At 38.4% G+C, this 226,785-nt stretch overlaps 1 protein-coding gene across 1 annotated transcript; it reads right to left on the reverse strand.

Moving 5' to 3' along the window:
* Positions 1-33,681: 33,681 nt before the first annotated feature.
* On the reverse strand, positions 33,682-217,133 carry LOC118831416 (ATP-binding cassette sub-family A member 3-like). Its single transcript, XM_036738755.1, has 32 exons — positions 217,017-217,133; positions 214,643-214,723; positions 206,942-207,203; positions 200,343-200,470; positions 199,385-199,544; positions 194,720-194,979; positions 185,177-185,293; positions 184,711-184,831; positions 156,266-156,439; positions 137,376-137,557; positions 135,939-136,079; positions 117,359-117,488; positions 104,662-104,816; positions 104,274-104,429; positions 103,639-103,849; positions 102,823-102,973; positions 96,055-96,153; positions 91,089-91,260; positions 87,204-87,507; positions 71,954-72,224; positions 71,564-71,768; positions 71,009-71,228; positions 69,966-70,124; positions 68,701-68,873; positions 58,149-58,277; positions 56,267-56,461; positions 53,751-53,938; positions 41,744-41,914; positions 41,121-41,311; positions 38,870-38,943; positions 38,201-38,322; positions 33,682-33,880 (listed from the first exon to the last, which is right to left on the reverse strand). The coding sequence occupies exons 2-32, from the start codon at positions 214,694-214,696 to the stop codon at positions 33,874-33,876; spliced, it is 5,082 nt and encodes a 1,693-aa protein (XP_036594650.1). The 5' UTR covers positions 214,697-214,723; positions 217,017-217,133; the 3' UTR covers positions 33,682-33,873.
* Positions 217,134-226,785: the final 9,652 nt, after the last annotated feature.

The following is a 226,785-nucleotide window of genomic DNA, read 5'->3' on the forward strand; positions in this document are numbered from 1 at the left end:
AGCTTTTTTAAGATGTTTTCCATAACAGTGTTTTGTCATTGTACAGATTGTACTTCAGGTTTCTCTCCATCCATTAACATTTCTTAATGGCAGGATCATATTCCACTATATTCATATGCTATAATTTGTTTAGCCATTCCCCAATTTATTGGCACTGCCTTTGTTTACCATTCTTTGATACAACAAAAAGTTCTGCTGTAAGTACTTTTGTATGCATCTGCCCATTTACTCTTTCTTTTATCTATTTGGGGGTATATGCCCAATAGTGATATGACAAGGTCAAAGGATTGTATGATTTAGTGACTTTTTGTTTGTAGTACCAAATTGCTTTTCATAATGGTGGGATCAGATCATAACTTCACCAATAGTACATTAGTGTGCCTATCTTCCCACCCCTCTCCACTTGTCACTTTCCATTTTTGTCATTTGTTCTAATTTTAATTTCTATTACTGTTAGTTGTTTGGAGTATTTTTTTCATATGGTTATTGTTAGTTTGCCTTTTATCTTTGGAATGGCCTGTTTATACCCTCTGGCCACTTATCTATTTGTATCAATTACCCATGTCACTGAGCTTTATGCCTGTAGCATTAGGGACCTATTTGCTTTTTCTGTGGAAATCTTTTCAGTCCACCGAAAGAAACCACAATGGATTGGAGTAGCTTCATTTTACTAGATGGGGAACCTGGAGCACATGGAGAGGAAATACTGAGCTCAAAGTCATTCAGGTAATAATCTCAGCTAGGATTTGAATCTGAGGCTACATTTACCAGTGCCCTTTCCATCATACCCTGTGTCTGTGCCCTCGAAAACATTTGTTTCCCTCTTGCCCATCTGCTTGGATTTGCAGAACATCCCCCACGTCTACCAGTCACAAAGCCCTTTATTCACAACTGTCTGGGAACTCATTTGGCAGACGATAGGCTTTTGACTTGGTTTTCTTTCTACATGAAAAGGGAGCTGGGTACACAAAGGATCATTATAGATCCCTGTGTTCAAGGAATGAGATTCACCCCTGAAGGGAGAGAGAAAATTGGAGAAACAGACCCACCCTTACTGTTGGAAAGGATTGTATGTTGGTGTACTATAACCGTATTTGTCATGTACTGTCAGAGGGAATCGTACATTGTCAGTATAATTGTATGTGTTAATATATTGTTGGAGGGAATTGCATAGGTATAACTATAATATACTCTTGGAAGGAATTGTATGTCAGTATAACTGTGTGTAATGTACTATTGGAGGGAATTTATATCAGTATAGCTATATGTAATTTATTGTTGGAAGGAATTGTATGTCAATATAGCTGCATATGTAATATATTTATATTTTAATCGAATGGATGAAATGTATTTTCAACCTGTGAGGGGCTCCAGTGAATAGTAGCCTTGTTGGGGAGTGTATGAACCATGAGGCATCTTAGTAGGTGGAACCTTGCCAAAATGGGGGATGTATGGTGAGGTGGACCCTGGAAGTTCATGGGAGGGGCCTGAATGGGGACCCTCTTTGAAGCAGAAAGAAAGCTAAATTTGTCCCAGAAGAGGATGGGGGAAAGTTCTCTTCTAAGGCAGCATAGTGGGTGGCCCTCAGGGCAGAGATAGGCCGAGAGACTATCAGATAGGAGCTCAGCTAGCCCAGGAAGCTGTGCTGGCCAGTTTGACCAGATTTTGGGATAAAATTATCCAGCAGGGAAGTGATAGCATAGACCTGTGTAGCGATTTCATTGGGGTATACACTTGGAATTTTATGTATTTTTTAGGATGAAGATTAAATAATCATCACGGACATTTTTATTTATAAAACTAAGGAAATTAAAACTTAATGAAAGTTTTGAAATTTTATAGCAATAGTTTAAAAATGCAAACCAGAATGAGGCAAAAATGATAGGTTTTAGTTATAGAATTAACCAGATATATGTAAAAATAGTCAATTTTCATAATCTTTATCTTTTACCTGATAATAAGCTAACCTAAGCTGACTTAAATAGATTAAGGTTTTTTTTCTTTTCCTTCACCAGAGAATTAAACAATAGGGATTCAAATTCCCCAATCACATCATTTTCACCTTTGCAATTAACGGAGGAAGCCAATTATTATTCAGTGTACAAAATCACCAGTGAGTTGAGGTATTGGTGGGACATTACACTTTTTTGATTTTTGCGTGTGTTAGCTTCCAAAAACCTCTTTAACATGAGGTAGTAATAAGTAAGGCTGCAAAGCACTAGATAGGTTTGTAAAAGGCCTAGAAAGTTGAAAAAGATCAATCTGATTCCTTTGCCAATCAAACCAACATCAATTAGCATTCATAGCACTAACTTTAGGAATGGATACATCATAACCAAAGCAACCTCACTTTAAGTTCCCAGTGAATATGGGGACACTTTAAATTAGTTGGCAATGATTTTCATATCCCTGCCAATGTGTAATGTCTCAGCAGTTTTTCATTGTAGTTACAATTTTACAAATCTCCTGCTCTAATCAGTCAATGCCAGTAATCACAGAGTCCAGGAGTGAGTAAAATGAAGTTACTCTCTCCTCTTTTATATTAAAGTCATGTTTTGTCTCAAAAGCATCATTAATACCAGTGGGTGTTTTTCTCTTAGCTGGGGAAATTGGTCTGTTACTTCCTACACACATTTTCAAATCATAACTGAAAAGAGATTGAACAATATCCAGGGCTACTTCTCATCACAGTCAAATGACAGAATTCTACCTCCTGTCATTACAGTAAATTACAGTATGGAATTCAAAGAGCCTTACTTGTAGCACCACCTAGAGAAAATAACACCATTTAAAATGTAAAGATGAATTTAGTTCATGGATAAGGCTTCTAGCTTTGATTTTTGTATCATCAAGGAGAGTTACCTTGAGAAGCTTATAAGATGATGGAGTGGTTGCTTTTTTTTTTTTTTAATGGCAGCCAATGTGGATCTGCATACTCCATCTTGTATTTAAATATAAAGTACCCTGGCTTTTAAAGTTCTTAACCTGACATCTTCCTACCTTTCCAATCTTCTTATACTTGACTCCCACCAACTCTACAATCCAGCTACAGGGGGGCTATTTGCTGCTTCTCACAAATGACACTCCATCTCCTAACTGCCTTTCACTGGTTGTCCCCAATGTCTAGAATGTGCACCTTCCTCACAATTGCCTCTCCCTTTCTTTGTCTTCCATCAAGACTCAATTCAAATCTCAGTCTGCAGGAGGCATTTCTTGGTTCACCCTTGCTTCCAGTCCCTTTTCTGAGGTAACTTTCCATCTGTTTTTTATATATCTTGTCTGTACACAGTTGTTTGCATGTTGTTTTCCCCACTGGATTGTGAGCTCCTTGAAGGCAGTGACTGTTTTTGGCCTTTTTTTTGTATCCCCAGACTGACAATGAATTCAATCTTCAAGTGGAAAACTACTTTGGTGAAATTTTCTCCATTACTGCATGTCCCTCCATGAGGTCTGAATAACACCCCCAAAGTCAAACTGTTCTATTCTATTTATTTGAAGTGCATGCATCTACTAGGGAGGTTGAAGCAATGGATATAGCAGTGTACCTAAAGTATTTCATTACTTCTTTATGTTTCATTGGCAATCTCACAGTAATCCGTTTGTAGCACTTAACAGATGGTATTCAGATAGTGCATTAAGGCTTGCGGAGCACTTCACAAACATTTTCTTGTTTTATCCTCACAACAAAGCTGGGGGAGGGGTAGGTGTGATTGTCCCCATTTTATAGATAAGGAAATTGAGGCAGACAAGCAACTTGCCTGAGTCACAGAGCTGGTAACTGCCTAAGGCTGAATTTTAGCTCAGATCCCCCTGACTTACAGGTCCAACACTCTGTCTGCTGTGCCACCAAGCTGCCTCCAAAACAGACATCACAAATGACCAGACCATTTTAAGACTGCCAAGGACATCATTTAACTGGTCAAAAACAGACAGCGTCAATTAATAATCTCTAAACAGATACAAACTGTTTAACGGGACTTTTTATTGTCCAAATACTGTACCACAATGGACATCTGTTCATGGTGTCTCCTGTCAGTAGTAGTATTGGCAGTTATTGAGATGATTGTTTTATTTGACAAAGAACCAATCTTTTGTAGAATGATGTTTTGCAAGGCCACAATTAAATCATTTTGGATGCAATTACAGCTTTGAAGAAAGTGTTTCACATGATTCGCCATTGATAGATTACATTTTTGGAGCATATTAACAAGATTTAGAAATAGGCTTTTCTCAAAATTGGCAACTTTTTCATTGAGACCCCTGAATAGTCCCTCCTACTTTTTGCCAAACATAGCATGTCAATGTATTACCTTTCTGCTTAATATTGCTCCCACTAAATTCAAATCCAAATGCAGCATTACTGCTTGCCATATGGGTCCTTCATTCAGCTACTGCCAGAACGGGTCTTAAAAGTCACTAGAGGCCTAAGACCTCTCTCCTTGTAGCATTGTCACCCACTGGACATGAAGGATTCAAACTAAGAGTAAAACTCCACCAAGAGAGAAATCTGGGTGGAAATTGATTAATGCCTTTTTTAATGCCTCTGTAGCCAACCAAAGAGCCTCCTAGTCCTCACTGAGGTGAACAGGAACAAGTTCAGCTAACTTGAACCAGTTGCAGAATATCTCTCTATGCTCCCAAGGCTTTCTCCAAGTCACTTGCATTGCATGTCATCAGAAGTCTCCTAGAAACAGTCTTTCTAGACTCCAGAATATGAGGAGCATTCTGCCCATAAGCCAGTCCCCATCACAAGTGACCCAGCAGGCTTCTATGTCCAAACAAGAAGAGAAAAGAGAAACTCTGCTAAGCCCAAGCCCTCTCTTTCCAGAAGACCAAGGTGGTATAGGGGAAAATGTGTACCTGAAGTGCTGAATGGAAATTTTCACGTTTTTGATCTTGTTATATCTCTAAAGTGTATCCCCAATACACACTAGGAAATGATTATAGTAACTTTGTGTTTGACAAATGTAAAGATTTAAGCTTTTGAGATAAAAATACACTATTTGGTAAAAATTACTGGGAAAACTAGAAAGCAGTCTGGCAGAAACTGAATATAGATCAGTATCTAACACCACTTACCACGAGAAGGTCAAAATGGATACATGACCTAGATATAATGGGAAGTATCATAAGAAAACAAGAACATGGTTCTCACTTTACTGCACAGATTGGTACTTGGTGATAACAATTGTCTTCATTTAAGTTCTTAAGAGAGGAACCCAAATATTTGTATCAAGTGTTCTTTTTTATTCTGTTTGCCCCTTTGAAAAATCTTGATGAACTGACCCATATATTTAAAATTAAAAGACAACAAACAATTCAATTAAAATGTAGTTCCACAGGCTTGTTATATTAGTCCAGCACAGGCATTAAAGATTTGAAATACTGTAGATAATGTGCCAGGCACTCCTGATGCACTTCTTCTAGAATCCTAATGACAGAGGAAGAGGAAAACCAAAGGACTTCATTAGGAAGTGGTGGTGACATATTCGTACAACATCTATACTATATTAACAATTTGGTACTTAGTGCACCATACAGCAGCCCACACTTTAAAAGTGAAAGTGTATCGCAATTAAAATGAAGAGCCACTTGGTTTTTGGAGGGGGGAAGTGACATTAAGGCAAGTTTGAGCACACCCACACACTCTGTATGCCTTCGGGTGACAGGCTGTAGGAGGACAACCTAGATTCATGACTAGGTTATTAGTATTCAATCTGGAGGTGAGTGGGGAGTGTCTTTGATGAATTTTCCAATCACAGCAACTTATCCACTTACCTAGATATACAGGAGTTGCCGCTTATGGCATTGATGTGAGGATCTACACCATAAAATCAAAGGACATTGAAAAATTATTCTTTTTCAAACGTCTGACGCTCTGTTCTATTCTAAGATTCCTTCCGAGTGAGATGTTCTGTGTCCTAAGGACCCTTTCAGCCCCGATGCTCTACGTTCTAAGGGCTTTTTCATCTTTGCTATGGAACATTTCTGTAGGCTTCTTCTGCCTTGGCCTTTGTTGGAGGGATCCCCAAAGGGTTAACAGCCCCAGTGTCCCCCAGTGACATCACGGTTCCTTCTTCCAATCCGCGTTTGGGTTCCCAGAAAAAAAACCAAAACAAAACCCAGCTGAGGGGTTGGGGGCAGTCAGTACCCAGAGCCAGAGGGAGCCAAAGCCAGAGAGCTTGCCAGCTCAGCATCCTCCTACCAGGCTCTCCCCGGGCTTTCGGCGTCTGGAGCCATGAGCACCCCGACGTGCGCGCTGGCCTCCGAGGCAGGGTTGCCCCCGGCCCCAGCCCCGGCGGCCCCGGCCCCTGCTCTGGGCCCCTCAGGACCCCTGCACACCCTGGCACTGGCCACTGGAGGAGCTGGCAGCTCCTGGCACCGCTGCATCTTCCCCTTCGGCGCCGTGTCCACGCTAGTCGGCGCGGCAGCCACCGGCATCACCTTCTCGCTGAGGGGACCCCGCCTGGACCTGGCCCAGGGGGTGTCGGTGGCCGCGCTTGGCTCAGGCCTTGGCCTCCTGACCGCCGCCTTCCTCTGCTGGCGGGCCCGCCGGGGGAAACGGAGGCAGCGGGAGCCGGACGATGAGCCCCGGACGCCTTGAGGCTGCTCGGGCTGGAGGTTGGCTGGTCCACAGGGCTCCAGCTCCGGGGAGGCACCGGCGCAGGCGCTGGGTTCTTTCTGCGCCTCCCGTTTCCCCAACCCAACCCGCCCGCTCTCCAGTCTTGGGCGCTCGAATTGTTGAGGGAAGCGCCGCGACTTTGCTGGCTAGGGGGTGGACTATGGTGGAGTGCAGGGAGACAGGAGATCCAAAGTGTTCTGCCTAGGACGGGGGGCCCAGCAGGATCCCACCCAAGTGCTGGGTCTTGGAATGGAAGGAGGTAGCCGTCCATGTTAGGGGTTGACGGCTTCTCTAAATCCCTCCCGCCGCAGCTTGGCTTCGCCCTCCTGTCCGGAGGAGGCAGGGATGGGGAGAGGATGGAGCTTGGCCGCCCTAAGGGACCAGTGCGCTCTCCTTTCATTCGTCTATCGACCCAGGGGAAGGGGTAACAAAAACCAAACTCCAGGAGATCACTGACTGGGGCCACATCCCCTAGGCCTCCTTACCCCATATTTTCTGTGGTTTATTGTTTGGCTCTGGCCTATGACTCATTAAAAGAGTTTGTCCTTCAGTCTGTGCGGATGGAGGAGGATGGGGGTGGGGGAAGAGAGGGTAACTGACGTGTCCATGTTTTTGGCTCAGGGAATGGGGTCTTCAGAGCCCAGGCCCAGAATGGCAGTCTCAGTCCAACTGGGGCTATGGAGGGGAGAGAACCTGGCATGTTATTAGTGGAAAGAGTCTTGGACCCAGGAGTCAAGAGATGGATTCTAATTTCTGCCCTGCTTTGTGTGACCTTGGACAAGTCACTTCTCTCTGGACCTCAGTTTCTACATCTGTAAGATGTGGGAATCTGTAGTTCTTCAAGGTTTGCAAAGTGCTTTTCTCCACAATAACCTTGTGAGGCAGGTAGTCTAGCTGTAAAATTTCTATTTTAGATTATTTCTAAGTTTCTATATATACGGCTCTAAAAATTCCATGATTCCTCCCCCTCTCCTCTGTCATCCCCAAGTGTTTGCAACATTTAGAAAGGGATCATGTGTGCCACCTTCAGTTAAGAACCCTCACCCCCGACATTTAGAGGGGGAATGGTCACAGGTGTGGCTTCATGAAGGTGAGAGCCTTCACAGATACATGTTTGTTGGGGGAGTATATTCCAGATGGGGGAAGAAGTTAGCCAAGGTTCTGAGTCAGGAATAAGCCTGGTGCAATCATGTTAGTCATCTCTGTTATCTAGCCTGCAACACCCCCCCACCCCAAGCAGTTGCTATGGAAGATCTTACCCTTCTTCAGCCTTGCCCCCCTGCCCTTCACTCACTGCTGAAGACCTTAGCCCAGTGGTGGTACGGAAGGAGCCATGGTTTTAGAATTAGACCTGGGATTGAATTCTGGCTCTGCTCCATTACTCCAGTGTGACCTTGACCAAATCACTTCCCTCTCTGGCCCTTGGTTTCTTCATCAGTAAAATGAGGGGGTTGGACTAGATGGCCGCTGAGGTCCCTTCCTGCTGTTGATATATGATGCTATGATTTCCAAAGTCCTTCTGCTTCAAGATCTATTCTACTGATTCAGTGGAGGCTGTCCAAACTCCCTCAACTCCCCTGCCCCCATAACAATCCAGTCAGTTGTCAAGTCCTGCCAGTTATGTCCGAAATATCTCATTCCAATTCCCTTCTTCCCCATTCCCACTACCACAAAACCTTCCTTACCTTTTCACCCAGGCTTTCTGCCTCCAGTTTCCCAAAGTATTTAACCAATTAATTTCCCAAAGAAACTTCCCTTTCCCCCTCACCCCACCCCCAAACCCAACAATACTCAAGCTTTCATGACTGTGTTATCCGTGAAAAGGCAAACCTCCTTCACCTGGTGCTTAAGGCTTGCTCTGATCTGATACTAACCTTTCTTTCCATCCCAATCTATGCTTCAGTCCAACTCAACTATTCACCTTCCTCTGAGTGTATCCCGTGCTTTCTCATTCCTGGGCCTCTGTTCATGTTGTTCCCTCTGCCTATCTTCCCTCTTTCTCCTTTTGATGTTCTTTCGTTCATGCTTAAAAACCCAGTTCAAATGCCGTCCCAAGGAAGCCTGCCTGGGTCCCCAAAGTTGGAAGTGATTTTTCCCTTTTCTTAACCTTCCTACGAAGCATTTTGTTAGTCTGTTGTGGCACTTATCACACTCTTGCCTTATATTGGAGTTAATCTATGTATATGTCCTCTCCCCTTGTAGACTGTGAGTCCCTTGAGGATAGCACCTATATCTTTTTCATCTTTGTACTCCTCCAAAGCAACCAGCCCAGTGTCTTGCAACACAGTAGGCTTTCAATAAATATTTGTTGAATGAAGATTGGCCTAGCTAAAATGAAGATCTCATGGAAGGGAGGTGGTCAGAAACCTGGTTGGGACGTGAGGTGTTACATCACTTTAAGGAGCAAAACCTTCATTCTGTAGGCAGTGAGGAAGGGCTCATTGAAGGACTTCGAGCGGGGGAGTGATAATTTCAAGGCTGTTTGCTAAATCTGGCAGCATGTGTAGAAGGAGGGAGAGTCTGAGGCAAAAAGGTCAGTTAGGAGGCTAGTGTGATAATAGTCCAGAAGAAGGCTTGAGGACCTGAGTTGGGGGTTGGATTTGGTATGCCACTATAAGGCCTTACATTGAATGGGTAGAATTTAGAAACTGGAGCAGTAGATAGAATCTGTGATCTCACCACAATGATTTATACATAGTTGGTGACTGATAAATCTTTACTAAATGAATTTAAAGGAAGATTAGACAAGTCTCTGGATCTGAGTTTGGGAGATGAAGTAGAGGGAAGAATTTGATGTCTGAGGTTTTGGGGCTAGGAAACAGGTGTAAGTATAGGCTCACAAGCCAGAAATTTCAATTGCCGTGGGTCAGCAGTTAGGGGGACGATTAGGATGACAGGGAGGAAAATCCAAATAGTGGCAAGGTGCTTGCCCCACCCCCATTCTACCTTGCTTGTGCCGGCCTGTGCTGAGTCTTAACTAAACTCATGTGACCCAAGCTAAGAATTCGGACTCAGCTTTTCAGCTCTGTACCATCTGGAAGCTAGCAAATGCCAGGAATTTTGGTAGCTAGGGCTGTGAAGCCTGGCTGCTTCAGGATTCCTGTGAACCAGACACAGTGAGAAAACATCACTTGCTTAAATTAGAGTTTGGTCTTGTGATCTCCCTGGGCAGGCCAGGCCTAGAATCAGGAAGAGTTATTTTCCTGAATTCAAATAGGGCCTCAGATATTTACTAGCTGTGTGACCCTGGGCAAGTCACTTAACCCTGTTTGCCTCAGTTTCCTCATCTGTAAAATGAGCTGCAGAAGGAAATGGCAAACCTCTCCAGTATCTTTGCCAAGAAAACCCCAACTGAGGTCACAAAGAGTTGGACACAACTGAAATGACCAAACGACAAATGTGATATCTCTGGCACATTCCCCCCTGCCCTCCCCTCCCAAAATCAGGAGCAATCTCAGATACTTTTGGTGCCCATTTTTTAAATAAAAAAAAATACTGTTGCCTTCAACAGACACTTCCCATCCAAGGGTTGGGAGATGAGAATTATTATGTGTGTTCTGGACCCCAAATCCCAAGAAGCTCCTGGATCCACTGGTGAAGTGAATGGCCTTGGCACCCCTGTCTCAGGGTCTTGCTGTTCCCACATGTGGGTCTACTTTATCTCTACAAGTCCCTGGGACTAGTTCGGCCCTAGGTAGGGGAACTAGAACCTTGGCAGCCCTCAATCCATAACTTGGCCATCCCAGTACTGGGTCCCCTTAGTGCTGTTCCCTTTTGGCCTCCTATTCTAGTAGGAACTAGAGTAGGCCTGGGCTTCCACTCTATCCATTGTGACCTAGCCTCTGATTCATGCCCCAACCCTAGGGCCAGAGTACATTCCTGCTCCTTGTGTCTTAAGTCCTCTGGTAACTTTAGTACTGAGGTCCCTCTTGCCCTTGCAGTCTTCCTAGGGCCTAGAGTCCTGTGCCCAAACCAAACATAACCCCTGTGTCTTTGTCCTGCTACTCATTGCTAGATATCACTGACAATGTCTATGAACCCTACTTTATGCTAAACTCCTTATACTCCACTGGGCCTCCCTGACACTAGCTGCTTGCTTATTGTCTGCCCTAAGATTCCCCTTACATTCCTGCCCATTCTTCTAGACTTCCTCCCCCTGCCAGGCTCTGGGACTTCACCCAATGGTCTGCCTAGACCCTCCAGGACTAACTTTTCTATGCATCCTGACGTCTGGCCTGGCCCATCCAATGGTACTCAAACTCTAATATTGATCAAATGTTAAGGCCCAAAATATCTCAAGTCCCAACCAAAGGACTCACTCTGATGTAAGAACCATTAGAGAGGCCAGGGAGGGAGGACGACCACAATGGCCAGAGGGAAGGAGACATATAATGGGTGCTGTCTTTCTCCCTGACCCAGGACCTAAATCCTACATTTAGGTCTAGGGGCCAAGTTCATGTCCAACACAGTCTCTTCCCTAAAAGCCAAGCTCAGGCATACTGCCTTCCCTGTCTCTTACCCCAACCCGCACCGTGGACCCCATCCCCACTACACATTCCTTTTCATGAAACAGCCTGCAAGCTTGGTGCTCTGCATATACTTGGCCCTTTAGAGACCGTTTGATTATACATGTGCCATCCAAACGGCATAGCCCTCATTGCCCATTGGGCATCTCTGGGCCTCAGTTCTGTTTCCTCTCCATGGAAAAACTACTTGGATAACTTACCAAGAATTCTGCAGGAATCTACAGTTGCTCTCCAAGTTCTTCACCTAGACCTGGGTGGGTGCGAGATCAAGGCTGGTGTCTTTTCTCCATGACTGGGTAAGTGTTATAATTCTATGACTGAGTATCCCCTTCACTAGGTCATTCCCAAGCTGTTTGGCCAGCCCTTCTGTTAGGCTACCATGGTTAGGTATTATAGTGGAAAGAACTCTGGATCTGTAACTAAGGACTTTTGTTTGTAGTTTCTTCTGTAAAATGAGAGATTTGGCTTAGATCAAGGGGTCTTTACCACTTTTTTTTGTGTGTGCCAGACATCTTTGGCAGTCTAGTGAAGTCTGTGGACCTGTTGTCAGAATAATGTTTTTTAAATGGATAAAGTAAAATACATAGTATTACATAGGAAACCAATTATATTGAAATAGTTATCAAAATATAAAAACAAATTTACGGACCCTAGATTAATAACCCATGGACTAGGTCAGAGGTATCAAACTCCTGAAAGTGGACAAAGATTATGTTAATTTGTGTTTTTTTTAAGTCACTTTCCGCTGGTAGGGATCCCTTTCTATCTGACACCACTAGACTAGATGACCTCTAAGGCCTCTTCTAGCACTAGGATCTGAGCCTTCCAGGATCTTCCTCTGCATTAGGCCACTGGTATAGGATATTTGAACCCAGTCCAGCACTTCTTGGTGCCACCCTCCCCCAATTTATCCAAATCGCTTCTGTCTCTTCTGAGCACCTGAAACCTTCTATCCCTGATAGCTCCCTAGCCTCCTCCCAAGTCCCAGAACCCTCTTCTCTTATCAATACCTTTGTATACAGCCCCAGTCAGTTTCCTTGAATTCAGGGGAGCTTGTTCCTGTTGAGCCAAGAAGATCAGATGTTCACTCTAGGCTGTTGCTCTTTTGAAAGCTGAATTTAGGGTAGGAGGGGACGACTTCCAAGGCTGATAGCTGACTCTAATGGCCCTGCAGGGGTAATGAATCTGGCCACTGTGTCTTTGCCTCAAGAATAGAAACCTGAGGACATGACTGGAAGAGGACTTATGTCCCAACTTCAAGATCCACAAAGGACACCCACAAAGTGACTGATCAATTTAAATATTTTTACCCTGACCCTACGGGTATGGAGTAGTCCATATACCCTTATTATGGTCCATGGACACTTGGAGTATACAGAGTTATTTTAAGAAGTTCATGAATCATTAAGTGCATCAAACATCATTATTTTGTCAATCGGAGGGTACTAAAAATACAACTACTAGTATATGATAGAAGGTAAAGCCCATGAAATTTTTTTTATGTCAAAACCTTTTTTTCAAGAAATCTCCTTCTCTGAAAAGGTTGGAACCACTCATCTAGTCTGGACCCCTCATTTTACATGTGAGGAAGCAGACCCAGAGAGGGTAAGTTACTTCTCCGTGGTCACAGAGGTAGGAAGTAGAACAGGTGGATTTGGAACCCAGGTTCTATCTGCAAGTCAAGTTTCTTCTACTAATTATGTCATGCACATATTTCAGCCTCCTCATTTTATAGGTGAGGACGGTGAAGCCAGGAGAGAGTGACTAGTCAGTGTTGCATAGGTAGTAAGTGGCAGGACCACAATTCAAATCCACTTCTTTCAATTCCATTCAGCTCTTTCCACTTAACCAATGATTTTCAAACATTTTGACCTCAGGACTCCTTTACGCTTAAAAATTATTACCCTAAAGAGCTTTTGTTTATGTGGGTTATATTTATGTTGACCAAATTAGAACTTAACAATTATCATTTTATGAAAATGGATTATGAAAATAATTTTGACTTCAAGGACCACATAAGAGGGTCTTGGGGACCCCTGTGACTCCCCAGACCATATTTGGAGAACCACTGCACTAGCACCTTATAATTTTCCTACCTGACATTAGGTCAGTGTGTGTATGTATACCACCTTGGGGAGTCCACTGGGTGAGTTGGGCTGCTGGCCCAGTCCCCTGCCCAGTCTCTAGTCAGCATGTTGGCCTCCAAGCAGACATTGAAAAAAACGTCCTATATGCTTTTCTCTTTGCAGCAATCCAATATACCCTAGGGCTTAAACAACCTTCTTTGAAAAGCCTCCCCGACTTCTGCTTAGACCCCCACAACTCTATTATGTCCAAACTGTTGTGGTTGCCCTTCCCATCCCTTTAACTACTCTCCGCCCTCCTAAAAAAGGGAAAATTCTAGGATGAAGACCACCTCTATTCCCTCCCCTTGTGTCAGAGACTTTCATGCCCTGAAGGAAGGACCTGGGTAAGATCACAAGACCTTAGAAATCATCAGGTTCAAATCTCTTGGGAGATTTCTCTGTTTCCCTCAGCTCCCAGACCCTACCCAGGAATCACCAGAAACTATTTACCCTGTGGAGACTGATTCCCTACTCGTAAGGACTTCTTAGGTAGCAGCTCTGTAGAGGAAAGTTTTGTTGATGGGAAGCAGCAGTGTTGTATGGTGGAAGGAATATTGAAGCAGAATCCTGGAGAGATCTAGGCGTGTTGTCTGGCTCTGACACTCACTATCTGTGAGACCTCTGACAAGTCAATTCCCTTTGAACCTCAATTTCCCTATCTATAAAGTAGGAGCCCACAGAACATTGTGTTGTTAATATAATTAATACTATATTAGAATATATAATATAATAATATAATTTTTATATTAACCTTAAAGCATCACATAAATGTGAGCTTTTATTATTGGCTGGTCCCAGAGATGAAGATAAATCACCAGAATTACTAATCATAATCTCAGTAGGATGCTTCTTTGCTTGAGAACCCTACACATCTGTTCTTTCCCATGCTTTTACAATGTTTTTTGCTTGTTACTTAGGTTGTGAGGATGATTGTGAAATAGCAAAGTAAAAAACAAACAAGCAAATAATTTTAAAGAGAATCCCAGAGGCACCAGAGTTATTGAGTCAAAGACCCCAAGGTTCTTATGACATTCTCTTAAAGCTGGCCACAAATGATCAAAGCTATCTTAGTGATTTGGAGGAAAGTATCCCAAGTTCTGATCTCCCCATTCCTTTTTCTTTCCCTAGGTGCCCTGGAAGTCTGATGGTGCCTGGTTTCCTGGCCTGATTGACATTCTAGTGTCCACTCAAGGGCTACTTCATCTCCACCTGCCACTAAGCCTCCTTCTTCACCTCCCCAGGCCTTAGGACTAGTCTAGTCTTTGCCAGAAGATTTAGCACCTTAGGTACCTTGGATCCACAGCTTGGGCGGCTCAGCTTCAAATCTCCTTGGGGCTTCCATTCCTCCCCTTCCCCACCCCCCATTCCCTGTTTCTCATTGTAGGGTCTCTTGCTTTGTCCATTGTAATCAACTACCTGCCTCACATACCAGGGCTAGTATTGGGGAGCAGTCTTGGTCCCTATGTCCTAGTTGGTTTAGCCTTGGGGCTCTACCCCCAAACCATAGCTCCAGAATAATCTGTTTTGAAGCATCCTAGATGCTGCCTTTTTGGACGTGCTCTACTCACTCTTCTTCTAGCAGCCAGAGAAAGGGGAAGACCTGACAGAACCCTGTTTAGATGGGAGAAGCCCTATCATCCCTATACCTTTGGTCCCTGCTGGTGTTGGGCCTTAGTGTCCAAGGGACTTGCTGCCCAAGCACCTGTAGATTGTCCTTCCTGAGTCTGTTATGGAGATAGGACCAGAGATAGGCCCCCAAGAGGCCTTCTTTCCTCAGGGCAGACGATAAGGACAGAGAGCTGGGAACAGAATGGAGGAAATTCTGTGGAGTCCACCAGGTCTGGTAGGGCTGCTAGCTCAGTCCCCTGTCGCTTTGGCTTTGTGAACTGCTTTTTCATCCCCTCCAAATCTTTACTGAGATGCCAGACCTGGAGCTTACTGTGGCTCAGATATGAGATTTTTATTGCAAAATTCAGACTTAAATTGAAGAAAGCAGGGAAAACCATCAGTTCATATATATATGACCTAAATAACACCCCTTATGAATATGAAGTGGAAGTGATGAGTAGATTTAAGGGATCAGATCTGGCAGACAGAGTGCCTGAAGAATGATGAACAAAGGTTTGCAATATTGTACAGGAGGCAGCAACAAAAAACATCCCAAAGAAAAATAAGAGCAAGAAAGCAAAATGGCTATCTGTTTAGAGTTTGCAATAGCTCAGGAAAGAAGGAAAGTGAAAGGGAAAGGAGAAAGGGAAGATCTACCCAACCAACTGCAAGACTTGCAAGGAGAGATAAGAAACTTTTATTAAATGATCGATGCAAAGAAAAAGAAGAAAACAATATAATGGTAAAGACAAGACATCTCTTCAAGAAAATTAGGGATATCAAGGGAAAGTTTTATGCAAAAATGGGCCTGATAAAAGACAGAAATGGCAGGGATTTAACACAAGCAGAAAAGATTAAGAAGAGGTGGAACAATTAAATCAAAAGAACTGTACAAGAAAGATCTTAAGATCATTGATAACCATGATGGTGTGGTTATTGATCTAGAGGCAGACATCCTGGAGAATGAAGTCAAGTGGGCCTTAGGAAGCTTTGCTAACAACAATAAGGCTGGTGGAGGTGACAGAATTCCAGCTTAGCTAATCAAAACTTTAAAAGATGATGCTGTTAAAGCGCTGACTCAGTATGCCAGCAAATTTGGAAAACACAACAGTGGCCACTGGATTTGAAAAGATCGGTTGTCCCAATCCTAAAGAAGGGCAATGCCAAGGAATGTTCAAATTACCAAACAATTGCCCTCATTTCACATGCCAACAAGGTTATGCTTAAGATTCTGCAAGCTAGGCTTCAGCAACATGTGAACTGAGAATTACCAGAAGAGCAGGCTGGTTTTCAAAGAGGCAGAGGAACTAGAGATCAAATTGGCATCATTTGATGGATTATGGAGAAAGCAAGGGAGTTTCAGAAAAACACCTCTACTTAGACTTCATTGACCACACTAAAGCCTTTGACTGTGGATCACAACAAAAAGCTGCAAGTCCTCCGGGAAGGGAGTACCAGATCATCTTACTTGTCTCCAGAGGAACCTGAATGCTGGCCAAGAAGCAACAGTTAGGACCAAACATGGAACAACTGATTGGTTTAACAATAGAAAAAGAGTACGACAAGGCTGTATATTTTTACCTTATTTAATTTACATGCAGAGTACATCATGTGAAATGCCAGGCTGGATGACTCAAAAGCTGGAATTAAGGTTGTCGGGAAAAATATTAACAATCTCTAATATGCAGATGATAGCACTCTGATGGCAGAAAGTGAAGAGGAATGAAGAAGCTTCTTGATGAGGGTGAAAAAAGAGACTGCAAAACTATCTTGAAGCTTAACATAAAAACAAACAAAGAAACAAAAAAAAACCCCACTAAGATCTTGGCAACTGATCTCATCACTTTCTGGTGAACAGAGGGAGAAGAAATGGAAGCAATGTCATATTTTATATTCCTGGGCTCAAAGAACACTGCAAATGACTCTAGTCATGAGATTAAAAGATGTTGCTCCTTGGGAGGAAAGCTATGGCAAATCTGGACAGCATATGAATAAGCAGAGACGTCACCTTGCTGACAAAGGTCCATATGGTTAAAGCTATGTTTTTTCCAGTAGCAATCTATGCTATGAGAGGTGGAATATAAGGAAAGCTGAGAGCTACAGAATCAATGCTTTCAAGTTGTAGTGCTGGAGAAGACTTAATTAATTAATTAATTAATTAATTTAAAGAATTTCTTCTAGTGTCCTTAGCATTTATTCAGTTTCTCCCCCCACTTACCCTGTTTTAAAACTTTTTTTATTCATTTTTTTAAACTTAAATACAAAATGAGAAAAGGAAAAAAAAATTTCCACGTATATAGCAGACGAAAGAGAGGATTCAATATAAAACAAATTTCCATTTCATGAAAACCTAGGTAATAAATCCCACATATTATTTTCCTTTTTTAATTGTAGGGTTTTTCTTTTCTTTTAAACATATTTCTACTTTAGTTGTGTTGTGAAGGAGAATTAGAACCAAAGGGGAAAACCATGAGAAAGAAGAAACAAAATAAACAAAAAAAAATAGTATCCTTCGATCTGCATTTAGACTCCATAGTTCTTCCTCTGGAAGTGGATAGCATTTTCCATCATGAGTCTTGGAATTCCTATACATTATTTTCAAAGCAATCCAGATTTTCTTGCTTCCTTCAAGGTTATCTTTTGTTCTCTGCTGTGCATTTTTAATTTTATTTTATTTTTCTCCTTCCCTCCACCCCCTCCCCAAGAAGGCTACAATTAAATGTGAATATATATATATACATATACATACATATACACACATACATATATGCATATTTCTATTTGTAACTTCTTTCTCTGGAGGTGGATAGCCTCTTCCTTCATAGGTCCAATTCTTTCCATATTTTTCTAAATCAACCAGCTCAGCATTTCTTATATCACAGCAGTAATCCATCACAATCATATCCTGAGACATTGTCTATGAAAGTTTTCCCCCCCAGTTTTTTGCTTTCTTTCTAATCTTGGCTATATTGGTTTTATTTATACAAGAAAATTTTAATATAAAATAATCAAAATTATCCATTTTACATTTCAACAATGCTCTAGCCTTATAATATAGTTTAAGATGTGATACTGTTGGATCTCCTTCCTTTACATTTTCCACCTTAGTTTCTTTGAAACTCTTGATCTTTTGTTCTTCCAAATTAATTTTATTATTTTTTTCTAGCTCAATAATTTTTTAGTAATCGGGATGGCATTGAATAAATAGATTAGATAAAATTGTCATTTTTTGTGGTTATTTTGGCTTTACCTACTCGTGAACAATGAATATTTCTCCAATTATTTAAATTTGATTTTGTTTATACAAAGCATATTTTATGTTTTTGTAGTTCCTGTGTCTGTTTTAGCAGGTATACTCTCAAGTATATCTATCTAGTTATTTTAAGTGGTCTAAAACAATATTGAATAATATTTATGACACAGTGTATTTTCCCTATTTTTCTCTTTTAATTAAATCTATTTTAGGTTTGTCTTTGTCTGAGATCATGATTACTACCCCTGTCTTTTTTTAACATAAAAATTCTGATATAGTTCTTTATTTTATCTCTGTGTATATCTCTCATTTTTATTGTGTTTCCTGGAAGTGCCATATTGTTGAATTCATATTTTTAATCCATTCTGTTTTCTGTTTCCATTTTATGGGTAAATTCATCTCATTCACATCCTAAGTTATAATTACTTGTGTATTTCCCTCCATCCTGGTTTTCTCATTATCCTCACCCTATTTACCCTTTCCCTCCTCACTCATCTAAGTTAGTTCTACCCATTACTTTGCTCTCCTATTCCTTATTTTACCCACCCCTCTAAAAATCCCTCCTTTATCCTTTCCCCTGGCCCTGCACTTTAATATACCTATCTTTTTTTTTTTTTGGCAGGGCAATTGGGGTTAAGTGACTTGCCCAAGGTCACACAGGTAGTACACGTATCAAGTATCAGGTCCTCCTGACTCCAGGGTTGGTGTTCTACTCACTGTGCCACCTAGTTGCCCCAATATACCTATCTTTCTAAGAGTTTCTCCCTTATCTCATTCCCCTCCTAATTCTTATTCTACATATCTTTCTAAAAGTCCCTCCCTTATTCTATCACCTCATCCTCTTATTTCTTTCTAAATTTAGAAGACTTTTATACTCTTCTAGATGTATATGTTATTTCCTCTTTAACTCATTTCTGATGACAGTAAGGTTCCAGCACTACCAGGCCCTCCCCCATTGCTTCTTTTGTATCAATTCTTCCTTTCATGCCTCGTTTGTATGAGATAATTACTCTTTTTACCTCTCCTTATGCAGTTTTATTTTTTAGAGTCACCCCATTATACATAGCTGAGCCCAACCCTTTCTTTCAAACTCCCCAAATAATGACAGTCATAAGAGTACTGATAACATTTTCACATATAGGAAATAAACAGTTTGACCTTATCAAGTCCTTTCTAAATGGTCTTTAATGTTTACCTTATATTTCTCCTGGATCCTATATGTCAGATTTTCCATTAAGTTCTGTTCTTTTTGTCACAAATACCTGAAAGTCTTTCAATTCATTAAATGTCAATTTTTTCCCATTCAGGATTATCCTTAACTTTGCTGGATAAGATACCCATGGTTGTAACAATGAACATGAACTTGGACAGACTTCAAGAGAAGGTGAATGATGAAGGGGCCTGGCATGCTATGGTCCATGGGGTCATAAAGAGTTGGACAGGACTGAACAACAAAAAAGTCAAGTGTAAAGTAAGTGATTAGTTATTAGCCAAACCTTAAAGAATAACCATGCCAATTCAATTTACATATACATTATAACCTTGAGGTCCTTAAAGATTTTGGATTTACACAAATTAGGTTTGATAACTAAGGTCAATTTCTTTTTTTCTGGCTTGTTGTACCCACCTGGAATTTTTTCAGGAAAATCTTATATACTGTGTATAGGTTTCTACAAATGTGGAGGGTGGAGCCCATGAGAAAGGGGCTTAGTTGGGTATATGTACATATTGAGGACCTCTGGGTCCTCAATGCCAAGTAAACCTAGCAGCAGATAAATCAGCCTTAGTTACTTGAAGACCAAGGTGCCCCCAGGCAAATACTGCTGGCATGCATGAACCTCCTACTCCATGTACGAGCTGTCAGGCTCATTTCCTTGGAAGTCTTTCTGCCTGTCCAGTTCAAAAGGAAAAGATCTAGGATGTGATCTGAATATATATGCATTCTTGAAAACAATCAAGAATAACACATGCTTTATCTCTCATGAGCTCCATCCCAACCCAGCTTGCACTGGGACAAAGAAAAATCCCTCCCCATCGAATTGGGCTTCCCCTTTTTTAAGTCTCATTCCACCTAATCACAGTGGGATACACTCATGTTAAATGGTCATCTAGGTTTCTAATGACAGTTTCAATATCATAGACATGAGAGTAAACAAAGGAATAAAGCTTTGGCAAGCTTAGAGATGACAAATGGCTTTTTCTTTCTGATACTCCCTGTCCCACTTGGCCAGTAGGGAAGTGGGAAGTGAGTAGTGTTCAAATAAAGGGAAAGTAGATTAGAGAGGGAAGAAAGATGTTTTGGAAAGGGTTTGTGTGTCTTATAGACCTCACAATTCACTCTCATTTCCTTAATTCTGTTCATGCCTTGGCCACACCTAGACACTTCCTTTGCTCTGGTCCCTGTCTCCACTGTCCTCCTGTGATGGCAAGCAGGGTAGGACTTTCTGCCATTGTTTGAATCGGGCAGGTAAAGTGGGACCTTTTTTTGTCTTTTGTTTTGGAGTGCTTCTCAGCACTGAGGGAATCAAGTACCTTTGAGTCTTGCCTTTCAAATGCAATAGCAAGCAAAGTGGGACTTTTTGCTGGTTTTTGTTTGAGTGCTTCTCAGCACTGAGGTAATCAAGTACCTTTGAGTCTTGCCTGTTTCAGTTGGGAGTCTTTGATTGAATCAAGAGTCTTTGATGACCTGCTTAAGAAGCAAGAAAGCCCCAGGCCCCAGGCCCCACACCCTTTTGCTAAGTAGGTACTCAGCCCAGGGCCCTGAGAAAGGTATATATCATCTGGGGTTGGGGCTCTTACTCATGTGAAGAGTGTCACATGATTTGACCTGATGAGACTCTGGGTAGCTGTTGTTAAGGAGCACCCCCCTTTGAAAAACCCAGATGTTGCTTCTCTCTGTGGTAACTATGTATGCTACAGTCAGACAGAAACCTGTCTGTTGATCTGTTTATATTGTTTCTGTAATTTCTGTTTGTATTTGCTCTGAAGTTCGGGGTGCTGACTTTTTCCCCTGAACTAAGTGAATGATATATGTATGTTTAATTAAAGTAAGATTGTTAACCCTTTAAAGTTGCTGTCCTTAGAAAAGTAGATCAAAGAATCTGTGCCAGAAGTCCTCCTTTGTGTTCTTGTTGTTAGTCTTTCACCTCCACAGCAGCTGCTAGCAACATTGTTGTTATACTTCCATTTACATTTACCAGATTAGCAATGGTTACTAGGCATTGCTCAGTTCTACTCTGGGACAGTCCAGAATAGAGTCCAGAAGGTGATTCATCTTAACCCTCCATTAGCTGTGGATGAAACCTTGGCATCTCTACTCCTCTTCTTGGTGCATTGCCAGCTCTTCTCTGTATAAGAGTTCAAGGTCAAAAGCCATAGAAACTTGGGGAACTCTGGGTAATACCTGACCCCTCTGACCAGATATTTCTAGCTCATTAAGTCAACAGAGGGGAGGGGTGATTAGTACCAAGACAAAGGCTACATGAGTCAAAGCCCTCAATTTTGATTCATATGGGAGCAACTGGAGGTTTTAGTTCTAGTAGCATTCAAGGTATAATATGAGGTATATCATATGTAGTATGGCATTTACTTTACCCACAGAAAATGTAAAAGTCAAAAAAGATCCAAAGAAGACTAAGAGCAGACACAGAGATCTAAATTCATCAGCTTTCCACCAGAAGGTAAATGAACTTGGAGCTGCTATTGGGGCAATGCCTTGAAATTCTGGTAAAATCCCTTTTTGCCACAGGGTCATACATAGTTACTTTCAGACTCAAGAGTGACACCCTGTGGTTTATGCTCCCTCAGAAGATAAACATATTTTAGGGGCTGTTGAATAAGCAATATCCTATACTGTCCACATAACTCTCTGGCTTTGTCCTCTAAATAGGGTGCTGTTTGGGAACTCTTCTTTGTCCAAGGAGCACACTGCATCAAGAAATCCTTTCCTATAAGATCTGGTGCTTGAATTCAAACTCAAGCACCTTGAAACTTGGGTTTCTCTTGAGTCCTGGAGGAAGTTCCAAAGCTGGGACTGTCCTCTTTTTAGCAAGTGGGGCATATAAACACTTGCTTCTTTAGGAAACTTTTCAGTAGTCTGGTTGCTACCATTTGTTCAGTGAGAAAAAGCCTACTCTGTCCACCTCTCATGTCTACTACTGCCATGTGCTTCTGTTTCAAGTTTCTTTCCTACCATGTATTCCAGAAGATGGAACGGGGGGAAAAGTGAAGAGGAAGTCCTGAAGAGAGAGAGATGGACCAGATCACTTTTTATAGATCACATGGAGTGGTTGATGCTCAATCAGCCAGTCTTCAGCAGCCAGCCCCAATCTCTGAAACTCAATAATTATGGCATTAGTAGGTATGCTTAAATTCTTGTCAAGTTAGCTGGATCAAATGGATCAGGGACTCCTTCACCCAACTATTTAAATTTAAGTATCCTTCAAGACAGAGATATTCATCACAACTTCTCATCCACTTCCTCCTCCAGTCTCCTTTTCCATTCACTCTCAAGTTTGTGAATATATTTCAATTAAGCCCCTATTCTGTGTGAGATACTGTGCTAAGTACAAGGGATATGAAGACGAGAGCAATCATTGTTCTGCCCTTTTAAAAAAACCTGTTTGTTTTGATTAAGATAATACCATATTTTTGAGCAAGTAGTTCATTTTTTTTCTCTTCTGGATAATGTTCTTAGCCCACCTTATCGCAATTAGCATTACTGGCTCAAAGGGTACAATTTATAAAATTTAATGAGGGGTTTTATAATACATTTGACTGCCAGATTGGTCTCCCCAAAAATTCTACTAGTGATGTATAAGTGTACCTGTTTCTTTAGAATGTGGACAAAAATAAATTGTTATTTTTCTTGTTGGGTATGTTGGGTATGACACTTCATTCATTCCTCTCCCAGCTGTGCTTCTCATTCTCAGGACTTTGCTATTGGGTCTTAGTTACCTTCTCACACTGAAACTTTCCTCAGTGCTTGGGGCCTTCTGATCCTGGAACATCTCCTGGCCATGCCAGACCCCCTCTCCCACTCCTGAGCTCCTTTGGGGAACTTCATTTAGGGGACAGTTGTAGGCCAGATACACTTTATTCTCCTCTTGGTTGTGTTTCTGATTTTCTGGGCTTCACTGTTATGCCTCCCTGTGTGAGTACCTTTTCTCTCCCCACCTCCAGCTTGTATGTGTATCCCCAGCACTTAGCAGAGTGCCTGGTACATAGAGCTTAATAAATGCTTGTTGCTTGCCTGCCCTCTCCTGTGAAGAGGACCATAGGTATAGAATATGCTATCAAATTTAGCAAGGGTGATTTTCAGACAGAAGACACACAAAAATTACAAGGTCCGTATTCAAAGTCTTTCCAGCTTGGTAGGCCCTTCCAGAGCTTGTGTTCCATTGCTATGGTCTTCAATAAATCACACCTGTGGCTTCAGAGGAAGACTTTAGTGGAGTTCCCTTCATAGTTGATATAACCATCCCCATTCCCTACTCTGTGGGTATCCTGAACAATGCCCCAGGATCGAGGCAGATTATGTGTATGGTCAGCATTCACTCAATTTTTAGCTCAGAAGCTCCCATCAGTGTGTTTCTTTTACCAGCCAACTAGAGGACACAGTTGGAAACAAAAGATATCCAGTTAAATAGCATAGCAAGATAAATGCCAAGACAGAACTCCACTATACACATAGGGGTTCATTTTCCCTCAGGTTACCACGTCACTAGTAGGGGAAAGGAACACCTTTAGGGAACAGCCAACATGATGGCAGCACACTTAGTATGCACATAGAGAAAAGGCATGGAAGAGTGCATGCCAAAAGAGCATAATTGAAGGGGCACGCACATAGGGAACACATGGATCAACTCATACTTTTGCTATTGCAAAGAGTCGATATACTTTGGTAATGTGATCAGATTAGCTGCTTCCTCTATCAAGGTGGAATAATCTGCATTTCTTTTCTCTCCATTGTACTGTCCTTTACTAGGTGTTTCTGCTGTCTACTGGCTAGTTTTTCCTGGGTGACTATGTTGCTCTTGGAGACCTCTCTTGGCGCAGTTGCATGGGTCTCTGTTGCCATCTGCTGGTCTTTGATGAGATATGGAATCTTAGATGAATCCTACCTACTAGGTTCTCCGAAAAGACTCTACCCCTGGTTTACGCTCTTTGAGGCGGATTTAAACTCTAGTTAGCTACGCTTAGCTAGCGTAGGAAAACTTGGGCAATGGTTGCACTGCTTTTTGCACTAGCACCTGTGTTGCCCTTTCTATCCTCTTGTCAGCCGCTTCTTTACATGTCCTCAGAACGCGTGTGTATGCACGCACACAGATTTAAATTTCCCTCTAACTTCGTAACTAATTAAAAAAAACCTATCTTTTTTGTTTATGGCATATAGTATAAGGTAAAGATCTAAACTTATCTTGTGCCATATTGTTATCTAGTTTTTCCCAACAATCTTTATTAGTATATAAAGAGGGTAGATTAGGGGAATTTGCTCATCAAATTGAAGAGTTTTCCTAAACAATGTGATAACAATGTGCAGAAGTTTCTTACACAACTCGATAACACTGAAGAATGTGGGCCATTGTTTGTTGCTGATCAAACCTCAATTGACCTGATGGGAACATGGATTAAGGCAACTGATGGGGTACGAGAAACTTTTAATGATTGTCCAAGAGGATGAGCAATGTTCCTTGGAGCCTAGGTGAAAAGTAAGTTTGCTTTACTCTGAGACAGTCAGGAAGGTGGTCAACTCTTAAGACTAGTTTCTTGAGGACACTCTGAGCTCTTGATGATTTACTTACTCTTCTTGGAGAAACCATCAAGAGCTCTCTACTCTCCCCTCCCCTGGCAATGGTGTTCTGTGGAAGAGAGCAAGTCCAATAAACCCATCAGAGAAAGATGCCTCGTCAAGATATCTTGCCCACTGAGGAGGATCACAGGGATATCATAAGAAATCATCAAGGATTCAGCAGTGCTCTAGGTGTAAGTTGTCCATCCATAGGTGTTTTCTATATGCATATGTGCACCTCTCCTGCTCAATCTCTGTGCTTGTTTACTGCCCCCATTGATGGTGTTTATGTTTTGGGGAAAGTGTCCCCTAAGTTTATAGAGGGAATGTTCTGTTGTCAATCTTACTATTGTCATGATCAAAACTAAGATAAACTGAGGTACAAAGTTCTGAGTACATTCGACTTATTGGTAAGGCTAGTAATTACCAATATAAGGGATCTTTAGCTTCTCAGCAAACAGAAAGACCTTGAATGAGGGTAGACAGATTATTTTTACAGACAGAAGGAGGAGCATCCAAAAGCTAACAGGGAGCCTCACAGATGGGAAAACAATAGAATTGGCTGCGTTTGGAATGCAGGGCTAGCAACAACACCTCCTTGCATCTTGTCAATATGGAAAGCTCATTAGTGGTGTCCACCTGCGTGGCTAGTTAATGTCACAGTGATAACAGACCAGACTTTATCTAAAAGGACAGCTAGTGTTGCAGAGATGACAGATCAAACTCTCTGGCATCCCCCTGCATTCATCAAGGACAGCAGATTTCCTTAATACAAGGATTGAATAGTGCAGGAAAACTAAACTTCTAAACTTATTTAACTCAGAGAGGATAGCGAACTCTTGAACTTAACTTAGAGACAAAGAAATGTAACTTAGGCAATATATAAAATATTGGTGGTCATACAGAATAGAATCAAAATGGAGACAATATCAAATTTATTTTCTCACTATGCTATTCCAATATATGTTTCTGCTTTGAGCTAATTTTGTCCTCTGGCTCATTAATGAAAGGTCAACATATGGGTGCGTAGTTTAGGAGGGTAGACTCCCACTTTAAACCTGAGGTTGTTGTTTGTCCTTCATTTTTGAAGAGGACCAATGACATCATGGGGTGATGTCTTGACTTGGGTGTGAATTGGATTTAAGTGAGGCAGAGCTGCACAAAGTCATAAGCCTCACTCTTTCTTCCAGAGTCTTTGAAGTCCAGTGGCAAGATATAAGTCAGGATGACTGGCAATGGCCTGGGATGTCTTCAATGTCTGACCAAGCTCTAAGCACTTGCCTAACTCACCAATGGGTTTGAGGCCTGTTAATTACCCTCAACCTGACTTAGCCTGTCTATGAAGACAGTTTACTGGAGTGTGGCTACTATGCATGCTACAGCTTCTTGGTGCCTTAGGTGAGAGTTGACACCAGGTAAATACGAAAGGTGAATGAGCAGCCCTGAAAAAGACTCAGTAAGCCCTCTCACCCCAGAGACGCTAGTTCTCCTTAAACATCCCATCCACCCCCAAACCTGGGATAGCCATTCTCTGGAGAACCTACGCTGATAGTTGCACGGCAGGTATAGCCAAAGGGGTGTTTCATTAAATAATGTATCCTTTCTCCAGATTTATCAAACCAATCTTTTGTGCACATTTTTTCATTTCCATTATCTCTAGAGCTGGTCCATTGGTCTCTTTTTGTCCTCAACATTCTCTCCTAATCTAATGACTCAATGTGTTTGCTCAAATATGTTTACCAGAACTGAATACCATTTTCCAGATGTGGTTTGATCAGGGCAGAGGACAGCAGGACTATCATCTCCCTAGTCTAGGACATTATGCTTCTTATAATGAAGCCTAAGATTATATCAGCTTTCTTGACTGCCACATCAAGTACTCAGAGTTTTAAGTTTCTTTTTCAGGTGAATTTCTGTCTAGCTTCGCCTCTTCTGCTTTGTATTTGTGAACTTGATTTTGTAAATCCAAATGTAAGGTTATATTTATCCCTATTCAATTTTATCTCATTCATTTTAGCCTCCTGTTTTGGATTTTCAAGAGATTCTTAGATTCTGACTATCATCCACTGTGTTAGCTATCCATCCTTCCCAGCTTCATGTCATTTTTGAGTTTGATAAGCATGCCATGACTTCTGATCCCTTTACCCCTCAGTTCCTTCCTAGGCCATGACCCCTGCATTGGATATATTCTCTTTCCTTTTTTCCTTTTCTCTCCTCCCAAGTGACCCATGATAGGTGCCTTTACTTCCTCTTCTCTTGCTTTCTTAACTCTCACAGTCTGACTTCTTATCTCATCATTCAACTGAAACTACCCTTTCCAAAATTATCAGTGATCTCTTATTACCAAATCTAATGGCTTTTCTCACTTCTCATCCTTCTTGGCCTCCTGGCAGCTTTTGACACTGTTCATTACTACTTTCTCCTGGCTACTCCTCCCTAGGTTTTCATGACACTGTTCTTTTTTCTTCTCTCTTTTTGAATGCTTCCTATCAGTCTCTTTACTCAATCTGTATCCAGGTTTCCCCAAATAACAATGGCTATCCCTCAAGTTTCTGTCAAGGGGCCTTTTCTCTTCTCCACTTATATTATCTTGCTTAATGAGCTCATTAATGAACTCCCGTGGGCTCAATGCACATCTCTGTGCAGGTGATTCTCAGATTTATCTAGCTTTAGTTTTTCTCTTGAGTTTTAATCCCATAAGTCCCATAAACTTCCCTTCATCTTAAATCTTTTCCTCTTCCACGCCTGCCAGTTGTCTTGACTTTTGTCTTGCCACTGGGCTCTGATGACTGGAAGACAGAGTAAGGCTGATGACTTCATGCAACTCTGCCTCACTTAAATTCAAGTTATGTTCAAGTCAAAGGGCATCATTTTGCTATTTTATTATTTTACTATTCAATAATTTTACCATTTTACCATTTTAATATTTTACCATGTTAACATTTTATTATTTATTATTTTACTATCTTATTATTTTACCTACCTCAAGGTCGTGTTATGATGTACTAGTGACAAAGCAGCAGAGGTGGTGCTGTAGTTATAATCCTGCACATTGGCAGCCCCCTGGGTGTCTGAGCAGCCTTCCTAAGGACCATACTGCTCACCTCCTGGCATGAGGAAGGGGCTAGAAAAGGCACCCTAAAATCTTCCTGCTTCATCTAACCCTAACCTGCTTGCCATGGCAGATGGGGATCCCACCCTGCAGTAGAAACACAAAAACATGTACACAAATTTTTGCAAAGATGATTCCACTCATCGTTGTGGAATGTGCACATGCTTATGGACAACAAGGAATCCAGTATACCCAAAAGACAAATAACTCTTGTGAGAGAACTCAGCAGGTATTGCATCCAAATAGCAGCCCTGAGTGAAACAAGGCTTGCAAATGAAGGCCATCTAACTGAAGTCGGAGCTGGATACACATTTCTCTGGAGTAGCTGCAGTGATGGGGAGTGCCATGAACCCGGCAAAGGTTTTACAATCAAACCTAATCTACTCAACAAGTTTGTATGCCTCCCCAAAGGACTGAATGACAATGCCACTTGCAGAAAAGAACCATGCCACCATCATCAGTGCATATGCTCCCACCATGATGAACCCTGAGGAGGTCAAAGAAAAATTTTATAAAGATCTAGAGATCCTCATTATTAATGTGCCAAAAGAAATCAAGCTTGTAATTCTGGGTGACTTTAATGCCAGAGTAGGCACAGATCATCAGACGTGGCAGGGAGTCCTTGGAAGAATGGAATCAGAAACAGCAACGGCAGTAGTTACTATTGAAGACTTGTGTGTCTTATGACATTCTCATTACCTACACTGTCTTCCATTTACCTAAATGCAACAAAACTTCATGGATGCACCCTTGCAGCAAACATTGGCATTTAATAGACTATGTCATTGTAAGGAGAAGAGACAGACAGGATGTGAGAGTAATGGAGGCTGTGCGGCACAGAGTGCTGGACTGATCACAGACTTATCTGTTCCAAGTTAAACATTTGCATTTTACAAAAGCAGTTGCCCCAAGGCATGACAACTATGAGAGGGAAAGCTGAGTGAATACGTTGGTAACATGCAGCAGATAAGGAGTAGGCATCTTTCAGAGATTTGGTGTACAGCACTGCATTTATTTGTCTTGGCCAGAACACTTGCAAACATCAGGATTGGTTTGATGAAAATGATGGGGAAATGAAAAAAAAATGAAAAAAAGAGAACTCTGTACTGTCAACCAGCAGGATAGTTTGCTTGTCTCTAAAAAGGCAGAAAGTAAAGTGCAAGCAAAGCTTAGAGAGATGCAAGATTCTTGGCTCAGTGAGAAGGCTTGTGAAATTCAGTTTTACACTGATAGTAACAACCTAAAGCTCTAGAGGCTATTTATGGGTCAAAGACCTTTGGTACTTCTCAACTATTCAGTACTATGAAGCCACACTGATCAGTGAGGAGGAAATGAACCTGAAGAGATGGGCTGAAGTCACTGACTGCATACCACAGGTTGAAGTCAATCTCTCTCCAGCCAAAGAAGAGGTTTTGAATGCTTAGGCTTCTCTCATGTGGCAAAGCAGCTGGTACTCCTTCTATTCCAGCAGAGATTTACAAGGCAGGGGGTCCATTGCTCATATAAAAGTTGACTGAAATCTTTTAGGTGATATGGCAAGAAGAGGTTCCTCTCCCAGGAGTTCATCAATGTCTCCACTGTCCATCTCCACAAAGGAGAAGAAGATAGGCTGTCTTGTGACCATCACAGGGGTGTCTCTCTCTCAGTCATTGTGGGCAAGACTCTTGCCAGAGACCTCGTTAGTCAGCTAATCTTTCACCTGGAAGATGGTCATCTACAGGAGAGCCAATGTGGCTTCAGAAAGGGCCAAGGAATGGTCGACGTGGTGACAAATCCAGGAGAAATGCTGGGAGCAGGGCAGAGGTCTGTATGCAACACATGTCAATTTAACCTGCCTTTGATACTGTCGGTTATGAGAACTTGTGGAAGATCATGGCAAAATTCAGTTGCCCCGATAAATTAGCCAGTATCATATGCCAGTTTTATGATGTCACGCCCACCCGTGTTTTGAAAAATAGATGATGCTCTCATACTTTCCCAGTCATCAGTGAAGTGAAGCAGGGCTCTGTGCTTGTTCCCCTGCTTTTTAGCATGATGTTTTCAGTCATGTTTTCAAATGCTTTCAATGAGGATGAACATGGCATCAAAGTCAATTACCACAATAAAGGTAAATTATTTAACTTGAAAAGGCTACAAGACAAGATTAAAGTGGAAGGAGAGTTGGTGTGTGACTTTTTGTTTTCAGATGGTTGTGCACTCAAAGGCAGCCTCTGAGGCTAAGATGCAACAGAGTGTAGATCAGTTCTCTGCGACTTGTGCTAGTTTTGGCCTGGCAATCAACACCAAGAAAACAGAGGTTCCCCACCAGTCAGCACCACATCATCCACGTGTGGAACCATCAGTTACAGCAAATGGAGAAATTCTGAATGCTCTCGATAAGTTCACTTACCTTTGGCAGTATAATTCCCAGGGATGATCACATAGATGATGAGGTTGACACATGCATTGCCAGAGATAGTCCATTATTTGGGAGGCTCCAAAAGAATGTGTGGGAGAGAAGAGATAGTAGGCTGTCTACCAAGCTGAAGGTTTACAGAGCTGCTGTATTGACCTCATTGTTGTATGCCTGTGAAAACTGGACCGTCTACCTGCACCATGTCAGAAAATTGAACTGCTTCCATTTGAATCATCTTAGGAAGATTCTGAAGATCACTTGGCAAAATAAAGTACCAGATGTTGAGCTGAACTGCCAAGCATTCAAACTTTACTGCAGAGAATGCAACTCTAATGGGCTGGCCACATTGTTCAAATACCAAACACACGTTTGCCTAAAAGACTGTTTTATGGAGATCTCACACAAGGCAGGTGCTCACATGGTGGTCAGAACAAGTGATACAAGGACACTCTCAAGGTCTCTTTGAAGAGTTTTGGTATCGATTATGAGAAATGGGAGACAGTGCACAGGATCATCCAGCATGGTGTGTCCGCATCAAAGAAAGCACTGTGTTCTATGAGTAAAGCAGAATGGTGGTAGCTCAAAAGAAAGAGAAAAATGTGAAAATTTAGAGACATCTCCCTCCCAAATGGTGATATGGACTATTTGTGTCTGACCTGTGGCAGAGCCTTCTGAGCTTGTATTATTAATATGATCGGCCACAGCTGGATACACTGGACATTGATCTTGGCATAATGATGTCATTTTGGTCCTTTCTGAGCCCAAAGGACTCAAAACAACAACACGACTGAAATCTGGCTTCTCCTTGATGGCACAGCCTCTCTGGCCACCCTTTCTAGTATTGGCTGAACTTCATTCATTCTTCCCAGCTCACTGGTTGAGGCAGAGGAGTTGGGAGACTCCTTGCTTCCCATTGCTACTTCCAGGTTTCCCCCCTTCCTTCAATTCTTAATAATCTCTCTTCCTCTGAAGTTCATGCTAGTCATAGCTACCACCCAATCTAAATCCTAGTAGCTGTCACCCTCCTTCCTTCCTCAATGAGTTTGATACCTGGCTTATAATTTTTCTCTCCTTCCTAACTCCTACCCTCATACTAAGGGACTTCAGTGTTGATACTGCTCCTCCTTCAAGCACCCTAACCACTCACTCCCTCACCCTACTAATTTGCCATGAGCTACTTCTCCACCCTACTTTATTCATAGACAAAGATAGATATACCCTTGATCCTGCCATCATTCACAAATGAACCACCTCCATGTTCAAGAATTCTGAAATCTCATTTTCTGACCACAATCTATTGGCTTTTCACTCTCCACTGCTTTCCCTTACATAATTCTACTCTTCATCTGCATCATGACCTCCAATCCCTTGACCCTTCAGTTCTTTCCAAGGCCATCTCTCCTACATTGGCCACTCTCTCCTCTTTTCCATATTTTGACCCCGGTGAACCAATTCATCTCTACACTGTCTTCTTTTCTTGAATCTATAACCCTTTTATCATATTGCCAATTACTCCCAACCAAGCCTCAGCCTTGGATCACTCCTACCATTCATCACCTTAGCTCCTACACACATGCTGCTGAATGAAGATGGAGGAAATCATACAACCATTCTTACTGGGTCCACTACAAATTTATGTTATACAGCCTTACATGGGCCCTCATTGCTACTAGGCAATCCTATTATATCTCCCTTAACAATTCACTATCCCACTCTTCACAGGGACTCTTCTAAACCTTTTCATCCCTCTTTAAACCTTCCATGGCTCCCCTTCCCTCTACTTTCAGTTGAGAACCTTGCCTCATATTTCATGTAAAAAAGTGAGGTCATTTGCCATGAGCTCCCTCTTCCTCTTCTATCACTCAGGTGCCTTTCACCACTATCTCCTCATTTACCTGATATCTCACACGATGAAGTGCCCTTTCTCCTTAACAAGGCCAACCCCTTTACTTGTTCAAGTGATCTCATTCTGTCCCATCTCCTCCAAGAGATCACCTTCCCCCTCTTTCACTTATTTTCAATCTCTCCCTGGATTGGGAGAAGGAAAGCCTTTTTTTTAAAATAAGAGTTATCTGAAATTGGGATAGGCCCATTTTGGAGGAGTGTATTACCCTTATTGGAAGCTTTTTAACAAAGGCCTGAAGATGAGTATTTATTGAGTATGTTGTAAAGAAGATTCTTTCCATGTGCAGGTTAGAATATATGGCCTCTAAGATCCACTCTAACTCTTAAGATTCTCAGAGAATGAGGGAGTAAGACTAGCTAGGAGGCTATTACAATAGCAATATTATATATTAAAATATCCCGTGATGGTTGATAAGAGCCTGGAGTTGGGTTGGGTCAGCAGTATTAAACAGAAGGAAAGAGACAAATATGAGAGATGTGGAGGTAAAATGGACACAACTTGGCAGGTGGTCAGATGTTCAGGGTGAGGGTGAGGAAAAAGCCAAAGATGACTCCCAGGATTTAAGCCTGGATGACTGGAGAGAACAACGGTGGTGGGAAGAGGGACAGGGTTTTTTGGATGCAGGGGAAGATTCAGTTTTAGACACATCGAGTTTGAGGTGCTATTGGGTTGAAGAGCAAGCAAATGGGAGAGATGTATTTTTGGATTTAGGAGTCATCTGTGTGGAGATGAAAATTGAATTTGTGGGAGCAGATAAGATCACCAGAGGAGAATATAGAAAGAAAAGGGTCTAGGACAGAGCCTTGAGGGATGCCCAGATTTATGAAGAGGTAGGATGACACAATGAAAAGAACCAGAGTGATCAGACAAATGGAAAGAGGACCAGGAGAGAAGTGGTATGGAAGCCAAGGGAGAAGAGAGTATCTAGGGGAGGGAGTAGAATCTGAGTTGAAATTTTCTCATCTATAAAATGAGGGTAATAATACTTGCACTATTTGCTTTACAAGACTTATGAAGAAAAATGGTTTGCAAACCTTGGGTAAGTAGCATGGTATATGGGGAAAGAGTACTGGCTGTGGTTTCAGAGACTGAACTCAAATTTTGCCTTTGCCACTTCCTGCCCATATGCCCTTGGACAAGCCACTTAACTTCCTAGGCCTCAGTTTTCTTCTTTATAAAATAGTAATGTTGGACTAGATAGCCCCTGTGGTCCCTTCCACTTCTAAATTTATGATCCTATGTTATACAGTGTTATTTATTATTTTTGCTTCCTGCCCATAACCCTTGCAGCAATCTATTAGCTTTGCAAAAGAAAAAAAGTAATAACTTACAAACACGTGCGTGAGGATTTCGCTCTCATAACAATAAGATTTTATTCGATACTTTTATACACAATTTAATCTGAGGGTACTTGTTCACCAATTCAGGCACTCTTGTGCCTGCATCTTCCAGATGGCACCTTCCATTCTTCATCGTAGATACATTTGCCTTCATTTGGTGGAAAGTCTCATCAATTCTCAGTATACAACTGAGTTCTATTTCCTGTAATTGGAAAAGTATGCATTTTAACTTGGTATCTAAATAATTCCTGATTTGAAAAGACTATTTAAAAATCTAAAAGGCTCAAAAATGAAAAATGAAATCAAAGTAATTATTAAGAGTTATTTTACCCAATTATATTCCAATAAATTTAACAATGTAAGTGAAATGGAAGAATACTTACAAAAATATAAACTGCCTAGATTAAGAGAAGAGGAAATATCTAAATAAATTTGTTTTAGAAAAAGAAATTGAACAGGCCTCAAAAAAAGAAATTGAATGAACTTCCTAAGGAAAAAGCATCAGGACCAGATGGCTTTATAAGTGAGTTCTACCAAACATTTAAAATCACCTCATTCCAATGTTAAATAAATTATTTGGAATAATAGGCAAAGAAGGAGTCCTACCAATTCCTTTTATGAAACAAATATGGTAATGATACCTTAAACCAGGAAGAGCAAAATTGTACATTTTGACCAAGTGAGATTTATACGAGGAATGCGGAGATAGTTTAATATAAGGAAAATTATTAACATAATTGATTATGTCAATAACAAAAGTAACAAAAATCATGTAATTATATCAATAGATGCAGAAAAAGCTTTTGACAAAATGCAACACATTCCTATTAAAAACACTTGAAAGCATAGGCATAAATTGATTTTTCCTTAAAATGCTAAGAACATCTACCTAAAACCATCAGGAAGCATTATTTGTAATGGGGATAAGCTAGACACCTTTTCAATAAGATCAGAAGTGAAACAAGGATGCCCATTACTATTAATATTATTGGATATTGTATTAGAAATGCTATTAATAGCAATAAGAGAAGAAAAAGAAAGTGAAGAAATCAGAATGGGCAATGAGGTAAATAAAACTCTTTCTTTGCAGATGAAATGATAATATACTTGGAAAATCCTAGTGATTGAACTAAAAAACTAGGTGAAACAATGATTTTTTAGTAAAACAGCAGGATATAAAATAAAAACATATAAATCATTAGAATTTCTATATATTGCCAACAAAAACCTGCAAGGAGAGCTAATAAGAGATACCACATTTAAAATAAATGTAGACAGCATAAAATACTTGGGAGTATATCTGCGAAGACAAACCCAGGAACTAACTACATGAATACAAGTATAAAATACTTATACAAATAAAGTCAGATTTAAATTAGAGAAATATTAATTGTTCATGGGTGGGCACAGCCAATATGATAAAAATGACAATTATACCTAATTTATCTATTCAATTCCATCCCAATCAAATTACCAAAAAGTTATTTCATCGAGCTAGAAAAAAAAATAACAAAATTCATTTGGAAGAACAAGAGGTCAAGAATATTAAAGGAATCAAATTTTTAAAAAGTAAGGAAAGGAGGTCTAGCAGAACCATATCTTAAACTGGTAAGGTGGAAATTATCAAAACTATCTGGTACTGGCTAAGAAATAGAAAAGTGATCAGTAGAATAGAGTAGACATACTATATACACAGCAGCAAATGATTATAGTAATATTGTGTTTGACAATGTAAAGATTTAAGCTTTTGGGATAAAAAGTCACTATTTGGTAAAAAAAAAAAACTGTTGGGAAACTTGGTAAGCAGTCTAGCAGAAACTAGATATAGACCAATATCTTACACAATTTACCAAGATAAGGGCAAAATGGTTACATGATCTAGACATAAAGGGAGATATCATAAGTAAATTAGCAGAACATGGAACATATTACCTATCAGACTTATGGATAGGATAAGAATTTATGAACAAACTAGAGATAGGGAACATGGTGAGATGTAAAATGGATAATTTTGATTACATTAAATTAAAAAGTTTTTATACAAATAAAACTAATTTAGCCTAGAAGGAAAGCAGAAATTTTGGGGAAAAATTTATAGATAGTTTCTTGGATAAAGGTCTCATATCTCAAATATATATGGAAAGCTTTTTCAAATTTATAAGAATAGGATTCATTCCCCAATTGATAAATGGTCAAGGATATGAACAGGTAGTTTTTGGATGAAGAAATCAAAACTATATATACTCATATAAAATGCTCTAAATTATTATTGATTAGAGAAATGCAAATTAAAACAACTTTGAGATATCATCTCATACCTATTAGATTGGCTAAAATGATAGAAGGGGAAAATGATAAATGTTGGAGGGGTTGTGAAAAAATTGGGACACTAATACACTGTTGGTGGAACTGTGAACTGATCCAGCCATTTTGCAGAGCAATCTAGAATTATGCCAAAAGAGTAATTAAACTGACTATATCCTTTGACCTAGCAATACCACTATTACACCTGTTTTCCAAGGTGATCAAGGAAAAAGGAAAAGAACCTATATGTCCTAAAATATTTATAGGAGCCCTCTTTGTGGTGGCAAAGAACTGGAAATTGAGGGGATGCCCATCAATTGGGGAATGACTAAACAAGTTGTGGTATATGATTGTGATGGCATATTACTGCACTGTAAGAAATGATGAGCAGGTTGATTCCATGAAAAACATGGAAAGACTTGCATGAAATAATGATGAGTGAAATGAGCAGAACCAAGAGAATGTTCTAACAGCAATAGTGTTCAAAGAATAACTGTGAATGACTAAACAATTCTGAGTATTATAAATATTCAAATCAGCTACAAAGAGCCTGAAGATGCTATCTACCTCCAGAGAAAGAACTGATAAATAAAAGTATGCATGGTATGGTTTCACACACACACACACACACACCCCAAAAACCCTGATATATTTTAAATATATATTTACATACACACGCATACACATACAAATATATGTATTAGTATAACTATGTATATATCTGTGTCAAATGGCGGTCTTCTCTAGTGTGGGGTGGCAAGGGAGGAAGTGAAGGATGGAGACAGCTTGGAATTTAACATATAACAAAAAATAGAGCTGTGAAGTTATATACAGTAAATGAGTTTTCTTCCCTTACGGTCTTCCCTGCCAGGTTCCTATAAATGTGTGCCCATCCTTCACCGTAGATATTAAATACACAGGTAGGAGAGTATTATCTAGGTTTAATATGAGTATTGTGATGTATTTATCATTTATGCCTTTCCTTTAACATATTAGTAGCTATAGTATTATTTATTTTGTCTTATTCTTAAATAAATGGTTATGTTTAAGAAAAAATGTAAAAGGTTATCTTATATACTAGGATATGTATTTATACATACATACATATATGTATATATACATATATAACAAATACATGCCTACATATTATACAAAAATTAGGTAGTTTTTGACCAATGACAACAAAAATATAGTCACCTGTAAAGCTTCTAGTCCTGACTGTGCTGCTCCACACCTTCCTCTGTGCCTTAACAGAGTATTCTTCTCTGAATATGTCCCTTAGTATCAACCCTTTATTAGCTCTAAGAAAGTGCATTTGGGGGGTATCAGTAAAAAATACCTTAGAGTTCTTGAAAACAGGCACAGAGGTGAAATGCAAAGACCATTAAACCTAGACTCACCTTCAGTACACCTGCCGCCTGGGTCACTTTGGGCTAGCTACCCCCTCTTCTATTTTTGTGGCTTTATCAATGAGATTATACTTAGTCCTTTTCTCCCTGGGGATTTTGTGAAGACCAAGGCTGTACATTTTAAGGCATTGTCATGCTTCCACCTCCTCTGTGATGGAAATGGCCCCAGGCCCTGATTAGTTCCTGAATAATAGCATCACAAGCAGTTAATGAACACTTTGCTCTGGAGCTCACAGATTGGACAACAGGTCCCTGCCTTCCTAGCATAGAGCAAATGTAAATACCAAATTGTAACTGTTTCTTTTTTGCCCTGCAACCCTAAGGGTCTTCCCCTCCCAGTTTTTTTTTTTCTGACTTTTGATTAAAGGCCATCCCTTGATTAACTTCTTAAAGAGGCCTATTCACTGAATGGGCGTTACCTCACTCAAAGTGAGAACCTGAAAAGACCTAGCCGGAAGGGCCAGGGTCTCCCAATGCATCCTGGGCCATCTCCAGTTGTCCTGGTGAATATCAGGCCACTGGACCCAGATGGCTCTGGAGGAGAAAGTGAGGCTGGTGACCTTGCAACAGCTCTCCCTCACTCAAATCAAAGTCAACTGCAAGTAATGTCATCATTTCCCTGATGTCTTTGTCCTCTTCGAGAATGAAGGACAAACACAACTACAACAACCCGTTTTGACCCGGCTTTACCAAAGCAGACCTTTCCAGGGCTAATCGGGTACTATACCGGAAGCAGAGGAGTAAGAAGCATTCCCCCATCCCCTCTTAGAACGAGGTAGCATATACAGAGTAGATGCCTATTTCTGTACCTATTTTCAATAAACTCCTGTGAACGGGCAAAATTCATGAAGACTTGCTCCAGGGAGATCTGACTGACGGAGTAGTCTTCCAGTTCATATTGCTCTTTGTTTTTCTCCAAGATACCAAACACCTATGGGGCAACAAACAGTAACTGTTAATAAAGCTTTCTGCGAGTTTTGAGGTTTCTGAGTTTTTGGTTCCTAAGTATTTCAGGCAACAAAAGTTAAGGCACTGGAAAGGAAGGGGTCTTAGAAAGAAAAAGGGCTTTTTGCATCTTTGCTGAATAAAAAGTATGAAAATACTAGCCCCAGAACCCTTAAATGTGGAAGGAAGCAGAGATGAAAAGTCTCCCAGAGGTTCTGGACCTTGGCCTGCTGTAACCTCCAGGCTTGTAAAGTCCTTCATGTCATATATCTTGAGAGAATTAGGGCCCTTATTGCTACAGTGAGTGTTGGAGAAGTGCAGAGAAAAGTAATGTATAAGAGGATAACAGGTGGAAGTATTTTCACCCAAGAAGGGTCAAGGGTTCCCTGTAGAGCAGGCTGTCATGTTTCCAGATATCCAGTTCAAACACTAGATCACGTGTTCTCCGTGAGGGTGGAACCTTTCTTCTTGTCCCCTTCCTTAGAGGCAGAGTTAGGATGTTGGCCCCTGTGAGGTCTGCTCTCCTTACTTACCTTTGCCCAGCTGAAGTCCTTGCTAGGCAGGTGGTAGTGAACCATTCTTTGGTGCTCATCCTCTAGGACACTGCCTGACAAAGAGGAAGAGATGTTGCCAGTGAGGGATGGGGTGTGGAGAAGGCCATTTCTTGGCAGATTTATTTATCAATCTAGTTTAATAGGTAAAACCAATTCAATTATTCATGACGCTTGAGGGAAGCATAGGTGTGGATAATACAAAACAGCAGATATTTTTAAATAAGAACAGTAATAGCTTATTTATCCAGTAATGTTGAAGGTGAATTTTCCAGTTGTTGAAGTTTAACTTTTTAAAAGATAAAACTTAGAACATTTAAACATTTATTGATTAAATTTTTTTCTAAAGCACACTATACCTTTCTCTATCTTATTAAATGGACTATACTCAACATAATTAATATCCTTGATTATTCAGGGTCAATCTGGACATCAGTTACTGTGACACATTAAAGATGTAGCCGTAGCTAAAGATGGAGAGGGTGCTAGAGATAAGGATGCATGGGTACCCATCCCAGCAGCAGCCTTAGAACTTGCTTTCTTGAAGAAGTCTCTATTATTTTTGTTTATTTTTTGCTCATTTGCCACCTCTTCTCACAAAAGGTGGTGTGAAGCATACACAGCTGTATCATCTCCTGGCCTTCTCTTTCTGCAAAATTAATTAGTGACTCAAGGCTCAGCATTCTCTCTTCTCAAGTGGTTTTTCTTATTCTCTAGAAAGAAAATCATCTTTGCTGTGAATTGTACTTTGATTTGCTAGCAAGTACCTTTTTAACCATGAGCTATCCTTTCTGCATCAGTAACACAGTGAACTTTATACTCACTCTTATATCATTTAGACTTTTGATGGTGTGTGAAGCAAGGTATACTTCATTTTGAGAATTCATGACAGACTATCTTAAATGGGGCTTACTCCAAACCCTATATATTCTCCATTCTGAGAGAAAAAGATGATACTTTCACAGACAAGATATAGGTTGCAATTTTCTCTAAGTTCCCCTTGAAGTCCAAGTTTGAACAGAATTCTAGGCACAAGGAACACTAAAAAAATGTCTTTAATTGTTGTAAAACAATTGAAAGTCCTATATAGGAGACCTGGTTATTATGGCTAAATTTGATGTGAAATCTATTCTGTAGCATATTCTGAACATCCGGAACCATAGGTAAATCAGCAAAATAGTACAGGAGGCAGGAAGATGACAAAAGATATTTCCAGAAACTAAAGCTGCTTCCTCAGGATGTACTCTATGACTGTATAGGAATAAAAGAGCTTTTCAATTTGGTTAAATTAAACTCAATCCAATCCATTCTAATCAATCCAATAAACCACATAAGGCTATTTGCTCAAACAGTGCAGAGTTGTTCTAGTTATCTGTCTGTGGCTGACTCTTTTTCCAATTAAACTTCTCATAGTTCTCAGGAGTGTATTCACTCTCTCTCCTGTCTTCTTCCTTTTTTCCTACTAATTTCTCTTGATTCCTTGTCCTGCTGCTTTTCCTCCTTTTCAGCTTTTGTGCCAGATGGCATGTCTTTCATCACCTGTACCAACCAATAAAGATTTTCTTCCTTCTGGTTAGCAAACTGACCAACCATATTGGATGTTCATTTCTTCTCAGCTATTTTTAACTTACTCATTGCTCAGGAGCTGGCCCACTGCTAACTAAGATGCTTTAAAAAGTAACAGCTCTACTAGCATCCCTTTGTCTGGTTAGCAGTCCCAGATGGGTGTAGAAATCAAAGAGCAGGTTAGGTTTAAATTTATAGTTTCCCATGATTGAGATCACCAGAAGGCTAACCTCAAGAGAAATGAGGAATCACAATATGTCTTTTTGCTTTGGAAGAGTTGGTTGTTTTTCTGGGAAAAGATTTATGTTCCCAATGATGCTTGGCTTCTGCTTGTTGTGTTCCTTGATAGCATGCTGGTCAGCCAGAAAATGCAGAAAGGGTGTGTTTGGTGGCAGATGAAAGTCAACCTGGGATTTAAAACTAACCAAAGCTAAACAGCACTTGGATGAGTAAGAAATAATTAAGGATATGAAAATATCAAAATAATTAAGAGACTCTAGTTATATTCATAAGAATGTGAAAATGCTCAAAGGGAACAGCTGCTGAAGGGGGTCCAGTTAGAGCCTCCTACACCATTCTTCTTTTTCAGGAGCATCCCAGGTCAAAATGGCCAGTTAGGGGGTTACATAGGGAAGATTTTTGCCTCTTGGGGACCAATCTAGTTTACCTGGGAATGTCTCTTTGATGAACAGCTTGAATTCCTCCATGTTGTCCTTTTGGATGTCACTTTTGACCTTGGCCAGCAGAGTATATCCACTCCCAAACTTGCTTTTGAGGTGCTGTGGGCTGCCTATGCATTTGAACTGCCCATTCACCATGATAGACAGCCTGGTGCATAAAGCCTCACACTCTTCCATGCTGGAGAGACAAGAGACCAGGAGGAAGAAGCACTGAGACACCCCTTGCAAAACAAGGTAGTCCTGGCACTTGGCCGGGATTGGTAAATGGTGACACTGGAAGAGTCAAAAGCACTTGACGAAAAAGGAACAAATACATAAATATGAGGTGTTTCTTCTCTGTTCTCTCTCCCTCTCTAGCACCACCTCCCCCCACCTCCCATGCCATTCCAGAGCACATAATTTCATAGAAAAGGTATGCTCAATATTAGAAGAGCCTGAGATTTTTCCCCTCCAACCCAAAAGTTTCCTTGTCTAACAGCTCAGCTTCCCTCCCTACAATTCAAAGGTCTCAGAAATACAAATAAAGACAATAATCCATGTTTGCAGCCCTTATTTCTCATGACAGTTTTTGCCCTGCCCTCCAAAGAACTGAATAAAACATGGGCCCTACCTATGAGAGGTGATGACAATGGCTTTTCCAGATTCACGACTCCGTGTCACTGTATCCCAGAGGAGGCGTCGGGCTACGGGGTCCATGCCTGTGGATGGTTCATCCAGAAAGACGACTGAGGGCTCTCCAAGCAGGGCAATACCAGTGCTCAGTTTACGCTTGTTGCCACCACTATGTGGAAAGGAAGACAAAGGAAGAAGGAGATAGCCATTATCTATCTAGGAGAATCAATTTCTTGCTTCTATGATAGAACAAAGGAGAGACATATAAGGCAAATCCTTAAGGATCACATTAGGAACCCTGAAAATGGTGAATCATGAATTTATAGCTCCCTACAGAGTAAGCCTATATTAATTACAATAAAATCAAAGGTCATTGAACATTGAAAAGTCAAAGCAAGTATAACCTAATGGAGATGAATTAGGGAACGGGACTGAGAGAGTAACACAATAGATACAATGCTTGACATGGAAGTCAAGAGATCTGATTTTGAATCCTGCCTCAGACATTTACTAGCTACTCAGACTGTGACTATAGGCAAGTCGTTAACCTCTTTTAATCTCAGTTTCCTCATCTGAAAAATTAAGGAGTTGTACTCAATGGCCTTTAAGGTCACCATCAGCTTTAAATATATGATCCTATGGTCAGTTAAAATTGTTGGAGAATAATAAATATGACTATAAATAAAGGACAATCAAAAGATATAATGCATTTAGACCTTCAGAAAGCCCCTGACAATGCTCTACGTCAAAGATTTTTTAAAAATACAGCAATTACAAAATCAAAAAGACTATTTTGTGATGACTGGGAAATAGGTTATCAATGATAGGGATAAATGGGCAAATGTCTTAATGGAGTGGTATAGACAGGGGGATTCCTTAAAGATTGCTGCTGGAATTTGTCTTACATTTTAATAAATAATTTGTAAAACAAGTCATATGGTCTAATGTTTAAATTTGTAGATGATTCTGTTTCTGTGGAGTAAACAAAAGTTTACAGAAAAGTGACAACTACTCTGAGATTGTGAGACAATAACAGGGAGCTTATCAGATACCTCAGAATGTTTTGTTTTTGTTTTTAGGCAATTGGGGTTGACTTGCCCAGGGTCACACAGCTAGTAAGTGTCTGAGACCAGATTTGAACTCAGGTCCTCTTGACTTCAGGAGTATCTTTTGATGTTGGAGGTATGCATTATGGGTCATCATCTCTGTTGGTCAAACTTGAAAGTTCCAAGCTGTTATTCTTCTTTGGCCATAATCATAAAGATTACTGGAGGAAAAAGAGAGAACTCTATGCTATCCTTTTTTAAGGATAGGGGAGACATGGATTTGTTTGTATGAAGCACAAAAGAAGCCAGTATGTAGGGAGAGACTGAAGATTAGCAAGAAAGTGGAGATGATAACAGGAGGTAATCTGCTGGAGAAGATGACAGGGGATGAGACAACTGAAGAAGGCAAGAAGGATCACCTATTCATCAGAGAGAAGATTGGAGGAAGAGATAGTGGGGGATGGTACAGGAGAGATATGAGATGGGGGAAAGAGGGAGCTCTTGGCAAATGGTTTCAATTATTCCTATAAAGTACGAAGCAAGGTCCTCAGCTGAGAGAGTGAAAGGAGGGGTGATGTGGGATAGAAAATTGATTAGGGAGAAGTAAGATTGCCTTGCTACAAGTGAGGGTCTAGTTGAGGTTAGATAACATGATATTTTGGTGGGACCCAGTCATCAGTTCTTTCAGCTACATTGAGTAGCAGCTAGGGAGGATCAAAGCAAGTAGGGAGTAGGAGTAATCCAGGGATGGGGTTTTGTGAGATATGATCATCAATAGGACAAGGGAATAAAGGATTCAAGAATAGAGGATAGCATAGAGTTGATTTGGTTCACCAGGTGGTTGATATTGGGGCTAGGGAAAAGGCAATGGCCTCAGAAAGTACTGATGGAGCAAGGAATAGTTTACTTGTCAGATTTATGGAGAACAGAAGAATTCATGACCAAACAAGAGATAAAGAACATTATGAAATGCAAAATGGATAATTCTGATTACATTAATTGAAAAGTTTTTACACAAACAAAGCCAATGCAACCAAGATTAGAAAGGAAGCAGAAAACTGGGAAACAATTTTTACAATCAGTGTCTCTGATAAAGGCTTCATTTCTCAAACATATAGAGAACTAATTCGAATTTATAAGAATACAAGTCATTCTCCAATTGATAAATGGTCAGAAGATATGAACAGATAGTTTTCAGAGGAAGAAATTAAAGCTATCTATAGTCATATGAAAAAATACTCTAAATCACTATTGATTAGAGAAATGCAAATCAAAACAACTCTGAGGTACCACATCACACCAATCAGATTGTCTAATGTGACAAAACAGGAAAATGATAAATGTCGGAGAAGATGTGGGAAGATTGGAACACTAATGCATTGTTGGTGGAGTTGTAAACGGATCCAACTATTCAGGAGAGCAATCTGGAACTATGCCCAAAGGCATAGTGCATACCCTTTGACCCAGCAATGCCACTTCTAGGTCTGCATCCCAAAGAGATGCTAAAAATGGGAAAAGGACCCACATGTACAAAAATATTTTGTAGCAGCTCTTTTTTGTGGTGGCCACAGATTGGAAGTTGAGGGGATGCCCATCAACTGGGGAATGGCTGAACAAGTTGTGGTATATGAATGTGATGGAATACTATTTTTCCATATGAAATGACGAGCAGGTAGACTTCAGAAAAACCTGGAGACTTACGGGGAACTGATGCTGAGTGAAGTGAGCAGAACCAGGAGACCATTGTAAATAGTAACAGCTACATTGTGTGATGACCAACTTTGATAAACTCAGCAATGCAAGGATCTAAGATAACTCCAAAAAACTCATGTTGGAAAATGCTATCCACATCCAGAAAAAGAACTATGGAGTCTGAATGCAGAACAAAGCATACTATTTTGTCTCTCTTTTTTGTTGTTGTTTCTTCTTTCTTGTAGTTTCTCCCATTGGTTCTAATTCTTCTTTACAACATGACTAATGGAAAAATATGTTTACTATGAATGTATATGTATAGCCTATATCAGATTGCATGCTGTCTTGAGGAGGTGAAAGGGGAGGGAGGGAGAGGAAATGTGGAACTCAAAATCTTATGGAAGTGAATGTTGAAAACCAAAAATAAATTAAAAAAGAGTTGAAAGAAAAAGAAATAGGACAATAGGATGTACAAAAATATTTCTAACAGTTTTTTTTGTGGTGGTAAAGAATTGGAAATTGAGGGGATGTTAATCAATTGGAAAATGACTGAACAAATTATGGTATGTGATCATGATGGAATATCCTTGTGTTAGAAGAAAGGAGCATTGTTGTTTCAGAAAACCTGGGAAGGTCTATATGAATTGAGGCAACATGAAGCAAGCAGAATCAGGAGGTCATTGTTCACAATGTGTATAGCATTGTACATGTTGTACAGCAATATTGTAACAATGATCAGCTCTGATCCAATACAATAATTCAAAACAATTCCAGAGGACCCATGATGAAAAACCTATCCACCTCTAGAGAAAGAACTGATGAAGCCTGAATGTAAATTGAAGCATTTTTTTTCCTTTTATTTTTCTTGCTTTTTTTGTTTTGTTTTTACATGGCGTATATGGAAATGTGTTTTGCATGACTTCACATGTATAATCTATATCATATTTCTTGCCTTCTTATTGGGTGGGGGAAGGGCTGAAGAGAGGGAGAGAATTTGAAACTCAAAATTTTAAAAAATGTTAAAAATAAATAAATGATAATTTAAAAAGCACTGAGGGTAGAAAGATTGGAGGTTATGGTGAGGATGAAGAATAGGGTTGGAGTAACAAGGCAGAGTAAAAGATGGAATGATAAAAGAGAGAAAAGGCCTTTGATTTTGTGTTTAGGCTAAGGAAGCGGCTTCAAAGAGAGATGATCAAAAGTGTAGGGCCTATGGATAGGACTGATAATACAAGATTGACCGAAATAATTTAGAAATTAGGCACATGACCTAAAGCTATGATTGGGCCTGTTGAAATATGAGTAGCAAGAAAAATCCCCCAGTTACTTAGAGTTGATGCAGTTGTCTAAAATGTTGGACAAAGAGGTTAGTTGGAGGCAACAAAGGTTTGCCCCAAGTGGCTCTAAGACATCTCAAATATGGGCCATGGAGATCAAAGGAGAGGTCAATCCAGATCAACTAGAACTCATTATAGAAGCTTGGACCAAGGCTAATGGAAGATGGACCAGTGTGCAGAGTTACTCCTACTGGAGGGACAAAAGGGAAATGTTTGAGATCTGAGGTTGAAGTGGCTCTTGTCAGGAACAGTATTAAGAATGCAGCCAAAGTGGATGACCTATGATTTATTACAACTCTGGACAAGATAGGCACATGCATGCTGGTATTCTTGAGAGAATATAGTCCTGCTTTTTCCAGAAGCTTAAGTATACAAGAATGACATCTGGAAGTTGAAATGAGGGCTATGTCAGGCTGCTTAAAAACTTAAACTGTGCACAACCAGGCTTCCTGGATCCTTTCTACCTTAAGCTCATAGGACTTAGGTACAACAAAATCAATTTCATAAGTATAAAATGAGGGCAGGAGGTGCCCAGACAGCCGTTGTTTTAGAAAAGATACAGAGGTTTTAGTGGCCTGCAAGCTCAACATGAGTCTGTAGTGTTGTATGGCAGCCATAAAAACCTTATGTAATCTTGGGTTGCATTAAGAGGGTTAGAATATTCTTTTGGAAACCTCCTTACAAAATGACATGGAACCATTCATGGCTATTCCTTGAGTCTGGCCATTTAGCTAATTCTAAATCCATCTAGCTATATCTAGTTTATGTTTCTCTGTTTTCTCCACAAGAATGGTATAAAAAGTATTTTATTAAATGCTTTGCTGAAAGCTGGGTAAATGACATCTAAAGTATTTTTATCTACCAGTTTAGTCATAATGTTGAAAAAGGAAATGAGACTAGTCTGGCATGACCTGCTCTTGGTGAAGCTATGCAGCTCTTTGTAACCCTTATTCCTTTTCTAGATGTTCACCATTCATCCCTTTAATGATCTGATTTATAATTTTCCAGGAATTAAAGTCATGTTGGTCTAAAGTTTGCAGATTTTTCTCTTCCTTTTTTAATTAATTATTTTTTTAAAAAAGAAAGTTGGTCCCTATGTCCTCCAGTCCCTGTGGGAGAACTCTTTTGCTTTCCCAAAGCAAATCTCTTCTATATATTTCATATATCACAAATATATTTTAACTATGAACTTCTATTATGGTTTATTTTTTTTTGAAGTATACACAATATCTCAAAAGATCATAACAACATTGCCTTTCTGAACTTGTTTTGTTTCTTCTATGTATTTTAAAAAATGTTTTGCTGATGCTTTTTTGTATCTATTATCACTAGAAGTCCTCTCTTGAAACAAATATCGTCAAGCAGAACAAATCCACACCTTGCCAGGTCTGAAAATGAGCATTTTGAACAACTAGTTCCATTACCTTTCTGCCAAAAAGGTGTGAGTGTGTGTGTGCGCACTAGTCTTATTGCTAGTCTTCTTAAGTCATGATTGGTCACTGCATTTATCAATAAAACAATAAACCATTTGTAACATTTGCCGATTTCTGAGGTATAAGTGCTCACATTGTAAATTTAATAATTAGCCCTCATTAGCCAGTTCAAATTGGCTCCAGCACACCCCTGGCTCCTTGCCGTCAAGGAGCTTACATTCTAACAGGGGAAGGCAACAAATAAAAACAAAATCAAAAAGGTGAGGAAAAGAAGGTGCCAATTTGGAGTGGAGAAAGATGTCTAGAAAGTCAGAAAGGTGTCTAGAGTGTAGAGAGAACAGAAGAGGGATGAAGGAAAGAACATAGCCAGTTTGAGCATTTTCCTTAAAATGGAGGTTCTAGGAGGAAGTGACCAATTAGAGGAAGAGACCATAGTGGTAGAGTAATTTTCCAGGGTAAGAAGGCCACAGGGGAAGAGTGAAGTTCCAGGATGAAAAAGATGTTTCTAGTAAGTACTTGGGATATGGAAATTTTCTCCTAAGGATTGCTTTATTATAATTTTTATTGAGCTGTGGTTAGTAAAGGATGTGTTTAATGTTGATCTTGCCATCACCCATAGACATAGCAACTCTATGTTCGAGAATTCTGAAATCTCCTTCTCTGACCATAATCTATCAGCTTTTCCTTCCCTCTCTTCCTTCCCTTACATAATTCTACTCTTCATCTGCGTTATGACCTGCATTATGATCTGTTGACCTCTCAGTTTTCTCACAGGCCATCTGCCCATGTACTAGCTACTTTCTCCTGTTCTCTCTGCCATGACCTCTTGATGAAACAGTTCAACTCTATACTGTCTTCCTCTCTTGAATCCCTAGTCCCCTTTTCATACTGCTGAATATGTCCAGCCAAGCCTCAGTCTTGAATCACTATTTATTACCTTTGCTCCTACATACATGCTGCTGAACAAAAGTGGAGAAGACCACGCAACTGCTCTGAATGGGCCCACTACAAATTTATGTTACATAACCTCAACTGGGCTCTCTCACTGCTACTAGGCAATCCTATTATACCTCCCTTATCAACTTACTTTTCCACTCTCTACAACAGCTCTTCTAAACCTTTTCATCCCTCCTTAAACTTCCGATGGCTCCTCGAGCTGAGAACCATGCCACATATTTTATGGAAAAAAGTGAGGTCATTTGCCACGAGCTCCCTCTTCTTCTTCTATTACTCAAGTGTCTTCTTCTACTTTCTCCTTCACCCATCTCACATAATGAATTAGCCTTTCTCTTTACTAATGTGAACTCCTCTATTTGTTCAAATGATTCCATTCTATCCTGTCTTCTCTAATAGACTGACTCCTCTGTCATCCCCATTCTTTTACTTATTTCTAATCTCTCCCTCTCTACTGACTCATTTTCTACTATCTATAAACATGCCCATGTCTCCCCTACTCTGAAAAAAACCCTCACTTAACCTTTCCATCTCCACTGACTATTGGCCTATATCTCTTTTGCCCTTTGTGGCCAAACTCCTCAAAAAGGCCATGTACAAAAGATGCCTCCACTTTCCCTCCTCTCGCTCTCTTCTTAACTCCTTATAATCCAGCTTCTGACCTTATCATTGTGATGGAATCCTAATAAAGCTGCCCCCAGCCCTAATATTATAACTTCCTTATAGGCCCCACTGAACAGCAGACCCTCTTCATCGACCAAGCCACTTACCCCCCCCCCCCCCCACTCAATAGCCTAACATCTTTGTATATGCCTCACTGCTCACTAGAACAACAGGTTTGTCCATGAACTTGTAGTTCTCACAGAAACAGCAGGCATGTCCAAGTGATGGGTTCTAGCTAGGCACTGCCCCCAGACCCATTCTTCATATTTCCCACAGAAATAGCAGGTGTGTCCATGCACTCAACCACAACCACATCCATCTAGCCTTAGACAGGACCACAATACTCAGCCAATCAGAAAGCAGCACCACCAGGATGCCCAAGAAGGATGTGGACCCCAAAACAATAGAAGGAACTTTCCCTAAGTAGGCACCTGTGCAGTAATAGTAAAGAACTGACCTAGAGTGAACTTGTGCTGTAGATAGGCTTATTATAATATGATTATCATGCATATGTACAGCCCCAAATGGGTTTTTCTGTATGCATTGTGGGTAATTGCATGAGCAGTTCCACTGTGGCTGGGACCCCTCCTCCATTACCTAATCCCTTAACAAACTCCTCCTGCCCTTTTAATATTAATCATGTTCCTATATTCTATGTAAATTTTGATTATGTAATCAGCATCTTTACCCTATAAAAATCCATCTTGCTTTCTCTGAAGTTGCTGGTTCCTCTTGGAACTTAGCCTGTTTCATGAGAAGCATCAATCTCAATAAATGCCTCTACTTGGATCAGAGGTGGTCTGAATCTGAATTCTTTGAGATGGTGCCCACCACATCATAAAACCCCAACAGTTTTTGGCACGCACAGAGAGTAAGCTGTAACAATTCCACAGAAACTGATCTCTTCAAAACTACTAACGATAACTTAGTTGCCAAATCCAATGGCTTTTTCTCAGTCTTCATTCTCCTTGACCCCTCTGTAGCTTTGACACTGTTGATCACTCTCTCCTACTTGATACTTTCTTCTGTCTAGGTTTTTGAGACACTCCTTTCTCCTGCCTTTCTTCTTACTTAATCTGACTGCTCCTTCTCTCCTGCTAGAGCCTCCACCAAATCATGTCCTCTAACCACAGGGGTCCCTCAGGGTTCTGTCCTGGAACCTCTTTATTCTCCCCCTATACCAGTTCACCTGGTGATCTCCTAGGCTCCCATGGATTTAATTAGCCTCTATGTCGATGATTCTCAAATCTATCTTTTCTCCCCAATCTCTCTACTGACCTCCATTTTCCAATCTCCAGTTGCCTTTCAGGCATCTCAAAATAGATGTCCAAAAGACATTTTAAACTCAGTATGTCCAAAACAGAACTCATTCTCTTTTCCCCTAACAACCCTGTCTCTCTTCACCTTCCTTGTAAAGGGCAATACCATACTCCTAGTACCTCATGCTTACAACCTAGGAGTCATCTTGGATTCCTCACTGTCTGTCACCACCCTTATCCAAGCTGTTGCCAAGGCCAGTTGATTTTAGCTTTGCGACATCTTGATATCCTCTTCTCTCCTCTGACACTGCCATCATTCTATTGTAGGCCCATATCCTCATGCCTGAATTACTGCAATAGCTTGCTGATGGGTCTGCCTGACGTAAGTCTTTCCCCATTCCAATCTATCCTCTATTCATCCACTAAAGTGATTTTCCTAAAACACAGGTCACCCCCTATTCAATAAACTCCAGTGGCTTCCTATTGTTTCCAGGAGCAAATAAAAAATGTTTTGTTTGGCATTCAAAGCCTTTCATAACCTAGCCCCATTGTATCTTTTCAGTCTTCTTATACCTCGTGCTTTTTTTTTAGTTTTTTTTTGGGGGCAGGGCAATTGGGGTTAAGTGACTTGCCCAAGGTCACACAGCTAGTAAATGTGTCAAGTGTCTGAGGTGGCATTTGAACTCAGGTCCTCCTGACTCCAAGGCCGGTGCTCTACTCTCTGTGCCACCTAGCTGCCCTTATACCTTACTCCCGACATGTACTCTTCCATCCAGTGACACTGGCCTGCTGGGTGTTGCCAAACAAGACACTCCATCTCTCAGCATTCTCTCTATCCCCCAGGCCTGGAATGTTCTCCCTCCTGACCTCTATTGACTTCACTGGCTTTAAGTCTCAACTAAAAAACACCTTCAATGAGAAGTCTTTTCCAGCCCTCAGTTAATTATCTCATATTTACCCTGTGTATAGTATGCTTTGTATGTATTTGTTTGTATGTTGTCTCCCCAATGAGACTGTAAATTCCCTGAAGGTAGGGACTACATTGCCTTTTTGTATCCCCAGCACTTAGCACAGAACCTGGCAAACAGTAGGTACTTAATAAATGTTTATTGATTGATTGTCCTGGGATAGTGACCTGGGTCATATATGTTTCCATGCTAATGACATCAGGGCAGCTAAGCTGTGGGAATAGAAAGCAGAAAGTATGGGCAAAAGTCCTAAGATTTCTACTGGCCTCTATTTCACCCTGGGGCTACCTAAAGCAAGCAGATAAAAGCAGGAGAAGCAAAGTTTCTAGGTTAGTGAACGTAAGGTTGGTTCATTCTATAGCTGTTGCAGAACTGATTCTCCTAGAAAGCATAGTACCTGTTGCACAGGAGAAGGGAAAGAGAAAGGAATAAGAATCTATATAGTGCTTACTATATACCAGAACTGTGCTAAGTGCTTCTAACATATTATTTCATTTGATCCTCACAACCCTGGGAAGTAGGTGCTGCTAAGATCCCCATTTTACAGTTGAGAAAACTGAGGCTGAGGTTAAGTGACTTGTCCAGGGTCACATAACCAGTAAGTGCCTGAGGCTGAATTTGTCAGGTCTTCCTGACTCCACACACTGTGCCACTTAGCTGCCTGCTTTCAATAAATAAATGTTTGTTGACTGACTGACCAGTTAGAAGAGCCAGTGAGCCAGTGAGGCCTCTTTTTAGTGAAGCAATGTAACTCCAAATACTTGTTTCCTGAGTGCCTGTTATGTGTAAAGAAGTATGCTAGGCCATGCAGAACTTCTTGGTTTAGACCTGTAATTTCACCTGTGCAGACCACTCCCAGCGCAGAACTCCACTAATGAACACCGGCAACTTAGCTGTAACTTAAGAGTTGAACAGACTCGAAAAGTGACTGCCTGTGGTCTCAGAGCTAGGAGGTGCCTGAGGAAGGCCTTGGGCCTGTATCTTTCTTATCTTATGGCTGGCCCTCTATCCACTATGCCTAGCTTCCTCTGGCTGAACAACGGAAATATTGTGTCAAAAATGAAGCAGTTCCTGTCCTCAAGAAACTTACATTCTACTGTGTTAATACCACATGTAAACAGATAATGAAATTTGTGGAAGAAGAAAGCACTTAACAACTGGAGAGAACAATAAAGGCTTTATGTAGGTGGCACCATTTGAGATGAGCTCTGAGAGAAGCTTGAGATTCTGAGAGGTAGAGTTGAAAAGAGTGTATTTGAAGCATGGCGCTTCAGGACTGCAAGGATATGGGAGTAGAATGGAATGTTGATTTGAGGTAACAACTAATAGGCCACCTTGACTGGGATATAGAGTGTGTGGAGAGGCATAGTACTGGAAAGGTATCTGGGAACCAGATTGTGGAGAGCTTTAAATTCGAGGCATTTTATCCTAGAGATAATAGAAAGCCACTGGAAGTTTCTGGATGGGGTAATGACATGGCTTTATCAACCTGCATCTTACGAATATTATAATGGCATCTATGGGGGAAATGAACTGGAGAAGCAAGAGACTGGAAGCTTCAAGGACAGCATTTAAGAGGCTCCTGAAGTAGTCCTGGTGAAAGATGGTGGAGATTTAGAGATAAAAGAGATACTGTGAAGACTGAACAAACTTGACTTGGTAATTAATTGACAAAAGACTAAAATAAAGAGTCGAAGATGATACTGAAGATGGGAATCTGAATGAGAGCAGGATCAGAGAAGCTAAGGGAGAGATGAATATCCATTTGAAGAGGGTGGCTGACAGTTTCAAAAGCTGCAGAGAGATCAAGTAGACCTGAGAAAAAAAGCCATTTGATTTATTAGTTAAGAGATCATTGATAACATCAGTTGAGTGGTAAGTTTGGAAGCTAGATTCTAAGGGTTGAGAAGTGAGCAGAAGGTGAGGAAATATAGGCAATTAATTTAGACAGCTTTTTTTGGATTTGTCCATGAAAGTGAGAAGAGCTACAGCATGATAGCTGGAGGGGCTGGCAGGGTCAAGTAAACGGTTTTTTTTTTTTTAAGGATGGTAGAGACCTGGAAATATTTGCTAGCAGCAACAAAGGTAGTAGATAAGGAGATAGTGAAGATGAGAGAGAGTGAAGCAATGCTTTAAGGGATAAGTTTATGGACGTGGAAGGAGGAGATAGAATCAAGGGAACAAATAGAGGTGCTGGTCTAGGCAGAGAAGGATCATCTCTCTTCCTCATACGTTGGAACAAAGAGAAAATGAAGTATGATGTAGAGAGGCTTTGAGAAATGGAACAGGAGAGAGGCAAATTATAGAAAAAAGGCTTCTGTTTTCCTTGTGGCTCTGTGTTCCATTGTGAAGGGTACCTCATAGGACAAATCTTTTTGTGTAGCTCTGTAGCCTAGTTAGAGACTGAGTTCAGATAAGATCAAAGGGACTGGAAGGATGAAGCTGTGTCATAAGAGCAGGAATAATATAATCTTGATAAGACTTTGTGAGTCATTTGCTCAAGAGAGCATTTGCTAGATGCCATGGATTCCTGACAATACTTCAATACCTGAGGTGACTCACTTACTCCTTAATCCCTAATCCTGAAAATAAGATGCTTGCTTGTTAAAAGAAAAGGGCATAGAAGAGGGGATGGGAAAGTACAGTGTTGCACCTGTAGGTTTTGATGAGTTTGTCTGAGTGGGGCTCTAGAAGCAACTCCTGCAGCACATCCTTTACAAGGCTATTAATGTAGCGCTCAGGGATGCCACGGAGCCGGGCATACATGACCAAAGTCTCTCGTCCTGTCATGTGGTCCAGTAACGCATCAAACTGAGGGCAGTAACCAATGCGCTGTCGTACCTGAAATGACAGCAGAGACTCAGGCAACGGATACAGATTTAATGGTGGCCCCGAATAAGAAAGTCTTAACCTATTGTAAAGGGGTGGGTCCAGGAAAGGCATTCCAAAAAGTGTGCAGGGGATGTAATTCCCAAAAGTTAAACACGGTGTCTGTTTCCTGGGTCTGTTCCCTTACATTGTTGTCTAAAATTCTGAACTTGAGGAGACAAAAGACAAAAGACCTGGTGTCCTTTTTTGTCTATGCCCCTGCCCAGAAAAAGTTTGTTCCCTATAGGGCCTGTAAATGCTTTCTACTGCTAGGAGGGCTTTGGAATATCTGAAACTGGACCTTGTTGGAATGAATTAGGACCTCTCAATGTCTTTTGTCAGAATTCTCTCTAGGATTACTTTGAAACACAACCTGAGGGTCCCTTCAGGTGACCAACAGATCACAACTAACCTGTTTCTCTGCCAGCTCTTTCTGGGAAGGTTTGTCTCATGTAGAACATGAAGACAAAGTTATACTTGGGAAATGACGTAAAAAGATTCTGAACAGCTCAGTAATATTACCAACTTCATTATACTTTCATAGTGGCTAGTCATGCATCATCATGAAGTTTCATAATCACAGATGAGAAAAGTAAAGAAAATATTGCCCTGAGTCATAAGGAAACTTGAGCCTGGGGACAGAGTTGGTATACAGAAGCAGAGAAGTTTGTCCAGGAGCACAGAAGAGTGATATTGGTAATGAATATTTCAAAACCAATCAATAGCATTAATAAGATCTGGATTTTTTTTGGAGAGGATAGACTCATCTTTGCCTTTTTTTTCTTTCAAAAACACTTTTAACAGAGATTCTGGGACCTGGACAGACCTCATTTAACTATATCAGGACTACAAGACTTACAGCTAGAAAAGATCTTAAAAGTCATCAAGTATAACTTAAAAAAATAATAAACAGATGAGCAAAACTGGGCTGGAGAGGCGAAATAACAATATGGCAAAGTGGAAATAATGCTGGATTTTCAGACAGAGTCCCTTTGGACTTCAGTTCTCTCCTATATAAAATGACAGATTGGATTACATAACCTCCAAGTTTGCTTCCCACTCTTGATTTTTGATTCTATGATTTACCCAAGGTCTCAAAGATAAGTAACAGAGCTACAATTTGAACTCAAGTCTTCATCTCCCAAATCCAATGCTAAATTGACATCCATATGTGTATAGGCCACATTGATTTAATTATGTAATTGACCACATTTGGCTTCAATTAAAATGATTACTTCATCCAAATATATTGCTAGTATGTCACTTGGCAACAGTCAGTTACAGGGCTCTTATAGTCTAGGAATTCAAGTGTACTAGCTAATTTAGGTATTATTATTATGGATAAAAGCTCAAGTAGGTATCGCCTTGGAGTAAGAAAGGCTGTATTTGACCCAACATAGACTTCATGTTTCACATCCAGGGACTAGCTTCTGTGGCAAATTATAGAATCACAGACTGTTGGACCTTGAAGAGATTTCAGAAATCAGGTGCTATATAGATCAGGACCTGAGGTCCAGAGAGGTGAACTGATTTTCCCCAAGGTGGCACCTATGGTGCAATCAGGTCCAGAATTTGGGTCTTTTGCCCTTCCAGGACAGTATACCACCTGTTCTGGCATACACCACTTTTCCTCTGATATAATAAAAACATTATATTTCCTCATGGGTCCATACGGCCCTAAGAAAGGCAACATTTCAGGGTAATCCAGAGACAGACAACAGAACCAAGAAGACCTGGGGTAAGACTTGTGATACTTTTGGACAGGAGAAGCAGTATTTTGGACTTTGAGTGCTCACCTGGTATAAACAAAACAAAACAAAAATACTGATCTATTCATTTATTTAGCAGTTAATAGAGGCAATTAGGACTGCCTGGGTGCCAAATAACCTGACCAAGAGGTTGGAAAGCTAATGAGGCTGGGTATAGACTAGTGAGTCTGTAGTCCTGGAGAGACCTGAGGGAGTCCTCTTTGCCATTCCAAGGGAATGAAGAATATATCCGTTTCTCCACTTGTACTGCAGTTAGGGGCCTAGGTTGGGCTTCTCTATTATTTTACTCTAATATTCTAGGAGGTTACTTAAAACATCCCCAACTTGAACTTTTAAAGTACTTATACTTCATCACCTTTCCCTAAACCTATACCACAAGTTTAGTACTTGCCCTAATATATGTTGTCTAAGGGACAGTCATTTTCCCTCAGAATGATCTCATTGCATCTAGTACCTTCCTTTCATTACTCCTTTTTATACAAATACTACATCTCAAGGTAGCAGACCCCCATGGTTCCAGCCATCATCCTACCTTTTTAATGTGGGTATTGATGTTGTAGCCATCAATAAAGGCTTTCCCAGAAGTGATAGCTTCATCCCCAGTCAGCATTTTGAAGGTAGTAGTTTTCCCTGCTCCATTGAAGCCAAGCAATCCAAAGCACTCCCCTTTCTGGACAGTTAGGGAGATCCTGTTTACAGCCAGGAAGGGCACTCTAATGCCATATACCTGAGATTTATCCAAAAGAAAACACACACACTTGACAAAAATACTGCTAATGAACTTGTAAAATCAAAGCTATAGACCCTCAAGTAATAACTATTCCCATCTCCCGCAGCAGCTTAGTAATTATTGTGTTTTTCTAGCTCAGTTAATACTTAGGGCTTCCTGTTGGCCCACAGACACTTATCAGTCTCGAGTCAGGACTTATATACAATATATAATTTATATCAAGGGTTTATAGTCTGGGGTCTGAGAACCCGTTTTTAAAAATGTTGTGACATGTTATTTCAATGTAATTGGTTTCCTTTTTAATCCTACACATATTTTATGAATTTCAAAAAACATTATTCTGAGAAAGAGTCCATAGGCTTCACTAGACTCCCAAAGGGATCACCGACACAAAAAATGTCAAGAACCCCTGCCTAAATGCAGGCCCCTTTTAAACTGGCAGAAATGACATCTAGAATGAATGATGGCCACACGTAAGTGGATAGCCATCCACTCCCTGACTCAAAAGGAATTCTACCAACCCTCTGTGTTTAGCTTCATACCACACACACACACACACACACACACACACACACACACACACACAAACACACACACGACTAGTATACTTGTAAGAGGCTCCAATACTTTCTGTCTAATTCAGCATGGAACTGCAGTGCCTCTAGGTTTGTGGGCTGGCTAGCTATCTGGGCTGGCTATATATCTGGATAGCCTAACTTAAGAGGTTAGTTTTCTATGCACGTGGAATCCTATTTCTTTAGGCCAAACAAAAATGGGGACCTAGCTGTGGATAGTCAAGTAGATGTGTCTATCTTCTTGTGCCCTTCTTCAATGACTATATTCATGTGTTTTGTATATTACTCAATAAAACCTTATAGCTATATCAACTTACTGTGAGGCTTTGCTGTTGTTTTTTGAAATACAAAACCTGATTAATGCAACCCTTTCTTTTCTTCCATGGGCCCCAGGAATTGGCCCATATGCTTCAGTCCAGATGTTATCTCTTATTGCTTCTGACTGGACTGTTTCTCCTCCCTAGTTCCCCCATGGAAAAGAACATTGTCTCCTAGTTTCTCTTTCCCTCCTGTCCCTGATAGTAGACATGTTGCCCTATGAGGGCTCTAGGAGTTTTTATTATTTGTAACTACAGGGGTAGAAACATAAAATGTCTTAAATACTTCCTGGTATTTGCCAGGAGCAAAAAGAGTTTAATCTAATATCTTTTAGATCCCATCTTGGCTCTCTTAACAATTAATCTTTCTGTTTTTGTCTTGAAAGCCTGAAATCTTCTATTCATTTTTTATTCCTTGGAGTGGTAACATCAATTTCCACTTTCACCTTCCCTTCAAAAAGGAATACCCCATCCTAGGCTCCTCCACTTTCTCTCTTGCACATAGATGCTATGGGAGATAAAAAGGCTTACAAAAGAACTGGTGGAAGGACTGTTAGTTCCCAAAGAACTCAAATAACATTCATCTACAACTAAGAAGAAACTCCTGGCTTTTTTTTCCATAGCATCTTCCTATTCAAAAAAAGAAATTTATCTTAGATCACTGCCTCACACTCCAACAACTAAGGGAGAATACACATAGATCCCAGAGATCAAGCAATGCATTAATTATATCAGTACATATATTTGATAGTTCTCTGTTGAGGAAGGAAACTGGCTTTTATCTGACTTTACCTTTGTGAGTTGCTTAACAACCAGTGGGGTACTCAGCAAAAGCTCTGGAAGGGATTCCTCAATTTTCTTACTTTCATTTTCCACATCTTCATCCCTGGGAAGGTCTGATTCTTTGCTATGCACTTGTGCCTATGTGCCAGAGATAAGGAATCCTACTTGAGTTGGAGGAGATGATTTTGAAATTTGGAAAAGCAAGGACTTAAGGGGCAACAGAAATGAATTGGATCCTCAGAGATACTAAATAAGCAGGCACTGGAAAGGATCTTTGTAAGACGCCCTACTCTGAACTACTGCTCTCACATGCATCTTTGTCTTCCCCTGGCCTAGGACACAGACAAATGGGGTTCACACAACCAGGATCAGGAAATCTCAGAAACAAACTTCATGTGGAATCCTATGCACAGTGAGAACCTTTTAGAAAAGCAACAGAGTTGTCTATTTCCAAGACAGAATACACCAGACCGAAACTTCCAAGTAGTCTTAACTACTTCCTTGAACATACAGAGAAAGGTCTTCTCTCCTGTTTGGCCATAGCTGATAGTGGCAAACAGAGTTCTCTATTCAGCTGACTTGATTTTTATAAAAACAATGGCTATATTGTGACTAGTTAACAGACACTAATTTATGAATGGAATATGGGGAGCTTGCTGATCACAGGGGCTTCTGGGTCAATAATTCTGTGATTCCCTCTTTTTATCATTGAAGTCACAGAGTCTTAGAGGTGGAAAGAACTTTAAAGGTCATTTAATTCAATTTGCTATCCCATGATGCTTGTTCTATTTTTGGATAGCTGATTGTTGGAAAATTGTTCCTGACTTGTAGTAGCAATATAGCTTGCTGTGAATCTCATCTAGTCAGGAAGACATCTTCCTGAGTTCAAATCTGGCCTCAGACACTTACTAGCTGTGTGAGCCTTGAGAAGTCACTTAACTCTGTTTGCCTCAGTTTTCTCACCCATAAAATGAGCTGGAGAAGGAAATGACAAATCACTCTAGTATCTTTACCAAGAAAAACCCAAAAGGGGTCATGAAGAATCAGAGATGACCAAAAATAACTCAACAACAACAAGGAGCTCTGGAACAAAGGGTTTGAATAATTTAGTGATTTTTCTCATATAATTCAAACTGTTTTCCAGAAAAGTTGGGCCAATTCACAGCTCAAACAGTGTATTATTAGCTACAATTTGCTAAGATGTTATATACATGGCCATTTAAAGTCTAGACAGCATAGTATTTGGAGCTGGGAGAAACCTTAGAGATCATTTAGTTTTTACCCATTTTAAAATGTTTTTAAGCAATAAGATTTGATATCTTTTGTTTTATGTCAGATTCATTTCTGACTATGTTTTCCCTTATAATGAAGAAAAATAGGACACAGTAACCTCATCTGACAAAATATATGCCATTTGGCACTCACAGCTTCCCATCTCTACCGAAAACAGAGAAGTGCTTCCTCATCAAGAAAGATCATCATAATTATTTAGCATTCGGCTTCATTTTGGGGGTCCTTTTGTTTACATTATTGTAGTGAATATATAGTGTTTTTCTGATTCTGATTACTTTGGTAGATTCCCCATGTTTTTTTAAAAAACATTTTACAAGCATTTACTATCTGTCCCTTTCACTGCACAATAATTTTTCTTTTTTTTTTTAAAGAATGCCCTCATATTAAATATGTATAGTGTAGCAAAACAAAATTCTGCATTGGCCATGCCCAGAATGTATATATCACTCTGCATTATTTTGAGCCCATCACCTTTTTGGCTGTATATGAATAGTGAATTGCATCTTCAGTCTTCTGAACTGCAAGTGATCAGAGTTCTAAAATCTTTCAAAGTCTTTTTTTCTCAATCATGTTGTTGTCACTGAAAACATTGTTCTCCCAATTCTGCTCACTTGCTCTGCATTTAGTTCATATAGGACTTCAAAGTTTCTTTTGAGACTGTTCATTTCATTATTTCTTAGGGCACAATAACATTCTGTTACATTCACATAGAGGTAGGTCACAATTAATGTGAATTTGAATACTGTGAAATCTGATTTAGTGTCAGTTATAAAATGATATCAAATTGTATTTAATGTGAGCATTAATGAGACACAGGCTAGGGGTTTGAACACACTGCTATGTTGTCTGTCTATGGTTGTTTATCATTGCCTCAAATGTGATAGATATACTGTCATATATCATATTACCAATGGTTGTGTTTTTTATTTTGAAAACAGCCCTTACCAAAATAGACAAAAGGAAGAATACTTCAGATGGAAACACCTCCAGTATAAAAAAGAAGAGGCTTCTTATTACATTAGGACAAAAATTTAATGTAATTGAATAGCATGAAGCTGATCAAAGTAACTCTAAAATAGGACAAGATGTTGGAATGCCCTAATCTATGGTATGTAATATTATAAAGCTTGTAGGTGAAATAAAAGAAAAAGTCAAAGCTACAGCATCTTTTTGTGCCTTGCAAACAATTGCAAGGAACAGAAATATCATAGTGATAGAAATGAAGTATCTTTTAGCTGCATGGGTTAATGATTGCAATCAAAAAACATTTCTCTTTACTAGAACAGCCATTCAGACAAAAGTTCCAAGTTTATTTAAGGCAGTGAAAGAAAATGGAAATGAAATGGATAGTAAATAAACTTTTACTGCAAGTGTTGATTGGTTCAATTGCTCAAAAAGTAACTTGTAAGTCTTTCCTGATCCCCCTAAGTGCCAGTGCCTTCCCTGTTGATCATCTCTAATTTGCCCTGTATAGATCTTGTTTGTACAGAGTCATTTTAATGTTATCTCCTTCAATTAGACTATGAGTTCCTTAATAATAATAGCTAACATTTAAATAATACCTGGTGTCTGGAACTTACCAAGCTTAGACTCGAGGCGCAGTGGCAGTTGCGGGGCAAGGGTAGGGACAGGAGGCAGTGATTAGACTTCCCCTAGATCAGACTGCTTTGTGAGACCTGAAAGTTTGCTACTCTCCAAACTGAGTCTTGAGATTATGGAATAACACAAAACTCAACACCCTAAGAAAGCAGCAACAGGATCTGAGATGGCACAAGGTCAGACCAGATATTTCCTTCTTAAATGTGTAGATCCTAGCAATAACATTAAGTTTGAAGTCAGCAAGTAGACTCAAAAAAATGAAAAAAATCCCTCTATAAAAAGTGATTATGGTGATAGGGACACTTAAGACATAAATTTAGAAGAGAATGACTCCAAAAATATCTACAAGCAAAGCCTCAACAAAAAACAGACTTTGGGCACAAGTTTAAGTAGAAGTCATAGAAGTCATAAAGCAGGTATTAAAATTAAAAAAAATTTTTTTATAAATTAAATGCTAGAGGAAAGAATGGAAAAGAAATGAGAGCTATAGAATAAAGATTTGGAAAGGGAATGGACAATTTGGTAAAAGATATACAAACTTTTGCCCAAGCAACAAAATCTCTAAAAATTATGATGGACCAAATAGAAGCTAATGACTCTATGAAACAACAAGAAATTTTAAAACAAAGTCAAAAGACTGAAAAAAATAGAAGAAAATGTAAGATATGTTACAGCAAAAATAACTGACCTGGAAAACAGATTAAGAAGAAAAAATTCAAGAATCACTGAACTACTTGAAAGCCGTGACTAAAAAAAGAATTAGAAGCAATGTTTCAAGAAACCACAAACGAAAACTGTTCAGATCTCTTGGGACCAGAAGGCAAAATGGAAATAGAAATAATTCACTGGTCACCTCTTGAAATAAACCCCCAAATGAAAACCCCCGGGATCATTAAAATCAAAATCCACAGCTTCCAGGTCAAAAGTAAGTAGTGCTAACAGCAAGCTAGCAAGTAGGAATCCGTGTACCAAGAAGCCATAGTGTAACGGCGGGCAAAGGGGGATTTTTGTTGTCTTTCGTTTTGGAGCACTTCTCAGCACTAAGGCAATCAACTACCTTTGAATCTTACCTTTGTTTCAATCAAGAGTCTTTGATTGAATCGCGAGTCTTTGATGACCGGCTTAAGTCACGGGAAGGCCTAGGTCACATGGGTTTGAGTCTCGTGGTTGTGATGCCCTCTGACTCTGAAGAAGTGTATATATGCTCTGAGGTTAGCATTTTGCTTGGGGCTCACTCACTGGAAGAATGTCATGTGATTTGACCAGACAAGACTCTGGGTAGCCATTGGAGCCCCCCGGCTTTGAAAAATCCAGATGTTGGTACTTCTCTCTCTGGTAGCTATGTATGTAATGTCTTAGACAGACGGCTAGAAGCCTGTCTGCTGATTTGTGTTATTCTGCTCTGTTTATGTAATTTCTGTTTGTGTTTTCTCTGAAGTTCAGCATGCTGACTTTTTCCCCAGAACTAAGTGAATGATATATATATATATATATATACACATATATATATACAAATATGCATATATATATGTATGTATGTTTAATTAAAGTGAGATTATAAACCCCTTAAAGTTGCTTTCCTTAGAAAAGCAGATCAAAGAACCTGTGTTAGCAGCCCTCCTGTGTGCTGGTGTTACTGGCCTTACACAGCCACAGTAGCAGCAAGAAGCATTGTTGTTACACATAGCTAACATCACAGAACACGTAGTAGTCACTACTATATAGGACTGGAGAGTTTAGAATATGGTATTCCAGAAGGCAAAGAATGGCTTACAATCAAGAATGCATTTCCCAGCAAAATGAGTATAACCCTACATGGGGGAAAATGGATCATAAATGAAATAGAGGACTTCCAGGTATTCCTGATGGAAAAACCAGAATTATGTAGAAACTTTGAAGTTTAAACACAGGAGTTAAAAGAAACATAAAAGGTAAACATGAATGAACAATAATAAAAGGATAAACTGCTTAATTCATATATGGGAAGATGATATATGTGTTCACTCAGAACCCTATCATCATCAGAAGTTACAGAGGGATGTTTTGATGATCTTAAAAGAAAAACAGAAAAGAAACAGGAATACATTGAGGGCAGAGGGAGGGAGAAGGATGGAGAATTATCTCACATAATTGGGCTGCCAAGCAGAAGTTCTTACAAACAAAGAGGAAATAGATAAGTAGGTGACATAGCCTCCCTTTCATCTGAACTAGTCAAAGGGAAGAAAATACATACACTCATAGATTGTTACAGAAATACTTTTTACTCATCTGTGCAATGGGAGAAAAGGGGGAAGAAAAGGGTGGGGACAAAGAGGGAAGGTAAAAGAAGGCAGATATTAATCCTAAGCAAAACAAACTCTAATTAAAGATGTACAAAACTTTTTCAGTGGCAAGGAATTGGAAACTGAGGTGATACTCATCAATTAAGGAATGACTGAACAAGTTATGGTATATGAATGTCATAGAATGCTATGTGGTATTGTGATTTGTCCTTCATTCAAAGTCACCAGCCTCACTTTCTCCTCTACAGCCATCTGGGTCCAGTGGCCAGATATTGATCAGGACAACTGGAGATGGCTTCCAAATAGGCGTTGCCTCAGTCAGAGTGAGAACCTGAAAAGACCTAGCTTAAAAGGGCCAAGGTCTCTCATTGCATCCTATTGTGCTATAAAAATGATGAAAGGGATGGTTTAAGAAAAACCTGAGAAGATTTATATGAACTGATGCAGAGTGAAGCAAGCAGAAGCAAGAGAACAATTTATACAGTAACAACAATATTATAAAGACAAAACTTTGAAAGACTTAGGAACTCTGATCAACATAATGACCAACCATGATTCCCGAGGACTAGTGATGAAACATACTATCTATCTCTTGATAGAGAGGAGATAGACTCAGAGAGGATTGAGACATATTTTCTTTGGACATAGCCAGTGTAGAGAATTTATTTTGTTTGACTTTACATGTTTGTAACAAGGGTTTTGTTTTTCTTTTTTTTTTCAATGAAAGGTGGGGAGGTGGGAGGAAGAGAAGGTAGATTTCTGAAAAAAAAATTAGTTAAAAAACCAGAAAGGTTAATCAGTGAAACAGATTAGGCACACACCATCCAAAAGCAAACAAACATGTAGTATATAATGTATGGTAAACCCTAAAACCTCAGCTAGTAAGAGACAGGCTCATTACTTGACAAAATCTGTTGGGAAAACTGGAAAGCAGTTTGGTAGAAATGGGGTGTTGGCCACTCACACTGTATAACAAGCCAAACTCCAAATAGATATATGACTTAGACATAAAAATGACCTCACAAGCAAATTAATAATAATAGCTAACATCTATACAGAACAGTGCCAGGCACTGTGCTAAACATTTTACAATTATCATCTCATTTGATCCTCAGAACAATCCAGGGAGATAAGTGCCATTATTATGCCCACTTTGCAGATGAGGAAACTGAGGCAAACAGGTTAAGTGACTTGCCCAGGGTCACACAGACAGTAAGTGTCTGAGGCTGCATTTGAATTCAGGTCTTTCTTACTCCAGGTCTAGCACTTTATCCACTGAGCAACCTGGAACAGCAAAGAAGAAATTACCTTTCAGATATATAGAAAGAAGAAGACTTCATAACTAAAGTGACAGCGATCACAGAAAAAATGGAGAATTCTGATTACATAAAAGTGGAAAAGTATTTCAGAAATAAATCTAGTGTAGTTAAAATTAGAAGTAAAACAGGTAACTGGGAAAGCATCTTTGCATAAATTTCTCTGATAAGGGTCTCATTTCCAGGATAAATTAAAAATTGTTTTAAATTCATAAGACCAAGAGTCATTTTCTGATGGATATATGGTCAAAGGATACGAACAGGCAATTTTCAAAGGATGAAATTCGTACTACCCTACGGGCCATGTCCAAAAATGTGTGTTTCATTCTGCATCTTGAGTCCATCGCTTCTTTCAGGAAATGGGTAGCATTCTTCATCTCTAGTCCTCAGGAATTATGGTAGATCAATGTGTGATCAGAGTTTTTAAGTTTTTCAAAAACTTCATTTTTACAGTGTTGTTATTATAGTACAAATTGTTTTCCTTGTTCTGCTCACTTCACTTTGTATTCATATAAAATTTCACAGGTTTCTTTGAAACTATCCTCTCAATTATCTTAAACTCATATATTTCCAAACATGTAAATGTGGTTGTAAAGATATTGTCTACAATCTGTCATTTATGAACATCACTTTTGAAAGCCTTTCAGTTCTCATTTAATATCCTCATCAAGGATGCCCTTGATTTATGTGCAGATTATTATGGAATTTTCTGCATTATACTATTTAGTTTACAAATTTTTTATTCTGAACTTAACAAACACAAAAGAAAATGGACATGTTCAAGATAGAACAGAAAAAGAGATTTGTATGTGAAACTGTGGGTCTCTATTATATACAGACTGCTGTTTTTAAAAAGTATCTTTTTATAAAAAGCATTTTTAAAAGTTCAGCTTGTCCTACATGTCTGTGCTTCTTTCTGGCCTTACTTCTATTCTCTTCTTTGCATTAAAAAAAAGATGTCTAAAAATCTCCTTTTTTCTTTTGGCTACCTTATCTCTATTCTCCCTTTCCCTGCTACCTATCCCAATCTTCCAACTTGGAGGAGGGGCAGAGAAATAAAGTTTTTTTAAAAAAATTAATTTATTTTTAGTTTTCAACATTCACTTCCACAAGATTTTGAATTCCAAATTTTCTCCCCATCTCTCCCCTCCCCCACCCCAAGACAGCATGAATTCTGATTACCCCTTCCTTCAACCTGCCCTCCCTTTTATCACCCACTCCCCCTTTTCTTATCCCTTTCCCTTCTATTTTCCTGTAGGACAAGATAGATTTCTATACCCTATTCCCTGTATATCTTATTTCCCAGTTGCATGTAAAAACAATTTTTAACATTCATTTTTAAAACTTTGAGTTCCACATTCTCTCCCTTCCTCCCTCCCTACCCACTCTCATTGAGAAGGCAAGCAATTCAACATAGGTTATACATGTGCAGTCATGCAAAACACTTCCATAACAGTCATGTTGTGAAAAACAAAGTTTTTTAAAACAAATATACATGACCCCACAAAATAACACATTGGCTATGGAACTCTTATTCTGCATCTTGAGATCCTTTACCTCTGGCTCACATCTCTTAATTGGCAGATTTAAGAGTCTTTTCTCTATCTTCATCTCTTTTGACCTCTCCGTAGCATTTGATACTGTGGATCTCCTTCTGAACACTCTCCTTTAGGTTTTTGTGACACTCCTTTTACGTGTCAGACTGCTCCTTCTCAGAGGCTCTTTCTGTTGATTAGTCATCTATGTAATTACCACTAACAAGGAATGTTGCTTATGGCTCTTTCTTGAGCCCTCTTCTTTTTCCCCCTCTATACTCTTTTGGTTGGTGATCTCATTACTTCCTTTGGATTCAGTTGTAATCTCTATACAAATAATTCTCAGATCTGTATAGCCAAGTCCAGGCTCTCTCCTGAACTCCAGTCTCATAACACTTACTAACTTTTGAAATTCTTGAACTACATGTCTCCAAGGCACCCCAAGTTCAGTGTGTCTAAAACAGAACTTGTTATGTTTGCTCCCGAAACCTTCTCTCTTCCTAATGTTCCTACCACTGTCTGGGGGCACTACCATTCTCCAAGACACCAAGGCTCAAGGACACGAGGGTGATATTTGACTCCTCACTCTTTTTCACCCCACATTACCAATTTGTTGCCAAATTGTGTCATTTCTATCTTTACAACTTCTTTCATCTACATTCCATTCTTTCCACTTATACAGACACCACCCTAGTTTAAAACCTCCATTACCTCTTGCCTTTACTAATGCAACAGTCTTTTGGTTGGTCTTTCTACATCAAGTCTCTACCCATTCCAATCTATCCTTCACTCAGTTGTCAAAGTGGTTTTTCCTAAAGTATAGGCTGGACCATGTCACTCTTACTCAATAAACTCCAGTTGCTCACTATTGCCTCCGGGATCAAATAGAAAGTCCTGTGTTTGGTATTTAAAACTCTTCATAATTGGGCTGGAATTGGTGAGCCAATCAATTACCCTGCTCTACTTAGAGTGACATTATGCTCTGATAAATGTCAGGTGAGAGCAATGAATAAATCAATGAGAGATGTAAATGTGGCCTAAGAATCTCTACTGAATCAATTACCATTTCTATGCTTTATACTAAGTGGGGAAAATCCTTGATCAATTTAGAAATCCTTGAAAGCCACTGGATGAAAGGGAGTAATGTTGCACAGGAGCTGCTGTGATATTGGCTGAAGAAACCTGGTCACTCTCCGGGCCTTTTCTAAAAAAGCAGTTTTGTGCCTGAGAACCTAGAGAGTCATTCTAGTCAGTTCCTGTGAGGAACACAAGGAGGAGAGAAGAGGAAAGAGAGGAAGAGGGAGATGTAGACATTGTAGAAGGGAAGGATTAAGGACCTGGAGAGCTGGGGCAGAGAAGGGGGAGAAACTGGAGGGAGGAGGACCACTAGCCCCAGAGGAACCTAGGTGCAGAAGACTCCCAATGAGGCCATTTGACATACCATCTCCTCAAAGACTTAGGGAAGTTCAAAGAAAAGGTCAGGTCTTTCTCCATTTTTCCTTCCTGATGTGTGACGGTTATTAGATACTAACTTTTTTTGCTAACTTCTTTACCTAAACATTTCTGGTAATTTGTATTTTGTCTCAGCCACAGAGGTTGGCTAGAGATAAATAAATACAAGGTGTCCAGAACGTCTTAGTGTGATTTTAAGCTTTAATAGTAATTGTTTTAACTCCTTAAATTAAGGCAGAGAATAGAATTTCTGTTGAAATGGGTGCTTTAAGTGACTGTGATGGTACTCATGTTTTGATTAATATAAACTCCCTAAAGCAGCAGAGTAAGAAGCTAAGGGGACTTGAGGCCTGCACCTGCCTTCACTGCTGCTAAACAACCTTTCTAGTTTCCATACAGTTTACTCCCTTCCAAGTCCTCTCTACACTGGTCTGCTTCCTGTTCCTTGTACATGATGCTCCATCCCCCATCTCGGTGATGAGGCACTGTTACCCATACCTAGAATGCTTTCTCTCCTTATCTCTACCTCTTAGTTTTTCTGGTTTCCTTCAAGACAGCTCAAATTCCATCTTCTACAAGAGGCCTCTTTCAGTTCCCCCAACTACTAGTACTTTCCCCTCTGAGGTTACATTCCATCTACTCTGTATAAATGTTGTATGTGTTGAGTTATTTACCTGTTGTATCCCTGATGGAATGTGAGTTCCTTGAGGGCAGGGATATTTTTGCCTTTCTTTCTATCCTCAGTGCTTACAGCACACAGTGCCTGGCATAGAACAAGACTTAATATATAATTTTTGACTGACCGACTGATGTAGCTTAGCTTCTAATGAGGACAGTCATAGAAAATGAAATTGGAGATCATATCTACGATCAAGTGTCATTTTCATGTTCTTATAATTTTGCAGTTTAATCTATGAAAAGGAGTTTAACTCAAATAGTTCCCAACTATAATACAGTGAGCAAAAGAGAGTTTCCTCCCCTTCAGGAAAAGGAGAGTGTGGAAGTAGCTTCTTTATCTGGCCTAAAGTTGAATGGGAAAGAAACCTTATTAGGTCATCTCTAAATTTCATATTTAGTTACTCACCCAATTCCGAGTCCTAAAGAGGTGACTTATAAGTAATTTCAGTTTCCAGAGAAAGTTGGTCTCAATGGATAAAAGCAGCATGAGGAAAACAAAGCCAGAGACAATCAGTGAGGTCATAAACCTTCCAATTCCTGGACTTTCCCATGCATAGAAATCATCTTCATACTTTATATCTGGGGATATTGAAAGGAATTATATTTATTTTAAAACCTTGAGATTCTTTCACAATGTTTAGTTACTGTAGTTAAGAAAGGTTCCCATGTCATTTCCCAAAGAGGGACCTAAATGACTTTGAGAGAGCAAGGCAAATCATTCACTGCAACGACATTAATTCACCTCTATCCCATCCTCATTCTCCCTCATCTGTATGGAACATTCAATATGGTGATGCTGGGCTGGGTCCATGGAAGAAGTAAATGTTTTGAGAAGGGTTTTAGACTATGTACAAAAAAGTCAATATTAGGTTTCTGAAAGGGAAAGATACCTAAACTTCCTTCATCTCTTTTCTACCATTGCAATACCAGTTTTGTTCGTAGCAAGGTTCTTTGCATTCTACTCTTTCATGGTGTTCTAAAACTAAAAATATGAACTGAAGACTCCCCAAGGTTAATATTAGAGCTTAATAGTACTATCATTAACAATATTTCCAAGCTACCACCATAATAGTAAATAAAGCGGGATCTTAGAGTGCTTATGAGTGGGAATGCAGACGTGGTAACTTGTAATGCCCAACTACCACTCCTAGGAATCTTCAACAGCAAAAATGCATTAACATTCTTATTATTTTCCCTTCTGCCTAGTTTGCAGGATGTTAAGAGAAAAATCTGCCTCTGGTTAAGTCTTTTGGATAACAAGGACACTAGCAAGTTTGTCATTGTTCTAAAATGCTCAGCCTTGACCTAGAGGCCTGAAAGGGTTAACATGCTTTGGTTTTTAGAAAACCTTCTTCTCAATATCCAGGAGGGCATATTGTCTTAAGCAAAGCTGTTTAATAAATGCTGAATTCAGTTGCTCTGTGAGCCTTGGACCACTATGAATTTACCTCGTGTCTCTCATGGGGCCCAATGTGTTTCATAAAAATTTCCCCCCATTGTAAAAGTTACTTCTAAACTGACAGTAGTCCCTGATGACTCTGCTCCCTTAGAAGAGAGAGAAACAAGCTTTACCTGTACCTTCAAACTCCTCCTAAATAAGCAGTAAACAGAAGGGATTGCTTCCATTGGCTATGGTCAGAGTGGGGATGGGTGGGCTGGATGGATACTCACCTTCCATTTCACAATGAAGGGCTGCAATATTAGAGGAGGTGCAGTATTTCCTGGTCTCAAAGTTGCTGTAGAAACTGCTGAGGCACATTCCTAAGCTGTGGTTAGGTAGTATGAGGAATAATCTATCCAGAAGTTCAGAGAGTTTTTCCAATTTTAATACTATGAAGGAAAATAGTATAGATTAAATCATTTTGTTGTTGTTGATTCTTTGTGTAAATTGTGACTATTGACTACTTTCTTCTTGAAACTCCTTCCTACTGTGACATGACTTTAACTGGATCTCCTCCTATCTCCCTGTTCCTTCACTGGTTCCTTTCTCCTCCCATCCCCTAAGTCACCTTCTTTATACTTTGAAATATTATTTACTTCCATGGCTTCCACTACTACTTCCATGTAGATGACTTTAAAATTTGTATCTCCAGTCCTGACCTGCCTCAAACCTTGGACCTGTTGGATGTCTCTTTTCTGATATTCTGCTGGAATCTCAAATCCAACATGTAAAAAAAAGATGAAATCATCATTTCTCCCTCAAAACCTGTTTTTACTTCTGACTTCCTTGCGTCTATCACTGTTAATATTATCCTCTCAGTCTCAAATCTTGAAATTTCACTGTTCTCTCTAATCTTGGCCTTAAAACCAGGAACTATTTCCAGCCCTTGTACTATATTGGGTATACTCCTGGTTTTTCTTGGTTTCCTCATCACATCTGCATAATAAAATTCTAAGGGAGAACTGCCAACACAATCTCCAAACACTGACCTCAAAATGTTTTCTATAGGTGATGCGCCTGGCTTATGTGATTTCAGTATGAAGGGGTTGCTGCATACATCACAATGACCTACATTCCTAAACCAACGTTAGCAGGTCTGCTTTAGTCCTATGGTCTAACTTTTGTGAAGCATAGACTTTATTTGACGTTAAGGGACTGGTTTGCTCAGTGATTTTCCCTTACCGAGCTGATTATTCTTTACTTGCTCATTATTAACCCTGAGAAATGACTTGGTATGTGTTTGTAGGGAGGAAGTAAAGGCTGATCCCCTTACCATGGATGCTTGTGACATAGAGGATGATTAAGGTGATAATTCCCGAGAAAAAGTTGAACATGATGAGTCTTATGAAGGCAGTGGCACCTGCCATGAAGAGGAAGCTCATTAGGTACATAAGTGGAATGATGGACCAGCCGTACAACATTAACATCAGCAATATATCAGCAGGGTGGTTGTCCTCAGTGAAAGCTTTTACATCAAAGATTTTGAACACCCCCTGGAGCACAGAGACACAGTTTTTAGAGAAGTGGTGATCAAAGAAAAAAAGAAATTAACCCAGAATAGCAAAATGAGATATCGATTCCCTAGAGGTTGGGGCAGCAAGGGGGAAAATATATGGGGATCTAGTCCTAGATAAGACCACTTCTGTTTCTGTGAACTCCAAGGAAGTGAACTTCCTATTACTGAGCAAAGGCAAAAAAGAGCACCTACACTGTATTTATTAGCTTCAGAAACAGAGACTGCTGAATCAGTTTCTAGATATTATTGGCCGAAGGGAAAACTAGTGATATGTAGGAGAATCCACCCCCACACATAATACTCATTACTCACCAGCAGCAGCAAACAGGGAATGAAGAAGACAATGAGATCCCACAACAGAGAAGACAGCCAGAAATGAACAACATAGACTCCACTGACAAACTGGATGTGCTTTGCCTTTATGACTCTTTCACTAACTGCCATGATAGAAAATGTACTGGCCAATGAGCCCATGCCATAGAGCATGTTGACAGCAATGTCAAATCCATTATAGCCCCTGCAAGAGACAGAATAGATAGAAGAGAGATACCATAGCCTTGGTTAGTAGGGAAAAAAAAGAATTTCTATTAGTAGCCATGTTCTAGGACATAACATGTAAACAGAATTTTAAAAAATAGCTGCATATGGTAAAGTACTGAGGTTTGAAAAACTCAACCCCCGGAAAAGGGAAGCTACACACACCCAAAATACTGCTCCTTTGCAGCTTGGACGGAACTTCGAGGCTGAGGATGATTGAAGACAGTAATGGAAGCTTGTGGGCCAGAAAGAGACTTGAATAGAATATTGTCTACCACTGTCACTGCCGTGGCAGGAGTATGGTATGCCTGATTGTTGAAGAAAATGGTGGTTAATGTGTGATTTCCATGTTGTTTGAAGGAAATTGCTACAAGGCAGTGCTCATTAAAGCCTTGCCCCTCGCTTGCCTTAGAAAGCAGTTGATCTTCCATGTTTTCTAGAAAAAGAAAGCAAAATCATTCATTTAGACAATGCATATTTACCCTACTGGAACTGGAAACAAAGGAGTCCACCAATTGAGCAATAGTAAAACATTATGTTTGAGGCTGTTGGTTAGGTGGCCCTCCAACACTGGCTTCTCATGGCCCTTGACAACTCCAGCTTCAATGTTAGGCACAGGTCTCACCTCCTAAGAGGATAACTGGTAAGAGAGAAGGGAGAGCTGCTTCATATTCATTTTGTCTTTTCTATCAATAAAAATGGTTCTTGAATTAGAAATGGGGAAAAAATGGCCAATATGGAATTTATACCCAAGATGAGTAAGGGGCCAATAAGAGCAATTAGCTGTTCCTTAAAATCATCTGGTCTAGATCAACTACATCATAAAACATTAAAAGAGTTGGTGGGTGTGGGGTGGAACCTGAGTTGTTTTAATTGGCATTTCTCTTGTTTTTACTGATTTGCAGCATTTTTTCTCATATTTGTTGGCAATTTGCTTTTTTTTTGAGAACTGCCTATTTATATTGCTTTTGTTCTAATATATTTGAATCCATTCTCTATATATCTTAGATATTAGACTTAACAGAGAAACTTGCTTCCAAGATTTTTTCCTCAGTTTCCTTTTAAATTATAACTGCTTTTTGTTTGTGCAGAAGCTTTTTGCTTTTTTGTGTAATAAAAATTGTGTTTTCTTTTTCTTCTGCAATCCCCTCAATTTTATGTTTTGTCAAGAACTCCCTATATATCAATTCAAAAGCTAATGCCTTCCCTGTATCCTTAATTTGTTTATGCTGTGATGTTTTATAGAAAGTCATGTATCTATTCAGAGCTTAATGTGGTATACATTGTTCAATAGATGGTCTAAACCTAATTTCTGCAAGACTGCTTTCCAATTTTTCCAGCGATTTTTGTCAAGTAGTGAGTTACCTGAGGAATTGGGGTCTTTGAGTTTATCAAATATTCTGTTGTTGTGTTCATTTGCTTCACAAATTTGTGTACTTAACCTATTCTACAGCTCACTTTTTTATTTCCTAAACAGTACCAAATAGTTTTGATGATTATTTCTTTATAAAATAGTTTGAGATCTGGTAATGGTATGGCCCTTCCTCCCCAATTCTTATTTGGGGGGGATTATTTTTCTGAAGATGCTTGATCATTTATTACCCCAAATTAAATGTTATTATTTGTTCTAGTACATAAAATAATAATTTGGTAGTTTGATTGGTATGGCATTGAACATTATCATTTTTATTATGTTGGTACTGTTCAACCCTAAGCAATTCATATTTCTCTAAATATTAAATGTAGTAGAATTCATATAATTTTGTGTGTGTCTTTAAATTTAATTCTTAAATATTTTATACATTCTGTAGTTGCTTTGAATGGAATTTTCTCTTTCCAGCTCTTCCTGTTGGGCTTTGTTGGTAATATATAGAAACCCAATGATATATGTTGGTTTATTTTACAACCTGCCACTTTCCTGAATTTATTGTGAAATTAATTTCATTCAATCTCTCAGGCTTTCTACAACTTCCTATCATCTGCAAACAACAAAAATTTTGCATCTTATTTTCCTATGTTTATTCCCTCAGTTTCTTTTTCTTGTCTTACTGCAATAGTGGGCATTTGTAGAACTATGTCAAATAATAATGTCAATAATGAACCTCCTTTCTTTACCCTGATATTAATGGAAATGCTTCTACTATTTCTCCTTTACAAATAAAGCTGGTTTTTGGTTTTAAATAGATGCTATTTGCCATATTAAATACATATATATATATACAATAGACAAAATATATAATATTATATGTATATGTATAATATATAAAATGGTTTTAGATGATGTCAAAAGCCTTTTCTATATCTATTGATAAAATCAATGTGATTCCTATTCATTTTAAGTTAATATCTTCAATTATCTATATTTTTCTTATTTTCAAACCAACCCTACATTTTTTATATAAATTCAACATGGTCAAAGTGTATAATCTTTTAAATGTGTTGCTATATCTTCTGTCCTAACATTTTATTCAAGATTTCTGTATAATTATCCAATAGAGATCCAGTTCTAGTTTTTTCCCCCTCTTTACTTCCTTCACCCTGGTTTTGCTATTCTTTTCTGCATCACTGAAGAAAATGGATAGGAGCCTAATTTTCCTAGTTTTTCCTAACTGTTTATGTAATATTAGAATTCATTGTCTTTTGATAGAATTGATAGGATTCACTTATAAATTAATGTGGTGCTTTTTTCCCTTTTTTTTTTTGCTTTGGAATCCTATTTATGGCTTGTTGAATTTCTTTTTTTTTGAGATCTGATTATTTACATCCTCTCTTTCTTTCAGTCTTAATACTTTTGTAATTATTCATTCATTTCAATTGTCAGTTGTCAATTTTGTTGGTATATAATTGAGAAACTATTTCTAGTAATTTCTTTTTTCAATTTTAATATTGACAATTTGTTTTTCATTTTAAAAATTCAGATTAGCACACACTTTATTAGTTTTTTAAAAATACTGATTTATTTGTCAACTCTTTTTTATTATTTAAAATTTTATTAATCTCTTATTTGACTTTTAGAATTCCTATTTTTGTCTTTAGTTGAGGTTTTTTGATTTATTGCTTTTCTAGTTTTTTAGGTGCATGGATCCATTCTTTCTCTTTTGTGTTTGGAAGTGTTTATAGATATAAATTTCTTCCTAAGGACTACTTTGGAAGCATCTCTAAAGTTTGGTGTTTTGTCTCACTGCTGATTTTTTCTTTGATGAAATTATCTATTATTTTTAGAAAGATTAAAAAGTATCTAGATAAACCCTTATCAAGTATACTGTGTCAGACATCGTGCTAACTTCTGGAATACAAATAAAAAGCAAGGAAGATAGTCCCTGTCTTAAAGGAGCTTATATTCCAATGGGACAAGAAAACAAATAAAGGGGAGCTAGAAGACAAGGTGGGGAATATGCATATGGTGGCATGATATGGAGATGTCTGGGTAGTGGCATGGAGGCTTATCCTGGGCAAAATAAGGAAATGGCTCACCTATTAGAGGCCATGGGCCCTGGGGCAGAGTACAATATTCCAGTTGGGGAAAGATGGTCCAAGTGTGGGTACTTTGGTGTGAAGATTATTTGTTCTTTGATCATTCATTTTTTTAGGATTAAATTATTTAGTCCAGACTTAAGTTTGAATGTTTTTTATATGACCATTTATTTTGAAGTTTATTTCGTTATGCTAAATAAAGGCTGTATTTAGTATCTCTTTTTTTTTTTGAGATGGGAAGGCAAGGCAATTGAGGTTAAGTGACTTGCCCAATGTCACACAGTTAGTAAGTGTGTCAAGTGTCTGAGGCCAAATTGGAACTCAGGTCCTCCTGACTCCAGGGCTGGTACTCTACTCACTAGTATTTCTGCTTCTATGCAGTTGTTTATGAGGTTTTTATGACTAATATATTGTCATTTCTTGTAAAGGTGTCACAGACATTTGAGTTTTATGTATGTTCCGTTTATTCCCATTCAGTAATTTTCAGAGATCAAGAGTATCTAACCTGTATAAAATTCTACTTAGGTCTTTCATTTCTATCTTGCTTATCTTTCTGTAAGACTTATCTAGGTTTAAGAGAGGTATGTTGGAAATCCTCAACCAAATAGTCTTGCTATCTATTTCTATAATTTGATTATTCTCTTTTAATTACACAGAAATTAAGCCATTCAATGCATATGCATTAAATATTGATATTATTTGTCTGTGGTGCCTTTAAGCATAATGTGGTTTTTTTTGTTGATCTCTTTTAACTATGCTTATTTTTAATATTGCTTTGTAGAGACATTTCTTACCCCTGCTTTTTTGTGTTTCCTTAGAGCACATTAAATTCTACTCTAAAGTGAAGGGAAGCTTCATTATATATCTGTGAATCTTCATGTTTCAACTGTTTCTTGTATAGCACATACTCTGGGGCTACTCTCCCAACATCCATTTGCACTAGTAAGTTAAGTCCCCATAGGGCAGCTACTTGCTCTCTGAGAATTCTAGGGATGGACTTGGTTTTCTAATGCTACATTTTACAAAGCCCTACAGATATGCTTCTCTCAATGATTATTATCTGGACTTAATTAGCTTTTAGAAAGGGGTATTTATTAACATTTGGATACTATAGTAAGAAAAATTGGCACAAAATATCCCCTACAAAATCTATGACATTCACCCATCAGTATACACAAAGTTCAGGGCAAAGAGGACTAAAGCTAAGAGAACATGGAGCAAAAGTGTAACTTATAGCTCCTGGAAATCTCTTTTCCCTTTTGTGGTGTACTCATAAAGTTCCCCTTGTGTGATACATAGCTTTTCTGAGGGGTTCCTTGTAGAAAATTTACTTTTTCTCATTTCATTCATTCTGTCCTCAACTCTTGATCAAGATACTACATTAGATGTTGGGGTGACACAACTAGGATGCCAATGGAAAGTTCAAAATCCTTTGTATACTTAAAAAACTCAAAAACATCTCCCTTTGGCTAGGGTTGGAGAGCAGAGAGGAAAATAAGACTGAAAGTGAGGCTAAAGTAGCGGCTCTTCATTTTCCTCCCAAAGCATTTTTTTTCTTAAATATTGGGTTGGAAGGTTTCTACCCTAAGCTACCAGATACTCAAATCCCTGAGTTCTAGACTGGTCTATTTTATGCAAAATCTATAGAGAACGAGTGAATATCTCCAGCCAATACTGACACACTTCTGTATGGTATCATTTCATTTTATACAATGGTTTTAAGGACTTCTAAATTAAGCAAGGACTTTTGATATCTATTATAAAACCTATATTGATTTAATAGATAATAATAATAATAATCTTTTTCATGCCTACTTAATATCTCTGATTGATTCAATCAAGAAGTTCAGGTCTATAATTAGTGATAGGGGTATTGGGAGCAGGGGCAAGAATAAGTATTTCCATGGGGCCTATCACATGCTTGAGTCACCTATTTGCTTTGCTTTCTAATCTATTCAGTTATTCTCTTCCACTTCATGGGTGCATTCATCAATTTCACATACACAAATATGATTGGTAACTGTGTTTTTCCCCCCATTATATCTGCATACTCTCCTCCCCACCCTTTTGCCCCTTACATTCCTCCTTTAGAGGCATATGAGGTGTTCAGGGAGGACAAGCACATGTGGTCTGAGGGGCTTGCTAAGCCCTTTTCAAGGCTTCTCATTTACTTTTGGTAAATGAGCCTTTCCCTTTCCCTTTCCCTCTACCTTTCCCTTTCCCTTTCATTCAACTCTCACCTGTGGGTCCAAGAAACTGCAGTATGCTCAGCAGCCACACCCTGGTAAAACTATCTTAGCAGACAGGCTAAACCAGGTTGAGGGTAACTGACAGGCCTCAAACTGGTCGGTGACTTAGAGGGATGTCTATCCCAAACATGTGAAGACTTCCCCTGGGGGAATGGGCAGATGAGAGCAATTTGTTCTAATCCCGTGAAGGTGGTAGAAACAGGAGCTGTGGAACACTTAGAGCTTGGTCAGATACTGAAGATACCAAGGCCATCCATTGCACCCCAGGCCATTGCTAGTCATCTTGACTTTTGTCTTGCCATTGGACTTCAGTGACTCAGAAAGAGAGAGTGAGGCTGAGGATTTTGTGCAACTCTGCCTCACTTGGATACATGTCCAAGAAGATTACTTCTATTATCGCATAATTTTCACCTGAGGGCCCATCAATAGTCTTTAAAACAAAACAAAACAAAAAGGTGCTTCCTCCAGAGATGGTTCAGCTTCCCTTGCTATAAGAAATGCTTTACTGTTTATAACTAGTCCCTATTTTCATTCCTTTTAGGAAAAATTTCCTCTTCTCCACCTCTTAACATAAGGGATAATACCTGTTCCCTTCCTTACATTTTTTCCCTCTTTGAAAGATAGTTTGAACAGACAAGAAATATTTTTTACATCCAATCTAATTATGAAGAATTTTTAAAATGTCTACTATGTGCAAAGCATTGTAGTAAGTTATGGGGATACAAATACAAAAACAAAGCAGTCTCATTTTCAAAGAGCTTGCATTCTACTGGGAAGAGAATGCACATATAAATATAAAATTAGTATAAAATCAATGTAAAGTATTAAGGGAGATAGGGTAAGAAGAATCAAAGAAACCCTACGTGGGACATGAGAAATGAGGAGACTTGAAGGGATCTAAAGATTCTAAGACGTGGAGATGAAGAGGGAAACTGCAAGTAGGTCAATTTGGCAGGAATGTAGACTATATCAAGGGGAATGAGGAACAATAAGTTTAGAAAGGTAGATGGAAACTAAATTGTGAAGGGATTTAAATGCCAGAGAGGATGCAAGAGGGCGTCGCTGGAGCTTCTTGAGCATGGGGGTAACATGAATATCTAGTTAAGAGATCACTGGTAATATTTCAGTTGAGCGTTAAGTTTGGAAATTAGATTATAAAAGGTTGAGAAGTGAAAGAGGAATGAGGAATAGAGGAAACAAGTATAGATGACTTTTTCTAATTTGGCTGTGAAATGGAAGAAGAATATAGTTGATAGCTTTAGGGGATATCAGACTCAAGTAAATCGTTTTTCTTTTAAGGAAAGAGAATATCTGGGCATATTCTTAAGAAGCATGGAAGGATCCAAAGAACAGATAGATAGAAGGATGAGAAGAGGGGAGAAAGGCAAATAGAAAGATGGAAAGGGAGATGGGAATGGGGAGGGAGGGATGATTGACAATGTAAGATCCTGGAGGTGGGATGAAGTTCACAAGTAGAGAGGCTGACCTTGGTAGGGAGAAAGGATACTTCTTCAGAGTGAAGGAAAAGAGAACTATAGATGATGTTGAAGGAATTTGAGGTGTAGAACTGTAGAGAAGAGGGAATTCTCAGTTACAATTTTCTCAGAAAAGTATGAGGCAAGATGCTCAATGAAAGGGACACTTGCACTAGGTACACTCTCTTTCCTTCCCCATCTTGAACCCTTGATATAATCAGTTTCCTTTTCTTATCAAAGCTCTTGTCTTGCCAACCTCAGCCTTGAATCACTCCCATCATCTGCCTTTGCTTCTATTCACATCATGCTGCTTTCAGAAGCTAGAAAAACTCATGAAACTGGACTAGCTGGATTTACTACAAATTTGTTACCTAATCTTAATTGGATCCTCAATACAGCAAAGCAAGCCTTTTATTCCTCCCTAATTGATTCACTACCCTACTCACCACGGCGGTTTTTACAAACTGTTTCATCCTACCACAAACCTCTTATGGGTCCTCTTGTCCCTGCTCTCTGAGCTCAGAAACTCTTGGCTCCTTCCCTACTGCCTACAGATATGCCCATGTCTTAAACTCTCCCTTGAACTAACTATCTTTACTAGCTATTGTCCCATATTTCTCCTTCATTCTGTGGCTAAACTCTTTGAGAAGGCTGTCTACAATCAATGCCTCTACTTTCTGTCCTCTAATTTTCTCCTTAACTCTCTGCATTCTAGCTTCCAATCTCATCATTCAGCTAAAATAACTATCTTCAAAGTTACCAACGATCCTTTAATTACCAAACTAATGGTATTTTCCTCAATCTATCCTTCTTGTTCTGTTGGTAGCCTTTGACACTGATAATCACCCTCTTTTCCTTGATACTCTCTTCTCTAGGTTTTTATGACACTACTCTCTTCTGGTTTTCTTTTTACCTGACTGCTTCTTCTCAGTTTTGTTTGTTGGATCTTCATCCAGGTCACACTCATTAGAAATGGGTGTCCCTCCTGGGCTGGTAAATATTTTGGAGTATATGGGGTCTTTCTTATTGATGCTTTCCTTGGGGTATAAATTCAGTATGGCATCTCTGATTTCAAGGATCATTTTTAGTCACTTTATTTGCATAATTCCAAATTGCATTCCAAAATAGTTGTACAATTTCACAGCTGTACTAATAACATATTAGTGTGCTTATCCTTTTACAACCCCTCCAACACTGATTGCTGCCAACTTTTTGTAATTTTTCCCAATTAGTAGGATGTGAGGTGAAATCTCAGGGTTGTTTTGATTTGCATTTTTCCTATTTTTAATGATGTGAAGCATTTGTTCATGTGATTGTGAATATTTTGCCATTCTTTTGAGAACTGTTTGTTTATATCCTTTGGCCACTTTTCTGTTGGGGAATGGCTATTAGTCTTAAATACATTTGTATATTTATTTACTAATTGTTTACATATCTTGGATACCAAATTCTTATCAGAGATTTTTCCCCCACCTGACCACTTAGCTTTTTATCCTAGATGCATTAATATTGTCCATGCAGAAGCTTTTTAGTTTCAAGTAATCAAAATTATCTATTTTATCTTTCATAATTAGTTCTATCTTTTGTTTGGTTGAGAATATCTCTTCTTCCCATAGTCGTAAGATGCATATGGCCTGTTTTTCTTCTAAATTTTTAATCATATGATCTTTAATATTAACATTGCTTATCCATTTAGAATATGTTATGGAACATGCCATAGTGTTGATCTAAGTTTAATTTCTGCCACAGTAGTATCTTATTTTTCCAGCAGTTATTATCAAATAAGGAGTTCCCCCCCCACCCCAGTAATTCATGTTTCCCACTTTATCAAACACTAGTCTATTGAATTTTATTGTTTCTAAATCTCCCTTGTCTAGTCTATTCCACTGATCTATTCTTCAACCAATACCAGATGGTTTTCTAGATCTGGAGGCCATATTTCACCCATTGTTACTGTTTTTCCTATTGATTTATTTAATACAAGCTCTTTGAGTTTTCTTCTTACTGTGATCTTTGGTAATGTCAGTCTTTCCCTCCTTTATTTTCCCTATCACTCACTTTCTGATTTCCTCCCCTCGGACAGTGGTTTCCCTGGGGTCTGGATTTCAAAGTGTTTCAGTCTCCTCCTATGCTGAGCAATTCATGGTTCACCAGCCTAGGTCTCTGCCCCAAGTGACTTCTGGTTGGCAGAACTGGCCCCAGCTAGATATTGTGCTCTTTCCCTCAGGCTTAGTGAAGTGCTGCAAACGCTTTTATCTTCCCCCTACCCAAACCCTGCACACACAGCATCTGTCCCGCTCCTGTGATTCTTATTTGCTTTGCTGATGTTAGTATTATTCACCCTGACACTGGCTCTGCTGGTATAATGGGGTTGTTGATCCAACCCTGTTAGTGCTACTGAGTTGTCCGCCCTGGCATTGTGAATTCAGAGCTTTGTAGCACTGGTACTAGAACGTTTTGGCCTCTGGCACGCTTTTTTCATGAAGGGTTGTTGCTGCCTGGCTGTTTGTTGCCACCAAGGCAAATTTCCGCAGCTTGTAGCTGAAATCTCAACAGCACTGGAAATTAGAGTGCTTAGGGAAATTATTAGGGAGATTACAATGTGAAATATAAGTTTTGTTGAAAGCCTGTAGTGGGTCCTTGTGTCTACTAGTGCCAGCTTGATGCTGTTAGGGGAGGGTTGCTGAGTGAGCTCTGGGTCAGTAAACATCAATTCTTTTTTTAAAAAAAATTCCTTTGGATTCTAGGTATTCTAGACCATGTAGACAAGCTGAAGTTGCTTTATCTTTAGCACATAATTTTTGTTTTGGAAAGATTAAGAGGTTGTAGGGATTAGAGAAAATGTCTAGTCCTCTATCTTGTTGCTCATGTGACCCAGAAGACCTGTTAATTGTTTATATAACTTGAATACTAAACCCTTACCAGAGATTTGATACTAAAGTTTTCCCTCCACTTAGCTGCTTTGCTCTTGGTTTAATTCCTTCATTAATAGCATTTGGTAGAACACAGTGATGTAAGGAGAGAAGTCTTTGTTCCTCTCCACTGATGCTGACATGTGGCTCTGTGAAGTGGGCCTTGGTCATTGGCCTCTGCATTTGTTCTTTTGAATTATAGGTTAAGGGATTGGAGACTATAATCTTGAAAGTTTTGAAAGGTCAGGGGAGTGAGTGTTTAGGTTTCCAGGCATCTACACCTTCCAGAACATCAGCATCCAGGACCTGTAGAAACCTAAGCATCAGTGCCCCAAAGGGCAAGGAGTTGTCATTGGTAGTGACCTTTGGTACCCAGCCTAGTGGCAGCTGAGATGAAGACTCATCCATTAGCAATGGATGCTGCATATGGAAGAAAACTTGGTGGGCCCAGTGCTACATAAAAACTGTCCTAATAGTGAATTCACTTTCCCCAGAGACTGATTTGGGGATTGGAGAGATTATGCCTCCTAGGTATTAGGGGAAAACGTTTGTACTTTTGTTCTTGTGATATCTTCAATGTAAATATTCTTTTGTAAAACCTAACTAATGTCAAATTCTTAAATGGAACTGAGGTGTTAGTTATTGGCACTAAACATTGGAAAGAAACAATCAATGTATGCTAAAACTGATTGCAATAGAAAAAAGACAAACATAAACCCTTCAGTATACTCCAAGAATCCTCAGGGATGATACAGATTACTTGGCTCTGGTAGAGTGAGCCAGAGCATACCGGTTACAAAGATAAAAATAAATATAAATAGAAGTTCTAATATTTTCTCCCCATACTCCTATGGAGCATCTTTTCTATACAACTTTGGAGATCACTGTCATAAAGGACTATATTGAAAGAATTATAGAATTTCAAAGCTAAAAGGGATCATAGAAATTGCATAATATAGTCCCCTCATTTTATAGATAAAGAAACTAGTTTTTACATCTTTAATATGGCCCAAGTGATTTGACCAAAGTCACATATTGAATTAGTAGCGGAATTGTCACTAGAACCCAAGTCTCCTGACTCTTGGTCCAGCATTCTCATCTCCTATATTTCTTTTACATGTAAAAACACAGAACGGCTTATTATGTATAAGAAAAATTTTAACAAGTTACAATGTAGCTAACAAAATGACAAGGACCATATTGGAATAATCCAGTTTACAGAGCTCAAGGTGGAGAGTACTTATGCTTGGGAAAAAATACAACAAAGTCACAAAATGTCATAGGTAGTGAGTAAAGAAGAAAAGGAAGAAGATGCAGAGAGATATATTCAGCAGGTGAAGAGGTTATCCATCCTCAGAGAAACAGAAGACAAATAAATAAAATATGGTCTTACCTAGATGTATGTGAAGGTATATGTCTATGTATGAGTATGATTATAGATATAGTATATGTATGCGTAAGTTTATGTAGGTAAGGTTGTATGTATGTATATATGTTTTTGTATGTATATGTCTATATAGGTATGTATATACACATATACATACCTACACACACACACACACACACACACACACACACACACACACACATATACACCCATGCTTAATTGTAGCCTTCTGGGGGTGAGGAGGAAGAGGGAAAAAGCACAAAGTAAAAAATGCATAGCAGAGAACAAAAGAAAACTTACAAGAAAGCAAAGAAAGAGTGGATAGCTCTCAATACAATGCATAGTACTTATTATACAGGCTTTCTTGAAATGAAAATTTATTGCTGTATATTCTGAATCTTCTTTTATGTTCTGCTGTGCACATGGCAATGCTTTTTTTCCTTTCCTTATTTTGTAGTTGTTTCAATATTTTAGTTTCTTTTTCTTTTCTTATTGGGTATTTAAGTTTTAGTATTTAAGTCTAAAACGAAAAAAAAGAGGTGATGGAAAGAAAAATAGCTATCATTTTATTAAAATGTGGCTTTTGATTGGAGAATGCTCAGCGTATGCTATAATTTCAAAGTGGAAGTATCTTTTGAGCCTTGAATTATTAAACTGACATATATTTACTGGAGAAAGCCAATACCTTGTCATACCTAAATAGACTATGAGAATGCAAATTGTGGTTTGCTTTATCTAATACTGGCTGAAAAGACATAGTAAGCTGACTTCTAGTTGCCTAAATGGTTGACTAGCCAGCTGCTGTAGTTTCCATCACAATTTGACCACCTCGACCGAAGTACTGCTTTAGTGAATAGTCTACCACTGAACAATGCTTACTTGATTAATGTTTTAGTTCCTCTAAAATTCTGTTCTGAACATGGAACTTTTTGACTTAAAGATGAATTAGACTTATATTTATGTCTGGAGTCGGAAAAATGATGATTCATAGCAATGTCCTAAATGTCCATTAGATGAGAGAATTTAGAATTTACTCATGAGAACAGATATCCAGGGTTACAGTCCCACTATCCAAAGAAGCAAGGTATTTTTAAAAAACCATCATAATTTCCTCCCTTCTTCCTTTCCAGAGAGCCATCCTATACTAGTAATATTTTTTTTAAGAGAAGAAAACAAAAAGATGAAAAAAACTAACATAATTGAACCATTGTTCAATGGTCTGAAAATATCAAAAGTCTGAAAATATGTGCATTGTATTACACTTGTGAACTTCCCACTTCTGCAAAGGGGTATGGTAGGGGTATCTTTTTATATCTTATCTTTTGGGCCATGTTTATTTTGGGTTTTTTTGGTAACACTTCTGATTTTTTTGTGGTTTCTTTTCCATTAAATGTTGTTTTAGTCATTGTTAATGTTATTTTCTTGACTTTCCTTACTTCACCCTGTATCAGTTCATGTAGATCTCTTCATGTTTCTCCATATTCATCACATTTGTCATTTCAAACACCAGAGTAATATTCCATGACATTCACATACCATAATTTGTTTAGCCATTCCCTGATCAACTGGATTTGTTACCAATTCTTTGCTATCACAAAAAGAACTTCTATATAAAATATTTTGAAGTACTATATGGGGCCTTTTATCTTATCAAAGACCTCTTTAGGTTTTAACCTAGTGATGCTTTAAAGTATATGAACATTTTAGTCACTTTGTGTAATTCTATACTGTTTTACAAAATAGTTTCCAAAACTGTGCTTTCACAGTTCCATCAATAATGCACTAGGGTGCCTATCTTCCTACAAAGTCTCCAACATTATCATTTTACCAATTTTCAGAGTGTGAATTAAACTCTCAGAATTCTTGCAATTTCCATTAAAGAATGCTTCTTTCATATAGTTAATAGCTTACAATTCTTCTTATGAGAATTGTTTGTTCATGTCTTTTGATGACTTATCTACTGAGGAATGGCTTTTAGTCTTAAATATCTCTGTAAAATTTTAAAATAACTGGTGTCGAACCCTTACCAGAAAAATGTGATGGATTTTTTCTCCCTATTTGACTACTTCCCTTCCTATCCTAAATGCATACATTTTATTTGTGCAGAAGCTTTTCAGTAATAGAAAAGTATTTTAAAAATGATTACTGAAATTGGAGAAGATTCTATAATTCTCTATGCCTGCATCCTCAAGGTAGGAATTAAGTTAAATTAACGTTTATTTATTTTTAGCTAAAGGTTGTGCTGTCCCCGCAAAGAGGCCCCTATCAAGTCTTACCTGGATTATTCCAAAAACCTCCTAGTTAGTCTCCCTGTTTCCAAATTTTTCTTTCCTCTAACCCAGAGGTGTTAAACTCTTAGCCTCAGGGCCTGTAAAACTCCTGAATATGACCCAAACCAGATTAAAGTGTAATTGGGAAAAGAGGAACAAAATAAATAAAAATACAGTATAAGATAATGTTAATTTGTGGATTTCTAAGTCAATATGTGACCAGCAGGGATCCAGTTCAAATCTATCTATATCTGTCAAGATTATCTTCCTAAGGAACAGATAAAATTGTTTAGTGAGTCCTGGTTGCCTCAAGGACAATTTACAAGCCCCTCGTCCTGGAATTTAGAATTTTCTATGATCTGGCTTCAACCTACCTGTCCAATCTTATTTTACATCATACCTCTTCACATACTCAAAGTTCCAACCAAATTAAATTATGGTCCCTTATACTGATATTTCATTCAAAGGTAAAAAGTAGAAGAGAAGGGGAAGATTTCTTTTGGCTTGCTGAAATTTGAATTTATATTGTCTGTCAGTTTGAAGAATCCTGTTAATTAAAAAAACATTTTTGAGTGGTTATGATGTGTTGAGCACTATATTGGATGCTGAGATGTGTAAGATTTGCCAGACATTGATCCCTGCCCTTCATGGACACACAGTTTACATTCTAGTAGTGCATATATAAGACATATACTCAGATGATATGACAAAATCAAGTGTAACTGCATTAGAGGATTGAAAAATTATACTATGTTGGTTAAGAGGACAGAGAGATCACTTCTAAATACAAAGGAAAGCTTCATGGAATTTCAGCAGGGGCTATAAGAATAGGTAGCCTTTCAAGAGTGGATGGCGCATGATATTTCAGGATAAAGGCCCAGAGGTGAAGATGTGTATGGTATGTTTGAGAAACCATGATTAGTCCTGTTTGGTGACAGTATAAAGTACTCTAAGCTAAGATGCTTGTACAGAACCTTCTCCTCTAAGGAGCTCTGCATGTATAGTGTCCAGAATTCCTGAAGTCTTCAAGAATATACAAGGGGAAAGAAGGTGAGTTAAAGTTGGAAAGAAAGGTGAGCCACTTTATAAAAATATGGTTGTAAATATGTTAGTTGCTCACTGAATCTTACTAAATGATCGATTAGAACATGAAAAAGCTGCAGGTCTGCAAGTGCGGAGATTATCCATTAAGATGAACGATGAATAACGGGAAGACCAAACACTTTCCAGGACATCATTTCTTGAGAGTGAAGACACAGGGAAACTCAGAATTAAGCTCTCAAAAAAGAGCTTAGTTAGCTTTTTTGTGGGACTGATTTCTTATCAGTAGCTACTACTCTTAAACAACCAAATCATCTCATGCTAGTTTATCCTCTTCCCATCCATAGGCTAGTGGACCTTTCTCTCCTCAAAGGGTCTCTCCCTCTGATTTCTTTAGACTATATGGACAAGACAGGTATCCATTGTACCAGTGATCCAGAGGAAGATAGACAAATGTACACATAGTGTAATATAATAATGTAAGGTAGGTTATTCCATGTAATTTTGTTAGGATAAGATACAAACATACAGAGATGATCTATTTCCTTGTAAAAAACCTATTGACAAGGCTTCATTATCCAACAATACATTTCTATATGATTCTTACCTGGCACTGGCATGGTTATATGTCCATCACTACTCAACATTTGAACTAAGATTTTTTCAAGGTTTGGATCCAGAGCAGAAGTTCCAGAGAAATTATAAGGCACAATTGTCTCATGGTATGCATTTAAGGACAAATCTAGAGCAGGTGGATCTTTAATCTTAGAAGAGTAGTTGATGGCCGAAAGAGCTATAGATGTACAAATCAGAGGCACCAGAATCTGTGCTGTTATCATTTTCCACTCACGCCAACTGTACATAACCTTCTTCATCAACATGGCAAAGAACTGCTGGCAGTGAAGAAAAAGCTATAATAAAAATAGGAAAGACATAGTATAACAATGTTCCCAGATTTAAACATACAAATCCAGCTGAAACTCTTTAAAGCATATGATCTGAACGTAATTTGGTAGAAGAAAGAGAACACATGAAGTACACATGTCTCTGAACAGATGCCTTCAGATTAAATACATATGCAAATTCATTTTGTTTCTGTTTTTATAAAATAATAATTTTATAATATAAATATACTATATATGGCATGTCATGTATATTATACTTACGATAATCATTTAATAATTTATATTGAACTACCACCATATACAAAATACTGAACCTCACCAGAACTCTAGTCCTAAAGAGACAACTGCCCAAAGAACATGTATGTTTCACCAGTATCTCAAACCTGACATGTCCAAAATGGAAGACATTATCTTCCTGCTAAATGTATTCCTCCTTCAAACTTTTCTGTAGAGGGCACCAGGGTCCCTCTATTCACCCAAGTTCCTGACCTCCAAGTCATTCTGGATTATTTCTCTCCTCTACTTCCTCTCTCCTATACAATGAGTTCCCAGATCCTGTTGATTCTACCTCCATAATATCTCTTGCTTCTAGCTCCTCCTTTCCTCTCTCACGGTTATCACTCCAACTGACTTCCTGTCCAGACTACTGTAATAGTCTCCTACTGAGTCTCCCTGCTTCCAGCAGATACTCTCTCTAGTCTGTCTGCCACACATACCCCAAACTTTTTCAGTGAATCTAGCCAGATCAATATTCCTCTCAGAAACTTTCAAATGATTTCCTATTTCATCTAGGACAAAATACAGTACTCTTAAGCCTGGCTTTTCGGGTCTTTTACAATCTGGCTCTCTTCTACTTCTTCAACCCTATTTCATCTATTTCTCTTCACAGACTTTGCACTCCATACAATCTGGATTACTAGCTGCTCCGTGCAGTTACGCAAATTATTCCTCATACCTAGAATGCATTGCCTCCTCTACTTGGGTTCTCAGAATCTTTTGTCTTCCTTTAAGGTTGAGTTCAGGTAGTACCTGAACTCAAAGGAGGTAGCTGTCAGCACAGTAGCAAGCATGCTGGGCCTGGAGACAGGAACGCCTGAGTTCAAATCTGACCTCAGATACTCACAAGCTGTGTGACCCTACGCACCTCAGTTTCCTCAACTGTAAAATGGGGATAATAAAGTCCACCTTCACAGGGTTATTGTGAGTTTCGAATGAGGTGATATTTGTAAATGCTTATTTCTTCCCTCTTCCCTTCCCTTCCCCCTACCTCTTTGATGAACCTTTGACTAATCCATCCCATTGCCAGTCATCTCCTCAAAAGATCTTATATTTTATTACTTTCACATACATAGGCACATATATATACATACACACACACTCTCTGTAAGTCGGTAAACTGTAAACTCGTCAAGGCTGGAACTTTTACTTTGGTCTTTGTAGCCTTGAGTTTAGCACAAAGTTTTGCAAAGATCAGGTGCTTAACAAATGATACTTGTGTACACTTTGTATCTTTTCAGTAGAAGGCAAGATCCTCCAGGGCAGGGGCTCTTTCTTTTCTCTTTATGCTTCTATGTGCTTAGTATAGGGCCATGAACATGATAAATATTTATGCAAATGTTAAATTGAATCTAACCTCTTACTTGTGTTTGAATCCTGGTTTTAATACTTATTTTTTGAATGACCATGAGCAAGTCATTGAACCTGTTTCTTCCTATGTAAAATGGGGATTCATAACACTTACATTACTTCATAAGGTGGTCTTTTTGAGGAAAGTGCCTTAGAAAACTAGTTAAATGTGAGTTGTTGTTATGCTGGGGAGAGAGAAGAGTGCCTGCCTTCAGGGAGCTTACAATCTATCTGGGAAGACTAGACTGATCCTTATGAAAAATAAACAACAATATGAATTAAACATTACTATGATACAATAATAAGACAACAATACAAAAGATGGTCTTTCAGTAGAGATCTTCAATGAAGGCTAGATGACCATTGGTTAGAGATTTTAAGTAAGTTACTCATTGGACTACACTGCCTCTGAGGTCCCTTCTAATTCTGAGAATCTGTGATTTTAGATTATAATGCAATATATAATAAAATATCAAATAATTGGCATTTTTTGTGCTCTGAATTCAGAGGAAACATCTGTTATGGGTTGAAATGGTCAGGAGAGGTTTCATGGAAAAGATAGGGTTTGAAAAATGAGTAAAACTTGGTTAGTGAGAAAGGAGGGGAAATCATTTCAGATGGGAAATGCTGTTGACCGAGGTGAGGTTGTGTTTAGGAAACAGTGAAGACACCATTTTGATTAAAATGCACAGTACCACAATAAAGAATATTGAGAGGTAGGGGCTAGAATGTTGAGGTTCAATGACAAAGGCATTTGGACGTTAATGAGTAGAAAATAAGCAGGTTCCCCACCTCCCCTGGCAGAGATCACTAGTTAGGCTATTTTGACTAAATTTTAAAAACCCCAAAATTTTTAAAAAAGATCACTTCTCTGATTAACCTAGAATAGATTTCTTAAGTACTTCAATTTCTACTACCTAAAAAGTCAAACCAATCTGATCCAATTGTCTAAAACAGGGCTGTCCAACCTCAGGTTTTTAATGAAACAATAGACAACATATTTTGATTTGCCATTTTAGTGAGAGCTCTGCTGTAGCTCGGCTTATGTCAATTTCTATGCCTGCAGGCGGGCCGCATAAATCACACTGTGAGGCTGAGGTGGCATGCAGCCTGCAGGCCACATTTTGGACAGCCCTGGTCTAAAACAACAACAACAGAACACTATAATGTCCCATAAATTTGTGAAAGTCAGTGTTTATTTTCAAATTGAATAGCATCTTATTTAATGCACAAGGAAACATTATGGCTGCACTCTCCCAGTATTTTCTGGGTCATTAATTCTTCTGTGATCTGCCATGGCCTGGAATCTTTCCTCATCTACAATTTCTGTTGTACAAAATACCCCAGATGTCTAAACTTAAGATTCCAGGGCCCTGTGTCTGAATCCTGCATCCAACACTTCTCAGCTGTGGGTCTTGGGCAGGACACATAATCCTTTTGTACCTCAATTTCTTTATCTGTTACATGGAGATAAGTGATACTTGCCCTACCTCCCTCACAAGATTGTTGTGGGAAATGTGTTTTGTAAACCTTAAATTCCACATAAATGTTGTTATTAAGTCATTTAGTTGTGTCCGACTCTTTGTGACTCCATTTCTGGCTTTTTTCTTGGCAAGATACTGGAGTGGTTTACCATTTCTTTCTCTAGGATCCCCATTTTACAGTTAAAGAAACTGAAGTAAACAGAGGTTAAATGACTTGCCCAGAGTCACAAAGCTAGTAAGTGTCTGAGGATGGATTTGAATTCAGGTCCTCCTGACTCCAGGCCCAGCACTCTATTCACTTAACCAATCAGCTGCCACCTACATAAATGGGAGTTATTATTATTAGCAACCCAGTCCTAGATAGAGCTTCCATAGCTGATATCTCAAATCTTTGGGTCTAAATAATTAAACCAAAATATTCCTCTTGTATTTTAACTGTACCTTGTCAGGTTAATAGTACCAAACAAAGCTACTCACCCCAGTATTTAATTCCATGTGAGATTTCTTTTTAGATATAGGCTTCAGATCTAATTCATTTAAGTCACTAAGATTTTCACTATCATCTTCATCTTCTGTATTTTTCTTGTATTTCACAGAGGGGAGCTGGATTGCTTGAAGATCCATGCTAGAATCCACCAATTTACCAACCCTAAATAAAAGAAGTATAAGGCATGTCATTTGCTTGCAGGTAAAATAATATAAATTCAGAAAATAAGAGTCACTGAAATGTGAAAATTGTAAAAAGATAGGGATTTACAGCACTCTCATAGAGGAAGGGTAATATGTAGAAGGAAGACTGGTTTCCAAAATCATTAAGACAGTAAAACTTTCTCATCACCTTTCTTCTTGCCCTAATGAAAATATAAGAGGAGTGGGCAATAAAGGGAAATGAATTGGCTTGGCATAATGGGTCAGTGTCTTGACTATTGTTATACATATTTGAAGTCAGTGAAGCTCACAGCATAATTTAATAGTGCTAGGAGTTGAAGCCCGGGGAATGCTATGCAGAATGAAGCTGCCATTTCAGGGATAGTGGTTGGATTGAAAGGCTGGATCTTATTCCCACCTGATCCTGTGTATATGTCTCTCTTGTGTAGACATTTTCCATATCTTGTTATTTGAACCTAAACATTGCTCAAAAAGTTGGTCAAGCTAATGCACTCTTTGAATGGGACCCTTTTCCACCAATCACACTTTTGTTTGCACATTTAATTTCTCTTTTTACATGTCTTTACATGTCCCCATTCACCTATAATAGGTCACATTTATATGGTGATTTTAAACTTTACTATGTACTTTAAGGGAGCATCTTCCCTTGGAAAAGAGGACAGTAATGACTACATGACTTGATCAAGGAAGCAGTTTTCTACTGTGAACAGCAAAACTGATGTGTCTTTGAAAGGGGTAGCATTGCCAATCACTTTCCAATTTGGCACAGGCTTGAAATTCAGAAGGTACAGTTTTGTCTCTCATTCTCAGAGGATGCACAGAAACAGGTTTTAAAATTCTAATACAAGGGAAGGTGTGTGACTTGACTAGACTAGAATTAAAGGTAGAAATGTCAGAACACCTTTTCAGGAGGTCACTTCTTTTTTGGTTGAGTGGTGGCAAGCTATAGGTCTTGGCTTCTTCTCTTAGGAACCAAATCAGACACTATTATCTCTCTGACTCTTTTCCAGAGGCTCCAATTACCCCTGTTCTGGTGCTTTCCTTTCGTATCTTATGAGAGATATGGAACAATAGGTAGCAGTGATAGGGTTATGTATCACAAAGATTTTAAAAACCAGGTGACAGGGAGGGTGACAATACTGTTATCTGAATAAAGAAGTAAGGAGGAAGAACTGGTTTTTTGATGAGTAAAAGGGTATTCAGATACTGATCTTCCTGTTTTCTATTTCTTTTGTTGATTTGAGTCTGGCAGTCCATATTTCATGCCAACTAAGTTAGCCCAACAAGACTTTCTCAGAAGTAAAGAATTATAATCCAATTCCATTCCTTGTACATAAATACTTGTATATATCTTTTTTTTGGAGGGGGGGAAAGCAGGGCAGTTGGGGTTAAGTGACTTGCCCAAGGTCACACAGCTAGTGTGTCAAGTGTCTATAAAAGAAATTTAGATTTGAAGATCTTTCCCACACATTAATAGGCCATGTGACCTGCTTACATCACAGGAAGCCTAAGTCACATGTGGTAGGAGGAACTTGCTGAGGTGAAAAGGAAGTTGTGTCACAGGAAATGCTGTTATGGCTGTTTATGGCTGTAGTGATAGTTAGAAAGTTGCCTATGATAGTTGAGCAGCCTGTGATAGCTGTATTGTAAGTTTGTTTTTGGGAAGACCCCAGTAGGGGGTCAGAGAGGTTTTGGGATGGCGAGGCTCCATGTTGTGATATTGTGTTTTAAGTTCCTTGCTGTTATGATAAAGTGGACTAACTGGTTGTGGGAGTTGGACATTTGGTTATAGGATATGGCTATCTGGTGTCTGAATAAATGTTTTATTTCTTTTACCTCCTATATGGAGAGTCTCTCATACTTTGCAATACAGAACTACATAGGCATATTCATGATTATCATTGATGTTGTGTTTATTGCCTTACTGATACAGTGTCTAAGGCCACATTTGAACTCAGGTCCTCCTGACTCCAGGGTGGGTGCTCTACTCACTGTGCCACCTCCTCTCTTTTGGGTCCTTAAAAGTCCTTGAAAAAGTTCTCTACTAACAGTGCCTCCATTTCCTCTCCTTTCACTCAATTCTAAAACTTTTGCAATTTGGCTTCTAATCTCATCATCCAACTGAAACTGCTCTCTCCAACGTCATCAACGATCTCTTAACTGCCTTTTCTCAAACGGACTTTTCTCAACTCCCATCCTTCTTGCTCTTCTTGACCTTGATTTGAAACCTTGACATTATAAATCACCCTTTTCTCCTAGATATTCATTCCTCTCTAGGTTTTGTGGCATGGCTCTCTCCTAGTTCTATCTTAATCCTGTGACCATATCTTCCCAGTCTTTCTTGGATCTCCGTCCAGATCATACTTGGGTATACCACAAGACTCTATCCTGGCCTCTCTTCCTTCCTTTCATATTTTCTCACTTGGTGATCTCATCAAGTCTCATGAGTTCAATTATATATTGAATCAATTGAAACTACCTGGTTTAATTATCATCTCAATGCAGATAAATTCCCAGATATCTATATCCAGCCCTAACTTCTCTTTATTGCCATTTAGATATCTTGAACTAGATGTCATATAGGTACCTTAAAACTCAACATATCTGAAATAGTACTTATTATCCTTCCCCCTCAAATACTCCTCTCTTCCAAACCTCTTACTGATGAAGGTACCACCATTCTTTCAGGCACCCAGACTCACGACCTTGGTGTTATCTTCAACTCCTCTCTTGTATTCACTCCATATATTCAATCTGTTGCCAAGTCCTGTCACCTCAACCTCCACAACTACTCTGGTAGATTTCTTTTTCTTCTTTAACCTTGCCACAATCCAAGTGCTCTCATCATCTCATACCTATACTGTATATTACAACAGCCTTTTGTTGGTTTCCTTACCTCAAATTTCTCCCAACTCCAATCTATCCTGCTGCCAAAAGTGATTTTTCCAAAGTGAAGGTATGACCATGTTGAGTCCTCCCTGCTCCTTTATATTTGGGAACAGTTATTCCTTATTGCCTCCAAGTTCAAATATAAAGACCATCTGCTTAGCTTTTAAAGCCTTTCATAAGCTGTCCCTTTCCTACCTTTCCAATGTTCCTACACTTTACTGTTTTCCCTGTATGTTGTGATCCAGCAACAACTGCCTTTCTGCCTGTCCTCATGCTGACACCTCCTCTCCTGAAACTGCATTTTCGCTAGCTGTCCTCTGTGTCTGGAATGTTTTCCCTTCTTACCTCAGGCTATAACCTACCTTCTGCAGGAGTCCCCTCCTGGCTCTCTACATGGCTACTGGCTTTCCCCTTAAATTATGTCCCATCTATTATGTATATAACTTAGATGTACATAGCTGTTTGCAAATTATCTTCTCCATTAAAATGTGAGCTCCTTGTAGGCAGAGACTGTGGTTTTTTTGTTTTATTTTGTTTTGTTTTTTGTTTTTGCTGTCCTTTGTGTTCTCAGTATTTAGCACAGCGTCTGGCTGATATTAAGGGCTTCGTAAATACTTGTTGATTTCTGAATTACCCTATACATGCAATCAACTACAAAGTGTTCAATTCTATCTCCATAGTTTCTTTCATGGCTGCATCTCTTCCTCTTTTCTCCTACTATCATCACCCTATTATTACAGGCTCTCATTATCTCTTGCCTGGTTTATTTTAATAGTCATTTAAATGATCACACTAATTTCTCTCTTCCCCTTTCAATCTACACAAAACTCCACAGATTAATTTTCCCAAAGAACAATTTAGTCATTTTCCTGACTTAAAAAGTTTAAGTAACTTCCCACTGTCTACTAAATAAAGTCCAAATTCTTTAATCTGGTATTCAAGGCCATCTACAATCTGGCCTCAACCTACCCATATAGGCTTATTTCATACTATTTCCCTTCGTATCTTGCAAGACTCAACCAGTCTTGGTACTGATATCTCATCAACCCTTTGCTCTGGAGTGGAGACACAAACTCTGAAACTTCCTTTTAAGAAAGGGGCTCAGCATAGACATATCCTCTTTCCTAAAAGTTTGAACTACTTTGGAACTTCTTTGATTTCTCCAATAGCCCTGCATCCCATCTAGAGAGTTTTCTTCCTTCCTCTGAATCCCAACATCATTTTGCTTATGTATCTCTTACATACTTATCACATTCTATTTTGTTTAGGGATTTCTATTTCTAATATTATAAGGGGCATACAATATATTGTAATTTATATTTTATCTCCCCTTGGGGGCAAAGTAGTACACATTGTTTTATTTTTTGATGTACAACATAGATAGAAGGTGCTTAACAAATGTTTGCTGAATTGAATATCTTATTTATCTTGGCAAATCAGAAGCAGCCAGATCTAATGGATAGAGAACTGGTTTTGAAGTCAGGAAGACCTGAGTTCAAGTTTTGCCTCTGATAAAATGGCTATGTGACAACTCACTTAATCTCTTAGTGCTCCAGGCAGCTCTCTAAAACTGTAGTTCAGATAAGGCACCAATCTGCATTGGAAGACAGGTAACTCACCGGGAAGTTCTTTTTACCAATAAAATTGCAGGTCCAGATCTCCTTCCTATTTCTCTTTCCATCCTTTACATAGTATATGTTCATTAAATATGTCTAATTAAATTGAATTCTTCTTGTTCATTACCTTTGCACAATGAAAAGTTCATCCTCTAGAAGAATGATTCCGCTGTGAATCCACTTGTGAATTTGCACACTAGTCCCTCTTTACCCCTAATATCATACTTGTTAAAAAAAAGTCCAGAGTTTTGTTACTCATCTTTACTCACCTAAGGAAGACTTCTTCCATAGTAGTGACTGAGGCACCATAGCTGTCAATGCCCAGCTCTGTCTGTTTCTCTTCCAATTCAGTAAATAGAGTTTCAAATCTGGAAAGATAAGAGAGGGAAAAAAGAGTGAAAAGGATCCCCCTTTTAAAAGACTTTTCGGTGTTTTCTTTTTTAGAATTAAAGGTGTCTTATTTATTTTTTGCTTCTTCAATGGCCATAGAGCTATTATTATACTGACATCCTACTCATGCTCTGATAAAATGAGGTATAATACTTCACAGTTTGGCATAGAGAAAGCCTGAGAACTTAAGACAACTACTATCTGAAACCATTTCTACAATCCTAAACTTTGATGGTACCACAATCTATATTTACTCAGAAAATAATGCTGAGTGCTATGAGCCAATCCTGTTACTTTTAAAGAGAAGATGAAGCATGAATGGTAATGTCTTAACATGGTAGCATCTCTGAAGAACCAAGAACGTTAGGTAAGCGCACTCTGTTCTCACAAAGGAAACATTCATCACTCCTCTCTGCTGTTCTCTACTTCTACTGCCCATCTTAATCCACTTCTTCATCACCTTACACTTAGATTGCTGATAAAAGTCTTTTCACTGGATTCCCTCTATTGATTTTTTGAGGGTTTATTTTATAACCTGCAACTCTGCTGAAGTCATTAATTGTCTCAATTAGTAATTCTAGAAATTCTATAGGATTTTCTAGGTATACCATCAGCAAGTAAGGATAATTTTGTTTCCTCCATATATATCTTTATGTCTTTAATTTCTTTCTCTTTTCTTATGGCTATTTCCAGCATTTCTAGAACTATATAAAATAATAGTGGGGGGGAGAGGATATCCATGCACTTCTCTCATATTTACTAGAAAAGGCAAAAAGGTCCTAGTGTATCCTCATCATATAGGATACTTTCAAAATATTTTATTTTTCCAAATACATGTTCAAACAATTTTTAACATTCATTCTTTAGGATTAGATTACTTAGTGTTCAATTAATTTTTAGTCTATCTGTAGCCCCTTATTGAATGTAATTTTTATTGCATTATGATTTGAAAAGGATGTATTTAACATTTCTGTCTTTCTGCATTTGCTTGTGAGGGCTTGATGCCCTAATACATGATAAATTTTTGTGTAGGTACCATGTATTACCAAGAAAAAGATATTTTCCTTTCACTTCCCATTCAATTTTCTCCAGAGGTCTATCATATTTAATGTTTCTAAAAGATTTTTTAATAACATTTTCTAAACTTCTATAATTTTCTAAAATTCTATTCACCTCATTAATTTCTTTCATATTTATTTTTTAGTTAGATTTATCTAGTTCTGAGAGGAGAAAGTTGAGGTTACCTATGAGTATAATTTTACTATTTTCTCTTGTAACTAATTTAACTTTTTTAAAAATTTGGATGTTACAACATTTGGTGCATATGTTTAGTATTGATATTACTTGATTATCTGTGGCATTTTTTTTTTTAGCAAGATGTAGTTTCCTTGCTTATCTCTTTTAATTGGACCTATTTTTACTTTTGCTTTGGCTGAGATCATGATTGCTACCCCTGGTTTTTTTGTTCTGTTTTTTATTTAGCTGAAGCATAATAGATTCTGCTCCAGCCTCTCACTTTTAGTCTGTGTGTGTCTCTCTGCTTTGTGTGTGTTTCTTGTAAACAACATATTGTAAGATTCTGTTTTTTAATCCACTATGCCATCTGCTTCCATTTTGGGGTGATTTCATCCCATTCACAGTTACTATTACTGTATATTTCCCTTTATCCCATTTTCCTCTCTCTCTCTCTCTCTCTCTCTCTCTTTCTCTCTCTCTCTCTCTCTCTCCCCTCCCTTCTATTAGCACCCCCCCCTTTTCCTGTTCCTTCCCCTACTTCCCTGTAGGGTAAGATAGATTTCTATACCCAACTAAGTGTGTATATGATTCCTTGTTTCATCCAATTCTGATGACAGTAAGGCTCACGAATTGCCTAACATCCTCTCCCATCTCCCCCTCCACTCCAAAAGTACTTTCACATTCTACCTCTCCCTTTCCCCTTCTCTCAGTGCATCTCTCTCACCCCTTAATGTTGTTGTTGTTGTTGGTTTTTTTGGATATCATCCCATCAAAATCCACTCAGACCCATGGCCTCTGTATTATGTATACTCCTTCTTGTTCTTTTAATTAATTAAATTTTAGTTTTCAACATTCACTTCCATATGATTTTGAGTTTTAAAATTTCTCCCCCTCCCTTTCCTTTCCCTTTCCCAAGACAGCATGCAATCTGATATTTTCACAATAGTCAAGTTGTAAAGAAGAACTATAACCAATGGAACGAACCATGAGAAAGATGAAACAAAACAAAACAACAAAAGAAAAGAAGAGCAAATGGTATGCTTCCATCTGCATTCAAACTCCAAAGTTCTTTCTCTAGATGTGGATAGCATTTTCCATCACGAGTCTTTTTGAGTTGTCTTAGTTCCTTGCATTGCTGAGAAGAGCTAAGTCTATCAAAGTCAGTCATTGCACAATGTGGCTGTTACTACGTACAATGTTCTCCTGGTTCTGCTCATTTCACTCAGCATCAGTTCATATAAGTCTTTCCTGGTTTTTCTGAAGTCTGCCTGCTCATCATTTCTTTGTTTTTTAAAATTTATTTTTAGTTTACAGCACTCAGTCTACAAGTTTTTGAGTAACAAGTTTTCTCTCCCTTCCTCTCTCCCCACCCAAGACGGCATGTAATCCAATATAGGCTCTACATATACCTTTACATTAAATTTATTTACACAATAGTCAAGATGACAAGAAAGAAAAATAACAATTACTGGAAGGCTGTGGGATGACAGTGACACCAATAACCTTTGATGGAGCTTTGAAATGGTCCAACCATTCAACTGGGTCCAAACAATTTGGATTCAACTATACTCCAAAAAGTTAATAAACTGTGTACAACTTTTTACCTCATACTACTAAGCAAAAAGAGATCAAAGAAAGATTTGATACAATTTGTTTTGTAGTGCAAGATTTTTTTTTTGTAGTAGCCCGTTTAATTATGGCAAAGAATTGGAAACCAAGTGTTTGTATGTAAATTAGGGACTGCTTGAAAAAATATGATGTAAGAATGTAATAAAATTATTGTGCTATTTTTTTATTTTTTATTTTTAATTTTTTTTAAATTTTTTATTTAGTTTTCAGCATTGATTTTCACAAGAGTTTGAATTACAAATTTTCTCCCCATTTCTACCCTCCCCCCCACTCCAAGATGGCATATATTCTGGTTGCCCTGTTCCCCAGTCAGCCCTCCCTTCTGTCACCCCACTCCCCTCCCATCCCCTTTTCCCTTCCTTTCTTGTAGGACAAGATAAATTTCTACATTCCATTGCCTGTGTATCTTATTTTCTAGTTGCAAGCAAAAAACTTTTTTTTTTTTTGGTTTTTGAACATCTGTTTTTAAAACTTTGAGTTCCAAATTCTCTCCCCTCTTCCCTTCCCACCCACCCTCCCTAAGAAGTCAAGCAATTCAACATAGGCCACATGCGTATCATTATGTATAACCCTTCCACAATACTCATGTTGTGAAAGACTAACTATATTTTGCTCCTTCCTAACCTATCCCCCTTTATTAAATTTTCTCCCTTGACCCTGTCCCCTTTCGAAAGCGTTTGTTTTTGATTACCTCCACCCCCATCTGCCCTCCCTTCTATCATCCCCCCCCTTTTTTTTATCTTCTTCCTCCTTTTTTCCTGTGGGGTAAGATACCCAAATGCGTATGTATGGTATTCCCTCTTCAGGTCAAATCTGATGAGAGCAAGATTCACTCATTCTCCCTCACCTGCCTTCTCTTCTCTTCCCACAGAACTGCTTTTTCTTGCCATTTTTATGCGAGATAATTTACCCCATTCTCTCTCTCCCTATCTCCCTCTCTCAATATATTCCTCTGTCATCCCTTAATTTGATTTTATTTCTTTTAGATATCTTCCCTTCATCTTCAACTCACCCTGTGCCCTCTCTCTCTCTCTCTCTCTCTCTCTCTCTCTATATATATATATATATATATATATATGTATATATACACACACATACATATATATATACATACACACTCACATATACATATATATAAATATATATATACATATATATATATATATATATATATATATATATATATATATGCATATTCCCTTCAGCTGCCCTAATACTGAGGTCTCATGAATCATACACATCATCTTTCCACGTAGGAATGTAAACAAAACAGTTCAACTTTAGTAAGTCCCTTGCAATTTCTTTTTCTTGTTCTTTTTCTTGATTACCTTTTCATGCTTCTCTTGATTCTTGGGTTTGAAAGTCAAATTTTCTATTCAGCTCTGGTCTTTTCACTGAGAAAGCTTGAAAGTCCTCTATTTTAATAAAAGTCCATATTTTGCCTTTCAGCATGATACTCAGTTTTGCTGGGTAGGTGATTCTTGGTTTTAATCCTAGCTCCATTGACCTCCGGAATATCGTATTCCAAGCCCTTCGATCTCTTAATGTAGAAGCTGCTAGATCTTGTGTTATCCTGATTGTATTTCCACAATACTCAGATCATTTCTTTCTGGCTGCTTGCAGTATTTTCTCCTTGATCTGGGAGCTCTGGAATTTGGCAACAATATTCCCAGGAGACTTCTTTTTGGGATCTATTTGAGGAGGCGATTCGTGGATTCTTTCAATTTCTATTTTGCCCTGTGGCTCTAGAATATCAGGGCAGTTCTCCTTGATAATTTCTTAAAAGATGATATCTAGGCTCTTTTTTTTGATCATGGCTTTCAGGTAGTTCAATAATTGTTAAATGATCTCTCCTGGATCTATTTTCCAGGTCAGTGGTTTTTTCAATGAGATATTTCACATTGTCTTCCATTTTTTCATTCCTTTGGTTCTGTTTTATAATATCTTGATTTCTCATCAAGTCACTAGCTTCCACTTGCTCCAGTCTAATTTTTAAGGTAGTATTTTCTTCAGTGGTCTCTTGGACCTCCTTTTCCATTTGGCTAATTCTGCCTTTCAAGGCATTCTTCTCCTCGTTGGCTTTTTGGAGCTCTTTTGCCATATGAGTGGGTCTATTTTTTAAGGTGTTGTTTTCTTCAGTATATTTTTCAGTATTTTTTGGGTCTCCTTTAGCAAGTCATTGACTTGTTTTTCATGGTTTTCTCGCATCCTTCTCATTTCTCTTCCCAATTTTTCCTCTACTTCTCTAACTTGCTTTTCCAAATCCTTTTGAGCTCTTCCATGGCCTGAGACCAGTTCATGTTTTTCTTGGAGGCTTTTGTTGTAGGCTCTTTGACTTTGTTGACTTCTTCTGGCGGTATGTTTTGGTCTTCTTTGTCACCAAAGAAAGATTACAGAGTCTGAGACTGAATCTGGGTGCATTTTCACTGCCTGGCCATATTCCCAGCCAACTAACTTGACCCTTGAGTTTTTCAGCGGGGTACGACTGCTTGTAGAGTTAAGAGAACTATGTTCCAAGCCTGGGGGGATGGCCAGCTCTGCCACACCAGCACTCCTCCTTTCCCAAGAACCCCCAACCCGGACTGGACTTCGATCTTCAGCAGGCTTTTCACTCCTGCTCTGATCCGCCACTTAATTCCTCCCACCAGGTGGGCCTGGGGCCAGAAGCAACTGCAGCTGTAGCTGTAGTTCTGTAGCTGCCCCACCTCCTCTGTCCCCAGGGCGGTGGCCGAATAGGGAACTCCTTTATAACTCGGTCCCCAGCAGCTTTTCCCACTAACCTTTTCTGCTGTCTTTGGTGTTTGTGGGTTGAGAAGTCTGGTAACTGCTGCAGCTCACTGATTCAGGGCGCTAGGGCCCGCTCCGCCTGGCTCCTGGTCTGGTTGGTCTGCGCCGCCCATGCTAGGCTCTGCTCCGCTCTGCTCCGCTCCCAGCTCACCCAGAGACAATCCAGGCTGTCCTGGGCTGGAGCCCTGTTTCCCTCTGCTATTTTCTGGGTTCTGCAGTTCTAGAATTGGTTCAGAGCCATTTTTTATAGGTTTTTGGAGGGATTCGGCAGTGAGCTCACGCTAGTCCCTGCTTTCCAGCCACCATCTTGGCTCCACCCCCTCTTATTGTGCTATTAATAAGAAATGTAGGGGACAGATTCAGAGAAACTGAGGAGCTGAATTAACTGATGCTGAGTGAAGTGAGCAAAAGCAGAACAATTTATACAACATTATAAATTTAAAACATCTTTGAAGGACTTAAGAACACAACCAATGTACTGATTAGGCATAATTGTAGAAGACTGATAATGAAACAAGCTTCCTATCTCTTGGCAGAGAGGTAATAAGCTATGAATGAATAATGAGACAAACATTTTCAAACACTGTCAATGTGTGTATGTATTTTGCTTGACTGAACTTTTTTGTTACAAGGGTGGCCTTTGGTGGGAGATGGGAGATGAAAGTCAGGGGAGGGAGATCAGGAAGCAATAGTGATAAAGAAAAGAGAAGCAAACAGGAAAAAAAAACATCGATGAAACACTAAAAATACACAGAAGAGATCATAAGAAATTTTAGAAGTAGATAAAGAAAAGCAAGGAAATGGTGATACTACTGGGTTAAATTTAATATATATTATTACATTATTAAAGAAAGCTGTCTGTAATAGAGATACATGATTTTACATGCAATCACATTTTTCTTTGTATATAGAAATGGTCATAGGTGTCAAGTTAATAATAAATAAAATTAAAAAAAGAAAAAACCTCATAAGCCCAATTCCCTCTGAGGCCTTACTTGTCTGAGCTCTCTTTGGGCAAGATAAATGATAATTCAGCCCCAACATTACTTTCCACTGTGGCAGTCGGTACATGATGAAAAATCAGACGAGAAATTTCCTCAGTGTTACATGTAGGTCCCTTCACTATGACCATGTGGTATCCTGCACCTGAAAGAAAACATATAAAACAGTATTGTTTTTTACATTTCCCTTTCTAGGTCCCATTGACTTTCTGTCCCTTCAACTGGACCACTTTTATAAGAATGAGGAGACAGAAGGTCAAATGTAAGGAGGTAAACAGGGAACAACCTCAACACTGCTTCAGAGAGTCTCTGTCTGCTAGGGAATAGTGAAAATGAGGAATAGAATAAAAATTTATTTTCTCAGGGCACTTTTGCTTAGAAAATCTTTTCAGTTGATACTGACAATAAACATCAGATTAGACAGGGATTTCTTATTTGTGAAAATTAGCATAATGAAAAAGTCCCACAAAAGGGAGAAGATTCTCACAAGTATTCAACTTGACTAAGGAAATATCACTAACCTGGAAAAGTATGTCATACTATATAATAAAGACTGGGAGGGAAAATAGTGAAACACTATCATCTTATATATTCTCTCTAGTATTTGTGTAAATAATTTTCATGTGTCCTATCTAGATGCAGGGATCTAACTCCAGAGCAAGTAGAGGTACTAAATTTAATGGAGGGATGCTTAAGATATGGTATGAAAGGAAACTGCAAAGAATTTCCCTCACCACCAACAGGGTTTGAGTGAAGCCAGTGGGGGGTAAAAAATAAAATTGCCCAGTTTTTTTCCCTTTTCTCCCTTACCATATTTGTGTTTGAGGAAAAGTGAAGAGCCACAGCACTGCAATTCGCCTTTGGCCAGGATGGCAATGCGGTCCCCCAATAGGTCAGCCTCGTCCATAAAGTGAGTGGTCAGCATGATTGTTCGTTTGTTCTTTTGCTGCTGAAGGAGATCCCAGGTAGCCCGTCGCGAGACTGGATCCATGCCAGATGTTGGCTCATCCAACATCACTACCTACAGACCCAAAGGAATAGTCCCATAATTAGTAAAATAATAGTTCAATGGTATTTCATTACTTGAGCAAGGGGGGAGCCCTGCTTCCTCCTCATCACACAAGTACTACCATGTTGGTCCAGGGGAGTATGATGAGTTCACTGGGGAGCACTGAGTTTCACTCAGACACAAGAGGAGTTCTACCACATTGTGCCTGCTTAACATTTACTTTTCTAGGTGAGCTGAAAGCCCAGGATAGAGTTAAGCTAGAGAGTCCTTTGATCTCCATAAACTCATGGGGACCCTATACCAATCAGAGTACTGACATATCTGCCCACTGAGCATCGTGTGGGAGGTCCCTTTTAGAGAATTAAATCAATATGACCTAATTTGATTTTTCTACTCAGACAGTAGCAAGGAGCTTGACCTTGCCTTTTTACTATACCTTGGAACCTGCTATGAGTGCGATACCAATGGAAACCTTGCGTTTCATTCCCCCACTCAATGCCCTTGAAAGAGTATGGCGTTTCTGTTCCATATCAAGAATGCCCAAGATATGATTGACTTCCTCTGGGCAATTTTCCTTGGATAATCCTTTTAGCTAAGAAACCAAAAAGATGGAGACTGGTTAGAAAGAGGCTTCCTAATAAGTAAAATACTTGAAATTTTTTTGCCTGGAAAAACATGAATCTAGAAACAGATTAGAGTAAGAAGAAGCTGGGATTCCTTCCTGCCTCCTCTTACCCACCTCCCAATTCTCAAAAAAGTGTTCTGAGGATAGGATATCAAGTATTTGAACAGAAATATAAAAAAAATGGTTCTCTTCAGCTTACCTGAGCATAAAAAAAAAGGTGCTCAGCAACTGTCATTTCATCAAATAAGACATCGTGCTGGGGGCATAAACCCAGACTCTTCCTAATATGAACCATATTCTGTGAAATGTCGTACCCACTGATGTATGCATGTCCACTTGTAGGAGGAAAGAGACCTGGAAGAAGATATACAGAAGCTTAACTTCATTAACAGGAACATCAATTCGTTCTCCATTGGCATCTAGTTTAGAGGCCCTGTTCTGGTTAATTCGCAGATTAACTTCATCCCACTACCAGAAGAAAGATTCTGTACAAAACACTGAAGTAGGACTTCCAATAAAAAGGGGAGACAAATTCCTTTCTTAAGCAGTTAGTCAGTCACAAACATTTATTAAGCACTATATGCCTATGTGCTAAGTACTGAGGATATAAAGAAATGCAAAAGCAAAATGAAGCAAAACAAACCAGTCTCTGGCCTAAAGGAGCTCACATTCTAATGGAAGAGATATCATGCAAACAACAATATGCAAACAAGATGTATACAGGCTAAACTGGAGGCAATTTCAGAAAGAAAAGACAACATTAAAGGGGAGAGAGAAAGGCTTCTTAAAGGAGGGATTTTTAGCTATAATTTAAAGGAAGCTAGGGAAGCCAAGAGGCATAGATGAGGAGGCAGAGAAATCCAAGTGTGGGGGACACTCAGAAAAGAGGCACCAAGTCAGGAGATGAAGTATCTCATGCAAAACAACAGCCAGGAGGCCAGTGTCACTGTATCATAGGACAAAGGGAAAGAGAGTAAAATGTAAGACTAAAAAGGTAGGAATGGATCTGGTTATGGTGGACTTTAAAAGCTAGAGGATTTTATATTTATCATGGGAATAATAGGAAACTAAGTTAATTGGTCAGGGAAGTAGAGGAGGTGACATGATTAGATTTGTGCTTTAAGAAAATCAATTTGATAGTTGAGTGGAGGATGGACTAGAATGAGAGAGACTTGATGTAAGACTAAACAGTAGGTTACTGCAACAGTCCAGGTGTGAGGTAATGAGAGTCTATACCAGAGTAGGGGCAGTGTCAAAGAAGAGAAGGGAAAGTATATGAGAGATGTTGTAGTTAGAATTGACAAGACCTGGCAACTGATTGGATAGCAGAGATGAGAAGGATAACTGACTGGGAGAATGGTACCCTCAACACTAATAAAAAAGGGGAACGGTTAGGGAGAAAGAAAATGAAATGAGCTTTGGACATACTAAGTTGAAATCATTTGAGACATTAAGTTCAAAGTATCAAATACGCAGCTGGAAATGCAAGTCTGGAGGTCAGAAGAGTTGGATGAACAGACATGAGAATTACGAAAATAGAAATGACTGTTAAAAACATGGGAGTTGTCGGGATCACCAAGTAACTTAGTATTGTGAAGAAGAGAAGAGGTGCCCAGGACAAAGCCCCTGGGGATACACCCATGCATTGTGGGTATGTCCTGTAGGAGAATCCAGAAAAGGAAACTGAGAAGGGATAGTCAAACAAGGAGGAGCAAAACCTTCTTGGAAGACAGAGAACAGGGTTACAAAAAACCTAGAATAAGAGGAAAGGAAGTAAAGACACCAGTTGCAGATGGAGTTGGCAAGGATTGTGACCATGAAGGGGAAGAGAGATATAAGACAATAACTAACAATTTAAAAAGCAAGTTTTTTTCTTATAATTTCCCTTCTTACATTGGGTGCATTAATTTTGTCTGTGCAACTTTTCAGTTTCAAGTAATTAAAATTATCTATTTTAACTTGGGTAATTGCCTTTATATCTTGGTTGGTTAAGAATACATTCCCTACCTATGGCTGTGAGACCCATATATGATGTTTTTCTTCTAATTTTTTCTTAATATTGTGCTCTTTAATATTAAGGTTCCATACCCATTTAGAATGTATTGTAGGATATGGTGTAAAGTTTTAGTCTAAGCCTGATTTCTGCCAGACTGCTTTGTAGTATTGCCAGGTTTTTTTTTAATCAAATAAGGCATTTTTCCTTAGGTAGTTTATGTTTTCTACTTTGTTAAATACTGGATTGAGTTCTCTTGTTTTCAGATCTCCCTTAGCTAGTCTTTTCCATTGATCTCTCTCTCTCTCTCTCTCTCTTTCTCTCATTCTCTCTCTCTATCTGTCTCCCTCCCTCCCTCCTTTAACCAATACCAGATGGTTTCAATGACTTCTGCTTGATAAGAGAGTTTAAAGTCTGGAAGTGCTATTCCCTCTATATCCTTACTTCCTTTCATCATTCCCATTGATAGTCTAGATCTTCTGTTTTTCCAAATGAACTTTTTTACATTTTCTGAAGTTCTGTAAATTATCCCTTTAGTAATTTGATCAGGATAGCATTAAAAATCCAAATTAATTTTGGTAGTATTGTGATTTTTGCTATATGGGATGGTATAGCCATGAGTACTGAAAATTGCTCTAGCTATTTAAGTTATTCTTTATTTTTTATTTATTTTTTTTGCAGGGGGGAAAGGCAGGGTGATTGGGGTTAAGTGACTTGCCCAAGGTCACACAGCTAGTAAGTGTATCAAGTGTCTGAGGCCAGATTTGAACTCAGGTCCTCCTGACTCCAGGGCTGGTGCTCTACTCACTGTGCCACCTAGCTGCCCCATCTTATTTTTTTAAGTAGCACTTTGTAATTGACTCTATATATGGATTTTGTAAGTTTATTCCTAGATTATCCAGTTTGAATTTGGAATGGGATTTCCCTGTTTTTACACTTTGTGTTTTGATATTATTATATAAAATGCTGTTGATTTTTGAGGATTTATTTTGCAGCATGCAACTTTGCTGAAGTTTTAATGAGCATCTTTGCTGATTCCCTAGGATTTTCCAAATAAACCTTCATATAATCAGCAAACAGGGATAATTTTATCCCCTGGTCTATCTTTATTCTTTAATTTCCTTTTTCTTGTTGTTGTTGTTGCTAGCATTTCTAGAACTATATCAAATAACAGTGAAGAGAGTGGGAATCTTTGCATCCTTGCTTCATATGTATTTACTGGAAAATGTTTTTGTCTATTCTCATTGCAGGGAATGCTTGCTTTTGGTTTTAGATAAGGTACTTTTTATGATATTTGAAAAAAAAAAGGCCTCTCTATGCCCATATTTTGTAGGGTTTTTAGCATTAATACTTTGTCACAGGTTTTTTTTGCATCTATTGAGAGATGATCGTGTGGTTTTGAATGCTTTGGTTTTTAATATGATTAATTATGTTGATTGTTTTCCTAATGTTAAACCATTCTTGCATCCCTGGTATAAATCCCACTTGGTCATAAGGAATGATTTCTTAGCTAAATTGTTGCAGTCAAATCGATGAGATTTGTTTTAATTTTCTTTTGCATCAATATTCACTAATGATATTGGCCTATGGTTTTCCTTCTGTGTTTTATCTTTCCCTGGTTTAGGTATTAAGACTCTATTTATCTCCTAAAAGGATTCTGGTAGAGTGCTTTCTTTCTCAATTTTTGAAGTATGGGCACTAACTGTTCTTTAAAAGTTTGATAGAACTCTCCCATGAATCCATCGGGACTAGGGGTATCTTTTTCCTTTCAAAGATCCTTTACAGCTAGATCTATCTCTTTTTGAAACTGAATTATTTAACCCTTTTGTGTGGTGGTCTGATATTTTGTGTATTTGATATCTTTGAAGGTATATATCTTTCGTTTCCTATTTTTTAAAGCTTATAGCTGTGCATGATAGGTTCTAATTATTCTTATTATTTCTTATGGTTTTAGTATGATTTCACCTTGCTCACTTGCTATTTTATTGATTTGATTTTCTGTTCTCTTCTTTTAATCAGATTATCTAAAGGTTTATCAACTTGTTAGTCTTTTCAAAGAGACAACTTTTAGTTTTATCATTTCTATAGGAGTTTTTTGGTTTTCAATACTTTTATTTCCCCTCTAATTTTTAATCTCTCTATTCCTAAGCCAGTACCAGATAGTTTGGATGATTATCCCTTTGTAATAAAGTTTGAAATTTGGTACTATTGGGATACATTCCTTCACTTAGCAGTGATTTCCTTTATACTTTTAACCTTTTGTTCTTCCAGATGAACTTTGTTATGATTTTTTTCTAGTTCTATAAAATAGTTCTTTAATAGTGTTGATTGGGATAGCACTAAATAAGTAAATTAAGTAACTTGTCATTTTGATTATATTGGATCTCCTTTGACTTTCAGGATTTCTATTTTGGTGGTTAATTGAGGATTTTAAATTAGTTCTTTTTCTAGTTTTTTTTAGTTGTATGCCCAATTCATTGATCTGCTTCTTTCTCTTTTTTATTGATTTAAAAGATTTGAGGCATACATTTTCCTCTAAGTACTACTTTGACTGCATTCCAGAAACTGTCATATGTAGTCTCATCGTTGTGATTATCTTTAATAAAATTGTTGATTATTTCTATGATTTGTTCTCTGACCCACTTCATTCTTTAGAATTAGATTAATCAGTTTCAATTATTTATTAATCTATACTTCCAAGGCCATTTATTAAATGTATTTTTATTGCATTATGGTGCATTTACTATTTCCGCTTTTCTGCATTTGTTTGTGAGGTTTTTATGCTCTAATAAATGTCTGTTTTTTTGTGAAGGTTCCAGGTACCACTGAGAAAATGTATACTCCTTTCTATTCCCATTCAATTTCTCCAGAGATCTATCATATCTAACTTTCCTAAAGCTCTATTCATGGTCTGATAGTATGTATATTTGATATCTTTGAAGGTACATATCTTTCTTTTGTTTCCTATTTTAAAAATAGTGAGTTCTGGCCCCCAAAGTTTGGATCTTTGGCTTTATCAAACATTAGATTATTATGGATGTTTACTACTGCATATTGTGTACCTAAATGTATTTACCACTATATATTTTGTACCTACTGTATATTGTGTATCTAAATGTATTCCACTGAGTGGAATGCTGGGAGAATTTGGCTAAAATGCTCCCTCTCCTCTCCTCTGCCACCTTGGTTCTACCTCCTATCATTTTAAGAATAATTTTTGAAATATGGGTACTGTTCTTTAAAAGTTTGATAGAATTCTCTTGTGAAACCATCAGGAGCAGGAATTTGTTTCTTTGGTAGTTCCTTTACACCTAGATCTATTTATTTTTCTGAGCCTGAGCTATTTAAGATCTCTATCTGGTCTTCTGATAGTTTAGATATTTTATATTTCTGAAGGCATTTCTCCATTTCTTTTCTGTTCTCAATTTTATGAGCATATAACTCTACAGAATGTGATCTAATATTCTTTTTATTTCTTCTGGATTTATTGTGATTTCCCCTTGTGCATTTGCTACTTTATTGATTCATTTTTCTGCCCTCTTCTATTTAATCAGATTAGCTAAGGGTTTATCAATTTTATTAGTCTTTTCCAAGAACCAGCTTTTAGTTTTATCATTTCTATGGGACTTTTTTTTTGTTTCTAATTTATCTATTTCCCCTCTGATTTATATCTCTTTTGTACTTCTTAAAAATTTATTTGTAGCCTAGTCATACCAGATCTTAAACTGTATTATAAAGCAGCAGTCATTAAAACTACTTGGTACTGGCTAAGAAACAGAGTGGTGGATCAGTGGAATAGGTTAGGTACCCAAGACACAGTAGTCAACGACTATAGCAATCTACTGTTTGATAAACCCAAAGACTCCAGCTTCTGGGGTAAAAACTCACTATTTGACAAAAACTGATGGGAAAACTGGAAAACAGTATGGCAGAAACTAGGCACAGACCAATATCTCACACCATATACCAAAATAAAGTCAAAATGGGTTCACGATTTAGATATAAACACTGATACTATAAGCAACCTGGGAGAGCAAGGAATAGTTTACCTGTCAGACTTATGGAGGAAGGAAGAATTTATGACCAAACAAGAGATAGCATTATGAAATGCAAAATGCATAATTTTCATTACATTAAATTGAAAAGTTTTTGTACAAACAAAGCCAATGCAACCAAGATTAGGAGGGAAGCAGAAAATTGGGAAAGAAATTTTACAACTAGTTTCTCTAATAAAGGCTTCATTTCTAAAATATACAGAGAACTCAGTCAAATTTATAAGAATACAAGTCATTCCCCAATTGAGAAATGGTCAAAGGATATGAACAGGCTGTTTTCAGAGGAAGAAATTAAAGAAATCTATAGTTATATGAAAAAATGCTCTCAATCACTACTGATTGGAGAAATGCAAATCAAAACAACTCTTAGGTACCACATCTCTCCTGTCAGATTGTCTAACATGACAAAACAGGAAAATGATAAATGCTGGAGATGTAGGAAAACTGGAACACTAACACATTGTTAGTGTAGTTGTGAACTGATCCAACCTTTCTGGAGAGCAATTCGGAACCTCGCCCAAAGGGCTATAAAAATGTGCATACCCTTTGACCTAGCAGTAACACTTCTAGGGCTGTGTCCCAAAGAAATCATACAAGTCGGAAAAAGACCTGTATGTTCAAAAATATTCATAGCAGCTCTTTTTGTGGTGGCATAGAATTGGAATTCAAGGGGATGCCCATCAATTGGGGAATGGCTAAACAAGTTGTGGTATATGAATGAAATGGAATACTATTATGCTATAAGAAATGAGGAGCAGATAGACATCATAATAACCTGGAAAGACTTATATGGTCTGATGCTGAGTGAGGGGAGCAGAACTAGGAGAACATTATACACGATTACAGACATACAGTATCTCTGATGACTAAATTTGATAGACTTGGCTCTTCTCTGCAATGCAAGGTTCTAGGACAATTCATGACCTAGAGAAAGAATTATAGAGTCTGAATGCAGATTGAAGCATATTATTTGCTCTTTTTTTGTTTTTGTTTCTGTTTTGTTTCTTCTTTCTTGTGGTTCATTCCATTGGTTATAGTTCTTCTTTATAGCTTGACTATTGTGAAAATTTGTTTGGTGTGAACGTATATGTGAAACCTATATTGAATTGCATGCCATCTTGGATGGAGAGGGGAGAGGAGAGGAAGGGGGAGGAAATTCGAAACTCAAAAACTTGAGGAACTGAATGTTCTAAACTAAAACTAAATTAATTAATTAATAAAAATTAAAAAGTCCAAAAGTAATTTGTTAGGTTTCTAGTTTTTTAAGTGGATATCCAATTCAGTTAACTAATTCTCTCTTTTACTATTTCATTAATATATGTTTGTAAGGATATGATTTTCTCCTTTAAGGACTGCTTTAGCTTCATCCCAGAAATTTTAGTACATTGTTTCATCATTATCATATTCTTTTACATACTTATTGTTTCTATGATTTGTTCTTTAACCCACTCATTATTAAGAAGTTCACTGTTAAGTCTCCATTTGGGTCTGTATCTTTTATTTATGATCCCTGAACCAATGACTTTTTATTGCATTATGGTCTACAAAGGATGTATTTAAATACTTCTGCCTTTTTAGGTTTGTTTGCAATACCTCTGTGCCCTAGTACATGGTCAATTCTTGTAAAAATTACATGTAGTGCTGTGAAATATGTATATTCTTTTGATGTCCCATTTAGAAGATGTCTTTTAACTTTAGTTTCTCCAGAAATGTGTTCATTTCCATACTTTCCCTTTTGTTTTTATGTCAGTTATCTAAAAATAAAAGAGGGATATTAAAGTCTCCTGTCACTACTGCTATTGTCTTATCTTCTTGTAGCTCAGATATGCTTCACTTATGAAGTTGTATACTAAGGCACTTGGAGCATATAAATTTATTGATTTATTACCTATGGTTAGTTTTGGCATAATATAGTTTACTTGTTTAACTCTTATTTTTGAATATTTATTTTTGCTTTATCAAAAATGGCATGATAGCAACTTTTTTGGATTCACCTGATGCATGGTAAAAAAAATTTTCCCATCCTCTCACTCTTTGTCTTTTAAAGTTTTTCTTGTTATTCTTTTTCATTTTAATGAACTCTTTAATCCATTCACATTTGAAGTTATGAGAGTAAGGTTCATAGATTCCTCCAGCTGTCTGTAATATTGTTTTTTTCACATTATAGTTTTCCCCCTGTTCTGATGTTCCTTCACTTGCTTTATATTAATCTTTTTTTAAAAAAAATTATCATTTTAATTTAATATTTTAGTTTTCAACACTGATTTCCACAAGATTTTGAGTTACACATTTTCTTCCCATTTCTACCCTCTCCCCCATTCCAAGATGGCCTATATTCTGATTGCCTCATTCCCCAGTCAGCCCTCCCTTCTTATCCCCTTCCCTTTACTTTCGTGTGGAGTAAGATACCCAACTGAGTATGTATGTTATTCCCTCCTTAAGTCAAATCTGACGAGAGCGAGATTCACTCATTCCCCCTCACCTGCCCCCTTTTTCCTTCCAACAGAACTGCTTTTTCCTGCCACTTTTATGTGAGATAATTTACCCCATTCTATCTCTCCCTTTCTCCCTCTCTCAATATAGTCCTCTCACCCCTTAATTTTATTTTCTAGATATCATCCCTTCATACTCAACTCATCCTGTGCCCTCTGTCTATACATATATATATATATATATATATATATATATATATATATATATATATATATATATATATATATATATTCAACTACCCTAATACTGAGAAAGGTCTCATGAATTACACACATCATCTTTCCATGTTGGAATGTAAACAAAACAGTTCAACTTTAGCAAGTCCCTTATGAATTCTCATTCTTGTTTACCTTTTCATGCTTCTCTTGATTCTTCTATTTGAAAGTCAAATTTTCTATTCAGCTCTGGTGTTTTCACTGAGAAAGCCTGAAAGTCTTTTATTTTATTGAAAATCCATATTTTGCCTTGGAGCATGATACTCACTTTTGCTGGGTAGGTGATTCTTGGTTTTAATCCTAGCTCCATTGACCTCCAGAATATCATATTCCAAGCCCTTCAATCCCTTAATGTAGAAGCTGCTAGATCTTGTGTTATCCTGATTGTGTTTCCACAATACTCAAGTCGTTTCTTTCTGGCTGCTTGCAGTATTTTCTCCTTGACCTGGAAACTCTGGAATTTGGCTACAATATTCCCAGGAGTTTTCTTTTTGGGATCTTTTTTGAGAGGCAATTGGTGGATTCTTTCAATTTCTATTTTGCCCTGTGGCTCTAGACTATCAGGGCAGTTCTCCTTGATAATTTCTTGAGAGATGATGTCTAGGCTCTTTTTTTGATCATGGCTTTCAGGTAGTCCAATAATTTTTAAATGATCTCTCCTGGATCTAGTCTCCAGGTCAGTGGTTTTTCCAATTAGATATTTCACATTGTCTTCTATTTTTTCATTCTTTTGGTTCTGTTTTATAATTTCTTGATTTCTCATAAAATCCTAACTTCCATTTTCTCCATTCTAATTTTTAAGGTAGTATTTTCTTCAGTGGTCTTTTGGACCTCCTTTTCCATTTGGGTAATTCTGCCTTTTAAGTCATTCTTCTCCTCATTGGCTTTTTGGGGCTCTTTTCCTATTTGGGTTAGCCTATTCTTTAAGGTATTATTTTCTTCAGTATTGTTTTTCATGATTTTCTTGCATCACTCTCATTTCTCTTCCCAATTTTTCCTCTACTTCTCTTACTTGCTTTTCCTAATCCTTTTTGAGGTCTTCCATGGCTGGAGACCAATTCATACTTTTCTTGGAGGCTTTTGGTGTGGGCTCTTCAACTGCGCTGACTTCTTCTGGCTGTATTTTTTGAGCTTGACACCAAAAAAAGATTCTATAGTCTGAGTCCTTTTCCTCTGCTTGTTCATGTTCACAGCCAACTGCTTGACCCTTGAGCTTTTTGTCAGTGTACGACTGCCTTCAGAGTGGTACGTGCTTTGTCCCAAGCTTCAGGGGTCTTGCACTGCTGTTTTCAGAGCTACTTCTACAGAGCAAGCTCTGCCACACCAGCATTCCTCCTCCCCCAAGAACCACCAACCAGGACTGTGACCCAGGGCAAAGCAAGAGAACCCTGCCTCTGTGCCAGCAAAGCATTCCCTGCACTCCTGCTCTGATCTGCAGCTTGATTCCTCCCACTGAGTGGGCCTGGGGCCAGAAGCAGCTGCAGCTGGAGCCCGGGAAGCAGCCACCAGAGCTTCCTGCTGCTGCTACCACACCACCTCCACCAACCCAAGGCTGGGGACGGACCGCGCACTTCTCTCACCCAGATCCAGCAGTTTTCTCACTGACCTGCTAAGTTGTCTTTGGCATTTGTGGGTTGAGAAGTCTGGTAAATGCTACAGCTCAATGATTCATGGCCCTAAGGCCTGTTCCACCCAATCCATTCCCAGCCTTGTTGTTACTGGTGCGGTCCATGCAGGGCTGAGCTCCACTCCCTGTATGGTGCCATAGACCCTTCCCCGCAACCATCTAGGCAGTCCTGGGCTGGTGACCTGCTTCCCTCTGTTATTTCGTGGGTTCTATAGCTCTAGAATTTGTCCAGAGCCATTTTTACAGGTGTTTGGAGGGATTTGGGGGAGAGCTTAAGCGAGTGTCTGTTTTCCAGCCGCCATCTTGGCTCTGCCTCCTGTGTCCTTTTCTCTCACTCTTCATTGTCTACTCTCTCTGTCTACTCTAGGTCATCATTCTCTGATTCATAACATCTGTAATTATCTGGTATCTATCATTGCTCTGTATTCCTCATGTAATCAAACTTAAAAAGTATCCATTCCAGGGTCTCTCCCCTAGACAGCTTCTGCCACTGCCTTGTAGAGTTTGCCCCTAGATTCCCCTTTTCCACTGTGCCTCACTCCTACAACAATGACAATTATTGCTGGTGTCAGAGAGGACAATGCTTCCCCCATAATGTTCCTGGTTATGCAGCCCACCACTGATCTATACCATCCCCTGGATACCTTTCTTTCCTTATAGTATCAAAATTTCCTCCCTGGGTCTCATATTATCTCAAGTGCCAGTTGCCCACAGGGGTTCCAAATCCTTATTTCCTTCCTATAGTAGACATTTCAAGCATCAAATCACCTAGACCATATACAATGTAAAGTCTCCATGTCCTTTCACAGACCATCTCTCTTCACTCATCATAGCATTCATCAGTAGAACTCCCTCCCATCAACAAAGTAAGACCTTCTTCTTTCCTCCCCCTTTTCAATCTCTTTTTCCCATCCTCATTCAATCTCTTGTAAGCTCTTCTATTTCTGAGACCACAGGGGTCATATTCCCCTCACTGCTAGAACTTGATTTGACCTTGGCCCATTACACAGTCTTCTCTCTCCTCTTGCTCTTCTTCCCCCTTTTCATGTATCCTCCCATGTTGTAACATAGTCCCACACTGATTTACCTATAGGCAGAGTGTCATTAATTTCTGTTCATAATGCCCCATCTGCTTCTTCAATGTAACGTCTACTAGATTTGTGCTTCTACCCTTATCGCCTCGTGTAAATTTAGAAAGACATCTTTTACTGATTTCTCTGCTGTCACAGTTGCTGTTCTTGCTCCTTAACCAATCATCCCTACCAACTGCCACACATAGGGAAGGCAAGCCAGCCCAGCTTAAACAGCAAGGCACCCTGAAGGAAAGAGAGGAGGCAGAATATGCTAGGCAAGGTGAGTCAAACTACTACTACCATCATGATAACCATCTTCTCTCAGACACTAAGAGACAGACAACCAAAGACCGTGAACTAAGAGCCTTGGACATAGTATTCTTTCTAGCCCAGGTCCTCAGCCATCATAAGGGAAACAACACCTATGGAGAGGTAGATTGACAACTTCTCCTGTAGGTGAAGACCTGGAAAAGACAAAAAAGTGGTAGGGGAAAGATTCAAGATGGAGCAAACAGCTTAGCTACAAATAACTGGCAGGCCATTTAAGGAGGATACCTGTCTGAATTTGTCTGGATGATGTTGTTGCCGTTGTTGTGTTTGTCCTTTGTTTTCAAAGAGGACCATGGCATCAGGGAAATGATGACATGACTTTGATTTGAGTGAGGGAGGGCTGTGCAAGGTCACCAGCCTCACTTTCTCCTCCAGAGCCATCTGGATCCAGTGACCAGATATTCATCAGGATGACTGGAGATGACCCAGGATGCAATGGGAGACCCCGGCCCTTTTAGGCTTAGGTCTTTTCATGTACTCACTTAAGAGTGAGGTAACACCCATTCAGTGAATAGGCCTCTTTAAGAAATGAGTCGAGAAATGGCTCCTTTAATTAGAAAAAAAGAAAAAAATCACGTTGGGAGGAGAAGACCCTCAGGATTGCTGTTCTAAAGAGAAACAATTACCATTGACCTTCAGTCTAAGCCAGGAGGGCCAAAATACAGCCATTAAGTGGAACTTGGGCAGGGATCTATTGTGGTTCAATCTACGAGCTTCAGATGATAATGTCTGTGGGGAAGTCTCATTAACATATACCATGCCTAAGCATTATATGGGAGATCAAAATTTAAAATTCGGTCAAAATTCAATATAATGAATTTCTATTAAGAACCCACAGATAATCAATTTTTTCCCCAAGCTAGAAGGAAGATTAAATGACTTGTCCAAGGTCACACCACAGAAAATGCAAAATCAGATTTGAATTCATGTCATCTGATTCTATAGTCAATATTCTTTCTACATTTTATAAATGCTGAAATGGAACCCAATTGGGAGAAGGAAGAAGGTATGATCATGTGGTGCTTAGGTACAATTTCCTTAGATCCTAAAAACATGAATTCTTGTCCAAAGTTATCCATCTTCTCAACTGTGCTGTTTTTGAATGCATACCTGTGAGTATGGATAGGGTAGTAGTCTTCCCTGCTCCATTGTGTCCTAGAAGAACAGTGATTTGCCCTTCATACAAGTTCAGACTCAGTTTTTTAATGGCTTCTTTTCTCCTTTTCCCCATCATAAAAGTCTGTGGAAAAAGCAAGCAGAGTGACTACATGCAATTCTGATATTTCTAAAGAATTTTACAACAGAGCAAGCACCCAACAGCAACTAGCCTTCCTTAAAAGATCATATTACATCATCAAACTTAGAAGGAAAAATATAGATTTAACAAACACTTTTACTTAGGAGTAAAGAATGGGGTAAAACTGAATAGAAAACCAATTTCAAAGTTTTTTGAAATGATGTTAAAACTAGTTGGTAGAATATACCGTACTTTCATTATCATCATAATTTCAGGATGGGATATTCAATGGAGAAGGGATAAACAATAGCAAATATTTGTGTATTTACTTGTGCTATTACTGTGTATATGTTTAAAGCACTGGGGATATAAAGACACATCTATTTATCTATATCTATATATATAAAGACATATAAAAATAGGTACAATACAGTGTCCCCAAAGTCTTAGTGCAGTTTTGAGCTATGAAAATTTTCATTAAGCTTTCATAGTTCAAAACCACACTACAACTTTGAGGATACCCTATATTAGACCCTTTTGCAATCTAATGCGGGGGGAGGGCAAAGATGAGGGCACAGATAAATATGACACAAAGACAAATGTTAAAAGTGCAAGAGAGAGGTCCAAGAAAATATTATAAGAAAATTGAGGAAGAAATCACTTTCAGCTCAGTAGGAGGGAAGGAAATCTTAAGGGCAGCTTCATGGGAGGAAAGAAGGAAGGTAGGGAGGGAGAGAGGAAGGAAGAGAGGGAAGGAAGGAAAGAACAGAGGAAGTGAAAAAAGTGAAGTGACTTGCCCAGAGTCACAGAGCTTGTGAGAGTCCACATTTGATTCACATTATACAATGAGCACGTTTTTGTTGCTGGCTTTGCGGAGAACCTCTAGATGTCAGCCGTGACACAAGCTACAATTAAAATGTGACTGGGGCTAAAGAGTGAAGGATTTTAATAAGACTGAGTATGAAAACAGGGAGCCTAGCTTCCTCTTATTAGAAACTAGGTTCCCTAGGACTTAATCGAATCCAAACTGCATGACTTTGGTATAGAGCAGTGAGTGAAAGTAGTACCTCTAGTCCATGTAGGTAAAGTTCCTCAAGGTTATATTAGGAAAACAGGGAAAACATGTTAAATTGGGAAAACATTTTAAATAGAGGAAGGACCTAATCAGAGGGATATATTAGAAAAAAATTTCAGACAACGATAAAAAGGATAGATTGAGAATGATTTATAATGGAGGAAAGAAGAACAATTAGGAGACTACTACAACAGTATAAATGAAAAGAATGAAGGTCTGAATTAGTGTAGCATAAAAATGGACAGTGAGTGACTGATTGAAGATACATGGTAGAAGTAGAATTTTTAGGACTTGGAAACTGAATAAATATATGGAGGAAAAAAGAGGGAAAAGTAAAAAAAAAAATGACTGAAGTTACAAGCCTGGGTAATTGGGAAAACAGTAGTAATATCAACAGAAGTTGAGAATTTCTGGAAGGGGACAAGATTTTTTAAGGGGAAAAGATGAGTTTATTTTTGGGTACTGAGTTTGAATTCCTGGCTAGAATAACAGACTAAGTGGATAAAAATGAGAGTATTTGGAGAGTTAATAAAAAGTAGAAATTAATCCCAAAAGCTAGAAATTAATATAAAAATATGATTGTATAGAGTCAAGATTAAAAAGGTTCTTAACTCTTAGTTGGAAAGGAAATGAAATTAACAAGGGACATAAAAGAGAACAATGCTTTCTCTTGAAGTAAATCCAGGCAAAAAGAACCACACCACTTAGCATATAATTTATACATTGTCTTTAATAAACTAATCAATTAATAAACCAATCAATCAAGGCTAACAATTTGCCAAGCATAGTTCATGGTGCTGTAGGGCAGAGGTGTCAAACATGCAACACTTTCAAATGAAGGGGGAACCAGATTAAAATGTAACTGAGAAACATTACAAAAATAAATAAAAATACAACAGTATACAGATAATGTTAATGTGTGATTTTCTGACTAAATATGGGGCTACAAGTTTACAGTTTACAGCAAGTTTACAGCTTCCCCTTTCTATCTGAGTTTGACACTACTATTGTAGGGTACACAAAAGAAATATAATGCATGGTCATTTTGCTCAAGAAACTTAAGAGAATCTAGTTGGGGACCCCAGGCATACATTCATAGAATATTTGGGGGACCATACTTCAAGGACCTCTGATTTTGTTGCTGTGGGTTCATCCCATACCATTTTACATCACAACCTTTCCAAAACTTAATAGATTTTCTTAAAGAGTTGCTGAGATCAAAAAGAGATATTACCCTATAGTTAAATGGGTGATAAGCCTCTCTGAAATTAGGTAGGCTTGTTCTTGAACCCAGAAAACTAGCTTGGTAGAAGTTATAAGAGGCTGTGCTCCACCAGTATAGATTTCAATAACATAAGTTATTTCTACACCACAATTAGCAAACCACAAAAGGCAGATTTTAAATGAATATACCAAGAATGAGAGAAATCAACAAAGGTAAGAGAAATACAATAACACTTTCTCAAAGACATGGATGAGAGAGAGAGAGAGAGAGAGAGAAAATAAAGATGGAGTAGCATTCTAGGAAAATAACATAAGCAAGGGTGTGTTAGGGAAGCATGGAATGTTAGGGAAGAAAGGACTGACTGTAATTTATGACCAATATATTCAGGTGCATTAAGGAAAATGGGACTATGATATGGAAGACCTTTCAAAACTAGGTGGAGAATGACAGGGGAAATGGTGTAATAGAGTAAACAGAGAACCAAAAGTTCTTTTCGAAGACCCCTCAACAAAAGTCACAGAAATGCTTAAATATCAAAGTGGGCATTTTCCAGGCTGTTTTTCTTGCCTGGAATGCTCTCCTTCCTCATCCCCATCCTGACTTTGGCTTCCCTTCAAGTCCCACCAAAATCTCATGTCTTTTCAGTCTTATATGACTTTCCCCAATTTATCCTGTATATATCTTCTTGGTACATAGTTGTTTGTATGTTGTTGACCCCATTAGAATTTGAACTTCTTGAGAGCAGGGACTGTATTTTGTTTTTGTTTTTTGACCTTTGTATCCCCAATGCTTACCATATAACATGTTGGGTACATAAGTCTGCATTTAATAAATGCTAGTTGATGTGGAGATGAGTCTGTCTTGCAAGAAGAAGGGCTACCTCAATGTGAAATAAAAGAAAAGGAGGAGATAGTGGAGGAAGACTTCTGAGTAATAAGGAAAACGGAGAAGAGAGAGCTCTTGGTGGATTACCTGATTTTTTTTTCAGTGAAATGAGGTGAGGTCCGTGGCTGAGAGGGTGAGGGTGGGGGTGGAGGGCTATTGCTATTCAGGCTTGCTATTTGGAATAACTGCTGTGGTGAGTAGGAGTGCAAATCAGTGGGGGAAGGGAATAAAAGGATTGCAATGCTGCAGTATGGGTCCAGTTAGATTATGTAGCATGAATTATAGTGCACCCAATCAGCACAATTCCTAAGCACTTAAAGAAAAAGCTGACAAAACGAGAGAAAGCACTAGAGTGTAAAACAATAATCACTGGGGATTTCAACAAGTACTTTTTAGACTTAAACAAAACTAATGGAAACAAGCTATTGATCCAAACAGAATATTAGAAAAAAATAGTTATGAGAGAATGTTAGTGAAAAAATAATGGCAATCCTAAGGAGTATACGTATCTTCCAGCTTTGCATGGCATTTTTGCAAAACCCAACCATGTGTTAGGGCATAAAGAACTCAAACAAATGCCAAAAGGCAGAAATATCAAAAGCATTTATAGACAATCATAACATAATAAAATCTGTAATTAAAAAAGAAAAAACTAAAGTAAGTATTCCTATTAAATGAAGACTAATTAATATAATCCCAAGGAAACGATAAATAGTTGTATCAAAGAAAATTATAACAATGAAATAACATATCACAACTGAGGGATACAGCCAAAGTAGCCCTTAGTAGAAATGTACATCTCTAAATACCAGTCATCTCCTGAAACACCAAAAGAAAGAAATAAGAGGTCAATGAACTGATCATGCAACTAAAAGAAACCCAGAAAAACAACAAACAGCTCTCAAATAAACACAAAATTGAAATTCTGAAAATCAAATAAGTGATAATTTTTTAAATGTTAGAACTAGTTTTTGAAAAGATAAAATATGCAAGTCATTAACCAATCTGATTTTAAAAAGAAAAAGGAAAATCAAAGCATCAAAATAAAAACGAAAAAAGTATATACACAACAAACGAAGAGGAAACAAAATTTTCAAAAAATACGACATACCCTATATATGTAACTATGTATACTATATGCCAACATAACTGGAAACTTAAAACGAAATATATGCATATTTTTCAATTGATTTTTATGTTTTCCAATTAGCAAAAAACCTGCCCTCTCTCCTTTCTATTCAATCCCTTAATTGAAAAAGGAAGAAAAAAATAACCCCAGTTACAAACATGCAGAGTCAAGTAACACCAATTTCCAGTTGGTCATGGCTAAAAAAGTATGTCTCAACTCTGCACTCTTAAGTCTTTCACCTCTCTCTCAAGAGTTGGGTAGCGTGTTTCATTATTAATCCACTGGAATCACAGTTGGTTACTTCACTGATCAGAGTTCCTAAGTCTTTCAAAGCTGTCTTTACAATTATTGCTGTCATTGTTTAAATTGTTCTCCTGGTTCAGTTCCTTGCAACATCAATTAGTTCATATAAGTCTTCCTAGATTTATCAAAAGCTATTACTTTCATTATTTCTTACAGCACAATAATATTCCATCACATTTATAAACTGATGATTACCTTCTTACTTTCCAATTCTTTGCCACTTAAAAGAGCTACGAATGTTTTTATATATCCTTAATCAAGCATTTGCTTTGTTTAGGACCAATCTCTTCTTTAATATTACTTCCTTCTAATTTCCCCTTCTCCATTTTCCTTATCTCCCTTTTGAAATATATTTCTGTAACCAACTCTATACGTGCGTTTCTGTGTGTGCATACACTCTTCCCTCCTTTGAACAGTTCAAATGAGAGTAAGATTCAAGTATTCCCTCTTTCCTCCTTGTTTGTATAAACTCCTGTGCCCCAGTTAATCTTCATCACCCCTGACCCCAGTGTATTCCTCTTCCCCTCCTTTTCCTCTGATTATATAAATTTGTAAGAAGGATATATTTTCTTTCATTTTCAATTGGGGGTGGTGGAGATTAGAGGTAGAGAAGGCAGATTTTTGTTGAAAAAAATAAAATTTAAAAAACAAGTGTGGTCAAAATATATAAAGAAAGCATTTATGAAGTATTTATTATGCTCCATGTATTGTACTAAACTCTAGGGATACAAGTACAAGCTAGGAAGATAATCTTTGCTCTCAAGGAACTTATATTCTAATAAGACAAAAACATATAATGGGGAGCTGGGTAAGGGTGATGTGGAGATGGCTGGGAATGGTGTGGAGGCATCCATCAGAGCCAACTACCCAGGGTCCAAGGTTTCAATAGTACGAAAAATGATGTTGTGAAGAGTGCAAGTGCCTGACTGATGGTTGGGAAATGGCATGGAGACCCAGTCTGGGACAAGATGAAGTCAGTATCATTCCTTGTAAAATTATTTGGTGCTGACCATGTCCAGGGCCTACCAATTTTTTAAAAGAATAATAGCAATAAGCATTTACATAGTGCTATAAGGTTTGCAAAGTGCTTTACAAGTAATATCCCATTTACTCTTCACAGCAACCCAGGGAGCTAAGTGCTAATATTATCCCTATTACATATCAGGAAACTGAGGCAGACAGAGATTAAGTGACTTGCCCAAGATCACATAGCTAGTAATTGTCTGAGGCCAGATTGGAACTTAGGTTTTCCTGAATCCAGATCCAGTGCTCTTTCCAATGTGCCAACCTAGCTGCCTATAACTGTTTATAAATGAAGTGTTCATGATATAGAGGTATGAGTCTTCTGTATAATCTACAAGTTTTGGCCTCTCTCATTTTTTTCCTAAATCATACTTTCCCATATATTTTTCCCCATCACAGTTTTTCCTACATTTATAATGAAGTCACTAACTTTGTTGATTTGATTTAGATGACCTTATCAAGAAGAATTTGATAGAATTCATAGAATTTCTCTACTAATTAATCCTCCACAACTAACATTAGTACGTTGTTACAATTATTTTCATAGTGATCTCTAAAAATATTATCACTAGTATTGCAATAAGTGATTGACCAAATGTTTGATAAAATGTTTCTTTTAACTTTTAAGCATATGACAAAACCCACTACCTCATCTCTTTTCTTTTTCCCCTTTTACTAATAGCCTTTTATTTTTTCTAATTACATATAAAGACAATTTTCAATATGCATTTTAAAAAAAGATTTTGAGTTCCAAATTTTTCTCCCTCTCCCTTTCTTCCCCCTGCTTCAAGACGGTAAGCAATCTGATATAGGTTATACATGTGCAATCATGTAAAACATATTTCCACGTCAGTCACGTTGTGAAAAAAGAAACAGAACAAAAAGAAAATAACCCCATAAAAACCCTCAAAAGTGACAATACTATGCTTTGATCTGCATTTAGACTCCATCAGTTCTTTCTCCGGATGTGGATAGCATTTTCCATGAGTCTTTTGGAATTGTTTTGCATCAGTGTATTGCTGAGAAGAGCTATGTGAGTCATAGTTGATCTTCATACAATGTTACTCTTACTGTGTACAGTGTTCTCCTGGTTCTCCTCACTTCACTCAGCATCAGTTCATCTAATTCTTTCCTGGGTTTTCTGAAATCTGCCTGTTTATCATTTCTTATAGCACAATAGTATTTCATTACATTCATATAACACAACTTGTTTAGCCATTCCCAACTGAGGGGCATCCCTTCAACTTCCAATTCTTTGTCACCACAAAAAGAGCTGCTATAAATATTTTTGTACATGTAGGTCCTTTCCTTTTATTTATGATCTCTTTGGGATATAGACCTAGTAGTGGTATTGCTGGATTAAAGGGCATGGACAATTTGATTGCCCTTTGGGCATAGTTCCATAATATTCTCTAGAATGGTTGAAACAGTTGCCAACTCCACCGACAATGCATTATGTCCCACTTTTCCCACATATTCTCCAACATTTATCATCTTCCTTTTCTGTCATATTAGCCAATCTGATAGGTGTGAGGTGGTACCTCAGAGTTGTTTTAATCTGCATTTCTCTAATCAATAGTGATTCAGAGCATTTTTTCACATGACTATAAATAACTTTAGTTTCTTCCTCTGAAAACTGCCTGTTCCTATCCTTTGACCATTTATCAATAGGGGAATAACTTGTATTCTTATATATTTGACTCAGTTCTTCACATATTTGAGAAATGAGGCCTTTATCAGAGACACTGGTTGTAAAAATTGTTTCCCAGCTTTCTGTTTCCCTCCTAATATTGGTTGCATTGGCTTTGTTTGTGCAAAAACTTTTCAACTTAATGTAATCAAAATCATTCATTTTGCATTTAAAAATGTTCTCTATCTCTGGTTTGGTCATAAATTCTTCCATTCTCCATAAATCTAAGAGGTAAACTATTCCTTGCTCTCCTAGTTTGCTTATAGTTATCAGCCTTTACATCTAAATCTTGTACTCATTTTGACTTTATCTTGGTATACAGTGTCTATGCCTAGTTTCTGTTTTCCAGTTTTCCCAGCAGTTTTTGTTAAATAGTGAGTTCTTATCCCAGAAGCTGGAGTCGTTGGGTTCATCAAACAGTAGATTACTGTAGTCATTGTCTACAATGTCTTGTGTACCTAACCACTGATCCACCACTCTATTTCTTAGCCAGTATCAAGTAGTTTTGATGATTGGAAAGCTCTATTTTATTCTTATGTTCTCTAGTGTTTTTAATAGGAATTGGTGCTGTATTATCAAAAGCTTTTTCTACATATATTGTGATAATCACATGATTTCTGTTGGTTTTGTTACTAACATGGTCAATTACGCCGATAATTTTCCTAATACTGAACCAGCCCTGCATTGCTGGTATAATTCACATCTGGTCATAGTTTATTATCCTGGTGATAAATTAATCTCCTTGCTGATACTTTATTTAAAGTTGCTGCATCAATATTCATTACGGAAATTTGGCCTCTTTCTTTCTCTGTTTTGGCTCTTCCTGATTTAGGTATCAGCACCATATCTGTGTCATAAAAGGTATTTTGTAGAACTCCTTCTTCACCTATTTTCCCAAATGGTTTGTATAGTATTAGAATTAATTTCTCTTTAAATATTTGGTAGAGTTCACTTGTAAATACATCTGACTCTGGGGATTTTTTTTCTTAGGGACTTTAATGACAGCTTGTTCAATTTCTTGTTCTAAAATTGTATTTCATTTCCTCTTCTGTTAATCTGGGCAATTTACATTTTTGTAAATATTCATCTATTTCACTTAGATTGTCACATTTATTGGCATATAACTGGGCAGAATAGCTCCCAATTATTGCTTTAATTTCCTATTCGTTAGTGGTGAATTTACCCTTTTCACTTTTGATACTGGTGATTTAGTTTTCTTCTTTTTTTAAATCCAATTAACCAAACATTTATATATTTTATTGGTTTTTTCCACATAAAACCAGCTTTTAGTTTTATTTATTAGTTCAATAGTTTTCTTACTTTCAATTGTATTACTCTCTCCTTTGATTTTCAGGATTTCTAATTTGGTATTTAATTAGGGATTTTTAACTTGTTCTTTTTCTAGCTTTTTAAGTTGCATGCCCAATTCATTGATCTATTCTTTCTCTATTTTATTAATGTAAGCATTTAGATATAAAAGTTTCTCCCAGGTACTGCGTTGGCTACACCCCATACATTTTGGTATGTTGTCTCATTATTGTTGTCTTCATGGAAATTATTGTTTCTATGATCTTTTGTTTGACTCACTCATTCTTTAGGATTAGATGATTTAGTTTCCAATCAATTTTTAATCTATCTTTTCATGGACTTTTATTAAATGTAATTTTATTGCAGCATGATTCAGAAAGGATGCAATTGATATTTCTACCTTTCTGCATTTGATTGTGAGGTTTTTATGCCTGAATACATGGTCATTTTTGTGTAAGTTCCACATAACACTAAGAAAAAGGTATATTCCTTTCTATCCCCATCAATTTTCTCCAGATGTCTATCACATCTAACTTTTCTAAAATTCTGTTCATCTCTTTAACTTTTTTCTTGTTTATTTTGTGGTAAGATTTATCTAGTTCTGAGAGGGGAAGGTTGAGGTCCCCCACTAATATAGTTTTACTGTCTATTTTCTATGGTAATTCATTTAACTTCACCTTTAGAAATCTGGATGCTATATACCATTTGGTGCATATATGTTTTAGTATTTATATTATTTCTTTGTCTATGATACATTTTAGTAAGATGTAGGTTCTTTCCTCATCTCTTTTAATTAGTTCTATTTTTGCTTTTCCTTTTTCTGAGATCATGATTACTACCTCTGTTTTTTTTTAACTTCAGCTGAAGCATAATGTACTCTGCTCCCGCCTTTTACCTTTACTCTGTGTGTGTCTCTCTGCTTTCAAATGTGTTTCTTGTAAACAACATATTGCAGGATTCTGGTTTTTAATCCACTCTGCTATCGGCTTCTCTTTTATTGCAGGATTCTGGTTTTTAATCCACTCTGCTATCTGCTTCTCTTTCATCCCATTCAGATTCACAGTTATGATTATTGTGTATTTCCCTCCATTCTATTTTTCCCATTTATACTTTTTTCTCTCTCTCCTTTTACCCTGTCTCTCCTTACCAATATTTTGCTTCTGACCACTGCCTTCCTCAGTCTGCCCTCCTAACAGTACCCCCTCTTTTCTTTTCCCCTTCCCCTCCTAATTCCCTATTGGGTAAGGTAGACATCTATATCCAACTGAGAGTATGTTATTCCCTCTTTGAGTCAAATACAATGACAGAAAGGTTCAAAGAATGCTCACCCCTCCTCCCTTCTTCCCCTCTACTGTAATAGGTCTTTCATGCCTCTTCATGTGATATAATATAGCTCATTCTGCCTCACCCTTCCATCTTCTCCCAGTTTAATCCTTTTTTCACCCATTAATTTTTTATTTCATCACATCAAAATCAACTTATGCTCACATACTCTCCAAAATGGCAGGATCTGTTCACAACTCCACCAACAATGTAATAATGTTCCAATTTTCCCACATCCTCTCCAGCATTTATCATTTTCCTGTTTTGTCATGTTAGCTAATCTGACAGGAGAGATGTGGTACCTAAGAGTTGTTTGGATTTGCATTTCTCTAATCAATAGTGATTTGGAGCATTTTTTCATATGCCTATAGATATCTTTAATTTCTTCCTCTGAAAACTGCCTGTTCATATCCTTTGACCATTTCTCAACTGGGGAATGGCTTTTATTCCTATAAATTTGGCTCAGTTCCCTGTGTAAAAACAATTTTTAACATTTGTTTTTAAAACTTTGTGTTCTAAATTCTCTCCCCTCCTGCCATCATCCCCCCCCCAATTGAGAAGGCAAGCAATTCAATATAGGCTATAAATGTGCAGTCATGCAATATACATCCATAACAGTCATGTTGTAAAAGAAAACATGAACAAAAAAGACCTCAAGAAAAATGGATAACCACTCTCTCTTCTTTGATACTCTATTCTGTCTAGGTTTTTGGGATACTACTCCTTCCTGATTTTCTTCCTACCTATCTTGATCACTTCTTCTCTCCTGCTGGATCCTCCTCCAGATCAATCTCTAAGCTTAGGTGTCCCTCAAGATTCTGTCTTGGACCCTTCTTTTCTCCCTCCATACTATTTCACTTGGTGATCTCATCAACTACCATGGATTTAATTACCATCTCAATGCTGATGGTTCTCAAATCTACCTATCCTGCTCCAAACTTTCTGCTGACCTCCAACGTCACATCCCCAACTGCCTTTCAGACATCTTGAACTGGATGTCCAGTGGACATCTTAAACTCAATAAACCTAAAATGGATTATGTTTTCCTCTAAATCCTTCTCCTCTACCTTGTCTATTACTGTAGAGGTCACACCATCCTCTCAGTCCCTCAGGCTTGCAACCTAGGAGTTATCCTAGGGTTTTTTTTTTTTGCCCTTCCATGTTCAAGCTGTTGCCAAGGCCTGTTGATTTCACCTTTTCAACATCTCTTAAATCCACCCCCTTCTCTCCTCTGACACTTCCAGCACTCTACTGCAGGCCCTCATCACTTTACACCTGGATTATTGCAATAGCCTGCTAGTGAGTCTGCCTGCCTCAAGTCTTTCCCTACTCCAAAACATCCTCCATTTGGCCACTAAAGTGATTTTCGTAAAGTTCAGTTCCAGTCATGTCACCCTTCTACTCAATAAATTCGGTGGCTCCCTACTGTCCCCAGGAACAAATATAAAATGCTCTGTTTGGCATTTAAAGCCCTTCGTAGTTTAGCCCCTCCTACCTTTCCAATATACTATACCTTACTCCCTGACATGAACTCTTCAATCCAGTGGCACTGGCCTCTTGGCTGTTGCTTGAACAAGACACTCCATCTCTCAGCTCTGGGCATTTTCTCTGGCTGTCCCCATGCTCTTCCTCCTCCACTCCAACAAGACAATTGATTTCCTTGGCTTCCTTTAAGGCCCTACTAAACTCTCACTTACAGGAAGCCTTCCCCAACCCCTCTTAAACCCCAAATTTCCTCTGTTATTTCTTATTTATCCTGTATATAGCTTGCTTTGTATATATTTGTTTGTATGTTGTATCCTCAAAGAGACTGTAAGCTTCTTAAGAGCAGGGACTGTCTTTTGCCTTTTTGTCTCCTTAGCGCTTATCATAGTGCCTGGCACCTGGTAGGTGCTTAATAATTATGTAGTGAATGAATCAATGACAAATTGTTCTTTTTTATGTGTGTAATAGAGGTCTGCATATGCAGATAACATTAGTTTTGCTAGGTGTTATCCATATGGAAGATGCTAAAGACTTGTTTCCAGAAGAACTCAATGAGGACTGACAAATACATGGACAATACATTTTGGCTTACTGTATGGAAAAGAATAGCCATTTTCTATTAGCTATGTAGCCAGAATTGTGTCTTTAAAATGGCCTAACTCATTACTGACTGTGGCTTTTTGTTTCATTCATATCTGAGGGTGAAGATAAATTCTTCAACATATACCATGGGATAAGGGGTGTGGGGGGAAAGCCCTAGCACCTCCTTCCTCATATGAGGAGTACAACATCTCCATGTACTAAGAGTAACAATAAATAACAGGAACGTAAAAATACTAAAGGATAGATAGGTGGCGCAGTGGATTGAGTGCCAGGCCCGAAGTCAAGAAGACTCATCTTCCTGAGTTCAAATCAGGACTCAGACACTTCCTAGCTGTGTGATCCCTAGCAAGTCACTTAACCCCATTTGCCTCAGTTTTTTCATCTGTAAAATGAGCTAGAGGAGGAAATGACAAACTACTTCAGTATCTTTGCCAAGAAGACCCCAAATGAGATCACAAAGACCTGGATACGACTGAGAAATGACTGAATAACAACAGAAATACTAAATTCATATGTACCAAATAAATAAACACAGCACTTCATTAAAGAAATGCTTATAACGGTATAATAAATAATTAAAAATCAAATAATAATGGATCTCAAAATACCAGTAAGTCAAGCAAAAAATAAATAATAAAAAAATCAGAGACTTGAATTGTGTAATGAACAATGAATCAATATCTGGAAACCAATGGAACTCATTAACTTCCTCCCAAAATTCATCCCTCTTTCTAATTTCCCTAGTTCTCTTGAGAGTATCACTACTTTTCAAGTCTAGGCATTGGAGTCATTCTCAGTTCTTCATTATCCCTCACATCTCAAGTCCCAAGTTTGCTCAATTTTACCTTTACCATATCTCTCATTTCTTTCCCTTTCTCCCCACTCACATGTCCCCCAGCCTAGTTATGACCTTCATCATCCCTCACATGGACTGTTACAATAGCCTTCTAATTTGGTTCCCTGCTTCTAAACCTCTTCTGGATCCAATCCATACTCCACACAGATGCCAGGTTGACATTCTTAAACCATGTCATGGCTCAAGAAGCTCCAATGGCTTCATACTTTTTTGAAAACAAAATATGAGCTTGTCAGTTAAAGTCCTTCACAATCTGAGTCCAGCTTGCCTTTCCAGACTTAAAATTACTTTAGTCTTTCTCATGCACTTTATGTTCCAGCCAAACCAACTTACTTGGTTTTCCTCATCCACAATATTCCCTTTTCTATCTCCATGTCTTTGCTCAGGTTATTCTCATGCCTAGAATGTGCTCCCTCCCCAAATCTGCCTAAGAATCCCTAGCTTCCTTCAAAGCACAGTTCAAGTGACACCTTTGGAAGCCATGAACTCATCTCCTACCTTGCTAGTGCTTTCCAAGCCTCCACATTACATATATTTATTTTGCGTATATTTTGTATTTACTTATATTCGCACATTTTCTTTCCTTGAATAGAGTTAAACTCCTTCAGGGAAGGGACTCCCTGATTTTTGTCTTTGTATCTTCAGGATCTAGAACAGCTCCTGACATACTCAGGTGCTTAATAAAGTGTTTGCTGCCTTGATTGGTTGAGGAAAAAAATGCATATTTTTCCCAAGCATATAAATGGAACTCTTACAAAAGCAAACCAGGTAATCAGAGAAAAATAAGCTGATGTTAAAATTTTAAAGGCACAAATTCAATATATCATATTCTCCGATCACAATGTAGAGATCAGAAAAAGAATGATTAAAATATAAGCATATACATGAACCACATGGGTCAAAGGAGTCATAAGAAAAGCAAAAGCATCATGTTTAAAACAGCATAAATAAAAATCCACAGGCTGCAGAAAAGTAGTTTTCCAAGCCAAATTTGTAGTGCTGAATGATTAATACTGAGAGAAAGAGTAGCTATATAAATTTAAACCTGCAAATAAAAACAGTAAAAAAAAAAAGTAATGAACCAAAGGTAACATGGACAGAACTGTCAAAGAACTGCCCCAGACTAGATAGACACATAGGTGAATTTTTCCAAACATTTAAAGAATTAGTAAAGTATACCCCTTGCAGAATTTCTAAAATTAGAGAACAATGATGCTCTATTCAATTCTATAAAATCAAGGTCACATTGATTCTGAAACTTAATAAAAAGCAACACCATAAAGAAAAAATTATAAGATCTCACTAATAAATGTTAGATATAACGTTTAAAAATATGAAATAGAATAATAGTACTAAGAATTACATAGAACTTTAAGGTTTATGAAGCATTTACCCCATGACAGTGAATACTTGTTGACTGCGCAAACCTGTGAATACACAGCACAAAGTTCAGGCACGCTTACATGTCTCAAAAAACTGCTCTTTGGTATTTCATTTTAAAAGCTAATACTGTGTTTGGAACTCAAAATCTTATAAAAGTGAATGTTGAAAACTTTGTTTTATATGGAATTGGAAAAAAAATAAGGCACTCCTTTTTAAAAAGTTAATGCTTGTAAAGTTTAGTTAATTTTTTTAAAAATAAAGTTTTAGCTTCTTTAGTTTGATGAATAAAAATGTCCCTTATGACTGAATATTAAAAAATATTCGCCTTAAAACAATAAGGGTATACACTGTAACAAAATGTACTGTTTATGACTATGGCTGTGAATTAATTAGTGGAAGTATCTCAATTTTATATATAAAGTAATTGAGAATCTGACTGACTTGCCATGATACACAGATGTTAAGTGTCTGAGGTAGGATTTGAATATGGTCTCTTTATTCACTTTTTCCATTACAGTAATTCAGCATGTATCAAATACAGCAATCTATTTTTCTCAAGTACTCTACATGGACTTCTAGTTAAATGACTGCTTGAATGCAGGCAGGCAGCCTATCTTCCATATACCTTAAAAATAGTGTCACACCAAATGATGATCAAGAAATCCAATGAGCGACTAAATGACTTTTTCCACCAGTCCTGCACAATAAGTCACTAAAAACCCACAGGCAGTAGGAAAGGGGGCCTGCCAGAAGAGCCAACGAGCAAAATAGAAGCCAGGCAAGGGACTCCAGTAGCCAACAAGACTCTGTATCTGGTAGCAACAAAAGTGAAAAGCTCCAAGAGAAAACCCCAGGATGGGTAGAAACCATTGCACAGGAACTTGAAAACAAACAGGAGCTACAGCAACAAGCTGGGGTATGGAAGCAATCACAAGGGAACTCCTCTGGCTCATGGGCCCTAAGATCCCTAGCAATCTGCCCAAATTTAAAGACCCAAGCAGTCTTCAAGTAGACATACTCTGGGAGGTGGGAATATGGCTCATGAGCCCTCTCTCACTGGCATGCTCCCCCCATTGAGTATCAGTAGATTATTAGTTAGTAATCCAGACTTAATTAGATCTTAGAAAGGAATATTTACTAAGGTAGTGTAATTACAACAATTGGCCCAAAGTCTGTGACATATTCTCCCACCAGGACACACACAGTACAGGGGAAAGTGGGCTCAAGTTTAGAGAGCATATGTAACAAGGGTAATTCACAGGTCCTGGTTGCTTAAAGTTCTTTTCTTCACTATATGGGGCAACCATGAAGTCCTCCCTAAGTACAGTACCGTTTTCCTGCTGTACTTTTCATGGAGTCGTGAAGCTACATTTCTTTATTGATTCCCATTTGTCCTTGGCTCCTGATTTGTCATTCACTGCTGTCCTGGGGACACTGCAATGATACTCATAAATCCAAATTCTCCAACCATCCATGGTTCACAAAGCTCTCCTCTGGTTAAGGGGGAGAAGGAGACCAAGATGAGGCTGGCACCAGGGTCAACCAGTCAACAAAAACTACTTCCTGTGCAAAATTATTCCATTTCATCTAAAAGACTTTTTATATCTAGTCTAAAGTCATTGATTGATTTATTGATGACAATTAATTGACTGCGGTGCCTAGGTCTTATTTGCACTTCATTCACAATTTTGATTGTTTGCATGAATCAGTGGAGGCATTCTCACCTGCCAAAGGAATCAGTGCCTAGCATTTGGCCTGTTACTTTAAGTGGGAACTTGGCTGTTTCAAAGTCAAAGATCTTGAATAATATATTTTAATAATAAGAAATGAGTTTCATTTTAAAGAAGGAAGAATTTTGGTTGGATATAAGAATACTTCTTTATCAGGTGTGAAACACTGAAATAGATAAAGCTCTTTGCTCCAGGAAGAGTCATTAGAAAAGAATAATTTCACAAAAGATTGACATACATGATGAATCAATAAAAAAAATTTTAGTAAATGCTTACCCCATGTCAGGCACTGTTAGATGCTAGAGATACAAAGGCAAAACCAAAATAGTATCTACCCTTTAAGAGCTTGCACTCTATTGGGGGAAACAACCCAAATACAAATAAAGCAAACACAAAATTGATAACAAAATAATAACAAGTTAATTTAAGGGGGAAGGGAGGTACAAGTATCTGGGAGGATCAGGAAAGACCTCATATAAGAAGTGGCACTTGAGCTCAGCTTTGAAGGAAGCCTGGGATTCTAAGAGGTACAGGTCAAAAGAGACTGCATTCCAGGCATGATTGATTTAGTGAAAGCCATGAAGGCAGGAGATGACATGTCATGAATAAAGAACAGCAAGTAGGCCAGTTTGGCTAGATCCAAGAGTTCATAAAGGGGAGTATTACGAAAGCCTAGAAATATAGATTGCAATCAGGTTGTAAAAGGTTTTAAATACTCCCAAAACAGAAATGTACAATTGAATCTAGAGTCAATAGGGAGCAACTGGATATTTAGGAGCTGAAGAGTGATATGGTTAATCCTGTACTTTAGCAATATCATTTTGGGTAGCTGTGAGATAGACTGAAAAGGAAAGGAACTAGAGGTAGGGAAACCAATTAGGAGGTCAGAGCATCAGTCTAGGGTAAAGGTGAGGACTTGAAAAAAATTAGTATCCATGTGAATGGAGAGAAGGGTAACAATGTGAGAGATGCCATGGAAGTGGAATCAAGACTTCGTGAATGATTAGACATGGGAATGAGAAAGGAAAAAGTCAATGATGACTCTGAGACCATGAACCTGTGTGATCAGAAGTATGGTGGTACCTTCAATAGGAATAAGGAAGATAAGAATAAGAAGATGGCGGGTTAGTAGGAGGGAAAATGATGAGTTCTGCTTTAGACACATTAAATTCTTAGAAACCTAAGGGATATCTAGTTGGAGATGTCCAGTAGGTAGCTGGGGGACTAACTTAAAAGAGAGACTATGGCTAGATGCATAGGGCTTGGAGTCATCCAAATTGAGATGACATTTGGAAGCTGATGAGATCACTAAAAGAGAAGGTATAGAAAGATCGGGGAAAAGGGCCCAGGACAGAGCCTTGGGAATATATCCATATTTTGTGAGTTGGGATGCTGAGAAAAATCCAGCAAAGGAGACTGAAGAGGGATCAGACAAGTAAGAAGAGAACAAAGACAGGGCAGTACCAATAGAGTCAGCATTGCAGAGGTGTCAAGGAGGATGACCACTGAGTAAAACTCAATGGATCTAGCAATCAATAGTTTATTCATAACTTTGGAGAGAGCAGTTTTAATAGAGTGATGATACTGGAATCTGGAATGCAAGGGATTAAAAATTAAGAGAAGAGAAAGTAGAGATAATGAGTGTAGGAATCTGACTAAATGTGAGGATATATACAGGATAATAGCTTTAAGGGATGGTGTGATCAAGTGAAGGTTTTTTTTTTTAAGCATGTATTTAAAGAACAGGAAAAGAACCGGTAGACAGCAACTAAATTTATTTGTCTAAAGGCAAGATCTTGGAGCAAGTAATGATTTAAGCTCTACCTCTGCCACATTATTTCATTATTTTGCAAACAACTTCATGGTTTGGGTGGGAGGAAACTCTCATGCTGCCTCTCTGAAGTACCATATCCAAAACTCTGTACACCTCTGACTCAGGTCAAATAAGATATCCTCCAAAGCCTATTATTGTCATATGTTTGCCACCAAAATATCACAGTTTGGCAGCAAAAAGCACAATCTTCCCCTCTTTTCTATTCTCTACTTCCAAGCCCTCACATCAGAAGGAACAAATTAAAGAAGGATGCAAAAAGTATTGAGAAAGGAAGAAATCACTTCTGTATACACTCTAAATGTCACAGAAGCAGCTTTTTAAGCTAGACATAACTCCTTAGAGTAAAAGTATACATGTATGGCATCTTAATAATCCAAAGAAAATTTGCTCCTTTCCTGGATAAAAGAGTTAAGAAATATAGGGATGAATTAAGAGTAGAAGTTTTAAAAAACTCTTTGTACACAAGCTGAATGGGACATGTTATTAAGAAGTGATATTTAATTCTTTACCAGAGGCAAGTCCCTTAAAATTAAAAGGAAAAAATATAAAACTCTAAACAAAATCTTAGTCCTAACCAGAAAGGAGACCAATGTGCCAATACCTTGGAGAGATTTTTTATCTTTATTCCTGCTAGCAGGCCTACGGGTTCAGACTCAAAGAATTCATGCTGTAGAGATTTCTCAAGGTCTTCCTCCTCCTTTTCTTCTAAATTCCCTCTTGGTTTCCCAAACCAGTAGGAAGGCTATGGTATAAATCAAAACTCAATTACCAAGATGGGTACTAAGTGACAATGCCATAGTACTTTTGAGAGTACCATAGTTCTGCACACTTTTTTGCTATTTAGGATTAATGAAGTTGTATTAAACTGAGATACTAAAATTCGGCAGCCAAATGGCCTAAAGACTTCAATCTCTGAGACATTTAACAAACATTCTATTATCCAAGAAGCCATGATCAAAATGAACTCCAGAATAAAGTCCAAAATGAAACAGAAGAGGGGAAATCTTTATCCTTCTACAAGCTGGATTAAATTTCTTTTCTTGAAGAAAACAACCTTGTGAGTTACATAGTTAGAATTTTTTTTGAGGCAATTGGGGTTAAATAACTTGCTCAGGGTCACATAGCTATTAAGTATCTGAGGCCAAATTTGAACTCAGGTCCTTCTGACTACAGGGCTGGTTTCTCTATCCACCAAACCACTTGGCTGCCCCTAGTCTAATTCTTTATCCCCATTTTAACAAGAAAAAGCTTGAGGCTTAGAAAGCTTAAGTGGTTTGCCTGGGGTTACTAAACATTGGAGCCAGTCAAATGGGAATTAGGTGGCTGGCTCTTTTCCTATGTCACAATGATTTGTGGCCTAAAAAGGCTTGAGGACTTTGGAGCTGATTGCAATCTAGCAGAGCTGGGAATGGAAGGGAGCAAAAGGGGGAAAGGGCTTTGCTGTTAATGACCCAGGCAAGTGGTAGGATAGGAACAGCATGGAGGTCACCTTGGCTCCTGTTATGATAATCTCTCTGAGTTGTAAAGAAGGTCAAAGGTCCCAAAAATATATTTTTCCACCTTAATAATATCATCAATGCTTATGTCCATAATTATTTACTTCTGTTTTTAAGAGGAGTCAGTTTCTATGTCTATAAGTTCCTGAACATGCAATATCCTTCATCAAGAAGTCAATAAAAATCTGTATCCCCAGTCCTCTTTACTCATAATTTCTCAGACAGGGGAAAATGATAGGAAGAGGGAGTTTATTTACAATTGGTGAGATGTGGGCCTACAGTTTCACCACTTACAGATTCAGGCTAAGTGTTTTGTTTACATTTGACCAGCATGGTGCCTTCTTGATTGACTCAAACTAAGGAAAAACTAAAACTGAGGTAATCATAGATTAACATGGTAAAGAGACAATCTGTAATCCTGCAGTTGCCTCTCAAGGCTTTGGTATAAGGATACCATGGGAAGACAGGAATCTTGAAGTTCCTTCTTCCATAAAATAGCAACAACTGTGGTCAATCTGAAGAAAAACAGCATCAGAACTCACCAGCAAGAAGAAATACCAAGGCTGGGGAATACCATATTGCCCAGGAAATACAGCTTCCACATACCAGGTCACCAAACCATAGAAAACAGAGTCATATAGTAGCATTATCACCACATGTCCTAAGGTAAGGGTATCATCTATGTTAATAGGTGACACGAAGTCTATCCATTGCATGCCTGTCCCTGAAATACACAAAAAGACAAGGTTATTTTGTATACCAGACTAAAGCAAGACCTATATAGTCTTTGAACTTTTTCTGTCCACAGAACACTACAACAGGGAAAAGGATATAACTAGCAACTGATTCTATAAGGCCTTCAGAAAAGTTATCCCTGGTCAAGTACTCTGTGGGTTTGCTTCCATTCAAAATCATAGTTTGAAAGTCCCAAATAATGTGTTTACTTTTAACAGTCAGTTCAAAGCAAAGGTGTTTAATGAAATAGCAGTAGTGTAAATAAACTATCTTTTACTATAAAGCATAAAACATAAAAACCATCAGTGGGAAAAGTGGACATGAAAAAGAGTCTCCAATATTTGGAACATATGTGATAAAGGCTCACATGTAAGGAGCATATATGGCCAACACATATTAGTGGAGGGGCCACACCCCTGTAAAATTACACTACTATGATTTGTAAGGAATACACATAATTGAGGCACAAGAATAAAGGGAAGATACACTTCTGATACCATAGGGACATTACTGTCTTCTGATAATGTTATTGTATTGCTTTCTCTGGGCCTGCTACCTGTTGCATGCTGCTCTCTACTGAGAGGACATTTACAAGACCACAACATATAAATTGTTTAGAAGAGGGATCTCAAAGTTGATTTTTTAGTTTTAATTCTATGTGGAACACAAACAGATTAAGTAAAGCATAAATATGTAAAGGATCATGAATCAAAGAATAAAAGTTTAGATCAGATAGGAAGGAAAGAGGATGAATGAAGAGAGAAAGGTAAAGAAATTCTTTTATAGAAAAAGGGTGAAAAATATGAAAAACAAACAAATAAAAGATGTGAGAGGGGAAGAGAAGAGGGGGGAGGGAATTTTGAATTAAGGATTTAACTGAGAGATTGTAAATTCCTTGAGGGAAGGGATTGTCTTTTTCCTCTTTTTGTATCCCCAGTACTTAGCACAGTGCCTGGCACATAGTAGGCACTTAATGTTTACTGATTGATTGAGAAATAGGAAGGGGAAAAAGGGGAGAAAGATTTAAATAATTAAATAATAAGAAGAAATAAAAAATAAATCAGTAAGTTAAGTAAGGGAAAAGTTTGACAAATAGGAAGGGAGTTAAGGAGAAAAGAACCCATGGAAATAGGGTTACCTTAAAGTAGATTAAACAAAAATAACTATAGGTACAAAACACTATCTTAAAAGAAGGGGAATTTAAAAAAAATTAAAAAAAACATGACACTAAATAAAACAAATAAAATTGGAGTTTACTAAATAGAAGAGTGATATGGCTAGCACTGCACTTTACGAAGATCTGACAGCTGAGTAAAGGATGGATGGGAGTGGGGAGAGACTTGGGGCAGGGAGAACAACCAGCAGCTATTGCGACAATCAAGGTAAGGGCTTGCATTAGGGTAGTGGCAGTTTCAGAAGAGAAAAAGGGGTATATACAAGAGTTGTTACAAAGGAGGAGATGATAGAACTTGGTAACAGATTGGATATGGGGGAATGAAAGAGTGCTGAAGGACACCTAGGTTGTGAGCACAGGTGATTGGGACAATGGTGGTACCCTCAACAGTAATAGGTAAGTTAGGAAGAGGGAGGACTTTTGAAGAAAGATAACGAATTCATTTTAGTATGTGCTGAGTTTAAGACGTCTACAGGACATCCAATTCAAGATATCTAAAAGACAGAGATGTGAGTGGAGTTGGTTAAAGGTGGTCAAATAGATCTTCTAGACATCCACACACAAACGATAATTGACACCATGGAAGCTAGGAAGATCATCAAATGAAATAGTATACATGGAGAAGAGAAGAGCATCCAGGACAAGGATTTTGGAGAACCCCCAGAGTTAGTGAGTGTGATCTGAATGTAGATCCAATAAAAGAAACTAAAAAGGGGTGGTCAGAGGGGAACCAGGAGAAATAAATGTCATTAAAATCTAGAAAGAAGAGAGTATCAAGAAGATTACAATGGACAGTGTCAAGGTTGCAAGGATAGGAGAAGACATTTCTCCCCATTCCTTTAAAAAGGTGGGATTAGGGGTTCTACAGGTATGGAACACTGGGTATACTGTATGATTTTTTTCTTGTTTCTTTTCTTTATTGATTGCTAATTTTTTTCTCTATTTCCTCTTTTATTTTATTTTTAAAAATTCTTTGATGTATGAGATGGAAAAGGGAGGAATACAGAGAGAAATTCAGCTGTTATCAAAACAAGAAAGATTAATTTTTAAAGCTATATGGAAGGACTTATGATAAAGATGAAATATGAAAGGTTTCAGCTAAGCTTATCTCTCCTAAGAAACATTCTGCCAAAGATTTAAAAGGGTGCCAGAATGTACAAAAAGATGGCCAGAAATCTGCAAATACTCTGTTAGGGATGTACCACAGGGCCCTGAAGCCAATGGAATAGTTGATAAATGGGGCCTGAAGCTAAGCTACCAGGAACTCATCATTACCCTCTGGTTCTAGTATATCAAGGTAGTTTTCCTTGATAATCTCTTGAAAGATGATATCTAGGCTCTTTTTCTGATCATGGCTTTCAGGTAGTCCAATAATTTTAAAATTATCTCTCCTGGATCTATTCTCCAGGTCAGTGGTTTTTCTAATGAGATATTTCACATTGTCTTCCATTTTTTCATTCCTTTGGTTCTATTTTATAATATCTTGATTTCTCATAAAGTCACTAGCTTCTACTTGCTCCAATCTAATTTTTAAGGTGATATTTTCTGCAGTGGTCTTTTGGACCTCCTTTTCCATTTGGTTAATTCTGCCTTTCAAGGCATTCTTCTCCTCATTGGCTTTTTAGAGCTCTTTTGCCATTTGTCTTAGTCTATTCTTTAAGGTGTTATTTTCTTCAGTATTTTTTTGGGTCTCCTTTAAGCAAACTGTTGACTTGTTTTTCATGGTTTTCTTGCATCACTCTCATTTTCCATTCCAATTTTTCCTCTACTTCTCTTACTTGATTTTCCAAATCCTTTTGGAGATCTTTCATGGTCTGAGACCAAGTCATATTTTTCTTGGAGGCTTTTGATGTAGGCTCTTTGACTTTGTTGACTTCTTCTGGCTGTATGTTTTAATCTTCTTTGTCATCAAAAAAAAATTCTACAGTCTTGAGTCTGAGTTCTTTCTCGCGGCCTGGTCATGTTCCTAGCCAACTACTTGACTCTTGAGCTTTTTGTCAAGGTATGACTGCTTGTAGAGTCCTTTATCCCAAGCTTTAAGGGTTGCACTGCTGTTTTCAGAGCTACTTCTACTCCATACTCACCACAAGCTCTGCCACACCAGTGCTCCTCCTTCCCCAAGAACTGCCAACCAGGACTGTGACCCAGATCCAAGCAGGGCAAAGCAAGAGAACCCTGCCTCTGCACCAGCAGAGCACGCCCTGCCCTCCTGCTCTGATCTGCCACTTGACTCCTCTCATCATGTGAGCCTGGGGCTGGAAGCAGCTGATGCTGGAGCTCTAGAAGCAGCCACAGGGGCTTCCACCTCCACCACCCCCAGGGCTAAGGCCTCACCACGCACTTCTCTCCCCTAGATCCAGAAGTTTTCCAACTAACCTGCTCCATTGTCTTTGGCATTTGTTGGTTGAGATGTCTGGTAACTGCTACAGCTCAGTGATTCATGGCCCTAAGGCCTGCTCTGCCCAGCTCCCAGTCTGGGCCCGGTCTGTCCTAGCTCAGCCTATACTGGGCTGCGCTCTGCTCCCAGCATAGTGTGATATACCCCTCCCAGCAACCATCCAGGCCTTCTTGGGCTGGAGACTTGTTTCTCTCTGTTATTTCATGGGTTCTATAGCTCCAGAATTTGCCCTGAGCCATTTTTTACAGATGGTTGGAGGGATTTGGGGGAGAGCTTAAGTGAGTCCCTGTTTTCCAGCTGCCATCTTGGCTCTGCCCCCAGACATCTTCATTCTAAATGTTCATGTTGACTATTTGTGCCTGACCTGTGGTAGAGCCTTCTAAGTTTATATTGGTCTGAACAACCAGTTGGACACACTGTACTTGACTCCAATATAATGGTGACATTTTGTCTTCTCTGAGAACAAAGGACAATAACCAACCATTATAAATACAAACTTAGCCATACCAGATCTCAAATTAAATTATAAAGTAGTAATTATTAAAACAATCTGATACAGCAAAGCCAGACAAGACCCCAACAGACTGAATTACTGGCAGCACTGGTGATTCCCAGACCTTTCAGCTCAGGAGGGGGGTCTGTCAGAACTGGGTGAGAGAGAAGCTCAGTCCAGTGCAGGGCCTGTAGCAGAGGCAGCAGCTACTCCTGGGGCTATCAGCCCACAGACTGAATGTTTGAAAGTCACCTATTTAAACTTCCAGGAGCCAAGATAGTGGAGTAAGCAGTAAGTCGCTCTCACCCTTCCTTGTTGACCTTGAAAAACTCAGATAATATTGCCACAGGAAAAATCCTGGAGTAGTAGACCCAGCAGAAAGATGGGTATGGCAGTCTTTTAGCTCAGGAAGCTAGGAGGATTAATGGGAAAGGTCCCTCTTGCTGTGGCTGAAGAGGATGAGTACAGAATAGGGTGGCACCCTGGCAAGCCAGCAACAAACCTCACCTCAGCAGACCAGTAGGAGATTCTGAGCCCCAGGGTGGAGGAGCAGGCAAGTGCCAACACCAGGCACACACTACCTCCAGCTCAGCACCAGGTACACTATTAGACCACTACAACATCTAACTGCCAACACCTGAGGCCCCAGCACAGAAAAGCAGTAACTAGGCCCCTAGTCCCAGCACCAGAAATCTGAGACAGTGCTCCCTGGGCCCCAGAAGCAGAGATCAAATTTAAAAGCCAGAAAAAAAGACAAACAACATGAGTAAGAAGAATAAAAAAAATCAATGACCATAGAGAAATATTTTGGTGACAGGGAAGATCAAAACACAAATTCAGGAGAGGACAACATGGTCAATATACCCATATCTGAAACCTCAAACAGAAATATAAACTGGTCTCCAGCCCAAAAAGCCTTCTTGGAAGAGGTCAAGAAGGATTTTAAAAATCAAATAAGAGAAGTAGAAGGAAAATTTTAAAATACAATTGACGAAATGGAAAAAAAAGTGCACTGAAGAAAACAACTCCCTAAAAAGTAGAATTGGCCAAATGGAAAAGGAGGTACAAAAGCCAACTAAAGAAATCAATTTGTTAAAAATTAGAATGGGCAAGTGGAAGCTAATGGCTCTATGAGACATCTAGAATCAGTCAAACAAAATTGAAAGAATGAAAAAATAGAAGAAAACATAAAATACCTCATTGAAAAAACAACTGATGTGGAAAACAGATTCAGCGGAGATAATTTAAGAATTATTGGTCTTACCCCCACACTCCCAAAAAAGAATTATTGGTCTACCTGAGAACCATGATGAAAAAAAGAGCCTGGACAACATCTTTCAAGAAATCATCAAGCAAAACTGTCCTGAGGTCCTAGAACCAGAGGGTAAAATAAGTCATCAAAAGAATACACTGATCCCCTCCTGAAAGAGATTCCAAATTGAAAACACCAAGGAATATTGTAGCCAAATTCCACAATTATCACATCAAGGAGAAAATACTGCAAGTGGCCAGAAAGTAACAACTCAAATATTGTGGAATCACAGTCAGGATTACACAAGACCTTGCAGCTTCTATATTAAAAGATCAGAGGGCTTTGAATGTGATATTCCATAAGGCAAAGGAGCTTGGATCACAACCAAGGATCAATTTCCCAGTGAACCTCAGCATAATCTTTCAGGGGAGGAGATGGACATTCAATGAAATAGGAGACTTCCGGACTTTCCTGATTAAAAGGTCAGAACTCAATGGAAAGTTTGATCTTCAAATACAGGAGTCAAGAGAGGCATAAAAAGGTAAACAGGAAAGTGGAAAAAGCATCTTATTCAATAAGGACAAACTGTTTACATCCCTACCTGAGAAGATGATACCTACAACTCTTGAGAATTGTAACTTTATTACATCACTTAGAAAGGAAATACATAGACAGAGGGGGCAGGTTTAAGTTGATTTTGATATGATGATGAAAAACCTAATTAAGTGTTGAAAAATGATTGTAATGGGAGAAGAGAAAAGGAGGAGGCAGAAAAGGTTAAATTACATCACATGAAGAGGCACAAAGACATATTGCAGTAGAGGGAAAGAAGGGAGAGAGATGAGCATTGTTTAAACTTTACTCTCATTGGATACGGCTCAGGGAGGGAGTTAGGTATTGAAATATATCTATAGGTATAGGCACAGAAATCTAACTTGCCCTATAGGCATTTGGAGGGGAAAGGGGGAAGAAAGGGGAGGGGTGGATAGAAGGGAGGGCAGATTGAGGGAGGTGGCAGTTAAAAGCAAAACTCTAGTGAAGAGGGAAGGAGAGAAAGGAAAGAAAGGCATAAATGGGTGGGGGGAAAGGATGGAAAGACACAAATAGCAATCATAATTGTGAATGTAAATGAGATGAACTCTCTCATGAAATGGAAGGGGATAGCAGAATGGATTAAAAATCATAATCGTACAATATGTTGTTTACAAGAAACACATTTGAAACACAGGGATACACACAGGTAAAAGGCTGGAGTAGAATATATTATGCTTCAGCTGAAGTAAAAAAAAGCAGGGATAGCAATCCTGATCTCAGATAAAGCAAAAGCAAAACTAGATCTAATTAAAAGAGATAAAGAAACTATATCCTGCTAAAAGGCACCATAGACAATGAAGTAATATAATTACTTAACATATATGCACCTAGTGGTATAGTATGGATTCTTAGAGAAGAAGTTAAGGGTGTTGTTACCAGAATGAAATTGACAGCAAAAATATACTAGTGGGGGACCTCAACCTCCCCTTCTCTGAACTAGATAAATCTAACCACTAAATAAACAAGAAAGTAGTTAAGGAGGTGAATAGCATTTTAGAAAAGTTAGATATGGTAGACATTTGGGGAAAACTGAATGGGGATAGAAAGGAATATACCTTTTTCTCAGTGGTACATGGCACGTACACAAAAACTGACCATGTACTAGGGCATAAAACCTCACAATTCAATGTAGAAAGGCAGAAATATTAAATGCATCCTTTTCAGATCATGATACATGAAGATAATAATAAAGGGCCATGGAAAGAGAGACTAAAAATCAATTGGAAACTAAATAATCTAATCCTAAAGAATGAGTGAGTCGGGGCAGCTAGGTGGTGCAGTGAGCAGAGCACTGGCCCTGAAGTCAGGAGGACCTGAGTTCAAATCCAGCCTCAGACACTTGACACATTCACTAGCTGTGTGACCTTGGGCAAGTCACTTAACCCCAATTTCCCTGCATTCCCCCTGCCAAAAAAAAAAAAAAGAACGAGTAAGTCAAAGAACAAATTATAGAAACAATCAATAACTTTATCCAAGAGAATGACAATAATGACACAACATTTTAATGGGATGCAGCAAAAGCATTGCATAGGGGAAGTTTTATATCTCTGAATACTTACATGAATAAAATAGAGAAAAAGGAGAATAATGAATTGGGCATACAACTAAAAAAGCTTGAAAAAACAATTAAAAATCCACAATTAAATATGAAATTGGAAATACTGAAAACCAAAAGAGAGATTAATAAAATTGACATTAAGAAACTTATTAAACTAATAAAACTAAGAGCTGGTTTTATGAAAAAACCAATGAAACAGATAGACCTTTGGTTAATCTGATTTAAAAAAAAAAGAAAGCCAATTTACCAATATCAAAAATGGAAAAGGTGAATTCACCAACAATGAAGAGGAAATTAAAACAATAATTAGAAACTATTTTGTCCAATTGTATACCCATAAATTTGACAATCTTAGTGAAATGGATGAATATTTACAAAAATATAAATTGCCCAGATTAACAGAAGAGGAAGTAAAATACTTAAATAACCCCATCTCAGAAAAAGAAATTGAACAAGCCATCAATGAACTCCCTAGGAAAAAATTTCCAGGGCCAGATGGATTTATATGTGAATTCTATCAAACATACAAAGAACAATTAATTCCAACACTATATAGACTATTTGGGAAAATAGGTGAACAAGAAGTCCTACCTGATTCTTTTTATGACACAAATATGGTACTTATTTCTAAACTAGGAAGAGTCAAAACAGAGGAAGAAAATTATAAACCAATTTCTGTAACAAATACAGATGCAAAAAAATTTAAATAAAATCTTAGCAAAAAGATTACAGCAACTTATCACAAGAATGATACACTATGACCAGATAGGATTTCATTCCCGGGATGCAGGGCTGGTTCAATATTAAGAAAACTATCATCATAATTGACCACATCAACAACAAAACTAACAGAAACCATATGATTATATCTCAATAGATGCAGAAAAGCTTTTGACAAAATACAACACCCATTCCTATTAAAAACACTAGAAAGCATAGGAATAAAGAGAGTCTTCCTTAAAATCATAAGTAGCATCTACCTAAAACCATCAGCAACTAGTATATATAATGAGGATAAGCTAAGAGCATTTCCAATAAGATCAGGGGTGAAACAAGGATGTCCATTATTACCACTGTTATTCAATATGGCACTAGAAACAGCTTTAGCAATAAGAGAAGAAAAGTGAAGGTATTAGAATAGGCAAAGAAGAAACAAAGCTCTTTGCAGATGATATGATGATATACTTAGAGAAACCTAAAGAATCAAGTAAAAAACTACTTGAAATAATAAACAACTTTAGACAAGTTGCAGGATATAAAATAAACCCACAAAATCCTCAGCATTCCTATATATTACTAACAAAGCCCAACAGCAAGAAATAGAAAGAGAAATCCCATTTAAAGTTACTGTAGACATTATAAAATATTTGGGAGTCCACCTGCCAAAACAAACCCAAGGACTATATGAACACAATTACAAAACACTTTTCACACAAATAAAGTCAGATCTAAATAAATGGAAGATCAGTTGCTCGGGGGTGGGCCAAGCTAATATAATAAAAATTATAATTCTACGTAAATTATTTTACTTATTTAGTACTATATCGAACAAACTACTAAAAAATTCTTTTATAGAGCTAGAAAAAATAATAACAAAATTCATCTGGAAAAACAAATATCAAGGGAATTAATAAAAAGAAATGCTATGGAAGGTGTCCTTGCCATACCAAATATTAAATTGTATTATAAAGCAAAAATCATCAAAACTACTTGGTACTGGCTAAGAAACAGAGTGGTGGATCAGTGGAATAGGTTAGATACACAAGACATAGTAGTCAATGGCTATAGTAATGTACCGTCTGATAAACCCAAAGACTCCAGCTCTGACATAAGAACTCACTATTCAACAAAAACAGCTGGGAAAACTAGAAAATCATATGGCAGGGCAGAAACTGGGCATAGACCAATATCTTACACTGTATACCAAAATAAAGTCCAAATAGGTAAATGATTTTTTTTCTTTTTCTTTCATTTATTTTTAGTTTTTAACATTCACTTTTTAATTTAATTTATTTAATATATTTAGTTTTCAGCATTGATTATCACAAGAGTTCGAATTACAAATTTTCGCTCCATTTCTACCCTCCCGCCCACTCCAAGATGGCATATATTCTGGTTGCCCCGTTCCCCAGTCAGCCCTCCCTTCTGTCACAACCACTCCCCTCCCATCGCCTTTTCCCTTCCTTTCTTGTAGGCCAAGAGAAATTTCTACACCCCATTGCCTGTGTATCTTGTTTCCTAGTTGCATGCAAAAACTTTTTTTTTTTTGGTTTTGAACATCTGTTTTTAAAACTTTGAGTTCCAAATTCTCTCCCCTCTTCCCTCCCCACCCACCCTCCCTAAGAAGGCAAGCAATTCAACATAGGCCACACGTGTATCATTATTTAAAATCGTTCCACAATACTCATGTTGTGAAAGATTAACTATGTTTTGTTCCTTCCTAACCTATCCCCTTTATTCAGTTTTCTCCCTTGACCCTGTCCCTTTTCGAAAGGGCTTGTTTTTGATTACCTCCTCCCCCTGTCTGCCCTCTCTTCTATCATCCCCCCTTTCTATCTTCTTCCTCCTTCTTTCCTGTGGGGTAAGATACCCAATTGAGTGTATATGGCATTCCCTCCTCAGGTCAAATCTGATGAGAGCAAGATTTACTCATTCCCCCTCACCTGCCCCCTCTTCCCTTCCTACAGAATTGCTTTTTCTTGCCACTTTTATGAGAGATAATTTATCCCATTCTATCTCTCCCTTTCTCCCTCTCTCAATATATTCCTCTCTCATCCCTTAATTTGATTTTATTTTTTTAGATGTCATCCCTTCATATTTAACTCACCCTGTGCCCTCTGTCTACATATATATGTATTTATATGCATATGTATGTACATGTATATATATGTATATGTACATATATACGTATATGTACATATATATATGTATAGGTATATTACCTTCAGCTACCCTAATACTGAGGTCTCATGAATCATACACATCATCTTTCCATGTAGGAATGTAAACAAAACAGTTCAATTTTAGTAATTCCCTTGTGATTTCTCTTTCTTGTTTACCTTCTCATGCTTCCCTTGATTCTTGTGTTTGAAAGTCAAATTTTCTATTCAGCTCTGGTGTTTTCATTGAGAAAGCTTGAAAATCCTCTATTTTTTTGAAAGACCATATTTTGCCTTGGAGCATGATACTCAGTTTTGCTGGGTAGGTGATTCTTTGTTTTAATCCTAGCTCCATTGACCTCCAGAATATCATATTCCAAGCCCTTTGATCCCTTAATGTAGAAGCCGCTAGATATTGTGTTATTCTGATTGTGTTTCCGCAATACTCAAATTGTTTCTTTCTGGCTGCTTGCAGTATTGTCTCCTTGATCTGGGAGCTCTGGAATTTGGCGACAATATTCCTAGGAGTTTTCTTTTGGGGATCTTTGTCAGGAGACAATCGGTAGATTATTTCAATTTCTATTTTACCCTCTGGCTCTAGACTATCAGGGCAGTTCTCCTTGATAATTTCTTAAAAGATGATATCTAGGCTCTTTTTCTGATCATGGCTTTCAGGTAGTCCAATAATTTTTAAATTATGTCTCCTGGATCTATTTTCCAGGTCAGTGGCTTTTCCAATGAAATATTTCACATTGTCTTCCATTTTTTCATTCCTTTGGTTCTGTTTTGTAATATCTTTATTTCTCATAAAGTCACTAGCTTCCACTTGCTCCAATCTAATTTTTAAGGTAGTATTTTCTTCAGTGGTCTTTTGGACTTCCTTTTCCATTTGGGTAATTCTGCCTTTCAAGGCATTCTTCTCCTCATTGGCTTTTTGGAGCTCTTTTGCCATTTGAGTTGGTCTATTTTTAAGGTGTTGTTTTCTTCAGTATTATTTTAGGTCTCTTTTAGCAAGTCATTGACTTGTTTTTCATGGTTTTCTCGCATCCTTCTCATTTCTCTTCCCAATTTTTCCTCTACTTCTCTAACTTGCTTTTCCAAATCCTTTTTGAGGTCTTCCATGGCCTGAGACCAGTTCATGTTTTTCTTGGAGGCTTTTGATGTAGGCTCTTTGACTTTGTTGACTTCTTCTGGCTGTATATTTTGGTCTTCTTTGTCCCCAAAGAAAGATTCCAAAGTCTGACACTGAATCTGAGTCTGTTTTGGCTGCCTGGCCATGTCCCCAGCCAACTTACTTGACCCTTGAGTTTTTCGTCAGGGTATGACTGCTTGAAGAGTAAAGAGTACTTTGTTCCAAGCTTGAGGGGATGCACTGTTGTTTTCAGAGCTATTTCTATACAGCAAGCTCTGCCACACCAGCACTCCTCCTCCCCCAAGAACCACCAACCTGGACCTGAGTCAGATCTTAAGCAGGCTCTGCACTCCTGCTCTGATCTGCCACTTAATTCCTCCTACCAGGTGGACCTGGGGCTGGAAGCAACTGTTGTTCTGTAGCTGCACCACCCCCCCGTTTCCTCCCGGGGTGGTGGCCGAACTGTGAACTTCTTTCATTTTGTCCCCTGCAGCTTTTCCCACTAACCTTCTCTGTTGTTTTGGGTGTTTGTGTGTTGAGAAGTCTGGTAACTGCCACAGCTCACTGATTCAGGGCGTTAGGGCCTGTCCCACCCGGCTCCTGGTCTAGTTTGTCCTGCCACCACCCATGCTGGGCTCTGCTCCACTCCACTCCCAACTCCATGTGCGATAGACCTCACCTGGCGACCATCCAGGCTGTCCTGGGCTGGAGCCTTGCTTCCCTCTGCTATTTTGTGAGTTCTGCAGTTCTAGAATTTGTTCAGAGCCATTTTTTATAGGTTTTTAGAGGCACCTGGCAAGGAGCTCACACAAGTCCCTGCTTTGCCATCTTCGGTACATGATTTAGATATTAAGGCTGAGAGTATAAGCAATTTGGGAGAGTAAGGAATAGTTTACCTGTCAGATTTATGGAGAACAAAAGAATGTATGACCAAGCAAGAGATAGAGAACATTATGAAATGCAAAATTGATAATTTGATTACATTAAATTGAAAAGTTTTTGTACAAACAAGCCAATGCAACCAAGATTAGGAGTGAAGCAGAAAACTGGGAAAGAATTTTTACCAACAGTGTCGCTGATAAAGGCCTCATTACTAAAATATATAGAGAACTGAGTCAAATTTATAAGAATACAAGTCTTTCCCCAATTGATAAGTGGTCAAAGGACACGAACAGGCAGTTTTCAGAGGAAGAAATTAAAGATACCTATAGTCATATGAAAAAATGCTCTAAATCACTATTGATTACAGAAATTCCAATCAAAACAACTCTTAGGTACCACACCACACCTGTCAGATTTGCTAACCTGACAAATCAGAAAAATTGTAAATTCTAGAAAAGATGTGGGAAAATTGGAACACTAATGCATTGTTGGTGGAGTTATGAACTGATCCAACCATTTTGGAGAGCAATTTGGAACTATGCCCAAAGGGCTATAAAAATGTGCATACCCTTTGACCCTGCAATACCACATCTAAGGCTGTATCCCAAAGCGATAATACAAATTGCGAAAAGAACCTACATGTACAAAAATATTTATAGCAGCTCTTTTTGTGGTGGCAAAGAACTGGAAATTGAAGGGATGCCCATCAATTGGGGAATGGCTGAACAAGTTGTGGTATGTGAATGTAATGGAATACTACTGTGCTATAAAGAAATGATAAGCAGGTAGACTTTAGAAAAACCTAGAAAGACTTATATGAACTGATGCTGAGTGAGGGGAGCAGTACCAGGAGAACATTGTACACAATTACAGCCACACTGTACAATGACTAACTTTGATAGATTTGGTTCTTCTCAACAATGCAAGGTTCTAAGACAACTCTGAAAGACTCATAATAGAAAATGCTATCCACATCTAGAGAAAGAATTATGGAGTCTGAATTCAGATCGAAGCATACTATTTGTTCTCTCTCTCTTTTGTTTTGTTTTGTTTCTTCTTTCTCGTGGTTCATTCCATTGGTTATGATTCTTCTTTGCAACATGACTAATGTGAAAATATGTTTAATGTGAATATATACGTAGGGCCTATATCAGATTGCATGCTGTCTTATGGAGCAGGGAGGAAAGGGAAGGGGAGAAAATTTGGAACTCAAAAGCTTATGGAACTGAATGTTATAAAATAAAAATAAATAGATAAATATTTTTAAAAAACAATCTGGTACTGGCTTAGAAATAGAGTAGTGGATCAATGGAACAGAATAAGTACATATTACATTATATTAAACGATCATAGTAATCTAAAACATGTAAGACCAAAGACCCCAGATTTTGGAATAAAAACTCATTATTTAACAAAAACTGCCAGTAAAACTAGAAAACAATATGACAGAAACTAGGTATGGACCAACATCTCACATACACCAAAATAAGGTTAAAATGGGTACATGATTTATATATAAAGAGTGATACCATAAGCAAATTTAGAGAGCAAGGAATAGTTTACCTGTCTGACCTATGGAGAAGGCAGGAATTTAGGACCAAAGAAAATAGAGAGCATTATAAAATATAAAATAGATAATTTTGATTATATAAATTAAAAAATTTTTGCAAAAACAAAATAAATGCAGCCAAAATTATAAGGAAAGAAAACTGGGGAAAAACTTTTTGCAACAAGTATCTCTGATAAAGGCCTGATTTTTCAAAACTGATACAAATTCATAAGGACACAAGTCATCCCCAAATGAGGTCAAACGATATGAACATGCAGTTTTCAGACAAAAAAAAATCAATGTTATCTATAGTCATATGAAAAAATGCTCTAAATCACTCTTGATTAGACAAATGCAAATTAAAACAACTCTGAGGTACCACCTCACACTTATCAGATTGGCTAATATGACAAAAAAAGAAAATGATAAATGTTGGAAAGAATGTGGGAAAACTGGGAAACTAATGCATTGTTGGTGGCATTGTGAACTCATCCAACCATTCTGGAGAGCAATTTGGAACTACACCCAAAGGGCTACCAAATTTTGATCCAACAATATGAATGCTAGGTCTATATCTCAAAAGACATTTAAAAAAAGGGAGAAAGACCTATTTGTACAAAAATATTTACAGTAGCTCTTTTCTGTGGTGGCTAAGAACTGGAAATCAAAGGGATGCCCATCATGTTGGAAATGGCGAAACAAGCTGTGGCATATGATTGTGATGGAATATTACTGTGCAATAAGAAATGGCATACAAGATGATTTCAGAAAAACCTGGAAAGACCTACGTGAACTGATGCAAAGTGAAGCAAGCAGAACCAGAAGAACATTGTATACAGTAACAGCAATATTGTATGATGAACTGTGAATGATTTAGCTATTCTCAGCAATACAATGATCCAAGACAATCTCAAAGGACTAATGATGAAGCAAACTATCTTCCTCCAGAGAAAGAATTGATATTGTTTGAGTATATGCTGAAGTATGTTATTTTCCACTTTCATTCTTCTTCTTTTGAGTCTTCTTGTAGAAAATGACTAATATGGAAATGTTTTACATGATCACTTGTGAATAACTTTGTATCTGATTGTTTATCATCTTGGTGGGAGTGGGGCGGTATGGGGACACAGAATTTAGAACTCAAAACTTTTTTAAAAATGTTAAAAATTGTTTTCCATGTAATTGGGGGAAAATATAATACATATTTTAAAAAAGAAATTGTTAATAATAAAGATGTAAAAATAATAATATAAACATAACAAAATTCACTCTAAAAACAAAATCCTCCATCTTATATTGTAAATTCCATTTAATTTTAAAACTCAACTGCTGCTTTCAGAAAGGTAAGTCCAAGAGCCCCAGAAATAGCAGCAACCTTCCCCCTCCCCCCACCACCCAGATCATCAGCCTGGCTTCCAGCCCAGCCTGGTCCCTGGTGGAGACACAACCTGGCAACTGTTATTGCCTATACTATAGCCCCTTTCCACCCATCCTCTGTCCAGCAGAACAGCTACTGAGGACCAAGAAAACTGAATTCTCATCACCAAAGTCCTTGGAAATTTTAAATGGTTCAGTATAAGAAACAGATACAGTTTTATCAATGGAAATGACATTAAAGTCTATTACCACCTCCTTGCTACTGAAATCTAAGGACCCCTGGGCCTTTCCATATGCTCTGCAATTGAAACTATGGTTGTTTCCTCCTCCATTGCAACAGAAGCTTCTTGAAAGCTGGGGTTGGATTGTTTTTATATTTGTACAACAAGCATTTAGCACCATGCTTTTTGTATAGTAAGCTCTAGGGCAAATGTTTTTTATTTGTAATGAGAGTAGACTGGCCAATGAAGGCCAGTTCTTTGAGCACGTGTAGATATTCTACTTGGTTTCAGTCTAATTGTCCATGTGGAAATTATGTGGATTCAGTTTCTGACTATAATTGACTCAGGGGCTGGTATTATATTAAGATAATGGTTCTTTTAACTGGTTGCAGAGCTGGAAATGCTGTGCTGTATCTGAGTATTCAGTCTCCTTCCTTTGCAGCTACAAGGAGATAAGACTGCTTTGAGCTGGTCTTGAGAGTCAAATAGAGGAGAGACATCAACTAGAACATGGCTACTTTTGTCTCTTTGTGTTTATTTCTTTCTAACATTAGGTGATTAAGTACTCCAAGACTCCATGTCTAGGAAATGACCTTGTAAGTTTTAGAGATACAGAGCTCTCGAGAGAGAGGACCTACTGGTGACCAGAGATGATAGCAGAGTCCACTGGAGACTGCAGAAAGATCCACAGGAGTTGAGAGATGATGATACATGTCCTTAAAATACCCAGACAACCACTTTGTGAGCACTGCAAGGTCTGGAAAGATTTCAGCCTGACAGTTAAGTGGCTTAACCTAGCAGAGGCTAAACTTGGTGATAAACCAGCACAGCAGCTGAGCAGCATCCTTCCCCAGCTCAATAGCACATTGACCTGAATGGCTGAGACATTATATTCTAAAAGGAACAAGCTCAGTTGAGACATCTATTCAATACAGACATCATACCCTATAAGGAACCAGCTGAGATGAACAGCAGAGTGACTAATCCACTACTAATGCGATGTCCAGAGGACCCTAAAAGCTTTATAAAGGGAGAAAAGGATTTCAGGGGTAAGAGTTGGAAGGCATCTGTGATGCGTTCTTTACATGTATTCACGTGTGCCTCACTATGTTCATATTTTAAGTGTGAGTCTGTTCTTCCCAGTACGTGGTATGTGTAAGGGGAAAGAATGTGAGGCAAGGAATATTTTTTACCAACTGCTCTTACTGCAACTTGTCAATTAATCCTTTTTCTAAAAGTTAATTGATGCATACTGGGTAATTGTTAATGAGGAACACACTTGATGCAGGCTAGAAAGCAAAAGTACTAGAATCCTCAGACTCTGAGGGTTACCCCTAGGACACCCAAAATAGTAATAGTATTCAACTACCCTTGGTGGCCTAATGGTCAATGGGTATACGCACTGGGGATGTAGCCAGAATGAGGGGTGTGGGGTTTACACATTCACTCATTCATTCACTCACTCTTCATGTTTATTATGGCTGTTTTGAGTAACTAATTATGTGATTTACAGGCTAAGTCCCTATCTACTACATTATATAGAGTGAAAGAAATATAGAAAATATAAACTACAAGGAATCAAGCAGTTAGAATCATTTTCTGCTTCATACACAACTGAGGATAATTACCTACATCTCCCCAGGACATGACAGGAACCTCTGGGGAAAACAGGAAAGTGGGGACACTGTCCTTTGTGTACCTGTATATTGTCACAGCCTCATCTCACCTTCTGGAGCTGCTAAAAACTGCCTCATTGAAGCAAGGGCAGAAATATACTGCAGTTGTATGTGCTCTTAATCATGTGGCCTGTGAGGTGGTCGTAAGAGGCTACTGTAGAGTCTTTCAAACAGACTGCTGCAGAAAAGAAGACTTTAGTATTCCCATGGAATGCCAAGAGTTCCTAATATTCATTCTCCAAGAAGCATGTCAAGAGCTCTTGAATGAAAGACTAAGTATGTGATTCCACAGATGGATTAATAATAAAAAAAACTAAACCACAGCTACGCAGAGGACACAATCCAGACAAGACCTAGACCATACTGCTACTACCATAACTGATTAGGATGTTGCAGATTTAGACAGCAAAAGGTTTATCTTTTTATCAACTCCATTTTGTTTTCCTTCTAAGCAGTCCAAATCCTTTGGAGAGTACTAAAATGCTAAAGCTCAGTATACTTACTCAACAAACATTTGTTAAGTGCTTACTACAAGGATGGGGAACTCGCAGCCTTGAGGCCACATGTAGCCTTTTAGGTCCTTAGGTGCGACTTTTTGACTGAAATCCAAGTTTTAGAGAATAAATCCTTTTATTAATGGGATTTGTTCTGTAAAGCTTAGATTCAGTCAAAGGGTTGCACTTGAGACCCTAGAGAGCCACATGTGGCCTCAAGGCTGCAGGTTCCCCACCCCTGGCTTACTATGTGCTAGGTACTATGCCAAGTGCGAGTGATAGAAAGAAAGGCAAAAATATTGTCCTTTCTCACAACGAACTCACACTCTAATGGAGGAGATGACAAATACAGAATTAAGTACTTATGAGATATCTACATGGGAGGCCACCTCAAAGGGAAAGCACTACAAGTCATATTTTCAGAACTGATGAACTATGATTGTCCTAACAAGTGAGTGCTACTGCCATTCTGTCTTTGCTAGACTAACTAAAAATGACTCTTTTTCTCAAAGTGCTTACTGAATTACAACCATTTCAACTCTTCACCTAACACTCTTACCCTTGTACAAATTAATCAAAGTGCTAATCATTTTGTCCAAAAACAATATTTTCCCAATTCTCAGAGGAGTAATTACTCCCAAAGAGTATTTCATTTACCCTAGATCACCATATAATCAAGTTCTCTGTACATTATCAAATGCTAAAATTTTAATTGTACTATTGCCTATCACCCATGAAACCTAGAGAACCTCAGCTCTGTGTCAGGTTCTCTTTGATAATGATGTATACGAATCCTAATTTAATTATCACCAATCTCCCACTTTTACACCAATTAACAAGTTGCCCAAAGTGATTTTCAAAATTAATTAGAAATACTGAAGGATCTCCTTTGAAATACAGCAATGCCAAGGCAATTAAGGGATTTAACCAAACTGCAGGCTGGCATAGTCCAACATTCTCTAGCAGTGGCTAGGTGTCATGTCAGCAAAGATATAAATTTGTGTAGATCAGTGCTTACCTTTCCCTTCAAACTTGACTATGAGCAGAATTCCCAATGCCATTGCAACATTTGAGAAGAGACAAGATGATAACTTCTGGCTATGAGAAAGCTGGTTGTATCGAGGTTCAATAAAGAAGTATGGGACGTAGGTAAGAAAGTAGAGGAAACCTCCTGTGGCAGCTGCTAAATTGGCTACAGATTCAGAAGAAGAAAAAATAAATAATGTATGTAACATGAAATGAATAGAAAAAAACCTCCTTTGGTGTGCATAATTTTAAAATTAAGACTATGGGGCAAGTGAAAAAATGTTATTAAATAAAAGAGGATCCTGTTGTTTCTGTTTTAGTAAGTTTACAAAATTTCTTTTTAGGGCATCAGTGCATCAATGATATATAAATGATGGAACCTGAAAAATGCTTAACCTATTTAAGAAACTATTATTCCCTTTACAATATAAGATTATTCATTCGCTTAGATGATCTTCCTTACTGATAGTGTAAAAAGACCCTGCTCTATTTGTCATTCCCTCAGTCTCATCTTTAATCCCCCTACCTCTATGTATATCTTCCCCCCTACTAATAAACTTGCTCAGGTCTCCTCTTCTAAAAAAAATCCTTTCACTATGCCTCCTATTTCCGCTCAAGCAATCACTCCAAATCTTCTCCCCCTTAACTTATTGCCCATTTTTAGTCTATACTGCATGCCAACACTTGCTCACTACCATTCCACCACTGGATGCAATATGGCCTCTATCTCTACCACCCTACTGGACTCTTCCAAAGTCACCAATGACCTTCCCCACAACCCTCCATTTGTATGGTGTTTAATAGTTTATGAAGCCATTTACATTCATTATCTCCTGTGAGCCTTAGAAAGGCCTTGTCAGGTAAAGAGAACAAGTACTATTATTCCTATTTTACAGAGGATAAAACAGTCAGAGTTTTGGCCCATGGTCACATAACTCATTTTGGCAGCCAGGAATCAAACCCAGGTAGACTGACTCTTAATCCAACTGCCATTAAAATTATTATAAACTTAATAATGAACATCATTACAACCAATCAAACTTGCTTCCCAACCATTTACATTTAAATGAATTCAAAATGTTGTAACTTTTCACTGATTCCAAAAAACTACCAGGTTTCTTTGTCTAGTATCATTTACTTTTAAAAAAATTTGTTCATAGTTACTATGTACTCTGTTCTGGCTCTGATTTTTCCACTTTGTATTATTTAATAACATTTCTTCGACATTTCTCATACTTATGAGTCTTAATTACATCACAGTGCAGTGTCCATTACATTAAAATAGCCCAATACATCTAACCATTTCTTTACTCTTGGACTACCAGTGGCTTCTTAATTACCAAATTTAATAGCTTTTATAAAAGGTTTTTATTGATATTTTCTATTTTTACATCATAATAGTTATACCAAGTATCCTCTTCCTTCCCCTCTGGGAGAGCCATCCCACATAACAAATAATATTTTTAGAGAGGAAAAAAAACCAGCACAATTGATCCAGACACTGAAAAAGTTTGAAAACATGCAATGTGTAACATTTGTGGATCTTCTACCTCCAAAATGGGTGATTGGGGATGCCCTCTCATATTTCTTCATTCAAGTTCTGCTTAATCTTTATTATTTTGTCATATTTACTTTTGATTTTTTTGGCATGTAGTTGCTTGTCACATTTACATTGTTGTTTTCTGGCTCTGATTACTTCACTCTGTATTAGTTCATGCAGATCTTTCCATGCTTCTCTATGTTCATAATAGATATCATTTCTTAAAATACAGTAATATTCCATTACATTCATGTACCACAATTTGTTTAGCCATTCCCCAATTAATGGGCGTCGACTTTATTTCCAATTTTTAGCTATCACAAAAGGTGCTACTATATATATTTTGGGGTCTTTACTGATGGCTTTCTTGAAGTATAAGACTAGTAATGGAGTCTCTGGTTCAAAGGGTATAGATTTTTTGGTTTCTTTATTCACATAATTCCAAACTGCTTTTCAAAATGGCAGCAACATTTCACAGCTCCACCAACAATATATTAGTGTGTCTATTATTCCACAACTCTAAAAACCTCAGGATTGTTTTGATCAGCATTCTCTTATTATTAGTGACATGGAACACTCTTTTATGTGGTTGTGAATACTTTGCTATTCTTCTTTTCAGAACTATCCGTTCATATCCTTTGACCACTTATCAATCCAATGGCTTTTTATAAGTCATAATCTCCTTGACCTTTCTGCAGCATTTGACACTGTTAACCAACTCTTCTTTCTTGGTACTCTCTTCTCTTTTGGTTCTTGTGAAACTACACTCTCCTGGTCCTATTTGTTATGGTTTCTTCTTAGTTGTCTTTATTGATTTAGTTTCATTCTCCTGCATTTTAAGTGTATCATAGGATCACAGATTTAGACTGGAAGGTACTTTAAAAGCCATATAGTAAAGCTCCCTCATTTTGTAGATGAGGAAGTAAGACAGCTTACACAGGGTCACACAGCTAGTAAGCATCAAGTCTTGAATGTAAATCTTGCTGATTCCAAGTTGTGATGAGGACATGACCAGCCTGTAACATGAATTCATTCAATATGTCGGGTCCCAGGAGAACTAGGACTATTTGACCAATGATCAAACTAACTTAAAATGTTACAAGGAAAATAGAAAAAAATGGTTGCACATGTAGTGAGACAATATTTATCCATCTAATGCATGCTCTGCATGTAATGCATATATTCATCAATACACATGTTAAATGCTACATTATTTTGGGTATGCTTCTGTTTTATTACTTTCTTGTTCATGCTTATTTGCCTATGTGCTAGTCTTGTGTATAGTCTACTTTAATCCATTAATTGTGCATAATTTCATTGCTTGTTCATGCACAAATTACTGTTCTAGATATTTTATTATTCTGGACATTATTATTGTTTTACAGTTAGGTATATTTGCTTGTCTTCTTTGGTAGTACATATACCATTGTGATATATGCATATATGTCCTGATGTAACTTAGACTTAAAGTCACTCTAGTGGTCTATCAAGTGATACTTTACACTGAAGTAGAGCTATCACAAGTATTGCTGATGTATCTTTGTTGTAGAATGGCTCCCTGAGTTGATTTCCAGGGTTACTGGGTTAATCATCTTTGGACTATTAAATGCTGATTTTATTTTGATGATGTGATGTATGATTGCAGATGTGAAGTGTACTACAACTAATTTTGAAGGGATGCAAAATTCCTGACCATGGAGTAAAATGTAGCTCCTATCCAAATAGCTCTTAAGAAAGGGAATACAGCTAGGATGGAAGCCTGTAGGACAGGATAAAAATCATCACTGTATTCTCATGCAAGGGACACAGCAGGTTGTGACTATCCTGGGAAAAGACAGTTACCCCTACTCTCATTCTGAAGGAGGAGGGAGGCAAAATCTAATTAGAGTCAATCGGTGAACAGTTTACTCACAGGGACAGGGGCAATGGTGTGCAAGTGGAGAGAGAAAGGGAAGAGAGTCATTTGCTTTATAGAAAAATATCCATGGAACCGCTGGAGAGAGAATAGTAAGACCAAGAAGCTATAGGTGGGAACTGGTCCCTATCTACCATGAATCAGAAAAGAAACTCTGACTCCCATTTCTCACTGGCTTTCTCATTGAACTTAATTCCTATTTGTTTCTTTTAAATAGGCAGCTTGTTTTCAATATTGGCTAATTGTTCTCAAAAAGAAATTGGTTTCTCTCAAACAAAGAATGTGTCTTTGGGACAACTTAGAGGAGGCAAAAGAGAATTCTCTCTAAATTGCTGGAGTAGTTCTCTGTCTGGGGAGGATATATTACTGATAAGTAGTGTTGCAACTCTCCAAAATGCAACTGAGTTGAACAAAGGTTGTACAGGAAGAGAGACTTGGTAAATAAGGAGCAGGAGTCACTTCCCTTGGAGGTAATTGTATATAACATCCTTTTGTTCTTCCCCCACAAGTTAAAAAGTCTCTTATCCTTCTCTCATCATTCCCTCTCTCTATTCAGTAGAAGTCAATCATGGGAAAAATTATGCCCCCAGAGATGACCAAATGAAGGAATTTTTGTTGGATCCCACCCTTGTGAGGGGGCCAGAAAGAGAGAAGATACATCTTTTCAGCCAAACATATTCAAACCCTAGCCACCGTCAGATAAATAACTCAAAGTATCTATGCAGAAGTCAACATTTATATTTTATTGTTGTTGTTCGGTCAGTTCAGTGGTGTCTGTCCATTTATGACCCCATTTGGGATTTTCTTGACAAAGATATTAGAATGGTTTGCCATTTCCTTCTCCAGCTCATTTTACAGATGAGGAAACTGAGGCAAACTGGATTAAGAAACTTGCCCAGGGTCACACAACTAGGAAATTTCTGAGACCAGATATGAACTCAGGAAGATGAGTCTTTTCAGGCCCAGCACACTGTCCACTGCACCAGTTAGCTGTACAACATTTGTGTTATCCATGAAGAAAACAGTCAAATGCATTGTACAAGAATGTGAAGGGAATATTTACCTATTTGAGATAATAGAATTTCTCAAACTGTGTTCCATGGAAACCTGGAATTCCATGAAGAGGTTCTGCCAATGATAGTGGCAGACAAGTCCATCCACCATGCTGCGTCAAGTTATGTAAATGTTAAATGTACGTGCCAAACAGTAAGAAATTGGTCAAAATTGCTCATAAGACTAAAAAGTTGTATCTTAAGAGTCTAGAATTAATGAATATGTCCAATAACATATAGTCAGTTGGTTATCAATTTGTCTCAGGAGAATGTGTACAAAATAATTGTTCATTTATATTTAAAGCTTTTATCTTATAGTTGTTTTAACCACACATACACATACACTTTCTGTATAAATCTTTATTTCAGATAATTGAATAAAATCAAAAAGTTTCAAGAGACATGAATACAAAAGTGTTTACTACTAAATACAGAATGAAGATGAAACAGAAACTCAATCATCTAATTTGAGTTCTAAATCTCAAACACAGAAAAAATATAAACATATAACTATCCCCTTTGCTGGTTTATTTTTATTAAATTTGATACATGTATTATGTTGATCATTTTTAGTGCTGCAGCCCCAGAAAAATTATATAGACATTTACAAACAGAAAAGAAATTAAAATCTTAAATTTTTATACCAAAAATGTGAAGTAAAATAATCCCACAAAATACTGAATTTTATAAGTTAAACGGAAAATCAAAACTGTTGTGAACCATTTTATAAAGTCAGTTATTGCATCTAATATCATTTCCAATTATAAAATTGAGGGGTAACAAATAAGTGAAATTGCCTCATTATGCTGATTTCACATTTGAAATAATAGGCAAAATAAGGATTTTATATAAATTCAGCTTTATCTTATTTCATGCCATCAGGAACAGGTATTTAAAACAAATTTACTGAAATTTTGTTTAAAGTCAATGAAAAGTTCCACTTCAGTGGTATGAGAATCACTGCTACTGACTAAGGAACACAAACAAAACATTTGCATGTTGTGTTTTACCTCAAGAGAATCAAATCAATGAATGTTCCTAATTCATCTCTCCTTCCAGTCTTGTACCTTGAATAGTACTGTCCAATTTGGGACATTTCTGACTGACACTACTTCATGCAATATGCCGGCATGGGGCTTTAGAACAATAATAGATTTTTTTGAAGTGCTGCTTACTAAGCCTACCTACACCAAGTAGCCTGGATTTACATATTTTTTGCAGCCAAAAATCATGAATTTAGATGAAGTAATGTATTGAATGTTATTCCCAGTAAATGTCATAGGAGGAGTTGCTTTTTCTCACTACAAAATACTGCTTTATAAACAATATAAATTAACTGGAAGAGCTCCCTAAAAGCTGTTCCTCTTTTAGATTTGCATGGAGTTCTTCTTAGGCTTACCAAGAATAGAGGAAGATGTATGGGACAGGTCTTGATGGACAGGAAATGTCCTAGGTCTGGATATGTCTAGTCTATAAGGTTTTTTAATTTTGCTAAAAACAAGAATATTTAAAGTACAACTTTCCAGGGGGAAAAAAAAGAACTTTGTGATCTTTTCCTATAGAACAATAGAGATTTCATGATTATTTTAGTTTATATTCACCAATGGAGAACAAGAATTGGAAGGATTCAAGGGTTATCTAATACAATCCATATTTGAAATGTACTCCCCTTGCAAAAGTACAGAAAATAATAAATTACTTGTACGGATAATGAGTTTTATGAACATTCAGGAAGAGATCACTAGAGAAACATTATGATGGTACAGAAAGATCATTGGATTCAAAATTAAGAGACCTGAATTCAAATACCAGTTGTCTGACACTTAACAGCTGTGATTATGGAGAAGTTACTGAAACTCTTTGAGTCTCAGTTTCCTGATCTATAACATTATTAATATTACTCTACCTACTTCACTAGGCTTTTCTTTGGAAGGGGTTGTGTAAACCTTAAAGTACTATCTATATAAATGTGAATTATTAACATTTCTATCTGGAGTAGATTTAGAAAATTCTGCTGAAATCACTGCCTTACTACCTTCCACATACTTCTCAACCCAGTGACAATGGCCTCTTTGCTTTCCTTCACACAAGACACTCCACCTCCAAATTCCAGCCATTTTCACTGGCTATCTCCCATGTCAGAAATGCTCTTTCCTCATCTGCCTCCGGGCTTCTTTGGCTTTCTTCAAGTCCTAGCTAAAATCCTACCTTCTACAAGAAGTCTTTCCCAATACCATTTCATACTAATGGCTTCCTTCTATAATTATCTCCAACTCATCTTGTATAAATCTGGTTTACACATAGTTGTTTGCCTGTTGTCTTCCTCATTAGACTGTGAGCTCTTTGAGAGCAGGGATTGGATTTGGGGGGGATTTCTTTTGGAGGGGGAGTTGCCTTTCCTTGTGTCCCTAGTACAATTCTTAGCACACAACGGCACTTCATCACTTAACTTGACACCGTACGGAAGTAACAACTATTTTATTGTTAGCAAACTGCACTTCATATTATGTTTCTTCCATGTCCTATACTCAAAAAAACCTGGCTCCCAGAACATAACTGTATCCATGGTCACCTTCTCAAGTACTGGATGCACCTTTCCTCATGCCCCCTTCCCCCCACTATCATACTAAATCAGGAGCAAAAAAACCATATTTTTTTTGCCCCTTACTGCTACTTCTGGACCCTTTCCCTGCAACCATCACTCAGTAGTCTCTCTTCCTTCAAAGTTCACTCCATCTGAATAGCTCATCCTATTGATATTCTGGTTGCAGTTGTATCCCAGCTCCCAGGTCATTCTCCCTTTCTCAAGATGTTTGGTCTCTGGCTCATAGTTTTCTCTACCCCAACATCTGCCTTGCAAGATTTTAACTTTTTCCTAATAATACACATACACACATGTTTATATGCCCTAAAATCTTGCTTTCTAGTTTACCAACCTATTAAACTCCCCTGATGTACATCTTCATTCCAGCACAGCTATAGACAGGCATGGTCATACACATCCTTTATCTTATCATCTTCCACAAGTGTTCCATATTCCATAATTCTGAAATTTTGTATTTGACCACAATCTCCTACCTTTATGTCTCTTACTGTGCTTCAGCCCTCCTTAACCTAGTCTGTAACTTAACCCACACTACCTCTCACTAATTCAGGCTTTAATCCTTGCTCTGGGCTCACTTTTCTCCCTTTGAAATCTTGACCCTATAGTTATTCAGCTAAACTTTATATGATCCACTAACACAGAAACCCAAACTTTCTCTTCTCTCCTCCACCATCTCATAAACCTCCCTGTTATTTCCCCTTCTCAGTGGAGGTTCTTGCCTGTTACTTTACTTAGAAAATTGAGAACAATCAACATAGATTCCCTCTTCTCTTTATCTCAAAACCCGTGACATCATTTTCCACCCTTTTTTCTGATAATGAGGTGATACCACCCCTCCTGTCTTTTTCAGCAGATTACTACCTTAATTATCTCCCCTTTCTTTAATGTCCATTCTCTCCCTATCTACAAGTTCTTACCTTCAAACATGCTCATCTCTTGCATCCTTAAAAAACCTTCACCAGATAGACTCAACCAGCCCATCGAGTTATTGCCCTGTATCTCTCCTCCCTTTCTCAGTTGAACCCATTAAAAAGCTATCTATTCTCACTATTGAGGTGTAAGGTGTGTTCAAGAAAGACTAGTACCTCTGGTGTCAGGGCTGCCAAACCCTTTTGAGGGCTGCTTTCCACCTCTGGCGTCCACCTGATTCATCTCTCACCTGTGGCTCCAAAAATCTGTAACATGCACAGCAGCCACACCCTGGTAAACTGTTTTGTCAGATGGGCTAAAGTAGGTTGAGGATAACCAAGGCATCTCAAACCTATCAGTGAGTTAGAGGGGTGTCTACCCCAAGCATGTGAAGACTTCCACTGGTGGAATAGACAGATAAGAACAATTTGCTCCAATAGCCATGAAGGCAGTTGAAGTAGGCACTGTGGAGCACTCTTAGAGCTTAGTCAGACATCAAAGACATGAAGGTCATTCACTGCATCTCAAGCCATCACCAGTCATCTTGACTTGGTCCTGCCACTGGACTGTAATGACTGTTGAGGAGAGAGTGAGGCCAACAACTTCATGCAACTCTGCCTCACTGAAATCCAATTTATGCAGAAATCAAAAGACATCACCCATACCATTTTACCTATCTCAAAGTCCTGTGACAACACGCAGGTGATGAAGCAGCAGGTCCAGATACACTGGAGCTGTAGTCACAATGCTGCTCAGGTGGCCCAGGTCATAGGGTCATCTTCTCACTGGAAGCAGCAATGGGAATCGGCAGCCTCCGTGTGTATGAACAGCCTTTTAAGGATCGCACTGCTCACCTCCTGGTGTGATGAAGGGGCTGGAAAAGGTGCCCTAAAAACTGTCAGCTTACCCACCCTGGCCTGTTTACCATGGTGGGTGGGAATCCTACTCTGCAGTCAAAATACAAAAACTTCTGCAAAGATGATTCCACTTGGCAGAGCCAAGATGGCAGAGTGAAAGCAGGGGCATGCCTGACCTCTCTCACAAATTCTTTCAGATACCTCTTGAGAAGTGAATCTGAACAGATTTGAGAGAGGCAGAATCCACTAGGAGACAGAGTGTAGCAGATTTCCAAGCCAGGAGAGTCCAGAAAGAGAACAATCTGTTTCAGTTGGCCAGGAGAGCACACGGAACCACCCCCAACCATACTGGAACACCATACCAGAACAGGAGTAGGCCCAGCCTGCTGGCTACAGTGGCAATCCCCAGGCTTCTTGGCACAGGATGGGAGTCTGTTGGAGATAGGTGAGACAGAAGCACAGAGCCTGTGGCAGCAGCAGCAGCTACTCCTGAAGCTATCAGCCCACAGTCTAAAGGTTTGAAACTCACCTTCCTGAACTTCCAGGAGCCATGACGACTCAGTTAACTCTAAGAGCACTCATTCCTCTCTTGAATAACCCAGAGAATACTACCCTAGAAGAAACCCTAGAAGAGAGGAGCCAGAAGTGGGGCTTCAGTAGTCTGGCTCGGGAAGCTAAGGAGATCCTCTCTTGTGGTGACTGAAGGAGACCAGTGCAGGAAGGGAGGCATCCCAGCAAGCCCCATTTTAACAGATCAGTGAGAGTTCCTGAGCTCCAGGGAGGTGGAGCCGACAAACCCCAACACCAGGACTCCAGGCATAACTTTGTACAGCCAGGGAAATTGGCAGATGTCAGCACAGGGCTATGGTTAAGACCACCCAGGCTATATAGCACAGCCCTAGGGGAAGAGGAGACTCCCAGCAGCCAGACCACCCCTCCCCCACAACTCATGCTATGACCCTGGGGAAACTCAAAAAGACTTCACTGGGCTTTGATCCTTGGCACACACGAGCCAGCTCCAGCTCAGCACCTGGTGAGCAGCAGCAGTATATAGCTTCTAGCTGACAAAACCAGAGGCCATAGCACACGAAGCCAGTAACCATCTCTAAGAAGGCAGCATTTGGATGAAGTGTGGAAGGAGCACTGGGCACGCACAACTGCACCAGACCACAACAGAACGGAAGCAGCAGTGAAACCCAGCCAGAGAACCAGGCTAGGACAGTGCTGGGTCCACAAAACTAAAACATACCTGAGTGGGAGCAGGAGCAGCTCCAAGGCTGAGGTGCTGGCTACAGCAGCAATCCCTGGGCCCATCAGCCCAGGACAGGAGCCTGCTGGAGCTACAGGGAGGAATGGAGTTGGAAACAGCAACAGCAATGGTCACTTACTACCAAAGACTTGTGTATCTCATGACCTTCTCACCACTACCACTTTCTTCTGTTTACCTAAACATGATAAAACTTCTTGGATGCACCCTCACAGTAAACACTGGTGTTTAACAGAGTATGTGATTGTAAGGAGAAGAAACAAACAGGATGTGAGAGTAACAAAGGCAATGTGCAGTGCAGCAATGGACTGATCCGGGGGTGGGGAACCTGTAGCCTTGACGCTACATGTCAACTTCTAGGTCCTTGGTTGAGGCCTTTAGACTGTGTCCAAGTTTTACAGAACAAATCCTTTCATTAAGGGGAGTGGTTCTGTGAATTTTGGATTCAGTCAAAGGACTTCACCTGAGGACCTAGGAGGCCACAGGTTCCCCACCCCTTTATAGACTTGTCCTCTCTAAACTAAATATTCTGATTCAACAAAAGCAATAGCCTCAAGGCAAAATGACTGCCTGAAGAATTAATGTCAACAGATTAGAATGCTTCTCTGAGTAGGAACAGTTTGTTGCTAATTTGGAAGGAAAACTGAACCTACACAGAGTTGGCAACAGCAGAAGAGAAAAGGAGTGAGCAGCTTTCAGAGGTTTGTTGTACAACACTGTATTTGCTCATCTGGGTCAGAATACTAGCAAACTTTAAGATTGGTTTGATGAAAGTGATGGGGAAATTAAGAAGTTGCTGAATGAAAAACAAGAACTCCACAGGGTTTACCAGCAGGATAGTTTATCCATCTCTAAGAAGGCAGCATTTGGATGAAGTATGGAAGGAGCACCTGGCATGCACAACTGCACCAGACCACAACAGAATGGAAGCAGCAGTGAAACCCAGCCAGAGAACCAGGCTAGGAGAGTGCTGGGTCCACAAAAACAAAACATACCTGAGTGAGAGCAGGAGCAGCTCCAGGGCTGAGGTGCTGGCTACAGCAGCAATCCTCAGGCCCCTCAGCTCAGGACAGGGGCCTCTTGGAGCTACAGGAGACACAAGTTCAGAGCATCCTGAAGCGTCCATCCCACAGTCTAAAGGTTTGAAACTCACCTTCTTGAACTTCCAGGAGCCACAATGACCAGGTAAAATGGCTCTCATCCCTCCCTTCCTCACCCAGATAATACTCCCCTGAGAGAAACCCAGGAATAGAGGAGCCAGAAATGGGGCTTCAGTAGCCGTTTAGCTAGGGACACTGGGGAGAGGGCCCTTCTTGTGGTGGCGGAAGGAGACTAGTACAGAAAGAGAGGTATCTCACCAGGAGTTCCAGAGCCCTAGGGGGGTGGAGCCAGCAAGGGTCTAGACCAGGACCCCAGAGGAGCCTTCACACAGCCAGGGGAAGTGGCAGCCGCCAGCACAGACAACTGCTGAGACCACCCATGCTGTACAGCAGTCCCAGGGAAGAGGAGATGTCTAGCAGCCAGACCACCCCTTCCCCACACCTCACAAAACCAGAGACCACAGCACACAAAGCCAGTGACCAGGCCTACAGTTCCCAGCACAAGAATCTTGAGACACAGCCCCCCTGAGCCCCAGAAGCAGAGATCCACTTTAAAAGACAACCATCATTAAGAAACAATCAAGAAAACAAAGGACTATTGATTCTTTTTTATGGAGACAGGAAAGACCAAAATACCAGTTCAGAAGAGGACAGCATTGACACTACACCCACATCTGAAACCTCAAAAGGGGATGTGAATTGGTCTCAAGCCCAAAAAGCATTCCTGGAAGAGCTCAAGGAGGATTTAAAAAACCAAATTAGAAAGGTAAAAGAAAAAATAGAAAAAAAAATTCACTGATGAGTACCAACTTTTAAAAAGTAAAATTGGAGAAATGGTTAAGGAGGTTCAGAATCTAACTGAAGAGAATGACTCCTTGAAAAGTAAAATTAACCAAATGGGAAAAAGAAGTTCAGAAGCTAAATGAAGAAAACAATTTGTTAAAAATTAGAATTGGGCAAGTAGAAGCTAATGACTCTATGAGGCATCAAGAATCAAACAAAATCTAAAGAATGAAAAAATAGTAGAAAACATGAAATATCTGATTGGAAAAACAACTGACCTGGAAAACAGATCCAGGATAGAGATTCTAAGAATTACTAGTCTTCTGGAAAGCCATGATGAAAAAAAGGGACTGGACAGTATCTTCCAAGAAATCATCAAGGATAACTTCCCTGAGTTCCTAGAATCAGAGGTAAAATAGTCTTCGAAAGAATCCACTGATCACCCCCTGAAAGAGATCCCAAAATGAAAACTCCAAGGAATATAGTAGCCAAATTCCAGAATTATCAGGTCAAGGAGAAAATACTGCAAACAGCCAGAAAGAAACAACTCTGGAGCTAGTCAGGATCACAAAAGACCTTGCAGCTTCTACATTAAAAGATCAGAGTGTGGAATATGATCTACCGAGAGGCAAAGGAGCTTGAACGACAACCAAATATCAACTACCCAGCAAAACTGAGCATAATTTTTCAGGCAAGGAGATGGACATTCAATGAAATAAGGGAATTCCAGACCTTGCTGATGAAAAGGCCAGAGTTCAATGGAAAATTTGATCTTCAAATACAAAACCCAAGAGAGACATAAAAAGGTAAAAAGTGGGAAAAACAACTTGTTATTCAACAAGGGCAAATTGTTTGCATCTTTATATAGGATCATATTGTTTATATATATATATATATATATACATATATACACATATATATACACACACACACACACACACATATATATGTAAATGCTGAAAATGGTACAATTATTACAAAAATTAAAAGGGATATACATAGACTGAGGGTGTCAGTATAAAGTAACTGATATGATGATAAAAAATAACTAAGGTGGGTAAAAGGATTGTTCTGGGACAAGAGGTAAAGAGGAGGTAGAATTACATCACATGAAGACGCACAAAAACATATTGTAGTAGAGGGAAAGAAGGGAGGGAGAAGAGCAGTGTTTGGGCTTTACTCTCATCGGATTTAGTTTAAGGTGGGAATAGCAAACTCTGAAAAATATAGAAATCAAACCTGTCCTATAGGCAGTAGGAGGGGAAAGGGGCACGAAAAGGGGGGGGGGGTTGAAGGTAGGGGAGAAGTAGCAAGGGGAAAAGGGTAAGATAAAGGAGGGGAGTGAATAGGGAGGGAGAACTGAGGAAGGCAGTCGTCAAAAGCAAAACTCTTTTGAGCAGGGGAAGGGAGAAGAGAGAAATAAAAGCACAAATGTGGAGGAAAAAACATGGAGAAAAAGACAGAGATAGTAATCATAACTGTAATGTGAATGGGATGAACTCTCTCATAAAATGAAGGCAGATAGCAGAATGGATTAAAAACCACAATCCCATAATAAGTTGTTTTTTTTTTCTTTTTTCTAAAATTTAATATATTTAGTTTTCAGCATTGATTTTCACAAGAGTTTGAATTATAAATTCTCCCCATTTCTACCCTCCCCCCCACTCCAAGATGGCATATATTCTGGTTGCCCCATTCCCCAGTCAGCCCTCCCTTCTGTCATCCCACTCCCCTAAAATCCCCTTTTCCCTTCCTTTCTTATAGGGCAAGATAAATTTCTACACCCCATTGCCTGTGTATCTTATTTCCTAGTTGCATGCAAAAACTTTTTTTGTTTGTTTTTGAACATCTGTTTTCAAAACTTTTGAGTTCATGATTCTCTCCCTTCTTCCCTCCCCACCCACCCTCCCTAAGAAGGCAAGCAATTCAGCAGAGGCCACATGTGTACTATTATGTAAAACCCTTCCGCAATACTCATGTTGTGAAAGACTAACTATATTTTGCTCCTTCCTAACCTATCCCCCTTTATTCAATTTTCTCCCTTGACCCTCTCCCTTTTCTAAAGTGTTTGTTTTTGATTACCTCCTCCCCCTATCCGCCCTCCCTTTTATCATCCCCCCTTTTTTATCTTCTTCCTCCTTCTTTCCTGTGGGGTAAGATACCCAATTGAGTGTGTATGGTATTCCCTCCTCAAGTCAAATCCTATGAGAGCAAGACTCACTCATTCCCCCTCACCTGCCCCCTCTTCCCTTCCTACAGAACTGCTTTTTCCTGCCAGTTTTATGAAATAATTTACCCCATTCTATCTCTCCCTTTCTCCCTCTCTCAGTATATTCCTCTCATCCCTTAATTTGATTTTATTGTCTTAGATATCATCCCTTCATATTCAACTCACCCTGTGCCCTCTGTCTATATATATATATATGTATATATATATATACACATACATATATACACATACATGTAATACACACACATATACATACATACACATACACATAATACACATACATATATACATGAAAACACACACATATATATACATACACACCCATATATGTACACACACATATACGTATGTACATATGCATATTCCCTTCAGCTACCCTAATACTGAGGTCTCATGAATCATACACATCATCTTTCCATGTAGGAATGTAACAAAACAGTTCAATTTCAGTAATTCCCTTGTGATTTCTCTTTCTTGTTTACCTTTTCATGCTTCTCTTGATTCTTGTGTTTGAAAGTCAAATTTTCTGTTTAGCTCTGGTCTTTTCACTGAGAAAGCTTGAAAGTCCTCTATTTTATTGAAAATCCATATTTTTCCTTGGAGCATGATACTCAGCTTTGCTGGGTAGGTGATTCTTGGTTTTAATCCTAGCTCCATTGACCTCCAGAATATCATATTCCAAGCCCTTCGATCCCTTAAGGTAGAAGCTGCTAGATCCTGTGTTATTCTGATTATGTTTCCACAATACTCAAATTGTTTCTTTCTGGCTGCTTGCAGTATTTTCTCCTCTGATCAGAGCTCTGGCATTTGGCAACAATATTCCTAGGAGTTTTCTTTTGGGGATCTTTGTCAGGAGTCAATCAGTGGATTCTTTCAATTTCTATTTTACCCTCTGGCTCTAGAATATCAGGGCAGTTCTCCTTGATAATTTCTTGAAAGATGATATCTAGGCTCTTTTTTTGATCATGGCTTTCAGGTGGTCCAATAATTTTTAAATGATCTCTCCTGGATCTATTTTCCAGGTCAGTGGTTTTTCCAATGAGATATTTCACATTGTCTTCCATTTTTTCATTCCTTTGGTTCTGTTTTATAATATCTTGATTTCTCATAAAGTCACTAGCTTCCACTTGCTCCAGTCTAATTTTTAAGGTAGTATTTTCTTCAGTGGTCCATTGGACCTCCTTTTCCATTTGGCTAATTCTGCCTTTCAAGGCACTCTTCTCCTCATTGGAGAAAGATTCCAAAGTCTGAGACTGAATATGAGTGTGTTTTCGCTGCCTGGCTATGTTCCCAGCCAACTTACTTGACTCTTGAGTTTTTCATGGGGGTATGACTGCTTGAAGAGTAGAGAGTACTTTGTCCTAAGCTTGAGGGGATGCGCTGTTGTTTTCAGAGCTATTTCTATACAGCCAGCTCTGCCACACCAGCACTCCTCCTTTTCCAAGAACCGCCAATCTGGACCTGAGGGAAATCTTAAGCAGGCTCTGCATTCCTGCTCTGATATGCCACTTAATTCCTCCCACCAGGTGGACCTGGGGCCGGAAGCAACTGAAGCTGTAGCTGCACCCCCTCCACCGCCCCTGGGGCAGTGGCACTCTGTCCCCACAGCTTTTCCCACTAACCTTCTCTGTTGTCTTTGGTGTTTGTGGGTTAAGAAGTCTGGTAACTGTCACAGCTCACTGATTCAGGGTGCTAGGGTTTGTTCCGCCCGGCTCCTGGTCTGGTTGGTCCTGTCGCTGCCCATGCTGAGCTCCGCTCCCCTCTGCTCCCACCTCCCTGCGCAATAGACCTCACCCAGTGACCATCCAGGTTGTCCTGGGCTGGAGCCCTGCCTCCCTCTGCTATTTTGTGGGTTTTGCAGTTCTAAAATTTGTTCAGAGCCATTTTTTATAGTTTTTTGTAGGGACCTGGTAGGGAGCTCACGCAAGTCCCTGCTTTCCGGCTGCCATCTTGGATCCACCCCCCCATAATAAGTTGTTTACAAGAAACACATTTGAAACGGGGGGGAGGGAGTCACACAGGGCAAAGGTAAAAGGCTGGAGCAGAATATATTATGCTTCAGCTGAATTTAAAAAAACAGTGGTAGCAATCCTAATCTCAGAAAAAGCAAAAGCAAAGATAGATCTAATTAAAAGAGATAAGGAATGAAAAAACTACATCCTGTTAAAAGACACCACAGACAAAGAAACAATATCATTACTTAACATATATGCACCAAGTGGTATAGCATCCAGATTCTTAGAGGAGAAGTTAAGGGAGTCACAGAAAGAAATAGATAGCAAAACTATACTAGTGGGGACCTCAATCTCCCTCTTTCTGAGCTTGATAAATCTAACCTCAAACCAAACAAGAAAAAAGGTAAGGAGGTGAACAGAATTTTAGAAAAGGTAGATATGATAGACCTCTGGAGAAAAGTGAATGAAAATAAAAAGGAATATACCTTTTCCTGAGTGGTACATGGCATATACTCAAAAATTGACCAACTACTGCTATGGCATAAAAACTTCACAATCCAGTGCAGAAAGGCAGAAATAGTCGATGCATTCTTTTCAGCTCATGATGCAATAAAAATTATTTGTAATAAAGGACCATGGAAAGACAAACTAAAAAGTAATTGGAAACTAAATAATCTAATCCTAAAGAATGAGTGGGTCAAAGAGCAAATCATAGAAACGATTAATAACTTCATCCAAGAGAATGCCAATGATGATACAACATATCAAAACGTATGGGACGCAGCAAAAGCAGTTCCTGGGGGAAGTTTTATATCCCTAAATGCTTACATGAATAAAATAGATAAAAGGAATATCAATGAATTGGGCATGCAACTGAAAAAGCTAGAAAAAGAACAAACTGAAAATCCCCAATTAAATACCAAATTAAAAATACTGAAAACCAAAGGAGAGATTAATAAAATTGAAAATAAGAACTCTATTGAACTAATATATAAAACTAAGAGCTGGTTTTATGCAAAAACCAATAAAACTGATAAACCTTTGGTCAATCTGATTAAAAAAAGAAAGAAGAAAACCAAAGTTCCAGTATCAAAAATGAAAAGGGTAAATTCACCTCCAATGAAGAGGAAATTAAAACAATAATTAGGAATTATTTTGTCCAATTTTATGCCCATAAATTTGACAACCTTAGGGAAATGGATGAACATTTACAAAATATAAATTGCCCAGGTTAACAGAAGAGGAAGTAAAATATCTAAATAACCCCATCTCAGAAAAAGAAACTGAACGAGCCATCAATGAACTCCCTACGAAAAAATCTCCAAGGCCAGATGGATTTACATGTGAATTCTATCAAACATTTAAAGAACAATTAATTCCCATACTTTATAGACTACTTGGGAAAATAGGCGAAGAAGGAGTCCTACCTAATTCTTGTTATGACACAAATATGGTACTAGTACCTAAACCATAAGAGTCAAAACAGAGAAAGAAAATTATAGACCAATTTCCCTAATGAATATTGAGACAAAAATTTTAAATAAAATATTAGCAAAAAGATTGCAGCAACTTATCATGAGAATAATACACTATGACCAGGTAGGATTTATTCCAGGATTGCAAGGCTGGTTCAATATTAGGAAAACTATCAGAATAATTGATCATATCAACAACAGAACTAGCAGAAACCTTATAATTATCTCAATAGATGCAGAAAAAAGCTTTTGACAAAACACAACACCCATTCCTCTTAAAAACACTAGAAAGCATAGGAATAAAGGGAGTCTTCCTTAAAATCATAAGTAGCATTTACCTAAAACCATCAGCAAGCATTATATGCAATGGGGATAAGCTAGATGCATTTCCAATAAGACCAGGGGTGAAACAAGGACGTCCATTATCACCCCTATTATTCAATTTGGTACTAGAAATGTTAGCTTTAGCAATAGGAGATGAAAAAGAAATTGAAGGAATTAGAATAGGCAAAGAAGAACCTAAGTTATCACTCTTTGCAGATATGATCATTTACTTAGAGAATCCTAGAGAATCAAGTAAATAACTACCTGAAATAATAAATAATCTTACCCAAGTTGCAGGATATAAAATAAACCCACACAGAGCCTTGGCATGCCTATATATTACTAACAAAGCCAAATAGCAAGAGATAGAAAGAGAAATTCCTTTTAAAGTTACTATAGACTTATAGAAAGTTATTATAGACTTATAAAGTTACTATAGACAAACCCAGGACCTATATGAACACAATTACAAAATACTTTTCACTCAAATAAAGTCAGATGGAAAAACATCAGTAGCTTGTGGTTAGGCCGAGGTAATATAATAAAAATGACAATTTTACCTAAATCAATTTACTTATTCAGTGCCATACCAATCAAACTACCAAAAAATTATATTAGAGAGCTGGATAAAATAATAACAAATTTCATCTGGAAGAATAAAAGGTCCAGAATATCAAGGGAATTAATGAAAAGAAATGCTAGGGAAGGTGGCCTAGCCATATCAGATATTAAACTGTATTATAAAGCAGCAGTCATCAAAACTACCTGGTACTGGCTAAGAAACAGAGTGGTGGATCAATGGAATAGGTTAGGTACACAAGATGCAGAAGTCAACCACTATAGCAATCTACTCTTTGATAAATCCAAAGAGTCCAGTTTCTGGGTTAAGAATTCACTATTTTAGGGGCAGCTAGGTGGCGCAGTGAATAGAGCACTGGCCCTGGAGTTAGGAGGACCTGAGTTCAAATCCGGTCTCAGTTGCTTGACACACTTACTAGCTGTGTGACCTCTGGCAAGTCACTTAACCCCAATTGCCCTGCCTTTGCCCCTGCAAAAAAAAACCAACCATATATATATATAAAGAATTCACTATTTTACAAAAACTGCTGGGAAAACTGGAAAATAGTATGGCAGAAACTGGGCAGGAACCAATATCTTACATTGTATACCAAAATAAAGTCAAAATGGGTTCACGATGCAGGTACAACGGTTAATACTATAAGCAATTTGGGAGAGTAAGGAATAGTTTACCTGTCAGATTGATGGAGAAGGGAAGAATTTATGACCAAACAAGAGATAGAGAGTATTTTGAAATGCAAAACGGATAATTTTGATTATATTAAATTGAAAAGTTTTTGTACAAACAAAGCCAATGCAATCAAGATTAGGAGGGAAGCAGAAGATTGGGAAAGAAAATTTACAACCAGCATCTCTGATAAAGGCCTCATCTTATATAGGGGACTGAGCCAAATTTATAGGAACACAAGTCATTCCCCAATTGATAAATGGTCAAAGGATAAGAACAGGCAGTTTTCAGAGGAAGAAATTAAAGATATCTATAGTCATATGAAAAATGCTCTAAATCACTATCGATCAAAGAAATGCAAATCAAAACAACTCTTAGGTACCACATCTCTCCTGTCAGATTGGCTAACATGACAAAACAGGAACATGATAAATGCTGGAGAAGATGTGGGAAAATTGGAACACTGTTACATTGTTAATGGAGTTGTGAACTGATCCAGCCATTCTGGAGAGCAATTTGGAACTATGCCCAAAGGGCTATAAAAATGTGCATACCCTATGACCCAGCAACACCACTTCTATAGGGCTGTATCCCAAAGAGGTCACACAAGTGGGAAATGGACCAGTAAGCACAAAAATATGTATAGCAGCTATTGTGGTGGCAAAGAATTGGAAATCAAGGGGATGCCCATCAATTGGGGAATGGCTAAACAAGTTGTGGTATATGAATGTAATGGAATACTATTGTGCTATAAGAAATGATGAACAGGTGGACTTCATAATAACCTGGAAAGATTTATGTGATCTGATCCTGAGTGAGGGGAGCAGAACCAGACACATGGTATCTGTGATGACTAACTTTGATAGACCTGGCTCTTCTCAGCAATACAAGGTTCAAAGACAGCTCTAAAAGATTCATGAAAGAAAAAGCTATCCACAACCAGAGAAAGAATTATGGAGTCTGAATACAGATTGAGCCAAAGTATTTGCTCTCTTTTTTCTTTTTCCTTCTTTTCTGGTTTTGTTTCTTCTTTCTCACAATTCATTCCATTGATTATAGTTCTTCTTTACAACTGGACTATTATGTAAATAAGTTCAATGTGAAGGTATATGTAGAACCAACATTTGATTACATGTCATCTTAGGGTTCAGGGGGAAAGAGAGGGAGGAAGAGAAAATTTGGAACCCAAAAACTCGTGGAGCTAAGTGTTGTAAACTAAGAATAAAAAATAAACATTAAAAAAAAAGGCAGCATTAAAAAAAATTTAAAAAAGGCAGCATTTAATTTCATCAAAAGTAAAGTACAAGTGAAGCTTAGAGAGATGCAGAATTCTTGGCTCAGTAAGAAGGCAGATGAAATTCAATTTATGCTGATAATACCAATCCAAAGCACTTTTATGATGCCCTGAAGGCTATTTATGGGCCAAAGACTACTCAGTGCTGATGGAGTCACACTGATTATTGATAAGGACATGACCCTAGAGAGATGGGCTGAACACTTCCATAGTGTTCTCAACAGACCATCAGCATCAATCAATGCTGAAGCCACTAACCATTTACCTCAGATTGAAGTCAATCCCTAGCAGATGTTCCAACTGAAGAAAAGGTTTTGAATGCCTTTAGGCTCCTTTTGTGTGGCAAAACACCTGGTGCTGATTCTATTCCAGCTGAGATTACAAGGTGGGGGTGGGGTGGGGAGGGACATTCATTGCTCATACAAAAGTTGACTGAAATGTTTTGGCAAGAGGAGGTTATCCTCCAGGAATTCAAGGATGCCTCCATTGTCCATTTCTATAAAGGAGATAGACTGTCCTGTGGCAATCATTGTGGGGTCTCTCTCTTAGTCACTGCTGGCAAGATTCCTGCCAGAGTCTTCCTTAATAGGCTGATCCTTCCACCTGGAAGACGGTCATCTACCTGAGAGCCAGTATGGCCTCAGAAAGGGTTGAGAAACAGTCAATATGGTGTTTGTTGCCTGACAACTCCAGGAGAAATGCCAGGAGCAGTACAGAGATGTGTACACAACATATGTAGATCTGACCGAGACCTTGGACACAATTGGTCATAAGGGCTTATGGAAAATTATGTCAAAATTTGGTTGCCCAGAGAATTTCATCAGTATTATATGTCAATTTCAAGGCAGCATGCTTGCCTGCGTTCTGGACAATGGACGATGCTCTTGTGCTTGCCCAGTCATCAATGGAGTGAAACAAGGCTGTGTGCTTATTCCTATGCTTTTTAGCATGATGTTTTCAGCCATGTTTTCAAACACCTTCAATGAGGACGAACATGGCATCAAGGTCAACTGTGACAATGATGGTAAATTCTTCAACTAGAAAAGGCTGCAAGCCAAGACCAAAGTGGAAGGAGTGTTGGTACATGATTTTTTTTGTTCAAAGATGACTGTGCACTCAATACAGGCTCGGTAGCTGAGATGCAACAAAGTATGGGCTGTTTCTCTGCTGCTTGTGCTAATTTCTTTTATTTTTATTTTTTTTTCTCTCTTTTTTAAAATTTTATTTTATTTTTTTCCAAACATTTATTTATTTATTTAATATTTTTAGTTTTCAGCATTAATTTTCACAAGAGTTTGAATTACAAAATTTCCCCCATTTCTACCCTCCCCCCACTCCAAGATGGCATATATTCTGATTGCCCTGTTTCCCAGTCAGCCCTCCCTTCTGTCACCCTACTCCCCCCACATCCCTTTTTCCCTTTCTTTCTTGTAGGGTAAGATAGATGTTTATGTCCCATTGCCTGTATATCTTATTTCCTAGTTGCATGCAAAAACTTTTTTTTTGAACATCTTCTTTTAAAACTTTGAGTTCCAAATTCTCTCCCTTCTTCCCTCCCAACACACCCTCCCTAAGAAGGCAAGCAATTCAACATAGGCCACATGTGTATCATTATTCAAAACCCTTCCACAATACTCATGTTGTGAATGACTAACTATATTTTGCTCCTTCCTATCCTGAGAGCCCTAGGCAAGTCCCTGCTTTCCAGCCGCCTTCTTGGCCCGTTTGCGCTAATTTTGGCCTAACAATCAACACCAAGAAAACACAGGTATTCCATTAGCCAGCACCACATCACCCATATGTGGAACCATTGGTTATAGCAAATGGAGAAGTTTTGAATGCTGTGGGTAAGTTCGCTTACCTTGGCAGTATACTTTCTAGGGATGTATACACTGATAATGAGGTTGATGCATGCATTGCAAGAGCTAGCCTAGTGTTTGGGAGGCTCCAAAAAAAGCATGGGAGAGAAGAGGTATTAGACTGACTACCAAACTGAAGGTCCACAGAGCCATTGTGCTTATCTTGTTATATGCCTATGAAACCTGGACAGTATACCAGCGCCATGCTGGTAAACTGAATTCCTTCCATATGAATTGTCTTAGGAAGGTCCTGAACATCACCTGCCAAGCATTTTAACTGTACTTCAGTGAGTGCAACTATGATGGGCTGGCCACGTTGTTTGAATGCCAAACGTACACTTGCCTAAAAGACTATTTTATGACGAACCTACACAGGGCAAGTGCTCACATGGTGGTTAGAAGAAGTGATACAAAGACACTCCCAAGATCCCTCTGAAGAACTTTGGAACTGATTGTGCGACATGGGAGACACTGGCACAGGACCACCCAGCATGGTGTGCCCTCATCAGAGAAGGTGCTGTGCTCTATGAGCAAAGCAGAATTGAAGTAGCTGAAAAAAAAATGCAAAATGTGCCAATTTAGAGAATTTGCCCCAAACGTTCCTATGAGCTGGATCATATGATCAGCCATAGTTGGATGCATTGTAACTTGACTCTAAGATAGTGATGCAATTTTGGTCCTCTTTGAAAACAAAGGACAACAACCAAGCAAACAAACAACCAACTCTCACTATCTCCGTTTCCTTTCTTCTCTTTAACCTCTCAATATCCTTTGCAATCTGCCTTCTGACCTTCTAATAGTTCTCTCAACAGTGACCAACAATTTTTAGTTGTCAAATCTTAGTCGTTTCTCGGTTCATCACCTTCACGATCTCTCTGTTGCATTTTGACATTATTGACCATCTTCTGACAATTCTGGGTTTTCATGAAACTACTCTTTCCTGATTGTCCTCCTGTCTGTCTGATTGCTCTAAGCCTCCTTTCCTGGATCCTATCCATATTCAGTCACTTTCACTCATGTAAGAATCTTTGTGACCCCATTTCAGGGTTTTCTTGGCAAAGATTCTGGAGTGTCTTGTGATTTCCTTCTCCAGCTTATTTTGATAAGGAAACTGAGGCAAACAGGGTTAAGTGACTTGCCAAGAGTCACATAGCTAGTAAGTGTCTGGGAACGCACAAAGATGAATCTTCCTGACTCCAGGCCCAGCATTCTATTCACTATGCCACCTAGCTGCCCTCTTCAGCCATGACATGCTGCCAAATTGTTTGTGTACTCCAAAGTTCTATTCTGGGCCTTATTTTCTTCTCTATACTCTCTCTTAGTGAATTTATTACCCATAGGTTTAATTATCGCTCATATACAAATGACTCACAGATCTATATATCCAGCCCCAATCTCTATTCTGAGCTCTAATTCCCCATCATTACCTGACTATTGCATATTTCAAACTGGGCATCTCGAGGACACCTCAAATTCAGCACACCCAAACAGAACTAACCCACCAATCCACTCCTCTTATGAACGTCCCTATTTCTGTTGAGAGCAAGCACTACCATTTTTCCAACTACCCAGGCTCACAACACTAGGGCCCTTGACCCCTCACTCTCACTCATCCCACATATATAGTAAGTTGTCAAATACTGCCTCCCTCCCCCACATCCTACCCCTTCTATCTATTTGCATAATTATAATCTTAGTTCAGGAACTTAATAATCTCTCACCTGGACTGCTGCAATGGCATACTAATTTGTCTACCTGGCCTCCTCAAATCTCTGCCCACTCTAGTCCATCTTCTATACAAAATTTTCCTTAAGTATAAATCTTTCTGTGTTTATTGACACCCCACCCCAATTAAACAAACTTTAGCGATTCCCTACTGCTTTTAGGGCAAGATATAAACTCTTACGTTTGGCATTTAAAGTCTTCCATAATTTGGCCTCCATCTATTGATCCAGCCTTCTTACACATTACTCTTCTTCCTGTACCACACAGTTGGATGGGGAACTGCAGCCCTGAGACCACATGTGGCCTTCTAGGTCTTTGCATACGGCCTTTTGACTGAGTCCAAGTTTTACAGAACAAATCCTTTAGTTAAAGGGATTTGTTCCATGAAGTTTGAATTAAGCACTTTGAATTAAGCACGTGTGGCCTTGAGGCTACAGGTTCCCCACTGCTGGTCCCACACTGCTAGTGTATCTAGCACTCTCCCTGGCAATTTAACTTCTAGTCAAACCATTCTACTTACTCTTCTGCGTAGATGACATTCCACCTTCAGTCTTAGTGTCTTGGCGCTGGTTATCTCTCAGGCCTGGCAGGTACTCTCCTCTCATCTTTTCCTTAAGTATTCCTCCTCTCTTCCTTCAAGATACAGCTCAAGTATTGCTGGTACACAGAACCTTTCTGGCTCTCCCAACTGACAGTGCCTTCCCTAATGACCTTGTATTCAATGATCTTGTTTTTATTTTGTACTCATCCTGAAAATACTTATAAATTTATATTGTCTTCCCCAATAGAACGTAAGCTCCTTAAAAGTAGAGATTGTTTCATTTTTTTGTCCTTGTATTTCCAGTGAGTAGCACAATACCTGGCAAATAGTAGGGACTTAATAAATGCTTACGAATAGACTGATTATTGACTCTACTACCATGTCTTTGACAGCTGTTCCCGTATGGATCTTCTTGTACCCAACCTCTCACACCTCTCTAATCCATTCTCCACACAGCTGCCACACTGGTATACCTAAAGCACAGGTCTGACCACATCACTTCCCTACCCAAGGTGCTTCAGTAGACTCTCTACTGCCTCTAAGATAAATGAGAAACTCCTCCATTTGACATTTAAATCCCTTCGCACTCTGGCTTCAGCTACATTTCCAGGTCAATTATACATTACTCTCTTTCACATACCCTCTATTCCATAAAGGAAGCTAGGTGATACGGTTGATAGAGGATTGGACCCATACATAGTCAGAAAAACCTGAGTTTAAATCCAGACTCAAACACTTTCTAGTTGTGTGACCTTAGAGACAAGTCACTTAACCTCTGTACCAGTTTCCTCAACTATAAAATAATAGTACCTACCTCCCAGAGTTGTGAAGATCAAACAAGGTAGTATTTGTAATATTTGTAAATATTTGCTTAACACAGTGAGTAGTACATAGTAGGCACTTAATAAATGCTTGTTTTCTTCCATGCATGACATTTCACTGTCTGCCTCCACTCCTCTGCATATGCCACCCCCCAGGTCTGGATTGCTCTTCTTCCTCATCTCTGCCTGCTGGAACCCCTACCTCACTTTACCGCTCAGCTCAAGATTCATCTACTTCAAAAGGACTTCTCCAATTCCCTAAGTTGTTAGTATTCTACTCCTAAAAGTATGTGATATTTATTGAGGATAGACTGTTTGGTTTATAATTTGAATCTCCACAACATAGCACAGAGCATAGCATAGAGTAAGTCCTTCATACATGTTTGATAAATTGAATTGAATGTGAATATATTTGCCTAAAGCTCTTATTTATCTCCCTTCAAGTAAATAAATGCTGTCAGTTCTCTTCATTCATGGTAATTATGTTCTATAAAGACACTACAAACACTGAATCTTTGCTCCTAGGAGAAATGGAGGGTTAGGTTCCTCCAAGCCTCTGGTCACAACATTTACTTTAGCACTTTCCAGAGCAGCCTTACATAGAACAGTGAATTTCCTCTTCCTTTCTCTAATGTACTGTATTGTTGATTCATTAACAAAGTACTCACAGCCAAAAGCATTATCACTCATGCCTGAATGAAGCTTTTAACATGCATTTTCTCCATAAGGTACATCACAGCCTTCTTTAGTTCAGGATAGCAATTCAGCACTATACTTGGACATCATTTTAAAAAGCGAAAAAACTAACAAAAAACACACACACAGTATCACTAAATTGACTGTGAGAAGGACATTTATTTACTGTATGAGAGCTGAAACAAGAAAGCAGAGTGTCACCTTGTTTGACTCTGCTAGAAATGTGTGTATCAGGTGACTCAAATTTTTTTTGCTAGAAGTGAGTCAGATATTGGTTTTGGGGGGATACAAATAACTTTTGGTTAGTAGAAGAATTAATAAATATGGAATCTGTGAAAATGTGGATCAACTGTAATTTGAATGATTTGAAAATGATCTTTGTCCCAGATTTAATGGCTTTAAAAAAGCATAATTAGTGCCTAATTTGAAAATTTGTTTATAAATATGTATATGAGACAAGAATATATTTATTTTTGGAAATGTGTATATATACATATACATAGTATGACAGGTATATGAATATATGCTATGTATGTGGGTATTTTTACATACCAGGAGTTGATTTGATTTTGAAAAAGTTTCTCTCTTATTTAATAGCATATTGGTAAATTATGATTTAATGTGGATCCAAGAACGATTTTAGCCTTCTCAATCTATGATAAGAATAACTACTAACAATTTCTATGACAACAAAGAGAAGACACTGAAATTCAAATCATGCTAAAGTAATGGAAAATGAGTCTATGTATGCATAAATATTAGGTATAACAATTTGTAATTGATTGTTTTCTGGATTTTGTGATTGCTGGACTACTTTTTGGGCACAAAAATCAAGGCAATTGAACAGAGAATATCATAGATTTATCTGAAGTATGGAATTCAACATATAATTGGATATAATGGGTTTGATGTAATTTTGATTGGAAATTTCTTATTAATAGTGTGTGGCCATATTTATTGTATGATAGTTTGGCATAACAATAATTTCCAGTGGTACAACTAATTGTTATTGGCTGTCATTAGCGGATATCAGTGTCACATTTTTGTAAGGGTAAGACATACAGAATCCGTTGCCATAAACTGCGGTGATAATAGGGTAAAATCACTATGAAATGGAAAACTGGGAAGAGATGTGGAATGTTTCATCTAGCATTGGTTTGTAACATTTTTTGATGAGATCCTTCTTTCATTGGTATAGGGAATTCTTTTTTTTTTTTTTTTTTGCTTTTTGGCAGGGCAATTGGGGTTAAGTGACTTGCCCAAGGTCACACGGTATAGGGAATTCTTGATGAGGAAACTGTCTACCAGTGTAGCTCAGGATCTGTGCTACGACTTAATAATCTTAAAGAGTTTTCTGGGGCAGTAAGAGACGAAGTGATTTACTTGCCCAGGGTGACACAACTAAGATGTGACAGAGGCAGAATATGAACCTAAGTTTTACTAAGTTAGAAGCCAGCTATGCTACATTGACTCTCCAGTATGTAACTTTTGAAAGCACTTAAAATTTGATATTATACATTACAGTTATCTGTGTTTGTGTCTTAGTACTAACCTAGAAGTTCAATGAGATGAGGAAACATGTCTCATTTAACTTCAACTCTTCCTTAGTGTCTAGTTAAATGCTCTGTACATAGCAGGAACTCAAGTATTTATTGAATGAATATGAATATAAATATGAAGAGACACTGGAATGCCAACTTCAAATGAATTTGAGAAATGTTGAAAGATCAGCAGTAAGTATGAGTTTTTGGTTTTTTATATTTAAATTGGAAAAAGATTATTGAACTATACCTCACTAATGGAAATGGGAATTAATTTTTGCCAACATTGAAAGGATTAAAAATCCTAGTCAGATGCTTCCTCATAGTGAAGTGACCCAGGGTCTCCAAGGCTAAACCAGGCACTTAGCTGTTCCAGCTCAAAAGGCTTCGGACCAAACAATGCAGTGTACATTTATGATCTAAGAAAAAGTATAGCTAAGTTTGAGGAAACATCCCCAGAGGGATGGCAATAGATCATGAACTGCTTTTGGCACAGCAACCACAAGACTGTCTACTAAGTTGTGGAGAGGCTGTGAGAAGGACCTGGGAAAAGACAATCCAAACTGATAAAAGCATAGGTGTGATAAAGTATTTGAATAAAACTATTCTCATGGCATCCATGGTATTTGGTTTATAACAAACAATAAGTCGTTTTGTTTTGTTTTGCTGACCGGTTTGACAAAGAAAGATTTCTGTACTTACCTTTACCAAAGAATGTGCTGACCATGAAGCCAAAGGAGATGGAAGCCGTTGCAAAACACATCAAAAAGAAAAATATCAAAACTGGGTCACTTTTGGTAAGCACTGCTGTATCATCTTTCACCTAAGAAACATTAATAAAAACATTTTGGTCATACATATAAATATTGTTATAGGAAGTCAGAGAGCCGTGGAGTATAAAACATATTCTTCAAAATTACAACAATTCTACTACAACTAATAACCACTATCCAGAAATTAAAACTGAATAAAAAAAATTAAACTCCACTTGCATCTATAATAAGAATGAAGGCCATCTATGACTCTAATAAGTTGTAAAGCATTGTTTTTTAAGAAAACAAAAATGATTTTCATTCATCCATTAACTTTAGCCTAGTAGCTACATCAAATATATTAAACTTCCCTCCTAAGAGATAGATAAAGACAATGGACATAACCAAATACTTGCCTTGATACAAAAGAGAACAGTGACCAAAAAGACAGTAATGAAGAAGAAGACCAAAAACAAAAGGAACCAGGTAAGCCAGTGTAGCCAGTTGCTGAGTCCCATCATTCGCATATACTCCTGTCAGGAGAAAAAAAGAAATTTAATGTTATTTAACCTAATAAGCAAACCATCAGTAAAACTTCAGCAAAGTAAACTGCTAACTAAAATTCTAAACAACTGGACAGATGATCTTTTTGGTTCTCATTTACATTCAGTTATTTCTGAGGACCTGTGGGAATATTTCGGCATATGGAGGGAAGAAAGAAAAAAAAATACTCTTGGTTTTGGTAAAACAAATTAAATACAAATAAGGATCATGGGATTTAAAAATAAGAAATACCTTAGAATTCATTTCATCCAGCCCTCTCATTTTACAGAAGAGTAAACTGGGACCTACAGAGAGATTAAGGTACTTTTCTAAGATTATACAGGTTCTAAATGCCAGAGACAGGATTTAAATTCAGCTTCCCTAACTGCAAATCTAGTACTTAAAAAAAAACTACACTACACTATCATCTGAGTCTTATGTTGTAGTAGTTCACCTTCTAAGAGCTAAAAGGGAAATATTAAAGCCATGCACATACTATTCACTACAACCTAGCTTAGAACACAATTCTTAAAAGTGTAGATCCAATCAATCCATTAGCATTTATTAAGCACCTACTATGTGCCAGGCACTATGCTAGATGCTAGAAGATACAAAGACAAAGGTGAAATGATCCCTCACCTTAAGAAGCCCACATTCTGTTGAAGGAGACAACATATACATGTACATATATGTATGTATACGTACATATGTATACTTATGTATATGTATATGTGTATGTTCAAAGTATCTACAAAATAATTGCAAGATAATTTGGAAGGGGAGGCACTACCAGTTGGACACCAAGACAGGAGATGGAAAATCAAGTATACATTTATATGTACATGCTGTCTCCTCTAATAGAATGTGAATTTATTGAGGGAAGAGACTGTTTTACTTTTGACTTTGTATCCTCAGCGCCCAGCATAGTTCCGGGCACATAGTAGTGTGCTTAATAAATGTTCCATTGATTGGCACCATGTTTTCCAAGAATTATGTTGTAGCTAGGTTGGGTATAGTACATGGCATTCTTGTCTTTAAAATTTCCCTTTCAGTTTATGAAAGAAAAATTACTACAGCATAGTGGTGCTTTCCAAATCTGAGATGCTATTAATTTATATTGTATGAGGGAAGACTATAGAGGGAAATTTAAGCAATGTAAAAACAAAAGTTAGCAATAAAAACTTATTTAAAAAAAGAACTGGAAGACAAGGCTAAAATGGCAAAGTAGTAAGAGGCAGTACAGCCGAGTATCCCTCCACAAACTCCTCTGAACAAATACAGAAAATGTACCATTCTAAATCCTAATGGGGAAATTCAGAAAAAAATCATAGTGAATCATCTGTTCAACCTAGCTCAGCATAGGGAAATATAGAGAGACATTTGAGAGGTCTGTAGATCTTGGGATACAAGATCCTTGGATAAAGCCAAGAGGCATACTATCAGAGGAAGACTCTAGCACACAAAGAGAGAGAGGCTGTGTAACAGAGCAAGAGGCCCACCCAAACTCATACCCCCACTACACTCCAGAAACATATCAGGGCACTGTGACAAGGACAGGTAAGGACTGGCATCTTTACTACTCACTACTCAATTCAGGGTCACAGATCCATGGCCAATTGAGGACCTATGCACAGGGGTGGCTTTTTCTAGTAGGGAGGCACTGGGTGGTATACCCAGAAGGAGGAAGTTCAGAAGCAAGCTACAGCTGTGTGACTCAAAGTGAAAGAGCAGAACAGGGTCTTGGTTCCTGGATTTAACCCAGTTTTCATAAGAATAAGCATAGCAGGAACCCCAGACCAAAGGGAAGACTATACTTCTGCCACTCTAAACAAAAAGATCTTTTCAGTTGGCTAATGGGGGCAGAGTCCAGCAGTAGTTTCTTTCTTTCCTTCTTTTTGAAATAATATTTTATTTTTTCCCCAATTACATATATAGACAATTTTGAACACTTTCTTAAATTTTGAGTTCCCAAATTTTCTCCTTCCCTCCCTCACCTATGTCTTTCTTGGGATGCTAAGCAATTTGATATAGGTTATAAATGTGTAATAATGCAAAGAATATTTCCATATTAGTCATGTTATGAAAGAAGACACAGACCCAAAGGAAAAAAAACACACAAAAAAAGAAAGTGAAAAATAGTTAAGTTTCAATATACATTCAGACTCCATAAGTTATTTCTCTGGAAGTGGATAGCATTTTGCATCATGAGTCCTTTCGAACTGTCCTGGACCATTGTATTACTGAGAATAAGTAAGTCAATCACAGTTGATCATCACACAAATGCTACTGTTATTGTATATAGTGTTCTCCTGGTTCTGTTCACTTCACTCAGCATCAGTTTGTGTCAGTCTTTGCAGGTTTTTCTTGAATCAGCCTTCTCATCATTTGTTATAGCAAAATAGTGTTCCACTACAATGATATATTCCAACTTGTTGAGCCATTCCCCAATTGATGGACATCCCCTCAATTTCCAGTTCTCTGCCATTACAAAAAGAGGAGCTATACACATTTTTGTCCAAATTGGTCCTTCTCCACCACCCCCATTTTGTTATTTAAATCTCTTTTGAGATACAGACCTAGTTGTAGTATTGCTGGATTACAGAGTACGCACAGTTTGATTATTTCCAAATTGCTCTCCAGAATGGTTGGATCAGTTCACAACTCCACCAAAAGTGCTTTAGTGTCTCAATTTTCCCACATCCTCTCTAACATTTATTATTTTCCTTTTCTGTCATATCAGCCAATCTGAGAGGTATGAGGTGGTACCTCAGAGTTGTTTTAATTTGCATTTCTCTTATCAATAGTGATTTAGAGAATTTTTTCATATGACTATAGATAGCTTTGATTTCTTCATTTGAAAACTGCCTGTTTATATCATTTGACCATTTATCAATTGGTGAATGACTTGTATTCTTATAAATTTGAATCAGTTCTCTATATTTGAGAAATGAGGCCTTTATCAGATACTAGCTTTAAAAATTGTTTCCTAGCTTTCTGCTTTCCTTCTCACCTTGGTTTCATTGGTTTTGTTTGTGCAAAAACTTTTTAATTTTATATAGTCAAAATTATCTATTTTATATTTTGTAATGCTGTCTATACTTTCTGTGGTCCTAAATTCTTTCCTTCTCCATTGATCTGACAGATAAACTATTCCTTGCTCTCCTGATTTGCTTATGGTATCTTTTAGGTTTAAATCATGTACCCATTTTGACCTTATCTTGGTATACAACTTGTGGTCTATACCTAGTTTCTGCCTACTATTTTCCAGTTTTCCCAGCAGATTTTGTCAAATAGTAAGTTCTTGTCCCAAAATTGGGGTCTTTAGGCTTATCAAACGCTAGACTACTATGGTCATTTACTACTGAGTCTTAGGTACCTAATCTATTCCACTGATCTACCATTCTACTTCTTAGCCAGTGTCAGATAGTTCTAATGATTACTACTTTATAATACAGTTTGAGATCTGGTACTACTTGGCCACCTTCCTTTGTATTTGTTTCCATTAATTCTTGTGATATTCTTGATTTTTTGTTCTTCCGGATGAATTTGGTTAGGATTTTTTCTAGCTCTATAAAATAATTTTTGGTAGTTTGAGTGGCATGGCACTGAATAAATAAATTTAGGTAGGACTGTCATTTTTATTATATTGGCATGGGCTACCCATCAGCAATTAATATTTTTCCAATTGTTTGCACATGACTTTATTTGTGTAAAAATGTTTCATAATTGTGTTCATGTAGTTCCTGGGTTTGTTTTGGTAGGTAGACTTCCAAGTATTTCATATTGTCTACAGTTATTTTAAATAGAATTTCTCTGTCTCTATCTCTTGCTGCTGGACTTTGTTGGTAATATACAGAAATGCTGATGATTTATATGAGTTTATTTTATATCCTGCAGCTCTGCTAAAGTTTTTAATTATTTCAACTAGCTTTTTAATTGACTCTCTAAGTATACCATCTGAAAAGAGTGATAATTTTGTTTCCTCATTGCCTATTCTAATTCCTTCAATTTATTTTCTTCTCTTATTGTTATAGCTAACATTTCTAGTACAATTTTGAATAACAGTGGTGATAATGGGCATCCTTGCTTCACTCCTGATTTTATTGGGAAGACTTTTAGCTTATCCCCATTATATATCAAGCTTGCTAATGGCTTTAGATAGATACTACTTATCATTCTAAGGAAAGCTCCATTTATTCCTATGCTCTCGAATGTTTTTCACAGGAATAGGTGCTGTATTTTTTCAAAAGCTTTTTCTAGAGGTAGCTTTCTGTTGCTTATATCCAAACCCTGGTCAGGAGTTTGTAGAGCTCAGACTAGGAAAACAGCAAACAGATTTTTCCCTGGATCAGATAACTGGGACTACTGAAAGTCTGAAGATCTCCAGCTTGTCCCTGAGATCCTGGAATAACACAACACTCAATACTCTCAAGAAAGCAGAAACAGAACTGGCCCAGACCTTCCTCCCAGAAGCAGGGAAGAGCCCGATCTTAACATCAGGTCCAAAGCCAGGAAGTAGACTGGAAGAACAGGAAAACAAAAAAAAAAGAATCCTACCATAAAAACCTATTACGGTGGCAGGGGAAACTCAAGTCATAAAACCAGAAGAAAATTACTCCAAAATATCCATGAGCAAAGCCTCAGAAAAAATATAGCCTGGCCACAAATTTAACTAGAATTCCAGAAAGAAACGAAGCAAGAGGATTTTTTAAGCCTTAAAATATTTTAAAAAATCAAATGAGAGAGCTTGGGGTAGAGGAATGGAAAAAATGGGAAAAAAGAAGAACTATGCAAAAAAGAACTGAAAAGGGAATTAACAGCTTGGCACAAGACACACAAAACCTTGATTAAGCAACAAATTCCCTGAAAATTAGAAAGAATCAGAGAAGACAATGACTACATAAGGCAACACAAAATATATTTAAAAGTCATAACACTAAAAATACTGAAGAAAATTTAAAGTTTCTCATAGCAAAAACAACTGACATGGGAAACAGATCAAGGAGAAAAGTTTAAGACTCACTGGAATATCTAAACACTATGACTCACTGTCCCCCCCAAAACCTAGACATCATATATCTAGAAATCATAAAAGAAAACTATTCAGACCTGTTAGTACCAGAGAGACAAAGAGAAATATAAAGAATCCACTAGCCACCTCCTGAAAGAAACTCCAAAATAAAAACTCCCAGGAACATTACAGACAAAATCCAGAGCTTCCACATCAAATACTGTGAGCACTAAGAAAGAAAAAAAAATTCAAGTATTGAGAAGCCACAATCAAGATTACACATGATTTAGCAGCCACCACTACGAAAGACCAGAACAATAGTCCAGAAGGCAAACAATATCGACTTACAGTCAAGAATAACTTACCCTGAAAAACTATTTCTTTTTTTTTTTTTTGAAAAACTAAGTATTTCTACAAGGGAAAAAACAATCCTTTCATGAAGTTGAGGGCTTCCAAACATCCTTAATGAAAAGACCAGCAGAAAAAGGTGAAAGCAGAAATCTGGTAGAAGTAGCAATGAAGAGGAGGGAAGGGAATATTATGGACAGAACCAGGTAACATTGCAGTGAATCAGTGTTTTTTGGTGGAGTTACATTACACCATGGGAGGGTATATGAAAGAGTGGTAGGGGAACAGGGGAATGGAGAAGAATGTGACTAACAGTCTCCAATAGGTAAGCGTTCAAAAGATATGAACAAACAGTTCTCAAAAGAAGAATTGTAAAGTATTCACAACCACATTAAAGAGTATTCCACATCAATACTACTGTGCTATAAGAAATGATGAGCAGGCGGATTTCAGAAAAATCTGGAAAGACTTATATGAACTGATGCTGAGTGAAATGAGCAAAAACAAGAGAACATTGTACAGAGTAACCTGCCACACTATGTGCAATGACTAACTTTGGTAGACTTACCTCTTCTCAGCAATACAAGGATCTAAGACAACTCCAAAAGACTCATGATGGAAAATGCTATCCACATCCAGAGAACTATGGAGTCCGAATACAGACAGAAGCATACTATTTGTTCTCTCTCTTTCTGTTTTTTTTGTTTTTTTTTTCTTTCTTATGGTTTCTCCCATTCATTCTACTACTTCTTTACAACACGACTAATGTGAAAATATATTTAATAAGAATGTACATGTAGAGCCTTTATCAGATTGCATGCCATCTTGGGGAGGGGGTGAAGGAAAGAGAGGGAAAAATTTAAAACTCAAAAGCTTATGGAAGTGAATATTGAAAACAAAATTAAATAAATTAATTTTAAAAAGAATGCTCTACATCACTGATAATAAGAGGAATGCAAATCGAAATAATGCTGAGGTTTCACCTTACAATTTGGAAAAATTACCAAAAAATGGCAATAGACAATGTTGGGGGGGGGGAGATTATGGAGTAATAGGCACACCAATCCATTGTTGGTAGAGTTGTGGAATAGTACCACCATTTTGGAAGGCAATTTTGAATTATACAACTAAAGTGACTAAAATGTCCATACCCTTTGAACCAGATACTCCATTATAGGCTTTATACTCCAAGGAGTCATCAATAAGAAGAAAGACTACATATACACCAAAATATTTATAGCAGCACTTTTTGTGATAGCAAAGAATTGGAAATAAAGCAGATGCCCATCAATTGGGGAATGGCTAAATAAATCATGGTACATAAATATAATGGAATATTACTGTGCTATAAAAAATGTGATGAATATAGAGAAACATGGAAAGATCTATAGAAACTGATACAGAGTGAAGTAAGCAGAACCAAGAAACAATATACAGTGTAATGCAACAGTGTAAATGGGGAAAACAACTACATACCAAAAAATCAAAAATGTAACAAAATTATAAAGATCAAGCAGGACTTGAATGAGGAGATATGAGAGGACACCTCCAACCCATCCCTGAATGGGGGTGGGAGGTCCATGAATGTTATACACTTCACATGTTCAGGAGATTTTTCAATGCATAGCTCAATTGTGCTGATTTTTTTCCTCTCTAAAATACTATTTGTTTCATGGGATGGCTCTCTGAAAAGGGGAGGTAGGAGATTCTTGGGATAACTAAGGTGATGTAAGAAACAGATGATAGCAATAAAAGCTTTTTAAAATGTGATAGAATGCTACTATGCTGTCAAAAATTATGAAGATTTCAGAAAAATCTAGGAAGATTTGTATGAACCAATGCAGAGTGAAGTGAAGAGAACCAGCAGAAAAATTTATGCAGTGACAACAATATGGTAAAAAAGCAAACAATTCGTCTTTCACAACATAACTGTTATGGAAGTGTCCTGCATGACTACACATGTATAGAATGTAGTGAATTCCTTGCCTTCTCAGTGGGTGTGGGTGGGAAGGCAGGAAGGGAGAGAATGTGGAACTTAAAAGTTTTGAAAATGAATGTTGAAAATTGTTTTTACATGCTGCTAGGAAATAAGACATCCAGGCAATGGGGTACAGAAATCTATCTTGCCCTACAAGAAAACAGAGGGGAAGAGGATGGGCGGGATGTGATAGAAGGGAGGGCAGATTGGGGGAAGGAGTAATCAGAATGAACCCTGTCTTGTAGTGGGGGGAGGGGAGAGATGAGGAGAAAATTTGGAATTCAAAATCTTGTGGAAGTGAATGTTGAAAACTAAAAATAAATTAATTAATGAATAAAAAAATTCTAGGAAAAAAGTAAAGTACAAGCAAAAAAAAAAGCAAACAATTTTGAAACAACAGGGAGCTGTTATCAGTGTAACAACTAGAGTCTAGAAGATGAATGATAAAACATGCTACCAGATGGACAGGTGAAGAGCTCAAAGTAAAGAATGAGACAATTTTTTTTTTGACATGGCCAATGTGGAAATGTTTTGATTGACTATATATGTTTGTAATGGATTGTTTTCCTTTTGTTCTCAATTGTGAATTTTTAGGGTATGGGGGAGTGGAAGGATGAAAAAGCAAGTTTTTGCTGATTGAAACACATGAAATATTGTATTATCCTAACAACTCCAAGAGTGGTATTGTCCTGCCTTTTGGACAGAATCACTAAGGCAAAGAATATCTAAGTAATTTACCCAAGCTCAGAGTTACTCAGTAGCAAATCCAAGATAAGAACTCTAGTTTCCCTCCTCCTAACCCAGTGCTGTTACGCTAGTCCATGTTGTAAAATAAAAGTGCCCTTCCCAGAGCACAGAAGCTTCATTTTTAAACTATAAATAGACTCTATCCAATTACCATAGAAAAACAAGGCAAAACAAATAACCTCTTCAAGTCCAAACTCCTTAGTTAGGCATTCATCTTCTGAGGCCACGCTTATATGCCACCTCCTGCTTGAAAGGCTTCCCTATCCCCACCTCCCATGCTGAAAGCCAATAGTGATCATTCCCTTAAGTGAATTCAAAGAACACCTCTGACATATTCATCATTTTAAACTTTGTATTACATTTATGCATGTATACAGGTCATCACTACTACTCAAATTCCTTTAAAATTAGGGCTACATTTCACTTTTGATTTCCTTCAGTATACATTGTTTTTAGTGGAGTTTAATAAACATTTGATGAATTAATATAAAAGGTCACTTCTGAAGATGAGTAAGAAGCAGATTCTCAAAAAGACACGATTTCATGAAACCTGGAAATAATACCAACTCAAATCTACATTGGATAGAAGTTTGACAATTCTTTTTTTTAATTGGACTGATATTGGATTTAAGAGAGGAAAAAGAATCAGTAGTAGGTACCCTCATAAGTTATGGCACCTAAAAATAAAAAATCAAAATCAGAAATCTTCCTTTTGTAAGCACATTTGTTTCTATACATTTGTGCTGCTAGGGGTTTGGGCAAAATTGAAAATTTACAATCTTGCTTTGGCTTAACTATAGGATTTTTCACATCTTGTTCAACATAGATGGTGGGATCAACAAGCCTCATATGGCTAGGTGCAGTGATGTCAATGGAGCCTGAATGAGGAAGAGTTGGTAACAGTGAAGTTGGAGAGGACTGGAAGTCAAGATTGACACAAAATGGGGGAAGTATGACATCTTTTCCCTCAAAGACTGTTTTTCTTGTGCATATAAATAATGATGGTAAATATATTATAATTGAGATTTATCAGAATGCTAGCTCTCAGCTCAAGGGGCAATACTCTTGAGAAGTTAACTCCAAGATAAAGATTACGCTTAAGGAAAACCTAAGCAGTGCATTGTAATAATATCAACACTGACACATCACATTACCATCATCCTTCTAATTCCAATGAATAATCCTCACTCTCGTTGCTGAACAGACCCTTGGTTGAAGAAGTAGGCTGATTCAAGCCTATTATATTAATTTTTCATTAGAAGTTCCATCTCTCTGAGCCCCACAACGCCTTGCACCTCTCAGATGGTTTCTATCTTAAGTATGGTAGGTTACCTTCAGTTTTCTCTCCTTCTCATTCACAATGATACGGATGATGTTCAGTACGGTGAAAGTAAAGGCCAGCACAAGAAGCAGAGGCATCGTGAACTGTACAACATTGAGGAAAGGATCCTTAATGAAAGCTGGGTAAGGAAACCTCCTCAGAGTTAAGGTGATTTTGTCAAATAGCTTGTTGGCAGCTTCTGGCGCATGGTACCTCATGATAGCTTTGTCAACAGCATGCTGCACTGTCAGGAATCCTTCTCTGACATATCCTAAATGAGAAAAAGAATAATGAGGATCACGACAGGTACAAAGCAGCTGGCCATTGAAATGGCTCAACAGTGTCTGCTCACAGAACAAGGTAAAGTGACACGAAGGAAACACCCACAGCTGGGATGTAAAGCACCTCCATCTCCATCCCACTCTATGATGAACACATTTCCCTTCATTTCTGACCTGTTCTTCTAATGGCATTCCACCTTCTGGCACTCAGAGAACTGGCTCCACCATTATGACACTGCACTCTGACCATTCTTCCCAGTACTAAACAGACCTTCTCTCCTACTACCTGACATGGTGGTCCTGAGAGAGATCCAGAATTCTCACAGATTCCCTCCCTGCACCCTCATTGCGACTTGCAGACTGTTCCTCTGCAGCCATAACTCAGCAACCTCTCCTACCCTGAGGTTCACACTTGACTATACAAATTTACTGCCCAATCTAGATCCAGGTGGCTGTTATCTACTATTCCCCTGCAAAACCTCTTCTTTTCTCAATGAGTTCTAAAGCTAGCTCACAGTATTTCAGTTCATCTCAGCAACATGCTAGTTACTATTCCCTCAAATATGCTAACATCCCAGTTTTTCAATTTACTTAATTTCCACAATTCCTACAGCACTTCAGCAAGTCAGTCAGTTAGTAAACAATAGTTTGTTAAGTGCTTACTATGTACCAAAGCAAGCCTAAAAATGTACTTAAGTTTTGGAATACAAAGAAAGACAAACAGGGATGATCACAGTCAATACTCACAAGTGAAATACTTCCATAGAGAACTCTGAAATTCCAATATACAATCAAAATTTTCTATCATTCTACCTTTCTCTATATTTTATTCCTTCTACATTTATTTTCATCCTCATCATGGCTTACAATGCTCTCATTCCTCAGTACTTTACCAGTCTAGCGCTTCTGCTCTGAATATATTCTCCTCCCTGAATCTTTAACTAGTTCAAAACTATACTATCTTTTATTTTCCAATCCTACAGTAGGATTATGTTAATTTAGGATGAACAACTATGTTTTGTTTTAAGCCTCCATTTTGTCACAGAGCAGTTGTTATGTAAACCATTATTCCGTAATTAGATAAGGACTTGAGTAGTACAGATTGGCAACGATGTGTGCTATCCAAAAATTTGGTAAATAACTGATAAAAATTCGCCAATGAGAGGAGGCATAGTGTCTTTTTATAAGCATAGAACAAAGAAAAAAACTGAGTAGGCGAGGGAAATAATACAATTGGTGATAGGGCTGGCAGCGTCATGAGAGTGAGGACATCATTACAACACAATTGGTTAGAAACTGGGAACGAGAGGCTAGCAGCAATCCCCTCTTTCCCTCCTGTGATGAAGAAATGTTCATTGTTTAAGTTCTCCTCAAGGTTAGAGATAGTGGACCAGACTTCTTTGGATAACAAACCAGACATCCTTGAAGGATAGCTTGGTGGTGCAAAGATAATAGACCAGACTCGCTGCTGTCCAACTACAAATAAAACAGTGATTAGCAAGAGAAATGAACTTCTAAACTTAGCTCATGAGCAAAGAAACAATGAAATGTGTCTTAAGCAATCATATAAAATGGGACAGTAATACAGAATAGCATCAATTATAAGATGTAGAATCAAGTTAATTTCTTCACTATGAACCTCTAGCGACATTTACTTTAACACTTTCCAGAGTATCCTCATGTACAATATTTGAATTTCCTCTTCCTTGTTCTAGATATACCAAGTTGTTGATTTGTTAACTCATGCCTGAATGAAGCTTATCTAACATATATATATATATATATACATACATACATATATATATATAATATTTTTTTTCCTCATAAGATATATCACAGCCTTCTTTTCATCAGAGACAAATTAGCAGACTATTGCAATGATAACAGCCCTGAACTAGGGTGGTAGCCTTGTGAGTAGAGACAAAGCGAGAGATAATAAAAAGGTTGCAGAAGAAGAACTGACAAGACTTGGCAAGAGTTCAGATATGAGGGGTAAAAGGTTAAGCTCTCAAGGATGACTTGGAGGTTAGGAAACTCTGTAATCTGGAAGGATAGAACAGAAGAATAGAAATACAGAAAAGGATGGGTTTGGGGGAGAAACAATGAGTTATGTTTTGGACATGTTTAATTTGATATCCCTTCAGGATATCCAGATTAAAATGTCCAGTAGAGAGTTAGAGGTGAAGAACTGGAGCTCAGGAAACACTAGAAAAACTAGAACTGAATATATAGCTCTTGTAGGCTTCTCTGTGGACATTATAACTGAAGTCATGGGATCAAATAATCCAGTAAAATTAAAGAAAATGGTTAAGAAAACAAAATGCAATAATTTGATAGGCATATAAGAAACTATCCTAAAAATTAGGACATATAATAAAAAATGAGAAGCTAGAGTAATATTTACTGTGTACGAGGAGATTCCCAAAAGAGCAAAAGTTACAATCATGCTATCAAACAAAGCAAAAATAAGCATTTACAGTCTCGGGAGATAAGCAGGGGATCTAAATTATGCTTAACGATACCATTGACGATGAAACAATATCATTATTAAGTGTGTATGAACCTAATGGCAAAGTATCTAAATTCACAGGGGATAAGTTAACTGAATTGCAAAAAGACAGAGTAACAGTTATTGTAGGGGACATTAAGCCTTCTTTCAGAGGTAGATAAATCTAAGAGAAAGAAAAGGACAAAAAAGAAAAGCAGAAAGGAAAATAGAGAACTGAACAAACTGTTAGAGAAGTTAGATTTGAAAGACAACATCTTCTGAATGGGAACATTAAACAATATAACTATATCTTGATACTACATGGTACCTTTATAAAAACAGACCATGTGCTAGGATACAGAGAAATTTTAAGTAAATATAAAAAAACAAATATTAAAACATATTCTTTACAGAGTTTAGTGCAATAAAAATAGTAATACAGGGAATTCAAGCAAAAATACAGGCCCAAGTAGAGGCTTACTGATATTCAGCCACTAAAGTGATTTTCCTAAAACGCAAATCTTATCCTGTCACCCCCCCCACCCACATTCACCTCTGACTCAGTAAACTCCATTGGCTTCCTATTGTTTCCAAGAGCAAATACAAATTTTTTGTTTAACATTCAAATTTTTTGTTTAATATTCAAAGCCCTTCATAGCCTAGCCCCCTCCAACCTTTCCCATCTTCTTATATTTTACTTGCAGATAATGCAGGAGTCTGTCCTAGTTGCAACCCAGGAAGAGATTGATAGTTGGGGCCATAGTGGATTTTTATGATTTTGACTAAGGGTATTTACAAATTATATCTAAGTGATCAATTACCAAACTTATGATGAAAGGAAACTGTCTTTCTTTCTTTCTTCTTTTTTTTGGAGGGGGAAGGCAGGGCAATTGGGGTTAAGTGACTTGTTCAAGGTCACACAGCTAGTGTGTCAAGTGTCTGAGGCTGGATTTGAACTCAGATCCTCCTGACTCCAGGGCCAGTGCTTTACTTACTGTGCCACCTAGCTGCCCCCAAAAGGAAACTGTCAATCAGAGCTTTAGTTTCCTAACATTTGACCTACTTTGTTAACAGGTTCATGCCCTGCTAATTGATAAAGATTATAATTTTGCATTTCAGTGTACTTTAATTCTATTGAGATAGCAGAAATTTAACAGTGTTATCTCCTTTAGGAACAAAGGTTCAGTATTTGTGAATTCAGTGTTCAGTGACATTATAGAACATAACTACCTTGAAAAATGAGAATCAATTCTCTCTCTCCCCATACACACACACATACGTGTACACACTCACAAAAAAAGCATAAAAATTACAGACTGTAACATAGAATGGCATTCCCATGACAACATATCTCATTTCCTACTTGCAGCAAGTAAAAAGCAAGCTGGAGGGTGTTAGTTTATGTTACGATTCTATTAACAATAATAATAGCATTTATGTAGCAGCTATTGTGTTCCAGGCATTATATTAAGCGCTTTTTACAAATCTTATCTTATTCGATCTTCACAACCCTGGGAAGTAGGTGTTATTACTAACCCCATTTTACAGATGAGGAAACAGACAAGCTGAGGTTAAGTGACTCACTACTGTGTGGTCCTGAGTATCTGAGGCCCAATCAGAACTCAAGTCTTCCTGACTCTAGGCCCAGTGCTCTACATCCTGTACCACTTAGCTGCCCCATCACTTATATTAGTAAATAAATAAAACAAAATCATTTTTATGTGTGAGTTTTCTATTTTCTAAAGATCAAAATACACAATTATTATATTTCTAAGTGTGATTCCCTCATTGCCCCCTGAAATGAGAGAAATTAAGTTTAAAAAAAAAATGGAACTGCCACCCAAATAAGATCGGTCAGTAAACAGATATACTATTACTCAAACAAGCAAGCACAAGGTTCTCCTTACCAGGATTTCCCCCATCAGGAAAAAAGGGTTCCCTGGGCCCTGGAGTTGGAAAGAGTGGAAAAAGTGTGCTAGTGTGCCAGCCTGTTGTTGATCTTCTAAAAAGAATCCTCTTGATCCCAGAGTTCCGTGGAGCATGATGAAAGCGTAGACAGTACTTAACCTAGGAAGAGAAAATAGAAAAGTGTCTGTGAGTTGTTGAAACTCAGAAAAACAAATCGGAAAGAAATCAAATTTAAGATTTATATGAGAAACTAGGAATGGAAAATGGAAAAGGTTGACTATAGGAAGTCTAAATGAATCAGTGAGGACTATCCATGTCAGAGAGTAATAGTAATCATACCCTGACACAAACAACAACAACAAAATTCACTTCTATCCACCTCAGTGGTAGAGATATTAAGCTACCTATGCTATTTCCCTCCTTCCAGCATCACGAATTATTTCTCAGAAGCACTTCATGTTTGAGGCCCCTGTAGACAGATAACCACTCCAAAAAATATTAGTGATTCTCTGAAACCCACTCTAAAATAGGAACCATGCCCAAAATAGACATCTATACACAAAAAAATGTCCTTATCCCTTCTCCATAAAAAAAGACTGGACCTAAAATGTTGAGAGATGACCACTAATTCTAGACTCAAGATTAGTTTCACTAGTCAAGCAATTGACCACAGGTGATTCTGTACAGACATGGATACCAACATCCATTTTCACAGTACAATAGAACTAGAAAGTAGCTTGAGAGATTCTCTATTCTACATTGTTAGTCTAGTGAAACAGTTTGATAGTCCAGAGGGACAGCATAAAATATTTATGTCAATCTTTGAGAATTAGATACTCAGCCAATGTATAGTCTGAAGTAAGTAAAAGCAGTGGCAAACCAGATGATTTGGGGAGCCCTTCCAAATGCTAGCACCAATTAATACAATAACTAGGGCATTACATATGACTTTCTCACCTTAAGTGGCAAGGGATCGTCACTTTTGAGGAAAATGTGGTCAAAAGCAATGGCAGCCAGCACATGTGTAGAGTGATCATCATATTTAATGTACTTCTTAAAATCATCATCTGAGAGAAAGCCTCGAACTGCGGGAAAGAAAATTCAAGTAGTGATCTGCTTGCTTAACCAGAGCAATGTCTCCCTTCTACTTCTAGAGGTATCAGAGTTTCAGTTTATTTCACAGCCAAGGCAGATGAAATTTCATGGGCTTAGAAAGGCTTTATACAACCTTCCCTTCAAAGCCAAGACAATATTTCATTCATAAAAAAAGGTGGAGCATAGTAGTCGTTGGCCAAACTGAGTTTAATCAGATGGTAAGTGGAAAGACACTGGCAAGAATTAATTCAGTTCAAGTTTCCTCCCTAAAAGCTTTCCAGTGTGTCCTTAGTAATGTTCAAGAAATCCCATCTTGGAAAATTCATCTGTGAAAATTGCCCAGAGGGAATCCTGTTTTTGTGATAGAAATAAATGTTCCCTGGGAATAAAGTTAATCAACTCCAATCTCATATTTGATCTAATTATACTCTTAAAACTATTAGGAAAAATTCTAGCATCCAATATGTAGCAGAAGTGAATGAAAGAAATGGCCTTTTCCTATGCTGGGGAGGTCAAACTTTTTCTTTTTCTTTTCCCAAAATCAACCCAAAATTTATTCTTTTGGGAGAATAATATGACATATTAATGAAGGATGCTTCAAACAGAAAGCTTTCTGCATTTGGTCCTAGTCAATTCTATTATCAATACTCTTTAATAGGTGACTTTAAGGCCACAGTTTTGAACTACTTTACACCTCTAGAGTCAGCGGCATGTAAAGTCCACTTTATTAAATAGTATATAGTATTATATGGTATAACAAATCTTAACATGCAAATATATATCTTTATAAATATACATATATATTTTCATATCTATATCTATATATCTGTATCTATTAACTTTAGAATCCATCTTGTGATACCTTAATATATTCACCTATCTAGTTACAATCTCATGCCAACTAAAATAATTTCTCATAGCCTTCAGCCTTGGAGGAAATCAAGGTCTTTTATGTGAATGGACAAGGACAGTCCTCAAAATTCAAGCTGAAATTGTTCTCCTAAGAAGTCACTTGACATTCGTAGGTTGCTTGCCTCTCAATACGTGGGTTCTAGGAACAGGACCTTCTGAACTTCTATGTATCCCCAGTCTTATCCATTACTCAGTTTATCCTACTATTATTTTTTATCCTACTATTAATTCAGTTCTCCTTTTTGAATTGCAAGGAGATTTTTAAATAATCATTTCTCCTACTCCCTCTCCTCTAAACTGAATATATCAACAAAACCCTCGTAACAAAAATGCGCAGTCCAGCAACACAATTCTTACACTGGTCAAGTCCAAACATACGTCTCACTCAGCATCTTAACTTCATCACCTCTCTGGAGGGAGTGAGGAAGTATATTTCATCTTCTGTCTTCTGGACTTATGGTTTAGCATTGCATTGATCAGAGTTCAAAAGTATCTCAACTGTTTTTCTCTATTATGTTTCTCTAGTTCTGCTCACCTCACTGAATCTGTTCATAGAGGTCTTCCTAGTTTCTTCTCAAACTACTGACTTCATAATTTCTTATGGCATAATACATTTATATATTGCAATTTGTTCAGCCATTCATCCACAGGATAGTACCCCCTTAGTTTTCAGTTTGGAGCTACCATAAAAAGAGGTACTACAAATTTTTTTTTATATCTAAGTTCTTTTCTCGTTTCTTTGATCTCTTTAGGGATAGGCCTACTAGTGGTAATGTTGGGTCAAAGGATATGCACAGTTTAGTAAACTTTGAGATGACTGTTCAGTTGTTTTCAGTGGTGTCCAACTTTTCATGAACCCACTTGGGGTTTTCTTGGCAAAGGTATTGGAATGGTTTGCCATTTCCTTCTCCAGCTCAATTTACAGATGAGGAAACCGAGGTAAACAGGGTTAAGTGACTTGCCCAGCATCACACAGCTAGTAAGTATCTGAGGCCAGATCTGAGGAAGATGAATCTTCTTGACTCCAGGCCCAGCACTTTACCACTGCACCATCCAGCTGAAACATAGTTCCAAACTGCTTTTCAGAATGGCTGAATCAATTCACAGTTTCACCAAGCGTGCACTAGTGGGCCTGCAGCCCCCCTGACAATTGTCGTTTTCTTCTTCTGTCATCATTGCCAGTCTGATAAGTGAGAAGTAGAACCTTAGAACTGTTTTAAGTTTTATTTTCCTAATTATTTGTGATTTGAATAATTTTTCAAATGGTTGTTGATAATTTGGATTTCTTCCTTTGAACATTGCCTGTTCATATATTTTGACAATTTATCTGTTAGGAATGCTCTTAAACTTAAATATTTTCATTTGCTTCTTAACATACATTGAATGTGCGCTACAAAGTTTCCCAGTTACTTGTTGCCCTTCCAGGCAGACTGTTTTTTTAATTGACCCCAAGCCTACAAGAATTCCTGGGGGAGCATTATTTTAGTTTAATATTTTAGTTTTCAACATTGATTTCCACAAGATTTTGAGTTACCAATTTTCTCCCCATTTTTACCCTCCCCCCCCACTCCATGATGGCATATATTCTGATTGCCCCATTTTCCCAGTCAGCCTTCCCTTCTGTCACCCCACTCCTCTCCCATCCCCTTTTACCTTACTTTCTTGTAGGGCAGGATAGATTTCTATGCCCCATTCCCTATATATCTTATTTCCCAGTTGCATGCAAAAACAACTTTTTTTTGAGCATCTGCTTTTAAAACTTTGAGTTCCAAATTCTCTCCCCTCTTCCCTTCCCATCCACCCTCCCTAAGATGGCAAGCAATTCAACATAGGCCACACATGTATCATTATGTAAAACCTTTCCACAATACTCATGTTGTGAAAGACTAACTATATTTCCCTCCATCTTATCCTGTCCCCCTTTATTCAATTTTCTCCCTTGACCCTGTCCCTTTTCAAAAGTGTTTGTTTTTGATTACCTCCTCCCCCTGTCTTCCCTCCCCTCTATCATCCTCTCTTTTTTATCCCCTTCTCCCTACTTTCCTGTGGGGTAAGGTACCCAACTGAGTGTGTATGTTATTCCTTCCTCAAGTCAAATCCGATGAGAGCAAGATTCACTCATTCCCCTTCACCTGCTCCCTTTTCTCTTCCAACAGAACTGCTTTTTTCTTGCCACTTTTATGTGAGATAATTTACCCCATTCTCTATCTCCCTTTCTCCCTCTCAATATAGCCCTCTCACCCCTTAATTTTATTTTTTTAGATATCATCCCTTCCTATTCAACTCACCCTGTGCCCTCTGTCTATATATTATGTATATTATGTGTATTCCCTTCAACTACCCTAATACTGAGAAAGGTCTCATGAATTACACATAAATTCTCTTTCTTGTTTACCTTTTCATGCTTCTCTTGATTCTTCTATTTGAAAGTCAAATTTTCTATTCAGCTCTGGTCTTTTCACTGAGAAAGCTTGAAAGTCCTCTGTTTTATTGAAAATCCATATTTTGCCTTGGAGCATTATACTCAGTTTTGCTGGGTAGATGATTCTTGGTTTTAATTCTAGCTCCTTTGACTTCCAGAATATCATATTCCAAGCCCTTCGATCCCTTAATGTAGAAGCTGCTAGATTTTGTGTCATCCTGATTGTGTTTCCACAATACTCAAATTGTTTCTTTCTGGCTGCTTGTAGTATTTTCTCCTTGACCTGGGAACTCTGGAATTTGGCTACAATATTCCTAGGAGTTTTCTTTTTGGGATATTTTTCAAGAGGTGATCAATGGATTCTTTCCATTTCTATTTTACCCTCTGGTTTGAGAACATTAGGGAAGTTTTCCTTGATAATTTCTTGAAAGATGATGTCTAGGCTCTTTTTTTTGATCATGGCTTTCAGGTAGTCCAATAATTTTTAAATTATCTCTCCTGGATCTATTCTCTAGGTCAGTGTTTTTTTCCAATGAGATATTTCACATTGTCTTCCATTATTTCATTCCTTTGGTTCTGTTTTATAATATCTTGATTTCTCATGAAGTCACTAGCTTCCACTTGCTCCAATCTAATTTTTAAGGTGGTATTTTCTTCAGTAGTCTTTTGATCCTCCTTTTCCATTTGGCTAATGCTGCCTTTCAAGGCATTCTTCTCCTCATTGGCTTTTTGGAGCTCTTTTGACATTTGGGTTAGTCTATTTTTTTTAGGTCTCTTTTAGCAAGTTGTTGACTCATTTTTCATGGTTTTCTTGCATCACTCTCATTTCTCTTCCCAATTTTTCCTCTATTTCTCTTACTTGCTTTTTCAAATCCTTTTTGAGCTCTTCAATGGCCTGGGACCAATTCATATTTTTCTTGGAGCCTTCTGATGTTGGCTCTTTGACTTTGTTGACTTCTGGCTGTATGTCTTGATATTATCACCAAAAAAAGATTCCATAGTCTAAGTCCATTTTTGCTGCCTGTTCATGTTCCCAGCCAACTACTTAACCCTTGAGCTTTTTGTCAGAGTATGACTGCTTGTAGAGTAGAGAATACATTGTCCCAAGCTTTAGGGGCCAAGTACTGCTGTTTTCAGAGCTACTTCTACTACACCATCACTGCAAGCTCTGCCACAGCAGCGTTCTTCCTCCCCCAAGAGCCACCAACCAGGACCACGACCCAGATCCAAGCAGGGCAAAGCTGCCTCTGCACCAGCAAAGCCCTCCTTTCACTCCTGCTCTGATCTGCCATTTGATTCCTCCCACCGTGTAAGCCAGGGACTCCAGAAGCAGCTGACGCTGGAGCTCTGGAGGCAGCCTCAGGAGCTTCCTGCTGCTGTTGCCGCCACCACTGCACCACCTCTGCCACTCCTAGGGCTGGGGCCAAACCATTTTCACCCGATCCAGCAGTTTTCCCACTAACCTGCTCCGTGGTCTTTGGTGTTTGTAGGTTGAGAAGTCTGGTAACTGCCACATCTCAATGATTCATGGCCCTCAGGCCTGCTCCGCCCGACTCCCAGTCTGGGTGGTCCTGGCGCAACCCATGCTGGGCTGTGCTCTGCTCCCAGCATGTTGCAATAAACCCTTCCCATTGGCCATCCAGGCTGTCCTGGGCTGGAGACCTGCTTTCCTCTGCTATTTTGTGGGTTCTGTAGCTCTAGAATTTGTTCAGAGCCATTTTTTACAGGTGTTTGGAGGGATTTGGGGGAGAGCTTAGGCAAATCTTGGCTCTGCCCCAGCTAGACTTTTTTAAAGCCTCCTAGGACAAGTTACCCTAACTTCTTCCCTAGAGTGATGAATTGTTTGATTTTTCTTGGCATTCAGATATCCCACTATCAGAGACCTCTCTTCCCTACTGATATGATATCAATCAATCAACTTTTGGCTCATAGAATTAACTTTTCCCAAAACCATGTTTTCAATTAATATTGTATAACAATTTTATCTATAGGAGAAAAAGGACAGAACTGTAATACACATGCAAATGAGGAAAAGGGTTACTTAGCACACAGGACAATTTTGTACTAGCAAAGCTTTTATACATCATTAATACCAGTGAATGAATTACTCAAGAAGGCAATTACAACTTAGATTCAATGGAAAGAGCTCTATCTTTGGAGTTTGAGGTACTGGGTTAAAATTCCAACTTCTAATATTTAGTACCTGTGCGACGTTAAACTAGTCCCTGAACCTCAAAGTGTAAAAATGAAAGGTTTATGCCAGGTAGCCTCTGAGGTCCTATGCTCTTTATATATGATCTTACAAGATAAGGCTTTAATGTCAATAACCTAAACAGCAATGCAAAAAGCTATCTTCAATAAATACATATGCATATTAAAATTTGCTATAAGAAAGCCAAAATGGAGTCACCTGTTTGTAATGTTTTCCCAACCTGAATAAGTTGCAATAGATAACCTACAGGTATTTGGTCTCATAAAGGGAGGAAGAAAGAGAACAAGGACAAGCAAAAGTCTAAATATGTTAACTTTTTTAACATGGTGAAATAAGATGAATGTATCCTTAGAACAAATCTTTTAATGTAAGAAACAAACAAGGAAAAAGTATTGGGAAATTAAGGTGGTGTAAAATCAAAAGGTATCAATAAAACTAAAAAATAAAACCAAATAAAAGCAAGAGAAAGCCCATTTCCATCTCCTCACTTAGCCTTGCCCCCAGGAGGCCCAAGAAGAATTAAAGGCAACCAGGTTACCTCCTCAGGGTACAGGAACTCTGTCAGCTTCCTTCTCTGCTTCCTGACTCAGTAAGTGGGCCCCATTTACATATCTTACCAAGGATCCTCACCAACTAAATTTCAACTCCTATCTATATAAAGATACCCTTCCATACTAGCCTCATTAAACATACCATATATTCTGATATAAGCAAGCTAAGAAATCCTTTGATTTGAATTTCAAACCCATTCACTATTCATACTATTCAGTTCACAAAGACACATTTATAACAAGCTGGGAATCTATTCTTAGAGTCTTTGATTATGAGGTTCATATGTAAGCCAAAATACTTAAGAATATGATATTTTAATAAAAATGTTACATGAAGCCACTACCTTCCCCTCCAGCTTCTAACCTCTGAAATCGATCTTTAAGGTCTTTTTCACCTCCTCAGTGATGTCCTTCACAACATCACTATTGGAAGGAATATAAACCAGCTCCCACCGAGAATCCTGAGGATGATTTTGTAAAAACACGGGTAGTTCATCAATGGACTGACCATTATACCGGGTAGAACCAATTTTTTCTGACTTAATAATCAGGCGAAGCCAAATCAAAATCCCCATAAACAGCAATGGTATGACCGTTTCCATGACTGTTACTATGACATTCCGTTTCTAAAAAAGAAATAAAAGTTCTGTGTTAATCCAAGAAATAAGACATATACAAGATATACAATAAGCATTTTCCCTTGAGAAGTTCTCTTTTCCCTTAAACCTCCTTAATGCAAGTATTTCCCAAGAAATGTCCCCTAATCTTCCTCCTCTTTACATTTTCTGTTTTGGCAATCTCATTCACAACTATGGATTCAACTATCACCTCTATATAAATGACTCCCAAATCTTTATCTCCTCATTTGACTTATAGTTATGATTTTCCAACTGCCTGGATGACCTCACTACCTAATTAATATGATAACAATGTGAAGTCAAAATACCATTTTCTGGCCATCTTCTATAGCACACCAACATCATTTTTTAATTTATTTCTACTAATGGCAATACCACTTTTTTTTTCAGGAATCCAAGTTTAAAGCTCACAGTTGGTCTTCTGGGACACAAGATGGCAGAGTAAGAAGTAAGTCATCCTGGGGCAGCTAGGTGGCACAGTGAGTAGAGCACTGGCCCTGGAGTTAGAAGGATCTCAGTTCAAATCCGGCCTCAGACACTTACTAGCTGTGTGACCTTGGGAAAGTCACTTAACCCCAATTGCCTTGCCATCTCCCCTCAAAAAAAAAACAAAAAACAAAAAAAAAAGAAGTCAGTCATCCTCACACACCTTTATTGACCTCTGAAAGCCCAGAAAATATCACCCCAGGAAAAACCCTGCACCAGCTGATCCAGCAAAAAGGCACAGTGCAAGGGGGGGGGGGGGGCAGAGTCAAGATGGCAACTGGAAAGCAGGGACTTGCATGAGCTCCCCCCGAGGTCCCTCCAAAAACCTATAAAAAAGGCTCTGAACAACTTCTAGAACTGCAGAACCCACAGAATAGCAGAGGGAAGCAGGGCTCCAGCCCAGGACAGCTTGAATGGTCACTGCGCACGGAGCTGGGAGTGGAGTGGAGCAGAGCGCAGTGTGGGCAGTGGCAGAACCAATCAGACAAGGAGCCAGGTGATACAGGCTCTAGCACCCTGAATCAGTGAGCTGTGGCAGTCACCAGACTTCTCAACCCACAAACACCCAAGACAACAGAGAAGGTTAGTGGGAAAAACTGCAGGGGACAGAGTGAAAGAAGTTCGCAGTTTGGCCACCACCCTGGGGACAGTGGGGGTGGTGCAGCTACAGAACAACAGCTGCAGTTGCTTCCAGCCCCAGGCCCACCTGGTGGGAGGAATTAAGTAGCAGATCAGAGCAGGAGTGCAGAGCCTGCTTAAGATCTGAGCCAGGTCCAGGTTGGTGGTTCTTGGGGGAGGCAGAGTGCTGGTGTGGCAGAGCTTGCTGTATAGAAATAGCTCTGAAAACAACAGCACATTCCCTCAGGCTTGGAACAAAGTACTCTTTACTCTACAAGCAGTCATACCCTGACCAAAAACTCAAGGGTCAGGTAGTTGGTTGGGAACATGACCAGGCAGTGAAAATGGACTCAGATGCAGACTCAGACTCCGGAATCTTTCTTTGGGGACAAAGAAGACCAAAACATACAGCCAGAAGAAGTCAACAAAGTCAAAGAGCCTACATCAAAAGCCTCCAAGAAAAACATGAACTGGTCTCAGGCCATGGAAGACCTCAAAAAGGATTTGGAAAAGCAAGTTAGAGAAGTAGAGAAAAAATTGGGAAGAGAAATGAGAAGGATGCAAGAAAACCATGAAAAACAAATCAATGACTTGCTAAAGGAGACCCCAAAAATACTGAAGAAAACAACACCTTAAAAAATAGACTAACTCAAATGGCAAAAGAGGTCCAAAAAGCCACTGAGGAGAAGAATGCCTTGAAAGGCAGAATTAGCCAAATGGAAAAGGAGGTCCAAAAGACCACTGAAGAAAATACCACCTTAAAAATGAGACTGGAGCAAGTGGAAGCTAGTGACTTCATGAGAAATCAAGATATTATAAAACAGAACCAAAGGAATGAAAAAATGGAAGACAATGTGAAATATCTCATTGGAAAAACCACTGACCTGGAAAATAGATCCAGGAGAGATAATTTAAAAATTATTGGACTACCTGAAAGCCATGATCAAAAAAAGAGCCTAGATATCATCTTTCAAGAAATTATCAAGAAGAGCTGCCCTGATATTCTAGAGCCAGAGGGTAAAATAGAAATTGAAAGAATCCACCGATTGTCTCCTGACAAAGATCCCCAAAAGAAAACTCCTAGGAATATTGTCACCAAATCCCAGAGCTCCCAGATCAAGGAGAAGATACTGCAAGCGGCCAGAAAAAACAATTTGAGTATTGTGGAAACACAATCAGAATAACACAAGATCTAGCAGCTTCTACATTAAGAGATCAAAGGGCTTGGAATATGATATTCCAGAGGTCAATGGAGCTAGGATTTAAACCAAGAATTACCTACCCAGCAAAACTGAGTATAATGCTCCAAGGCAAAATATGGACTTTCAATAAAACAGAGGACTTTCAAGCTTTCTCAGTGAAAAGACCAGAGCTGAATAGAAAATTTGACTTTCAAACACAAGAATCAAGGGAAGCATGAGAAGGTAAACAAGAAAGAGAAGTCACAAGGGAATTACTAAAGTTGAACTGTTTTGTTTACATTCCTACATGGAAAGAAGATGTGTATGATTCATGAGACCTCAATATTAGGGTAGCTGAAGGGAATATACATGTACATATGTGTATATATATATGTGTGTGTGTATATATATATATATATATATATATATATATATATATATGGACAGAGGGCACAGGGTGAGTTGAAGATGAAGGGATGATATCTAAAAGAAATAAAATCAAATTAAGGGATGGGAGAGGAATATATTGAGAGAGGGAGAAAGGGAGAGATAGAATGGGGTAAATTATCTCGCATAAAAGTAGCAAGAAAAAGCAGTTCTGTAGGAAGGGAAGAGGGGGCAGGTGAGGGGGAATGAGCGAATCTTGCTCTTATCAGATTTGACCTGAGGAGGGAACACTATACACACACAATTGGGTATCTTACCCCACAGGAAAGAAGGAGGAAGAAGATAAAAAGGGGGGACAATAGAAGGGAGGGCTGATGGGGGAGGAGGTAATCAAAAACAAACACTTTTGAAAAGGGACAGGGTCAAGGGAGAAAATTCAATAAAGGGGGACAAGATAAGATGGAGGGAAATATAGTTAGTTTTTCACAACATGAGTATTGTGGAAGGGTTTTATATAATGATACGCATGTGGCTTATGTTGAATTGCTTGCCTTCTTAGGGAGGGTGGGTGGGGAGGGAAGAGGGGAGAGAATTTGGAACTCAAAGTTTTAAAAACAGATGTTCAAAAAAAAAAGTTTTTGCATGCAACTAGGAAATAGGATACACGGGCAATGGGGCATAGAAATTTATCTTGCCCTACAAGAAAGGAAGGGAAAAGGGGATGGGAGGGGAGTGGGGTGACAGAAGGGAGGGCTGCCTGGGTAACGGGGCAACCAGAATATATGCCATCTTGGAGTGGGCCGGAGGGTAGAAATGGGGTGAAAATTTGTAATTCAAACTCTTGTGAAAATCAATGCTGAAAACTAAATATATTAAATAAATTAAATTAAAACAAAAGGCACAGTGCATCAGTCTTGTAGTCCAGGAAGCTTGAGGGATTAACAGGAAAGGCCACTCTCACTCTGGGGGAGGGGGAGCAGTACAGGACAAGAAGTATCCCAGCAAGTCAGGAGCATGCCCCACCTCAGCAAACCATGGGGAGATCCTGAGCCCCAGGGTAGTGGAGCAGGCAAGCACCAACACAAGGACACTAACCCTACCCACCAAGTGCCTCAAGCACAGGCAGGGGAACCAGTAGACACCAGCTCAGAAAACCACCACATGCAGCAGCATTCTCCAGCAGCCAAATCAACCTGTGCTTCAGCATAACTCCAGGAGGCACAGCTCTAGGCTAGCAGACATTTTCCAACAGCCAAACATTTGAGTGCAAAGTCCATCCTCCGGGGCCAGACTCCCCACCCCCACTCCAAAAGCTCTAGTGTTGCTGACCCCAGCTCAGTACCAGGTAAGCTGCCAGACCCCTATAGCCTCCAGCTGCCAGCACCTAAGGCCCCAGCACACAAAGCCAGTGACCAGGTCCCAGGCTCCCAGCACAAGAAGCCTGGGTCAGTGCCCCTGTGCTCCAGCAGGAGAGCTCAACTTTAAAAGTCAAAAAATAGGCAAACACCATGAGCAAAATGCAGAAACGGACAATGATTATAGATTCTCATTTTGGGGACAGGGAAGATCAAGGCACAAATTCAGAAGAGGACAACATTGTCAACATACCCACATGTGAAACCTCAAAATGGAATTTACACTGGTCTCCAGCCCAAAAAGCCTTCTTGGAAGAGCTCAAGAAGGATTTCAAGAGTCAAATAAGAGAGGCAGAAGAAAAACTGGGAAAAGAAATGAGAGGTATACAAGAGAGAGTCAAGAGCTTGGAAAAGGAAGGACAAAAATTGACTGCAGAAAACAAGTCCTTAAAAATACAATTGGTCAAATGGGGGGGGGGGGGGCGGAAAGCACACTGAAGTAAACAAGTCCTTAAAAAATACAATTGCCCAAATGGGAAAAAAATTCATTGAGGAAAACAACTCCTTAAAAAGTGGAATTGGCCAAAAGGAAAAGGAGAAGCAAAATCTAATAGAACAAATTCATTAAAAGTTAGAATTGGGCAAGTAGAAGCTAATGACTGTATGAGGCATCAAGAATCAGTCAAAGAGAAACAAAAGAATAAAAAAGTAGAGGAAAAAATAAAATATCTCATAGGTAAAACAACTGACCTAGAAAATAGATCCAAGAGAGACAATTTAAAAATTATTATTCTACCTGAAAATCATGAAGGAAAAAAGAGCCTGGACAGCATCTTTCAGGAAATCATCAAGAAAATCTGCCCTAAGGTCCTAGAACCAGAAGGTAAAATAGTCATCAAAAGAATCCACCAATCACCTCCTGAAAGAGATCCCAAATTGAAAATGCTGAGGAATATTGTAGCCAAATTCCAAAATGACCAGTTCAAAGAGAAAATACTGCAAGCTGCCAGAAAGAACCAATTTAAATGTCACAGAGCCACAGTAAGGATTACACAGGACCCTGCAGCTTCTACATTAAAAGATCAGAGGCCGTGGAATATGATATTCCATAAGGCAAAGGAGCCTGGATGACAACCAATCTACCCAGTGAAATTGAGCATAATCTTTCAGGGGAGGAGATGGACATTCAATGAAATAGAGGACTTCCAAACCTTCCTGATGAAAATACCAGAGCTCAGCAGAAAATCCGATCTTTAAATACAAGACTCAAGAGAGGCATAAAAAGGTAAACAGGAAAGAAAAAACAACAACATGTTATTAATAAGGGCAAACTGTTCACATCACTATAAGGCAAGATAATACTTGTTTCTTTTGAGAACTGTATTGTTATTATGGCATTTAAAAAGGGTATACATAGACAGAGGGTATGGGTATAAGTTGACTTTAATGGGATGATAAAAAAATCTAACTAAGTGGTGAAAAGGTACTGTACTGGGAGAAGAGGAAAGGGGAGGCAGACAAGGGCGAATTACATCACATGAAAAGGCACAAAAACCTACAACAGTAGAGGGAGAGAAGGGAGGGAGAGGAGCATTGTTTGAACCTTACTCTCATCAGATTTGGCTCAGAGAGGGAATAACACAATCAGTTAGGTATAGAAATCTAACTTACCCTATAAGAAGTAGGAGGGGAAAGGGAAAGAAAAGGGAGGGAGGAGATGGATAGAGGGAAAAGAAGAAGTAGTAAGGGGAAAGGGGAAGAAAAGGGAGAGGGCTGATAGAAGGGAAAGGAGAATGAGGGAGGCAGTGATCGAAAGCAAAACTCTAGTGGAGAGGGAAATGGAGAAAGGAGAGACAAAAGCATAAATGGGGGGAAAATAAGATGGAGAAAAAGACATCAAGAGTAATCATAACTGTGAATGTGAATGGGATGAACTCTCCAATAAAACAGAAATGGACAGCAGAGCGGATTAAGAACCATAATTCTACAATATATTGTTTACAAGAAACACATCTGAAGCAGAGGGATACACACAGAATAAGGTAAAAGGCTGGAGCAGAATATATTATTCTTCACCTAAAGTAAAAAAAACAGGGGTAGCAATCCTGATCTCAGACAAAGCGAAAGCAAAAAAAGCAAAAAAAAAAGAGATAAAGAAGGAAACTACATCCTGCTAAAAGGTACCACAGACAATGAAGTAATATCATTACTTAACATATATGCACCTAGTGGTATAGCATCCAGATTCTTAGAGGAGAAGTTAAGTACGTTACAAGAAGAAATAGATAACAAAACTATACTAGTGGGGGACCTCAACCTCCCCCTCTCAGAACTAAATAAATCTAACCAGAAAATAAACAAGAAATAAGTTAAGGAGATGAATAGAGTTTTATAAAAGTGAGATATGGTTGATCTCTAGAGAAAACTGAATGGGGATAGAAAGGAATATACCTTTTTCTCAGCAATATATGGCACCAACACAAAAACTGACCACATTAATATGCATAAAAACTCACAATCCAATGCAGAAAGGCAGAAATATTAAATGCATCCTTTTCAGATCATGATGCAATAAAAATTACATGTAATAAGGGGCCATGGAAAGATATACTAAAAATTAAAACTCAGTTGCCTTTGCTTTCTCCCTTACATTCATGTGAACTAATGCAAAGAGCATATTACATTGGAATCTGAAAGACTCAGGTTTCACTTCCAGCTCCATCCCTTTTCCTATGTGACCTTGGGAAAGTCACTTAACTTCTCTTAGATTTAGTTTCATCTATAAAATGAGGATCATACATTTACCCCTCATAGAGTTATGGGGACTAAGATATGCATGAATTGTAAGCACTATACAAAGTTATTATTATAATACCAAGCTACCAAGTTCTGTAGGATCTTTCTCCCATATATTCCTTCTTTGTTCCCTCTGTCTGGAATACTTTCCTCTATCTCTTTCTACCTTATTCGAACTCATTCATCATTCAAGGTCCAGTGTGAGTATCATCCAGGTTTCTCAGATCTTCCTTTTCTAAGTAACAAATGATCTCTCCCTGCCCTAAACTTACATGGCATTTTGTACTTCTTCTATAATACTATCTCATACTGTAGTTATCTTTGTGTGTGCTTTATCTGTCTTACTAGATCATAAACTCTTTGAAGGCAGAAAACGTCTGTGTCTAAATCATTTTTGCAACTCCTGAAACATCTAGCACAGTGTTTTCATCACAGAATGATCATGGTAAATACTGAATAGATAAGTCAATGTATAAGAACTCTTCTCCCTGCCTTGACCCATAATGCCCAGAAGTCCCTTTCCTGTAAAAAGCAGCTAGAATGACCTGTTGTAACTCTTCCCCTTTGGGTCATTCCCCAGGATTCCATAAATACTTACACTTACCTTTAAGATATAATTCTTCCATAGAAGAAGTCTAAGTTGCTTGAACACCACCATTCGTCTGTTCAGAGACAAAGCTCACCACTAGTTAGGGGCCAGAGAAAATATTAATAACAAAATGTTTAATAGACAATTTGGACAAGAAAGTAGAGGGAAAGGAATAAAACAAAATGAGTTTTACTGTAAAACTGTTTCTCCAAGATTGCTTACTGCTCTTGTGCTCTTTCCCACTTAAAGCAAATGAAAGGCTGAAACTAATTTTGAAACATGAAAATAGGTATTTATTTTTTCTTTCATACCCAATGAAAGACATTCTATATGTATCTTTCCTAGAATGGAACCTGGAAGCAGGGACATTCTCTCTCCTGTAGAAGTACTATCAGGAAGGGTATGATTTAGTATATGTTTCCTAAAATTGTGTAATTTAGAAGTTTACCAGCAGCTCCATTCCACTTTGGCCCCTAACCAAGCCCAGACCTAAGAATGAGTGGCAGAGGGAAATGGAGTTACAATATCAGGAAAAATCCACACTTGGCAGAAACTTTTTGCTCTCTTCTTTTTAAAGACATGTTTTAGAGATGTCAAATGATCAAAGTAATTCCCCTTCCACATAAAGAAACCCAAATTCTCCTAGGTAAGAACATAATTCTCAGCATGCTTAAAGTAAACTTTCTATGACTATCCTTAAAAAGACTGGCTATTTTAGTTTCTAGTTTCAAAACCCAATGAAGATTTTTTAGGAAGTAAATTAACCTATTTAGATTAATAAGTAAAAGTGACAAATAAAATAAAGCCTAGAACAATTATCTTAATAAAATAAATAATATTAAAGCTGGGAGAAACAGGCAAAACACATAGCGAAATTACAAAAGGCATATCATATACCTGGATCATCACTTCACATAAGAGTTGCTACAATTTTTCTATTGAATTTATTCTTAATATTATTATTTTATCAAACAATCTAATTTAATGTTAAAAATATACAGGCAAGCTCCACTGTTCTGGTAAAATATGTTCCTGGAAGCTATGTCATAAAGAGGAATATGACAAATAGGCTGCATCTAGGGGTTTTGCTTTTGACCAAGGGAAAGGTATCAAATAAAATTTACAATTGACTACGTGATAGATATCATAATGACAAAACTATTATTTTAGATGGTAAAATTATGGTCAGAATACTAAAGACTGGACACAAATATACTGTACACTTAATTATATACAAAGGTATGGAAGTATGGCACATATCTATAGTTACCTATATTTTATATATTTTTATATATACATATATGTATATATATATAGATTAAGATATATTGATCTTATATATCTTGATCATATAAAGATATAGACAGAGAGATCTATAACTATAGATATGTCTATACATATAGGTCTATATCTGTATCTAGATAGACATAAAGCTTCTCCCTAGTACAATGATCTGCACATTTCAATATTTTAAGGGCCCCTGATATCATCAGTGGGAATACTGCCCCTACCTACACAAATATAAACACTTATTCTAGAGCGGTTAAATTTCCCTTTCAATTCTAATCCTACGATCCAGTGACTTTGTGGATCGTCTCCTTGAACACTTGAGGCTAAAAAGCTTCATCATGTGACATTAAACTAGGCCTGCACTTGAAGGTTTGCCGGCAGGCACACACACAGCCTTTGAAAAGACAGGGGTCACCTCCAGCCCTTCAAAAGGAAGCTAAGGTCTTTAGTGGAAAGTACACACGGTAGCCATTAGTCACCGTCTACAGAATGGCTATATTGTAATAAACTAATAGTAATAATAAATAACAGCTGGCACTTACATAGCACTTTAAGGTTTGCAGAGCATTTTACAAATACCTCATTTTAGCCTCACAACCACCCCAGGAACTAGGTGCTATTATCATCTCCATTTTGAATATGTGGAAACTGAGGCAGGCAGAGGTTAAGTGACTTTCCCAGGGTCACACCACTTGTATGTGTTCTAAGTCTTCCAGGAAGCACATTTTCCATCTCTCCAGCCCCAGTGTTGCTTAGGTGCCTCCCACACAGCCCGGCTTCCCAACACCGCCCCCTGCCGGCCCCAACCCCCTCCTCCAACGTTCCCCCAGACCCCTTGATGATCGGCAGCCCCACAAGCCCCAGTCGGGGCGCCTTCTAGTGGCCCTGGATGCCAGCCTCCCAGGCTGGTACTGGAGAGATGCGGGCCGGGCGGGCGCTGGCGGCCACCGCAGCTCACCTGTCACCGCGGGCCCTTCCCTCATCTCCCCCAACCCCCCTCGGCTGGCGCCTCTGGGCATGGGCTAGCTGGGGTGGAGGCCGTGGCTCCAGCTTCCCACAGCCGCTGCATCGCCTTAGCGGAGAAGAAAGTCCGAGATACCTCAAGAACTTGGCCTCTACGCCAGTCGCCCGTCACGCCCAGTACCCGCCACCGCAGGCCCGAACCCAGCACGCGGTTCTTCTACCTGCCCGCCAGTCCAGGGCCTCCCCGCAGGGCGCATGCGCTCTTCCCGAGGCGCGATAACGGACTCTGGGCGTGGGGAAGGGGCGGGGAACTGTGCTGCAAGTGCGGGGGAGGGGAGGGTTTCCTAAAGGCTCGTGGCTGTGTAACTAAAAGCTCATTCTGAGATGTGACGGGACGTGACGTGACGTGACGTAATATAACACTATAATAATATATAACAAAAAACATCAATAACATGAGTGATAACCTTTATACACTATGTGTTTTACAAATATCTCATTTGATCCTCACAACAACTCTTGTGAGGTTGGGGAAACTAAGGCAAATGGAGGTAAAGTGACTTGCCTAGGGACACACAGCTAGTGAGCATCTGAGATCCAGTGTGAACTTTCAGCTCTTCTGACTCCTTTATAATCTAGCTGCCTCTATTACGCTTAATAAATCTTGTTTATACATACATATTTGTTTTTATGTTGTCTTTCCCATCAGATTATGAGCTCCTTGAAGGCAGGGGTAGTTATTTGTCTGTTTTTATATTCCCAACCATCAGCACAGTGCCTGGCACATGTCGTTGCCGTTGTTTGGTTGGTTGGTGGTGGTGTTTGTTTTTTTGTTGTTGCATCATTTTCGGTTGTGACTAACTCTTCATGACCCTCTTGGGATTTTCTTGGCAGTGATACTCCAATGCTTTGCTGTTTCCTTCTACAGCTCATTTTACAGATTAGGAACAGAGGCAACTAAGTGGCTCGTCCAGGGTCACACAGCTACTAAGTGTCTGAGGCTGGATTTGAACTCATGAAGAAGAGTCTTCCTGAGTCCAGGCCTGGCACTCTATCCACTGGGCCACCTTGCTGCCCCACCTGATGCACAGTAAGCACCTAGTAAATGTTTGTTCATTTGATTTTCTGAGGCCACATACCCAGGTTACTTTCTCACTCTAGGCCTTCAGTTCTGTACCATAAAAGAACAAGATTAGATAGGGGTCCTGGATGGTTTAGGCCATCTGATTAAGGCTATGGACGCTTTCTCAGAATAATGTTTTTAAATGCATAAAACACATAGGATTACAAAGGAAATAAATTACATTGAGTTACAACTATCAAAATATTTTTAAATTAACAGGTTCACAGTCCCCTAGTTAACCCCAACTCAATTAGGAGATCCCGATCCCTAAGGTACCTTTTTGGGGCAGCTAGGTGGCACAGTACATAGAGTGGCAGGTCCAGAGTCAGAAAGACTCATGTGCCTGAGTTCAAATTTGGCCTCAGACACTTACTAGCTGTGTGACCCTGTGTAATATCAATTAAGTTGGGTGTCTTTGATTGAGTCTTATTAGGTGCTAAGCCCCAGGCCCAAACCCCTATCTATTAGGTGCTAAGCCTATGTGGGCATGAAGCACCAGAGGCAATAGTAAGAGTTTAAGTTCTTGTCGCTCAGATGATGGCTAAAGAGTGCATGAAAAGAGAGAACAGAGCTATTTGCTTAGGGCTCTCACTCTTGAAGGTGTACGGATGTGGAGACTCTGGGCAGCTGTAGTTAAGAGCCCCCCAGCTTGTAAACCCAGACGTTTGGACTTTGTTAAACCCTGGTAACTATGCCATGAGATTTGAATCAGACAAGGTCTGTCTGTTGATGTTTGTGATTTGTTTGTATTTGCTCTGAAGTTCAGGGTACTGGCTTTTTTTCCCTGAACTAAGTGAATGATATTTGTATGCTGGATTAAAGTAAGATTGTTAACCCCTTAAAGTTGCTTTCCTTAGTGAAGCAGATTAAAAGAACCTATGTTGGCAGCTTTCTGTGTGCTGGTTGTTGGTGGGTCTTACATGCCTTCAGCAGCCACTAGCAGATTGTTGCAACACCCTGAGCAAGTCACTTAACCCTGTTTGCTTCAGTTTCCTCTTCTATAAAATGAACTGGAGAAGAAAATGGCAAACCAACATCAAGATGCTTTCTAACACTTAAATCCGTTGAAATCTATCAAACCACCAGAGACATCTTGGGCACAAAACAAAAATGCTTTTTGCTCTATAGCTAGATCTATAACTGACCATTGATCCCTTGATACTCATTCCTTCTTGGTCATGGCTTTCAGATAGTCCAATGAGTCTTAAATTATCTTTTCTCTATTTTCCAGGTCAGTTGACACATACACACACATGTGTGTGTATTTACATATGTAAATATATGAGATATTTTACTTTACTTTGTTTCCCTATTTCTTGTTGTCCCATGGAGTCATTAACTTCTATTTATCCAGGTGAGGGGGTATAACAGATAGATGGACAGACCTGGAGTCAGGAAGACCTGAGTTCAAATCCAGTCTCAGATATTTCCTAGCTGTGTGACCCATGGCAAGTCACTTAACCTCTGCATACCTCAGCTTCCTCAACTATCAAATAGGAACCATAATAGCCCCTACCTCTCAAAGTTGTTGTGAAAATCAAATGGGATAATACTCATAAAACTCTTAGCACAGTGCCTGGCACCCTAGAAATCCTTGTTTCCTTCATTCTACTCTATGGTTCAAGGAATCTGTTGCACAATCACTTCCATGGTGGCTTGAAGAAACTTCACAGAAAGAAAAACAGTCGAGTTCTGCAGAAGTTTGAGGATAACCTTAAGCAGAGAACATTAGGTGTTTGTCTTATGGGCCTCACTGTACCATACTGCAGAAAGCCTGGGCTGGGATATAACCCCTTCTGGATTGTAAATGGAGTGTGAGGGTGGTATAAGTGTCCACAGTAACTTAGATGTATTCTGCTTAAATCAAATTTGCATCTTAATCAGGCTGTTAATATTTTTTTTCAAGAAACTCACATCTTCAGATTAATATTTCTCTCCAGGCAGTAATCAAATAGTTCTTAATCAGCGGTCATATTTATTTATTCTTTTATAAGAGAGAACTCAAAGCTTTTTCAGGTTTTACTGGCTATATATGAATATCCATGCACCCATTAACAGTTTTTCCATCTCTTCTCCCTTTTGTGGCTAAACTCCTGAAAAAGATTACTTATAATCAAAGCTTACCATTTTTTCCCCACTCACTCTCTTTTTACTCTATATAGTCTGGCTTCCAACCTTATCATTCAACTAAAACTACTCTTTCCAAAGTTATTAGTGATCTCCCAACTGCTAAATATAATGGCCTTTTCTCACTCCTCATCTTTCTTGACCTTTCTGTAGCCTTTAACACTGTAGACCACCCTCCTTTACTTAATACCCTCTTTTCTCTAGGTTTTCCTGAAACTGTTCTTAGTTCTCCTGGTCCTACCTGTCTAACCACTCCTTAGTCTCTCTTTGTATCCCCATCACTTACCACAGTGCCTTGCACATGGTAGATGTTTAAATAAATACTTATTGACTGACTGGTGAAAAAAATAAGAATGTTTCCCTCTGGGATTAGCTTTGTCTGTATACCTTTCTGAGCTCACACACCTACAAGGGAGAATATTAGAGTTTTCAAGTTGGAAAACTGGGAAAGCCCTAATCACAAAACTATTTTGCTATTTTTAGAGCAATAACTCTTATACAGTTAATGACAAGAGGTAACCTACCCTTCAGAGAATAAAATTGGGAGCCATAGGGAATGCTCATGATGACCTAGGGTGAGGTCTCTGGCAGAGAGATCAAGGTCCCTGTGCCAGGAAATTGAACTTAAACATGGCAAGGGCAATTTGTATCTTTATAATAAAGATCCTGTTACCTGGAACTGAGAATCTATTGCTGGGGATTAGAGACCCAGCCAGGTGGGGGTGGGAGGGGGTCACAAGATTTGGACCTAGAAGGGACCTTAGACGTCTTCCGTCTAATGCTCTCATTTTACAGATAAGTAAATTTAACTCATTTGGTAAACACTTTTTGAGTAAATAGAAGATAAATGGCAAGAACTTCATGAGGGAAGAAGAGAACATGTTTTATTTAAGATCACAAAGACCTCTATATTTGGTAAAAGAAATGCTGGGTAAATTTAAAATTTAAAAGGCAGAAAATTTTCCAATTACAAAAAAATTAAATTAGAAATAAACAACAGTAACATAAATAACACGAGGAGCTAGGTGGAGCAATGGATAGAGCATGGAGCTTGGAATCAGGGAGATTCATCTTCATGACTTCAAATTTGGCCTCAGATACTTACTAGCTGTATGACCCTGGGCAAATCACTTAACTGCCTCAGTTTCCTCATCTGTAAAATGAACTGGAGAAGGAAATGGCAAACCACTTCAGTATTTTTGCCAAGAAAATTCCAAATGTGGTCACAAAGAATCAGACAAGATTGAACAAATGAAGGGAAGAGAACATGAGTAAAAACTAAAAATTTAAATAATTGGTTAACTAAGAAATCAGGAAAAAACTGATATTTGCTTAAATAATATTAATACCATATAGCAAAATCTATGAGGTACAGACAAAGTAGTTTTAAGAGGCAAATTTGTAATTACATATGTGATATTTTAAAAGTTTGAGAGTTTCTGGGTAACTAATTATTTTATTAATAATGCTAGCATATTACCAATAAAATGGATCATTAACATTCTCAAATGCCAAAGAAAACATGGCAGTGGGATGACAGTTTACATCCCTTTGGAAGAGTGGGTGCTCCTAAGGGTGGCAATCTACTCTGATTGGTTAACAACCAATGAGAGAGAATGAATATTACAAGGAGAGGTGGACCATTCTAACAAGGGGCTGGGGAATGTAACTTTGATTGTGTCATATACTTCTAAATTTCCCAGCCCTGGGAAATCTAATCAAAGAATTTATCCCCACCCATGCCTATGTAGAACACAATGGTCTCCTACCTGGGAGGGGTCTGAACAAGATTGAGGAGAAAGCTAATTCAATATCATTATCAGCAATGTCCTTCAGAGACTGAACAACCTATAGGCTTCTGAAAAATCCTGGTCCTAATTCAATAATTGAGAGAGAAATAATCATTTCTTTCACCTGCCTAGATAAAAGGAGAAATAATAAGTTAATTAAGCCTATACCTGAAGATACTAGAAAAGGAACAAAGCTGTAGCATAAAGAAAAATTGAGAAGGCAACAATAAAGCTAATAGCAGAGATGGAGGAGAAAATGAAAGGACAATTGAATTACTAAGTAAAACTGAGATCTGGTTTTTCTGAAAGATCAATAAAATTGACAACTCATAAGCAAACTTTATTTAAAAAGGTGATTAAAAATATAAGTCAACAAAATTATAATTGAAAAAGGAAAGATCAAAACAAACAAAAAAAATTAATACTGCAACTAGGGAGTTGATATCTGGTTATAGTCTCATTTGAATAATGAATTTATTTAGACACCGTAATACCATTTGTGAATTAAACTAAAACCATTTCCTTAGGGACTTTGCCAATGAAGACTTAAGAGAGGAGTAATAGTGTTGTGGTTTGGCATGCTAGGAACCCCAAGATGTAAGGGTGTGGGAGGGCATGGGGGTCTACCTGGAAAGAATTCAACAACTCAAGCCTTCTTTCAGCCAAAGTAGTGAGGTTTATTGTTAACACCAGTATGGCAGGCAAGATTCCTAGTAAATCTGCTACTGTAATGCCAATAGGAGTGGGCAGAGTTCCTAGTGAATCTGCAGTTTGATGAGGATGAGACTGACATTGTTATACAGAAAAAGGGGAAAAGGGTCAGTGAAAAGATCTAAATGGGATTCAGAAGTGGTAAGTAGCCTGTGACAGGCCAGGGTCAAACAATGAAAGGTTCTAAATGGGATTAAGGAGTATCAAGTAAGCTAATTAAGTAATAAAGGTGGGCTGGGGTGAACTGGATGCCTTGGGCAGAGGCACCAGTGATCTGGTCTATTGAAACGTATGGGAAAATTCAGGATCCAGATCTCATCACCCCATCAGTAGTACACTCATAAGACAGAATCTTCCAAATTTCTGGGGACTTTTTAGAAACCACTTGGCCAAAGATACAGAGAAACTAAATGGTGAAAAAGCAGAGATGTCAACCCAGTAACAACTCATTTTTATGTAGTACTTTAAAGCTTGGAAAATGTTTTCCTCATAAACACTCCTTGAGGCATGTCATGCAGGTACCATCCCCATTTTAGAGATGAAGAAATTGAGGTTCAGCCTTCCCAATGATCCTATTATCAATAGGTGCCTGAAGTAGGATTTGAAGCCATGGTTTTCCAACTCCAAGCTGTGTTCTATTCGCTATACCTCTCAATCTGCTTTATAAAACTTATTTCATAATCCTTTTTTCCAAAATTAGCATTCTGCCTGTCATATCTTCTCACAAGGCATTCCTGGAAAGTGCTCTCTCCACACTTCTGCCCCTTAGAATACTTAGCTTACTTCAAGGCTCTTAGCTCAAGTACCTGCCCCTTCCTCCAATATACTTTCCCCTACCTCTCCCTTCTTGCAGAGTTAGCACTCTCTTTTCTCTTTTGCCTTATATTTGCTCATACCTCCCTGCATGACCTTTTCACTTCACAACTGTAAGCTTCTAGAGGGAAAGAACTTTTCTTTTTATCTTATACACGTAATACCTAGCATTCTGCTGTAATAGCAATTTAGATTTGAAGATCTTTCCCACCCATTAATAGGCCATGTGACCTACATCACAGGAAGCCTAAGTCACATGTGGTGGGAGGAGCTTCCTGAGAGGAAAAGGAGGTTATGTCACAGGAAATGCTGAGAAAGAAAGCTGTTATGGCTGTTAACGGCCTTTGTGACTGTTAGAGCTGAGGTAATGAAAGTCGACCTCTGATAGGTGAACAGACTGTGACACCTGTACTGTGAGTTTGTCTTTGGGAAGACCCAGGAGGGGGTCTGAGAGGTTTTGGGATGGCGAGTTTCCATGTTGTGTCATTATGTATGGAATGCTTTACTGCTGTGATGGATTGGGTAGATGGCTTATGGGATCTGGTTCTCTGGTGTCTGAATAAATGGTTTACTTCTTCTACCTTCTCTGTGGAGGGTCTCGTATACTTTGCGATACAGAATCACACAGGCATTTTGACAGTTATCATCTACCTTGTTATTATTGCCTTACTGTACACCTGCCTTGCATTGTAGGTGATTAATATCTTAACACTTAATGCTAATTTCCTTATTAAGATGTTTTCACTGTAAAAATAATAGTATTTAAGATCTAAGCTTCCAAGCTTATTATGTAAGGACAAAAATTTTTACCATGGTAAATATGTCTAGAACCCATGTAACTCTAGGCAATTTCAGTCTTTTATAGGTTTTTGTGCAGAAAGCCCTTTGCAAAAAAGCACCATGTAAGCATGTTACTATCACCATTGTTATCCCTGGGGCACACAATTAAGTATAGATTTGTACTTTATACCATTTATAGTGGGTTAAGAGAAGCTCTACTAGAATGAGTTAATATTAAAATTTTTTTTTATTTTACCAGAACACAAATACAGAATAAAGAAACAAAAATATATCATAAACTTAAATATTGAAACTTAAATACAAAGACAGAAAAACAGCATGTCATGTGCATAGCAGAACATAGGAGAGGATTCAAAATATGTAACAAATTTTCATTTCAAGAAAGCCTGTATGATAAATAATACACCTTATGTTGAGAAATGTTCATCTTTTCTTTCTTGTGTTTTCTTTTGTTCTCTGCTGCGCCCTTTTTAACTTTGTTCTTTTTCCCCCTCCCCCTACCCCCCCAGATGGCTACAATATGGTTTAGATCTGTTTCACGATATATACATACACATACATATACTTATACATATATATATGCGTAGATAGACATATACTCTCCCAAACATACTCTGCTCCTGATCTTTGATTTTATGTTTGTACATATCTTTCTTCCTATCCCTCCTGCCTCCTCTACTTTACTGCTACCTGCTACATCACCCTCCTGTTACTTGTCTAGCCCCCACCTCCACCAATCCCCCCTGCTCTCCTATTACTTGCCTTTCCCCCTCCAAAGATCCCTTCCCTATCCTCCCATTCCCATTAATCTAGACACCCTTTACCTATTCCCCCATTCTCCCCTCTAAAAATCCCTCCCTTGTCCTAATCTCTCTCATCTTCTCTCCCCTCACTATACCCCTACCATTTTATTTTTTCTAAATTTAGAAGACTTTTATACTCTTCTAAATATATATAGTTCCCTCTTAAACTCATTCCTGATGAAAGTAGGTTACCAGAACTATCAGCCCTCCTCCCCCATTTAAATCCTCCCTATCCTTTCTTCCTCTTGCGCCTCTTTTGTATAAAAGTTATTCTTTTTAGCTGTTTCTAAATGGTTTTACTTCTTAAATTCATATCATAGTCAGGTTTATCCCCCTCTTTCTTATGAGCTCGACAATTATTAATAAGAATCTTAGACATACATTTTACATTTTGTGAATTTTACATTTTATGAATCCCTTATGGTCAGTTTTTGGCATGTACCTTATGTTTCTCTTGGTTCTTGTATGTCAAATCTTCTACTAAGGTGAGGATTTTTATTTAACAAAGTCTTGAAAGTCTGAGGGTCTGTCAAATGTCCATTTTTTTTTCATTCAAGATAATAACTTAAATTTGAAGGGTATGATATTTTCGGCTAGAGCCCTGGGTCTCTTGCTCTTCAATATATTGTGTTCCAAGACCTGTGGTCCTTTAATGTCTCTGCTGCTAGGTCTTGTATAATTCTAATTGTAGCACCATCATATTTAAATTGTTTTACTCTTGATGCTTTTAATATTTTATCCTTGAGCTGGGGATTTCAGGATTTGACTATGATATTCCTATGAGTTTTCCTCATAGGATCTCTTTTAAGTGGTGTTCGATGGATTTTTTCAATTTCTACTTCCCTGCCTTGTTCTAATGCTTCAGGACAATTTTCTTTAATTATTTCTTGTATTATTGTATTAAGATTCTTTTTTTGATCACAACTTTCAGTTGCTCCGATTATATATTCTCTTCTTGATCTATTCTCCAAATCTGTTGTTTTTCTTATGTTTCAATTTCTTCTTTTTTTCTATCATTCATGTTTTAATTATTTCTTGATCTCTTATAATTTCACTGGCTTCACTTTGCCCAATTCTAATTTTCAAGGCGTCGTTTTCCACTTTGAGATTCTGGATCTCCTTTTCTAATTGGTTGACTTTTCTTTCATAACCTTTTTTTTTTTTTTTAAGTTTTTCCTCCATTGCTGTCATTTGACTTTTAAAGTTTTAAGATCTTCTATAAATTCTTTTTGGACAAGTGACCATTTGACATTGCTCTTGGGGGTTTCTTTACTTCAATATCCTCCTCTGAAGGTGAACCCCAGTCATCTCCATTCCCATAATAGGTTTCTATGGTTGGATTCTTTCTCCTGTGCCTGTACATTTTTTTTTTTGTGGTAATAACTTGATTTTTGTAATCACCTCTAGCCCTGGGATATGGGAAATGGTGCCTCTTGTCCCAGATCTTTAGTTTTCCCCTCTAGCCTAGAACCAAAGCCAAATCTCCAACCTCCTGTAAGTGCCCACAGCCAGGGGCTTTCTGCCTCACTGCTTCTGCACTCACTGGGTGTGTGCTGGTTCCTTCTCACCCACTTTGCTCCTAGCAGCACAGCTGGGTCTGGCATTCCTTGTCAGCAGAGGTTCCCGAAATCTTCCTGGGCTCAAACGCATGACTCCCCTCACTATTCCGGGGTACAAAGTTCCAGTGGCTGGGGCAGAGGCAGCCTCTCAAACTAACCACAGGGCTTGCCACTAGTT

The sequence above is a fragment of the Trichosurus vulpecula genome, chromosome 9 (assembly GCF_011100635.1).
Source record: "Trichosurus vulpecula isolate mTriVul1 chromosome 9, mTriVul1.pri, whole genome shotgun sequence".
NCBI classification, from domain to species: Eukaryota; Metazoa; Chordata; class Mammalia; order Diprotodontia; family Phalangeridae; genus Trichosurus; species Trichosurus vulpecula.

What these genes read in the sequence shown, in the direction of transcription:
- LOC118831416 (XM_036738755.1), bottom strand. Translation starts at nt 214,696, where the DNA reads ATGGTGGTGTTCAAGCAACTTAGACTTCTTCTATGGAAGAATTATATC. An exon ending in CTTAAAGATCGATTTCAGAG is followed by an intron (nt 200,471 to 206,941) that starts GTTAGAAGCTGG and finishes TCTTTCCCGCAG; the next exon opens with TTCGAGGCTTTCTCTCAGAT. An exon ending in AGGACTTCAGCTGGGCAAAG is followed by an intron (nt 38,323 to 38,869) that starts GTAAGTAAGGAG and finishes GTTGCCCCATAG; the next exon opens with GTGTTTGGTATCTTGGAGAA.